General features: G+C 39.8%; 1 long non-coding RNA gene across 1 annotated transcript; it reads left to right on the forward strand.

Annotated features, from left to right (window-relative positions):
- Positions 1-22935: 22935 nt before the first annotated feature.
- LOC148187624 (uncharacterized) lies at positions 22936-199058 on the forward strand. The gene is made up of 4 exons (XR_015778504.1): positions 22936-23356; positions 191668-191728; positions 197967-198061; positions 198506-199058. It is a non-coding gene; the product is annotated as an uncharacterized LOC148187624 (long non-coding RNA).
- Positions 199059-288358: the final 89300 nt, after the last annotated feature.

Genomic DNA, 288358 nt, shown 5'->3' on the forward strand with positions numbered 1-288358 from the left:
TTAGACGGCAACCAACGACTGTTTCAAACACCAAAGAATTTAGATTCTTTTTTTCTGTCCTTATAAAAAGGTTTGGTCAATAACATGTCAGAAGAGGGAGAAGATGTCACAAAGTGAAGGCCTGTTTTTTTTTGTTTTGTTTTTTTTGTCCCACCAACAGTGCAAAACCAAAAAAAAGCAGTAAATCCAGCTCATATTAATTCCAAAGCAGCCAAAAACCGGCTCTTTGTCAGTGATTTCAGCATCAGACATTTATAAATAGCACCAAAACTCCAGTATCATATTTGTGCATTAATGGCAAAATGAATTTCAGCCCCAGTTTAAATAAAAATGTTGCTGTTACAAAAAACCGAACCTGCATTTTCACCACAAAGGCAGTCATGGCTGAGGTGCTCCAGCCTGCAAACTGACGGACCCGAGAGAGACTTGAAAGGCCCCGGGGCCGATTCATACTGCTCTGTGTTTTACAGATTCACTTTCTGCAGCCATATCTTGGTCCTGCTGGAATTTGTATTCACAGCTCGCGTGTGTCTCTGTCTCCCATCCACGGTGCCTTGACCTCTATAAAGCTTTGACATTTTAGTCAAATAACATGCGCTGCGATTTCCTGTTTCCACACTGTGACACCCGAATCAATGTGGGTTAAGGATACAATTCGTGATTTATCCACCAAATCTATATAAACGTGAGATATATTTGTAGGTAGAAGAAGAGACGAAGAGGAGGGAGCAGGTTCACAGATAGATTTGTGTGTTCTGGACTTTTTTTGTCATATTTTATTCAGACACGCAAAAAGTCTCCAGACATACAGCTCAATATTTGAATATCTGATGCTTTTTGTAAGAAATGTGAATAAGTTGCATGCAGGGAAGCTATGTATCCTCATGCAGCCGTTCATGTATCTTACGGAAATGCACATGCAGCAGTTCGTATAATATCTAACGAGTTAGTGCCCCATGAGTGGCATCGCTCTTATGTTAGATTTTGGAAAAGAAACATATTTGTGCATCGTGATATAATGTACTTAACTTTAAGTTACATACTGTAGATTAGGTTGAGGACAGACAGGTGACATAGGTTAGGTTTAGAGAAACAAGGTGATGATGTACCTTAAATTTACTTAGTTTGCTTCATACCTGCTGATCCGTCACAGATCAACCTGCGTACACTGTACATAGCCGGCATCAGTGTTGCTGGATTGTACCAGAGGCTCAAAATTATCGTTTTTTGCTCCGTCCTCCACATGGCTCTAGCGCCTGTGAAGCGTTTCAGAAGCTTTGTCTTGCCAGCTGATACTGCGGACTCTATGAGATTGTGTTCATTTCATCATTTTCTTGTGATTTCAGTGATTCTTCCACAGCACCTTGTTTTGCTGCAGCCTGCAGTCCAGCCATGATTAAAGTAGATCAAATAATTTCATCTCTGTTTTAGTTAAAAAACATGCTCATACGATAATTATCATACGTCTGGCAACACTGGCCAGCATAGCAAAGTTTCTCAGTTTTCACAATCAGTTCATGTTAAATTTCCTAAAGCCATGGACATTAGGATTTCTAATATTCAGAGAGTATTTGTCAAACGGATGTGCACTTTTCCTGTTTAATATATGCACAGCAGACTTGAGTGGTTTAAGAAACTAACAAATCTCTCGCCATCATCAGCCGCTTGAAGTCCCTTGCAAACGGATCTCGAGACTCCGAGTTTTGATGGTCAGAAGAGAAGCCCCTCAGTTTAATCATTTGCTTTGAGAGCAAAGCCAGTCGTGTTGCTAACAGCGTCCCAAAGGGAACGCCATGCTGGAAGTACAGACCGAGGCTTTCATGCTCGGTCCAGCGGCTAAAAGCTCTGGATGAAATCATCTCCCCCTCCAGATTATGGCATTCATTACTTCTGAAAAGAGCTTGGCGTGAAAAGAGAAGGATGGAGGGAGAAAGAATGAAAGGAGGGAAAGCAGTAATAGTCTGCCAAATATGCATCCATGTGAGGATGTGGCACGCTTCTGTTGGTAAATGTATGGACAGAGAGAAGTCTGCGTGTGTGTGTGTGTGTGTGTTTGAGAGATAAAGGGGAAGATGCAGAAAGACAAAAAAGTGACACACATGGAGGCAGAAAGAGAGCAAGATCATTGGTGGGTAGAGCTGATTTAGTCTGAATGAGACGCTCTTTTTCTCCCTCCACAATATGTCTCCTCATTTAGGTCACCGAAGCTCCTCATTTTCCGTCCTTTTCTCTCCAACGCTGCCCCCTCTTTCTCTTCCTGTTAATTTCTGTCATTTGTCTGTTTCTCACCGTTCAAATTACAGTAAAACTGCATCTTTTTCTCTCCTCTTTCTCCTCTCTCTCTCTAAAAACCAGAGAGCATAATCCGATCCCTTCCTATTTCAGAGCTTATAGAAAATGAAAGAGGCGTCTCCGTTTCAATGCCAAGGAGGACTGCAGTTTGGAATGACCCACAGGGAGAGGGAGAGGGAGCTTTCCTTGTTATTTTTCTGCAGTTTTTAATATGGATATGTCAAAATTTGTAAAAGTATTTTTTGTGACAGCTGTCAAATCAATATGCATGAAGATGTTCGGCATTATTGTGCCTTTTTAGAGACAGTTTCATTTAGGTTTTTCCTTTTGTTTGTTCAAGATTTCCGTGTTGTTTTGTGGGTAAACTGTGTGCGCTCTTTTCTGCATACTTTGATTTAAAGGCCACAAGGTGGCAAAAGAACTTTAAACCAAACTGACAGACACACTGTCTCGATATATGATCATCTTGCAGCCCGTTCTCACTCCGAACTCGTCAAATAGCGCCATTCTGTCTGTGTTTTCAGCGTACGAGCATGACACCAAAAGCCAACTTCTGCATCAACTGAAACGCGGCTGGACGGCATCGGATAAAAACACGGTCGGACAGAACTGGTGGAGTTGTTATCATACGCTTGGAGATGGCGGGATGCCGTGCATGTCCACATGACGGGACAGAGCCGGCCACATGCACATAAAAGGCTGAAGGACGCTGCCGGTAGTTTGCTTATAGGGCAGGAGGGTGGGGACAGAGATGGGTCCCACAAACAACTGACTGAGGTGCAGAAGTCCAGAGTTCACTTCCTGTGTGGATGTGTTTGTGACTTGTTGCCTAATCCAAACCATCGCATGAACATAAGGACCGTGCTGCTTCACCCCACCATGTGACATCACAGCGACGGCATCCAGGAGCGTAAACAGCTGAAACAGAGGGATACCTCAAACATCAGAGATCGATGCAGAAGGTCACTGACGGAGCGGCACCGTGTGACAATCTGTGATGACAACGTGCTGCAAATACCGCCACTTATGCTGTGATTTCAACATAAGAAAGACCACCTTTCACGTCTGCATGATACGCCACTGGACGGCATCAAGTGAAAATGCAGCCAGACAGAAGAGTTATTAGTGGTGATATTATACTGGAGGGCCAGATGGCACCCGATGCAGCAGCAGGAATCACTTACAGGCGGCGTCAGCTGAGAACGAGGCCAGACTGAACCTGTTGTGGCCGCATGTTGCGCCACTGGATGGCGCTCTACCAGTAACAATGTGATGTAAGGAGTAAGGGTGCCTATAGGGTGGACAGGAGGGTCAGTGGAGGGGTCAAACAAACCCCAGACTTTTACTTTTTTTTTCATCTGAATGTGTTTTTTTATCTATATCTTATCACGTGTCCTTTTGCAGAAACCTCACCATGCAATCCTTCGCTGCCCCCAGGGTCGGTTGCCATGTGCTTTTGTAGAGAAATCCTTCCATCAGAGCATCAGCAGCAGATGCAGAAGGATACCTAGATCATAATATGTAGACGCGTCCGCTGAAGATGTCCACTGAAAAACTGTCAACATGTGACAGATGAAAACATGTTGGTGTTTCCATCAGTCTGCTACTTTTAATTCTGCTCTGCTAGATATCAGAAGGTTCTGATTAATCATGCAAAATATAATCAGCATAGAGATGATAAAGGCTGTAAAGGATTACATCAGTGTACAAAGTGATTAAAATTAGCCACACATTTACCAACTGCAGCATTTAAGTGATCCGCACATTAATGCACAAATAATTAGAAGCCAATATTCTGAAATGGGCCATTTTGCATAATGAGTACTTTTACTTTTGACACTTTAGGTGCACTCTGATGCTAATGTACTTTTACTTCAGTTAAGAAATGAAATGTGAGACTTTTACCTATCAGAGTATTTTTACACTGTGTTCTTGCCATATTTACTTCAGTGTGAGTTCATTTCAGCTTGTGTGATTGTATTTATAGGAAGAACATTTTGTCAACAGCTGTTCTTGTTGTCGCTCTTTAGTTTAGATGTCTCGTTTGTAAAATAGTCACAGATCTCACTTGTTATCTAATTGATGTTTGTAGTAGAGGAAAATCTAAACAAAAAGAAAACCGTGTTGCACTTAAACAGACAGGTGAGGCAGCGATATCTTACTAAATGTTGGTGTTGTGTGAAGAAACGCTCCAGGTCACAAAATGTGTTTTGAACCTCAGAGACCATTATTAAATTGCGCGTCATCTAAACAGTTTAGAGCATTGCTCCTACTACACCTCGAGTGTTTTGATTCCCAGAGCTTTACAATACAAACAGTCGGATCAAACGGTATTTTAAGGTGACTTGCGAGAAGCGGAGGTTGGGCTCGTCTGACACTTCAAACAACTTGAAAGGCTTTAACATGAAAAACATGTATAATTTTTCCATTACAATAAAGCTATGCATCAGACCGCGTGTGAACCGCGTGGTGCTATGGAGACGCTGTAAGCTGGCTCAATGATTATCTTAAAAACACAACCATCAGAGCGGCGCGGCGCTGTCACTGTGGCTGAACATTTTAAAACGTGGATAAAAGGATCTTGTCACTTAAGGCTGATTACATGGTTTCAGTATTGCAGAGCAGATATTTCTGAGACGCTCACTCCTCCTCCTCCTCTCCGAGAGCCTTTCTGCTGTACTTTACTATTTATTCTATTTAAGCCCAGCGCTGTGACTGACTGACTATTTACATGTAATACATGAACGCGTCCCGCTGGGATTTTCGAAGATCTGCGTTCTACATTGGGAACCATTTTGCTGCAGTTTAAAGGGGTCAGCTTTGAAAATGCTCTGAAAGATAATGGCTGGTTTTGTGCAAGTGTGTGTGCATTTTTCTCTCTGTGTGTGTGTGTGTGTGTGTGCATTATTGATCTGTGCAGGGCTTCTCCCCTGGATAGCTGGTGTTCTGGGCAGAGAGACAGAGAGCCCCCCTGCAGAGCTGAATCTTATGTTTCTGAAACCTTAACAGAGTTTCAAGCCATTATCTCTCCCTTCTTCCTCTCCTTTCAGTCACCCCATCCTCTCCCCTCCCCTCCTCTTTGCTCGAACCTCTTCCTTGCTGATTTATCAGCTTTTATCCTCTTACTATCTTTCACATTCACACTCTCTTTATCCCCGTCTCCCCTTTTTTTTCCCGTCATTGCCAGCCGTTTGCACATCCTGGGCGGTGTTTTGGTTTCCCCCCTCCTCTCTGTTCTCCCCCCGTCCTCACGGCCTCTTGCAGATGTCGGATCAGACAGAACAACATGACTCACAGAGAAAGGGCTGAATTCCCTTCGGTTCACCATTCGATATCAAACGGGTGTGTGTGCAGAACCTTAAACAATCGTTGGAAACATGAAACAGTGACAGAGACTAAACTGTGGTTGTGTGAGGGGTCAGACTGTCCACAGGAGAACAGATGAGGGATTTGTTTGAAATGCAATCTGTTTAAGATTCACTGCATGAAATGATAACTTACTTTGTGGACAAACACTGTGGAGTATTAAAGTTGTGAATGTGAATGAATCGAGACTTTTTACTCCTAAACTACTGTCTCTTTGTCCGCACACCAAAACACATGCACACTAATCATGTAATCATGGTGTGTCTTCTGTGTTGTCCACGTGTTTCAGTCTTTCTCCAGAGTTTGTGCAGAACATCCGATAATTGCTTAGCACGGTATTAGACGTAGTTTTTATTGTTAAATTTGAGACTTTTATGTTGCACATGTCTGCATCAAATCCAATTTGTTCCAAAAGTTGTGGGGATTTGACAGAATTGCAAGGTCACGCAGAACTCGGGGATCTGCTGATACTAAGGGAATCGATAGAAATAGATTGACGAATCAGACGTTCATCAGCACAGACATACAGTAAGCGTGGAAACGGCTCTGACATCTGGTGTGGTTCAAAAAGAGATTTTAGTGTTCAAATCCTGATAAGTGATGGACAAAACTTTAATATCTCCATCTGTTTGAGCATTTCAGCGAGGCAAGGGGGATAGTAACTTCCAGAAAGCAGCTGGGACATCTGGGTTGTTTCGGGGTGGATGTAGAGGGACGAGGGCGGGGGGGCGGCGGCGTGATATACGGTGGCAAGTCGTGGAGTAAAGTATGTCACTGTAACATTAGACTGTTACACTAATCCTTCCCATTTAGACACACTTCAAAGAGACGGTTAAAAACTGTGGAATGAGCCCAGAGGGGCGTTCAGGTGTCACGGCCAGTGTGTGTGTGTGTGTGTGTGTGTGTGTGTGTGTGTGTGTGTGTGTGTGTGTGTCTGTGTGTCTGTGTGTCTGTGTGTCTGTGTGTGTGTGTGCATGCTTTGCTATAATGGGTGTGCATCTGTGTGGGTGTCAAAATGTGTGTGTGTCAGTCGAGGATGTGTGGGCGGGTTGTGCAGAGAGGTGAGGACTTGACCCCCTGGGGTTAATCCCAAATCTTAACCACGGAGAAATGTGATCCCTAACACACACACACACACACACACACACACACACACACACACACACAGAGGAAGCAGTTGGGTGTCCAGACGGTATTAGCAGTATTTTTAGCTTTCCTCGAGCGTGCGTCAAACAAAGAGTGCCTTTCACATGCCCACTCCAGCCTCCCCGACTCTCATTTTCTTTCCTCCGCCCTTCGTCTCCTTTTCTTGTTTTCCTTACCCTCCCTCTTCTTTTTTATCCCTCTCTGTCCCAGTCATGTTCATTTTCTTTCCCTCCCTCTCTTCCATCCCTCTCCTCCCTCGAGGCCCATTCATCCCACAGTACCTTAATAAACCCAGCCTCTCTCTTGTCCTCCCTCCAGTCTCTTTCTCCGTCTTTCACTCTGTCTTCACCACGACCGAGCAGCTCTGGCTAAATAAACACAGGACGCACAGCTGGTGACCAGGTTTATATTCCCCCTCTTTTCAGATCCCTCTCCTCTTTCCCCTCCATCCTCCCCTCCCTCTGTACGCTCTCTGTGTTAAACGCCGTCAGACGCTTTGCAGTTCAACATGCACAGTGGTCACAGTTGTCACGATAATGGAGAGCTATTGGACAACTGACAGAGTTTTGTCTTTGGCCCCGGGGAGTCTGTGATTATCACTGGAGGGCCGGCATTAAATAAAGATGTAACCTGTCCGACCAGATTAATGTTTTCAATCGGCACAGTTTTGCCTATAATGGCTTGAAGCGGCGGCTGGAGTCAGACTGGATTATTCCAGTTTCACAGCAAAAAGCGTCGAGATATCCACTGAAACTTCCTGAACCACTCCTGCACACTCCACTCCCCTACTGGACAAAATACGGCCAAATATGCAAAAACAACTTGTTTAGTGTAATTAGTGTTGTTGTGTGCAACAAAAGTATCAAGTTTAACATGTCAGTGACAAACAGAAGCACTGTATTTGTCCATTATTTGTCAGATTTGAGGAGTTAAATCTGATTTAAAATTTGTTTGAAAGCTTTATAGTTGAGAGATTCAACCCTGTTTCATCTCTGACCGCCGAGCATCACTGACAGGTGCGGTCAAACCTGCTCACACAGCATTACATGGCGGTGGCATGTTAGGTCCGTTTCACACAGCACGCGTCAGCAGTGCGCGAGCAGTACCGAACATGTGATGTTTTTTTCGGTGCCTGTGTTAACAATTCAGAGCATTCACACTTCCCGCCTGAGCAGAGCTCGTCAGGCGCATGTAAACATCTAAAGAAATGGTTGTTCGCTGATTTTTGATGTGCTGCGTGCGTTTGTCAGCAGAAATAAACAGTGAAAATGGTATTTTGATAATTATAGTGACTCTATACCACTTTTTACTGCAGTTTAAAAGTCTCTCTCTGTCACAGCGATGAGGACATACAAAGACGTCAAACTCACGTGCTTCTGTTTCAAAATAAAAGCCCCCTGACAACGTCTTTGTGGACAGAATCCCATCAGCTGTTGACACAAGGCATTTGATCTTGACAAATTTGCAGGACCGTGTTGTCGGCAATGCAGGAGCAGAATGCAGAATGAGTGGAATATGTGCTTATAAATGAGGAAATACAGTATTTATAGCGGCAGGTAGTGACGCTGCATGTGTGAACACGACAAACATGACCATCACGCACTGCTGACGTGTGCTGTGTGAAACAGCCTGTATGTGTTAAAATGCATGCCAGCACCATGGAAACAATGCTGAGTGGAAGTCATTTAAGATCCTTTGTGGTGAAGTTGCAGCTCTTTCTCGCTTCAAATATGTGTGCTCCGTCAGTGCTTACGATCCCCACACTGTGACGTCACCCAACAGTGATGTCATAGTGTGCTGGAGTACATATCAATTATATACAGTATATATATATATATATATATATATATTTTACATCATTACAGGAGTGTTTGAAATCAAGCCACTGGAGGTCCACAAAAACATGATGATTTTTTTTAGAAAATTTTAACTAAAACATATGAAAACAAAAAAAATGAAAAGTTTTATCACTGAGATGTTTTGGGAAAAGTCTCTTCTCACATGGAGGAATAAAACTTTTGGTCCAGACACAATAAAAATGTGACATTTACTGATGTAATTGGACTATTGATTGGGCTGTTGCACTCTTCACCTTGTATTGATATGTCACATTCTTATATTACGGCTGACAATGAGGTCCTGCCAACCATTTTGAGACCACTTAGGTCTAAATTATCGCTTTGCTCAACAGATCAGGTCTGTGAGAGCGTTTGATATAGAAAATATGAGTTAATGGTGTTCACAACCGAACTGTGAGTTTCTGAGATGATTCTGTAGTTCACTGTCATTTAAAATAAATCAGAGCATCTAGAGTCTAACATTTAGCAGTTTTATTGATTCTCTGTCTACCCTGCCATTTCTCTTTACCATTTATATTTACTTTTATGTGTTGTTATGTAAATCTAAATGTTAAATATTAACTCTAAATGTTGTATGTTCTATCTAAATGTTAAATGTAAATGTTATATGTTCTATCTACATGTTTAATCCAAATGTTATTTGTGATATCTAAATATGAAGTCTAAATGATAACCTTTATTTTAAATTTAAATGTTACACATTACATGTAAATGTTATTTGCTAAATCTAAATGTTAAAAATTAAATCTAAATGTTGTATGTTCAATCTAAATGTAAATGTTATATGTTATATCTAAATGTTAAATCCAAATGTTATATGTGATATCTAAATGTGAAGTCTAAATGTTAGCCTATATGTTAAATCTAAATGTTAAATATTACATGTAAATGTTATTTGCTAAATCTAAATGTTAAAAATTAAATCTAAATGTTAAATCTTTATGTCACTGACAGTGACATAATCTTTAACATAGTTGTCACAGAAGAATATATCTGACAAATAATTGCTCCAAATATGATTTAATCATGTTTTAGAGGTAAATGTGGAGAAATGTTGCTGTTACTGTCAGAGTGCACAACTTTACAACCGGCAACCCGTAGAAAACACACGGACACACACACACGTAACCCATGAAGACACACGTGTATGCAGGAAGACACATGGACACGAGGCGCTATGGCCGTCACGCACATAAAAAGACATAAATGTATCAGTCTCAAACACAGTCGCACTCTCTCAGACGCACTTTTAAGATAAGGCTGGAATTGGATAAAGCCGGCCATATCGCAACCCGCCAAGTCCCAGCCGGGCTTAGCTGCCTTCATGGAGTGTGTGTGTGCATTTCAAAGAGATCAAGTGTGTGTGTGTCCAGAGTTACCCAAGTGTGTGAGTGTGTGTGTGTGTGTGTGTGTGTGTGTGTGCCTGCTTTCCTCTTATTCAGTTTCAAAGAGAGTAAGCTGAGAGGTGTCACATTATAAGAAAAGAGCCGGAATAAAAACCTGATCAGCAGAACACAGTTCAGCCGGCTCAGACTGCGTTTTTGGATAACGCTTTCTTTGACGACCATATCTGTGCCGCGTTACAAGGGCGTTATTTGTGAGTGTATTTAGTCTTTATAAATCCCATTACAACACTACCTGGCTCGGCCCCGCTGTTGTGTGTTTCAGCACTAAGATCATGTTCGTCCCTCGGCGAGGGGAGTGAAAAAGATTAGTGCTACAGTGCTTTTGGGAACCCCGGCCCACGCACGAGTCTGGTTGTTGAGGCGTTATTAAAGCACAACAAGCAGGAGTCTGCAGGTGATGCTGACTGGATGTTCAGTGTGTGTGTGTGTGGATGCAGCAGACACACACACGTGATGCTTTGCAGAGTTTTCTCAAATCACGCAAACTGTTGTCGTTATTGTCGTCCTGTTTATCGCCATTAGTGACGTGACGGTTACGGTTCTTTTGTTCGGCTGTATTTTTGTTTAAAAAGGCTGCACTTGTCAATGTGGTGAAACTGATGTGCATTGATACAGTCTGAAAATGCTCCTGCCTGAAACCATGTGAAAGTAACATGATTTCTTAAAAATAATTGATGAAGAAATGCTGGAGTCATTTTCTTATTTATGGGGAGGATTGAGCACCTTTAAAATGTCTTGTGGACTAATCAGATTGATTGATCAGAGCTACTTGTTGTATAATAATACAATCAATTATTGTAAAAATGATAAAGTAACTTTCTATGAAACGTATGCGACTACTAGCGAGTAATTTATAATAAACTTACAGGCAAACATCCTGCGGTATATCTATATCACTTTTACAGTGATTATTGTGAAATATCCTTGAAATAATCAAAGTCTTTTTACATGAATTCAACGTGAAATATTACAGTTATATCCAGTAAAAAATTCCTTGAAATAATCACAGTATATTTGTATTGTTATAACTGAAAGTAAAGAAACAAGTAGCCTGTATTTTTTTGTCAAAAATATTACAGAACAGAACTCATAAGCCATACTTTATAATTGCATTTTAAAAATATGATTATTCCAAAAAACAACTACAAATCCCTTTGAGGTCAAACTTGTGCTTGCTGACATTAATAATGAAATATGTTTATGTGATCAAATATTGTTTGTTTTTTTTTGCAACCAAGCTACGCAACCGAAGGTCGGTAAGGTCTGGCCGGCATGGTTTGTTTTTGTGAAGCAGTGCTCATCAAAGTGACAGCACGCTAATTGAAAACAAATCTCAGAACAATAAATCAAGAGTTCATTTGATGTCAGCTCTGCCTGCAACAGTGTGGCCAAACAACATTAAACACCTTTGTCTGCTCTGCGTGAAAAAGCAATCATATAGATTTTCCATTAATTTTCAGCGGTGGACATTAATGAGTTCTCTCAGACTCAACAACCTGCGGGAAAATGACTTAAACATACTAAACTCCATCGGAAAACTTTCATATTTAATTGTGTTATGACAGTTTCTGCTGTGTTCAGTCATTGGCTCCCTGCAGTATCATTAACCCCCTGAAACCTGAGCAAATAGACTTGATTTCTCTCAAAAACATGGGGAAAAGGCTTCAAAATATCTTAAAAAGGTGCTTCGGAAAAAAAATAAATTAAAAAGTAAATAAATATATAATTGTGATGATTATAAATACAGTTTGGGGACATTTTTCCTTAGCTTTTGATAAAAAAAACAAAATCCAAATCAAGTTGCTCAATGCAGCACAAGAAAAATGATGTCAATCCAGGTTTGAAAGGGTTAAGGCTTCCAGTACATAGATAATCTTCAGTTATTATCATTATTATTATCATTAGGGCCTCTTTGCCATTTCAAGCAACAGAATTCGTTTTACTTGTTCATATATTTTTGTAAAGATTGCTGTCACCTTTTTGACAGACTTCTCATTATTGAAGAGAATTTCCCATTTAAACTCAGTTCAGCTGAAATTGCAGCCCATTTCTGCATGAATGATTCATATTTGTGATAAGCTGTGAACTTCACATTGACTTCTTCATTTAACTTAAACTTCTGTGACCTCAGTAATGGAACTTTTGGGATGAATTATTTCATCGTGTGTCACAGATTTTACTGCAATCTGCCCGAAAACTGAAGTTGAGCGTGTGCGCGGTTGTTCTTTGTGCTGCTTTGTGTCTCCATCGTCACGCTGTGCACCGCTCTGTTCGACCGTTGACCGAAGGTCAAGAGTGTCACGTTACAGCTGCGGGGTTTGACTTTATGGGCTGAGTGTGACGGCTGTAATATAACCTCCTCTGATGTCTTTATGTCCACACGGTGAGGTGGACATAAAGACGTGTGCGCGTGCAGCTGCAGCAAGGACCAAACACACACGGCAGATGATTGTTTGTGGTACTTATCAAGATTATTTGGGGATTCTCATGTCCTAAACTGCACTTTATCACTTCTCCTAAAATCATTGGCTGGCACTTGTGCAAGTAAAATAAAATAAAATAAACAGAAATAAAACTGAAATATTATATATTATTATGATGATAATGATTTTTATCAATATTTTTTTCCATGAGAAAGTGACGTTGCACTTATTTTTCAGGAACTAGGATTCAGATTTTTTCTTGACTGAGCTTTAAATTTAAATATTTTACCCAACAAAATATAAGTATTTATTATCTGGGGACAGTTTTCATCCAGGACCTCCAATATAATGTTTAAAGAAATACATTCAAAATAAATGTTAAGTGGCTGCAGCCAAACCGTGCAACAGATCGGCAGCAGAAAAATAAATGCAACTGGTCTTACAGAATTGACATAATGATGACTTTTCAATGTAAAAAATATATATATATTAAGTGTTTTTTTTAAAGTAGCAGTAATTTAAAAGAATATCTTCAATTGAAAGATTCTGTTTTAAGAATAATTGTTTTATAAATTGTGCTAAAAAATGATCATCATGTTTCAGCTGTGTTGAATATTTTATTATTCCCCTGCAAATAAAAAGATTATGGAGCAAATAAAATAAAAAACAATCATTGTTTGTATTTATAAAAAAAAGTCTGCCTTTTATGTTGCTTTAATGAGCGAATGAGAACAAGCTGCTGATGCACGACGACACACGAGGGGACGTGAGATGTCGTCATATTCATTATTATTCATGCGTAACCCAAATGTACACGTATTATCTACAGACTGTAAATTAGCAGAATATATTCAGACCCATTTTTGTGTGTTTTTCTTCACTCTGGACATTTTCTCTAACTGACTCCAAAGGCTTGATTACTCTCCACCATCTGGAGCAGCTCACTGAAATTTTCATGTACGACACAGCCCCTACGAGCTCCCAAAATGGGACGAGCAGCCCGAGAAACATCCTACATCAGTGATCTCTGGAGGTCCGGCGTCACAGGGTCAGGCCGGGACACGGAGACGTAGGAGTGGAAGGGAGGAAGCTGACATTAAGTTTTTACTGACACAGAGCGGAGGGCCGGCCGCGTCTCCTCAGCAGCAGAGCTCGCCCTCCAAAACTGGTGTGAGGAATGAGGGTTTCCATGTTGAAATCTGTCTATCACTTTGTCAAGACAACATAAAAAAACAGACGGTGTGAAGTTATTTCGTCATTGATGTGAGGGAACACAGACACGCTCCTGCAGCCGCACGCTGAAATATGTCACTTAAGTCTTAATAGCCCTGAAATGCTGACCCCTTATGAGCCAACACGCAGCCTTAAATCCTCGGGGGGGGGTGTTTTTTATACTTTTATATTCTTGATTTATTTATTTATTTATTATTTATTCATTTTTATCTCTCTTCCTTTTTTCATTTTGCTGTTTTTACTCTATTTACCTGTATTTATGTCCTGTACCCTCGTTACAAATACCTTGTTTTATCACCAAAAATAAGATAAGATAAGTTGAACAAGAACTGTTTTGTTTTTTGTTTTTTTAAGTGAAATGATATATCACAGCGTTGAATCGACACAAAATACAATTAAGTACATGGAATTTGGTTTTCAGTTTTTATTTTTTACCTGAGTCGGGGTTCGGGTTGGTCTGGTGTTATGACATATCTACATCCTTTTAAATTGTTGTCATAATGGCACAAACTGGAAATGCACAACAACATTTTAGCTGCAGAAACAAAGAGAAAAGCTTTGAACTCTGAATTTTCAAAAAAATTAACCAAACTTTGATAAAGACAAATCTCCGTGTCATGTCCTTTGATTTTAGTGTTTCATACTTTGTGATGATCCAAACAACAGAGGCTGAAACTCCTCGTTACAAGTCAAACCGCAAGCCCAACGTTTTCTCAGCAGCTCTCGTTCTTACGGTACAGCTCTCATTTTTAGTGAGTTTCAGAGAAGCCAGCAGAGCATTTTACATGCAGACTGCATCTGGCTTTGTGAGCGGCGAGGTGATATTATACTACCCACCATATTTAAATTCCTGTGCTTCAGGGTACATGAGGAGGCCGGCTGAACATTTACTCAATGCATCAGGCTCTCGCATGTGACTCACAAAGTCATTGATAGGAAGGTGGCTGCCAGTGAGCCAAACTGTCAGCCTGTAGGTGAAACAGATCGAGACTTATGAATTTCAAAACCAAACTTTAGGAAATACAGCAAAAAATAAAACCGGGTCTCAGGAGGGAGGACTCGGGCTGAGGTTTGACCTGGATCTAATATATTTAAAATGCCTTTTAGTTCTCTTTCAACAAACTCTGGCTGTTATCAGTGAGGTGGAAAAAGATTGGAATACTTAAACTTTACCGCCCTCAGCTTATTTTCAGTTATTTATTGATAACATATTGGTGTTACTTTCTGGGAATTACACTGGAAGGTATCTGAAACAGCAGCCGATCCCACGGCTCACGACACGTTTCATTTAACACATTTGCTCCTCCTGTTTTCTCAGAGCAAGATTCGACAATGATAGATTTGATCTGTAATTTCACCCTGTTATTTTCCACCCGCTGCCCGAGGTTCATGAGTAATTGGTTGGTAAATTTCATGATGCAATCAGAGCTGGTTGATGCACAGGAACCAATAACAGGAGTGACAGAGCTGATCAATATCAAGAAACATCGCTCGCAACAGTCAGACTGACAGCCACTTTCATCAAACTTCCACTGAACTCCAAAAGACTAAAGAGTCTTAAATCAGACGGACGTACTCATCGGTTCAGTGGTTCTCAGCTTATAACCTGTGGGCCAAATCTGGCCCCCACGAAGCTGCCGGGTGGCCCCCAACTATTTTCTAATTTACAATTAAAACAAAGTGGTTCACACTGGGGATTGTTTTTGCATTTTTAGTATTCATAAGGTGCCAGAGTGCACACATGGACCCCCGACAGAGGTCCAAGCTAAGACACTAATGTCCATCCTTAAACATCCTTAAATTGTCCTAAGATCATACAAGACTGTTTCCAAGATCCAGGAAACGTCCCAAATCTGAGGAACGTCCTAAAATCTGAGAAATGTACTAAAATCCTCAAAAGTGTCCTTGAACCATAGAAACATCCTAAAATCTTTTTTTTTAAATTACCTAAAATCTAAGAATTATCAAAAAGTCTTGAAATTACCTTAAATTCTCTGGACCCCTTAAATATTAAATCCTAGAAATGATCTAAAATCCATAAAATATCCTCAAATAAAAAAAAAACACCCTAAAGTCCTAGACACAATCTTTAATCCTTGAAATGTCCTAACATCCCCTTAAAATACTAGAAATTACCTAAAATCTGAGAAATAATAAAAATTCTAATATAAATTCAAATCTGAAAAATATCCTTAAATACGCGTCCCAAAATCCTAGAAAAATCTTAAAATCCAGAAACATGAGGCTGCTGTGTTTGGCTCCTGGCCTGCTGTCGATTTTCAAAAGTGGCCCAAAAGCAAAACAAGTTAAGTCTCCTTGTTTTAATTTATTTTACTGAACTTTTCCCCTCAGGACAAAGAAGCTGAGCACATAAAACGTCTCACAGCGTCTCGCTCTCATCAGATCTACTTTACTGTCCTGCAGACCTTTCAAAAACCGTCCCACAAACCACCTCGGGTCCTGATTCAGGTTTAGTCTCCAGCCCTTTGGTAACAGCTCCTTCATCACTGCTGCCGGGTCTCTTTTCGCTGCTGGTAAAGTCATCAGTTGTTGGGCATTTGACATTTTTAGGGAGATACACTTGAGATGTTGACCTTACAAATGAAATCATTAGCCAGACGGAGATTTCAGCCCAGCTATTGTCTTTTTTCTGCAGTCTTTATCTTTTCATCTTTTCATTTTGGCTCATTTGTTTCCATGACTTTTATTTGCCCTATCCAATTTCTCTCTTGTATTTTCCTTTTTTGTGTCTTTTTTAAGCCTCCTCTCATGTCCCAAACGCGCTGTTGTTTTAATGTTTTGTAGTTTGTGCAGAAAAAAAGAGAAAAGACAAGCGTTTTGTCCTGGTGTCCTTTGGGTCGGTGCTCAGACGGACAGTTTGTGGTGTGAGGACATGGAGGAGGGGTCACACGGCATTATAAGAGCCGCCTCTTTCAAATTAAACAAATTTATAGCTCCAGTGAATGCTCTGATGAGGCTGATTAATGCTGAGGACTCTGAGCCGTGTGGAGATGAGGTGTGATGGTGGCTCTAAGTGTTTCTGAACCATGTCAAATATCTGATCAGCACTGAAAGAAAACATTTTTTTTTTTTTTTTTGTAAATTGGCTGGCTGATAACTCATCACATTAATTTCATGCTCTTAATGCCAGGCCGTCTCTTCTGAAGGCAATCCAGGTGCGCCTGTTAGCCAACGCCATCTGCATATTATACACAGCAGTGATGAGCTGAACTGTACTTCTGTAATCACAGAAAGCATTAAAGGAGCTGTGGAGGCCCGAGCCTTCATTTCAGAATATATACAGTACAGTATATATGATATACACTACAGTGCATATTATATACAGTACAGTGCATATTATATACAGTACAGTGCATATTATATACAGTACAGTACATATTATATACAGTACAGTATATATGATATACAGTACAGTGCATATTATATACAGTACAGTGCATATTATATACAGTACAGTACATATTATATACAGTACAGTGCATATTATATACAGCACAGTACATATTATATACAGTGCAGTGTATATTATATACAGTACAGTGCATATTATATACAGTACAGTACATATTATATACAGTACAGTATATATGATATACAGTACAGTGCATATTATATACAGTACAGTGCATATTATATACAGTACAGTACATATTATATACAGTACAGTGCATATTATATACAGCACAGTACATATTATATACAGTACAGTGCATATTATATACAGTGCAGTGTATATTATATACAGTACAGTACATATTATATACAGTACACTTTCAAATCTGACAAGTTGATCTCACTTAAAAGAAAAAAGAAATATAGAAAACTTCGAAAGTAAACATAACTTAATAGTTTCTTACTGCATTTGGCCTAATTATCAAGGTTCAGGACTGACACTGACCCTTATCTGACCAGAGATGTGGAGATATGTGACACATTAACCCTTTCAAACCTGAACTGCCGTCAGAGTTCATGTGCTGCGTTCAGGTGCCTTTCACAGGTATTTAAATCTTCCTCCCTGAAACAGAATGGTGTCATTTCTTTCAAAGACGTGTAAAGACGGCAGTAACTTGGCGAGAATTGTCACGCAGATTGCAAGAAATTAGTAGATTTAGATTTTTTTTTTAAATAGAGTAAAACTTCCACTTTACTATATTTATAATTATCATAATTAAGTATTTAAGATGATGTTACAGATTGATTTCTCACATACTTTTTGTGGTTATTTTCTTGGCTTTTTTTTTAAACTCTCCTTTTATTTTTGCTCATTTTCATGTAATTTCTTTCGATTTTTTTTAACTATTATAATTTTTTTTGCCAATTTTCAGGTAATTTACTTTTATTTATTTTATTTCATTATTATTTTTTTACTAATTTTGTGCTTTTTTTGCATGAGTCCTGCTTAAGTTGCTTGTTGCCCGCTTTTCATAATTTTTAAGGAAATTAAGCCAATTTGCTCAGGTTTCAAATTGTTAACAAACATCTTTGAATATTTTGTTTGAATACTTTGTTTTTATCTCATTGCACATATTTGCTCTACTGTGAACTTTTACAGGTTTATTATTAATATTTTACAGATTCTGCGCAAATCTGTCCACTTTTATATTCTTAAACAGCTATATTTCACCTTTTTTTCATGTTATAATACAATTTTAAAATTTGTCATGTTTTTCATGTTTTTAAACATGACTTTTCTATCTATATGTATGTTCTATAGTATTGCAGTAATTTTGTCTTAATATATTCATTATAAGGACCAAAAACCAAAGGAAATTCTCGACAGTCAATCTTATTCTGAGTCTAGTTATGTTTACTGACCTTTTTCAAGGCAGTCAATATTTCTAGACGTATTTATTTATTTATAAGGGAAATCAATTTGTCAGATTTTAAAGTGTGCACACATGCAGAGCCAGTCAGGAGGGGTATTCATACTGCAGCGTGTGGTTCTGTCTTGGATATATTTAATATCTTCTCGATAAATTCGTTGCAGTTTACAGAAAGTACATGATGTGTAGGAACGCTTTAAATGCACCGAAGACCTGTAAACAATTTAAACAGTAAATATTGTCCATATTTAATTCCTTGACAGTTGATTGACTCATGTTTATTTTGCTGTTATTGAGCTGAATCACACATTTATGACAAAACTGATTTTCAATTTTTCCCTGCGGCGACGATGAAATAGACCAGAGGCCAGCGAAACTCGTCTTCATGTTGAAGCACATTTTTCAGTCTCCGTTAATAATCCTGTCCACCAACTTTTTGTATGTTCTGTCAACACTTTTCTACAGTGATGTCCAAAATCTAAAAAACAGCCCAACAAAAAAGCCTGAGAGTGCAGCATTAACCCTTTGAAACTTGAACAAAGGTTTGCCTAGGTTTCTTAAAAAATATGGCAAAAAGACAATGAGTAACTCAATGGAAAATGAGCCAAAAATGAGCAGTTATTAGTAAAATATTATAAAAAAAAAATTACCTGGAAAAAAAAGAGAAGGAAATGAGAAAATTATTACAAGAAAGTGCTAACCATGAAATGAAATAAATTAAACATTTGTGTTTTTTCTGTGCATAGTTTTAAATACACAATCGAAGGAATTATTAATATAATTTTCTTCTTTTTTAAAAAAAAATAATTTTTCACTATTTTTTTCAAGTCAATTTATCGTCACCTTTTACTATTTTATTTTATTTTTTATTTCTTGCCAAGAGCTTCATTGCCTTTTTCTAATGTTTTCAAAATAAATCAATCCATTATTCTCTCGTCCCAGAGGTTTAAATGCTTGTGAGAGGCATCAACAAAACTGATGGCGATCCAGGTTCCAAAGGGTTAAAGCAAAATTGGCCACAAGTGCGAACACCTCACCTGACCCGACACGCTCATAACGACCTCCGGGCGACGGTTTCTCTCCTACATGGGCGTACAGCAGTTTGGAAAAGACCACTAATTTCTCCGCGTGTCTCTGAAGCAGTGAAATCACAGTCAGAGCTCAGAGTGACCAATCCGGCGCCGCTCTTCTCTTCTCTCTTGGACTCGTCCTCTCAGCTGGACTAAACGCCGAGCGCCATGTCTTCTATCTCCTCTTCAATCAACCGAACCTCGTTTCCAGCCAACAGCACCTGCGCGCTCATTAATTTCCAGTTAAACTAATCACCAGGAGAGAAAAAACAAATGCTGCATTATATTTTCCTGGTGCTCAGTAATTTTAATCAGCTCACATTAAAGAATAATATCTTGGTGGAGTTGGATGATGAATAAATTAGGATTTTTTTCATCTCTTTATGTGTGTTTGTGTGTGTGAGAAAGCAATAAGAATGTGTGTGTGTGTAAATGTGTGTGTACCTGTGTTTTATGTGTTTGCTAAATTATTTCCCAACTTGATTATTGCATTTATTTTTTTTTACTAAACTACATATTTCCCCACAGGCCGCAAAGTGATGGTTGTTTTTTTGGGATGTGACTGTATGTGACTGCGAGTAGGCTGGTGCATGCTGGGATATGAATGGGTGTGATTTGGGCAGAAGGCGGTGGGAGTTCGTGTCTGGTTGTTTTTCATGCTTCGGTGCTTTGTTTGTTGTGAGGCCTCTTAGCTCGGCTCACGTGCGCTTACGTCTCAGCGGCGGGAAACGGCTCGGTAAGATGAGCTGATTATCACTTCACACGTGAGCGGAGATTCTTACACTTTATTAACTCAGCGTTCAGCCCGACAAACGTGCTCTCCCAGCGAGCCCTCGCACCGACATCATTCTGTCCGTTTACATCAGAGTCAGACTGTAGGAGGCAGCATGAATCCCTTTAAAAGTTCAATTCAAATCAAAGTTTTTATCCAATGAATTCCTGGAGGGACACCACTTCTGCTTTCAGACTCCTTTCACAGTTATTTAAACCTCTGACTCATGAGCATATTGGTGTCATTTCTTTTAAAAACATGGGGAAAAGGCAATGAGCAACTGGGTGAGAAATTTTCCAGAAATTAATATTATATTTAAATTATTTTTATAGAATGTTTTTTTAAAACAGTTTTTCCAGGTCATTTCCATCTATTATTTTAAATGTATTTAATTATTTTTTATTTTTTCATTACTAATTTTAGGGTGATTTTCTTGTACTTTTTACTAATTTCTTGTTAATTTCTGTGTTGTCTTTTCTTTTATTGCCTTCTCATGTTCATAAAGGAAATCAAGTCAGTTTGCACAGGTTTCAGAGGGTTAACCCTTTGAATTCTGAGCAGATTGGGTTGATTTCTCTCAAAAACGTTGCAGGAAGAAAAGCAGAGGAGACACCGGCAGAGAATGACAGCGGAGCGGATATTTGGAGACACCGGCAGAGACACTGGCAGAGACACCGGCGGGGATACCGGGGGAGAATGACAGCGGAACGGACATAAGGAGACACCAGCGGGGACAACGTTGGAAAAGGAGAGTACAGCTGAGATTTGGAGACACTGGCAGAGAATGAGAGCGTAGCATTCGTGACATTCGGAGACACCGGTGAATACAGCGGCGGAGACACCGACAGAGACATCGGTGGAGAATGAGAGCGAAGTGGAAATTCAGAGACACCGGCGGGGACAGCAGTGGAGAATGACAGCAGAGCAGACATTAGGAGACATATTAGGAGACACCGGCGGAGACACCGGCGGAGACACCGGCAGAGACACCAGCAGGGACACCAGCGGAGAATGACAGTGGAGCAGACATTAGGAGACACTGGCGGGGACAACGTTGGAAAAGGAGAGTAGAGCTGAGATTCGGAGACACTGGTGGAGACACGGACGGAGAATGACAGCGGAGCGGACATTAGGAGACACCTGTGGAAACACCAACACAAAGAAAAGAAAAAAAAACAAAAAACACCCAAGAACATGTCTAATAGGCCTATAATAATGTAACTTTTTTGGGGATCATTTTTTAATAACCTCCCCCTTTATAAAGTAATTTTAAGGATTATTTTCTTGGGATTACATGCACTTGCATGTACCGGACTAGTATAAAAATGAAAAAACAAAAACCATTTACGTGGAAGAAAGCAATCCATCTTTCCATTTTGCTCTGCCTGTTTACATGCTAATAGTTACAGGCCAACAAGCAAGGTAGCCCAGAGACCTCCAGCTCCTCCTGGGGGATCTCCAGGCGCTCCCGGGCCAGATGGGATTTGTAATCCCTTTAGCGTGTTTTGTGTCTGCCCCCGGGTCTGCTCCCAGTTGAATGTGCCCAAAATGTTTTCACAGGGAAGCATCCTGGAGGCATCCTAATCAGCGGTCATGAATATACTTTGACCTCCTTCAAGTCCAGTCCAGGATCTCTAACCGGCCTCTGAAGGTGAGCCTGCCACCCACTGAAGGAGACACATTTCGAGCAACTTGTACCTGCAATCTTATTTTTTTCAGCCGCTCAGTATTGGCTCGATTTCAGATGAGCAACAAATGAAGAAATGACAGAAATTAGCAAGAAATTAGAAAAAAAGCTCAAGAAAATGACCTGAAAAATATCTTTTAAAATGTAAAAGAAAGTACCAAAAACCAATAAACAAACAAGGAAATGACCTGGAAAAGGTGCTTAACATGTTTAAAATTTCTGCAACATAATTTTAGATGCTTAATTATGGTAATTATAAAAATATTTTTATATACTTCTAGTTTGTTTGTTTTTTTTTAACCTGGGAATGTTTCCGTATTTTTATTTTTTAGATTATTTCTCCAGAAATTTCCACTAGCTTTTAAAAAAAATATTTTATAAATCTACCAGTTTCTCATAATTTGTATAACATCTCCTATCAAAGTGGTGAATGCCTTTAAAAAAAAAATCTAAAAGAAATTGCGTTAAATTTCTCAAAATTCAAAAGTTTAAATACTCATGAAAGGCATCTGAAAGCAGTACAAGAAAAGGTTTGTTGAACCAGGTTTCAAAGGGTTAACTTCTTTTGAGTTAACGCCCCTAATGTGAACCATCTTTCACATTAACATCTTAAATAAAATAAAATAAAATCAGTAAAGAGCCTTTTTATTTTTCATTATATTTCATATATCACTCTAAAATCAATTTCATATTGTTGTGAAGAGATACATTTCTCCTTCAAACAGCTGTATTTAAGCTTCCTGTTAAAGCTAAATTTTACAAGATTACATGAACACATCATGAGAATGCAATAGAAGACTGTCGCCTAATTTCTAATTTTACTGAGTGAAGCCTGAACGCATCACAGAGTAGGCGAGGTAATCAAACGCACCTGACGCAGACGGTGTTAGCGTGACTCCGGCTAACGTGCTAAAGTGCTCGCGTGGATCCATGAAAGGCAACTTTTCCTTTTAATAAGGAACTTTTTGTAAAAAGCAGACGCAGGAGGAAACCCGAAACGTGATATTTGGACGCTGGAATCCGCTGCAAAGATGCAAAACGCGATGGTTTTGGATGAGAAGGTGCTGGCTGTTTGAGGACTGACGCTGTTTTTGGAAATATCCCAGATGTGACGCGTTCAGATCAAAACGCTGGAAAACTATGAGGAGCAAGGTGGGACAGTTGACTGGTTATAATGGGACAAAGAGGATGAGTGGACTGGTTACTGCGGGACAAAGACACCAAGAAGACTGCCGAGCTCACAGCGACGTTCATACAGGTGAGTGCACCTGCACGTGATACCTCATCCCTGTTTGCTGCAGGTTAGTGTGTGCAGGGTGATGTCTGTGCAGTTTACTGTTCAAACAGCTCACTGCTTCTGCTTTGGTGATGATTTTGTTGTGCTCTTTAATCGTTAGATGTCAGGTTATTTCATGAGTGTAACTTAAGGCTTAGGGACTGTTTGGTGCATTCTGGTTCTTTTTTGTTAAGTTTGGCAGTGTTCATGCATATGGCATATATTTTAACAAACTTGTGTATTTGAGTGTAATCAGTGAATTTCCAGCTCAGCTCCTACTATAAAACACACTGTGGAAACTAAATAGTTACATTCAGACTGTTCAGGTCAAAAAATGCTCCATTGAAACCCATTCAAACTGACATTTTTGGTCCCACAGCCATCAGAGCAGAAAAACAGGACTTGTATTATTTCTGGGCTTTTGACTCTGAATTTGTCATTTTGACTATTTTCCACCTGATGAGGTCATTTTGACCATATTTGGCATTTGGAGGAAATACATGCTATCTCCACTAGGTGACCTGTCACAGTCAATGTAGCTGCTGATCACTGACATATCCCAGACTGTCAGCAGCTACACTCACACACTGACATATCCCAGACTGTCAGCAGCTACACTCACACACTGACATATCCCAGACTGTCAGCAGCTACACTCACACACTGACATATCCCAGACTGTCAGCAGCTACACTCACACACTGACATATCCCAGACTGTGATCATCCAAAAAGCATGTAGCTTTGCATGAAGTATATTGAAAATAATTAAATTTTAATTTTTAATTGATTAATTAATTATTATTATTATTTTTTTTTCATTTTAAAACATAGTGGCATCATGACAAAACCTGGCATTTAAAGGATTAAAATTCTCAAAATAAATTCAATATTTATAATTAGGACAGATGTTTATTAAAAAATACCTCAATGAAAGTAGAAAATAATATTAATGTTATTATTAACATTTTTAAAGCTTGATTTTTAAAGTGATACAAGTGTGTTTAATATTAAAGCGGGCTCTAAGGGTTAATATTGCTTTTTGAAGCTGCTGCGGGGTTCACTTTTTATTTAGGCTTTTGTCATTTTTGTCTGTGTTTTCTTCAGTGAGGCTAAACTGGTTGATAATCGGTTGCATACAGGAAGTGAAGTGTTGGCTGTGATTTATGTTGGTTTGCTTTTGTTCTACTAGTGTGCATTTCTGTGCTACTCTGTTGTTGCCTGTTTCCGCGGTGCCGTGTGTGTGTGTGTGTGTGTGTGTGTGTGTGTGTGTGTGTGTGTGAACCTGTGTGTTTATGTGTGTTTTTGTAACGCATGGGTCTGCATGACACAAAGTTTGATGGCTGCCAAACACACATGTGAGCGTGTGTTTGTGTGTGTCTGTCGGGGAGGGCGAGCGGACACTTGACAGATTTGAATGTGTGTCGGTGTGATCCAGAGAGATGAGGCGTTTGACAGTGCTGAGCTCCAGTGTGTGTGTGTGTGTGTGTGTGTGTGTGTGTGTGTGTGTGTGTGTGTGTCTCTCTGAAAGCTGTCAGAAAACTCTCGTTCAGCATGGCGTTCTCTGGATGTTCTCTGTTCGGTTTGTTTGTCTGTGAGACAAAGTGTCTTTTTTAAAGGTGCTCAGTGTGACTCCTGACTTCGAAGGACTCGTTAGTTTTTGTCACTGAGCCCTGAGGGTGTGACAAAGGGCAGGCGACTCCTTTCCTGCCGAAAAAATAACATGCCCGGTATACAGCTTTATTTAATGGCGGCTCCTCCATCCTGACATGAAACCAATGCTGGAATGTAACTAAGTAGATTTACTCAAGTACTGCACTTCAGTAAATATTTGAGGTACTTATGCTTTACTTGCTTTACTTAAATGTTTCCTTTTCACGCCACTTTGGTTTTAACTATATTTATTGTTTCTAATAAGTTTGATTTTGGGGGTGTTTTTAAGAGTTTTTTTGGTGTTTTTTTTTTTTTTTCTCATTTTTCTTTAATTTAAATTTTTTGCACAGTTTTTTTTTCATTTATTAAAGGAAGAATTTGAGTGTTTTGTTGTCTTATTTAATTTTTTGTTACCATTTTGAGGGCTTACGATGCGTTTTTCATTAAAATTTATAATATTTGTTTTCTTTTTAAAATAATTTTTAGTGTTTTTCGTATAATTTTATCTGTTTTTTTAGTCATTTTAGGTTTTAAGTCTAAGTTTAGGTCAAAATAATTTCAGTCTTGGATGTTTTGTTTATTTTTTAGAATTTTGTGCTTTTGTGGTGTTTTTCAAATATTTCAACATAATTTTTACGGGGGTTTTAGAGTAGGTTTTTTAATATTTTGGGTTTCGGGGTGTCTTATTTTCATTTTTAATAATTTTGAGGGGTTTGGGTTTTTTTTTCTACAGTTTTAAGTTTTAAATTAAATGATATTTCTGCATTGCATTCTTTTAAATTTAATACTTTCAGTATACTTTCCTGATTTTACTTTTATATATTGACTTCTATTATGTATTTTCACAAGGTGGTATCAGTATTTTTACTGATAGAAAGGATCTTCTTCCACCACTGTATAAAACATAAAGCATGTCGGTCAGGTATGAGCAGATAGCGTGCTGTGTTTCCTTTGTTTGGATGCACACATCAGGCCTTTTATTGCACGTACTCAGCAGTGTTTCCACCCCGTCATAAGCGGGACATTTTCACTGATTATTTTCCCTTAATTGTCTGTTGATACAAATTCTTTCGTGACTGCGTTGGCTTTGATACTCTGTGTGTGTGTGTGTGTGTGTGTGTGTGTGTGTGTGTGTGTGTGTGTGTGAGATTGCTGTTTGAAGCTCTGCCAGTTTGTTGATGGCACAGTGTGTTTGTGGTTCCTTTGCATTGTCTGCTGTCGCAGTTACACCTGAAACCTTGACTGCTTGGTGGAGGCATGTCACCGTCAGGGGGTATTTCTAGTTTTTTTATCTCTCAGTCTGTAGTGCACACAGAAGCAGGACTTGTTAACAAAGAGACAGACCCAGATTGATTGACTCAGCGGGCGAGGAGACAGGCTGCCAATAGGAATAACTCAACGCAGAGCCTCGATCCCACACCTTAACAAAAACCCATATATGTTACCGTCATTACCTCGGACAGTGGAAATGAATGACACATAAAAGCCAAGACTGATCTGTGACAGCTCAGCGATGCCTGACGAAAAACAAAAATCCACCGAACAGGAAACTGAAAGGGAAAGCCCGCTAGCAGGAGCTTTTGAATAATTTATTGTAAGTCTAAACTGTTATCACTTTGACAAATGGTATGACTTTCTGACCTTAATTTAATCTGCAAAGGGCGACTTGAACAAAAACATCTAGTCTGATCTGTTGAAATTAAGCAACAGTTTTTGGCCATGACAAATGTGGGCTTAAAGGGATACTTTGCCTTTTTTTTGGCCAATGTGAGATTGTTTCCTGCAGGCTGGCCACCATTGTTTCACACGTTTGACTTTGTATTATGTTGCCCACCAGTGGGTGTGTTCACTGGGCTTGTACAGTGCAGTGCATTATGGTAGTTGCCAGTTTTCTACTTCTTGAGCAAAAGCATGCTTTTTCTCTGTTTTCTGTAGCCCAGTTTCAATTAGCGTCTTTCTACTGCAGAGACACCCTAGTTTTATTAAGATGTCTTCTTTCCAGTAGTGAAATACTTTAAACCTTGCATCCATGTCTAATGGAAACTTCAGTGACCTCTGTTGTTTTCTGCTGTTGTTATTCTCGCATGTGTTTCTTTGAAGAAGTAAATCCAGACGGTGCATGCACACTGGTATCTATTGTGTAATAACTCTAATACCCTCGAGGACCTCTATTCCCGCCGTGATTGCAGGTTGCTCAGTACTCATATCATGTACCAGCTTCAGTGCTGTTTTGCCCATGATCACAGTAAACAGCAGTCTCTGGGGTAATATATTAGGAGTCAGAAAAATGTTACACTACCTCGATGCTGCTGCTTCTCTCTATTAAAACCTCTGAACACAGAAAGCAGTGTTGTTTCAAAATGGGATTGAAAAATTTATGAGTCCAACACTTTCATCAAAAACTATATGAATATTGATCTAAAGGTCAATTTATCCCCCTAAAATTACCATTTTTACATAAGACGAGCCCAGATCTTTTTTGATTTGGACAGTTAAGATGTTTGAAGGCAGCTCCAAACAAAGTCCCAGGTCTCCAATATGTGATGCATTAACTCACATCATTAGAAACCCAAAATGCTTCAGCGTTATGCTAAATGTACACGTTTTATTCCAATGGCCTTGGACATTTCACTCTCAAAGCAAAAAGAACAAGTTTCTCCCAAACTTGGAAACAGGCAGATCCAAGACTCTGATCTATGATACCTGCAGGCAGTTGAATTTAAATGCTAATGCCTTCAGTACCGAGCCAGCAGACTACAATCTAAACTGCCAAACCAACTGACTACTGACTGCAATACCCACTAAAAGGTGAAGAGCTGCAGGAGAAAAGTGTAGGGGGAGAACAGGAGAACAGAGGTGTGAAGTTGTTGAGTTGAATTTTTCAGGCAGTTTTGGAGGCGATGGAAGTCTAATGACTACAAAGGAGAGCTTGCAAACAGAGAATCGGCTGCATTTCAAAGGCGGCGGAGAAAACCAGGGCAGACTAAGAGAACAGGACATGCTGTCACTCTGCAATTACCAGCAAGGTGCCCTTGAGCAAGGCACGTCCCCAGCTGAGCGAGGCCAGTCCCCAGCAGCTTCTGCAGAGATGCTCAGCGGCCAACAAGAACATGGCAGGCAACCCGCGGACGTGACACCGAGTACAAACATATACCGCCCTCCATCCCCCATGATTACATGTTCTCAACTGATGCCAAGTGTCATATCATACAGCCACGAAAATGTGGCTTTTGGCGTCAGAATCTTATTCTGAAATAACTACAAAAGCGGTGGTATTTGACAACTTTGATATGAGAACGGGCTCATAGTTTAGTGCCGCTAGTCCTGAGCCAATAATATAGCCAAGAATATATATTTTTTGGACGTCTAAGTTTGAGTCTGATACAAGTCTTACCCTATCATTGGTGATTATCTTCCGATTAGCCTCGTATCCCCCGGCGCATAAAGAAAAAAGAGAAAAAGAACAATGAGTCACTCTTGGAAAGAAAAGCAGCCATAAGATCCGGCTCCCTTCAAAGAGCCGTAATTCCCATCAGCAGCCCTGAAAAGATGCTTTATAGTCCTGATTGACATGAGTGACACGTGGAAAAAATACAGAGACAATCGGTCAGGATTTGTGGACTTTTCTGACCGACTCAGTCATTATTGTGTCCTCACCACCTCTCCCTGACTTTCTCTTGCTGTCTCTTTTCCTCACATTTTCAAAGAAAATCCTGTGTAACCGGGGTGTCGGGGAGTACAGACGCTGTCTCTTAAAATTTGTCTCACTGCCATTTCTCTCTCTTTCCCTGCCCGTGAAAGACAATTTCTGTCTTCCCCTGTCGTTGGTGCTCTTGTCAGACGACTCCTCGCTCGTTTTCTCTCAGTGTCAGGTAATTTTAGACCGCCGCCATATAGAAAGTGCTCTTAAACACACAGTGTGTGATACATCAGCTCATTTGTTTTCTCTGCAACATTACTCCGCTGCTACTTTATGTAAATTGTCACATTAAGTTCTGACATTTCAGTACAGAGATGCAGCAAGAGTACACACACACGTACACACACACACACACACACAGAGTCAATTTAACATTTTCAGTCTGTCACAGCGAGGTAAAGGGTCATTACACCGTTTTAAAATGCCACAAAAGGTGTTGTTCTGCTGCTGGGGGGGACTGTACAAACGCCACAGGATGTCGAGTAATCAAAAACCAGTGCTTGATGGTTTCCTGTAGGTGTGTGTGCATACTGTATGTCTAATGTGCACCCTGTTTAATATACCATCCCAAATATGTTTGTGGAGATCACGAGCTTGTTGCAGTCCTTCTTGTTGATAATGCATGATGCACCGTATTGCTGTAACTCATTTCTCGCCTGGTGCAGACCTTTGAATCCGCTCCACCACGTTGACTCATTCATCTGGCATAATGACATGAGACAGTTTCTCGGTTAAAAAGGGATCTAGCCAATGAGAGCTGCAGGGGCACTAATGATGAGCCAATCAGCATCATGCGTGGGACCGACATAGTTGTGAAGCTGCCTGGGTCCAGACCTTTGAATCCACCCACTCCGCTGAGTTGACGACACGTGTTCTGGGTGTTGTGTTGCTGCAGATTGTTTTGCTGTGCTGTGTCAAAATACTCCAGTAAAACCAGTTTGTTGATCGGTAAAACGAAAATGCATCCCCTTCACCATCAGAATTTGTTCGAGTGGAAGCACAGAATTGGCATTTTACGTTTGTGCAAACCGCCGATATATTAAATAATGGAGCTGATTCACTGAAACTGGTGAGGATTTGGTTATGGTGAAGAAAAGATTGTCTTTGACTTAAATGCCCAGTTTTGGGGGCACATACAATAATGTCTCAGTAACCAAAACGGTTTCGGTGCCACGATCTCGGCAGGACAAACAGCAACAAGTCACTTCAATGTTTGTTGGCCTAAAAGCTGCAGGAAACACAGCAACGACTCACTGAGGGGCTGTTTACACGGCAACGCTTCTTGCATAAAATGCTTAACTTTAGTTGTTGTTTGGCTGTTTTTTACACAGCAACAGAGTTTTGGGGGCCTGAAGATGCAAAGTTTTGAAACCGGGTTCCAGAGTGTAATCTTTTGAAACGCCGCCCCTTCTGTCGCCGTGTAAATGTGCAGATCCTGAGAGACTGGGACATTACAGGTGCGCTTTGCACATTTGCTTGGTCTTCTTCCACAGTGCGTCATTACAAAGTTACAGTGCCAACTACTGGCCTGGCATGCATACTACAGCTTTTTCCGGTTATTTTTGTGGATCCATTTACACAAGGACAGATTTTTTTAAAAAACGCAAAAGAAAGACTGTTTTTTAGTGTGGCCGTTCTCGTCTAAATGTGGCCTAATTCAGAACTGCTTTTGTTGTTTTTTGGTCTTTAATAGCTGTCTGCAGCTTTGCGGGTGTCTCTTTTAGGTGACACCTCCTCATGATAAAGGCAGCTCATATATTACATCACTTTAAAAGATGATGATATAACACATCCAAAAATCCAAATTGTAACATATTTGTGGTTTGCATAAATGACTAGCGACTGGGCCGAGAGGCAGACTGAAGATGGAAATGTGGTGTCACAAGTTGACACTTCTGTCTTAAATCTGAAGATCTTGTTTCACCGTTGAAAAGAAATGAGGAGAGGAGAAGAAATTCGGGAAGGAGAAAGAAAAGGGGGGAAAGCAGGTGAAGGAGGGAGGAGAGGCAGGTACAGAAGAAGAGAGGAAGTGGGGGAAGTGTGGCAGAGGAGAGGAAGATGGATTACAGGAGAGAAGAAGGGAATTTTCTGTCTGTGTTGAGTAGGTGGTTCCTGTTAAAAATGTGGGTTGCCTACTAATGACTGTGTGCGTGTGTTTGATGTGCACCTCCGGCAACGCTGAGTAAATTGGGGGAGTAACTGCTGCTGCTTCACATCATTTACAGTCCTCCATACACAGACACACACCCACAAACACACGTGTCGGTATAATCCCCATTTAGCTGTTTTGCTTCATTATGTGTGTGTGAATATCCGCACATTAAGCTGTTGACTGAGCACCACCTTTTAATGTCGCTTTGCCTGCGGCGCTACTTTTTATTTTTTTCTTTGTAAACCAGCCTGCGTGCCTCAGATATACGGCTCTGTGCGCTGTGTGTGCACGTTCATCATACAAGGTGTGTTGTTTTACTGACGGAGACAAATGATGTTTCCGCTGCACAATTAATATTGTTTCATTGTGTATTTTCGGCTTTGGGATGGTTTCTTGACAAGATGGTTGGGTTGCATCTGTTTATTTAAACTGGATTTCAAACAAATGTGCAATACTGCCAGATGTCAGCAGTTTTAGCTGTAAATGAACTGAAAGGGGTAAAGTGCTGTTATTTTATATTTTCACCACATTAACCACAGACCACCTGTCAATCAAGCATTAGCAACGCGTCTTTTTCTTTCAGTTGCTCCAAATAAATAAGCATTACAGCTTGTTCGATGCAAACACACATCTACTACTTTTCCACAAAAGGCCAAGTATGAAAGTTGTTCATTTATGGTTTCATTTAATTCATTATAGCCACTTTTTTATTACAACCAGAGTTCAACAGAGTTCTTACAGTCATGAAAACATGGAAAAGTCATTGAATTTGCAAATAGCAATTGACAGACCTAGAAAAGTTTTGGAAAACTAAATATACTCTGAATTTTGTGCTTCAGTATCCAAATGCACACACACACACACACACCTGGTGCACACACACTTGGCATACACACACTTGGCGCACAGTCTATATTCAGGTACATTTCATAAAAACAAAACTAACTATTTTTGTGCATTTTCAGTATCTTCTCTGTAAGCAGCTGCTCCTGGATGTTTCGTCAAATTTCCCTCTTTGGTATATTGGGTCAGATGTGACTCTCAGTCCTTTACAACCCTTTACTAATTTATCACAAGCTCCTAATTTAATTATCTGGTAAATACAGTTAAATTATATAAATAAAGGAAATTAGGAAGCGTGTCTTTAACTCTCCGCAACTTCTCAACATGCAGTTTTTTTTTTCTGTCTGGCAAAGTTCAACTTTTCATCTGTGGTCGCCTCAGCTCTGGTTCCCTTAGCCCTGAGCTGCTGCAGAAAAGTGGAGGAAAAATATTATCTCAGCTCCGCTCTGACTGTGAATGAAAATCACCTTGCAGCGTGGCTGTACAGCACGCAGTATACTTCAGAGAATACCCGAGGCGGCCAGTCAGCGCTCTCCATACGTTCCTCTGATAAGACGACCCGTCTGCGCGGCTCCCACGTGAGCTAACATGTATGAAAACAGCGCTCTTATCTGGTTAGTCTTACAGGCCTGCTAATGCATGGATGAAGGTCACCGCTGCTATTAGGAGGTTGTAGTCATACTGAGCGGGCTTTTATCTCATTTGACAAGGATGAGAGTGTACTCCTGCGCACGCTCAACCTCGCATCTTGGACAGCACACACACTCGCAGATAACACACAGACCTGCTGCGATAATGGCATGTGTTATTCATGTGCTGTTTAACATGGATGAAGAGAAGCGGTGAGAGAGCAGGAAACCGAGAAGAAGACAGAATAAAACAATGAAAACATTTTAAAAAGCAACGTGAAGAAGGAGTGGGCGGAGAGGATGAGAGGAGTGCATGAGAGGAGGTGAAGAGTAGGTAGGAGAGAAGTAAGAGAGGAGTTGACTGCGGCGGTAATGGCGTTGAATACCCATTGGTGTGTGTGCGTGTTTGTTAAAAACCACTTGTGAAGGTGTGATTCTGGCTCTTACGGGGCTTTTACTCATTTATGCCTGTTTGTGCAAATAGTCGCTCTCGAGTGTGACAAGTTTTCTGTCACACACTTACACACCATTCAGCAAGGTGAGAATTATGACCAAGGCCCGTGCTTTTTCATATTCATATTTCAAGTAGCAGCAGGTACTGTTGTAGAAAAAATCTCAGTCACAGGCTCAGAAAATGATCTGCCAATCCACTCTGAAAGCAGATTTAGCAGTGAAGGTGTGCGCTCTGTCTTCTGAAATTCAGTGTTTCTTTTACACTGTAACCAATTCTTTTTTTTCCAACTTTTTTAATCGTTTTTTTTTAACGAGTAAAATTAATAGAATAGAATAAAAAATTCTTTATTAATCCCGTGAGGGAAATTGTTTTGTTACAGCAGCAAATAAGAGAGCAGCGACTGAAAAAATATTTGTTAAAAAGGCAAAATAATGCAAATATATATACAAAGGAAGGCACTTAACATAATAAAATAAACTAGAATAACGATAATAATAATAAAGATAATAACAGTATGTACAGATAAAGAAAAACATACTGTAATAATACAGCCAAAATCTAATGTACAGTTGTTTTTTTAAATGCAGTAAAACACTGTAAATCTTGATGCTCTTTGGAGGCAGTTTTTAACATTACTGTACAGTTTTGACATAGTAAAGTGGTGCTTGGATTCAGAAATGTGTATTGGAACAAACTGCTGCAAAATTACGGCAAAACTCCTAAAGTTATGTGTTGGTTTTTAAAGAAAATCAGTAAAATCTTGTTAATCTTGATGCTTTTTGGAGCCAGTGTTACACTGCAAACCTTAAATTCTGCTGTAAAATACTGTAATAAATGGAACTGTACAACGATAATGAAGTATTGCATAGTATTGACACTTTAAAGAAAACGGCAGGATGCTGGTAACTACAGCTGCCCGTAGTTTACTGTAATTTTACAGGCACATTTGTTCCAGTGGTTGAAACCGAAAAGCTTCAAAATGACCAAAAAAATAAGTTGCAAGTTGTAAATTTAGGTTGATCCTCTGTTGAATTCCTGGTAGTAAGAGTAAAAGAGTAAATTGTCACTTTCCATTTCTGATCTTCGCTGACATAACATCATATTTAATGTAGAAACAAGAAATATTTTATGATTTCACTTCCTCTTCTCTGTCAGTATCTTTTTCCATATTTTAACAACTCTTTTTTCTTTTGGAGTTTTTCTAACTTCACTACTGTCTGCTGCGTCTTAAATATTTAGACTGTTTGTAACAGGCTGTTTGTCTTCTCGGCAGGAAAAACAGGGCTCTTGATCTCAGAAGAAGAGGAACTAGAAGAGACAGAGTACTGAATCTGTGCTCAATTTGGCGTGAGAGATACGACATGAATACATTTTAAAGAGCCCAAATATCCTAAAGACGTGACTAACTGGGGAACCACTTGAAGGTGGTGAAGTGGCAGTTGTGGTTTTTAAGAAGTCGCATTGCTGCAGCAGCTGAAGTAACAAAAGGATTTGAAGTCGCACTTCAAGACACTTAAACAGTCTGTTAGGAAGCACAAAGCTGTAGAGTCAAGGAAAAACGGAGGCACTATTCCCCAACGTAACCAAGCTAACGTCCAACCAAAAAGCATTTTGGGAGTCAGTGTTTGTAGTGAGAGAGCAGCAGAAAGCAAGTGTGGAGGCTCCTCTGTGTCATCAATCACTGAGAAAATACAAATCACACCACTGATTTTAATATTCGACTGCTTGGGATTTTCTCCTCCCAGTGAAGAGTCACTCAGCAAATTCTAGTACCCATGAACCTTTGCACTTGTGACTGCATTTAATATCCGGCACTCTCCTTCTATGATGATCCTGCTAAAACCAGCTTTATATTGTTCAAAACAATGACACTTTCGAATTGCTTTCCACCGCTGCGTGTTGATGCAAACAGCTGATTCTGAATTTGTGCAGTTAGCTCATACAGGATTGGAAACAGCTGGTGGCATTTTTTTCAAAGTTGATGGAATAATAATATTTCAGCTAAAGGTGACAATGAGAGGTGGTTCTGACACGTAGTTATGGGCTTTATATGTCATAGAAATATGCATTAATCCTGTTTAACCAGCGAATGTTTCAATGTGAAAAGGCGGATGGGATGACTGTGATGTAACGTCGAAGAGCTGAATGAGAGTTTGGTGACAAAGGCTGCCAAGGTCGCAGCTTGTGCCGTTCAAACAGTTTTCCTGTACTGAAATTATAAACTCATCCCAGACGACCAAAACGCTTCAACCAAAAGTGTTTGATAAGAAAATGTGCACACAGAAAAACAGGTGTTTCTGTGAAAATGCTGTGATCACACCCACCAAAAAACAACTTTATCCAATCCTCACAGCTCCGTTCCAAATCGAACTGTGAGAGACAATCTGGTGACGACACAGAAAATACAGTATGTGTGTACGACTCTTTAATAAGATCAGATCCACTGAATAAACCCGGAAAACTCACAGTGCTCTGACAGGGGGCCACCTGTGCAAAATAACAGGGGCCAGTCACAGCAGATTGTAGGACATTTCTAGGATTTTAGGATATTTCTCAGATTTTATCATGTTTCTGGGATTGTAGGACATTTCTAGGATTTCAGGACATATTTTGGATTTCAGGATGTTTTCAGGTTTTCAGGAAATTTTCTCAGATTTTAAGATGTTTCTAGGATTGGAGGACATCTCTCGGGTTATAGCACATTTATGGGATTTCAGGACATTTCTAGGCCTTTGTGACATTTTCAGGATTTTTGGACATTTCTAGGATTTTAACACTTTTGTAATATTTAAGGACGCATCACAGATTATATCATGTCTCTAGGATTTTAGGACATGAGGGTCTTAGCTAGGACCTCTATCAGGGGTTGTGGATGATCCCCTCCTGGCACTTTTTTGGATAAACAAGCTCTATTTTGATGCTGTTTTATACACTCCGGCACTTTATGTACACTAAAAATGCAAAAAAAAATTCCCAACGTGAATGACTTGAACTGAATTAAAAATTTTTGAGGGGCCACCTGACACCCGATCCGAGGCCAGATTTGGCCCATGGATCGTAAGTTGAGTATCGCTACAACAAACCCTCAGGCAAACTTTCCTACACACACACACACACACACACACACACACACACACACATAAAAAGCAACACACACACACACACACACACACACACACATAAAAAGAAACACACACACACAGACACAGTATGTCAGAGCTCACAACACAGACCGCCACAGTACCTTATTATTATTACACATGTATATTGAGACTCACAGACGCACACACATGCACACCCACGTACACACATCTGCACCACCACACTGCTTTAATCAATACCCGTGCAAACACACAGCCCACACAAGCACTCAAGGACCATAGAAAAGCTAATTATGTAGCCGCGTCTAAATGGGCCTGTGTGGAACACTAACACCATGAATCCACACGAAAGCTAAATGAAAACATCCGAGCGAACCCAACAAAGACACATAACATCAACAGGACACAGCAAATCCCACAGCGAAACACGGCCTCCATCGGGGAGACCTCCTCATCATTTATGTTGCTCTGTGGAACAAAAGTTGTTTTCTTTGAGTTAAATGCTGTTTACTGACAAAAGTGAGGAACCATCAGTTCAGACACCACAGTTTTTTAATCATCTGTCGGCAGTTTTTGCAGCAAAATGCAAAAAAAAAAAAAATGCTGCCAAAGGGGAAAACTGTCCTTTTCCAGTGAAGACCACCAGAAGTCTCTTAAAGGGGATCTGTTATGTTTTTCCATCTTTTCTGTCACATATAATTAAACAATATTGATGTGATGCTGGTGGGCCTCGGTCCTAACAGCGTCACCGTCGTGCTCAAATGAGGTTAAAGTGGACGCTTGAGTATCATATTTAGATTATATAACTATTATCAACAAACTAAACATGTATAATCGAAATGTATTCATGTTTGAGGCGCTTAGCTCTCAAAATAAAAAGCTCTCTGCTATTCTTCTTTTCCATGGAAATACACGGAGTCTGACTAACAACTGGAAAACAATCGGCAGAATCCTGTAATGAAAGCTAGTTTACTTCTCCAGAAAGTAGGTCGAACCTTCGTCGACCTGCAGACTCGTTTTCTGGCCAACTTGTGCATCTGCTTTCTAGAGATCGTTGGGTTTCCCAAACTTAATAAATACATCAGATATGAACACAGAATGCTTATTATGACTAAGATCCTGATTAAAAAAATTAAATAAAATTTCCATATAGAGATTTAGTGATTATATCCACAAACTTTACCTGTATTTTTCAGATGGTAGCTGCGTGTCACGGCACAGCTGATGGAGGATGACAAACATTTCCAATAACTCAAGAGCGACTTAAAGTTCAAAAGTCAAAATAAACGGAAAAAGCGTAACATGTTGTGATCTAAAGAAATCTTCTGCTTCATTCTGCTTCTTGATGGTGTTTAGTCTTTCCAAAACCTTTTTTCCTGCGGTCGCAATAATAATATAATATATAACCATCGTGCCTCGATCTGAGCTGAGTAGTTTTTAGTTTGCAGTGAAGTTTTCTGTGTTTATGAGTCTGTGCAGGTTTATGCTGGTTTTTGTCATCTTTGTTTGTTTAGAGTTTTATACACCATCAGTGAGCCGGCTGTTACTTTTCATTGTTCGACTGTATTTTCTCTTCGAAAGTTTTCATCCTTTGATTTAGAGAAATTGATGTTGTTTTAAAATGCTCCTTTGTCCTCTGCTTGAAACAGCATAATAATCATATCATTTCTTCTGAAGCCGTGATTGAGGAGTGGCGGAGTAATTCCTGCAGTGATGAGGCAGGTGCGCTGTCACGCAGATTTGACTTTGAATTTGAAGATACTTTATTAATCCCCGAAGGGAAATTTAACTGTCAACTGACAACTCGAAAAAAACACACAAACACAACAATTTGAGCCCATTCTTAAAGTCATGTGGACCAATCGGATTGCTTGGTTGGAACTACTTGTTGTATAGTGTTACAGTCTCAGATGCTTATATTAAATGCAGCCAAAGATTCATATAATGATGTAAATGTACGTAAATGTAATCCCTCCAAGCAAAAACCTGCGGCTTCAGATTGTTCTGAAAACTCTGTTTTTAACTGTTTTTCTTCTTCTGTAATGCGTCATGCTCGTGCTGCAGGCACGCTGCTGCAAGTGTTAACGTTGTAGCTGCACACTAATGACAGGGAAAGTTATTCTTTGCCGCAGATGTTGTGAATTTCTCCCAGATTTCATATTATTTTCCAGTTCCTGCTCCTTTTTTTGCAATTCTCAGTTTGCATAAAGAGGGAGTTGGAGCCTCCTGTTCATTGTTCAAACATGTCAGGATGCTCTTTACACGCAAATAAATTACTGTGAAACTTTTTTTTAACTTTTTGTCTAAGCCTCCCGGAGCGTCTGTGACTCCCTCCCACGCTCTCACACACTTGGAAACGTACACATCCATGTAAAAAAAAAAAAAAAAAAAAGTGTGTATGAAAACACATAATGACTTCAGAGGTACAAGAGCTCTCACACACACTTTGCCCTTCCCTCTGTGAGTGTGTGGGAGGGAAAACCTTTTAGTAATACTACTCCTTGTCAAGAGGCAGCACTCTGATAATAGCATGTACATGTCAGTGTGTGTGTGTGTGTGTGTGTGTGTGTGTGTGTGTGTGTGTGTGTGTGTGTACCTTTTATTCACGAGATTAGATGCAACAGCTGCATGTGTGTTGATGTGAATATACAAATATTCTGTTATGTGTTTTGGCATGTTTGAGATGCGTTTTTGTGTTTTGTGGTGTGCATGTGTGTGTGTGTGTTTGTGTGTGTGTGTGTGTGTGTGTGTGTGGAGGGATGGGCATCTGCCCTTGCTTTAATTGAAGCTTGTGCGCTGTCAGCATTGGTCAAGTGGTCCTCTCAGCTAAATGACTTAGCTGGCTGGAGCAGCAGCAGCGTAGCATGCATAACTATCCCTCTATTAGCCTCAAATAAATATAATGATTACTATAATAGAGACGGAGTGAGTGGGAGGTGGAGATGATGGAGAGATGATGGAGACTGAAAGGAGAAGGTGGGAGAGATGCAGAAAAGAAAATACAACAGGATGCATATACAGTTAAATTTCGTCTACAGTGAAGTTATTGGGTCATAGAGTTTTCCTAATTCATCAATTGCAAATTATAACGATTAGATACGTATTATATTTTGATGCGGTCCAGTCCAGCCTGTTCTCAATTTTGCCACTTTTGCTGTGATTTTTGCGTAAGATCTTGACACCAAAAGCCACGTTTTGTGGATGGCTGTATGATACGGCATCAGGTTGAAATTCAGCTGGTAATATAAAGAGCACGAAGGTCCCTGTTGGAGTTCAGTTTTCGGCTCTCGTTTGAATTTGATGTTTTTTTTCTGCACCTTACGATAAGCATCTTTTGTCTAAACTATCTGTGCCAGCATGGGTTTTTTAGTTTTGTTTTTTGTTAGTTTTATTTATTGTTATTATTAATATTATTATAATTAAATTTTATTTATTAATTTTTTAAACATTTATTTGCAGTAATAAAGACATAAATACACAGGGATGGCATGCAGACTCACGTCAGGGGTGGGATCAGCTTAATTACATGTCGAGAATCAAAGAAATGAGATTAACTGTAGTTGTGCATGTCGAGATTTGATGCTTATTGAGAAATTCTGGCCTTTTATGAGTTTTAAGAATGAAAGGGGGGAAGAAAAGGAAAAAGACCAAATAAATGTTTGTTGACATTCATGCATTAGTTGCCATGTGCTTTTGTTGCCTAAAAAATTAGGGATATGGATCATTACTATTTATTGATATTGATACCATTATCGAGAGTCCTTAACGGTCCGAGTCTTTGTCGAAACCACTATCGATACTTTTGTATTATTTGGCGGAAAGACGAGGGGACAATATGTTTTTAACTGAAAACAATTTTCTCAGCCAAACGACTGTATTATTCAAGTTTCTTGCTTCTTAATGTCAAATTTGAACACAATGATGATTTTTATATACTTTTGCCTAATAGTCATTTTATCGAGCCGACCTTGAACACATCACAGTGAAACTTAATGCAACCTCGTCTATTGAGCTGACTAAAGCTTATTCTGTTGATTTCAACATTGGTAATTATTTTTAACTGAGAGGACAAGTTTGGGTGTGTTTACCACTGCTGCTGTGAGTGGATGATGAAGAAGACTGTCAGCTGTGCTGGACTTTGTTTTGTTTTTTTTAACCAGAAAACAGTCGAAGTTTCTGCTTTTAGCTTTCATTTTTATCAGCAGTTGATGTGTGTGGAACAGTGATTGGATTGAAATGACGTGACTTGACTGGAGATGTAGCGTTACGTTATAGGACCCACAGGGACTCGACAGCAGTATCGATTAGCTCAAACATTGTGATTTTTGGGTTTGGCTTGGTGAGATTTGACAGGTACCATATTTGTAGCTCGCTTTAATGAATTTCTTGTTCATTTACCATCTTATCATCAGTAGCGCATGCTACAGACCCTGTGGATGATTTCTTTGAACTAGAAGTCAAACACTTTCGTGGGCGTTTTGGATGTCACAGCTGTTTTCAGAAGAAGTTTAAATAAGAAGTTTTTTGCGTGCCTCTAATGAACCTTGATTTAATTGAATAGAAATGTGTAATCTGGACTTCTAAAGTCTGTTTAATGCTGCGGTCTTTGCAGCTCTTGAGCTCTGAGACCCTGATGCAAGTGATTCAAGTGCTGCTGCTGAGCGTCTCCGAAATTCTCCACATTAGTGAGTTTATCAGTCAAGCAAAACATTATTCTGCCACTGAGACGCTTGTGGTTCTTTTTGACTAAAATTCATTTTGAAATTTTGGTATCTTCTCGTTAGCCACTCGTGCTTCACACAAACACACATTTTTTTCTCCACACCATCAGCGGTTCTTGTCTCATGCAGAGCGGCTTGTTTTGTGGGAGCTTCAGATTTGCAGAATTCAGATAACAGCAAGATACCACACTGATGCAGGAAATTAAAGGATTAAAAGAGACATTATTAGAGGGAAGGATGAAATTTATTTTAATGAAAAGAAACCTTTTAAGATAAGGATGGTGGACTAAACGTGGAAGATGGACAAATAAAAAAAGATAGCAAGATACATAATATTTGATTTACTTAAATAAACAAGACCAAGAATCACAAACTAACATTCTGATGCTTCAAATGCTTTAAAAGTGGAATATGCAGAAAAAGAGAGCAGCTTGATCTCATAGTAACTGGCTGGAAATGATGCTCGAAGCAGCACACCCTCTATGCTAAATGAGCTGAAGTGGCAGCGACGCAGCCTGAATAGATATCACTTTATTAGAGGAATGGAAATGCAGGATTACCATGACACTCCCTTTTCAGCCACCGAGCAGCTGAAACAGGCAGAAGAAATGTAGAATGTTGCTTCACGTAAATTCTCCTCGTGTTTATACGTGTTCATGTGTGAAGAGTTACAGTGTTTCTGGTGCAGAGTTTTTTTATGGTTTTCATTTCAAAGAGCTCGTTACGTACCAAAAGATTCTCATCCCAACTCGCCAAACATGGTCGCTTGGTCAGGAGGCGGCTTTCCATTGACGCTCAAGTTGGGCAGTTGGAAATTCTGAATATAAAATACACCTAATGAAAAACCATGAATTTTGAAAAAGTTTTTACGCTCAGACGAGTTGGTATTTTAGGGAATTTGAAAAAGCCATGTTTCACAAAACTGTGATGGAAAAACGTTTTAGTCTTTTCTAGGTCACATGATGCTGTGGCTATGTGCTGACAGTAGGAACTGGTAACCCTGGTGCATGATGCAGCAGGAGCTACAAAAGATATACCACCGAGTAAAACAGTAAACAAGCCAGGGAAAAACTAATAGACTAAAATATATACACAAATATGTAAATAAAAGGTAAATGAAGAAGGACAAAAGCATGCTGAATAATAATAGATAAAAGCTGTTAGAGGATAAATGCATAGATGAATAGGCAGTAATTAAAAAAGGTAAAGTTCAAGTAAAAGCCAGGCTAAATGTCACTGTTACAAAGCATCGTTTGTATTTTCAAGATGTGTGTTTGCTGCCAGATTAACTGCGTGGAAGAATGAAACTATTGTAAAATATGTGTGCAGAGAGGAGCTGCTCTTTGGCAGTCTCTTCTTCAGTCGCTCTCCTCTGGGACTTGGGACTTGGGACTTGGGACCTGGGGTGCTGGCTCCTGTGGGAGCAGCCTTTCCAGGTCAGTGTTTCCAGCTGTGCACAGAGGGTTTAAAGTCTCCTGTTTCCTCCTTGGGGAGTGGAGACTTCCACCTAGGAGCCGAGGTTGCTCAGGTGCCGGTGAGTCAGTTTGCTGCATTGCAGGTTGTTTTGAGTGTGTCGGTGTCCTCCTCATCCTCGCTGACCTCTGCCAGTGAAAGCAAACTCCCTTGCCCCCCCCGGCACTTTCCTTTTCTGAATGGCACAACAGGAGAGGTGAGACAGCCGTGTGTCTTCCTGTCTCAGCTGCTCGCTGTGGTGGCACAGAGAGCAGCAGGGTGTGTGGCTGCACTTGTTGACTGCCGATCATTAGGTCTGTGTCCGCAGACTGCTGCATGGATCTAAAATTACTGCATGTTGTGGCCGATATCTCATTACTGAACACAAGACACGGTGTCCAAATCAAATAATCCTTTTCACAATTTCCACCAAAAACAAATAAATCTGAGGCTTTTCCTTCCAAACATTCATTACAGTGTTTGATTCCCCTCATTGCTTTGCTGTTTTCCAGCTGGATGTATGACGGCGAAATCAAATAGTTGCTCCTGACAACCATACTGCTCCTTAAACCTGCAGTATGTCACCATGCAAACTGCTGGAGAACTGCGCGTACTGCAAGGCCAGCGGTGACAAAGAGCGTCTGGGAAATGTGTGTGTCTGCACGCGTGTGTCTTAGCAACCTCAGGGCGATGCCACTGTGTCGTCTCACAAGCACACTGAAAAGTAGAGAGCGCCTGAAACTCCTACTTGGAGATTAAGATGGGATAAACGCGATAATCTTGAGAATTACGTCAAATCCTGTGTTTTAGCGGAGAGGATATTTATGTTAATATCCTCGCCTGTGCATGTATTTGTGTGTTCACATATCAGTTGTCGAATGCCAATGACAAAACTCCAGCAGATTAGTGTGATTATCCTGCGTGGTATGTTTATATTAAACACTATATTCATTAATCATTTCCTCAACTTCTCTCCGATTTCTTCCCTCTTTTATTTTGAAACTGAATTAAAATAATAACTCAGACCTTTTTAAGCTTTTCTTAATGCATCTGTTTTGGACAATATCACATGAGTCACTATGCTTTTTGCTGCTCTCTGTATGTCCAGCCTGTTTTCAATCCAACTACCATAAATACTACGCAAACACCAACGCCAAAAGTCACCTTTTGTGGCTATATGATACTCCACCATCAGCCGGGCAGCACCCATCATGGCAGTATGATATGCCTGTGAGCAGTGTCAATTTATAATGCAGATAGGCAGAACCCTTTGTGGCAGTATGATATGCAGCTCATTGGCTGGGCGGCACCTGTGACGGAGGTATGATACACCTGTAGGCAGTGTCAGTTAAAAACTCTAGCCTGATGGAACCTGTCACGGCAGTATGAAATGCCGGCATTAGGCTGGGCGGCACCTGTTGCAGCGCCACCATACACCCATGGGCAGTGTCAATTTATAGCGTGACCACACGGAACCTGTTGCGGCAGTATGATATGCCACTGGTCAGCTGGGCAACACCTGTCGTGGCGCTATGATACGCCCCTGGACTGATATCCCTCTCTGTTTTTTAGCTTGTTTTTTTTTTTATCTTTTACTTTTTCTTTTTTTCAATTTGCAATTTGCCAGACATATCTTGCCAAGTTGCTGATTGTCTTTTTCCCATATTTCTGACAGGTTCCAAATGCTTGTAAAAGGCATCTGAAAATGCTAAATGTGCTTCCTGATTTTTTTAAAAAAACCTCTTCTATAACTCGTAGATTTTTGAGGAAAATAAAGGTCATAGAAGACTTTCAAATTGTCACTTGGCTCAGCCCACGTTGTACATAGGTGGCCTTTAAATACAGTGCAAACTGACAAAATCATGACAGGTGTGTAGGCGGACTGTGAAAAACAAAGTGGGAGTGGCAGCACATTCTGTCACATTTGAACATTTGAATAAAGTTAGCATGATCTGTGTTCTTTTCTTGAACTTATCATAACTCGATTCAAAGCAGAGCTGTAAAAAGCACTGCAGGACGGCACTGCCATAAGAAAAGCTTTTAAAATTAATTTTTTTTACTGTGGAGAATGTGTTTTCCTCTCTCCGTCTGTCTGTGCCACCCCCAGCTGTCTCTGCAGCCCCGCATTATTGGTCGATGCTAACAGGAAGCCGACCTGTGCTGTATCCAGCTCTGTGACCGAGCCGCGGTCTGCACAGATTGGAAAATCAATTACCAATCACACACCAAAGTCCCTGAAAGACACACATACTTGGCCAAACTGACACACACACACACTCACAGCTAATCTGCAATGGTTCCATCTTACACAAAACACACACAGCATCCTGGCCTTGTGCACACACACACACAAACACACACACACACGAACTGGTGCACAAACAGAAAAGATCTACTTTGCACACACAGCAGCCCAGCCTTGTACACACACTGATCAAACACAATAGTCGCGCTCTCACACCACACACATGCACACTTGGGATGCTCTGATGTGCCAATAGTCAACAGTGTGTGCGCGCCTGTGTGTCGTTGTGCGAGCGTGTGCGTGGGGGTGTATGTGATTAGACGAGGGGAGATGCGGTGTCATCTCCTGCATGAAGATATGGAGATGTATGCAGACATCAATTTATCATCCTGAAACGGAGAGTAGGAAGGAGAGAAAAGCAGAAAAGAGAAAGAGAGAGGCTGAGGGAGAGACGCTGAAAGAGAGGGATTCCTGTCACGTTCACAAACTTTGAATCAAACTTTATACAAACACACACCTCCATCTCTGAAAACGGAGATGGTGTGGATTTCGTCTTTGCATAGTAATCGGTGTAACCCGTCGGTCATTCAGCCTGCAAACACACCTGCTGTTTGTGCTGTAGGCTTCTTCTTTGACTTATTATGCGGCTCGCAACAGTTTTATTCTTTTATAATTAATACATGGTTAATATATTCACTTGCAGTATTGGGACAGCACATAATGAAATGAAACCCTTTAGCTACGTTGTTAAAGCTCCTTTAAAGTCAGTTGAAAACTAGTTTTGTCTGGCACCATCTTTGTATTTTCTTTACACAGAGATCGCGCTTTGGCAGCCACAAAGTCCCTTCTCTGCGCTACTTTTAGATTTTAACAACGACCCAAACAAATGCTGCTTCGCTTTAGGAAAAGAGGCACATGGCGAGGTGCAGAAAAATAAGAGCTCACATCCACACAGGAAGCAAACTCCAGACTTCCACACTGAGGTCTGTTGTTTGTAGGACTCATCCACCTCCCCATCTACCCTCTGAGCACACCTGCACCGTATATCACATCGTTGTTGGAAGTTTTATTGCCTGATGCTGTGCTTCAGTGTATCATGAGCGTGCAGCCGGTCCTGCTTGGCTGTGCTCTCAAGTGACGATGCCCACTGACACATAATAACAACCCTGAGCGCTTTTTCTGACGCCGTCCAGCCGTGGTCCAGTTGGACGCAGAGTGTGACTTTTGGCATCACGCTCGTACGCAGAAAACACTACCAGAGCGGTCATATTTGACAAGTTCGGAGTTAGAACGGGCCGACAAACGTTTTTTGATGCTGGAGTCAGGTGTTGGTTTCTCTTCTGAATGTGGTGTTTTTTCTGTACCTACCCGTGTGCCCGCTTCCCCTAAACCTGATCATCTGTGACTTTTGTGGCCTAATCCTTACCGTCTAGGGGTGAGAATGCATTTTTTCTTGTACAGAAACAATACTGATAACATTAAAAAGTCAGTACAAGTCATATTTTCAATCCACCTATTGATGGTCGGGTTGAAGTACAGTATAAATGTACGATACACATTGTACTATTGTAGCCATATATTTGTATCTGACATATCTAACATGCTTTATTGTTAAAAAAAAGTTAAATCTGATTTAAATTTAATCTCTTTGACAGCAGTCTTTAAGGCATCATAAGTTCTTATGAAATCATCTCACCGGCATAAAACACGAACTCTCTGCTGATTTATTCCACCACAATTATTCTTGCATATTGTTCTAATGAATTATTGAATTCTATTAATGTAGGAGCCATCTGGTCGCCATCAAACAGGCTGGAAATTGAGTGTCAAGAGCCACACGATAGTCACCAAATAATTTAATTTTGACGTTTGAACACAATGCGGAGCAGGAATAAAAATCACATTCAAGCTGCGCGTTAACATCTGAACACGCTGCGATTCAGAAAAGGTGGAACAATATTTCAGCTTCAGCTTGGTTGGAATATATCAAATGACACACACACAATCGTGGAGAAAGACACGCACACACTCGTCTGAGAGCGAGTTCAAAAGCACCCTGCGCGTATTTCAAGCAGTGACATTTGGAGCACAACACAAACACTCATTTGAATTTCTCTGAGCTCTGGAAATATAGTTCCCCTGTTTAAACTGGATCAGATTTGTTTGAAGTTTATCTCACAGAGCAATATTTGACAACAAAGTTTGCAGGAGGAAGATTAAAACTTACAACTTTTGGTGCCATCAAATAAACGTGGACAGAAGACACACTTAGAGTTGTCTCGTCTGTATATATACAGCAAGGGACGGACAGAGTGGACGTCTCTGGTGGACCAATGTTAGCTTCGTTTGAAAGAGCCTTGTGAGACATTACGTGCACTCTGACAGAAGTGCAGTTATGGTTTTGTTACACAAAAACACTATGGATATAAATAGATATGTAAAGAACAAAGTAATTAAATAATACATGTCTTTGTTTTTTAATGGATTTTTTTTATTTCTTTAAAAAAAAGTAAAAAGTACCACAGTGGTGTAAACAGATTTTTACCTCGATTTTGTATTTTCCACTCATCAATAGCTTGTTGCTTTTCCTGCTGAGCTCCGTCTCACGCTGCGGATCAGCAGGAATCTGCTGAAGTTGGTGAATAAATAAATATGTGGTTAAGATCCAGAATGTTGGGGATTATGCTGCTCATATGGTGCATGTTTTCCCTTTAATGAATGCGTTTTGTTCTCGTTTTTCTGCTGAAAATCTTTATTTGAAGGAGATAAAGTGATCGGAGGAGCTATTTATACAGCGGCCCCGTCTTATCACGACACAAACACATCTCTTGGCACGTTTGCTCTTGTCTGATGCAGTCGCATTTCTCAGATTGGTGCGGCATCGTTGCTGCAGGCTGTGATTGATTACTGAGTTCAGGGCATTTAAGGGTCGGAGGATGCTGCATGCTTACTGTGTTGGAAATATGGGACACTTTTTGAGGCTGGTGTGAGATTTGAGAATGTCTGGAGACTCTTGATGACTAAAAAAAAGGTGTTGCATCCCCATGATACATTGCAGGAGGGCGTCAGGTAGAAACGCTGCTGGTAAAAAATGTAGTATAAGGAGCACAAGGGTGAAAGGATCCAACAAACCCCGGACTTTTAAGCAGGAGTCCGGGGCCTCGTCCCATCTGAATGGGATGTTTTTGTTCTGCACATGTGCCTGTTTTCCATAATCCCAACCGTCTGAGGCAGCATGTGCTTTCGTTGATGCCCGGTGTTGGTTGCCATGTGCTTTTGCTGCCTAGCGTAATCCCACCGTGCGTTTGTGTCGACATCACGGTGGCAGCATCCTGGAAAGTCGGCTGCAGATGCAAAAGAATACCGCAGGTGTAATATGTAGATGCAGAAGCCCACTGCAAAGTGGCTCCACAAAATGTCAGCTGTTAATGCCAGAAAAAACAAAACATCACTTTCTATTTGCTGGAACAAAATCATCATTTAGGAAAAAACATCCGTTCATCTTTCAGGCAGAGGTGGAAATCAAACAGTTTCATCAGTTTATTGTGTCTTTATTATGAAAGGAGGAGAGTATTTTCTTGTTTCTTAACTGAAAAGGTTAAAGCAAAGGGAAACATTGTCTATTCATCCAATTAGATGGTGAGTGTCTAGAGCGCCTTTTTTGTGTGTGTGTGTGTGCAAAGGTCACGTTAATGAGCAGCAGAGAGCCGAGGCGACCGACCCGTACGACTGTCAGACACAATCTGTTAGAGAGTGAGAGGGAGGAGGTTACGGCTCTGCAGCCCTGACTGACCCGGACACTTATTTCCCAAAACACATTAGTGGGTTAAAACTAGAACCTCCTTAAAGGGATCAGTTCACACACACAGATATTTTCACGAGCCGTGCAGATACTGCCAGGTTTTAGGACAATGAAAATCTGAAAGAGTTTCTTTGGATTTATCAGTTTAACTGTTTACTCGAGGGAAAGATGTTGCTGTTGAATATTGTAATTGTGTTTTTTAACGACTTGGGCAGCACAGAAAAAAGTCTGCATTACTCTTTGAGGGATTTCCTTCAGGACATTATTGTTTTCCCAAACAAAGTGTTGCATCGGTTGGTTTTGTATGAAACATCTCATTTCATTAGAGTTCCTGTTTTTCATCATTCTGCCTCAGATCTTAACTGCAATCTTGAATTTAACAAACAACAAATCTTCCAAATTGAAAACAACATATGTCATCTGTCTAGCCCCCCTAGATTGACAAATAGAAGTGTTATTATTATTATTTTTTAATTTATTTATTTTAGGTGTGTATTTTATTTATTTGTTTATTAACTTGTGTATTTTAATTATTTATTTATTTATGTTTTGATCTGACACAGACGACATCACTTTTCTTTTTTGTCATCTAAAAACATAGTGGCAAAAAAAAGGCAAAAAACTTGCATTTAAAGGATAAAAATTCTGGAAATTAATTATTATTTGATATTTATGATTAGGACTCATGTTTTAAAACATAAACCCGATGAAAGCAGAAAATAATATTAACATATATATTTATTTTTTTAAGTCTGATTTTAAAAAGCGCATTTTGTGCGCAGAGCGATGCGAGTGCGTATAATCGTAAAACGGCCCTAAATACTCAAGGATCTTTAGGAAAAAGTTGACTGATCTTTGATTTCTTGAATTCGTTGCAGTCATGTTGAAGAAACGCGGTGATGTTTTGGCGTGATGAACACCTCTGCATATCCACTGTTGGTTTTATAAAAGCAGTCTTTGTGACAAACCGTCATTCAGGAAGTCAATGAAAGAAAAAACTTCCAGCTCTTATACTGTTTGTGCAATGAAAAAAAGACATCTTTGGAATTAATTCTTTTAAATCTTTTAGATAAAAAATGGCAAATGTTTTGTGTAGCTGTTTAATCAGATAGTTGGCAGGAGGCGTCTGTCTGATTCACTTCTGACTGAAGAACAGTTGCTCAGTCAGGAGATTCACCTCATTACCTCCAGCTGCTGCGTCTGCTTTCATGCAAACAAAAATAATTGCAGATTAGCTATCATCTCATCTTTTTTAAACACTGGCATGCTTTAATAGCAAAATGCGCTGTGATATGAGCTCTCGCCCCGTGTCGTCGGCGGAGTCAGTCAGCCTCTGTGCTTCACATATTTCACATTATTCTGTGTGAAGCAAAGACAGCTGAGCCTGAAGGAAACACACAAATAGAATCCACTTTTCTCAGATTCTCACTTCTCTGTTTCCCCCTCTCGCTCTCTGTGTAATGTAAATAAAAGTTCCAAAGACACGGAGCCTATACAGCCTGCAGACCGAGGCATAAAACAAACAGTGTCTGTCCCACTAAAGTCTCTCCTGACTCCTTTATCTCACTTCATAATGTACGACAGGAACAAGCCGATGCACAGCTCCGCTGCATACAGCACACGCAGCTTTGCATAGCATTAGTCAGTGCCCGAGATTTACAGGAATTCTGTTATAATGCAGGCTAAAGGTCTGCGAGAACATTAAACTGAGACCAGAACCAGGCGTCCCCCATCTATCAGACTCTCAGACATCTTTACAGTTGTAAGAGCCGGACCTCTGGGGGTGTTTTTAACTCCTGTGGGTCTCTGTGTGTTTACTTTGACTGATTCTATACACGCTGAGAAATGCTGGTTCTTCAGGTTGTCCTCACAGGAGAACCCTTTGTGGTTCTAGGTAGAAACCTCAGAAGGGAACCTTTAAGGGGGCTTCTACCGAGAAGCCAACGTAAAGGATTATACTCAAAACTAGGCCTGCACCTAAAGATTATTCCTAATTATTCCCCTAATCATCGTATTTACGTAATTGATTACGTCGACGCCTCGCCCCGGCCCGACTCACGACCATCCGTGAAACATTTAGGAGTTTCTACCAAGAACCCTTTTCTATTCTGAGGGTTTCATCCAAAACCCGACCAGGGGGTTATAACCAGAACCCCCCATATTCCAATTATACCATTTTACTGAACCTCAACTTTTAACAAAAACAGTTTTTTTAGGTTCTATCTAGAATCTTTCCACTTTCCACTGGTGCTAAGAAGAACCTTTCATGTTCCACGCATTTCATCTGGAACCAAACTAAAGGGTTATGATGAGAACCCCTCTATCATCCAATAATCTCATTCCACTGGAATGAAACTCTCTTTTTACAAAACAGGGTTCTTTAGAAAAAAAGGTTCTTAATAAAACCTTTAGTCTAACAAAGAACAATCTGTGCAAAAGAGGAGTTCTTCAGTGCAGATGGTTCTGGATAGAACCTCAGTCTTTCAGGAAGAACCCATTTGGAACCATTATTTCTAAGAGTGAGTTTATGTGAATGTTTGAGGAACACCAAAGTAAAGTCATTTGCTTTCTTTCTCACACACACACACATGCACACACACACACACACACACACACACACACACACACACACACACACACACGCACACACACACACGCGCACACACACACACACACACACACAGGATGGCTGGGACATTTGACAGTGGAGCCGATGGCCATCGCTCTTTCATTTTGTCTTTGCAAACAACAAAAACACTTTCTCTCTCTCTTTCTCTTCCTCTCTTCATATTTATCTGTGTGCCTTCAAAGGGGACCATCAACAGGCAGGAAGACAGAGAGACAAAGAGGGACGAGGATGAAAGACAGGGACGCTAAAGTGCTGAGGCTCGGTTTTTATTAGAGGGGGTTGAAAGCATCCCTCCTGGCAGCTAAAACATGATGAAATCGCCCCGGCTGATATGATGAAATCTGCAGTGTTATTTAGAAAACACAGAAAACAACCTGCATGTGTGAAAGGACAATTAGGCAACAGTGGAAGCCCTCCGAATAACAAATGAGCAGCTGTCATGTTAACTCAGTTTCCAATGATTTCTGCTCATATTGGAGCAGTCCGAAGTGACAATAAACATCGAAATGTGCAAATGCAGAAAGTAACGCTCATGTTGCACAGTGGAAATTATCAACACAAGCCTCCACTGACTTTATCCAAAGTACCTGTTATCATACATGAACCTTTGAGGAGACATATTTTCTGCACTTTCTATTCTTCATTTTTTGATGATTTTGGCTGTCGTCATGCATATGGCAGAAACTTTGGCAAGACTGTGTATTTGAGTGTAATCAGTGAATTTGCAGCTCAGCTCCTACAATAAGTCTAAAATACACTGTGGAAACTAAATAGTTACATTCAGACTGTTCAGGTCCAAAAATGCTCCATTGAAACCCATTCAAACTGACATTTTTGATCCCACAGCCATCAGAGCAGAAAAACAGGACTTGTATTATTTCTGGGTGTCATTCTGGGCTTTTGACTCTGAATTTGTCATTTTGACTATTTTCCACCTGATGAGGTCATTTTGACCATATTTGGCATATGGAGGAAATACATGCTATTTCCACTAGGTGACCTGTCACAGTCAATGTAGCTGCTGATCACTGACATATCCCAGACTGTCAGCAGCTACACTCACACACTGACATATCCCAGACTGTGATCATCAAAAATAATCTGCTTTCCAGGTAGAATATTGAAAAAAACAAAAACAACACTTTTTGTGTTTTTTTTCTCATCCAAAAACATAATGGCATCATGACAAAATCCTGGCATTTATCTGAATATCATAAAACAAAACATTAAATGTCATAATTTCCCATTTTTCTGAAAATGTTATATTGCTTCAGGATGGTGACTTTCGCATTGAGCTTCAGATTGGGAATCACTGTGAGGACGTGTAGTTTGCTCAGTTGAGGTCCACGTGATGCTTTTTTTCTGACGATTATGTCCGAGCTGTTGGGACTCTCATCTATTTTCTCGCCGCACTGAATCATCAGGGATCAGTTAGCAAACTACCTGTCAGCCTCAGTGGCTGCTAGCCATGAAAAATATTCATTTATCAAAGTATTTTATGATCATTTATTAGCTATGGCCAGTTATGCTCCTCTTGACATTTTCAAAGTGCAGACAGGCCAATCAAAATTGATGCTTTTTAAATGTTTTAATTAGATGAACTAATGATCTGTGTTGCAGCATTTGGGTGAGAGCGTGTAACTAAAGTGTCATGTTTTTCAATCCAGTTACTTCAACACATTTTCTTAAAGCACTCTGAACTTTGTGAAATGTGCAGCCCAACAAGATATCCTCGGTATAGTTAAACTGGCTGTAAAAGGTTTTATAAACTAAAGCACTAAAACTAAAGCTAAAAAAAATGCATTTACGTATGTGGCAAGTGATACTTAACAAGCTGCTAAAAATAAGAAGAAAAGATTTTTATTTCATTTTGTTTTTAAAGAGGAGAGTGAGAGAAAATGGCAAGATTTCCATAAAATTTTAATAATTATAATTATTATTGTCTTTGTTATATTATTATTTTTTAAGATTATTATCGTTGTTATTTTTTCCTTTTTTGCTTGTTTTTAGGTCATTTTCTTATTGCTTTTTTATTTTGCAAAATTTGCTAGTTTTCAGTTCATTGTCTTGTTTTTATTTTTTCTCTACTTTTTGCACATTTTCTGGCCATTTTCATCCTTTTCTTACATTTTTTTTCTACTTCTTTGATCATTTTCTAGTTTAATTTCTTTATTTCTTTTTTTTTGACAAATTTCCTTTGAAAGAAATCATGCCAATTTGCTTAGGTTTCAAAGGGTTAAATGGCCTCTCCCGTAGAGGATGTTTGTGTGTGTTTATGTGTTACTCGTGTGTATAGTCACATGAGAGCATGTGTGTGCATCGTATAACGCAGATTGCCATCATGGCAGCTTCATCTGGATGTGTGTGCGTGACGCACGGCGCTGCTGGGAGCTGAGGCTCTGCTAACACGCAATCTCCCAGATACAGCCCGCAGGCAGGGAGGACCCGGCCAGCATCAACACCGTTCAATAATTCATATCACACGGGGCTTATTACATACAGTTCTCACTGACACCGCTCGCAGGAACACCGCCATTATCCGCTCGACTCACATCCGCGCTCTAACCGAGACGTACGGGCGTCATTGCCGCAGCTGTCATGGGTTCAGACAGCTGGAGGAGATACGGGCTGAAGAGGGAGGAAGCGCTCGACGTGAGGATGGAGAGAGAGGGGAACTCTGACCTGTGTTAATGAGGGAATATGAAATGCTGCAGCCAATTTTCTGCTGATCTATAATAGATAACCAATAATCAGTTTTCTGGTTAGTTTGTGATGGAGGCAAAGAAAGGTGGAGGATAAATGAATGTAGCGGGTGGAGAGGAACAACGATAAAAGCTGTTTATCTCGGTTTTTTGTGCTTACATGCACATGAAATTACATGTTTTCAGGTAGGGCTGGGCAATAATAGGATATTATATCGTATCGAGATGTGAGACTATATATTGCTTTAGATATTGGATGATATGTCGTGATATGATATTATGATAATCATAATAAACTTTATTTATATAGAACCTTTCATACAAGAAATGCAGCCCAACATGCTTTTCAGGAAAAAAATAAAACAATCCCATGCACCAAGTGCTTCATAATAAAAGACGCAGAAGACTTAGGGACGTAATAAAACCCAATAAAAACAAAATAAGATCAATATTGTCATTTGAAAAAGTGAATTTGGTCAAAATAAATAAATAAATAGAATAAAGTAATTTTCGATGCTGTCTTCTAGTTCAAGGGTTGGGCTTTGAGGAGATGAATATAATTTCCAGCCCCTGTTATCCAGCCCAGCTTCCAGATATTTTGTCCTTTGCACCACTGAGCTACTTTTTAATTTTTTTTATTTTTGCACAGTATCAAAATGCAGATCAGGTGCTCCAAACCAGGGCGGTGGAAGATTAATCTGAAGGGTTGTGAGAGGATTAAAGAGATATAGATAGGTAAGGAATAAGAAAGGAATCCTGCTACATAATATCCATTTTATTATAATCTCTAGTATTTTGTGAAACTCTTGATATTTTCATCTTTTAAGGACTTTTATTGACTTGAATATGTACTATGCAGGATTTCTCTAAAAAGACTCATACAGAAGTAATCCCACTGAATCATCATTGGTGACCGAACAGAAAAACTGTTGTTACACAGATATGGAACAATGAAAGTCACTTGACTCCACCAATAAAATATCAAGAAAATGATCTGAAAAGAAAGAAAATCTTAACATGTAATAAATAGAATAAAATAAAATGGAAGTGTATCTATATTTTATTTCTAACAACATTTTAAATATAAAAATCATACATATTTTTTCTGGAGTTTTGTTTGTTATTTTGGTATCAAACGGAACAATCGCTCCTCTCCGCTCAGCTGCTTTTTCACCTGCTTTCTGCAGAAACCACCTTCAGGTTCTAAAGGGTTAAAACGGAGGAGTTACTGAACCCTTCCTGCTCCTCCCCTCCTCCCCTCACCTGTACCTGAGTCTGAGTCTGGCTGAAGCTCCAGGTGATGAGTTTCTCTTTAAATGTCATACAACTTCATTTTATTTAACTTCATACTTCCACTATAAAACATTTCAGAAAGATTACTGTTTTGTTTCTCTTTAACTCTGCTTTATTGGTGCGGATGCACTGCAGCAAGCTTAGAGCAGCGGCCGGTGAGGTATCTGTATTTTTACATCTATGCCTTCCAGCTCCTCATATTTTGTTGTTAATGCCAGCGTTTCAAATTGACGCCCTCCAGCAGTGAATCATGAGCCTGAGACAGGTGCCGTCAAGCTGCTTTATACACTGACCTCGCTCGCTGCTCTATCATACCGACATGAAATCTGTATTTTTGTGTTGGTGTCTAATGCTGAATTCACTCACCAGGCCGTATTTGGTGAATTTGAAACGAAGAATTTGATCCAAGAGACACGGCGCTGACAAACGCAAATACAGTTAATGCCAAACGAATGATTGTAGGTTTAGCCGGCAAGCGTTTATGCAAAAAATAACCAGCAATTATTTATTGTAAAACTTTTAATGAACGCTTTCAAACCTTAATCACTTCTCTTGTGCTGCGTTCAGACACCTTTCACAGGTATTTAAACCTCTGAACGCTGAGCAAATTGGCACAGTTTTTGTCAGAAACATGGGGAAGTGTTGGCATACATGAGGTGTCTCACAAATTGCAAGTATTAAATTTTTAAAGCTAGGCCAAAATTTCTGGCAAACTGTATATATTTTTGGTCACATCTGGTTTACATTTATTTTTTTAAAAATTTTCAGGTAATTTTCTTGTATTTTCTTGCTAATTTCTGAGTCGTTTCTTCTTAGGTTGCTCATGACCTTTTCCCTGTGTACTTGATTGAAATTCAGCAGGTTTCAGAGGGTTAAAAAAGTACAAAACACTTTAATCTAATAGATGTATAACTTGAGACAAGGGGTTGCACTTCATTTTCACAAGTAAAACAGAACAGGGACCACCACAGACCATCCACTGTTCAGTATATGTTTCTGGTTTTGTTTTTGGTTTGTCGTTTCTGCAGATTTCAAACCTCCGCGTCCTCCACAGGTGTCCTCGGTTGTTGTGGCTGATTAGCCCTCTCGTCAGGGCCGCGTGGGTGTTTACAGGCTGCGTTTGATTGACGTCTCTTTGACTTTGCTGTTAGTTTTATGGCACCTGTTCTGATTCTTTAAAATCCATAAACAGTAGTTTGGGGACCTCGGCAGACTCCCGGCAGAGCTCTACCACAACTGGAGCCTGAGAAGACGTTTAATCTCAGTAAATGAAAACACCTGTGTGGGTGTGCGGGGCCTTTCAGGTATCAGCGCCGCTTTGTTTCAACAAGAGCGCTTTGTGCTCGTGATATCTCATTCGCTCGCGGTCTTTGCGGTATTGCATTTTAATATTAAAGTTATATCCTCTCATGGTGCAGCTCAAACACCCCCGCTACACTTGTAACGTACAGCCAGCAGCTCCCGCTTTGTCTTCCGGCAGACGAGCGGTAAATAGAAGACGCAGTTGTTTTTAATAACACAGACAGGGATACAAGTCTCAGGTGGTTTAGAAAGATGCTGGATTTATTGCCCACTCAGCCACAGTGGACTCTGGACTAAAGAATAACCACAACAGTGGAAATACACACATATAAGGACAGTAATAAACTATGTGACAAGTTAACCCTTTGAAACAGAGGAAAATTGATTTGATTTCTTTCAAAAACATGGACAGAGAACAGTGAGCAACTTAACAAAACAAGGTCCAAAAATAAGCAAGAAATATATTAAAAAAAAAAAAAAAAAAAGAAATTAGCTGAAAATAAGCCAACAACCCCCCTCCCCCCAAAAAACATAAATGAATAATAAAAAAAATAATAAATTAAATTACTAAAAATAATTTTACAGTAATTATAAATATGGCTCTCTGGGCATTTTTCCTTGTCTTTTAAAACATATTTTATAATCCCTGCTTCATTTTTTTCCAACTAATTTTGAGGTCATTCTCATGCCACCTTTTACTTTTTTCTTGACATTTTACTTATCTTTTTTCCCCTGATAATTTCTTGGCTAGTTGGTCATTGCCTTTTTCCCCCATGTTTTTTTTTTTTTTTTTTTTCAAAGAAATCAAACTGATTCATTTGGGTTTCATTTCCATTAACCCTCAAATTGGGCAAACTGAAATTACTGATTTAAAATCAGTCAGTAGAAACTGGCTCCCTCATGATGCAGCAGGAGCTACAAGAGCTGTTATTGCATCACATGAATAAAAGTGTAAAGGATCATCTGGAAGTTTTGAATCCACAATTCGTCTGTGAAATCGTGGACTATCAGCTCCCAGAAATCCCTCATACGTGGCCGCTCCCACATATAAGGGGCTCGCCTTTCCATCAAGGCTCCATAACACGCCTACGTGGCCTTGGATTGGAAATAATGACGGCTAGTGCGGTGGCTGCAATAGAAATAAAGCTGCTGATGTTTTGAACATCCGTCGCCATGGTTACTGGGATGTTATCACATAGGAGAAGTCGCAGAACATCACTCAGTGGAAACACAGTCAGCTCACATTGTGATTTATTGATATTTTGAAAATATAGCTTAAGTTTTGTGCAAATCTGTGATGGAAACCAGCCTAATGATGCAGATAGAAGGAACTCTCACTAAAAAATATTGAATTTCTTTTCCAGCATTTTGTAATTTTTGTATTGCTGGACAGGTTATAGCAGTAAAAGCCCAACCAAAGTGTGAGAATCCATCCAAATATGTTTCACTGGTGCTCAGATTTGCTTGGCCAGAATAAAATGGAGGCATTTAAATTGCCTGACATTCTGCACGGCACAGCAATACTCTGTGAGATTACTGAATCACCTTTTCCCCCCATAACAAGTCATTTCTGCCTTTGCAGTTTAAGTGCAGCGGTCAGTGCTACGATTTTCTTTTTTTTTCGATTAATTGTGCGGCTTTAATGGATGGACGGGCCGGGCTGGTGAGCTACTGTACAATTCATTGTCTTATTGACTGTCTCTGTCGGTAGCTGAATGACATCTGTTAAGGACATCTGTTCCAAGGAGAGACGGCCATTACTCACAAATACACACATACAGACACACACCAAAGTGTTGGAGGTAAGCAATAACAGCAGACTCTCGCCAATGATGCTCCAAAATAGGATAGCCTCGGGGTAGAGAGTGGCGATACGTGCTCTCTCCTGCTGTCTCTCTCTCCTCCTGTGTAAATAAACGTGTAAATGTGGCGTCCGTTGTGAATCTGCGTGCGTACGTGGCCACATTTCCAACATCCTGATTATCCCAGCTCATATACAGTAGATGTAGACTCTGTCAATTGGCAGCTTTGGTAAATTGCCGTTTTCTCCTTTTTTTGTCCCCCTCCCTCCCCTCTCCGCTCTCTCTTCTATCTCCACACTGTAAATTGGTCATGCATAATGGATGAACAGATATAGACGCGTGCAGAGCTCTTTCCGTAGATACTGTCGGAGGCGTGGGATTAAGCCAGCTGTGCACACACCCTCATCCCCGTTTTTTTCCCCACATCATCATCCCACCCAAGTATTTCTGGAATGTCACATTTTGTGGTTTGATGTTTGCACGATGTTAGCAGAAACCATCGTACGTGACGCTCTTCACTGTCACCTGCCTTTCAAACGCTGAGATCAGAGCAGACGCACAAGTCTGACGACTTTAGAGAGGTGAAATGTTTGTTTAACCTCTCAGATTTGCTGTTTTGGATTCATGACCCACATTGTGATGGATCAACAAGTTCTCATCCCAATGCATTGAAAAAATATATATGTATACTGTTGTGTTTTAACTCTTTAAAACCTGTATTGGGATAAGTTCTTTTGTGCTGCATTTTGACCTTTAAAACCTGAGAAGATTTCCTTGAAACTTTTCAAAAAGAGGAACAGCAACTTGGTATAATATGTACTGCAAACTGCAAGAAATTATTAAAAAGAAACAAGTAAATGCGATTGTAACACCAGAACTGGATGTTCATACTTAGACGCATTTTTTTCAACATGTTCTCATTTGTCGTTATATGTTGCTGCTTTGCAGTGGACTGTCACGTCTACATATTATGATCTAGGTATCCCTCTGCGTCTGCTGTTTATGTTACAGAATGCCGCTACTGACAGTTGGATGTCAAAAAACGTGCATGGTGGGATTATGCTACAGACGGACATGGTTATATTTAGGCAATGACAGCACATGGAACACGAACACGAACGTTTGGTTGGCAGTGGCAGTATTTGACTTCTGAATGAGAATGGGCTCAAATGTTTCTGTCAGTTGGTCTTCTGCTTTATGAGATTGAAATTAGAGTTTGGCGATGTGGAATAAAATCATCTGCCATGCAAAAGGGTTATTTTTAGAAATAAAATGACAAAGTGAGTAGATAAGAACAGCAATATTTCACCCATCGTGGCAGCAAAAGGCAAAAAAAATTACCATGTACAAAATCTTAAACTACATCAAAACATGTAGGGAAAAAAAAGGTTATTGAATTGAACAGTATTAAACTACCGCCTAAAAAGAGCATCTCTTTTTTTAAAAATTCAGCTTGTGTTGAAAAGAGCCATAAATCATGGGACATTAACAGATATGTTGTTGGTTAAACACACATGTTATTAATCCCTGAGATTATTAATTTACCTGAAACTATTAATAATAACTAATAATACCTGAAACACTTCTTCAGGGAGGAGAGAGAGAGAGGGAATCTGCCGTCCTGCTGCAGCAACCAGTGGGTGTGTGTCTGCAACAGGTGCTCAGATGTTTTCCTGTCTGTGTTTGATGATGCGTTCGCATGAGGCTTTAAAATTGTAGTGTCTTCTTTTACTGAGGATTATTCAGCTCAATCTGCTGTATTATCAGCAGAGCGGAAATAACTCACGGGCATTCGCCTGCTTCTGTGTGTGTGTGTGTGTGTGTGTGTGTGTGTGTGCGTGTGTGTGTGTGTGTCTGTGTGTGCAGCAGGATAAGGTGCACATCAAAAGCAGTGGAGAGGAGAGGTAATGAAATACGCCGATGAGGAGCGGCTCAAAGGGACGACAGTATGGATGATTGCTATCGCAGGTCATTTGACAACATAATAAGTATTTAGAGAAAATGTTTCCCTGGATCCCTTTGATATCTAAAATCTCAAAAATAAAAGCCTAGAAATGTTGAAACAGAAGGAAGATATTGGTTCAGATATTTTTTTTTCTCAGGAAAACTTGAATTAGTTTTTTTAATATAGTCACATGATAAGTCATTGCCGCTGCTAAGCTCTGCACCGATATCAAAGATATTTAAAATATAATGAAAGCATTAAGTAAGATTGTATAATAGTGTTTTATGTGCACAGTTTTGAGCTATGGGTCATAATGACACATGTAGGTTGCTATGGCTACCACATATATGCTTTAATCATCCCATCTTGTGCCATAAATTACATATCCAGGCTTCCTTTGGCTTAATGCAGGAGCTGTCTCTGTTGCATTTCTTTACATAGCAATAATAGCAGGTGGCCACGATGTGTGCATATTTTTTTGCAGTGACATTTTGACTGTCACTGACATGACGACTTAGCTTACAAATGACCGTACAGTTTCATTCTGGGTTTCTGCCCTGCACATTGAAGTATTATCTGGCAATGACACAGTAATCAAACTGTCTTTAAAACATAAAAATACTTCTGTATGAGTTCAGGGTTGATGGTGACATCAATATGTTCCCATCACAACTCGTCACATGTTGCTTCTTTGTCAGTGGACTTTTACGTCTATATATTACGCTCTTGGTATCCTTCTGCGTCTGCTGTTGACGTTCCTTAACCAACATCAGGATCATAACAAAAGCACATGTTTAGGATCAAGTTTAGATAACAGAAGCACTTGCAGGTTTAGGAAAAGACATCACGATTCAGTTCTACATGCATACAGGAAGCAAACACCAGGCTCCCGAGTGAAAGTCCGGGACTTGTTGGACCTATTCATCGTCTCTTGCACCCACCCTAAACGGATCCTTGTGCTCCTTATGCTATGTCGCTACCAGCAGCGTTTCAACTTTATACCGTCCAGCGGTGCATCATACAGCTGCGACAGGCTCCGTCTGGCTGTGCTATCGGCTGGTATCATCCAGCGGTGTGTATACGGAAGAAACATACGTTTACAGATGCCTCACATCCATTCCATTTAGATTTTTAGCTGCTCCCGTCTGGCCGTCGATTAAGGGTCCAAAAAACAAGTAGTGAAATTTGTAGGGAGTCCTTTATTCCCCCAGCCATTCAGGCAATGATCACAGAATAATTGTATTAGGGAAAACGACTGTTGTGTAGAATGTGCTCTCTTTTATTATATATTCATATAGTTTATCACTCCCACCTGCCTGAGGTGGACGTCGGGTTGGGTCAGGTCAGTTCTGTCATCTTTTGTCGTCAGCTGAAATCATCACAGAAGCGGCTGTGTTTGATGACTTTGGAATGACTTTAGGCTGAGCAGACGTGTATCCACTCCTTTTGTTTTCCAGCATTGAGGATACATTTCACAAGATTTTTTGAAAAGTCCTGACTAACAACAGATTTTCGTTGAGTTTTAGCCTAACCAGAGCCAATACTCGATGTATCTTTGGTTAATTAAGTCCTTACCTTCTCCGAATCTTTCCTTATTATTTCTGAAGTGGATTTCTGTGTTTTCATATGAATCTGATTTGTAACATTCCTCCAGTGTGAGGACGTGTGAGGAGTCAACCCTGCTTGTTTTGAGGCTGTTTGTCCGGCTGACTCCTGAGTGACGGGAGGCTCTCTACATATTACTAACATTCACGTATGAATGACTCACTGTCACGTATGACAGCCGGCAGAGCAGCCGTGTCGCTCACAGCCGCACAATGACGTGTTCCACCGCAAACAAAAGCACTTACACTGTGTGTGTGTCTGTGTGTCTATGTGTGTGTATCTGCATTTGTGAGCAAGACACTGAGGGTGTGTCAGTGTGTGTGTGCACATACGAGTGCGTGTTTTTGCTTGTGTGCACGCGTGTGTTTGGTGTCATTTGCATGCAGGTCATGATGACCCTCTCCTCTCATCTGAGATTCTCATTAATTCAAAGTCCAGTGAGCGCGCGCACACACACACACACACACACACACACGTATGCCAGGCTTTACACAGGCCATCACATTCTAATCACTGCACCCTGCCCCTTCAATCTCTCTGTCCTCATCCTTCTTTTTTTCTTACTCCACCTCCCTCCTCCTGCTCCTCTTTGTCTCCACACATATGTCTCCCCCTCCCTCTCTTTTTGCTCTCCTTCTCTCCTCTTATTCATGTCCTCCGGTTCTCTCCCTCCTGTCTGTCCCTCTCATGTCTAATTGGGGTAAACACTCGGAGCAGGTTGTTAGGGACACCTCGGCGTGTAGACACCTCGTTGTGACACCCCGCCATTATGTCCCCATTACTGTGACACCCTCTTATGATGAAACCTTGTTGACCTCGTTATGTCCTCATTATGATGACCCCTTGTGTAATGACATAATGACGTCTGCTCATTAATACCGCGTTTAAGCTCAGGTTATAATGAGATCGTTCCCACCTGCATTATTGCCAAACCAGCCCTGTTTTTTTGTTTTTTTGCCTGCGACCTTAGCGTTGACTGCTGACTCGGATGCTGACTGACGGAGTTGATGGACAGCAGCTCGACTGGTCAAAGTGACCGGTTCATATCAGCCTGAGAGGATTGATCTCTGTTATGTCCATCTATCTGTGAGTGTCCTTGAAAACAGGACACCTTAACGTCAACCTGAGAGACCGAGCCATGCAGCAATCTGAGGAGAAAATGAGATAAAGAAACATGACACAGCTAATGTCTAGCAAACTATGGAAAAAAATAGATGTTGAAAAAAAAATTGATTGTGAAAAATTAATTTTTAAAAAGATGGTGGAATAAAAATTTCAAAAATTTCTTTTGCAGACTCCAGAGAAAGGCATTTCTGGTACGCCAATCTTCCTTCAACGTCTATTTTTTTTCCACTATCATTTTTTGACACCATTATTATTATTATTATTATTATTATTATTATTATTATTATTATTATTATTATTTTATTTATTTGATTTTTTATCATCTCCGTGTTGATAACATGGTAGCGGCATCCCAGAGCGTGAAGAGCTTATGCAGAATGACACCTAGAGTGTGATGTGTCAACGTGGATGTGCGATGCAGCGTTGTGATATAACGACTGGGGATGAGAGCGTATTATGGTCCTTCTATTACGTTGTTACTGGCAGCGTTATTACCTGATGTTGTCCTTCACCGTTTCATGCACATGCAACCGGTTCCATGTGGCTGCACTGTCAAGTGACACCGCCCATGCGTGTTGCATGTGGATGCGCCCAATGCCTTACATCTGTGTGCTGGTGCATAATAACAACAACACCAGCTCTGCCCAAGCACGGTCTCATCTGACGCTGTCCAGCTACATTCTGGGTGGACGTGAAACGTGGCTTTTGGTTCGTACGCTGAAAGCACTGACAGAGCAAACGTATTTGATGAGTTGGGAGTGAAAAAAGGCTGGGTTGTGGTTAGGAAGAGATCATGCTTTGGTGTACAACACCTGGTTTTAGGGGCGCAGTCCATGCTGCAAAAAATAGTAACTTGTGATACAAAAAACACCCACATTTGGAGGTGAAAAACTCGCTGCGCTGCTGTCGGACCATCAGCTGTTTGATCCGCAATAAGACATGCTGTGGCTGTCAAACACTCAGCTGCTCTACACAAAACTGCATTTGGCTCGCTGCAGTGCTATTCTTATTATCTTTGGCTGTTGTCTGAGTTGTCTGTCATCTACATTCTGTCGACTACATGTCATATTTCAATTGAGGAAAAGTTATGTTGCGATTGATTTCGTTATCGTTTTATTGCCCAGCCCTAGCCCAAGCACTATGTCACGTTAGAAATAATGTATGAAATTTGAAAAGTAATATATTTGTGATGTGCAGAAACCTAAATGCAAACATTTTCCTGTGGAGACCGGGCTGGCTGTATCTAATAACACCTTGGATAGATTTGTTCCATTTAGATGTGCACAATACAGCTATTATCTGTGATAGAAATGACAGCTGTGTTTGACAAGTCAAAATGTCCATTGTGCAATAGGTCTCTTATATTGAATTGTCAAGGTGCTCCACTCAATGAGTCAACCCTCTGCTCTGTATAATACAGACAATGACAGTGTTCTTCATAGCACACTACGTACGGCACATAGAATAACATAATCACTGCCTCTGAGGTCAGTTACCTCTCTGCTCTCATCCCTATTATTTCCTTTTTATAGTCCGACTACACACTGAAACTGGGCAGCTTCATTGCATTAATGTCATATTTTCCACCTTATGATATCCTATTATGTGGAGAATGCTTCAAACAGTTGTGATAACACATATACCAAAGCAGGCGCTGCAGAAATTACCCCCGCGGATTCATAAGCCCATAATGAGCTCCTATGGAAACTCTGGGCCTGTGAAATGGGGCAGAATTATAGCGGATTAACCACAAAGTAACCCTGTTCAGATCTATTGTCACATTAACATCTGTCTCCTCTACTCCTTTGTCCTTCTTTAATTTCCTCCCCTCTCCGTCCCTCTCCTCCTGTGATGACGAATTTATAAACCTGTCATCTTCGCCTCTCGACGGCCTCCCCGCCACGTCGCCCAATCTCTTCTCTTCATTCTGTTCCTCCTCTCTCCTCCCCTCCATTCTTCTGTGCTCATAATGTCTTTGATAAAGCCTGTCAGATTAATTAATGTGATTAACTGTCCGTGTCCGCGCTGATAACAGACCTTCAGAATTCAAACTAAAGGACGTGAGTGAGGCTGACTAGCTGGTTGGACGTGTGACTGGCTGAAGGGAAAGGTGATGAAACGGGGAAGCGCGGGACTTTTTTTAGGAGGCTGTTTGAGCGGCTCGAGAGCTCTTTGATCTGGTTTTCACTGTCGAGCTAAGCTGGTGCTTATAATGAGTCTGCCAGGACAGAGGCACAAATGTAGCAGAAAGTCAGAGAAAAAATTAAAGTACCATAATTCACAGTTTCTCATGAAATTAACATGCAGCTGTAGTAATATTTGATAATAGTAGAATATATTAATATTATTAAAGAGTAGCATAACCTTCCGAAAACTGTGTTTCTGCCAATCCACAGTAGCTTTACTTCTCATCTTGCTACTGTCATGCACAGTTACTTTGGGACAGCAGTTTTACTCTGTAAGGTTAATATTGGATTAGTTGAGTCTCAATCCTGAATACAAAAAAATAAAATGTCTATAGATAGAATTAAACTCTGTAAATCAATAAAATTAAACTAAATTAAATTAAATTAAATCAATGTTTTGAGAGAAAAATTTGAGAGGACATTCGAGATTAATGGGGGAAAAAAAGAGTGAGCACAAACCACATACGCTTTTGCCAAGAAGTCTTTGAATCTAAAACTGAAAGAGAAAATTTATATATATATACAATGTTATAAAAGTAAGTAATAAAGTTGTAAGTTATCAGAAATAATAAATAAGATGGCTCTGAAAAGTGCCATTTTTAAGCCATAAAACATATGCAAAATGGAATTGCAAAATAAATCTTTATGTCAAGAAAATACAACAACAACAACAGAAGAGAAGAAGCGTTAAATGCCTTAAAAGTTAAGAATTTGTTCAAAAGCATCCACAAATTAAGAGTCACATTAAGTTGATGAGCAGTTCAAAACATAAGCACTGAAAGGAAGTGCAGTTGCAGATTAATTTTTAAAACTAAAAGAGGGTAAAATGTTGCTGAGGTCCAAACACTGAAAGAAGCTGAATATTTTTTCTACACCTCACCATGAGCCGTTTTAGCCTAATCCTAACCATCCGTGCCAGCATGTGCGTTTGTTGACGTGCTGGTGTTGGTCGCCATGTGCTTTTGTTGTCTGAACATAAACACATGCAGCGTAATCCCACCATGTGATTATGTTGACATCACATCAGCGACATACAGACTGTCACCAGCAGACACAGAGGGATGCCCAAAACATAATATGTAGACGTGAAGATCCACTGCAAAGCGGCAACATGTGACGGTTTGGGGTTCGGACGCGTTGGTGGATTCTGCTCTGGTTCCAAAACAGATGAGAAGGCACAATTATAGAGATGGTTATAGAAGTGACAGCAATAGAGAACACCTGTCTGCCATCTACAACAGGTGAGTGTGTGTGTGTGTGTGTGTGTGTGTGTGTGTGTGTGTGTGTGTGTGTGTGTGTGTGTGTGTGCCTCCACAGACAGACATGATGTTCTGCATAATTATCTCAACAGGACGTTACACTTGATCAGGTTTCACTGCAAAAAAAGGATCTGATTGGAGGAGACCCGCTCCGCTCTTTCACCTTTCTCTTTGTCCGCCGCTTCCTTTCCCATTAACCCCGGGCGATCATTCTGCTCCGCCTTGGGCTAAACGAGGCAGCCGCCTGCTACATTTTAAACGGCTTCACCTGGCATCAGGCTGCGGCTACACGAGGAGTCCAAGTCTCAGCTTTGCACATTTAGTAATAGGCCCCAGAGCTACTCGGTGCAGAGTGAGAGGGGGTGAATCCGCCGTGGGCCCACTCCCGGGCTGCTGCACAGATAACCACAGGCGAGGAATGTGGAAAGCGTGGTCGGGTTAAAATGCAGCTCTCCAGTGTAGAGCTCTCATGTTCATTGTCTGTACATGACAGGTGTGTGTGTGGGCAGCAGACGGGAGGCGGCTGAGTGTGTGTCAGACTGGCAGGCAGACAGAGCAGCTGCTGATTGTGTGAGCGCGCTCCTCACTCAGCTCTCATCGTCAGCCGCTGAGTCCGTAGCTTAAATGCAAATCTGTGCTCGTCGGGCGTCGGGGCAACTGCCAGCTTGACTGGCTGCTCGGCAGAAAAGTGTAAAACAACGTTCAATTCAGATAACCAGTGAGCTCTTCACTTTAACACAGGAACACTCAGCCTGCTTTGTATGGGGCCACTTTTACTAAAGGACAGGAGGCCCGGGGCCAGTCGCAGCAGCCCCGTACATGTGTCTGAGCTTTGAAGACGTTTCTACGACTGTAGCGAGTTTCTACGATTTTAGGGCATTTCTAGGATGATGAGACTTTTCTCGGATTTCAGGGTGTTTCTAGGACTCTAGGAAATTTCCAAGATTTGTAGGGATTTAGGACATTTCTTGACTTTTTGAACATTCCTAGGATTTGGGGATATCTTCTCAGTTTAGGACATATCGAGGATTATAAGACTTTTCTAGGATTTTGGGGCATTTCTAGGACTAGGAAATTTCTAAGATTTGAAGATTTTCAGGACATTTCTCAGATTATACAATGTTTCTAGGATTTTAAAACATTTCTAAGATTTCAGAACATTTCTAGGATTTTAGGACCTTTCTGGGATTTCAGGACGTTTCAAAAAATTTAAGACATTTCCAGGATTTTTAAAAGTTTCTAGGATTCTTGGAAGATTTCTAAGTATTTGAAAATCATTTTAGGATGTTAGGGCATTTCTCAAAATTTAGGACATTTCTAGGATTTTAAGACCTTTCAAGGATTTCAGGACATTGTTAAAATTCCAGGCAATTCTAGAATTTAAGAACATTTTTAGGATTTCACGAAATTTCTAGTATTTTAGGATGTTTCTAGACATGTCTCAGACATTTAAAACGTTTGAAGGATTTTAGGAACATTTCTAGGTATTTAAAGACCATTTTAGGACATTTCTAGGATTTCAGGGCTTTAGGCTTCTTAGCTTTAGCTTTAAGTTTATGTTGTATCCTTTATGACAGTGCAGCTAGAGTCACAGACAGGAGGGAGGAGGGACAGAGAGCGGGGATGGTAGGTAGCAAAGAGCTGCAGGTTAGAATCAAACTGAGCTGGAGGCCGCCCCAACAAGCTCTTTATTGATGCTGTTTTATGCACTCTGGCAACTTTTATTTACTGAAAGTACAAAAACTATTCCCAGTGTGAATCACTTTTTAGTGTGCATTAGAAAATTGTTGGTGGGCGACTCGGCACCCTATCGGGGACCAGATTTGGCTGGCGGGCTGTAAGTTAAGTATCTCTGCTTTAGCAGGTACAGTATTCACACTTTGCACAGAATAAATCGCAGGTGAAGGCCAGTCCTATTTAACTGACTCTTGAAAATCTCTGTGCGCTGTTTCTAGCTGGTGGTTATGTCACCCATGTGTTAACTTAATGACTTCATTTTGGCAGAAAGAGCTGACCATTTCATTCTGGTTTAAATACAGTTGACTTTCCACTGACAGGCCAACTCCGTGGGTGGATTAATGTTGGCTTCATTATAAAGACTTCATTAAAAAGGTGAGTGTGACTGACTCTGTGGTCGTCTGGCAGTTAAATTCGGGCTTTTAAAGCTATAAAATACTCATCTATAACGCAGCACAGAGAGCTGCAACGTTTCTGGCGGCAATAATGAAGGTGCGGATACAAATCATGCAGGTCTTTTAACCTGTGAGCACAATAAAGCCCCTTGCCTGAACTGCACAAAAAAAACACAAACGCCCGCTGACACTTGGCTTCTGCATGATTAAATAGGAAATGTTACATTGAGCTTTCACTCTGGAGTCTGATGACTCTGCAGTTGTTGCAGATATTTAGCAGCTTTTAACAGTTACATTTGTCACACAGTCACTGATTGGAAAGAATTGCAAAGTCGTGCAAAATCTATGGTGGTTAGCTGAATTTTGGATTAATTTTTGCAATCGCAACATCCTGGAGGGACTAACACACAGCAGCAAAATGATGTGTTTGGGCACTCTGTCCTGTTTGTTCAATAGTTTGAAGTATTTAACAGGTCAACTCAGGATGGACCCTGGTTCAAGAGCGGGTTGATAGCTGCAAGAACAATTCCAGTTCTTCATCATTAGAGGTGATTCATATCCACGACAAGGTTAAATATTTCTTTTCACTCCATGGACTCCATGTTTTAGTCATTTTGGGAATCAATCAAAAGAATATTGTAAGAATTCAAAAAGTGGAGTGCTAAAGTAAACCCGAAAATGCATCCAGTCAGAAGAAAGAGAAGCTTTACCCATCTGTGCATCAGCATTTGGTGGAATTTTTTTAAGCCGAGTGGGAGAAGAATTGTGACATTAGGCGAGTTTACATTACAGATTTGCACAAAATGATTTCACAGAGGAATTATGGATTCAAAACTTCCGGATGATCATCTCAACTTTCTCAGTTATGTTATGCAATAGCAGCTCTTGTAGCTCCTGCTGCATCATGGGAGCCAGTTCCTCCTGACAAGCACATAGCCATAGCATCATGTGACCAAGAAAAGACTAAAAACATGTTTCTTTTGCAGTTTTGCCAAATATGGCCTTTTTTGAATTGCCTGAAATACCACCTCATGCAAGCGTAAAAACTGTTTTGCGATATATATTTTTTTTAAGCTCAGTGTTTCCATTATGTCATATTCGCAATTTCAATTTGTGCAATTTGAAGGTTTACAGAAACCTGCATATTTACACCAACAACAATCAAGTCAAACCTGCCAAAAGAAAATGTTTGTAATCAGAGGCTGTATGCCGCCGTAAAACAGCCTCCTCCTCTCACCTGGCACTTCTGCTGCATTCAGTATTTACACTGAACTCTGCCTGCAGTCTTGTAAGTGGAAAATAGTAACTGACTTGATTTACATAAGTGGTCTTAATAAATCAGGCGCTGAACTGGCGTGAAGCTGCTTGTTAAGTTTTGCATGCTGGTGTAATTAACTTGCCTCTTAAACAGTCCTAAGTGATTTGCTGGCTGTTGAAACCAGGTTTTCACAATTCTGTGTGTGTGTGTGTGTGTCTGACCTCAAAAAGCAGGTTTTCATTTTCGAGCAGCACGTCTGTGATGGATGAAATTGTGGATGACTGAGAGGCCGGCTGACGGCTGAAAGCAGGTTTTCAGTGCAGAACGCTCACATATATAACACGCGTGTGCGTGGGTGACAGTCTGCAGAGATGTGCTGAATCTTAAAACGCAGCTACTCCTCCTAATAAAGGCTGCATTCACCCTGAAGGAGAACACACCGTTTTGTAACCACCTAAACTGCGTGACCCAGATCACACATTTGATTCCTGCGCGTGTGGGTGATATCTGTCACAGCATTACATTATCATGATGTAATGTGATGACAGGTAAAATAAGCCTCACATTATTTGTTTTTTTTCTAACCACAGTCACAGGGAACACTCATATCCCTTGAAACTTTATGTGCGAGGACACGTTAACCCTTTGAAACCTGGATCGACATCACTTTACTTGTGCTGCGTTCAGACGCCTTTCACAGTTATTTAAACCTTTGAACTTCAAGAAAATTTGTGATTTTTTCCCAAAAACAATGGGGGGAAAAGGCAGTTAGCAACTTGATAAGAAGTGTCCTGCAAATGAAGTAACTAGATTTTATATATATATGTATATTTAAATAGGAAGGAAAAATTTCCACTTCCCTACTTCCCTGTTTGTTTTTGTTTGGGGGGTTTTGTGTGCTAATTTTAGATCATTTTTTTTATGATTTTAATTGATTTCTTGCTAATTTCTGAGTCATTTCATGTTAAGTTGTTCACCTCACACATCCTCATAGAGGCCCGAGATTAAACCTTAAACGTAATCATTTTCCTGTTTGATATCATCGTCACAGTATGTTGACAGCGGCAATGACGTGTTAGAGTTTAAGGGTCGGCTAACAGGCGTTCACTTTCTGTCCTGTGGGCTCAAGAAAGAGACTTTGGCGTCTTCTGTCAGTCGACATTACACCGTCGATGTGTTGAGGATCCAGATGTGATTCGAGTTTTCTAAGACGCGTGGACAAAGAAATAAGCGTTCATTTTGCCCAAATCTAACAAGAAGCCAAAGTGTGAAGAGTGGAAATGTTAAATGCCGTTATGACACGAAGCACATTTCAAACAGAAATATCTTCAGCGTACAGAGGTGAGGACATCAAAACTGATGTTTTAAATCTTCTTATTAATGCTTATCAACAATTAACTTTGGCCTTGAACAGAAATCAGTTTCGGACCTTTGAATATTAAGTTTACTGAGCAGAAAGTGTCGGATTAAAATTTCAACCCGATTTTGAAGTTGTGTCCTTGTCTTCAAAGGCCGTTAATTTTGTAGCTTTCAGAAAACACACCGATGGAGTTCAAGTGTAAAACACATGTAGTTAAAAGTTAAAATAGTGCCCAGAACTTCTTTCTGACGTTATACTTTCCCCATTGTTTCACTCAAATCTGCTGCAAGAGGTAACTGTTCAAACTCTGCAATGCAAACCGCCGCAGTTCACACGGTTCAGCGCTGACAAGACTTTGCTTCAGTCGAGCATCGACACCCCAGACACCTGAATTCCTGTTTCTTTCTCCACTGGGAAGCTGCAAACACCTCTGCTCTTCTGCTGCCTTTCACCAAAGTCTACAAAGACCCTGAAAGCCTTTTAACAAGTGAATAAAGGCAGAAAGTCTAACGTCTGTTTTTTAAAGTTGAATGTGGGAGCGGTGTCAGTCAGTCGCTACCGTGCGACTTGTTCAGAAAGAGCAAGGGAGCGTGGGTGACATCTCTCTCTGTCACACTCTTTCACTCTCACTCATTCTCCGTGTCAATTTCCCCTCCTCTCTCAATCTATTTCTCTTTCTCCGACTAAACCGGGGTGTGATGACTTTGTGACAGCTCCACAAAAAAAGGCCCATTTTGAAGTTGAAATGTGGGGTGCTTGTCAAGGGGTGCAGAGCGGGGGGTCTTTGTGTGGAGTGAGTCAATGCGTGTGTCCCTGCCTGCACATTTGTGTGTGTGTGTGTGTGTGTGAGTTTGTAAACGCGTCATGCATGCAGAGAGTGACAGGTGGTGGGCCGGGGGAGGGGAAGTTAATTTAAAAATGGCGTGACTGATGGCTTGATTGCCATGGCTGATTTAAACCATAGAAGATATAAAAAGCACGTATAATCTTAACTTTCTCTTCCCAACAACTTTTGTCTGCGACTATTTTGGGAGTTTCAGAATCGCTCACTCAGTCAGGAAGTTTTTGAAAAGAGAATCAAATTACTGCAGGAAACAACCACACAGTCTATCCTGATGATTGTATCCTCGTCAGAAGCATTTAGAGAATAAAGCGCGGCAAATCTGGAAGAGCTGAGTTTCATTTTGATGCACTTGTACTATTTCTACATTCTTGAAATTAACTTTAAGCGTCTAGATTATTTCCTAAAAATGATAAATGTATTGCTGTGGGGCGACTGAGGGTCAGGAGGTTGATTGGTCGTCTGCCAGTGAGAGGGTTTGTGTTGTCCGCTTGTCCACAAAACACTGAGACACCAGTGTGAACGTGTGTGTGAACGGTCCGTTCTCACTCTGAACTTGTCAAATAGCGCCGCTCTGTCAGTGCTTTCGGTGTACAAGTGTGATACCAAAAGCCACCTTCCGTATCCAGCCTGAACACGTCTGGAAGGCGTCAGCTGAGAACGCGCTCAGAAACAAACTGACTTTCGTGTGAGAGTCTGGAGTTTACTTCCCGTGTTGGTGTGTGTTTTTTGGGGGGGATTTTTGCTCCTTACTATGCGCCTCTTTTGCCTAAACCTAACTATCTGTGACTGTCTTGCCCAGTCCCAACCATCGCGACGGTCCGTGGTGGTTGTCACGTGCTGTTGTGTAAACACAGGGACCGTTCTGCTTCATACCTCCATGTGCATTTGTTGACATGTCAACAGCATCCCAGAGTGTAAATAGCCGACACAGAAGGATACCTAAAATGTCAGCGTGAAAAACTGGAATGAGAACGTGTTGGTGTGAGCCGGATGAACGGAGCCTGTAGCCTAAAGCGCGTTGTGTGGTCCCTACGACCAGAAAAGTGCAGTGTTAACGCAGTCCATTTACAGTTCACCGTGGTCTAAGTCACCGATGCTGGTCAAACTTCACATCACTACTTCACACGTTGTCCCAGTGTTGGTGTCCATGTGCTTAAGTTGCCTAAATAAAACCACGTTCAGTGTGATCCCACCATGTGCTTGTGTTGACATCGCAGTAGTGGCCCGCTGAAACATATGTAGATGCAAAAAGCGACAGCCTCTCATTCGGGAAGCAGATTCGGGCTGAAAAACTGAAAGGCACATTAGGGACGGATATTCTGCATGTGTTTATATGATTTAACAGAGACAGCAAAGAGAACACAGCGAACTCCCTGCACACACAGAAAGTTTAAATAAAGAGACAACGCTGATGCTGCGCACTGTGAGTATGACGTAGTTTTAATATAGTAGAGGAGAGGTCATAATAAGGATGTCTCCAGTGCGTCATTGAGACACGATTTCAGGGACACCCCAAAAATCCTGGACACAAAAATAGTGAAAAAAAAGGTTTGGCGGTCTAACCTCACATTTTAGTCTTTCATGATTTCAACACGTTTTTTTTTTTTACATCTATAACATGTTAAAAGATTTTGCAGATTTTTCTTTATCCGGAGTTTAAAGAAGGCTCTTCGTTTAGGCTTTTATTTTTAAGTTATATAATTCACTCTTCAGTGACCATCGTTAGATACAGACAGAGAAGTACACATGTGCATTTTGACTTTTATCTGTGACCTACAGTAGTCCTGGACATGCATGGACAGGATCTTTGCACACACACACACACACGCACACACAGTCCTCCGCTCGGCTCCCAGGAGCAGATTTATGAAGCAATAAAAGCTCATCTCTGGGAAACAGTCACACACACAAACAGACCGACACCGAGACACGCACACATCATAACCCCGCCAAGTGCGGAGCTTTGCATATCCTTTACCCCCCTCAACACACCAGAGACAGATGTTCTCTGTGATATTACATCTGTTTTTGCAACACACACAAATCACACACACACAAACCTCCGAGTATTGAGAAGGACACTAACACATTTTCTCATTGGAACGACGGGCGGGTTCTTAGTCCAAGACTGCACAACAGATCCCGACTGCTGGCTCTGTGAGTGACTGAGAGAGGAGAAATATAGAGCGAGGATGAAACAAAGAAAGACAATGAAAAAGAGCTAAACACAGAGGGAGTGTGTGTGTGCGTGTGCATGTGTGTGTGTGCGAGCGTTTGCCATTTAGGCCTCTTACATGAGCAGTTCAATTACTTTTTGGAGCCGTGGCCAGAATGGATGGAGGGATAGAGGGATGACTAGTTGGCCAGCTGGTTCAAGGACTCCTTGGCTCTTTGGCTGGCGGGCTGCGGGGACGGATGGATGGCTGGCTGGATGGATGAGTGCCCTTGAGCAAGGCGCCTAATCCCCATCAGCAGTGTCCCCGCTTTGTAGCTTCAGCTCTTAAAGACAAATGTATCCTTTCTTTGAATTTGAAAGCTGAATTTGCCTGATTTTTGCATGTTAATGGACAGATTTTGTCCACTCAGAGACACTCAGCACACTGAAGTGTTTGATGATAATAATTATTTGCTGCAGTCGTGTCTGTTGAACATGATGCAGCCAAATGAGGCCTGATGATGATCTCATGAGATCAAAATGATGCTTTACGTCAGATTTTTGGCATTTTGCAGATTATTCTTATCGCCATTTTATTTTAATGATCGCTGATCAACATTAATTGATTAAAAAGTGCAAAGGAAGTGTCAACATTTAACTCTGTAAAATCTCAGGGAGCTATTCTTATTTCTGCATTATTTTAAATTCAAATTTTGTCTCGTCATTTCAGTTTTGATTAAACATTTGCCAAAAGACATTTAAACAAAGTTTTGTGTTGGAGTTTGTTATATGCAAAATTCGAAACATTTTAATATTTTAATTGTATATTTTTTTAAAAATGCATATCGGTTCCAAATATCAGTTATTGGTCTCATTAACTATTAATAATTGGTATCAGCCCTGAAAAACCTCTCCACCTCTATTCAAAGAGGCAAAAAGCAAAATAGAAGCAAAAATGCATGAGCAGCTTCAGCTGTTCTACTTTTCCATATTTTGATGCAATAAATGCATGTAAATGGGAATATTAGTGGAATATTAATTTTCTTTCGGCATGTAAACAGAGGGAGTATTGTCTTTTTTAGAGTCAGTTTTGACGTCTTAAATCCTCTCAGCTCACATTATGTTTGTTTGGCTGATTCTAACATCTTTAAGCTGAACTCGCTTCCCTCTCAGCTATTGTTGGCCATGTCTCCCTTTACGCACTATAATTAGAGTACAAGTGGCGAGAGGTTGTTTTTAAATGCCATTTGCTCAAGTAAATGTGTAAAATGTTGTATTTGCTGCATACTCACAGCTGTCACATTAAAACGTTTCAAAAAAGGCTACAGTAAATCATGTGACGTGTGCAGGCGTCTGATGAAAAGCACCGTGGAGCGTTTAAACCTCTGCATACGATTCAAAGATATTGTTGGCGGTTTAAAAATAGCAGTTTAACCTAATTTGGGGAATTGATGTTTTAAGAGGTGTTTTTCATCTGACAGCTGACATATGGATGGTGATGATTTAAGCATTTGACATTTTGAGGTGATTTTCACGCCTGTGTGGTCTCGTCCCTTCAGTATAATTGGTTTCATGCTGTGCTGCGTTTGAACAATGTTCTCTTGGTGGTTTCTTTTATACCCGAGGGTTTCCCTCTTGATGCTGGAGAGGTGGTGGTAGCCAGGAGGATAAAGGAGTTAGCTCTGGACTGGGAGGTTGCAGATTTCAATCCTAAACTTGCCAAGAAGATCCTACCGAAAGGAATCCCATCCACCTCAAAGCTCTTACTCCTGCAGTGGAGTTGCTCTGTACACACAATAAAAGACTGTAGAAACTAGCAAATGGTGGAAGTGTGAATTTAAAGTGTTATGTTTCGGGAGAAAAAGAGCAGTCCTCCCTGGAGAAAGTGATAAAATGACAGTGTGACACCAAATTCCTCCACAGACACAAATTCTTTGAAACAGCATTTGTAGCTCGTGCCTCTAAAACTCCTCTACGAGAGCCGAAGTCATGAAATTCTGTCAGAAGTCGGAGCTCTGCTGGTGCAGTGGATGCCACTCACTTGCTCTTGCTTTCTCTTGCCGTATAATTTTCCTTGTCATTTTTTAGAATACATGATCTAATAAAACAGACACTGCAATGTAATATTAATCTCACCCGGTCCTTTCTATTACTTCTAAGATTATGAAAACCCTTTCTGCAGATTTCCCTTCTCACATTCTCTGCATTTTCCGACATTACGCCACTTTAAATACCACCATACATTTGCACCTTTTGCAATATTCACAGACTGAAATACCAAACTCATATTGTGAGAATAAAATATGCCTAATGGAAACACGTCGGTTTAAAAAAGAAACTCCCGTTTATAGCAAAAAAGTTTTTACGCTTGCATGAGATGGTATTTCAGACGATTAAAAAAAGCCAGATTTCATAAAACTGCAATAAAAACACTTTTATAAATCATATGACGTACAGCATTGAATGGCAGTAATGCGGTTTTATGGATGCCAGCCGCCAGTAAACCCAAATAATAATAAGAAGGAGGAGTCACATGAGGAAAAACAAAAAACATGGAGGAAGAGACCGGGATCTTCTTAACTCTTACATGATTGGCTTAATTGAGTGGCTGCAGTCGAAATAAAGCTGCCAGTGTTTTAAACATCCATCGCCGTGGTTACTGCAGTGTTATCACCAGAGGAGAAGTTACGTAACATCAATCGGTGGAAACACAGTCATCTCACATTGTGTTTCATCGTCATTTTGAAAATATCTCCTACATTTTTTGCCAATCTGTGATGGAAACACTGAAAACTGGAGACTAGTGTCTGTTTGTAACACAGTCGGATGGAACCTTTTGCGGTGTTATAATGCGCCACCAGTTGGCCGGAAAGCACCTGGCACGGCATTGTGCATTTTGCTAAGCATCTTTAAAAAATCCACGTTTATATGAAAACATTGTAGGAACAGTCTTAGTCTACACGGATCTGCAAAAAACAGCCGAAGCTGGTGGTGTTACTTTGTAAAAACACACTTTGTAAGAGCGCCACGTGCATGTGTGGAGTGTGACGTGATTTCATCGTTCCACTTGCCGGTTTTTGCCAGTTTGCACACTGACAGAAGTGGTTGTGTTTTTAAAAGATAACACTCTTGAACCCGGTTTCAAAAGTTTGCATTTTCAGGCCCCCAAAACGCTGTTGTGTGAACGAAAGGCCAAACCCACAACAAATGTTTAATATTTAACTCAAGAATCGTTCAGCCTCTTAGACGCAAAAGTCCAATGATAAGGCGGCAATATGTAACAATGTGGTATGAGAACGTTTTGGAAATACACAGACTGAGACTGCATACAAGAATCTGTTTGCATTCGGGGGTTTAGCGTGTTTGCACAAACAGCAGCATATCTTTACCTTTCATTCTGGATGTGATAGTTCCCTTTAGGTGTATTTCTCTCCTGATTTGCAGAGAGAGATGCATGACCACTGTGGTTAAAGTTCCATTTCTGCAGAATGATTATAAGTCTTTCTGGTAGTTTACTCATAAACTCACAGCACCACATCTTTAGGAGTTTTCTCCAGGAACAAAGACCTTCTCACTGCTCAGCTCTAAGTCTTGGCTCTGCCCTCCATGGTGCAGAGCACTCTGCCTCTCTGTGCCTGCGTTCCTGCCTGAGGGAGGATTTCTGCCTCTGTGCTTTCAGACCTCTTTATAACCAGCTCAACCCTAAAGACGCCGGGCATGATGGATTGAGACCTTAGAGATGCCTGCATTTTCTTCACTTTTCTAACAATTTTGCTCGAGTTACTTACTCCAGTCCTCAGATTTCCTTCTCTCCTCGTTTTGCAGATATATTTGAAAAGGACAGAAAATGAGATTAACATACCTCATGATTTAGGTGGTAATTTATGTTCACGGTGCAGCATTGTTCTATTTTTATGGACGCATCTCAGCCAGACTGTGGCTGCAGTGTGAAGCATTTTTAAGCCTTAAACACCTACATCAGTTTCTTGTGCTGCATTCAGATGCCTTCACAAGTATTTAAACCTCAAGAAAATGGTTCTGATTCTTCCAGAAACACAGGAAAAAAAACATAATGAGCAACTTGGTAAGAAATGTCCTGTTAATTAATAATGTTTTTCAGTGTTTTTTAATATAATATGACAAACATTCAAGTTCTTAATTTATTTTTTTAGCTTTATCGACAAATATTCCAAATTATAGTGCATATATGTTTTTATTGAGTGACATGTACAGTTACCTGAGGTTGTGCTGATGATTTTGGGTGTGAAACCTTCGTGATAGTGTTAAAAACTGTCAATTTCACTAATTAAGATATGAAAACAGAAGAACAAACAGACTCAGTCTCAGAGGGTTAAACTGCAAGACAAATAAGTAAGAAGTGACAAGAAAATGATCTGAAAATGGCTGAGGGGTTGTTATTAAACACGATCAAAACACGAGGGAAAAATATCATAAAAACTACAATTATAACTCTCTTAAATATATATGTTTTTAATGTTGCAGATAAAAGAACACCATATATACTTTTTTAGCATTTTCTTGAAGTAATTTTCTTTTTTGTGTTTTCATTTTCAGGTAATTCTCTATCTAATGAAAAAAAAATCAAATTTCATCCAAATTTTTGGGCTGTTTTTGTTGCTTCCTGCCCTTTTCCCACGTTTTTGTAATAAAACAAAGTCCAGGTAATTAGCTCAGGATTTAAAGGGTTAAATGCGGCAGAGTGAATCAGCACACTGACAGTGCGTACCACAGTGCACAGACCTGCTGCAGTGCTCAGCAGAGCAGAACAGCTCACAGATCAACAGGTATCAGAAGAGGGGCCGTTGTGAAGCATTTGGAAATCAGAAATTTCCAGTTTCAGGGTGAGAAGGGTTCAGGAAAGAAGGAAAGAAACAGAACTGAAATATGTGACTGAGAGCGGAGGAAATGGATATACAGATATACAGACGAGAAGTGGAAAAAGAGTGGAAGGCTGAAGAAAATGGGAGCTTGATAGAGTGTGGCAGCAAGAAGGAAAATGGAAAAGAAATAAATGAGGTTGTCACAGTGTTATTGTATTCATGACAACCACTTGATTGGATGATTGACAAAAACATTGTAATCCTTTGAAAACCACCACAAATCCTCCATCAGGCCGACTAAACAGATCCTCAGATTAAGTTTGGATACGTGCAGAAGTGTTGTTGTGGTTGGGCCCCCAAAATGCTTCACGGGACATAAACTCCACGAAAAAGTCTCGGCTACGCCTCTGCTCGCCCACAAAATGTGCCTCAGCTGGAGGGCTTTTCTCGTCAGAGAAAAGAGGGATGTTCCCTTTAAGTGTGAGACACACTGCAACATGAGCGTGGATTTCTGAACAGTTTCTGACATAGACTCGACTTTTAAATCTGACTTACTCATCTTAAAAGTCCATTGCTGCACCGTTCTGGCATCGAGTTAAAAACTGAAATGACTGTGGCATGCATCTTACGCAGGAAGTGATTCTGGCAGGTTTACCACGCCTGTTTGTTGCAGTTTGTCATGTTACAAAATGGGTTCGAGCGTGGCTGACAAACTATAGAGATGCCAATCAAATGCGAACTCTAAGTTTATAATTGTGGACAGAGACAAAGAAGGAGTCATGGTAGAAAACGTCTGGCAGCACAGCCTCTGGCAGAAAATGATGCGTATATGTTTCTGCAAACCACTGATACATCTGTGTGTTTCATGTGTGTCAAAGTGACGTTTCTTAAGAGGCCTGTTCTTCGCTGCTTTGTCAGTGCTTTCGGTGCAAGTGCGCAATGCCAAAAGACACCTTTCACATGTGCAATACACGCCGCTGAACGGCGTCAAGTGAAAACACAACCACAATATGATCTTTTCCTTTCCATTATCAAGTGGTTTTTGTGTCTAAACCTATCTACAGTTTGGTCGACGTTACCATGGTTCCCTTGTCAAAAAGCCTGTGGGATTTTTCCATTGGATTTTGGATCATTGCAGAACAACACAAACAAACTTTTATGAAAACCACTGTCATGATTTTTGAAGCATAAATACAATCAAGTAAAAAGCTAACGACAGCTGTCACTCTAAACGAACTTCACTGCGGTCGCACTGGCGCCGCTGTCAGGCTGTAAAGCTTGTTTGGAGCGGTTCAGTGTGATGACTCTGTAGTTTCAGGGTCTGTTTACACAGTCGTGGTTCGTGCATGAACATTAAACTTCAGTTGTGGTTTGGTCTTTTGTTCACACAGCAACAGCATTTTGGGGCCTGAAAACACAAACCTTTGAAAGTGGGTTCCAGATTGTACCTTTTGAAAACGCCACCCGTCTGTCGCCGTGTAAACTGGCGATGCACAGATCCTGTGAGAGCAGCCACATTTTGGGCATGTGCATTGTGTTTTTCTGTGGTCTGTCATCATGAAGTTACATCGCCAGCTACTGGCCTGGCATGCATACTACATCATTTACATTTGTTTTTGTGGATCCGTGTACACAGGACAGTTTCCAGTTATCATATGAACGTGGATATTTTTTAAAAACGCGAAGGAAAGACTTTTCAGTTTTTAGTTGAGCCGTTCTCGTCTAAACGTGGCCTCATTCTGTTACTTGAAAGCAACTGCATTTATAAGACCCATAAAAGCTTCAAAGTTCACAGAAGGGTATTTACTGATATATTTTATATTATATTATTTATATTTTTATGTCTTATCTTGTGTTAACCACACACTTTATTTCAGGCGTCTAATCAAAAACACATTCAAGAAACCCATTGATTTTTAGACGTGGAAACTGCTGACTCATTTCTGTGTGTTAGGACTCATTCCTGGGGCTTACTACCGTTGAGTAATGTTAAGCTTCAACGTATTCGCTACAAAATAATGTATAAATGTCTCTGGTTGCAGAAACAAACAATTTAGGTGTGAAAACTGCCACTGGATATGACTAAGAGACTGTGAAAGCCACATGGAGCCTGCTGAGCAAGAGAGCACCAAACATGATAAAGCAGGCCTTATATATTAACAGGTGTAACCAGTCGCACTGACTAAGCGCTCAGTTAGACACAGCACTTCGCGTGAGAAGTGTGTTTCATTTTGAACGCGTCTGTATGTGCACGACTTCTCTCAGTGTTTGCATTGTTTAGTTTTCATGTTAAATGCCTGCTGTCCTGCAGGACTCTCTACCCAAAAGGAAACTTTAGATTTAGGAGGGATGTGTAATGCAATAACAGCTCTGCTCCCATCAGACTGAAAATAAAGCACAAAGAGAACAAAGGAAAACTGAATTATTTAGTTTGAAGGGGTATTTCTGAATGACAAACTATTGTTTTCTTGAGCCTCCAGCGTGTAGATAATCATGTCTGAATAGGTACTCCTGATGAATGCTAACAACTGTTTTAATCAGCCTACACACTTCAGCCATTTTCACCATTTCTTTGTAACAAAAGCAGCAGCCCTAAAATATAAGCTATTACCCAAAATGCTCTGAGGCCGAGGCGGAGAGAAAGGGGTGCAGAGAGAGCGAGAAAGATGGAACAGGAAGCAGCAGTTAAAGCCATTTAGGATCCTGCTTTAATGCCGGTGGAAGTCAGACCCTCCTGTTAGATGAGTCCTCAGAGTCCAGCATGTGAAAAGTACCGGGAACATTTTGTACTGTAACCGCTGTGAGCCGCCTTCTATCAGCATAATGCATCATTTTCTAGCTCCTCTGATGTGTAACTTCCCGGCCGAACAGAGAAGAGTCTTTGGGGTGTTTTCCACACAAAGGGCTCGCACATAACCGGCTGACTTTCAGCTTCTGTGCACAAGTGTAAAGTAGATCTAAGAGGCACGTTTCAGTGTTGACAGATCCGTTATTCAGCTCGGATGAAGACCTGTCACTGCAGCGACCGAGATACAGGACAACAATGCATGTGGCATCATTATAAGAACGGATGTTTCGGCTGCTGTGTTAACAAGCAGCGAGCGTGTGCTGGATATGTGGTGATGAACAAGATGTGTCCTAAATCCAGATACTTAAGAAATGCAGGTAGCAGCGACAGATGGCAATAAACTTCATTACAAGCTACTTTAACAACACAGTAACGCTCTGTCATCTCATAGAATATTTTTGGAATATTTAGATTTTGGTATTCATAGATTAAAAGTCAAGGTCACTGTGACCTTGCATCTGTCTCATTTTTGTAAACGCGTAATTTCATGAAAACCCTGAGGTCCATTTTTGTCAAATTTAGCTTAAACATCTACTTGAACTCAAGGGTAAACTTATTAGATTTCAGTGGTCATAGGGCAAAGGTCAAGGCCACTGTCACCATGTCTGTCTCAATATTGTCACGGCCATGTCTCAAGAACACTTTAAGGTAATTTCCTCAAATTTGGCACAAATGTCCAAACAAACTTGGACTCAACTAAGAAGTGAATAGATTAAGGTTTTCATAGGTTAAAGGTCAAGGTCACTTATACGTAAATACATTATCTCATGAACACCTCAAGGAAATTTCTTTTGATTTGGCACAAACATTAGAGTGGGCTCAAGGATGAAGTGATTAGATTATGGTGGTCAAGGTAAGGGTCATGGTGGAATTGCATGTATCTCACTTAATGTGAGCACAATATCTTAAGATGACCTTGAGGAAATTACTTCAAATTTGGCACAAACATTTAAGTGGGCTGAGAGATGACCCAATTAGACTTTAGTGGCCAAAGGTCAAGGTCACTTTGACCTTGCATTCATCTCATTCTAGTAATCGCGTAATGTCATGAACACCTTGGGAGATTTTTTTTTTTTTTCAAACTTGGCACAAATGTCTACTTGGACTCAAGGATGAACTTATTAAATTTCAGTGGTCACAGGTAAAAGCTTACAGTCACCGTGACCTTGTATCTGTCTCATACTTGAAAATGCGTAATCTCATGAACACCTTAAGGAAATGTTTTCAACTGTGGCAAAAACATCCACTTAGACTCAAGGATGAACTTATGACATTTTGGGGGTTGAAGGTTAAGGTCACTGTGACCTTACATTCATCATATTGTTTTGAAAGCAATATCGCAAGAACACTTAGAGGGAACACTTTGAGGGGATATCTTTATATATGGCACAAATTCAAACAAACAGGCACTCAACAATGAACTTATTAGACTTTGGTGCTCAAAGGTCAAGGTCACTGCGACCTTGCATTTGTCTGATTGTTGAAGTAGCATCTGATAATGGCCTTGAGGGAATTTCCTCAAATTTGGCAAACATTCACTTTGACTCAAGAATGAACTGATTAGTATATGGTCTTCAAAAGTCAAAGGTCAAGGTGAACTCATAAAACATGTTTGTGGCCATAATTCCTATACCATATTGGCCATATTCCTAAATTCCTATGTTCAAATTTCACACAAATATCTAATAGGATATAATGATGACACTTTGATAATTTATATCCAAGAGGTCAAAGGTCAACTGTGACATCATAATGTTTTCCAGAAACTCTTTTTTCTCCGTTACTCGACATCTTATCCGGTTATTTGATCAGATACTGAACAAATATTAATGCTGAAACTGTGCTGATCGTAGAGATCGTCTGTGCTGCCCGGGGATGAAGCGCGTGAAGTATTTTCACCAGATTTCCTTCAGTTTTGTTGTGTGTAGTTCAGAGTACAGTTGTGTACAGTTTGGAGTGCGTATACACACAAAGTGGACTTTTTTATTTTCAACTCAAGGAGGTCAGATTGCACATTAGTTGGCAGATAAAATGGCAACAGAGACCAATCAAGCAACCCAGAGTATATGGAAACCACAGAATTCTTCAGACCCGTTGACATTAAGTAGAAAAGAGGCCCTTGACTGTGTAAGTGCGCACATTGTGATTGCAACAAAGCTTTTGTCTCATGAAAAGCACTTTGGATCGCCTTTATGTTTAAAGTACTTCATGAACACTTCAGAAAATCATTTTCAGTAAACAACTTTTTTTTTTTTGCTGCATCCACAAATGCAATTTGAGACTCTAGCATGCAAAATGAAAGCAGATATCAACAACATCCAGAAATGCTGCCGACTTCTCTGAGCTCATGGATTGGCACAAAGTGGAAAAGTGTGCTGTGATCTAAAAAAGTCCACATTTCAATTGTTTGCCAGCATGTATGTTTGTTAAAGTCACGGCAATGGTTGCCATGTGCTTGTGTTGTCTAAACATAGCGTGTGCAGCGTAATCCCACCATGTGCTTGTGTTGACATCACAGTAGCGGCATCGTGGGACATCATCAGCAGACGCAGAAGGATGCCTAGAACATAATATGTAGACATGGAAGTCCACTGCAAAGTGGCAACATGTAACAATTTAGGATGACAACGTGTTGAAAAAGCCACAGCAACGAGAAATGACTCAAATATTAGCAAGATATAGTTTTTGTTTTGCTTTTTAAAAGGGGGAAATTAGCAAAAAATAAAGGTATCAGGAACAGGGAATAATCTGGAAATAATTTCCAAATTACAAGAAAAATAATTAATATAAATAATAATATTTTTTCCGAAACCTAATTTTAAACATTTTAAACAAGTAGACGTGGAAGTCCACTGCAAAGCGGCAATATGTAACAATTTGGGATGATGATGTGTTGCAATATTATATATAGCATCCCCACTTTTTTTGGAAATGAGGTTGTAAATGGAGATTTGGAGAAGGCAGAGGGTTAAAGACAGGCAGAGAGAAATGTATTAAGACTCAATATAGAGGAAGGAGATACAAATACAGACGCGACAAGACGGACGGAAACAGAGTTTCTCCTTCTGTCCATCGTCTAACTCTGTGGTTCAGTAGATAATCAAGTTCAATTTAATCCCTCTGTGTGTGTGTGTGTGTGTGTGTGTGTGCACTCGCGCATATATATAACAGGGAACATACTCATCGTTACACAGTCACCAACAGGGAACGGCAAAACTAACAGGGGACATTTTTTAAGTCCCCACTTGGACATGCTCTAAATCATCATAAAATCACGTGTTATGGCCTCTGGTGAAATTTTTCAGATTTTGCCAAGAGGGGACCAAAGTGTGTGTGAGTGTTTATATCCATATTCAGAGCTCTCCCTCCTGGTTGGAGCTGGTATTTGAACGACCCATTCACACACGTCGCTTTTAACACTCCTCTCCCCAGCAGCCTTTCAGACTGCAGATGGGCCGTTAAACAGGCTTTAGTAATGTTAATGTGGGTGACATGAAGGCCACAGAATGTAATGTATCAAATATGATACAAATAGCATGATAGGGTTAATAAAGACACCAGTCTCCTGAAAAGTGATTTGTTATTAGTCTTTGCATTAAAATTCAAGGCTTGGCTTTAGGTGATTTCATAAGTTTTAAGCTCTATACTGTATTAAAATAAAGGGCTACCCAGAAGGCAGGAGAGAAATCAGTATTTTAGAGCCTTAAAAAAAGCAAGAAAACTATAATCCAAGCAGAATAAACCTTTACATAAAATGATCAGCAGTAAGATTTTTTCTTTTTAGGTTTAATTATGTAAAATGATGTAACATCAGACCTTGACTAGACCTTTAAAGTTGTTCAGTCCCTGACGATACTGACCTGACCAGTTTTCACGAGCACTGAATGTCAATCAGTTTTTCAATATACTTCAATATACACTCTCAGTCTGTACGCATAGAAATGTAATTTGTTTGTGGGTGCACATTATAGAAAACATGTCCAAACATAGGATAATGCAACATGAGTCCACTGTTGGCTGGTACATAATGACAATTAGTTCCCTCTTGGATAGCATGGAGTGACGTTCACACTCCACCATGTAAAGAATAAATAAAATGAGATAGATAAGACTTACACAAAAAGAATCTCACCTAAATAATTCAAAAATTATTCCTCAACTATGATTACAATGACTGTGATTATTATAATTATAACTAATATTTTATAACAAACTATAAAGGCTCAGTTTTAGTGGATGGCTTAACCATCTAGCTTGACACTGTTTTACAATACGGCTTCCCCAGAGGGCAAGGAAATATTTTTAAATCTAAAGAAAGGAGAAATAACAATAACAACAATAATAATAATAATAATAATAAGGGTAGGAAGAAAATGTGGAGAGAAAATACCAGCAAGATCTTTACTAATTTTAATGAATTGCTTAAATTAGTTTATTATCAGAATTTAACTTAACCTTGAGATTAGCTCAATCCTCCAAAACTCCCTTTGAGTTTTTAGATGCACTAGAAGCACTAGATTTATGTCAATCTTACAATGTACATATGTTTTTTTTCTCTATAATCACAGGAATGCATTTTATTTGCTGATCTACTCTACAGGCAAAAGAGGTCCACACTTGTGTAGTATAAAGCAACAGGGGTCCACAGTTGGCTGGTACATAATGACACAAGTTACTTGTAAATATATCTAAACTAAATCATGTAATTTTTTTTGCTTCTAAAAGGATCTGTAAGTATGTATTTTTGTAACTGAATATAAAGGCTCAGCCGTTGTGGATGTCTTTACCATTTTATAGCTTGACACTGTGTTTAAAAAGGGAGCTACCCCAGTCCATTCTCATTGTTAACTTTTCAAATACATTCCCTCTGTCAGTGCTTTTGGCATACCTGCATCAATCTGGATCATGGCAGGATGATGTGAGATGAGAACATAGCCGGACAGAGCCAGCGGCATTGTTATTATACGTCAGTAGACAGCCAGACAGCACGAGGCACATCTGCATACATCTTGCGTGGCTAGCATCACTTGAGAATATGTATGGACGTACTCAAAACTTCCATTTAACAGTTTTTACAAGCAAAAAAATGCCATGCAAGTTTTAGGTTTTATTTTTGAGGATTTAAAGTTTTTTTTTCTATTGGGAAAAGAATATTAAAACAAAAATGTTATTTTTTTTTTAAAAAAAAGGAATAAAGTTTCATCATCATTGAATGATGCCTTTTCAGAGCCAATATTTGCATAAAATGAAGCAAATAATTTAAAAATAGCTTTGCTGGTCCAAAGTCTTCTTTGTAAAACATCAGAGCCACTCAGAAATACTTAGAGGGCAACTGAGGAACTGAGTGGATTAGTTGTGGGCAGACATACAGTGAAAATCAGATTTTAACCAGTTTAAATAGTTAAGAATTCTGTATAGTTGCAGTGATTTGACAAAATTGCAGGGTCTCCCAGAATTCACAGGAATCAGCTGAATTTGGCATTTATTGTTATGGTTGAAATCCAATGTATGTGTGCCCATCTATAGGAATCCATTTTATTTGTCGCTCCACATTACAGAAAAGAGGTCCACACTTGAGTTGTATAAAGTGACATGAGTCCACTGTTGGCTGGTATATAATGACACAAGTTCCATCTTAGATATATAGTATAGAGTGACATTCCCATTTCAACATGGATAAATGACAAAGAATAGGAAAAAAAGAAGTTAGATGCATTATTGTTCAAAGAAAATAATCTTACAAAAATGTAATAATAAAATTATTTATTTTTTTAGGAAATTGGAGATAGAAATATCATTTTAGTTTTTTCGTACATTGCTTTTTGAATCGTGCACCTGAATAAGTTTTTGAGTTGCTGTTTAAGAGTGTGCTCCTTTTTACCTTGTGTTGAAAACACATTGTCAACCCATCATGATATAAATGACTAGAGCAATCTTTAATGGTATTTATAATATGGGAGGTTTTGTGAGCAATCAGTTTGTCTCAGTTACAGGGATAAGTCAGTTAGAGGAATGATTAACCTCTGAAACCCTCTGTTCAACTGCTGAGATGAACTATTTCAAATTCTATAGGTTTTTGGCTGTACTTTTGGCTGTACTTTAACTTTAAATTCTAAAAAGGAAAGTCAGTCCACACTTTGTCCCTCTTGGCCTGTACAAAATGACACTTCTTGTTTTGTTTTGTTTTGTTTTGTTTTATATTTTCTCCAATGTTTTAAATTAATCTTAAATCTGCATTAGACAGACAAAATTGTATATACACATTACTAGGTCTCAAGAAAACCAAAACAACTACAACTACTAAAACAACTAAAGAAATATAAAACAGCCAACAATACAAAAACTGCAGAACTAGGATCAAAATAGGATTCACTTTCAAGTAAAATAAAAAAATAACGCTGAGAGATTTGGATTGGATTGTCTGCTGTGTACGACCTTTAAAGTCTTCTGTTGTAGGAGAGGGAACTGAGAGTTTTTAAATGGGTGTACTGGCATGCAAAATTACCAGCACATTTATGGATTGTGTCTTTAACAGAGGCTGACTACTCATTTTGTATTGGATTAAATGATTTGCCATCTCTCTGTGTGCATGCTGCAGTGACCAGAGGGACTTATTATTATTCAACACAGTTTTGGTTTATATGAAGAATTTCAAATTCCTTAAAGGGTTTTTAGTTTATGATGTAAGCATTAAACAATCCTCCACATTGACTGAGTGGAGTGTCCAGCACCCATGTGCCTTTAAGGTTGCCTCTGAGAAATGAGTGACTTGGAGAGGGTGAGGGGTCAGCGTGTGCAGCTCTGTGCCAGGCCTTGATTCTCTGCAGTGTGGGGTTGGTTTCTTTGTTGTTGACGATGGTCAATAGGCCATTCCACATTAAGCTTCAGAGATGCTAATTTATATTAGCTAGAATGTTACATCCAACTCTGACTGCCTGAGACATGGGTCTGTCCCCTGTCCTGGGTTAAGCAAGTGGCACACAGTGCTTATTTTAGCTGGTACAACATCTCTGGATTATTGGGAAGAACATCCTAAAAGTTTACAGATTGGGCATATAATTCTCCACTCAAATTCCCACTAGCTTGAATACTGATACAAAAGTAGTACTTTTTTACTGGATAGTTAAATATTTGAACATATTTAATCACCTAATAATTACATGAATTTCATGGCAAACCATTGTGATGTTACATAGTTTATTGTGCCAAGTTAACATTTAATTGTTCTAATCATAATAAAAGGTTTGGTTTCAACTATAGGAGTAAAACAAAACTAAAGAGTAAGAGTGATCGTCTGATCATCATGTTAAACATATTCAGGAAACAGAAATAAAATGTCAGAATGCAACATTGAGCCAAAGAGAAAACATGGTGGATTATTGTAGTTTTGTAACATAGGTTTTGTTATTGATCTGTAATGTTGAATTTATGTAGTCCATTTTTCACCTCCTGAACCCTTTTCATTTGAGCTGCAGTGATATAAATTTAAAAGGTTTGGTCATAAATCAGTTTGAACTTATATATGAAAATAAATAGTTTTCTAACCTATAAAACATTTAATGGGGGCAAACGTGTATGCATGCTTAACACAGCGCTGAGAAACAAAGCATTTTTAAGTGACTGTAAGATTTAAAACAGCAAATGCAACTTTAAAATGGCCTCCCAAATAATATGTCAAGATCCACTACATGGTATTTTTAACAGTTTAACAATATACCATCAGTAGTGTATCAGTGTATCAGCGTACCATCAGTAGTTGCAATTTATTTATTAGTTATCAAGTAGTATTGACAAAAGTGAAATTAACAGTCTGTTAACAGCCAGCTTAGGAAAGATGACACTGACATGTAAAATTATCAGCACATTTATGGAGCGAAATGCATCCCTAAAGGAGGTTAAATATTCATTTGTTTGTGAAAAAATTGTTGTTCATCTCTCTAAGATGTTAAACATTTGATTCAGTGGTGCTCTGCATTATTAAGTAAGCAATCACATGGTGTTATAGATATATTGTTAGATTTATGAGCCTTCAGTTGATGAAGCTGACAAAAATATGTAATTTCCTCTACACTGAAGAGGTGGAGTGACCAGCACCCATATGATTCTCAGATCCTAACTTTGAATGTTGAACAGTGGAGACTGCTGCCACTGAGAAGTGAGTGACCTGCAGTGAGTGAGGGGTTTGACTCTGTGCAAGTCAGTCTGTGAAAATCTGTCAGGCCTTGATTCCCTGCAGTGCGGGGATGGTTTCTTCTAGCTGACGATGGTCGTTAGCACATGACACATTGAGCTAAGGGGTTGCTAACTTCTCATATCCAAGATGCTGTATCTGATTTAGACTGACTGAAACGTGGCTTATTCCCCCATCCTGGGTTTAACAAGTAGCACACACTGCTTATCTTGGTTAGTACAACATCCCTGGATTATTGGGAAGAACACCCTGAAATTTTACGGAGTAGGCATACAATTCTCCACTTTAATTCCCATTTTAAATACTGTTTTTTTTTTTTTTTCAAAACTTGTACTATTATGGATATTTAAGTAGTTGAACATATTCAGTTACCTAATGATTACATCTGTTATTTCATGACATACCATTTTGATTTTGCACAGGTTATTGCCTCAAGTTTACATTTCATTATTCTAATTATAATAAAAGGTTCTGTTTTAACTAAAGAGGTAAAACAATACTACAGAATTAGATACTCTGTAAAGCATCTACAAACATTATTTAGATAGTTAAAATGTTGTCAATGGTTATTGATTGTATGGAGTAAAACTAATTTGGCCCTTTTAAATGTTTTATAGGTGAGCTACATAAAGAGTACATGTTTGTGTCCTGATTGTGTGATTATCATTTTAAACACATATATGAACAGAAAGTCAATGTTGACATGCAACTTTGAGCCAAAGATAAATGTAGTGGGTTATTGTTGTTTTGCAACTTTTGTAACCTATTAAAATTTAATGAAGGGCAAACATGTATGTATACCTTACAAAGTGCTTAGAAAGACATTATTTATTAAGTGACTCAAAAGATTTAAATAGCAACTGCAACTTTATAATGGTCTTCCAAATAGTATTTCAAGATCTGCTACATGGTATTTGTTAACAGTTTAACAGTTTATTACCATTAGCAGTTGCAACTTTATAGAAACCATCCAAACAATGTTTATAAACAGTTTTCAAACCAACTATTAATAGTTAACAAAGTGTTATAAATATTTGGTCTATCTATCCAAGAGATATTTATATTGTATAATTTACTTTTTTTGTTTTTACAAAGGTTTACAAATTAGTTGGAAACCATTAATACTTAGTTTATGTATTTATACAAGACTGTATAAGTCTTGGTATTTGACTAATAAAATAACAATCTATAACATTACTTATAATGGGTAAAGTTAATTAGTTATCATTTCTTCATTGGTTATCAAGGAGTATTGACAAAAGTATAATTAACAGTCAGTTAACAAATTATTAATGATGCCTATAATACAGTATTGCCAGCTTCAGAAAGATGATACCGACACGTAAAATTACCACATTTATGGAGTAAGATGCATCCCTAAAAGAGGCTGAGTATTCATATGTGTGAAAAAAAATGTTATTCATCTCTGTATGATCTATGTACATTTGATTCAATGGCTTTGTGCATTCTTTAGAAAGCAATCTGTCTTTATTACATTCACACACAGTTTTATAGATATATTTTTTATTTACTTGGCCTTCAGTTGATGAAGTGGACAAAAATATGTAATTTCTTCTACACTGAAGAGGTGGAGTGACCAGCACCCATATGATTCTCAGATCCTAACTTTGAGTGTTGAACAGTGGAGACTGCTGCCACTGAGAAGTGAGTGACCTGCAGTGGGTGAGGGGTTTGATTCTCTGCAAGTCAGCCTGTGAAAATCTGTCAGGCCTTGATTCCCTGCAGTGCGGGGGATGGTTTCTTCTAGCTGACGATGGTCGTTATGGTCGTGAGGACATTACACATTGGGCTTCAGGGTTGCTTACTTCTCATATCCTAGATGTTGTATCTGACTGAAACATGGCTTTTTCCTCTTTCCTGTGTTAAACAAGTGGATGTTGGGTAAGATAATGTTAAACTGTAAAGAGTAGAAATACAAGCAGAATTCCACATTTGTCGTCAATTGCACAATTGACTACAAGCTATTCAAAAAAAGGAGTTAAACATGTTTTTCACGTGAAGAAACATCTGCTGGGAAGTGACATAATAACCACATGTATGTAATATCACTGAAATAATTGAAAGGTAATTATTTATTAAGTGGCCCTCTAAAGCAGTAGGGCATCTTGGCTCTCAGTGGCTCTGTTTGTCTGAATTTTTAACGCAATGGCCATCAGAAACACATTAACATTAGTTAAACTTTAAGTGCTAAAGAGTTGTTTCAGTTGACAACACTGGAATGTAAAGACCTGTAAAGCTGAGTGTCAATGTAAACTTATTTTAGCAATCTCACATGCCTTCATGCACACTCTCTGTGCCGCAGTGACAATGCTGTATACCAGCCCTGTATTTGCCAACTAATTTACAACTCTATGTGTTACCAACTATAGTTATCAAAAACAACCAAAAATAGATATAACAATAATAAAAACTTAGTTCTGGGTTGCACAAACCTCTTTGAATGGGGTCAACAGAAGATAACTAGTGAAGGCCCATTCATAGATGTGTATCCTGCTGTGATGGTTTTGAGATGAGGTGTTGGTGGCTCATCACCATTTCAATGCCCATCAAAAACACTAACATACCAGTTAAACTTTAAGTGCTAAAGAAAGGTTTTAGTTCACAATACTGGAATTTAAAGTCCTGTAAAGCTGAGTGTCATTGTGAACTTATCGTATTATTATATTATTTATTATGTGCCTTTCACTTCATGCACACTCTTTGTGCACTGTGACAATGCTGCATGCCAGTGTGTGTAGTATATGTTATAGACTGTAGTCATTAAAAACAAACATCTTTGAATGGGGTCTAGATTAGATCATGCTAAAATACACTTACAAACACAGGTGTTTCATCCATCACTAAAAACTATTCATTTTGAACACAATGGAACACATTACAAAACAAGATATTTGGTGTTCAAATCCATTACCTATCATAATAGCATGAAAAGGAGCCTTGAGAAATACATAAAAGAGACAAGGCTAAAACCAAAAATGAATGGCAATGACCTTTGACCCATAAAGCTGCACTGCATTAAATACCAACATGACTGAAGGATATCACAAAATGAGCTCGGGGACACTAAAACCACTGACAGTGGACACAGTTTATCACTGTATCTATAAATGCAAATTAAGACTTAACTATGCAAAGCGAAAGCCAGATATCAGCAAAATCCAGAAACACTGCCAACTTCCCCGGACCTGAGCTCATCTGTCACGTCACAGTGAATATTAAGACAAGTTATAATTGTGTTCACATTATAGCCTTTATTTTAAAAAGCTACAATGGCAACATTTCTGGTGCCAATTTACTAAACAATGAGAAGCTTTACTGAATAGATACATTTTTGTATTAGATATTTTTCTCTTTACAAAATGCACCTTTCTATTTCTTTTTCATTAATCTATGGTGGAGTGTGAATATCACTCTGTCCTATCCAAAAGGGAACTTGTGTCATTATGTACCAGCCAACTTGGGACCACCGTCGCTTTATTCTATATGTGTGGCCCTTTTTTCTGTAATGTTGATCAACAAAGAAAATGCATTCTTATGCATATAAATTGAAAGCACGCACATACATTGTAAAAGAGATCCTGTGCTTGTAATAACTCTTAATGGGAATTTCCAGTAAAAGTCTGATAATAAATCTATTTTTATGATTAATCAGCAAATACTGTTGCTGACCTTTATATCGTTTTGGTCCTTTCTGGGAAACCCTTCATTGTAAAGGTGAACATCTAAAGTAGGAATTCCAGTATGTTTTTCCATGGCCAAGGGATCAGCCAGTATGTGTGATATCTCTGATCTAGACACTAGAGAAAGAAGTCTCAGACTTGTAATGTCATGAAGTATAAAGTCTGGAGCTGCTCCTTCTGCTCATCGAGAGCCTAATTTTGGGGACCAACAGAATGTTTGTTATCCCTTAAACCCAAATGAACTTTATTATATTGGTGTTGTCAGTTCTGTAACAGAAAATGTTCCCATATACTTATAACATTGTTCTGGCTGTTCTCAGTGTCATCTAGAAAATCTTTCACAATTTCATGTCAATGGAGCAACTCTACACTTTATATCACATGACATCACAAGCACTCCAGTTTTTGGATATGGGAGCGAGTTGCCCATGTTTACTAATGTTTTTAGACTGCCTTAGATCATAGAAATAATATGTATGTATTTTAGAAATGGGCATAATTTCCCATTAATACAGTATCAAGCCATAAAAGGTTAAGCCAGCCACTAAAGTTGAGCCTTTATATTCTGTTACACAAACATACTAACAAATCATATTTGAAGAAGAAATGTAACATTATTCAGATGAGATTTTTTTTCACAAGTATTATTAAATATGTTTGTATGTGCTTTACATGGTTGAGTGTGAATGTCACTCCGTGCTATCTAAGAAGGAACTTGTGACATTATGTACCAGCCAACAGTGGACTCATGTCATTATATCCTACTCAAGGGTGGACCTTCTTCTGTAATGTGCACCAACAAACAAGTTGCATTTCTTTAAGTACAGACTGAGAACACAAGTATATTGAAAACTTGATTGACATTCACTACTTGTGAAAACTGGTCAGGTAAGTATTTTGGAAATTGAACAATTTTAAAGGTCAAGTCAAAGTTTGATGTTACATAATTTTAATTTAAAACTCCTTTTTTAGTTTTCTTACAAAAGGAAATGGAGTGTGGACATTTTTTTTTTCTTTTTAGAGTGCAAAGTTCAAAGAGTACAAACAGAAGTCGACTTATGAAGGCCCATTCATAGATGTGTATCCTGTTGTGATGGTTTTGAGATGAGTTGTTGGTGGCTCATCACCATTTCAATGCCCATCAAAAACACTAACATACCAGTTAAACTTTAAGTGCTAAAGAAAAGTTTCAGTTTACAATACTGGAATGTAAAGTCCTGTAAAGCTGAGTGTCATTGTGAACTTATCGTAACATTTATTATGTGCCTTTCACTTCACGCACACTCTCTGTGCACTGTGACAATGCTGCATGCCAGTGTGTGTAGTATGTGTTACAGACTGTAGTCATTAAAAAACAAACATCTTTGAATGGGGTCTAGATTAGATAATGCTAAAATACACTAACAAACACAGGTGTTTCATCCATCACTGAAAAACTATTGTGAACACAAAGGAATACATTACAAAACAAGATATTTGCTGTTCAAATCCATTAACTATCTGCCATAATAGCATGAAAAGATTTAGAGAACCTTGAGAAATCTCTGCATAAAAGGGACAAGGCTAAAAACCAAAAATGAATGGCCATGACCTTTGACCCATAAAGCTGCACTGCATTAAATACCAACATGATATCACAAAATGAGCTTGGGGACACTGAAAACCACTGACAGTGAACACAGTTCATCACTGCATCTATAAATGCAATTTAAGACTCTACTATGCTAAGTGAAAGCCAGATTCAACAAAATCCAGAAACGCCACTGACTTCTCTGGACCTGAGCTCATCTGTCATGTCACAGTTTGATTTCTTTCTTTTGGAAGCAAACAGCTTTTAAGGATTAGTCACAGACTTGTGTTAAATCATTTTATAGTGATTAACTAATTAAAATAAATATATTATTTATTAAAATAAGTAATTATATTGCTGATCATTTTATGTATAATGTTACTCGTTTATAGATTTATTTTTCTGAATTTTTGGTGATACATTGGTAGTTACAATTGGTCTGGTCTAAATATACATATATATATATATATATATATATATATATATATATATATATAAAACAAAGACAACAATAAAGTTATTAACAGTAAATAGTAAGATAAAACTGAATTCACAGGATTATGGGAGCCTTCTTTAAAAGATATACTTTGCTTTGGCAAGTATTATTTCTGTAATATTTATTATCACAAAAAATGTTGATATATTGCAAGCAATAAAGTTTACATACCCATTTTTAAAGATACAAATGAAGTTTTAGTGAAAAAGAAGCACTCTATAGGTGAGAGAACCAGGATAAACCAGTTTGACTGCAGTATATGGATGTCCCCCCTTTGATAGGCAGACGTCGCTCAAGGCTTCAGGTCCCCTCTTGGCAATTTCTTTAAAAAATTGTAAAAATCACATTTGCAGTAATATTGTGAAAGAAGACCTCAAAAGTAAATTTTCAATTCTAGTTTTGTATTTTTAAAATGACTGCTAATAAAGGTTCCCTCTTGGATAGTACACTTAGATAGTCCCCTATTATTCATGTTCGCATGTATGCGTGTGTGTGTGTGTGTGTGTGTGTGTGTGTGTGTGTGTGTGTGTGTGTGTGTGCAGAGGCCAGGGGGAGATAAGGAGGTCTAAAAGCACAAGAGAGGCTGGAAGAACATGCGAGTTCAAGAGAGCCAGGGAAGGAGGGGGAGATAAGAGAGTAAGGGAGGATGAAGTGATGGAGGGAGACAGGGCACAGGAAGGGTAAGGAAGGAGGGAGAGGAGGAGAAGAAGGGGAAGAGGGAGAAGGTGCCAGGAAAGGGATGAAACTGAGAAAATGAGGACGAGTAGACGGCAGAAGAGTGAGGAACCTTGTTTTCACTGATAAGCACATATCAAAGCTGTCTTGGCTGTCAGATCAAAGACTCGGCATCACCACCGAGTCGACCTTTTTAGGTATCGTGTGTCCATTTGGGCCACTGGGATCGGCAATGAGCGATAAGGGATGAGCTCAACCGACTCGGGTGTAACACAGAGTTCTTTTGGACTCTCTGGGATCCCCGAGAGCTGATAAATGATGTTGATACAGTGCGACGTGTTTTTCATCTTTGGGTTTCCTCTCGCCTCCTTTTCTCACCTTTAAGTAAAGCAACATACGGCAGAGTCCCGTGTGGAAACCCACATGTGAACTCACAGCTCATTCTGGTTTGCGTTTGAACTTCATTAACATTGAAACATCATGCCATGCTTTCCTTTTTTTATTTTTTTTAGCTGTTAAAAATGTCACATCATGTCTGTTTTTTTATGTTCCATCGCCACCTTAACTTCATTAACAAAATGATGAAAAATGTTCCTCAACAACCTTTTTTTCTCAAAGATGAGACGCTGACAAGCCAAAAATAGTTAGTGCGCTCTACGTGCTTTTTATTCTTCATTTTTTAATAATTTTGACTGTGCAACAAAAAATGCAACATTGAAAGCCATTCAAGCTGACATTTTTGATCCCACAGCCATCGAAGCATAAAAAAACATGCCTTGTATTATTTCTGCCGTGGAAGTTGTCATTTTGATTATTTTCCATTTTTCATATTTTATTTGTACCATATTTGGCATATTGAGAAAATGAATGCTATTTGCACTAGGTGCACTGTCACAGTAGATGTTGCTGATCATCAACAACAAAAAAACTATGACTGTGCATTCAGCATGCTGAAAATATTTATTCATTTATTTTTAATCTAAAATCATATTGGGTTATTTAATGGCTTAAAATTCCATATTTGGCATTTATGGTCAGGACTAATGTTGGTGAAAAAATTAACTCTACTAAAAAAAGGTAGAAAACAATATTAATGTATAATAGGGCTGGGTGATCAAACGATAACGAAATCAATCGCAATATAACTTTTCCTCAATTAAAATATGAGATGAAATTGATAGAATGTCCATAGATCAAGCCATGTCCGCTCCCCTCTCATTCTCCGCCGGTGTCTCCGCCGGTGTCTCCGCCGGTGTCTCCTCTGGTGTCTCCGCCGGTGTCTCCGAATATCCGCTCTGCTTTCATTCCCCGCCAGTGTTTTCATGAAAAATGTAACAGTTTCATTACACATAATAAAATTCTCACGACTTTTCCAAAACTTTTAATATTTTTTACAAATTCCATGATCTTTCCTGGTCTAGAAAATGTGATTGTGAAAATCCATGACTTTTCCAGGTTTTCCATGACAACAGGGAGCCTGGCATTTTATTAAGCAATGTCAATACTTCTGTATATATTTATGTTTGCATTGGCAACATTTGTGGTCTTGTTGTAGTTTTCACTTTTAAATAATAACTTATTATTTGTTATTGAAGATGAAACTTTAGTTGGTGGTGCTTGTCTCTTCATCTGTTCAATAACATTGTTGCTAACAATCTATCAGTTAATCAGTTTATCGATTATAATGAATTAATCAATCAACCAGTGTCATTCTCCAGATTTGATGGTAACACAAAGTGAATGAGATTGATTTTAAGTGCCATCTTTCAATATTTTGACTGACTCTTCAAAAGAGGTGATGGGAGTGTGTGTGTGTGTGTGTGTGTGTGTGTGTGTGAGAGAGAGAGAGAGAGAGAGAAAATAAACAAACCTGAAAAGGCCTCAAATGAAAGCAAAGCAGCAGCTATGTAACGCTTCAGAAATGTTGTCAGAGGTTCAGTTAATGATTAGCAAAAACACTTGTGCGGCCGTCTGAAGCTCGTCTTGGATTTGATGTGAGGATTTAACTACAAAAGACCAACAGACAGAGCAGTTAAAAGAGCGGTCCTCTGCTCAAATAAGCCGCTTTCACACGACGCCAGATTTATTACATTTCTAAAATAAACTCGACTAGAAATGGAGCTCAGATGGTGTTATTGGAAATGATAGAGGTCAGAAAGAGAAATAGAGGCGAGGCGCAGAGACTTCGGTCGGGAGGATTAAAAGAAATAAACAGAAGCTCTCCGTGTTTTATAAGGGACCGGCGAACCAGCCAACCCTGAAATGATGGTTCTCATCATCGTGGAAACTGAGAAACTTTTTTTTTGGGTAAGGTCTAGTGACATCTCAGTCAGACACAAGGTTGTTTTAAGGTTTTAAACCATTTGCAGCACAAATAGTTTCAAATGTTTTACATTTCCTTTACAGCCAGAGGGTGTTTTTTTTCTCAGGGCCGCCGGTTGAGTCCACTGACCATCAGGTAGCAATAACAGTAAAGAAGCATGATAATCTGCACAAATTACGGCAATGCCCGAGTTAACAACAAGATGGTGGAAGCAGCGGGGATAATGGGAGAGGCAAAAGTAATCACGTAAGAACGAGCGCTAAAGTTCCCAAAAATAAAAACACTCACAGTGTGCTGGCTGCAGGGAGGGCTTTAAATCAGCAGACGCCCCGAGACACATCATACCGACATCTGATGACCCCGTCAGTCCTGACTGAAGACATGCAGTACATTCAGACTGCTTCTGAAGTGGTTTTCAAGGCATTAAAGAGACATTAACCTTTTGAGCCATGAGGAGAAAGGTACAATTTACAAGACAAAAGCTGGCTTTATTATTATCACAAACGGTTATTTAAAATGAAGTCACAGAATTATTATCATTTTCTTGTTTGCCTATTTTTATGTCTTTTTTTGTTATTTATTTATTCATTTATTTTGGTGATGTTGCTTTACAGATGTTGTTTGTTTTTTGTTTTTTTTACTAATTTTAAGTTCTTTGTACTTTATACGTATTTCTTGCCAATTTTGGAGTCATTTCTTCTTTTGTTGCCTTCTTCCCGTGTTTTTTTTAAAGATATCAAGCCAGTTTGCTCAGGTTTCAAAGGGTTAAGGTCCACTTATTGTTACCAAATAATATTGTTTTAAAGCACCCGTGTTAAGAATCTCTGTGATTATCTTTTCTCTGATCTCTATCTCTGATTTTTTGATAATCGTATAGATTTCTACCTGGCTTTTTGATTGAGGTAAAAATTAAAGTTCATGTTCTTCTGGAGTTTATGCACACATGATGTCAACCAGCACGTCGCTTTGCAGTGGACTTCTGTGTCTGCATGTTACGCTCTAAGTATCCTTCTGCATCTACTGTTCACGTTTCATGATGTTGCTAGCATGATGGACACAAGCACTAGTGAGATTATGCTGCAACAAATGCACACACGAGCACAGTGTTGGGATTAGGAGACAAAGTCTTGCCTGACCTAAAAGGACCTTCATGCTCCTTATACAATCTGAAAACGTCCAGTGGCGTATCATGAAGGCGTTGCAGGTTTCATTTGTATGCGTCTCAGCTGACGCTGATCATCCACGTAACGCCACAGCAAGTACCATCCGCAAGCACATAATAACACCGCCAAAGGCTCTGTGCAGCTGCGTTCTCAGCTGATGCTGTCCAGCGGCGTATCGTGCAGACCTGAAAAGTGGATTTTGGCATCATGATCTTATACTGAAAGCACTGCAAAAGTGGCAGTATTTGATGATTTCAGAATGAGAACGGGCTGAAAAGACTGACAAATGCTTGATTAGCTTGGTATATAAATATATGAGAGGAAATTAAGACTAGTAACCAGAAATTGCACTTAATTTCAATATAAATTACACTTTTCATGCACCACAATTTAAGTGTTATTTTAACACGATACCTTTTGTTGAGTAAACATTGCCAGCTAACACATTTAAATTAATTACCTTGAACTTTAATCACTAAAGTATTATTTTGATTAAGTGTTGCATTTGAATTCATGCCAGAAATGAGAGTCTCTAATAATCTTTTTATTCATTATGAATATGCAGCAAGAGCTGTTGTTCAGAAAGTTAAATCACTCAATCGGAAAACAAGGTTGCACAGAAAAATGTGTGAAAAGTTACCAGCTTTTCTATGTTGTCTTTCGCGCTGGTCTTTGCCCTGTTAGTGCACTCACACAGGATTGAAAGGACCTCGTCTGACTTGTTGATTGTTGCTCATTGTGTGAAAATAACAATGCAGACTCTGAGCTGTATAGTGAACAGTGTGATGTAATGTTGCTGTAACAGCATTATCATTTTGAGGCAGTTTGGTTCATTTGTTTAGGTTAAGACTTGTTTTTACACTCCCGACGGCTAAAAATCACCCAAAAAAAAGGAAAGACGGCAGAAATGATGAAAACACAAACCGACAGACGTGAATTTGACCCAGAAAACAAATAAGATTGTACATTCCTGACATGAAAAACTGAAGAAAAACGACACGCAGAAATAATGAAAGCCATAAAACAATACGGCCCCGGCAGAGGGAACATGATTGTGAATGATAAAGTGATGGCGAGCAACAGCCGTCTGAAGAGAAACGGTAATTGCCTCAGGACCCTTTACAATATTAATCTTCTAATAATCTGACTATACAATGACTGATCTCTTGACAATTACAGTATGCTGCGTGAATCATTATTATAAGATGAAACCAATTTTAGCATTTAGATGGAGTTTTGGAGAAAACTGCCGCAGTGGAGCTCGTTTTTCAGTGGGGGGATTTGTGTTGTCGGTGGATGAGATGCTGTTGCCTGCAGGTCTGGTGCAGGTCAGCTGTGCGGAGGAGCCGCCGCGGGGCTGCTGGGAATTGAGTGTTCTGCTTAAGGATACTTCAGCAGTGTGACGAGATTAAAGTATCATCTCTCTGTTGACGAGAATATAAGAGCTGCGCCCTCCTGTTCTGCATCTTTTCATCCTGGTTAAACAGATTTGAAGCTTCGGATCTGCTGTAAAGAAAGCAACGATACTTCTGTGCAGCGCTGCCAGCGAATGAGAAAGTGAGCCAGAGGGCGAGACAATGAGTGTGTGTGTGTGTGTGTGAAAGAGAGAAACATGGCCAAATTTTAATGTGTGTGAGCAAGCCAAGTGATTTAAAGAGAGGGCACGAAGAGGCCACATCCATAAATGAGGGAAACGGAGAAGCATAAACAATGAACGCAAGACAGCACGTCTCTGTCTTTATGTGTGTGTGTGTGATTCTGCATGTATAGTAAAATGTGTAAGTGTGTGTGTGTGTGTGTGTGTGTGTGTGTAAATGGCAGAAGCAGGAACATAAACAACACAACGAGGCTCTGTGTGTGTGGCTGTGTGTGTGTAAATCATCACTTTAGGGTAGTGAAAGTGTGTTTATTCATGCAGTGACCCACATATGCTTCCCAGAAAGGCCTCATCAAAAGCCTCATTGTCCTCCTCTCGTTCCCTTCACCTCCTTCTCCCTGTCCCTGCGTCCTCCCTCCCTCTCGTTCTCTTTCCCTCCCTCGCTCAATCACTCTCTCCGTCTCTCTTGGGGTCTTTTTATAAGCCGGTCTTGACAGTCTCAGACAGCCCCCCCACCTCCTCCTCCCGCTTCCTCGACTTCCTGAACCCGGCGGTAAAGTGAAACCCTCGCTCCGACACATGCTCACTAACACACAGCAGAAGCAGGAACGTGAGAGCTTGACGTCTTTGGTCACTCAGCATCGAGACTCTACTTCATCTTAATCAACCTGCGGAGACCTGAGAGGTGCTCCTGAGAGCCGCGGTTCAGAGAGAGTTCAGGACGTTTTGGGGGGAGAATTTATCAACACGCTAACTATCTGCTTAACTAACCTTAACTTAATTATTTCCCATTTTCAGATTTTTTGTTATACGGATCCCCATTAGCTGACGCCCAAGTGACAAACTACTGTTCCCGCGGTCCAACACGATATAACATTTCATTACCACGAAAACAAACAGTAACAATGAGAATATAGTACTCAATAACATAAGTAAACCAACAAATAATAGCAATTATATCAAAATGAAAATACAAAAATATGACTACGCTTTTGCAGTGCCTTCGGTGTAACACCCTGACCCCAAATGCCACCTTTCGCGTCCCCGTGATAACCCGACTGGACGTCATGAAAAATCTGGCCGGATGGATCCTGTTGCATCCACATGAAATGCTGCTGGACGACATCAGGGTGAAACGCTGCCGGTAATGAGGTAATATAAAAAAACACGGAAAAATACAATTTTTACGTGTTTTCTTCCCATCTGAATGTGGTGGGGTTTTTTTTACACCATTTGCGTCCCTGTTTCCTAAACCTAATAATGTCCTTTGTTGACATCTTGGCGTTGGTAGCAGCATCCCAAAACGTCAACAACAGACGCAGGATACCTAAAACGTAATATGTAGACGTGAAAGTGCATAAAACAGGAATAACTTGGGATGAGAGTGTGTTTTCCTTCATACTGGTGATCAAACAGCATTAATCACAAATCAGTGTGATACTAGTTTCATTATAACATAGTTCCCTCTTAGGTTGCCATGATCACATTATTTTAGTCTGAAAGAGACAAAAATCGATTTTGTTTTAGAAAATGTTTTTGAATGAAAAATGATTTTCCTCCAGAGATGCATGTTTGCCAAATGTCATGGGACATTTTCTTTCTTTTTCTGGCCAAACAAAACATCATATTATATCCATTTCAAAAGGACAAAAATAATAATAGTTTAGGACATTTGTCTGCCTGCTGTGACACATTAATTACTCAATTTTATTGATTACGTCGCCAAGGAAACTCGGCCAAAGCCACCAAGCCGGCTCAAACAAATGGTCTGATGTGTTTATGAATACAGAGGACCTTTCAAAAAGCTCTGCCAAAAGTCCACTTCTTACCGTATTTGTTGCCGAGCAACATCAAGTTAAAAAAGTCCTTATAATTAGAGACGTCAGTGACACGCTGGGCTCTGGGATATATTTGGCTCCTAACGGTGTGATTCCAGCTGTCGTGGAATACCCGTAATATAAATCATACTCATACGCTGACAAAAAGAACATAAGCTGCAGAGGCTGTAGCAGCGCGCTGACAGGACGGATGCCGGCCTGGGGATTTTCTGATATCGGCTCTCTTTGGGGCCGACTTGAGCTGCTGTGTTCTCTGAGACGAGGGGCTCTGGCCTGACTGGCTGCATGGCACTCTACCTGACAACATGGGATTGTCTTGGTTTCAGTTTTCCCTAATGGAAGTCAGCTGTGGGGGTTTTTCCTGTCAGGAGCGCCATCAGACTGTTGTCCCAGCGGGAAGCGGTCCAGTGAAAACAGAATGACAGAGTGAGCCGAGGAGAGATGGAAAAGGAGAAGCTGGAGGAAAGAGAAGCAGAGGGAGAAATTAAAGTGAGGAGGGAGTCCAACAGAAATACTGCAGACTTACTGAGAAGTAAGAGGGCCGAAAAAAGAGAGATGGCTCATTTTAAGGACTTTTGGGGGAAAATGATTTGCTTGGCTTTTTATGAGTTCATAGTTTGATAGCTTTTTTTCTACCCAAATAACCAGATAACACAACATCAGTATACATTTATACATATTTTTTTGTCATTTTCCAGTTTATTATCATCAGAACTTCAGTCCCCTCCACTCAAAACTGTGTTTCCTTCTGTTTATGTAATAATAACACATTTTATTAATAGAGCGCTTTTCACAATGCTCAAAGACGCTTCACAGAGACAAAAACAAAGTCCATTCAAATCAGTTAAACATGCTGAATAAATAAAATGTTTCCAAAAATCTTGGACCTCGACTACGCTGATGTGTCTCTGCAAAGCTAGCAATAGAGAGGTGTGTTTTTAGAGGTGTGAGAGGTGAGAATTAATCACAGAAACTGTGATGTTTTCATGAGGAGAAAAATGACCATATTTCGACAAAGACAGTTCACTCTTTGAAACCTGAGCATATTGATTGGATTTCTTTCAAAAAAAGGCAACAAGCAACTTGACAAGACATGGCCCAAAAAATGAGCAAGAAATCAGTAAATTACAAGAAAAGTATGTTAAAAAAGGAAACAGATGAACATGACCTTAAGAAAGATGAAAACAATTAAACATAAAAAACAAAATTTGATTTTTTTCCCAATAATATCTAATAATATCCACCAGCTAATTTTCAGGCCATTTTCTTATCACTTTTTACTTTTTTTGCAATTTGTTGGACATTATTTATCAAGTTACTCATTGCTTTTTTCTCACATTTTTACAAGAAATTAAACCCATTTTTCTCGTGTCTCAGAGTTTTAAATGCCAAGAAAAGACGTCTGAATGCATTACGACAAAACTGATGATGATCCAGCTGTTAAAGAGTTAAGAAATAATTTTCATCATGGCTACACTCCGAGTTTTACGGGAGTCAGCAGCTCGCTGCCGTTAGAGAAACTGTATCCGGAGGCTCTTCCGCTCAGCCACAAACGTTTGTACCAGCAGCAGCAGGAGCCGCGTCAGTGGATCCAGCGTTCAGCGGATCCCTCAGGAGGGAAACAGGCCTGAGAGAAAGTACAGTAAAGTTAAGGATATTGTAAGAGTTAGTGTGCATCCTTCCCTGTGGCACATCGAGCATCCATCCTGATGACGTCGCCCACCTGATGAATCCGCCTCGCTGCGGGATCAGATGAGACGCCGGGCCGGGATGTCTGCCAGCTCTGCCTTTGCGTATCGTCAAAGGAGCAGCTTCAGTGCAGCGCTCGTCTTCAGGAGCGCTCGACAGAGAGTCCATTCATGTGGCAGGTCGCGGCACTGACTGTCTTTTAACAGCCCCACTCCTTCGCCATCAGGTGCCGCCTCGCTGCGGCTGGCCTCGAAGAAATTTAATGCGCCTGAAAGCTTCACCTCAGCCAACAACGAGAAGAAACGACCTCTCGGCCCGTACAGAGTCCGAGTTCCATCGCGACAGAAGAGGATCACTGACGCAGCTGGATGAACGCTCTGCGCTCATCGCTGCAGCACTGAGTCGGGATGCTGCCAGACGGCTGCAGAGCCTTTTTTGTTTTGATGTGCGTGTGTGTGTGTCGTCCGCTCAACAGAACCTCTCTGCAACGCCTTCTGTTAGTTAGAAACTGATGGAAAAAGTTTCTCTTAACGTGAAGTGTTTGTCTTCAACACTTTTTCTCACCACTGACCAGATTTTCTGTCAGTTACAACAAAACGCTTCCCCGCCGCTGACGAGGTTTACCGTCAGTCAGTATTTTGATGGTAATACTGCGGGGGGGCGATGCTACGATGTGCATTAGAACAACATTTCCAAAAACAAACAAATAAGGTGATCCGCAGGCAACTTTCTTGCTGTAGCAGCTCTTCAGACTCTCTCAGCGACGCTATTAAAAAGAAAAAGTGTTTCTTGTGTTATGTTTGCAAAAATTAGTGAATATGACAACTTAATAATAATACTCTGGCAGGGAAAGTGTTAATATAACCTCAACACAGCTTAAGTCAGTGTAGTGCATGAAATAATATCAAGTATAATAAGTTAAAGGCTTTCAAACAAATTGTGAAAGAGAAACTTGCGTCTGCTGCTGAGAGCTGGTAGGTGCTCCACAGTGTCACCGCACACGTTCAGTCACTTCACCACTGACGCACTCGACCCCCTCTGGGCTTCAACGTCGGCTCCGGAGACTTTGTACTTTGCCATAGTCAGCTTGAATAAAAAACTCAGCAGTAGCAAAAGATTACATAGGCGACCCAGTTTCATAGGAAAAATGATAATTTTCATAGAAATGCTGCGAGAATGCTGGACGTTTTTGTTGCCAGTGTGCGATTGTGTGTGCGATTATGTTCAAACTGTTGCGAATCAAACTTCAAGTGCTCCAGCACAAAAGCGACTTCAGTGTTCGATACTCAAAAGAGTCTTTTTAAAGAGTTGCACATGTCCTGACCGCGTGTAGACGTCACTTTCATGATTTGCTCTTTAGAAGGATAGCTCAGATCTTTTGAGATGATGTTGTATGGAGTACTGTCTGTTTGAATTCCAAAGTCATGAATACCTCCACTTTTGCAGTGATTTTGGCATCGAAATCGAGATCTCGATGCCAAAATACACCTTTTGCGGCATACAAGTATCCTTGGGTAAGCTTTTGACACCTAAATTGCTCCTGATTGCTGCTCCGTCAGTGTGTGTGAGGGAGTGTGAGTTTTTCAAACCTGAGTGGGAGATGGCACCTTGTTCGGTAGCCTTGGTCACCAGTGTATGAATGTGTGTGTGTTCTTTCTTCCTGCAGTCAAAGTCTGCAGACACACTTTTCATATAAACATATAAAAGTATATTCTCTTGCACTTCACTGCATTGTTTTTTTGGGGGGGGGTTTGTATTTTTTGAAGCAAAACAGTCTCTGTTTTTCAGAATTCCTCCAGTGCATATGGACACACACATGACTAAACAATTGTCCACCAAACACACACGCCCACACAACCCTCTGAATTCATGCAGCTTAACACTAATTGCTGAGCACATTAACCTCTGCAATTTGCAGTCACTCTTAGCGTGACCCAGACCCCTCACTTAGTAAGTTAACCCCGAGGCCAAGCTTGTTGGATCTGAACTTGTAGGTGGTGTTATGTGTTGTTGTGCTGCTTCTCCTGCGCTGCTCCCCGCTGCCCTCCTCGCGATCTGCTCCCTCATTAAGACTTGCTCAGAGAGCCTCCTCCTTCCTTCAGTCTGCTCTTTTGCCACTTCCACTCCATATTCATTCCTCTGTGTGCATTTTGGTGTTCGCATCAGCACGGCTGTTTTTCAGCTGCAGACTTAATACTCAAACTCCACTGAATCATACAGTCGAACAGTGCGGCTGCACAGCTCGATGAAGTGAAAATATCTGATGATGTCAGACATCATGTATTTTCATGACAGACAGAAGATGACAGGCACTGCAAATTGGAAATTATAATGATTTGCATTTAATTTTAATCTTACCACGATCATTTTAGGCTTGCAGGGGTCGTCTTGGTGTCAGATGAGGTTAGCACAGGGTATATACAGTCTATGTAACCTTTTTTGCCTCAAATTTACACATCATTATTAAATTACAGTTGGGACGTAATTGTAGATTGTAGTTTAACCCTTTTAATCCTGAGCAGATTGGCTTGCTGACTGTCAAAAACAGTGGAAGAAGAGAATGAGCACGAAAGACAAAGTGAGCCAAAAAACTGAGAGAAATTTGTGGGGAAAAAATGTTGAAGAAAGAAAAAAGGAAAGAAAAACAATAAAATCATAAGCAAATAAACAGAATTAAAATGAAATTATAATTTAAAAAAACAAACAAACAAGAAAATTACCTGGAAAAAGTGCCTAAAAATTATAATAATTTTGTAACAATATTTGGCTTTTTTCATTGGCATTTTCCCTAGATTTTTATTTGTTTCCTCTGCATTTTCCCAAGCTTTTTTTTAAAAAAAAATAAATATAATATAAATCTGTTAACGTCTTGCAATTTATGGAGCATTTCTTTCCAAGTTGCCTTTTTTCCCATGTTTTTATAAGAAATCATACCAATTCTTATGGTGCAAAGGGTTAAATTCTCGTGAAAGGTGTCTGAAAACAGCTCAGGGGAAGTTATGGTATTTGAGGTTAAACTGAATGTTGCACATGAATGTTAAAATATTCAACATGTCATGTTTAAAAAGAGTAACTGGATGAAACACCAGCAGTGAAAGGATGACATGTTTAGGAGCTAATGGATACTTCGAATGTATTTTTTACATACAGTAAGATAGTGGAGGTCAAAATATCCACACAGCACATTTGTTTACAGAGACACAAAAAGGCAGTTTAACGGTGTGTAGTTATCCTGAGGAGATGAAGGGAGGGAGAGGAGCCGTACGAAAAGACAGATGAGATCTGACAGGGAGGAGGAGCAGGACAGAGAGGAGGTCAGGACGAGGTTAGGAAGGTGGAGGTAAAGTCAAAAAGCAGAGGCTGAGATAAGTGAAGCGAAAAAAGGAATGACAACAAGGAATAAAAAGAGGTGAACATGAGAGCAATGGAGAGGGAAGGAAAAATCTGAAGAAAAATGTTCCAGCATGGACAGAGTCCAAAGAAAACGCTCCAGATTGATGAAGAAGGAAAGGAGAGACTGGAAAGGCACGATGGAAAGTCCAAAGAAAACAGACTCTGGGATGTTAGACAGCCGGGCAGCGATGGGAAAAGACTTTAAGAAAAGATTAGAGGGAAAGGAGACAATAAGGAGAGACCGAAAAAAAAAAATAGATAAGGGAAAGTGTTTGTATCATGAAGACAGGAGAGAAATTAACCTCAGATAACAGATACACAGATTACTCTCATAATACAGCTGTCAATAAACGTAATAAAGCCCAACAAAAACACACGCTGAATTCCAGAGTAGAAGTTCAGCAGCACATAAATATATTGTGTGCCGGTCCAGGTTTGCTCTCAGTCTTCCAAAAACAGACCAAATGTTGAGCTTCTCTGCCAGCAGAGAGCTGCCAGTTTCAAAGCCAGCGACTGGTCCAATTTGTCCACATCACTTTGTGGTTTCCTGATATTAGTGGACCAATGTGCTGCAGCAGGTAACAGGAACCACAGCAAAACAGGGCGTGCTTGTAAAAGTCTACTCTGTGGAGAACAACACTTTATTGTTATTATTATTATTAATTTTAGATGCAAAAAGAAAAAAACAGAGAAAGACTTGTTTTGATGGAAACTGACACTCAGCTCTGACAAAATAAATACATAAAAAAAAGAAGAAGAAAAATGAAAACAAAAACAATAAATAATAAAAAATAAATAAATAAATGAAATAATATTGTGTTTGAGTTCTAGTGGAACCACAGAGAGGAACGTTCCCAAACTGTCAGGAAGCAGCTACAGAACCGTCCCTAAGGACCGGCTCTGCTGTGATCTCTGCACATTTACATCAAACATCAGATATCAGTTTATTCTTTCAGCAGAACCGAGCTGGAAACTCACTACACCTGAACTCAAACCGTGTCCAGCCTGTCCACTCATCATGTCCTCTCATCATGTCCACATCAAACACACACGGAGCTGAAGGAGGGAGGGGGGAGGAGGCGGAGAATGACAGTGGAGTGGACATCCAGAGACACTGGCAGAGACATTGGCAGAGACACCGGCGGCAAATGAGATCGAGCGGACATTCGGAGACTCTGGCCGAGACACTGGCCGAGACACCGGCAGAGACACCGGCAGCAATTGAAAGCGAGTGGACATTTTGGAGACACAGGCAGAGACACCGGCGGAGACACAGGCGGAGCATGAGAGTGGAGCGGACATGGCTGGACTGCATTCTATCGACTATGTCTCATATTTCAAAAGAGGAAAAGTTCTATCGCGATTGATATCGTTTTGGTTTTCTCGCCCAGCCCGATGTGCTGTCATCAAAATGATGATCATTTGCAGTTACTGTTCGTCAAATCAGGTCAATAATCACCATTCAAAAACATATTCAACCCATTTAAAATATACTCTGCATTTGAGAAAAAAATATCTGCTTCAATATGGGCAGGACTTCATTTTCATGCAGTTCACGCGCTGATAAAATGGATAGTAATAAAAAAACGAGTAGTTAAAAGTCAAGTAGTGGAGGTTAAGGCCAGCAGTGAATGCAGCTACAGTCAGAGACGCCCAGACAGAAACATTTTCAGAGCTATAGTCCGTGCACTATGAGATCCTTTCAGTGGAAATGCACTGAGGGCTGTAACAAAGCAATTTATAGGTAGATTAAGTTTCAGCCATAAAAATGATTATTCAGCCTCAGCGGTAGCTAAAGTGAAAGACTCGCTGTTCAGCGCTGCTTTATTAAAGCATTAAAGTCCGTTACCTGTCGTACATGGAACAAATTATGTTCTGTTAGGAATGCATTAACCTTGATGTATGGCCGGGTGTGTGTGTGTGTGTGTGTGTGTGTGTGTGTGTGTGTGTGTGTGTGTGTGTGTGTGTGTGTGTGTGTGTGTGTGTGTGTGTGTGTGTGTGTGTGTGTGCGCACGTATGTAGTTTTTAGCGCTGATTAAACTTCCATCTTACAGTCGACTGCAGTATTCTTTTCATTAAGACTTGCACCTCCTGCTCGTCTTTGTGTCGACGCGCTTATTGTTTTCCTTTGGACTCTCCTCATTTGCTTCCTTCCTCTTTCTGTTTCATGTTTTACTCTTTTTCTTAGCATCAATTTCACCAGAATTATCAGTTTAATGATGCTCTGCCTCCCTCTGCACACTCACACTGTGCAGCACTTTCATACCTGGAAGCAGCACAAAGCAACATTTGTGCCACGCTGGCAGAAAAGTCAGCAGTTACTCCTCTTTAGGAGAATTCAGACGTTATATATGTGGCCTCATTAATACTCCAGATAAAATATATTCACCAGAAGAAAATGTTGGCATTGTACGTTTCTGCATGAATGTTACATTTTTACTTTTCATGGGTATCATGTTTACGTTTCTACAGGTGCATCAGAAAAAATGTTAATATTGTGAAAAAGTTCAATATTTTCCATCAGTTATTTAAGAAAGTGAAAAATTAATATATTCAAGACTCATTACATGAACTAAAATGTTTCATGCATTTTTCTGTTTTAATTTTTATCTTAAAGCTAGAAAAATGTTTAAAAAGTTTGGGGTTTTTTTAAAAAAAAAAAAAACAACAAAAAACACACATTTCAAAATATTAGAAACATGTGACCCAAAACTCCGACCCTCCATGCCACATCAATGCAGTAATTCAAAGTAAAGGAGCCCCCGACCAAGTACTGAGTATCTAAATGAACATACTTATCGTTTTTGAATGATTTTAGGAAATATTCTAATAATTTCAGATACTGGATTTTCATGAGCTGAATGTCATAATCATTAAATCAAAACAAGAAAGGCTTGAAATATTTTGATTTCCGTGTAATGAATATACAATATTAGCTCCAGACCACTGTTCTAGACTGACAACAAAAGTTTGTCTCAGCTTTGTTTTAAATCTGGGTCTTTGTAGCATCCTGGAGCTGTTTTTCTAGCAAGCAGAAACCACAAAAAGTTTTTTTTTTTTTTTTTTTTACTGAGACATCAATGACCTCTGCAGCCATTATTACATCACCAAAACTGTTTCTTTAAAGCCCAAACGTGGTCTTTTCCAAACCACCACCAAGTGTTTTTTGTGCCTAAACGTAGCTACACATTAAGCTCAGAAATGTTTAAACGTAAAGAGGAGAAATGTATCTGCTTCACAATAACACAATACCTCGGCTCGCAGGTGCTTCCTTCAGTGACCGCACTCAGGAGGTTCTCTCTGAGCCGCGAGCTCTGTGCTCAAATGCTGAGAACGCTGCGGTCGCAATTTCATCTGCAGGCCAAAAAAACTGTGATTTCTACCATGGACTACACCTGTGTGAGTGTGTGTGTGTGTGTGTGTGTGTGTGTGTGTGTGTGTGTGTGTGAGACCTAGCACCAGGGGAGGCTAATAGGGTGTGATTTATTGAGCGGCAAAATCTGACTTCTGGCTATGAGCCTGATAACATTCACACACACTCCTGTGAACAAATGCCTGTGCAAACACACACACACACACACACACACACACACACACACACACACACACACACACATACACACACATGCACTTAAAAAGGTTTCATGCCCCCTTGATTTTTCATGTTGGGATAAAGACAGGATTAGTGCACACAAACACACACATGCACACACACACACACACACACACACACACACACACACACACTCACACACACTGGCCCTTAACAACAAGGAAACAATTAATCTCCGATTAGCCAGGCCAAGCAGCACCAGGTGTTCAATTAGTTACCTGTGTGTGTGTGTGTGTGTGTGTGTGTGTGTGTGTGAGAGAGAGAGAGAGAGAGAGAGAGAGAGACTCATTGGAAATTGGGTTGAAATTGATTCATTGGAACATCTAGGCGAGGGTGGGTGGCACCTGTGTGTGTGTGTGTGTGTGTTTGTGTGTGTGCACATGCGTGTGTTTGAGGCAGACAGACAGAGAGAGAGAAAAACTGAGAGGCTTTGCATGATAATTGGGTTGAAATTGACTCATTGGCACACTGGGGTAAGAGTGGATGGCACCACTGTGCGTGTGTGTGTGTGTGTGTGACAGTTAATAGGGTCTAAATTGATTCAGTGGCGGGGCCGGGCAGCACCAGGGGCGAGTCTGCGCCCCTACTGGGAGAGAGACAGACAGATGGACTCGGGGAGGGAGAGAGATTGACTAGGTGGGTCTCACTTGACACTTCAGAGGTGGGTTTAAGTCCAACCGCCACAGCTGCTGTGTGTGACAACCAGTGTGTGTGTGTGTGTGTGTGTGTGTGTGTGTGTGTGTGTGTGTGTGTGTGTGTGTGTTGACTGAGCATCTGGAGTCTTTCTGACATTTTCAACTCCTGTCAGCACCGGCCTGACATCTCACAGCTCAGTGATTTTTAACTCACTGACACACACACACACACACACACACACACACACACACACACACATACACACAGAGCACTCTTGCTACTAATAGTAAAAACACTGAAAAATATAAATGAAAGAATGAAGGACATATTTTTGTCAGAATGTTGTTGCAATTTTTCATCATTACACATTAGGCGGGTTTCCATTAACCCTTCAATTGCACAAATTGAAATTGTGATATAAATTACACCAAATGGAAACACGTCAATTTTGGGAAAACTCCCATTTATCGCAAAAAAGTTCCTCCTCCTGTGCTCCTGTGAGGTGGTATCTCAGGCAGTTCACAAAACTGCAGTGGAAACACTTTTTTGGCCCTTTTAGGTCACATGATGCTATGGCTGTAATTTAATTGTTTTTTACAACATCTGTTGCACGTCTGTCCATCCTGGAAGACGGATCTCTCCTCAGTCGCTCCTCCTTGCTTGAATCCACAATTCCTCTGTGAAATCGTGGACTACATCTCCCAGAAATCCCTCATACGTGGCTGCTCCCACGTATAAGGGGCTCGCCTTTCCATTATGGCTCCATAACGCGCCTACGTGACCCTGGATTTGAAATAATGATGACTAGTGCGGTGGCTGCAATAGAAATAAAGCTGCTAATGTTTTGAACATCCATCACCATGGTTACTGGGATGCTATCACCAGAGGAGAAGTTACAGAACATCACTCAGTGGAAACGCAGTTATCTCAAAATGTGTTATATCCACATTTCGAAAATAACACTTAAGTTTCGCACACATCTGTAATAAAAACCCACCAACTGATCAGACAAACCGACCCAGAACTGTAAGTTCAGAGTGTTTTTGACCTCCGTCACTCTACATTTCACTGAGCACATTATTTTAGATATATCAATCCGCATTGACTATTTTTGTTGCGTTTAGTGAAGCATAATCTGCATGGATAGCTTTGTTAATCACACAAATATCCCACAGTATATATGTGTTTGTAAAAACTGCATCTCCATTAATCAATACATCAAATTCTGCTTTCAGAAGACGGACTCAGTGGATAATGGATGACAGAACGCTTGTATGCAGCTCATGTCTCCCTGAGAGGTCTTTTTGTTTTTTACAAATAAAATAATACACATATTGTCTTTAGCCTTTGCTACACTGTGTGATGGTTTGAGTTGCAGACATTTTTAACAGCTTTTATTTCGACTGGAACTCTTAAAAGTCAAGTCAACTTTATATATACAGCTCAATATCACAAATCACAAAATGTGCCTCAGAGGCTCTGCAATCTGCATGGCATATGACATCTTCTCTCCTCAGACCCTCGGCGGGTGTTAAATGTGCTCAAATTGTGCTTTAGCTTTGCACAAACCCTCATTTTCACTCTCCTCGAGCCCATCTGTTTCTTAATATTATAGCAGCCAGATTTAGAGTTTCCAAACTTGTTTTTCTTTGACGATTGTGGAACAGTTGACCTTTTTTAACCTTATTTTAATATTTTTTGTTCATGCACTTAATGAAGTCCTTCCCTACAGCTATGCAGTAAACAAATATAATATTTATGGTGTATAATATATGCTGAATATACTGAATGCAGTATGCCTGCAGTGGTATATCTATTCCATGTGGAGGTTGAACAGACGGTGACCAATTCTGAGGTCTTGACCTCAAATTGAATATGAAGGATTTGCAGGTATAGAGTAGCCAGACATAATATGCCTGTAATGTTTTTAAATGGTTTGGATTTCCCAATGAACTTCTGTAACCCGGGGCTTACAAACACCACAGTCATGCACACAGCAAAACACACACACACACACACACACACACACACACACACACACACACAGTGTCGCGCACAGCTGATACCTATTTGTCGTGACAGACTTCATGTGGTTCTTATTGGGTCGTGTGTAATGAAGTTAGCTGGGGCCGGAGCGGGAGCGTATCACGTGTGTTATGAGAGTGTATGTTAGAGGGAGAGAAGGTGAGTGACGGCCGGAGCTGAGGCAGTAATATGAAGTGACCTGATTGAGAACATGAGGGGTGCGTCTGCCCTGCAAATAAAACTGCTGAACTCTCAGTGTCACCTTTCAGCCCTTTTTCTTCTTTTTTTTGTTCTCATTCTGCAGAAACAAAGCATGGAGGTGAAGCTGTGGGCTTGGAGAGAGTTAGAAAAAGAACAAAGGCTGAACAGAGAAAAGAGGAGAGATAAAGACTTCAGGTTAATGGAGATAAATGTAAAAATTCAAATTTCATTCTAATTCCCAGCTCGTCACATAGGCTTTGTTATGCTCCTCTTTGTCTAATCACAATGCACAGGGTACACTTTATCTTATGTGACGCACAGCTGAAACACATTGTGACACGTGATTAATATTGTGAAATCGTCATGGCAAAAAAACGACTTGGTTTCGAACAAAGTTTTGTTAAAAAAATCCGTATGTATCTTACGTAGGCTTAGGGTTAGTAAAAAAACGCAACTCTCATTATCTCTTAATTTAATGTCAGCTCCTTGCTTCTCCTTTTGTTTTGTTTGTTTGTTTTTGGTGTTCGCATTATGTCTTTGCACTTTATGATCTTTTTTTTTTAAAAAGCTAAAAATGCGACACTCTGAATGCGACATGGGGCACAAGACACTCAAGTGTAAACTTTACTTCACAATGATTCTTTATTAAAAACACGTTCAGTAACGTACAGTTGGGGTTAGAATGGGCGTACATTAGATATTTGAAATCATAGTTTTTTTTACTCCGTTACAGATTTTTTTGGGGAGTTTTGCTTTAGACGATGTGAGAGTCTCAGGCCAGAGGGATGTTTTATGCTGTAAAACCACTGTGCTTTGTGATATTGAGCTGTATAAATAAAATTTAATTGAATTGAATAAATTATGTAACGTTACTGAACATTAAGATAAACCAGCGTTAACCTTCAGTTTTACATGGGACAAAGGTACGTGGGCCACCATAGCCATTTTTTCACGTCTGCAGGATACGCCACTGAACGGCGTCAGGTGAGAACCTGGCCGGACAGAATCAGTCTCGTTCTGCATGATAAGCAGCAGGACGGCTTCAAACACTGTCGGTAACGGCGTCATTTAAGGAGCAGGAGGGTCCCTAAAGGGCAGATGGGAGAGGCTGTACTTTCATGTGGGGGCACGGTGTTTGCTCCTTATCTGATTGTGATGTTTTTTTCTTCATCTAACCATGTGACCATCCATGCCATTATGTGTTTGCTGATGCCCTGGCGCTCTTCGCCAAGTGCTTCAGTGCATCATCCCACCATGTGCTTGTGTTGACATCACGGTATCAGCTTCCCAGAACGCTGATGAGTTGGGATGAGAACGTGTTGAAGTGCACTATTGGCTTTGACGTCTCAACTAGGCAGCATGAGCGGTACGGTACGATAACCAGTAGGCATGTGGGAAAAGTCGGCGATTCATGAGCGCTCGGAAATAAGTCAGGCTGACCCGGTACAGAATGGACACGGAAATGGTTTTTTCAACAACCGTTTGTTCATATCTTTTTGCCCATTGCTACCCAGCTGCAGGCGCACAGAAAAACGTTCTGGATGCATCTTGATCAGATGCTGAACAACCTTAACTTCCTGCTTACTGCATGAAGGAACAATAGTTCAGCTCTTTCTGCACGTTCTTGTTCTTCACAAGCAGCTGAAATAAGGAAAAATTATGTGTTCAGATTCAGTGTGAATGCTTTCAAAGACAAATATCCTTTTGCTGGATGCCCACATCACGTATGTTTAATAATGGATTTCAGTAGAAAGGTCTGTTGAACTTTGCAGAGCTCCAGTCTTATATTTGCAGAACACTTTGGGTCCTTGGAAAAGTTTAACAGCCTGAAATGGTTATGTTTCATCCAGACTAATTACACATCCGCCGAAGGTTTATTGGATTTAAATGACTGCCATTAAAATCTGCCATGACTACAAACTTCCTGAAGAATTCTTCAGCCACATTAATGACTTGGCCACACCTCAACTTCTGTGACAAAACTCTAAATAGGATTTTTAGCCTCACTCTTTTGGGACAGCTAAATTGGTACTAAATCTTAAAAAAAAAAAAAAACCTGCACACGCTCAACCTGAATTTCAACTTGGAAAAGCAAATGCATTTCATAATTGTGCCAGAGAAAGACAGAAACACTGTGTCCTCTCGTTGCTCAAATTGCCTCGAGCTATAGGACACAGAGGAACGGAGCTGCTTCAGACGCTGGAAACTTTTAAAGTCTGTCTGTCTCCATCAGAAAATCTACCCTGACAGAATAGAAAAGTCTCCCTCCATCCACAGCCGGGCATTCAGACTCCGGCTAAAACAACTTTACCTTTTTTTTTCATCTTTGTCTACACTTTCTGTCTGCTCTCCGCTGGGGAAAGCAGGGTAGAGATAGTAGCTGGGACGCCCTGTCATATTCTGCACCCCTACCCATCCATCCTCCCAGACTCCCATTTTCTGTAATCTGCTGGCCAGTAGGGATTGAACGTTTCCCTCCTGAGAAAATCTCCCCTCCGACAGATGCTCTCTATCTCTGTACCCCAGCACAGGCCCGCCGTCCTCTCTTCCCTTCCTTCTTGTAGTTGTAAGCTGTGATCTGCTGTCACCTCCCATCAGACAGGTCAGCTGGAAGACAAGCAGCAGAAGGAACACTGCCACTGACCTCTTCCTCGTTCTCTCTCTTCTAGGACGTACAGAAACTGAGATGGTGCACAGAGACTTTATCTGACTGTATTTTTCTGCTGCCATTAAGCCGGTACTCATCGCAGATTTACACGAAACTTCTCCTCTGGTGATAACACTCCAGTAACCATGGCGATTCGATTAATGTCCAAAACGTCAGCAGCTTTATTTGTATTGCAGCCACCGCACTAGCTGTCATTATTACCGATCAACGCATTTTGAATTTTAATTATGGTATGTAAAGTAGAGATGGCAATTTTGGCACTGAAGATTGAACTGTTTAGAAACGTTTTGTCACTTCTGGTTTCAGCACAGACTTCCAGATGGGTTTGGAAATGTCATGTGATCATGTCAAACCCGGACAAAGGGTTTGAAACTAAAGGACCACAGGAAACGCTGGTGTTTGACCTGTTGTTTTGATTAAGTTGAGAGATTTGTGAGGAATGTGCTACAGTTGTTAGATTAGATAGACAGATATACCCTCGGGGACCCTTACTTTTCATTCATCGTCTGTCTTGAGAATTTTGGCTGTGTTCATGCATATGGCATGAACTTTGGCGAGATTGTGTGACATTAAATAATGACTGCAATGCCTTCTTCTGCCAGTGGATGCTAATGTTGAGCGAACAATTTTAAACATTTCAAAACAATGGTTTGAAAGTGTTGAAATGTCTCTAATTGTCAGGTAAAACAAACAGACAAAGTGCCTGTGGCCCCTAGGCCCCCAAATCACTACATCTGCCCCTGGTATAAAAATGAGAGCTCAGCGCGAGCAGCAGGATGAGACAGAGTGATGCACTCTGCTGTTTCTAAATCATTTCATACAAAGTCTGACTAAACCTGAAACTAAAACAAAGCAGTCTAGAGAAGTCACTCTCCTCTGCTGAATATTTGACTGTTTGTTCATTCAAACATTTTCTGTCTGTCTCACTGTGCTGCTGTCGGACCATCAGCTGTTTGATCGGTGACAATGAAACCCTGTGGAAGCACATACGACTCGGTTGTCAAATGCTCAGCTGTATTCTAGAGTCAAAGTCTTTCACTGCATTATATAATTGTTCAGCACTTCTGCTGTCGCTGTATATTGGCGTGAGATTTGCCACAGAGCTCAAAAGTACGAGACTCACACAGGATGCGTGAGAGCTGGTAACCCTGTAGTTCAGTAACTGTAATCCCAGATTCACAGAGTACAGGCTGAGCTGTCAGTATTTCAGTGCAACTTCATTTTTACCTTTTTGTCGCCTACAAATGTATTGTTAAAGATTCAGCTGCATAAAAAGACCTTTTAAAGGATGTGAATTTTCAGTTTTTCTCGTTAGTACATTTTGTTTCAGTGGATTTTAGTCTGTTTTGAAAATTAAAAATTAGCATTAGCATTGTTAAAGTTGACCTAACTGTAATGTGCTAACGAAGCTAATAACTAGCATTGGGTTATCTTCGCTCTCTCATTCAGATGTGGTCCCTTCTGGCTCCAAAAATACAAGATGGTGGAGGCTAAAGCTGCAAACTAAATGAATCAGAACCAGAAATCACAGGGCCAAGACAATAATTTTGAACACTTAACGGTTGCTTGAACATGTGCACAGGCAGTAACTGCACTACGGTAAATCGTTAAAATGATGATCTGTTTGAAGTTCACCTGAAAGGACGGTTTGACAACACGAATGAAACAAGAAAATACTGAAGATAGTAGAAATGACCGAAAAGTGCCTTCACTGAGAAAATTCATTGTCCAGCATTGTATGCAAACGCAGGATGAGAACAGGTGTGTGTGTGTGTGTGTGTGTGTGTGTGTGTGTGTGTGTGTGTGTGTGTGTGTGTGTGTGTGCATTGTTGTAAACGTGGATTTGACACCGTGCTGTCAGAATATGGTTGAGCTGTAATAAATTGTGTCAGTGAAGTGAAAAAATAGCTGACTGAGTCATCTGAAAGAGTGTGTCTTATAATGGCAAAGACATTGTCACTAATTACCCCGTCATTAGCTTCCACTTCACAACACACTATAAAGCAGATACAATCTCAGATGCACGCACACACACTCAGACGGAGCTCATTAGGCACGAGTTCCAGGGTCACGCAGAGAGAGGGGGGACAGATGTGAGAAATAGGTGTAGAGAAAGGCTTGATGAGGAGATAACTAACAGGGATAATAAGACAGAGGGAGAGATTAAGAGGGTGTGAAATAAAAGAGAAGAGGAGCGGCGAGCGGTGACAGCAGAGGATCAGAGGGGAGACGGAGGGAGCAGTGATGTGAACGAGAGTTTTAAAAGACAGGACTTGTGAGGTTTACAAGCAGATTTAAGCAGACTTTGGGGGGTGTTAAGGGTTTTTAAAGCCTGTTGTTTGATGGTTGAGTACAATCCCTGTGGGTGTGAAAGCCACTTCGGGCAAGAAAAACACACACACACAAACAGAAAGCAAGGACAGCAGCTCCAGGGAGGACGAGTATACCTCTCAAATATTTTCAAAAATGTTTCCCTCAGTGATGTTAATGGACACACACTTTAAGGAAAAACCTCTCCGCCGTGTAATTTTCTGAGCGCTCTTCTCATTAAATGTAATAATGGATGATTTTGTGGGTTTATTATGAGTCTCACTGCATCATAATAATGATAATAATAATCTTTATTTATATAGCACTTTTCAAGCTCAAGCACAAAAGGCTTCCCAAAAAAAGGTTTTCATGATAAAATATATATCTGACAACCATGCCGCTCATCCCCCGCCCCCCAAGAACAATAAAACACACATAATACTATAACAGCGTGTACAAAAACAAATGAGAGTGCAAGTTTAAAAATACAATTTCCTAACAAGTAAATAAAACGTGAGATGAGAAATGACCTGATTTAAAGAAGCAAAACTAAGATTAAAAGAACAACCACATGTATCGGCAGATAAAACGCTAATGAAATAATAAGAAATAATGTCATAAAAAACAGGTTGAAAGCAAAAAAAAGAACAAACTCTCAAATTTAAAGCTGGTAAGAGTGTGAGAACATGAAGTGCTTGATCGGTGTATGTCTGTATCGGTAAATGGAATAATAGATGATTTTGTGGGTGTATGTATGACTCATGGTTTTTGAGTCTCACTCTGTCATCAAGTGTTAATTTTGTTGACAAAAACTGTAATGAAAATTATTTGTCCATGACCTTTTTTGTTCCATGACAATAGTAGTATAGTACTAGTAATCGTTTTGGCTATTATTTGCTGAAATCACTAAACTCAACAAGCTTACATTTGGGACAGGCCTCTATACGGAACAGGCTTTTAATTTCTGTCACACAAAACTTGGCAATTACAATCAAATTTTTTATCTAACCTTTTAATACTTGAACAAAATGGCTGTATTTTATGCAAAAACATGAGCGGCATAAGAAGAGATGACCCAGGAGGAAATCTGAGAAAAATAAAATAAAATTACCTGAAAATTAATAATTTAAAAAAAACAACTTACTAATTACAAAATAACTAATTATCATAAAAAATTGTTGTAAATTTTCTTGTACTTAAAAAAAAGGCTAATTTTTGGCCTACTTTCTCTTAAGTTACTCACTGTGTTCCCGTGTTTTAGAAAGAAATAAAACAAAGGTTTCAAAGGGTCAAACCCGTCAAACACTCACAAGTCCCTCATTGCCTCCCCCCATGTTTTTTAAGGATAGTGCACTAATTTGCTTCGGGCTCAGAGGTTTTTAAATATTTGTGAAAGGCATCTGAAAGCTAGAAAAGTGATGTCACTCCAGGTTTCAAAGGGTTAAAGAGCAGGATGCTCAGCAGCAGTTCGTATATGTGAGCGGGCGAGGGAAGCAGCAGTTGTGACAGACGGAGCAAACATATACTTGCACACATGAAGTTACAATAGTGAATTATACACACACACATACACACGCACACACATACACACGCACACACACACACACACACACACACACACACACACACACACACACACAATGGTAGCAATTGTAAAAAGACGTATTAGAGCACACACACACAGACACAGACACACACACTCACTCACACACACCGTGTTAGTGATGCAGCAGGGCCTTGTTGATGTGACGAGCCGGACAGTGGAGCTGGTTAACCGGCTTTAATGAAATCTCCCATTAGATGCCCACGAGGCAGCCGTGTCAGCCTGTGTCACAAACTACCTGTCAAACAGCCAGCACTCAAATTTGTCCATTTTACTGTTGAATAATTCCAACCATATGCTTAACGTTTTTTTTACGGTGTTCCTGCTTTGCTTTTTCGTTCACTGGCAGGATCGTTGAGCGTCGTGAGTCACTTTACGTTAAACTGCAGCTCAGATTTCCTGCAGAGATTCATGATGACTTAAGTGAGTTTTTTTATTAGCTGGTTTAAATCTCGGCCGTGACTGCCGTGACTTTTTTCCCCTCAACTTAACTCGATCCTCGATCGGCTTCACCACAAACACGAATCCTTTATCAGGTGTAAATCTCACAGGAAAACAAATAACAAAGGTGGAATTTTTAACTGTTACATTCATATAAACATCACATGTTGCCTTGATAATGCAGCATGCAAGATAAAACAAAACGCATATAAACACATATAGTTAATTTAAAAAAAAGTAAATATAACCAACTGAATTAAGAAAAATGGCAATAAAATTTCTAAATTTTTTTAAAGACAATTCAACTATCTGTCTTCAGGAGTAAAGCATGAAAGTGTTTTTAGGAGTTTGTTGGCAGTTATCTTCTCTTGGATGTAACCCTTTATAAGCCTTAGCAAATTGACTTAATTTCTTTCAAAAACATGAAAAGAGGGCAAAGAGCAACTAAAGTGAAAATGATCCAAATATTAGCAAGATATTACAAAAAAGTTGAGAAAAAAAATAAAAATAAGTCATAAAAAAAAATAAAAAAGTAGTAAATAGAAATAATAGTAACAATAAATAATTGATCTATATATGTTTCTGTAACCTAATTTAAATATAAAATTATAATGATTATAAATATTATTTAGTTTTTTTTTTGTTTGTTTTTGATAATTTTCTAATATTTCTCTTTGGCTTCTTCCTCTTTTTTTTTTTTAGCAAATTCTCAAGAAATTTTCTTGTCATCCTTTTTTATAATTTCTTGGAATTTGCTGGACATTTTGCTGATTGCCTTTTTGAAATAAATCAAACCAGTTTCTTTGGTTTCGGAGGTTTAAATACTTCTGAATGATTCCTGAAAGCAGAACGAGAAACTAACGTCGATCGAGGTTTCTGCGGTTAACATAAAGCAAATTCATGCATTTTTCAGAAGTTTTCACTGGAGTGTTTTTGGCAGTTTGTATTTATTCAGCACCTCTGATTTTACAGAAGAAATTCATGCAGCTTTAAGAGACGTGTAAAACTTTGTGCTCATGATGAAACGTTTTCAGTCGGCAGGGATGTGACCTTGTATCAGTTTTTCCTGCCTCCAGCAAACTTGGATACTTTTGCGTCCTCTTGCATCTTTTGATTGATTCAGTTTTCGGTTGAGCCGCTTCCAAAGTCGGCTTCATCTCCGATCTGACCTCACCTTAAATGACCGCCGTTTGCCTGCAATCAAAGCAGCATTTTAGTGCGCAAGAAAAGCCAAACTATAAAGAGGAAATGTTCATGATTAATGCAGATAAATTATAAACATAGTATTGGTGTGATAAAGTAGAAAGAGAAATAGGAAACAAATCTTTGCAGGCTGTCTGGAGCGGTGAAATATTGTGTCTGAGTGTCTCCATCAGGGTAACAAATGGGAAATGTTGTGCAGCTGCATGCGTGCGATACTCCAGGGTCGCCACCAAAGGACAAGACTGACTCAAAATTGTCAAAATTGTTATGGAAATACATTGTCAGAGCACCTCCGCGGGCCTTTGACAGTCCCCCTCCGTGTGTGTCTCGTCCTCCATTTCCCTCCGCCTGTCCGTGCATCCACCTGCCGCTCTTTCTTCATTTCTCACCACTTCTCCTTCAGTGTCTCTGCCATTCCTTCTCTCAGTGGGCGGTCTCCGTGAAAAGGTGGTCCACTTTTGAATCTTCTTTGAAGTGCAGCCATCTTTTCTCCTCTCCTACCTTTCCTCTCCTCTGTTTTCCCCTCTCGTCTGCTCACCTCCTCTCTTATCTCCTGCTCTGTCTCCGCCGTCCTCCCCCTCCCCTTCCTGCTCTACTTCTGTCCTTTCCCAAACTTTGGGTCCTGGTTTTCTGTAACTTTTCTCCTCTCGCCACCCTCTCTTTTTTCATCTCCTTCCGTTGTCTCCTCTTCCCTTTGATCCAGTAACTTCCAAGTATTTCTCTATTGGCTAGGAGGCATTTCTCATTGGCCTAACTTGACTTTGACACTGGACGACTTTTGTCCACTTTATTAAAGCTTAGACACCCTTTCCTCAGCAGAGGTCTTCCTCTGGAAGTGTTGAGGGAGCGCTGCTGTCTGTCAGCCAGCAGGTGCAGTAAAACATACAGGAGGAAACTTTGTGCTACAACATTTATGCATTTTATACAGCAGCACATTGTTGCTTTATGATTGATGTATTGATAAGATGTGTGTGTGTGAATATTCTCTGTGTGTGTGTGTGTGTGTGTATGTGTGTGTGTGTGTGTGTGTGTGTGTGTGTGTGTGTGACTTAAATACTTGCTGCAAATAGGTTGGCAGTAAGAGCCAAATATGTTTCACAATTGTTAAGACTATCGGGACACTATGAGGGACTCTGTTTGATGTGGAGTTTCGGGGTTGAGTGCTCAGAAAAGGGATGTGTGATTCCCCGGGCGCTGCAGGAGTCCTGTGGGACAGCTGGGCGAGTACATCATGTCTCCTAGATTCAGACAGGATGGGAAAGTCAGTTCGAAGGAGTCGACAGAATTTCTATGTTATATAGACGTGTTTTTTTGTTTTTGAATAAGCTGCAGCCATTTCAGAGCATTGTTTATGTGTAATTATAAAATCATGAAATCTGTTATCCACGCGTCTGCATATTAACTCTTGGTATCCTGCATTCTGGGATGCTGCCATGACGTCAACAAATGCACATGTTGGGATTATGCTGCACGTTATCATGTTTAGGCGACAGAGGGATGGTTTGTTGCATAAAGGCACATGGATAGGTGTAGAAAAAAAACGTCATATTAAGACAGGAAGCAAACTTCAGACCCCTGCGTGTAAGTCCGGGGTTTGTTTGATCCATTGATTACTTCACCAGTTGGAATTAGATTAGTAAAAGAGGGAAGTTTAATGCTACGCAGGAGTGCTACAACCTGCAAAGTGAAGGTCCCATTAAAGACTGTGATAGCAGAAGGCATAAGTCGGCTGAATTTTAGTGTTCACAGTATCTGGCGAGATATATAAATACCGTATTATGCAGAAGTGTATTTTAGATATATAAATACCGTATAATGCAGAAGTGTATTTTAAAAAGACGCACAATGCATTTAAATTGACACGCAACCCCACGATGTAGGCATCAGACGCAAGAGGATATCTAGCACATTTAATCTGGACGTGAAAGTCCACTGACCAAGCAGCGATGTTTGACTAGTTGGTATCAAAACGTGTTGTTATGACCTGCAAAGTGAAAGTCTTATGAAAGACTGACAGTCGAAGGCATTAGCATCAGCTGCAGCTCAGTGTTTCATATAACTGGTGAGAAATATGAATGCAATATCTTGTGAATTCAATATATAGTTTTTGTTTAATATTTATTGTATGGTTTGGGCAACGTCTCTCCTTAAGGTCTAACTTTCACAGTGTTTGTACTTCCTCTTTAAATTCCCTAAAACACAAACTTTCACTACAGAAGTCATACAGATTTTGTTTGCATCTGAGTGTAAAGGAGAGAAAAAGTGCTGCCGAGGCAGGTATCTCGGGAGCAGGTGGCCTCTGCGCCGTTGGGTAGCCTTTAAATATGTGCTTCACATTCTGCCAGGTGACTTTTTTCACTAACATGCAGCAGTAAATATGCAGTCTTTGCATGCTATACATCTTGTGGCTGTGAGCAGACAATTCTAATTTTAATTCATTGGACTCAGCTCAGTTGGCTCACAGCAAAATCCAGCATTAGTCAGACAGCAGCATGTGTTAGCGAGGCTGAGAATAACACGCAGAGATGCTGCCTCAGCATCCGGAGCGCCGCTGCGCCGCTCATTAGGCTCCACGGACACAGCTGGGAAGGGGCCACGGGCTCTTTATGAAACAGTATGTAACATATGTACATACAAGTACTCACATCCATGTGGATCCATTTGTTGCTTTAATAGTCAACTTATGGCCCATGGGCCAATTCTGGCCCGTGACAGGCCCGTGCTAGGTGTTAAAGTGATTAACACTGGGATTTGTTTTTGTACGTACAGTCCAAAGATTTGGATTAATTTAAGGTGCCAGAGTGCATAAAACAGCATCGAAATAGAGCTTGTTTATCAAGGAAAAATGCCAGTGGAGGATCCCCGACAACCCCCGACAGAGGTCCTAGCTAAAACCCTAATGTCCTAAAAACTAAGAAACATCCTAAAATCCTAAGAACATGCGGAAATCTGAAAAACCTCCTAAAATTCTAGAAACGTGCCAAAATCCTAGAAATGACCTACAAGAAACATGTATGAGGTCACTGCGAATGGCCCCTGGCCTTCTGTCATTCTGCAAAAGTGGCCCCCAAGCGAAGCAAAGTCAGTATCTGCTGTAACAGAATGATGAAAGTGTCAGTCTGGATCAAAGGAGCAGCCACTCTTCTGCCTGTAATGTTCTGTGTGTAATGTTTTTTTTTACATGCAGGTTTTCTTATGTCTTCATGTCTTTGGATGTGAAGCACTTGGTGCTTTTAATTTCTTCATTACGATTATTATTATTGATCTAAGCATAATATTAAATATTTTATATGTTATTATATAACATTTCTAAACCACGCTTTTCCAGTCATACCACACCGATGGACGGCATCACCCTCAGCCTTTATTATCTCCGTCTTCAGATTCTGCGGGAAAGCTGAAGCTGCAGTCGGAGACTCTGCACCCCAGCAGCCACACATAACTGCCAAAACAAACCAAAAAAATCTAGCATGGCATCAGCTACATAGCCTTTGCATCTTTTCCGCTGCAGCTCAGCTGAGAACATATTCTTCTTCACAGTACCAACCAACTCGACTGCAGAACTTTTCTATTAGTTGTCTCTTTCTTGTGCTCTCCCTGCATCTCCGCCCGCTCTCCTTTGTGCTTCTCCTCTCAGTGTGAAACAATTACTCACAAGCTACAGTCCACACAGGAGAAGTTATGTACATTCGGACACAGTAGAATATGCATCGGATGCCTCTGCACAACACATTTTCGGTATCTGGTCACTTCCAGCTGTTAAGGGGGGGGTGTAAGTTGTTTTTCCATTACTCTCTCTGCACTCTCCTCCTTTCTTCTCAAAGGAGCCCTCGGCTCGCAGGTGAGCTCTCTCAGGAATAGTTTAACAGCAGGCGCAGGCAGGGTGGTCACAGTGATGCATGGGCACGCAGCATAGCGGCGAGCCGGGCGGCTCCACGCGGCGAGGAGGAGATGAGAGGGGAAGTAGAAAGGGAGGCATGAGAAGGCAGTCTGAGAGGTGATAAGAGCAGAGGAAAGGCGAGAAAAGAGAGGAGCATGAGAGGCAGAGAAGAAAAGACAGGTGAAGAGTGAGATGATGGGAAAAGGAAATACGGAGGGGAGAGAAGTGAGGAGGAGAGAAGTTGGGCAGACTTCAAAGAAAGGCAGGAGATTAAACACAGGACCAGCCCAGCATGGGAGGATCCCAGTGGGGACAGAGAGAGACCAAAACCTGAGAGCCACACTGCAAAAAAAGACCAAAAAAGCTGTTGTTTTTACAGAAATAAACTGTTAGTTGTGGTCGCCAGAATAATTCTGTAAAAAATACAAAAGAAGATGAACTTTACAAAACAACCTGCAGGTTTAAGTGTTTTAAAGTGCTGTAATTACAACATACCTTAAACTGTAATTACACTGTCTACTTTGAAGACAAAAATACAGTTTCTGAAATCTCATCACCGGTCTCATTATGTGTCAAAACCCTAAAAGTGAGTTAATAATTGAAAATCATAATTATTTTTCTCTTAATTGCAAATAGCTGTTATTGCCAGCTAAAATAGCTTTGTTTTGGTCAAATGTTTTGCCAAAAGATTTTGTTATTAATTTTTTAGATTTAACATCAATGTGAAAGTTCAAGTTTTTACCACTCAGATGTTTTAAAATCCCTTTTTTTAGGCTACATATTAATCTGTAAAGCATAACGTGAATTTGTAAAATGTAATATGCTTTCTTTCTGTTAAAAAAACTACAGTCATCTGTAAATTCGACAAAGAAAAAATATCATTTCATCATATTCTTACTCAAAAAAAACATTTTTGTTTGGTTTAGTGCTGTAAAAAATATCACTGTAATTCAACACGGTTTTATTGTTTTTCTACTTACAGTTTTCTTGATGTCATGATTAATTTTCACAGACATTTTTTACAGTGCAATGAGGGAAAAGACTGCACGTGGGTGCAACACAAGGCCTGATCATTTCCTCTTTTTCGTTGTTTTGCACACTGCACGCTGACAGTTTGATCCATTCCTGCCAAATGTTAGCAGCAGTTGTTTCCATCAATCTGCCTAATGGTTACATTTGCATCTCTCATCACAATGAAGCATCATTTTAATGAGTTAATTGCATGTGTTAATTGGGTAGCATTAATAGAATGTAAACAGAAAACAGTAATCAACTCGTGCTTTTTTGGCAGTAGCTGTTCTGCACGCAGTAAACAAAGAAATGCAGAAAGCTGACGGCCAATGCCAACTTATTTTGGCCGAGAATTTTGTCGACTGTCCACGCCTTGACTCGACACACAGCTGAACAGGGAAAAGTGGGTGTTAGTAATATTTCACCATGTTTTTACACTGCGGAAACAAACACTGACGAACAGAGATTTAAAAAATGAGCCTCATTCATTGTCCATGTCTCCATAGCAACCATTTTCATACACGTAAGCAAGTTTCCTGTAATCCTGTCACAGTGATTCTGCATGTTTTAGCACCTGTTTTATCAAACAAGGTTGCACTTAATAGCACAGCTAAATATTTTGAAAACTAGGGGCTCTTTCTTTTTTTTTGTGAAATATGAAACTCGCGTTCATATGAGAAATTAATCACAATCATCTACCTTTGAGAGTATTCTCATTGATTTTCACATCATATGGAAACTAAAAGATTCTGATTACTGCATACAACCCAATCTGAGTGAATGTTGGTACTGTATATTTCTCTATGGATATGCTGTATTTGTGCTTTATTTTGTAGAGGATATGTTTAAAATTTACAGTTCTTCACATTTCAGTCTGTTATGTTTTGGCTTAAAATACCCGCTTTTGGTGACAGAATCCTGGCAGGAATGCAGCAGTGTCTCTGTAAAAATACAACCACATTTTGTGGCACTATCCCTGCTGAAAAGACAACCACAAAGTCTCTGAGAAGCATGATTGGCGACTATAAAGCAGCTGACTCGCAGAATAACAACTGGTTTTGTTGTTTGTTGGTCTTCAGCTTGGCTGTTCTGTTCTCATTATGAAGTCATCAATGCTGCCGCTTTTGCAGTGAATTTTGCGTAAGATCTCGACAGCAAAAGCCACCTTTCACAGCTGTATGATACATCGACCTGCAGCGACAGCTGATAACAGGGCTGGAAATAACCGTTTGTGGCAGTATGATACGCCACCTGATGGCTGGATTGGCACCGGCTGTGGCAGTATGATACACAGATGGGTCAGTTGTCAGTTGAGAACGTGGCCGGACAGAACATGTCACGTCTGCATGATTTGCCGCTGGATGGCGTCAGGTTGAAATGCTGCTGGTAACATAATATATGCAGCACGAAGGTCCCGACAGGACGGGTGGAAGGAGTGGTGGATCGATCCAACAAACCCCGGATTTTCACCCAGGAGTCCGGTGTTTGCTTCCCATAATGTAATGTTTGTTTTCAACACCTTATCATGTGCCTCCTTCTTCTGTCTGTGCCAGCATGTGCGTTTGTTGACTTCATAGCGTTGGTTGTTATGTGCTTTTGTTGCTCAAAATATAACAACGTGCAACGTAATCCCACCATGTGCTTGTGTTGACATCACAGTTGGCATCCTGGAACATCAACTACAGATGCAAAAGGATAATGAAAACATAATATGTAGACGTGGAAGTCCACTTTAAAGTGGCAATATGTGACGACTTGAGATGAGTCTGACATGTATGACCAGCAGGTGTGTCCCCTCTGTAGATTCTGACATTTTTGTGGGTCTGTGAACACAGCGCAGGTGGAACTTGACATGATTTATTTTTATTCCTCAACATAACGGCAATATGTGACATGTTGGGATAATGTGACATATTTGTGAAATGCACAATGCCAGTATTTCCTTTGGTGACTGAGTTGCTGCATAGAAAGGCAGGAAAAATAGAAGTGACATTTTTCAGCATTCATTTGAGGTTTCCACTGTGATGTGGAGTACACATGATTTGTAGTTGGCTTTAAAAAAACAAACAGTTGTATGGTCCTTTAACAAGTGGATTATCCCACTCATACAACACATACAGTTTATTTCACCCACATGCAAAGTTACAGCATCGTTACAGCATCCACACGCAAACCAACACACCTTTCAGGCATCATTCACACGCTTTTCCTGCATGTATTTACAAAATCACACACATACTTAAACTTTTACATGAACACCACATGCAAAACCACACACACAGACACACACACACACACACATACAGCAGCCTAACCTCATAACTGCAACGCTCCCACTCACTCTGAACCATAATCAGGTTTGAGTGTGCTCACCGCGTCTCCCGGCTGGTGACATCCATCACAGCAGCCGGTTTGAGCAACTCTGTGATGAAGAAGCACAAATCTGATAGCCGCATTGATTCATGCCATTATGAGATTACTGGCAGGCTTCAATCCAGTAATGTAGCGTTCATATTCTGTCAGCGGCTGCGCTGTTACAGAATACGGCTGCTCACCTTCATGTGGTCCTTTATTAAATCGATAGCTGGAATCACTGCCTGAGCTCTCATCGATAATTGCTAAGAAGGATGTAAACTCAGGGACGATCAATAATGAGTCATTTAATGAGATAAGTAAGTCGTGAAAGAAAAGTGTCAGTCAGAGTGGTGAAATTTAATTTCTCAGCATTTATCAGCATGTAACATCATTTATTCTGATCCTAATCTAACTTTAGGTTAATTCATCCTTTTAAACCTGAGCACATACGTTTGATTTCTTTCAAATCTTGTGAAAAAAGACAATGAGCAACTTGACCAGAGATGATCCGCAAACTGCAAGAAATTAGGAAAAGATGACAAGAACATGACTGAAAAATTAGAATTTAAAAAAAGAGAGATGAAATATTTAGATATTATCTAAAAAAATAGAGAAAATGTCCATGAAAGAATTTAAAGTTATTACATATTATATATTTAAAACAATGTTATGGAAAAATATATGTTTATGTAATGGAAATGTATATTAGCATTTATTTCCTTGTTTGTTTTTGTTTAGTTTTTTAGATTTTTTCTTTTATATTTCACTAATTTTCAGGTCATTTCTTTGTTTGATTTTTAGGTTTGTTTGTTTTGGTTTGGGGTTTAGATTTTTTCAACACTTTTTCTTCTGTTTGCCAATTTTCAGGTAATTTCCCTGATTTTTTGTCTTTTTTGTTTATTTTATGGGTTGGGTTTTTTTTTTTTTTAACCTTTTTTTCCTTTTTTCCAATTTTTTAGGACATTCCCTTGTTTTTATTTAATTACTTTACTTTTTCCATTTCTTTTCTCTCTTTTTGCTGAATTTTTTTCCAGTTTCTTGCTAATTCCTTGTTTGGTCAGCCATTGCCTTCTTCCCAAACGTTTGACAGAAATCAAGCCAAATTGTTCAGGTTTCGACGGTTAAATGTTTAGCGTAGTTAGGTTTAGTCCTCTGTTAGTCTGACACCAGGTCCTTGAAAGACACGAGACCTTTTCTTTAATGAACACCTGAACCATTTCACTCCTGTGCGAGGTCAAAATATTGAGTGAACTCTGATTTGCAGCTGCTATAAGTGCCTTGCTTAAGGGCCAGTTTCCACTGTTGTTGGCCACTGAAGAATTGCTGCAAGCAACTTGTGGAAAAATACTGCTGATGTTCTGCTACAACTGCGCCTATTATTCCATAATGCGAGTGTGAAAACAGCCTATTAGGCGGTGAGGCTGCACTCTGTAGGCCTGATGTGCTCCTAATGGTCCCTCTGGGTGCACTGGAGAGTCCCAATATATCAGTCCCTCTCCCTCCTCACCCGTCTGTCTTCGTTTTCTCACCCTTTTTTCTGTGGCAAGGACAGCAGAATGACGGAGTCCCTGCTGCAATGATCGCCTGCTCGGAGAAAAGGTGCCTTCAATTTACCACAATATTGCTGTGGGTCAGACGAGTGCTTTATCTGAAAACTTTTGCTCCCAAACAAGCTTTCCACAATTTAAAAAAAGCTTTTTAAAAACTGCCCACAGCATAACACTGAGGAGAAACTGCTGAATAATATTCATGGTAGAAGCAGTAGGGATTGTGTCTTTGTTTGATAAAATACCAACATTTATTCTTTTACAAAAATAAAATGATGATCTCTCATGATGAATTATGAATAAAATCTGATTGCAAAGTCGAAATATTAAACTTTAAAGAAAAATAAATTACCATGTAAAAAAAATAAGACAAAAAAATCACCAAATATGTTTTAAACTCACCAAATTTGAAGATTTGCATTTATTGCTGGTGTTTGTTTGAGTTTTGTCTCTTTTCAGGTGAACTGCAGAGATGCTAAATTGATTGATAATCAGTTCTCCACCAATGTCAGCGGATGTCCACTTCGCTCTCATTGTCTGCCGGTGTCTCCGAATGTCCGCTTGCTCTTATTCTCTGCCAGTGTTTCCACCGGTGTCTCCGCCAACGTCTCCAAATATCCGCTCCGCTCTCGTTCTCCGCCTGTGTCTCTGCCGATGTCTCCGCCAGTGTCCGCTCCGCTCCTGGTGAATTCTTTGTCCTTTAAAACTCTTTGGTGATTTAATTTGAGTATCACTGTCATAAACATTGTAGTTTTTCTACTGTGATTAACTTTTGCAGTTTTCCGACTGTACATTGTAGATTCCTTAAGTTGTGGTAATCTCTCGCGTACACCTTTAGACGTGGCGTTTGCGTGACTGAAGATCTCTTAGCGTATTTACTTCTTTTCAGTCAGATATGTCCCCTGACATAATGTGCTGCAGCAGAAGGTCTAAAGCTCACTGTAGTCAAGGTAACCGAACACCGTTGCAGCGTTGAGATCTGAGTGGTGCTTGACCCAACAGAGGCAGAATACTTACAGATACAAGTACACAACGAGTACACTAAAACACGGTGTATGTAATATGCAGATGTGTATTAGTGTACCGTCACACCACCACAGAGCAGGGACACACGGCGGGTACAGATCTGTGTTAAAGGTGGGATTGTTCAGGATCTAACCGGGTCTCTGTGTGTTTTTGGGGATGAAGCTTCTGTGATGGTTTGTTTGGCTTTTTTGGAGTTTTTATGAATTTGAAAAAAGTAAACAAGCTCAGGTTTCTAAAAGTACAAGTTTATCGATCCAGTCTTTGAAAGTATCCCCCTAAACAACAAGCTCGAAATCAAACGGCTCTGACCTGAAGTGAAATTCATCAACAGGGATTGCAATGATTGCATGAGGCTGCGGTACGCCAGCATTATTTTCAGAGTGATCAAAATCACAGAGAATATTTTGAACTTTTTTATAATTAAATATATACTTATACATATGCCATAGTCCACGCAGATAAAACGCTAATATCACAGTGAAGTTGTTTTTAGTTTATGTTATTTTAAAATATTTTATTAATTATTTTATTTTATTTTATTTATTCATTTTTAGTATTTTTTTCAGTCAACTGGATCAGAAGGAGACCCTTTCCTGCCTTCACAGTATGCCACTTTAACATCATTTCAGCACCCCCGTCAGTGGACAGCGACAAACACTTAATCGAGTCCTTTAGTCCCATTGGAGACCCTTATCAATAAACAGGATATGAAACGCATAAATATAATATTCCTTTAAAGTCCTCACCAAGAAAAAGGCAATGATTGTTGTCTTTGCATGTTTATGTCCTTGGTGCTATAATATAATTTAAAAAAACAATAATATTGTCTTTATATTAACCAATACAGTACTTTGAAAACATCTCAGAAATGTTGAAAAAATCATACCAATAAAAAATTCTGTCAGCAAATTAATGGTGGACTAACATTAAATATATGATATTAAAAACAGTAAATATTATCCTTTTGTCATTTCTGGACAAAAAGCAAATATCTGTACTTTTACCATAAAATGACAATTCAGCACATTGGTAAAATATGGCTTTAGACGGTAAAAAAAATCAAACACAAAACTATTTCACTAATATATACATCTCTCTCTCTCTATGTGTGTGTCTACAATTCTACAATTTCATTTAGCAGACGCTTTTATCCAAAGCGCCCCCCCCCTTTTTTTTTTTTTTTGAAACCAAAGTAATAACCAGTAGCGATCTCAGCATCTGAGATTCAACAATCTCAATATCACTACTTACGATGACAGTCAACATACAACATCACACAACTTTGTCAGTGCTAGATAATCATTAGGTGCTGGGTTTTGGACCTTCTGACTTAATTTACCCCAAAGGGCAAAGCGGAGAAGAGTCAGGCTAAGTGCCGAGGTGTTCTCGGAACAAATGAGTTTTCAGTTGTCTCTTAAAAGTAGAAAGAGACTCAGCAGATCGCACAGAGTTTGGAAGTTTGTTCCACCATTTGGGAACAACAGAAGAGAAGAGTCTGGCTAGAGATTTAGAGCCGTGCTGGGCTGGAAGCACCGGGCGTCTTTCGCATGCAGAGCGTAGTGGGCGAGAAGGAGAGTAGATCTGGATCGGGGATTCCAGGTAGGCTGGAGCAGTTCTTGTGATTGTTTTGTAAGCCAAGAGAAGTGCTTTGAATTTGATTCTGGCTGCCACTGGAAGCCAGTGAAGAGAAATTAGCAGCGGGGTGACATGTGCTCTTTTGGGCTGGTTGAAGACCAGACGTGCTGCTGTATTCTGGATCATCTGAAGAGGTTTGAATGAGCATGCAGGGAGGCCTGCCAGAAGAGAGTTGCAGTAGTCAATGCGTGAGATCACAAGAGCCTGAACCAGAAGCTGTGTGGCCTGTTGGGTCAGGAAGGGTCTGATCTTCCTGATGTTGTAGAGGGCATAACGGCAAGACCGAGAAACTGAGGCCACATGAACCTTAAAGGTCAGCTGGTCATCAATCATGACACCCAGGTTTCTGGCTGAGTTTGTGGGCACAAGTAGGCTCGAGTCAAGTTGGACACTGATCCAAGGCTGAACAGATGGACAAGCTGGAAAGACCATGAGTTCGGTCTTAGACAGATTTAGCTGAAGGTGGCCTTCCTTCATCCATGTGGAGATATCAGCCAGACACGCTGATATCCAAGCTGAGACCGTTCTGTCATCAGGTGGAAAGGAGAGGAAGAGCTGAGTGTCATCAGCATAGCAGTGGTAGGAGAAACCGTGGGAGCGGATCACTGCACCGAGCGAGGTGGTGTACAGAGAGAAGAGTAGGGGACCAAGCACCGACCCCTGAGGAACCCCTGTCGATAGGCCATGTGACCTAGACACCTCTCCTCGCCATGACACTCTGAAGGATCTGCCTGTGAGGTAGGACTTGAACCACCATAGGACAGAACCTGAGATGCCGAGCTCAGAGAGTGTGGAGAGGAGGATTTGATGGTTCACCGTGTCAAAGGCAGCAGACAGGTCCAGCAGCAGTAGTGTGTATATATATATATACACTATATATATAGTGTGTATACATATATATACAGTGTGTATATATATATATATTTATGAAAGACTTAGCAAAACAATAGCAAAAAAATTGTAAAAAGTATAACAAAATTACTTGAAAATTGGCAATAAAAAAAACAAAAAGTTACGAAAAAAAACACCTGGAAAAAGTGCTTACAAATTATAATAATTTTGAATATATATTAGTGATAATCATAGATATAGTTTTTCCCTAGCTATTTCTCTAGCTTTTTAAAGATCATTTTCTGAATATATTAATTGCTTTTTTTTTCATGTTTTTGAAAGAAATCGCACTAATTTAGTTTGGGGTTCAAAGGCATCTGAAAGCAGCACAGGTTTCAAAGGGTTAAACATTAACGTTCCCCCCCCCCATTTGATGATTTTATTTGCAGCCCAGAATCAGAGTGAGTCTCCAAACTGCTCAGAATCAGTAATCTCACGTGAGTCCCAGACGTTTTGGGTTTAAACCTGCATCAGGTGTCAACACCTGCCGGTCTGCTCATCTCAACACTGTATCCTAGCAACGCCACATGCACTCGTGTTTGAAAACTCCTGTTTAATGACAGCAGTGTGCCGTGTTTTGTCCACGCTGTTAATGTCTAATTTCAGCCGAAACACAAAAGCATTGGAGTGGCCACTTGTGAACACACAGTGTGAGTGGCCACTTGACAGACTGTTGACTGGCCGAGTGGCTGGCTCGAGTGCAGACGAGACATTAGCTTACTGTGCGCTGAATTCACTCACTCTTTACTACATGAGCAAATCACAGTTTTCAACAAGCTCCCACCCCGGAGTCTCTCATTTATTCAGTGAGACATTTATGCAAATCAAGCCGCATCGTTGCCAGAAGAGTCCCACAGGTATTTATAGTGACTGTATTAAGACAAAAAAAAGATGAACACGGATGCCAAACACTGAAAGTTGTTGGCTGCAGCAACTTGAATCTTGGCTCGTGATTAACCCGAAGTCGTTTCCACGTGGTTGTTAGCGGGCAGCGTCTCAGCAGTCGCTCGACTTCTGAGGGTTGGAGGGAGATATTCTTGGACACAATGCTCCATCTGTTAGTTACCTGTCGTGTTGGCCGTGAACTGTGAGTGGCTATTCTGATCACACAACTGTGCTGTGTGTGTGTGTGTGTGTGTGTGTGTGTGTGTGTGTGTGTGTGTGTGTGTGTGTGTGTGTGTGTGTTCTGCACTCACTGCTGTGCTGGGACACTGCTCTCTTCCAAAGATGGCAGATAACTACAGGACAGTTTTCATTACAGATTTGTGCAAAACACTCACAGAAACATGCATGACGCATGTTTCTTATTTCAGATGAGGTGTTTATTTTTTCTTAATCAAAGCTCATAGCAACATATTGCAGATACTGTTTCAGCATTTCATAGCCTATCGATAGATTACATTTCACATGTTCGATTAATTCTTAACAACTGATCAATCTATTGTTATCTTTCTTGGTCCCTTTTATGTATGCACTTATTTTATTTTCAAAATCCTAATAAACATCACCTGATTAGTCCGTTTGACATAAAAAACTTAGGAAATAGTGTACATTACGCAAGGCCAGGTGTGTGTGTGTGTGTGTGCGCGCGCGTGCGTGCGTGCGTGCGTGCGTGCGAGAGACGCCATTTCTGTGGAACCAAATGTTCTTTAAATCCCCTCCGCGCTCAGGATGATCTCTCTCACTCAGATGAATTTATATTTCCCCTCCCTCAGCCTTGCCCCTGTTTCCAACAGTCACCCCGTCTCTGTTAGACGCTGATTGGATTTAATCTCGGAGGTTAAAGGTCAGCGCTGCCCTCGCACCTGTGTCACCCTGAGAGAATTGCAGGGCTCACCCACCACTTATGTTTGAGGGCTCTTTGGATCAAAGCATCCATCACATCCTACAAATTATTACTCATTTCATATTCATCAGATGCTCATCAGGTCGCACATGTCTGTTTCTTGTGTCAAAGGCTGAATTTCAATAAGCGTACCAATACCTGAGAGCCTCCGCTGAATATGCAAAGAGTTTCTCCTCTTTCCCCTTTTGTGTCCCCTCCTGTTATTTAGCATAAAAACTCCATTTATTGTAATTATTTCCTTGTTTTGCATGTTGTAATGTGGGAGTTTTGGGCTGTTGAAGCTCTGTTTATCAGTTTCTAAATATCTTAGTTGCTGCAGGATTTGTACGTGATGTGAAGCCACCTGAGTCAAAGACCCGCGATGCCAGCGCGAGCAGGTTTAGGGCTCCAATCCCCCGACGCTGCCGACACAAAAAAACATTCCACTGAAGGTACAATGAGGTCCTTTGGAACAAAACAAGCGTCCCTGATTTATATTCAGCTGATGCTTTAATAGGTCCTTAAAGTCGGTTCCTTCTGCGAGAAGCTGAATATTAATACGCCGGCGCCGTTAGTTGTGATTATCACCCGTGAGCAGCAGCTGAATATGGATCATTCATGTTTTCCTCCATCTTTTTGTTTAAAGTGAGGAGCTAAAATCCTGCTGCTGGTAAAACATAATCAACGAGAATACACACGATGCTAATAGGTCCTATCACATGACGTGATCTGACACTCACCTGAGGAGGCACACGGGTGCTTGATAAAATGCCGAAAATTGGACAAATTACAGTAATGGCAAATCAGCACTGATGGACAAAGTATTCAACAAAGGACCAAAACATCCAGGTAAAAATACTCAATTACAAGTTTAAGTCCTGCATTAAAAATGTTACTTGAAAAATTATTTTATAATTTAATCTATAACAAAACATCATATTTCATAAACTCTTCTTTGCGTATGTTGTTGATCCTCTCGCAGTCTGCTGCACTCAGCACTCATGTTGATCAGTGCTTCTCTGTCGTAGAAAAGTCGTGCTTCAGCAGAAGGGGCCATGGAGTTGGAAAAAAAGAAAAATATTGCAAAAAAAGTAGCAAAGATTTGAGGAGCGACATCTCCTGCATCTACATGCCGTCGTCATAGCAATGTAGAAGATGCAGTTATTTTCAAAATCAGTTTCTGATTTCCACCAAAGACACGAAGCTCTTCGCCTGCTGAGGAAGGCGTGTTAAACAATGCTGAGTCAAGTGGCTTCGTTTAGTGTCTGGCGGCTCCCATAGAGTCACCTGCAGGATCAGATCTTTTCTGTGAGGAAACACCTGATTCACTGACACTTTCACAGCGTTTCACATCAAATAAGTAATCGAGAAACGCTCGATCACAGCTCGGACTGACAGAGAGGAGCCGCTTTAATATCCACCGTCCCTCCAGCACGCGGTCGGCTCTCTGAAAGTCAAGTGCAACCGTATGAAACTAGTTATCGGAGTCAAAGTGTTTTCAGACGGTCTCTGTCAAGAAAACAATGAGTGGGTGGAATATCCATTTCCCGACAGCGCCGAGCTTCTACGAGATACGTAATCACATTCCTGCTCATGTACAGTTTTGTAAACATATTTGCTCATATTGCCACAGGTCTGATGTCTGCTTCCCACTTCTGTGACTAAATTAACCGCCTGTTTGAGCAGCGGCGAATCTGCGTCTTACTCTTCCTGTCTGTCCTCCTCCTCTCCTCGTCTGCCCTCCTCGCTGATGTTCCTAAATGAGCAGGCCATCGCCATACCAGCAAATCATTAAGACCGAGCGCAGAAGGTCAAGTGCTTTATAAAGACGAGGGACAATTAGAAACCCACCGAGACAATGTAGCTCTGAAAAGGTTAGCGTACCCTTCTCAGGCACACACACACACACACACACACACACACACACACACACACACACACACACACACAGAGGGAGGAGGTGTTCACATGCTGAAAAAAAAAAACTCCAGAGGGAGAAAACGCACACAAAAGTGCAGATAAACAAACCAAAGCGCACACACGGCTTACAAACATGTACACAAAAGAGACTTACAGCCACATTTGCACTCATCATTAACCCCAAAGAACAGGCGTGTTTTTGTGGCTGCTGGCAGGAGTTTGCCTTCAGTGCTTTCTGACAGAAAGGGGCTCTTTCTCCCATCTTTAAATACTGAGGCTTGATCAGAGGCTCTGAACGTCTAACGATGACGCTGTAGGTCCCTTCTAGTGTCAGTTTTGAACCCTTTGTTACATGCTTTATTGTTTTTCCAAATAAACTACACAGGAAATGTACAGTCCAGCTGGTTATTTTTTTTTAGGTTTCCATCCTTAGGTTTATGTAACTATTTGGTTTAGTTGTCAGCTTAAATTAGGTGTGTTATCCAGCCTGTTCTCACTGTAAACCTGTAAATTACTGATGCTTTGATTCTGCTTTCTGCATAAGATCACAGCATCAGGTGAGAACAAAGACCTAAAGCTGGTGTTATTTTACACCTGCAGCTTTGACAGACAGCAACTGCTGCATCTGCATGAAATGCAGCAAGATGGCATCAGGTTTAAAGGCTGCCTGTCACAACGTTATATAAGAAGTGTGAGGGCACCTATAGGGCGAGCAGGACAAGTGGTGGATGGATCCAACAAACTGCAGGCTTTGGAGCCACCCGTGCTGGCATGTGCATCTGTTGACGTCCCGTTGTTGGTCGCCATGTGCAGCGTAATCCCACCATGTGCTTTTGCTGACATCATGGTAGCAGCATCCCAGAACATCAGCAGACACAGTGAGAGAGCGTGATATGTAGACGCAGAAGCAAAGTGGCAACATGTGACGACTTCCGAATGAGAACGAATGGGAAATTTACGGCTGATGCAACTCTGTGCACGTGTCAGCTGATTTGCATTTGAGTAACGGGGTGAAGTTAATAGTAATTAAACACCTTTAATATCAACCTTTCAGCTATAACTGATAGTGTATCACAGCTCCACCACATCTACAAGCATAACAGCAGTTGATCCCACCTCTCGCTTCATTTATTGGCTGCCTGAGCCGAATCATAAACACACACACACACACACACACACACACACACACACACACACACAATCATAAACACACACATGAACACACAGTTTCTGCAGCAGTGTGAAGCTTCTTTGAAGAGCATTTAAAAAGACATAACGAAATAGGACGTTAATGAGCACAGAGGACGATGTTCCCATCTTGCCAATTCACAAAATTACTGTAACGTTACAAACAATTTCCCCAACAGCAATTTTCTATCTGTTGTTTTATGACGTCCGTTTAGTGCGAGTTATACGGCTGCAACGGACTCCTCTGATGCTTCGTCCTCTTTGCTGTGTTGATGAGGACTCACAGCATCAGATTATTGTGCCGGTCAAATGTTGGAGACGCACACAGATTGTGTGTTTCCTCGTGATGTTGGGAGTTGGCAGGCTGCTGGAGCTGGCACTTTCACTGCTAACATCGCAGCTAGCTGGGAACAAGCTGGCACAGCAGCTCTCCAAGCTAGCTGGCATGCTAACTGTCATTTTATTCAAGAGATGTGTTTGTGCCATCGCCTCCTGTCTCATAACTGTTAACTGTCTGAAAACTCCCAGTTTTTTAGTGCCGCAGTGACATTTTGCATTAAATGTGAACAAGAGCTGCGTCTGCTTTATCAAGTCATTAGCTTTAATAAATCGTTTCATGCAGAACTAACAGCTACCGTCCTCCAAATCACGTCAGAAATCAACTGCAAACATGCAAACAGCTCAGAGAGCGTTATGGAAATGTCAGTGTGCATAAAGACGCATCAACATAACAACATGTTGTCTGACTGAAACGGCAGAAAATAAGGAGAGTTCAGACTCGGTGCAGTTCTTTTTATTGGCATGTCGGTGTATGTAGTTAACCCTTTGGGCTTGCTATTATTGTGTAGAGTTGTTTTTCAGATTTGAATTGCCACTTTTACTCTGCAGACGCACAGAGCACGAGGTATCCATGAACCTGCAGAGGAGACGAGCCCGTAATTATTTCCTTGAAACTGATGTATGTTTCCTCATTTAGCCTGTTTTGGTTTCACAGCAGGTTGATCGTGTTGTTCGATCTCACCTCTCTCATTAGCCGGCCACTTTTTTTATTAAAAGAGAAAAAACTTTGAAGGCCCCAAAAAAACAGGTTTCTCCGCACTCTGTCCTTCCCCTCTTCATACCTGTTTCCTCACCGTCCCCTCGTGTCCCGTTATAAACCTCCGTTCTTTACATTTGGACCGTGAGTTCTGTACCCATGAACCTGCAGAAAGGATAAACCCGCAGTGATTTCCTACCGACCGCTCTGCGTGTTTTCACTCAGAAATGATAGTTCTTTAATACTGCGCTCACAGCGATGTGAAAGTTCAGACAAACATCACAGATTAGAGTCTTGGTTCTCTGATGTCTCGCTTTAGGGAAGTGAAGCTCATGTTGAGGAATGCTGATGAGGCTGTGACTGATGTGTGGCTTCAAACATGTGCAGACATTACTAATTTCATATACCTGAGGACTGTTTTACAGCGTGGAGGTTATGATCAGACATATGTTTAAAATGCATCATTTATAAAAGAAACTTTTCATTTTATGAAATATGATATCATATTGTATGATTGTGATTTACAAATCGTGCTGTATGACAGAAAATACATCAGTTGTCAACCTTTGAAACTTTCTCTTTAGGAGGTTTAATGGGCCAGTTAGATTATGTCTACCACACACACTGCCTGCAGCCATTCATAGAAAAAATTTACATAACACATGCAAAAAACATGCATATATGTATGTTTTTATACAGCAAACATGCATATGTGTAAATGAACCGCAAATATTTGCTTGCAAGGCCATAAAACCGAATCTTTCTTCACTGTAATAATAGTTTTTACACCAAATAATTGTTGACTCATGTTTTTTTCCTCTCTGCCTGAAGAAAAAGTATTTATGAGAAACATTGTTCATTACTTCTACAATGCATGTCTTAGCAGCATCTTTGCAACAAGGACGTACGATGTGGTGTCACTTTTCCAGTCCACATTTCAGGTATTTGCCAAGGAAAAAGAGATCCATGATCATTAATAAATTTGTGTTTTCTTTAGAAACATGGAAAGAATACAATGAGCAGCATGGGAAGAAATGGACAAAAAAAAAAAAGAAAAAAAATAAAAAAAAAAAAAAAAAAGTGCAAGGAAAAAAAAACAGCAAAATAATGGAAAAGCAAACATTTTTGAAAAAAAGAAAATGACCTAGAAAATTAGACAAACAAACCAAAAAAAAGACCTTAAAAATAGTAATAATTCTGTAAAATAATTTACCAAAAATAAAAAAAATTAAAAATTGAAAAGGAAAAAAATGCCATTATTATAAGAAAACATGCCTTTTCTCAAAAAAACCAAAAAATTAAATGTGCTTCCATTGATTAAAATAACATGGTTTGTAAAAAAATAATATAGATGTTTGGTTGATAGTATTTTGGAGAGCTCTGCTGCCCCCATGTGGCCACAAATCAACAAATTCATCTTTAAAGTCTAAAGTTTTGAGGTATTTAGGAGTTAAGTTGTAAATGCAGTCAATGAAGCTTCATAAATATGTAGCATAATTCATCTGACACAACAAAATGACACACACATTGTTTACAACGCTCTGTCACTCATGAACAGAATGTAAAATCATTATCAGATCTCACAATCGGTTCCTCGTGTCTCCTCGTCTTTTTTCTCCAGTTCCTCTCCTCATCCTCAGCTCTCCTCGACGTTTTCCCGTCATGTGTCTTTACCTTCCAGCTTCTGATTGTTCCATCTCTGTCTTTCCCGCAGTCTATCTTTCAGGGTCATGGTATATTTCCCTGGTTGTTCGCTCACAAGATTATCTCATGTTGGCGAGCTGGCCCTGCGGTAGAATTAATTGCATCAAACACTGATAACGGAGACAAGAGGAAGGGGAGGGGAAGCTCTGATTACATTTGGCTTCAGTCAGATAAATAGCCTCAACTAGCAACAAACACCATCGCAAAAATCCTTCCAGCTCACTTTCCTTTCTTTGTCGCCTTCTGTATCCAGCCCACCCCTTTCTTGCTTTCTTTCTTTCTTTCTTTCTTCTTTCTTTCTTACTTCTCTGAGTCACCTCGAGCAATGATGTTGTTTGCTGAAGAATGTGTCAAAATCAACTGACAGTGTCTCACACGCACATACACACTAAAACCCTGTTTCTGTGCCCCTTAAATACACAAACATCAAACTGCAAACACACACACACACACACACACGTAAAGCCACATTCAAATCCAGTCACTGTCATTCTGTCTGTAAACATGTCAGCTCATGCATGTGTTTTCCTTCCAAAACACACAGAAACCACATCCACATGTTATGAGAGAGTTCGAGTTTATATGCATGTAATACCGTCAGATACTCAACCTGCTTCACTTAGGGGCCACTTTTGCAAAATGGCAGGAGGCCAGGGGCCAATCGCCGCAGCATCATACATGTGTCTAGGATGTTTCTAGGACTTAAGGACGCTTTTAGGTTTTCAGGGGGTTTGAAGGATTTTGAGATATAACGCGGATTTTTGGATCATCTCTTGGACTTGAGGACATTTTTAGGACTTTAGGACATTTTTAGGTTTGGGGACATTTCTAGGATTTTAGGACATTACAAAGATTTTTTTATGTTTCAAGGAGTTTTGGATATTTCCAGGATTCAAGGACATTTCTAAGACTTTTGGACATTTCTGGGATTGAAGGACATTTCTATGATTTTAGGACATGGGGGCTTAGTTGGGACCTTTGTCGAGGGGTGCTGGTATCCTCGACTGTGAATCACTAGAGTAGTGAGGCAGCGAATATCACTGCTGTTAACACACACAAACACGCTCGTGCTAACATTTACATGCAATGCCCTATTCACTCTACCATACCCAAGACATCTTACACACACACACACACACACACACACATTGTGCAGTGTCACAATGTATTTAAGCACTTTATTTCTTTGTGTCGGGGAAGAAAGACAGTAAGTAGCTCTCCAAATGAATTGAAATGTCTTTCATAGCAGCACACTGCTGAAGACATAACAGCACGGGGACAAATGCAGCATCGTCATTGTCTCGCAGAAGAATTGATCTTCACACTGCTCTGCTCCCAGATATCTCTGTCTCACACGTCTGAGCTCCTGTAGCAGAGTTCAGGATTAGCAGATTATATCATTCACCCTTTCGGAGGCCTCGTTTGTACCTTTTTGCCTCATGGCCACATACTTTTCAGATGCACTTTATGCACTGATCAGGGTACGGTCACACATGAGAGAAATGAACACCAGCAAGTGTTCGCCTGCAGTTCACCTCCATTCAGTGCGAGCCGAGGGGAGCATTAAACATTCACTCTCATGGCGACGCATATATTTGCATCTTTGCATGGCATGGGGTTCAACTTAGCCTCAACCAATAGCAAATAGGTAATTTTTCATATTTTAATACCTGCCTGAAATTTCCCTCGGGGTATACGGTGAATGACAGCATAAGTGTGCAGGTCTAACAACCCCAGTCACAGTCCTGTAACTTCTCCCTCCACCACTAGGTGTTGCTATGTCTTTCAGCTCAGCTGCACGTCCCACTAGTAGAGTCTGAGCTCTGATGGTGCATGCTGTGCACTACATACAATAAGTTAAATAATAAAGAACAGGACCATTTTTTTTGACAGTATTTAAAAGAATACCTTCTAGATTTCTAAATACCCGTAACACAAACCCTTGTCAGTACCACTCAGACTACAAATGGAAACCAGAATGTTTCTGATACCGAAGTCATGTGTAGATATCTGTTTATGAAGATTATGCATTATTTATGCTTAGATGCATCTCTACAACCTACACACAAGGTGGGTTTCCATTGCACATTTGCACAAAACTTAACAATGTTTTGTGTATAAGCAAGACCCTTATACACGGGAGGGACCACGTATGAGGAATTTCAGGGAGGTGACAGTCCGCTGTCACAGAAGAATTGTGAATTCAAAACTCAACTTTTGAAGAGTTATGCACATAGCCATAGCATCATGTGACCTAAAAGTGAGAATAATGCATTTAAACTGGGCTGTTTAATATCAGGAACCCTCCCACCTAGTCTGCCCAACACATCACTGACATGTCTAAGTGGAAAAGTAGTAAAACTCACCCCTAGAGGACACTTAAGTGTGTTTTTCTCTTCAAACTTACAGCCTAATCTCCCACAGCATCTCATAACACAGGACTGACATCACTCAGGTAATTTTCTCAGACTTCCCACAGTTCCCCGTAGAGCCATACAGCGCTTGATGAAAATGCTATTTGGTAATCCCCATGATAAGAAAACAAATTCTGATGTCTAAAATCAGTGCAGTTTAAGCACTGTTTTTCATCATGTAGCTCATAATCCGTTATCATTGATTTGGCTTGGTGAGACGTTTCCTCTCCATGGGGCAAATCGTCTGATAATTATACATCCTATCATGTCTGACCAGTAAACAGGTTTTGAAGTGCTGTAGCTTGAATACGAAGCGGTCTCTGTGCCCCAGCAGACAGATAGTCAGTAATTACTTGATATTAAAACCCCTCTCATAAGCTGTAGTGATTACAGTTGCATATCTGGAAACTGCTGTGGTGATATTGTCAAAGAAAGTCGAGGTTTTAAATGTGTAAACAGTGTGTGCTGCAGTATGTTATTACTCGAAAAGAGAATAACCATAAAAAACCAAATAACTGAAGGAGTGACTGCATGTACGTGCAGTGTGTGAACTCCAGTTTGACTTTGGTGTTGCATTGTGGGCTTTAATCAACCTGCTTCTCTTCAGTTATTTGTGATTATCGGATCCCCTCGATTAGAGTACATACTACAGTATGTAGTGTGGACAACGATGTCCACTTTACTGTTCTGGTCACTGTTTTAATAATATCCCCCAAAAGTGTTCAATTACAGTTCTGGATAGCAATAAATCAAGGTCAAGGTGCCTGTGCGTTCACATAAAAAACATCAGTTTTGTGTCTTTATTCATCTACTGGAATTCAGCTCAGACTCCAGAAAAAAAGTCCACATTGTACATTTCTGCAGACTTTAAATCATTTCACATGGCAACGTTCAGACCACTTTTCCCGACCAACAAACAACAAAACTGGTTGTGTTTTAGCAACCTGTCCTTGTTTTTACAATGTGGATAATGTTGCTAATAAAAGCCATCGTTTTTTTCTTGAGACATCACTGTTTCCTGCCAGGATCATGCCACCAAAATCTGGTATTCTACCCCAGAATGCGGTGTTTTCATAACCCTAACCAAGTGTTTTTTGTGCCTAAACATTTGTTTAAAAGGAGATATGTAAACCAGAAGTACTTGCTGTAAACGTAACCGGATCCAGCGTAATCCCACGATGTGCATTTATTAATATCACAGAAGCGTCATGCATGAACGTCGCAGCAGACGCAGAAGGACACAATGAGCCTCGTGTACTGCATTATGTGCTGTGGAGTGCACGTGTTTTCAGGAAGGCACATCCTGCTTGTCCGGCTGCATTTATGCAGATTTCAGTGGGCTGATGCATGCATGTGATTGGAGCAGAGTATTACCCAAAGAGTCCAGTAGAGGGCTACGCCTGAGCTAATAGGACTAGCATTATTATACTGCTGCCTTTATTAAGTGTCCATATTAATTTACCAGATTACCAGACTTTAATATAAAGATCTTTATTCTACTGTACTCTATAAATAACCAAACATCAACAGGTAAATAATTTCACTTGATAAAGATTTAATTTTGCAAGGCTTTAAACAATTGCTTTGCTTCTTTTAATTATTTGTGAATCTCGCATTTCATTATTTTTACCTGCTCGATGTTATTGTAAATGACGGCTCGCCCTCAATGATTTTCCAGCCTAAATTAAGATAATAAAAGTTATCTATCTTAATCTCATTGAAGGTTACTGGTGAGTTAAACAGAAACAGATTGACTAATTAGTTCATGCACTGGATCCTCTTGCAGCAGCACTAACACAGCAGAAACGTGCGTGATCACTGCGTTTTTGTTCTTCTTGGCATGAATTCAGCACCGCACATCGAGGATATGATGATATTTTTATCTCTGATCCTGATGTGAAAGTGCAACCAGTTGCCAGATGTGCTCACTGTCTCAGTGGTGACATCAACATTTCAACAATATCAAGTAATTTAACATTTTCAGAAAAAAACTCTAAGAAGGATGAGACCAAAATGACCATTGCTATTGTTCTCCTCAGTTACAAAACCTGCGAAATGATGAAAATATGTTTCTGAATTTATGGAGGGAAGAGTCTGATAAAACTACAAAAACACGTCTGAGGGAAAATTTGTACAAAAGTTAGAAAAAAAACCCTTAAAAGCACCACAGATTGATGGACTGAAGATGTATCAAAGGTATATATTATCATTTCAAAAGTGGAAAAAAAAGTTGTCTGTTATTTGAAATGATTCTAAAGCAGGTTTATTTTTTTGTAATTCTTCAGTGGAGATGTTTCTTCATGCCTGAGTGATCTGCCTTTCTTTGATATTGACAGTTTGAAAAGAGACGCGGCATAAAGTCTAATTTAAATCCTTCCCACACTTAGCTTTACTTTTATTCACACTTTAAACATGATGTTTAAAGCGTCTCTCCTGGTGTCTGTCATGGTGAATAGGTTTAAAGCTCACCCCGAGTGCTCTGGCACAAAAACTTCAAATATATTCATCCTGGTTATGCTCTTATTTTGCCTTGTTGATTAAAAGAAAACAGTCTTTGACATAAGAAAAACACTTGAGTAACATATTACAGCATCTTAACCAGTCTATGAATATGATAAAATATGATAAAAGCTTGAATTTTTTCAACACATTCTTTGGTCCTGAACGCCTCACAGTAATTTAGAGTTCATACATCTTTTAAAATCGGGAGCTGAAGTGCTTCACATCAGTGAACCTGTCGACATGGCTGCGTCCAGCTGAGCTACACGCACAAATACAGTGTTTAAATGTCTGTTTGTGTCTGAAATTCCTGTTTTAAATGTGCGTCATAAAAACTAAAGTGAACCTTTATGATGCTGCTCAGATCCGTCAGGGTTTTTATTAATCAGAAAAACACCTCAGATGTTTGGAATTATCATCTTAAACAACATGTGGAAAAAAACATTTTAGAAATGAACTTGTAACCTAATCAGGAGATCACCTTGCTCATGCTTTTGTAAATATATTTCTTAAACATTAATATTTACAAGCAACCACAGCACCAACTGTAATACCTGGAATTCCAGCCGGCATTCATCTCATCCACTAAACTTTATTATGAAAAGTCTTGCATGTCTGCAATATTGAAACAAAACTCTAATTTTGTACGCAGGGAGACAGGATCGTGATAGTCATATGATTATGCAAATATCTTGCATCAGACAAAAGCAACAAGATAATATTATAAAAGCAGCAAAATGCAAAGTGAGAGTTTACAAGAACTGGCTTTTGAATCATGTTGGATTGTAAGACATTTCTAGGATTTTGTATCGCTCTAAGGTCAAAGGACATTTCTCAGATTTTAGGACATTAGGGTCTCAGCTAGGACCTCTGTCGGGGATGCAGAGGATCCTCCGCTGGCACTTTTTTTGATAAACAAGCTCTATTTTGATGCTGTTTTGTGCACTCTGGCATCTCATGTATACTAAAAATACAAAACAATTTTCTGTGCGAATCACTTTATTTTTACTGTGAATCAGAAAATGGTTGGGGGGGCACCGTGCACCCTACTGGGGGCCAGATTCGGCCCATGGGCTGTAAATTTAGTATCACTGCACTTAACCCTTGAAAGTCCTTTTAAGTGTGTATCAGTCATTACGTAATCCTCACACACTCTCTTTTTAAGTCTCTCATTCTGCAGCTGTGCTGTAGATGACAAGCTGGTGTGATTAAGTGGTGAAAAGAGTTCTTAGTTTAATCCAGAGGAGCTTCATTTCTGTTTTCTCTTTATTCATTGCTGTCTCCACTGTGGATCAATGCATGCCCAGCCTGCTGCACAGGTGACGTGCTGCACAAGTAACGTGCTGCACAGGTAACGTGCTGCACAGGTGACGTGCTGCACAAGTGACGTGCTGCACAGGTGAACTGCTGCACAGGTGACGTGCTGCACAGGTGACGTGCTGCACAGGTGAACTGCTGCACAGGTGAACTGCTGCACAGGCGACGTGCTGCACAGGTGACGTGCTGCACAGGTGACGTGCTGCACAGGCGACATGCTGCACAAGTAACGTGCTGTACAGGTGACGTGCTGCACAGGTGAACTGCTGCACAGGCGACGTGCTGCACAGGTGACGTGCTGCACAGGCGACATGCTGCACAAGTAACGTGCTGCACAGGTGACATGCTGCACAGGTGACGTGCTGCACAAGTAACGTGCTACACAGGTGACGTGCTGCACAAGTAACGTGCTACACAGGTGACGTGCTGCACAGGTGACGTGCTGCACAGGCGACATGCTGCACAAGTAACGTGCTGCACAGGTGACATGCTGCACAGGTGACGTGCTGCACAAGTAACGTGCTACACAGGTGACGTGCTGCACAAGTAACGTGCTACACAGGTGACGTGCTGCACAAGTAACGTGCTACACAGGTGACGTGCTGCACAGGTGACGTGCTGCACAGCTTACACGCTGCACTGGTGGTTATGTGCTGCAGAAGTTATGTGCTGCTAGAGCTGGCCGTTTCTCTGGAATCTGTCCTTCATTACACTCAGTAGGCAGATTTCAATTACAGATTTGTGCAAAACTTAAGTAATATATTTTCTATATGTCACTTTAATGTAATTGTGTGATGATGAGTAAAACACAACTGTGGGTGATGTTCTGCAACTTCTCCTCTGGCAATAACATTGAGCGTGGAGATGGATGTTCAAACATTGGTAGCTTTATTTCTATTGCAGCCACCGCACGAGCTGTCATTATTTCAATCCATAATGAAAAGGTGAGCCCCGAGTTATGTGATGCAATAACAGCTCTTACAGCTATTGCTGCATCATGAGGGAGCCAGTTCCTACTGACAAGCACATAGACATAGCATCATGTGACCTAGAAAAGCCAAAAAAAGTGTTTACATTGCAGTTTTGACAGATTTTGACAGGCTTTTTCCAAAAATGCAAATGCTAATGATGCTAAAAACACTGTGATTTAAAAATTTGATGCAAGACTTAAGTAACTAAGTATCTCCACACCGGCCTATTACCTAAATAGAAAAACTACTTCCACCACTGATATGAACCAAAATCTTATCGACCTTAAAAACTAATCACAGCTCCAATGAGATCTCAGTTTCTGTCTTTCGGCCGTTATTTTTCTCTTTTGTTTCAGCAGAATTGCAGGAGAAAAGCTCAAGGATAGCCCGTCTGACTCGATGATGCTGAACACCAATAAATCACTACAACCAGACGGCAGAGTAAAGAACGCTCTGACAACAGTGAGAGGGAGTTATGGAGAGTTAAGGAGAGTGAGTCATAACTATTTGTCAAAATCTAATTCAGCCCTTTTTTTTAGCCCTTCGTACCAGAAACCCAAATGGGAAATTTAGCTCGTATCCTGGGATCCAGCCTTATTAAAACACACAAGTATTCTTGTGGGGACGCAGTAGCCAAAGGCCTGAGACCCATTATAAATCTCACTCCAACTTTAAAAGGTCTTTGTTTAAGATGGCACCACTGAGGGTGCTTTGTAATGTAAATATGGGTACAGTAATGATGTAATAAGTGGGACACGAGCATCGCCGGCTTCACTGCTGATAATCCGAATGCTGCCCAGTCACAAGAAGACAATGTTGCTTTATTTTTGCAAACCATCAATATGTTGTCCGCCATCCCCTCAGGAGGTGGAGGGGACGGTCGATGGCTTGTCACCTTGAGACGAGACGTGTCTCAAGCTGCTGACCACTGTTTCAGACCAACAAACAACAAACCCGGCTGTGTTTCAGCGAGTCATAGCTGTGTTTTTAACAGCTTTTAGGGACCAAACATCTGAAATTTCTGCAACTTGTGGAGCATCTCAGTGGTCCAGACTCACTCAGAAGTCATTTATAGTAACATGTTCCGTATAATGTTCCTTCTGTCACACATGTTCCCAAAAATCCCACAAATCACGGATCGTCTCTGCTGTTCTGTCGCTGCCTGCTCTCAGAAACTGTCCGACACTCTCACAGCCTCCTTCTGTAATTAGACTAGTTGCACCAGAATTTTTAATATTTAAAAAATGTTTTCGTGTTCATTAAGTGTTGTGCGTGTCAGGCTCGGTCAGCGGGGTCGTGAGCTCGAGGACAGTCCGTGTCAAGCTCGCTCATATTTGTTCCAAAACCGTGACATGAGCAGCGCCGCTCTGCCAAACTGCAGCGCACGCTGTGACAACAAACGGTTAAAACCTTGACACGAGTGTCCTGACTGAACAACTGTGAAGCTTAATGATCTCATTTAGATAAGTGGAGAGACAAGACTGAAAAAAAAGAGCTGTGGAGTTCAGATTTTACAGCTGCTCATTATCTTAAAAGCTATTAGCCTAATTGAGAAACAACTTGTAATAGCCTGATAACTATTATACAAGTACAGTGTTCGCAGGACTTTTTTAAAACAGTGACACGGCCGACCGCAGGTAGCTGATTCACTGAAGCTTTCAGCCGGGGCGTGCATGTGTGGGTGTTTCATTAACTATATTGTTTGTTCAGCAAAACAAAACAAAATGCTAAGAAGAGGACATTTGTAACATCTTCAGGGCTAATGCAGATTAAATAAAAAACACAGGTTTTAGTCAAAAACACAGTCTCTGCGTTACACCGAGAGGATGCTCTGAGAAAAAGGAGTTATTAGACAAAATAAGTGATGGACCTGTAATCTGTAAAGTATATTCTGCGTGGCTAAGAGTTTAATCGCACAACACAGTGACCAACAAGCCGGATTATTCTAGGAGTTTAAATCAAACAGCTGTGACCTTGAACGGGTCAAAATTCAATTTTTCTAAATTGTTTTCTGCATCAGTGACAAGCCAAAAGTGTTTCAACCCTTTGAAAGTTAGATTGACATCACTTTTCTTGTGCATCTTTCAGACGCCTTTTAAACTTATTTAAACCTTTGGACCATGAGCAAAAACATGGAAAAAAGGCAAAGAGCAACTCTGTGAGAAATGTTCCACAAATTGGTAGAGATTTGTAGATTTAGAAAAGTATTTTTCTAAAAAGGATTCTTGGGAAAAATATCAAGGTTAAAAGAAAAAATCTAGGGAAAGAATATATTGATAAATATTTGTGATTACCATGATTACATATTTAAAATTATGTTACAGAATTATTACGGTTCAAATTATTCAAGGTATCTTTCCAAGCCTTTTTGCTTTTTCATTTATTATTATTATTTTTTTTTTTTTTCAGGTCATTTTCTTTTTCAATTTTTACTAATCTTTCGCTAATTTTTGGATCATTTCTACTTTCGACCACAAATAAGCAATTATCAATAGATAAATAAACTTCAGTTAAAAGCCAAACTAAAAGGGTAGGTCTTGAGTAGGGCTGGGCGACATGGAAAAAAGTCTTTATTGCGCTAATTGTTTTCATATCAGTCGATATCGATATATATCACGATATACATCAAATAATTATTTCTGTCAAGTTTAAAGGTTCCCTTTGACTCCTAAGTGAGATATGAAGATATCATAACCAGTGATGAAGATAATGATTATTTTAACCAATATCAATAATCTGATCATTTCCAGCGTGGCGTGGCCGATAAGATAGCGATAATCGATATTTTTTTGTTCGTTTGTCATTATCTGAGGTATGAAAGGCTGAGATGTGGAGAGTACAGATGAATTTAATTTGTGCATTTTCATTAAAATACAACATTTCAGACAAACGACTCGGGGCTGAAGCCTCGGACGCGCAGACCTAACGATGCCACTGGGTCGCACACAATCTCATTTTTGAGAATATATTTGCAAAGACACTTATAACAGAGCGCCATTTCAACACGAATGTGACTTGTGTGGCTTTTTAGGAGCTAAAATTCATCAGAATTTAGATACAGCAGCGTGACGCACTCCACCTCACGAAGCCATAACGCTTTAATGACCTGACAGAAGAAATTTGTGCGGCTGCAATATACTCAGGTGGTGTGAAAAGTTGTGTAATGTCTGTAAGAGCTCACTATCTGTGTAACACTGCGAACCGTTGGTTCTGCAGTCATATCCTCCACTGAGTTTGTAAATCAGTTTTAGTGCCGCTTTTAAGATTATTAGATCATTGCTAAAAACACGATTGGTTTTCTTTAAAACTGCGGGGGTGAGAACATCTGAGCGCGCACATCTCTGTGATTTGTCCGCCTCTTATCGTGCGTAGTGGCGGTGCCGTGTATTCCTCTGTGGCCAGCCGTGTCGCACACATCCCTGCTGTCTCACTGCAAATTTTGGTTAATTAGCCACTCTGAGAGATGTAAACGAGGGGGGACACACCGTTGATTAAAGTGTTATTTTGATGATGAGAGCATCTTCAAAGGGAGCTGCACTTTGAGCATTAGCAGAATAATTACCACCCTGCCGGAGTAATAGGCCCCATGGACAGCGGAGAAGACACACAAACACACACATGCGCTGCACAAAGATATAGAAATGTACAGCAGATTTTCTCAATGGATAAACTCAAATGTAAAATGACATTTTGGGGAAAAAAAGCATCATTTTGTTTCACACAGACACACACACTGTAAACATGTACTAACTGGCTGCAGAGGGTGGCAGACTGGAGTGTAACAAGACATTACTTCTTTATTTGGCGCCTGCAGGGACACCAGTCGCTCCCGCTCACTCGTCTCTCTTTTTATTTCATCGTTCATTCGTCACTGTTTGTCAAAGATAGAAAAACAACTGAGAGCATTTAAAGGTCTCATTCATCTTCCTCTGTTCAGTCTCTGATGTGTTTGTCTTTTTCTCTTCGCTGTCCACTCTGGATCTGCCGCTTACTTTTTCTCCTAACAACACCTTTTCCCCCTTTTTCTCTCCCTCTCGTGTTTATTTGTCCTTTCAAACCCTGTTTTTCTTCTTCAATCTTTCCCTTTTTACTCAGTTGATGCACTTATTTCATCAGTCAAACAAAAAGAAGATTGAGTAGTAAAACTGAAATGCAAATTTTGTTTCAGGTCTGATTTTTATTTAAACATCTGTAACCTGTTTATCTGGCACGGCACGTTACTGTTAAAAAAACAACAAAAAAGGTTTTGAAATGGACATGTACTGTGGCAGATGAGGGCAAACACACTTCCCAGCCGAAAACATTTTGATTAGTTGAAAAGCACTGCGGCTCCAGAAATGATGCCAACTCTAAAGCACTCACACAAATCCCAAACAAACAACAATAAAACATGCTGCCATCAGAAAAAAAAAAGTGCTGCTGAAAGACAAACATATACATTAACAACAAACAGGCTAAAATTATATAGAAACAAGTCAAAAACACACAAATGTAACAGAAAAAACAATTCTGATGTTGTCAAATATGGCCGCTTTTGCACTGCTTTCATCATAAGATCCCAGTGCCAAAAGTCATCCTTCAAGTCTGCATGAGACGCCGGTGGATGGCGTCCGCTGAGAACAAGGCCGCACAGAATTATTTGCGGTGTTATTATACACCACCAGATGGCAGCACAGCACCTGGCATGGCAGCATGAAACGCCAGACGGAACCTGCCGTGGCCATATGATACGCCATTGGACGGCATTAGGTCAAAACACTGCCGGTAACAATGTAACATTAGGAGCACAAAGACCTCTATTGTGCAGGTGGTGGGACCTTGGATAGATCCAACAAACCCAGACCTTTATGCAGGAGTCCAGTGTTCACTTCTTGTCTGAATGTGATGTTTTTTTTTCTAAACCTTACCATGTTCCTCTTTGCCTAAACCTAACCATCCGTGCAAACATGTGCGTTTGTTGACGTCCTGGCGTTGGTTGCCATGGGCTCTTTTTTGCATAACCACATGCAGCGTAATCTCTCCGTGTGCTTGTCTTGATTTCACGGTTGCAGCATCCTGGAACATCAACAGCAGATGAATACCTAGAGCATAATATGTAGACTCTAAAGTCCACTGCAAAGCGGCAATATGTTACGACTTGGGGTGAGAATGTGTCGGGTCACCTGTGTTGGGTTTAAGATTAAATATAGCCTTGGATTAACTCATATACGCTCACTTGACAAGGAAAAAACTTCCACAGGATTCTGATGTAAAAAAGATAAAACAAACTACTTTAATCCACAGTTTTGTAATATCTTCTTACAAAAGTAATCAAATCAAGTTCTCCTAATCCATAAACTATAGTACAGTAAGTAAACCGTGTGGCTGGGTCCTTGATTGAGCCTCAACTGCCTGAATTTCATTTGAATCAACAAAAAAAACCTCCCTCTTAAAGTGACAGTAACCTAACTCACTTTACTAAGAGAAAGCTACCTAATGCTGTATGTTACAGAATATTTCTCTTAAGTTAACATGAATTACATTAAACAACTTTTGGCTGATTTTTAACCCATTTTTAATGTGTTAGTTGATGAACTCTCTTATTTTCATTAGGATGAACTTTCAAACAAAAATACAGACTGTGCTTTTTTACTGGCAAAGAGATAGTATGAACATAACTTCCCAAACCACCTGAGAAATGTCATTTTAGAGATGAAAATAATAAACTTGGTGTCTATGTGATGGACCTGGCTGTGATGGCTCCCTGCTGGAAAACCTGTCTGTGTCTTCACAAACAAAATAACACTTTCTCTGCATCAAACCTCCAACACTCCCACTGCAAATAAGTACAAAGCCTCTGTTCTCCACAGGAGGTGGCCTACCTCTGCAGCCAACTTTTTAACTTAGATTTTAAATGTGGAAACAGTCCGTTTTTGCAAATCCATGACTCATGCAAGTCCTACAGAACACATATTTTTTAATTTCAAGAATGTCATTACAAATATTTTATGTCTTTGCTTTCATTTGTTTCTGCTTCTCTTATATCAGCAAACACCAAGGGCGTTTTTTTATTTCTCGGCTTGAATCAGCCAAAGCTAATTAAGATTAATTTGGTTAAGTACACTGTCCGCAGCACAAAGGGAAACTGATGCTGTTGTTTAGCTAATGCGCTCTCAGCAAGCCAGTAAAAGCCTTAGAAGCGCAGCCTAAATTGATAAGAGTGAGACAATTTCTTTTTCTATAAGTGGATTTGTAACTGGATTCAAATTCAATAAAATGCTGTTGAATTTCAACCCTAATGACACTAAAATACGTTCATGTAATCCACCCTGTGTTTTAACCAAAAACAGAGCATGCTGCTTCCCACATGTAACCAAAACCTGGAGAGCGTGATCACTGCTCAGCCGTCCCTGTCAGTCCGAATGTCGGTGAGGACAGAGCAGCAAGGATCGCAGCTCCCATCAGCCCGCCGAGAGTCCCAACGCTTCAAACACACACAAGCAGCGTGCTGGAGTCAAATCAGACGCCGCAAATGCCACGAGTCTTTGATTCTAATGAACTGGAGGATTACGCTGCGATAACTGAGGACCGCTTGACATGTTTGTCAGGTGACAAAAGTGTTGCTCTGTGGTCGGCAGAAATGTTGAATTTTTTAAAAAAAATAAATTTTTATTGATTTTTGAACACAGTGCTCACATTCTCAAAGAAAATAAACAGACAAAAAATAAAATTGAATAAATAACAATAATTATCATTTTAAAAAGAGTTGATGCCAAAAAAAAGGCAGGTACATTCAGAAAGGTGACCAAGTTCTCTCAAATAGTCTTTCAAAGATCAGAACAGTAAAAGCCGCCTCTTGCGTCTGCTTGATACGCCATTGGAGAGCGCGGCCGGACAGCCGAACAGCACCTGCCACATTCAGACAGGAAGCTACTACCTGACTCCTGCATAAAAGTCCAGGGTTTGTTGGATCCTTTCACCTCCCTATAGGGACCTTCGTGCTGCTTATCTATCCGGCGGCGTTCTTAACTGAAATCACCTGTCCAGGTGTAGTGTTGCCACAGCAGGTGCTGTCCAGCAGTGTATCACAACACCATGAACGGTTCTGTCTGGCTGTTTTCTCAGCTGACACTATCCAGAGGCACATTATTCGGACGCAAAATTTGGCTTTTGGAGGTCGAAGCGGTAGTATTTGACAACTTTGGAATGAGAACGGGCTGAAGAATAGCAACAAATGTAACCTGCTTTTTTAAAGCTTACCACATGCTTTTGCTGCCTAAACCTAAAAACAAAGTTAACCTACTGTTGTTCAGGTTTTCAGGAGACTGTATGCATTTAATGAGCAGAAACTGTACATTTCATGTGAAAACCAAGGCTTTTTTTTTTAAACCACACTATACATGTAAGAAGTGGAAAGTGACGCACCATCTCTGACCGTCCAAAAGGGATGTTTCAGTTTGATGCAAGTTGGGAGTGAGAACATGTTGGTTGCAGTCATCTGGAATTCAGATTCATATGCTCTTCTCTGCTGCAACGGGAGGTATGACGGTAAATCTTTATCGCTTTGCTTTTCCCTCACTTATTTTACACCTCCAGTCCCTCAGCGAGCTGTCAGTAACACCACAGTCTCACTTGTAGAACAGATTTTTCTCGCTGGTCCGGGGATCTTTGCAGCAACCTTCCTTTTCCTTCCAAACTCGTGTTACATAACAGATATGATGTAAGGAGCCTTGTACCCACTGAGCTTCTGTCCCTCTTGTTTACATTGACGGTCAGAGCTGCACTTCTGTATTTGAGAAGGAGACAAAAAACATCATCCTGCGATCACGGTCTCCCCGGCCTCAAACATGAAGTGAAACTAGTGGACAAAGATAAAAAAAAAAAGGAAATCAGGTGCTGCTTGTCTCATCGGGTTCAGCTCTCCTCCGCCTGACTCGGCTGTACTCTGGCTATCATACTGTTTTTTCATGTGGTTGAGAGTGACAACAAAGGGGAGTGAGGATGACAAGCAAGGTCATGAGCCGAGTTTCAGCCTGTTACTCGTGGAGAGTGTGTTTCTGAGCGCGGTGGAGGCCTACAGTTAGATTTCTCTGGTTGTCGAAGGAGCGTGTTTTTTTATTGGAGTCATCCGGGGTTAGAGTTGACTCACTGGCAAAAACATCACCGCCTCCATCGCTGTCTTCCACAACATGCTCAACTGTCAGCTCTCTGCTCTCTATCTGCCAACCTGTCTGTGCTTCAGTGTTTTGGATAAACAAAAAGGAGCTCATTTTTCAGTTGCTCTGCACAGGTTTAGGTTGATCATATAAGCTGCGCAGTTCATCAGGATTTAAGCGTTAGGGACAGTCACCAATCCAGAAATAGCACCCATTTGACATTTACCCTTAGACGCCCCCCCCAAGGACCCCATCTTATCCTCCACAACTTACAAAGCTGTCACTTCATTGTCACTTTGTTTGCTGACACTGACCCTCTGTCTGTCAGCCTCTGTCAAATAAAATAATCTAAAGTGTTGTGCTAAAGCTTTTGCTCAGTGGATAGATGAAATATCAAAATGACAAGTGTCATGACACCGCTCTTTGTCGAGGTAAATTAGAGCTGCAATATGCAACTTTTTAAGATACATATTTATATTTGTGTCTGTGCCTGCGTGTGACCCTGTCTGAGCATCACTGTGGCCTCCAGGTGAGGCCGTCACAGAGAAGTGATGTCATCATCACTGGTGGAGAGCAGAAGACAAACTGCAGATCAGATGATCCATTCAAAGCAGCATTTGAAGTGTTGGAAATGACCTCAGTCTTATGTCTTTTGTTATTGCATACTGTGCCGTGTGTTAGAGCTTTCTGTCTGCTCTCTGCAGCTGTGGACTGAAGAGGAAATTTGAACATTTCAAATCTGCAGTGTTCTCAGTGAGGAAGTTAACATGCTGATATGTAATGTAATGCACCAAAATTCATATGCCTCACATATAATTATGAGCTAACAACAAGAACGTTGGCGCTTTTGGCACCTATAACTAAATGTTATAGTTTCATACAACATATCTGTTGTTGCAGAAATGCACAATGCTAACATTTATTCTGACAGTTGGGTTGGTTTTGAACAAATAGCCGAAAAAAAGACACATACACCAGTGCTTGAGAAAAATTGAATGTCAGCCAGTCACATTGCTGGATGGAGGTCAATTTGTGATCCTGGATCTAACTGGAGAAATGGACTTTGGAGTAATGCCACACCAACATCCAGCCGTCTTTTAACCTTGGGTAGTAAACATTATTGATTCTGTCCTAAAAGTAATGCAATAGCTCAGCAATAACAGAATGTCTCAGAGCAAAGTGTTGGAAAACTGTCAGGAAATGTGAAAATGTGTGAACAGGGGGTATGCAGCCGCACATAAATTATCTTTGATTTTGCATAAATTGCAGTATTCAGAAACAGCCAGAGAGCTGAAGTCCAGTTTTAGGAGGTTTTTCCGGAAGAATCTGCAGGTCATGATGAGATGTGAAAAGACCTTTTTTTCAAAGGAATCAGCTGATGTCAGAGATGAATATCAGCAGAGTCCAGCCATCCCGCATTCATCCTCAGGTGTACCTACCCGTTCAGCTCTGAAGCTGCTGATTTACAGCAAACGTCCACTGCAGTCAGAGGCCGGTTTGATCAGGTTCACGGTCTTGTCAGGGTGCTGCTTGTTGTTCCTGTGTCCTCGACAGAGCTTGACAGACATTTCAGTGCACTTAGAAACCCTCATTGTGGTGCAGTTGTTAAATATTCTGACCAGAGGCAATAAGACAGGAGTGAATTGTCCTGCATTTGAAAATTTATCACAGTAGAATCTGAACCTTCGTTTATAATGCATGGCTAATCTGCCTGTTGGAATTTAGGTGAGAAAATAAAGTGGTGCCCTATACACGTAAGCAAAAACCAAAAAACATCTCCAAAACACAGTCCTGCATGATGGGCTGATTGGTCCACTTTCCATCTGCCAGGTTTATTTTCATTCTCAGTCCGTGTTTCCAGACTAATATCTCGCTGGAAATGCTGAGCCGGTGAGATTAACGCTGGCTTCTGTGAGGCTGCAGAGGAGCTTGCCCAGGCTGCATTAGGCTACAGTACAATATTTAATTACCTTGGGACTGTACGCCACCCCCCACCTGCTCATGAGAGCATCTGCCCGACCAGTTCCTCCATCTGGGTCAGTCTTTGGTTACAGGGGCCTATACATACATTATTATAAGAAACTTCTTAATTAACTGCTCTTTAAAGCAGCATTTATTGATTTATTTGGCCACCCATGGACAGAGGAGCCCACACTGTCTCAGCCCAAGTCTTCACTTATTGAGCTTTGCAGTGGACTTCTGTCTTCGCTCTAAATATCCCTCTGCGTCTGCTGTTGACATTTAGGGATGGCGCTACCCGCTACTCAGTACAAACACATGATGGGATTACGCTGCACATACTTGTGTTCAGGCAACAAAAACACATGCAGCCACAGATTGTAAGGTGTAGAAAAAAAAACCATCATATTCAGACGGAAAGCGAACACCAGACTCCCGCATGAAAGTCCAGGGTTTGTTTGGTTTCGTTGGATCCATCCACCGCCCCTTCCAACCACCTTGCTGTCCTTATATTATGTTGTTACCTGCAACTTCTCAACCTGACGGCATCCTGCCATGTTTCCTATGGATGCGGCAGGTTTGGTTCATTCGGCTGCCTGCGTATAATCAACACATTCTCATCCAAAGCCGTCGCATATCGCGGCTTTGCGATATGTGATTTCCAAGGCTACGTATTACGCTCTAGGTAGTTATCTTTCGACGTTCCGGGATTGTGCTACCATGATGTCATCGTAAGCACACGGTGGGATCACGCTGCACTTGGTTATGTTTAGACAACACAAGCACATACGAAAACCAGACCACTGCATGAAAGTCCAGAGTTTGTTGGACATCCACGTCCCCTCCCACCTGCCATATAGGCACCCTCATGCGCCTTATATTACGTTGCCACCGGCAGCATTTTGACCTGCCGCGTTTCATGGTGATGCGGCAGGTGCCGTCTGGCCTGTGTGTAATAACACTGCAAACTGTTCTGTCCAGCTGCTTTCTCAGCTGAGGCAGGATAGTGGCGTATCATGCGGATGCAAAAGGTGACTTTTGCCGTCAGGATATTACACCCAAAGCACTGTCAAAGAGATGGTATTTATTGAGTTTGGAATGAGAACAGTCTAGCCATGACGACAGGAACATACAGCTATAAGATAGGCAGACACACACACACACACACACACACACACACACTTGCAAACATAAACAAAGGTACAAAAAAAACAAACACTTTTACACAAACACATACACACATGCCCCGTGCCAAGAATGGTGATTTATAATTCCATTACTGCCCCTGGGAGTTGACTGCAATTATAAAACTTTTGTGTGTTGATGCTAATGCCCTGACACACACACACACATGCATGCACACACACACTTTGACTTCAATTGACTTCTATTAAAAAAGCCCATGCTAGCATGCTAACCCTCTCCCTACGATCCTGCAGTCAATCCTATTTCCATAACCAGCGTGGAGCCACATTGCTAATAAAGTTAGCCTGCTGACAGTCAGTATTCACTGTGTGTGTTAATGCCCCACTCTGAGCCCGGCTGTGGAAGCGCTGGGCACGTTCGTGTTGGTTTTCCCCATTAGAGGCTAATAGTTTTAGTTGGGTTAGTGCAGTCCATTCAGATCCTGCTGCGAACATTGATTCCAGTGTTTACTACGCTCAGTGTGTGTGAGAGTGTGAGTGTGTGTTTGTTCTGCTCACCTCCTGAGGTGCATCACAGAGCACAACAGCCAGACTGACCACAAAGAGAAATATGTGTTTTAACCCCTGGGTTTATTATCATATTACTAAACAAATTGATTTCACGGTTTTGCTTCCAGCTATTTTTTTTTTCCAGAGAGAGAGAAGAAAAGAGAGATTTGGCTCCAAACAAAAAGCAGTGTGTCTGCTAGTCATCATAAATCTTTAATCTCTGAATTTTACTTAATTCCTCACACATGCCAAAAAAAGAAAGAAAATAGAAGAAACAACAGTCTTTGGAGGTTATGGAAACGATCACATTAGGCAGTTTTGGTTTTTTTGCATCACCTTCAGCTCATCAAATACTGATGCTCGGTCAGTGGCCCTCAGGGTCAGGTTACAAAAAGTTCATTTTTGGGCTGACTTTCTGAGGTTTAGGCAACAAAAGTATGTGGTTACGTTTAGAAAAACAATCATGGTTTGACTTAAAGTAACGAGATTTGTTACTTACATTATGTAATGTCACATGACATCTGTGACAGCCGTAGTATGCCACACACGCTGGAAAAGTATTTTATATTATTAAAATGACCTAGTGATTTGGTTTCACACGGTATTTCTAGTGGACTTGTAGCTATGCAGATATTCAGCCCTTAGACGTGGGCATATTTTAGGGACTTTAGGGAGCTATATTTCCAGAAGCCTTTCAGGCCCCAAATGTGGGTGTTTTTAGGGGACTAATGGCTGTGTTTCAAGCAACATTTCAGCCCCTAAATAAGGGTGTTTTCTGGGACGCATAGCTGTGTATCTATTGGCTTATTAGCCCCTTATTGTGGGTGTTTTTAGGGACTTGTAAATGTGTTTGTGATGGCTTTTTGGCCTTAAATGTGAGAGTTATTTAGGGACCGATAGATGTGTTTCTAGCAGTTTTCAGCCTCCAAATGTGGGTGTGTTTTTGGGACATCTATCTATCTATCTATCTATCTATCTATCTATCTATGTCAATCACGTGATGTTTCGAAACCCGTCTGGTACTACATGTCAAAACTGGAAGTGAGAAAAGGTTTCAAAACAGTTTGACCTTTGGTGCTGAAATTTCCATCTCCAGGATTAGGACATGATGAAAAATGATGCATATTGAAATGCAGTGGTTAAAGTGTCCTCATACAACAAGCTTTATAATATCTGTGATGTATGTCCGAACTGTCTCGCAGCAAAGGCTGGATTTTACGACAGCAGCTGTTGTCAGAGCTCAACCCCAGTCGTGTCATTTAGTAGCTTTATGTTTTTACCTATAAAAAGAAAGCAGGCAGCACAGATTAGCGACATCAGGGACACGTAAAAGTATACAGGCTGCCATGCCCTACACAAAAACATAACCCTGGATGCATGTGAAAGAGAAGGGGCCACATCTTCTTCTCTCTCAGATGGACTAATTGAGCTTCTCCGCTCAGTCCCAACTTAGACCACTTAATGGATGCTTTTATCCAAACACTGTGCATAGCATAAGTGCACACAGTTTCACCCCTTCTCTGTGATTCCCTGAGCAGCTGCAGCCTCCTCGGTGCTTTAATGTCACCGGCTAACTTTCAGCAGAGCTCCCTCTAGAGGTTGTTGTGAGTTGAAGCTAAATATAAAAATGTAAATGTGCAAGTTGACAAATAAAAACACGGCTGTTTACAGGGACAACTGTATGTCTGAGTTACTGCAGTTTTCCTCATTATTACCTTTTTCACCCTCCCACCTCAAAACCTGCAATTTATAATAAAGGAAATATTGCCAGGAATGTTGTTAAATGAAGGTGTTGAAGGTATTAATGCAAACATTTTTTTTTATTTGTGTGTGTGTGTGTGTGTGTGTGTGTGTGTGTGTGTGTGTGATCAGCATATCAGTGTGGAGAAACCATGCTAGACTGTTAAATAAATCACTTTAGACAGTACATTTTGAAACTGTTTTTGAAAGTAGGTGTTATTTTTTTCACATAGTGGCGATGTTCATTTTGAAATAGCACTAAAAAAGACCATTTGAATGTCGGCGTGCAGCGCCAACATCCCTATTACTTTAGACAAGCAGTATGGAGACATTTTGTGGTTGTATTATTGGTTGTTTTTTTTAACATTTGAATTATTTTCACCATTTGCTTCAATTGTTTAGGAGATGAGTGCAACTCCTTTTCCCCGAGACTATAAAACTTGACCCAACTTTCTGTCAGCATGTACATAATGACTGCATTTTCATTTGTGGGTGAACTTTCCCTTTGAGAAAAATAGTATTCTCACACGTTTTCCTTATCAAAAAGAAAAATACAACTGTACACCTTTTGAATTTAACTTTCTCGCGGTCACAGAGGACTGACGAGGCTTGATTGCCTCATTAAGTCATCACACAAAAAAACACACTTTATTCTAACTTGACAGAAACAAAATTAAACTCATACATACATCTTGGTCCGTCTTTTTAGTAGTCTAGTCAGTAAGTCCCCTGTTGCAACAATCAGCAGCTCCAGTTTGTTTGGAATAAATACTTAATTTACCAAGTTAGATGTAAAATAAACATGCTGTTTTTCCCCGTGGTCTCTCTCTGCCTGCTGCTGCCAGCTGTTGACAGTCCTGTAACTTCTCCCTCCACCACTAGGTGTCTCTGTGTCTCTCAGCTCAGCTGTTCCACTCGTAGAGACCTAAGACTGAACTCTGGGGGTGCGTGTCGTGCACTACATACAATGAGTTAAATAGAAAGAGGACCGCCTAAATTTATGACAATATTGAAGAAAAAAAAACACATTGGGATTTCTGAATATGCGCTGTGATTGGCTGTTGACACTATGACGTCACCTCTAAAATAAGAGATCATGAGCGATGAATCTGCATTTATTACACTTCAATAATATTACAAATGTGAAAAATATTGCTGCCTAAATAACTGGCTCGTTTCACTCGCTCAGCTTCAGTGAAGTGTTGAAATTTGAATTTTGTTGGCTTCATTTCAGGTGAAACTGATGGGAACAGATGGCTGAAATGGCTTTACACACTTTTGAAAAATACATTAAGTAAACTCTGATGTGCAGTCTTACAGATTTTGCACACAATGTTGAATATCTCTACATTTTTGTTTTGTTTTGATGCATCTAACTGCAGAAAATCAATGCAGACACGTTATTCTGACACAAGCATTGATTCCCCCATAAATCCCAACTTTGGAAAGAGTTTGGTTGCGAGCCGTAAATGTGTGTGTGTGTTTGTGTGTGTAGGAGGCAGTAAGTCAGAGTCACAGTTGGTGGGTGGGTGGTTACGTGGCGTGCTTTGGTTTGTGTGTGTTGGCGCTTGGTACCCCTGCTGAGACGGGTTTGAGGGCACTGAGAGAAATCTGTGTTTTAACCCCTGGGTTTATTATCATTTTAAGCAGAAATTAATTTTTATGGCCTGGCTGCTGGCTCATCCTTTTAGCGTGCTTGCAGAGTTTGACTCATTTATAAAGATTTACTTTTTTCTCTGTCTACCCTGCACATTCATTCATATTACGCTGCATCATTGTTCATTGATCTGTTAAGAGGGAACCTCAGCTGAGAGGAAATTCTAGCTATTTTGATGCAACAAAATTTGGGTAAATGAATCTAAACAACCAAACTGACAGCAGCTATACCTCACACAGATTTAGATGGATTTAGTTCTTACAATAAACATTTTGTAAAAGCTACTTTTTCCTTTGGAACAAATAAAAGTGCTCAAAAACATTTTTCATAAAACTGGGAGAATAGAGAAATAAATTTTGGCACGGTGTCTCCGCTGGTGTCTCCGCTGTTGTCCGCTCTGCTTTCATTCTTCGATTATCGGTATCTTATCGGCCACGAGAAGCTGAAATTTATCGGTTTACCGTTATCGGTTGAAATAATCATTATGGTGCATCACTGTTATATGATATCTGCGTATCTCACTGAGGAGTCAAAGGGAACCTTTAAGCTTGACAGAAATAGTGATTTGATGTATATCGTGATATATATCGATATCGACTGATATGAAAAAAATTATTGTGGTAAGACTTTTTTCCATATCACCCAGCCGTAATTGAAACACATTCCATCAATGGAGAAAATATGTGCTATTTCCACTAGTTGCACTGTCACAGTGAATGTTGCTGTTAATCATTGACATATCCCAGACTGTGGTAATCAAATAATTTTTAAAAAGTTACTTAGCATGTAGTATATTGAAGCTAATGAAGTTTTGGGTTTTTTTGTTTTTCCATCTAAAAGCATAGTGGCAACATGACAAAAACCTGGAATGTAAATGTCATAATCATAAGAGTCAAATATTTATATTTTTTTCCTGACGTTTTTTTAAATAAATAAACTCAATGAAAGTAGAAAATAGTATTAATATATATTATTTTTTAAAGCTTGAAAAGCTGTTTTTTCTGCGCAGGGTGATATGAGTGTGTGTAATATTAAAATGGACCCTGAGGGTTAATTTGTCAATAAAAGTCACTATAAAAGATGTCAGGGTAGCAAATTTCTACTTCCAGCATTGATCTGATGTCAAAATGAATGCCCAGCACTTGAGTCACATCCCAGACTCCACTTAAAATTCGAGACGGATAAAAATCAAATAAATAACGGCAGCCCTCACATTAAAAGTTGGGTGCTGTCCCGGCTGAGTGTGAGTCTTTACTACCTGCTGGCTCTCCCTCTGCAGCTCACAGCCGGAACAAACATACCTGTCAGTGTTTTTGATCCGATGTCAGTGTCAGTATCTCTGTTGGCAGACTTAAAAAACCCGCACCGTGCCAACCTGGCACCCTCCCACTTGGCTCGGTAACGTCAAGTTTTATTGCGGACCCTGAGAATACTGACAGAGACCCTGGTAAGAGTCTTTGATAAATGAACCTCCTGGCCTGCAAGCTGCTAACTGCCAGCACAATGTCTCTCAACATTTCCTCCATCATCAGGGCTTTCTAATCACAAAGCATTCACCTTCATACCGCAGCCTCCATCAGCGTTTAACTCGCCCTGCGAGCAGCCGAGCGCTCTGTGTGTGTGTGTGTGTGTGTGTGTGTGTGTGCGTGTGTGTGCGTGTGCGTGTGTGCACGCGGTGTGTGTGATATTATTTCCTGACTATAGTGCTTTTCTCATGTCTGGCCTTGCCAACAATCGATCGGCATCTCCTTTGTCTGCAGCATTAACAGACTGTGAGGTGTGTGTGTGTGTGTGTGTGTGTGTGTGTGTGTGTGTGTGTGTGTGTGTGTGTGTGTGTGTTCCGGTGCGTGTGTGAAACCAATATGAACTGATTCGCAGTGCATTCACCTGCCTGTGTATCCATTACCTGTTCACGGTAAGGAGACCGCCAAGGTGAAGGATTCTTATTGCGACGCTGCGCACTGATGTCCGATAACCATCTTGGGAGGTAGAATGGCATGATGGGTAACGGAGTTGGCTCAGTGTCATGAGATCAGTATCAAGACTTGTGAAATAATAATATGACAGTATACATTGTATTGAACCTCAAAATTAGGTCATGTGTTCAAATTGTTTGCTACTTGGCTCAATTGTTTACACAACCTGCGTCAGTCATAGACAGACAGACAGATAGACAGATAGATAGATAGATAGATAGATAGATAGATAGATAGAGAAACACAGCTACAAGCTCCCTACATCGACCACATTTTGGGGCTGAAAAGCTACTAGAAACACAGCTATCTGTCCCCCAAAAACACCCATATTTGGTGCTGAAAGGGCTGTGGGGCAGCTACCAGTTCCTAAAAAAACACATTTGGAGGCTGAAAAGTAGAGATGACTTGCTAAATTACAGTCAGTTTTGATTGTCAGTCTATTGTTTGTGTAGATAGATATATATATGATGGATGGATGAATAGCGTTCATGTTGTGTCACTTCACTACAATCTGCTTTTTTCGTGCACCTTATAACACGGAGGTTGTTTCTGTATTTTTGGCGAGTGATAGGTACAGTCCCTCAGCAAACATCGCACTGACAGATACATGCAGATTAAACATCAATCTTAATGTCTTGTATAATATTACAGGGAAGCTTAAAAAAACAGAAATGTGATTAGAGTAGCTTTGGGAACTGTTCTGAACTGATACGCGGCGGTGCTGATTCGGTGAAGCAGTCCATTTGGCAGATATGAGCGAGCGCGGCCGCCGTCTCAGCTTTCATCCTGATACTATATTTGCAGAGGCTCTCGGTGTTGGTACAGGCCGTCCCTTTGACATCTACTTAACATCAGCGTGTTTGCTGAGCTGCAGTCTATTATACTTCCTGCTCCGTCCCTTTGCTCTGAACGTGACGTCCTGTTACAGTGACTGACACTGGCCCCATTTCACCCAAATTTACATCCATCCCGGGGGATTCTTTCTGGCTGCAGTGGTTTTGTGAACATTTAATTATGTATTAAATGGACTAAAAATTCACTGAAGACAAACATTTCATAAAACATCAGTCAGCAGTGTTTAGTTTTTTATTTTGCGAGGACATTTTTCAGTCAAAGGTGAAACAGCCTTTGATATAGAGACTTCGAGGCAGACTTGTCATGCATGCCCCATTACCATCAATAGAAGTGGCACAAATGAGGTAATGATGTTTCCATCTTTTGTAGTTTCCATGGATGCAAACAGGAAGTGCTGCACCAGCAAATCTCAGAACATTACAGCTGCTACCTCCTTCCCACAAATTAAACATTCATTTATGCAATTTCTTCTCCTTTAGATCTGCATCCATTAAAGACGCCCCGCGGAGTGAAAATCAGCAGGTGGAGAGTCTTTGTTTATTTTCTCTGGTTTCTTTTAAAAACTGCAGAATCCGTGGCACATACAAGCACGACAACTAGATTTTTCACGCCACTTTTGACAGATGGAAATGTGATAATTGATTTGCAAGACAGCGTAGTAAAGAAAATAAATAAGCTTACGTTTCAGTGCATACTACATTTTTCACTGCAGTGATGCAGTGCAGTGGTCTCTTGCGTCTGCATATTAACAAAAAAAAAAAAGAAAACTACCTGAAAATTTGTGGGAGAAAAAATAGTAAAATAAAAAAAAAAAATTATAAAATAAAAATCATCTGAAAAAAGAAAATTGTGGGGAAAAAAAGAAAGCTAAAAAAATAACAAGAAAATGACATAGAGTAAGTGTTAACAAATTGTATAAAATTGTTATAAATAAATACAGTTTTACTTTGTAGTTAGTTTTTCCCTCGCTTTTTTTAAAAAAAACATTTCCTTTTAATTTCTTTCAATTTATGAAACATTTTTTATCAAGTAGCTGGTTGCCTTTCTCCACGTTTTGGAAACAAGTTGCACCAGCTTCCTCAGGGTTCAAAGGGTTAATGACATGTCACATATAAATTATCATACAAGAACTTTTTATTTGATCACAGTTTTCATCCTGATAAATATCCATCAGCCTCTCCTCTCTCGCTCCTGCACCCAAAATCTTTCATTACAATTTCTCCTCCCTTGATCTCTTTTCTGTCTCCTCACGCTCATCCGTCTTCTGTCCTCCACCTCTCCGCCACCGCGCAGCATCGCTCCCGTTCTACTCTTTCAGCATCTCTCTCTCCTCTCCGCCCAAATGATCTCGTTCTCTTACTGATCTGCGCCGTCTCTCTCTCTCTCTCTCTCTCTCTCTCTCTCTCTCTCTCTCTCTCTCTCTCTCTCTCTCTCTCTCTCTCCCCTCCAGCTGTGCGATGACAGGTAGCTGTGATGTCATTTATCCTACTTACCGTGTTGCCATGGCGCCCCTGAAGCCAATGGCACTGTGGGTAAACGTAGTTCCACATGACTGGAGGATTCATCAATAAAAACACCGTTAATGGGATATCACACACTCTCTCTCTCTCACACACACACACACACACACACACACACACACACACACACACTCACTCCTGTATACTTTCAACGAATAATATCAATTTATTCACATATGACGTTCAAACATTGTGAATATTATCAAGTAAAATCATTTTTGCCCAAATTCCTGTTTTCTTAAACATGTTCAACATTTGTTTTGGCCCAAAAAAAACAGAATAAAATAAAGAAAATGAGACATTGTGCAGCACTAGAAAATGAAGTCATAGAAAATATTCCAAACAAGCTGAAATGCAACAGCACCAGGTTTAAACACAGACGGTAATCAGAGTAAAGGCCTTCGCACAGCAGGAGTGAGATGAAAAAGTGAAAAACTCGTCTGAGAATATTTCATATCAGAATGATTCATACTCGCAGCAATGTGAGTTTGTGACACTACAGGGATCCCAGCAGTGTGGCAGTCTATCTGAGGTAAGCTGCTGAATAACCTAAACTGTAAGCTGTTTTACTGAGTTTGCTTTGAGTGAAAAGCTCTGAGTGAGTTTGAGTTCCTTCTGGGAAACTGTAACACACTTGTCTCGAACTCTTATTGTGAAAGGTAAGAACAGAAGGGGCGGATCTGGTATGCACCGCCTTTGTTTAGGTTAATGGAGATATAAAGTTTGGCATCTTTGTTAAAACTACAGAGCCACCTGTTGTTTTTCTAATCCTTGTCATTAAAGGCACAATGTGATTGGTTGATGCCTGTAATTGCAGAGCAGAAACTAAACAGCATTTTTGCTTATTTGTAATATTTACATTCATTCACATTTGAAAAAAAATTATTGACATGCAAATTATTCCAGCCTGTTGTCGTCCAAACTCGTACAAATGTTACAGATTTGGTGTATGATCATGACACCAATCAGAATCAGGTCAAAACGCTAACGATGTAATATGAGGAGTGTGAGGGCGCCTGTAGGGCTGGTGGGAGTGGTGCATGGATCCAACAGACCCCGGACTTTCATGCAGGAGTCCGGCATTTGCTTCCAGTTTAAATGTAATGGGTTTTTTTTACCTTACACGCCAAGCTTCGTGTAAAAGTGTGAAAAAACTGGTGTTTTTTAACAGCATGTGCGTTTGTTGACGTCCCGGTGTGGGTTGCCATGAGCTTTTGTTGCCTAAAAATAACCTCGTGCGGTGTAACCCACCATGTGCTTGAGCTGACATCATGGTAGCGGCATCCAGGAACACCAAAAGCAGACTTAGAAGGATTATTAAAGCGTAATATGTCGACATGAGTCCACTGCAAAGCTGAAATGTGACAACTCGGGATGAGAACTGTGAATACTTTACATTTTCAGAATCTATATGAATCATTTGAACGTTTCTAAAGTGATGAATGAATGAATATGAGCTGACTTTGTGTGTGGGAGGTGGAGGTGATGGTGGACGTCCAGCATGCCTGCAGAGCTGCAGACCGCTGTTAGAGACCAACAGACAACAACACTGGTTGTGTTTTTGGGAATTGTTGCTTTGTTTCCGGCAGCGTTTTAGGCACCAAAATTTGGTTGTGTTATAGTGACTGTTTTCAATGTTTTCCAAGTGTAAAAAGTGTGTTGTTTTCACTGAGAAAGTGTTGCTTTTCTAGCAATAATGCCTCATAACAAGTTATTTAGGCTGATAATAGCTGAAAGAAGCCGGTTTTGGTGCCTAAATTTAACCACATGCTCGTTCTTGATGTGGCTTTGGTGTGTCTGGGCCTTTAAACTCTCACTCTTTGCTAACTTAAACAAATATCCTGCAGAGTTTCAGCTGTTCCTGACAGACAGAACTCATGATTCAAAAGGCCAATGCCAGTTTTCTTTAACTGTAAACATAAACTAAATTATGAAGACCAGAATATAACACAAAACCTTTAAAAAGACGGCAAAGCTTTATGTATTAAATTTAATTTCACACTATTTTATTATCTTCTGCTTGGTAAAATGGAGACACTGGTATCTTTAAATTGAGAATAAATGATAGCCGCAGATTGAAAATCAAATGATTGCATTACTGACGGCCTGAGGCTCTAAATAGGATCAAATGTGAAGAATGAATAAATAAGTTTACTGATCTGCAGGTCTATTTGGCATCATGGACGCACTGTGTTTTAAAAGTATGTATTTTGTAAGTGACCTGCAGCACGTTAATGGGAAATCTAAGATGTGTTGTATACATAATGGAAGAATTAATTCTCAGAGGCATTAAAGAATCTCATTTGTATCAGAAAAGTGCGCCGGCTGTAGAGCAATCGCAAAAAGGGCAAATATGCTAATGAGTCATTTACTCCACATACATTAATAAAATATCATATGTGATAAAAGTCTTTCTACTTTTTTCGAACAGAGAATGTGTGCTCGGCCAACTTTCTCCATATAAATAATGTAGAAAGCCAGATTTTTCAGGAAATCGCCCAAAGCAATCCAATTAAATTATAAAAGGAATTAAAAGCAAGTGCTTGTGCTGAGCATGAGATGTAGCTGTTTTATCAGGTTTTTTTATGACTCGTGTTTTCATCGATTTCTGTCTGTGAAGCACTTTGTGACAAACAGTTTGTTCTGTGAATAAAATTGACTTAGAGCGGACTCGTGAGTCACAAATGAAAACAAGAAAACTCTCCGTCAACAACAACTTGAGGGCGAGTCAGAGGGAGCAGAGGCCCGCTGAAAACTTAATAAGGCTGCTGTCTTATTTCCTGCACTAGAGATACAAACAAGTTAGCGATATGAGTACAGTGCTATCTGAGCTGAGTGCTTTCACTGTGGAGTTGGCTCTACTTGACATATTGAAGATTTTGCAACTTGGCCTTGGAGGGGAAAGAGAGTGAGGAAGACACTGCAGTGATGGGAAAGGAAAGGTGCCGAAAACACGACAGAAACAGAGAGATAGATGAGGGAGAGGGAGATGAAAATCACTGCAGGAGACAGAAACATTAAGAAGTAAAAAACACCAAAAAAAAAACTTGGCGTGAAGAAAAACAAAAGCAGAAATGAAAAAAAAACAAAGATCCTGACAAAGATTGTTACACATGAAGGAGAGAGGTGGCAAACAGTGGAGACTTTACAAATTCTCCAGCAAATGTGTCATTTTGGGCAAAAATTCAATACTGACTGCAGCCAACAAAACAGTGACACATGTAAGAAAGTCACAGTGTGCCAGTGATACTTAAGCCAAATCTGGCCCCTGACAGGGGGCCCGGTGGCCCCCAGGCGACTTTTCAATTCACAGTGAAAGTAAAATGATTGACATCAGAAATTGTGTTTTTACTTTTAGTATACATAAGGTGCCAGAGTGCATAACACAGCATCTAAACAAAGTTTGTTGATTAAAAAAAAAAGTGCCAGTGGAGGATCCCCCAAAACCCCCCAAAATGGTACGAGCTAAGACCCTAATGTCCTAAAAGCCAACAAATGTCCTAAAGTCCTAGAAATGTACTAAAATTCTAGAAATGTCCTGAAATACAAGAAACCATCTGAAATCCTTAAAACATCCTAAAATCCCCCAAAAATCTGAAAATACAAGAAATGTCCTAAAATTGTAGAAATACTGTAAAATCTTAGAAACATCCTAAAAAGTCCCAAAATCCAAGAAATATCTAAAAATCCTGGAAATATGCGAAAATCCAGGAGTGCCTTTTCATAAATAATTTTTAAAATATATTTTCTATGCTGCATTACTCATGTTTATGTCAGCAGTCTTCTTCCTCTGTGCTTTCTGTTGATGCATCACTGTTTCTAAGTGCATTACAGCTTAAAACTGGCAGCCGGATGCATCTTACATGTACTGTATGTTCACTGCAAACAGAGCAGGTAAATGTGCGTCCCTCAGTTTGTCCAATGTCCAAAAGAACTGTCAGTTACAGTCTTATCTAAAAAGACACATGTGTAGAGACATGTTTATACAAATACACATGCATAAACATGAATAATGCCAAAGTGGCGTCTGCTTCAAGTGCTGCTCATCTCTTCTGCAAACATACAACATAAACTTTGTGTTTCTTCTTCTGTTCTGTCTTTTTTTCTGCGTCAGTCTTTGGCAGAGGGACCAGCAGGGCTGGATTTCACATAGTTACACATAGTCACATAGTTTTTACATAGTTTTATTTAATTATTCATTTATTTATTATTTGATTGATTATATCTTCTGTTGCTTATTGCCTTCTTCCCACGTTTCTGAAAGAAATCAAGCCACCTCGCTCAGATTTCAAAGGGTTAAAAGAGTTTAAGCAGCAGCAGGCTTTTCCAGATTTATACCAAAAACATGCATCCAATAGTTTATGATCCCACATAAACAAAAAAAAGAAAATATGCATGAAAAATTAAACGCAATGCCAACAAGGCTGAGCTGCAAGCAACCAACACACACACACACACACACACACACACACACACACACACACACACACACACACACACACACACACACACACACACACAAAAGACACATGCACGCAATCAGTCAAGTAGTTGTGAACAGATACAGATGATGCCAACAGAGCTGTTTTCATAGCCAGCCAGCTGTCCCAGGATGTGTGTGTGCGTGTGCGTGTGTGTGTATGTATGTGTGTGTTTATATTACATTAGCACTTCTAACCCTTTTTCAGCCCAGAAAATTAATTGTGCATGTGTGTACATGCTTGTGTGTGTGTGTGTGTGTGTGTGTGTGTGTGTGTGTGTGTGTATGTATGTGTGTGTCTCTATGTTTGCCTTTAGGGAAATCCCAGCGCTGGGTACATGGTGTCAATGAACACCTTCTGCCAACTCCGAATGAGTTGTCTGCTTCTACAGAATTAGTCACTCACACACACACACACACACACACGCAAACACACACACACACGCACACACACACACACACGCACACACACACGCACCCACACACTGTTGTCAGCCTGTGAAATAGCAAAAAACAAAAATCTACATGTGGTAAGGACATGGGAGGAAATTGAAAATTGAGTTTTATCTTGTGTGTAATTCTACTTTTTTTCACAGTATAACATTTATAATTTAATAGTTTTTACTTACTTAATGAAAATTTTCTGACTGTATGTGCAGATTTAAAACGATGTTTATGTGTATTTGAGATTGAGCAACTAAAAAATTTGATGCAAAGCAAAGATAACATTGGTGAGACGGCTGCTGCTTGAGACAAAACAAACAAACAAAAATTGTGTTTTAAGAAGATACTGCACCATTTCCAGTCGCAATTGTGGCTCCAAAACTGGTACCTCAATTGGCATTTTAACACATTTTCATCCCAAGTCTTCACGTGTTGACACCTTGCAGTGTCTACATATTACATCCTGGATATCCATCTGTGTCTGCTGTTTACACTTCGTGATGTCACTCCGTGATGTCACTCCATGATGTCAACAAATGCACATGGTGGGATCACGCTGCACGTGAGGTCATTACTGGCAGCATTTATGCCATCCTGCGGCGTATCATGCAGACGCGATAGCTTCTTTCTGGCAGAGTTTACAACTGACACTGCCTGTGCAGGTATCATGCAGACATGGCAGGTGCCATCCCACTGCCTGCCAGCATATAATAACACTGCGCTTCATTCTGTCTGGGCGCGTTCTCAGCTGATGCTGTCCAGCGGCGTATCATGCAGACACAAGAGTGGCTTTTGCTGTCGGGATCTTACGCCGAAAGTACTGAAAAATGGCGATACAGCGACTCGTACCTGGGGTACGGAGTGGTGCTCCTGAACCTTCTCTGCAGGTTTTTGCATAACATGATAATTATACATGAATATTTATTCATTGTAAAATATATTTGCTTGAATGTGTAACACTGAGACATATTTGTATACTTTTACAGGGAATGTATTGCTGTTATTTTTGTTTCATGTTTTTATGTTCTTAGGGCACTTTTTTGTGGTGAAACTGAAGGCACATTTTCACATTTGTGGATAATAATGTTTTTGTAATCATAAAGTGTCAGTATTTGCCGACTTTGGAAGATTGGGTTTTGACATGAATATTTTAGTATTTTCTTTTTTTATGGATTTCTTTTAGTATTTTAACGTCCATTTCTTCATGTGTTAACTTCATGGTTGGCAAAGATATTTCTCTCAGCAGATGTTTGTATTTATGATACAGTGTCTTTGTCTTGACGTATCTGGATCAGCGATGCAGCTTCTGTGGAAAAACAATACAAATGTCTTTATATTGAAGCAATTAGAAATAAAACATTACATGTGCTTTCTTTTTAAATTAAACAGGCAGCAGTGGCTAAATGTCAGCTTCCTCAGATGGGTGCGAGGTGCCGACTGAACACATCAGCACCGAGCACTTTATTGTTTTGTCTCTCATTTGCTCTTAATGGATATTTTAATGACACTGGCTGTTTACTCTTCCCCACTCTCTTTTATCATTACCACGAGAGTGAAAAATAAAAACGTGTAACGAGGTGAAGGGAAATGATCGTTTGAGAGGGTGAGAAGGAGGAGGAGAGAGATGCTCAGAGTGAGGAGAGGTTAACCATGCGTTTTCTTGCCAGAGGTTCTGTAAACTGCTGCTCTGTGCACTTGTGGCCATTTGCAGAATGGATGGAGATGGTTTCAGGATGAATGCTTTATCTTGAGATGTTACCGTCGATGGTGCAAATTGAGAGCCGGTTTATTTGACCCGGTCTGCATTATTGAAGAATCCTCTCAGTGGAAATGATAGTCTGCTAATTGGATTTCTCCAGACCCCGCTATCCCCCTCACCAATTTAAAGCAATCTCTCTGTTGCTCTGTATGTGTCTCTCTCGGACGCTGTCTTGTCTTGTTAGCCTCATTACGCAGGTTAATTTTCTCTTTTCTCTCTGTCTCTGTCTGTGTCTCTCGTTAATCTCGGAGCTGTGTTGGAATGATGAGTGTTCATTTGTCTGGAGAGCCTCTCGGTTCCTCGCTCAATATCGGTCTCTTTGATATTTAAAAGTTTAGTCGTCTAATCATCTTTATAACCTCAAACCATCAATGATTCTCTTCAGCACCTGCTTCTCCTGCTTGTTCTCTTATGATGCTCATACTCAACTTGCTTTGCTTGGGGGCCACTTTTGCAAAATGATGGAGGGCCACTTGCAGCAACCCCATACATGCTGGTAGGATTTTAGGGCAATTCTTTGACTCGATGATGTTTCTTGGACTTTAGGACACGTCAAGGATTTTAGGAAATTTCTAGGATTGTAGCAATTTTCGAGGATTATCGGACATTTCTTGGATTTCATGACATGTCTATGATTTTGCAACATTTCTAGGATTTTAGGACATTTCCAGGATTTTAGGAAATTTCTAGGATTTTTTGACGTTTCTGGGATTTTAGGATTTTTCTAGGATTTTAGGACATTTCTTAGACTCCAGGACATGTCTAGGATTTTAGCACAATTCCAGTGTTTTAAACATTTCAGAGTTTTGGACCTTTTGTTCGGGCGTTTCTAGGATTTTAGGACATTTTTTTTAATTATAGGATATTTCTAGGAATTTAAGATTTATTTTATGCACTCTGGCACCTTATGTATACTAAAAGTACAAAAAACAATTCCCAGTGTGAATCACTTTATTTTTACTGAGAATTAGAAAAATGACTGGGGGCCAAACTGCATCTTATCAGGGGCCAGATTTGCCCCGCGGGCTGTAAGCTGAATACAAATGTTTCCCTGTTGTCTATGTTAGTTTATGTTGCAGCTGATGAGGTCTACAGTTGGATGCTGAATATCCAGGTGTTACCTCTGCTGTACATCTTCTACAGAGGAGTAACTGTGGTCAATGCAGTTTTTAATAAAGGGAAAAATGCATGTTGATGTGTGCATTCATTAAGTATGTGCATGTAAACTAGTGCAAGAAATCCTCAAGGAGTGAGTGAGCGTATTTTTTCTGTTAACTATCATGGCATCTCTGACTAGATTAGAGCCTTTTTTTCCTCTTTAAACATATCAAAATCATTATCATAAAAAACACACACCCGTTCTGCCCGAGACTTCCTCAGCTTTCTCTCTAAAAGGTTTTGACTCTGAGGACCTGCAACAGTCTCTCCTGTGTGTGTGTGTGTGTGTGTGTGTGTGTGTGTGTGTGTGTGTGTGTGTGTGCGTGTGTGTGTTGCGAGGCTTTCATTTTAACAGATGCTTGATCCACAATGTAATATAATATCAAGACTTCTGCAGGGACACTAAACTTTAAAAAAAAAAAAAAAAAAGGCTGCCTATCAACGCTAATCAAATTTTTCAGACTGAACCAATATGAATGCATCAAATGTATGAGCTGAGATTGCATTGCTGTTACAGAGACACTAACCATCACACCCATTGTTAAAATCTCGGATCGATAATGACTGGAATATATTGCTCTTATATGAATCTTTATGGTTATAGTGTGGGTAAACAGCAGACATCCCACATTCACTGTGACTGACAGTTTTCACACTCTTAAGAGTTTTTATCAAGTGTGTTGCCTTGCACTTGTCTTATGAGAACATTAAACTCACGAAATTTGTGAGTTCAGCAAATCATATATTCAAGAGCACATCACCTTGGCAGCTGTCCATATTTTTGCTGTGTAATGACAAAAAAAGTTGAAAAAAAGAGGCACAGAGAGCAACATGAAATGTGTCGATATTGATGAACTGTAAACACTGATAGATTTGCACATGACGAGGCAGCATGTTGTACACAATATCTTTATAAACCGCCACTAACATAACACTGTTCGATCAATAGAAGCACATTTCTCAAAACCAGAAGTTTTAATTATTTGAATAACTAAAAAAAACAAACAAAATGAACCAATAAATGTGGAAACATCAACATGGATGAATAAATGTTTGGGTAGATATAGAATACAATGTTGTGTCATCAGCGTTAATGGACATCAAAGTACTGATTACTGATTCGATATTTTGTAAATCGTAGTGGACCAAAAGCAGAGCCTTGTAGTACTCCATAATTGATGGTAAGAGACTTACTGGATTGTGATATCATGATAATCAGACTCAAATGTCTGAACTATTTCTTTCCTCTTTTGATGACACTCCAGCGGACGGCCAGATGGCACTGGACCCGTCCACAAAAACATGCTGACGGACACCGTCAGGTAATAACATTGCGGGTAACAACGTGATAGAAGGTGCTAAAGTGTGCTTTTTGGATGGGCATGTCCCACAAACAACCGACTTTCATGCAAGAGTTCGGAGTTTGCTTCCCGTGTGGATCTGTTTTGGTTTCTCACCCCAACACTCATTTAACCAAATCCAACCATCTGTGACTTTTTTGCCTAATCCTAACCACTGTGATGGTCCGCGTCAGTTGCCATGTGCACATGTTGTGTAAACATAGAGACCATGCAGCATCATCCTGCAATGTGCATTTGTTGACATCATGGTAACAACATCCCAAAGCATAAACAGCAGAAAAGTAGACGCAGAAGGTCGCTGACAGAGCGACACCTAGTGACGATTTGGGATGAGAACATGTTGATTATCCGTAGACAGTTTAGGCCCCAGTTTTTTCTTTTTGCCTTGAATTTAAACAGTAAACACCGTCTGTTTACCTTCCCAGGCAGCTTCTTTTCCACAACACCTTCCTCATACAGATTTATTAAAACACATCAGGGAGCTGCCCAGTCCGACCGGTCTCATTTCAGCAGCCTCCGAGCAGCAAAAGGAGCAAAAAGCCATGTTCATGCATTGTTTTGTGATTCCCCTCGTGGCTGACAGACTCCTCACTGCGTCCGTGCTCCTTTGCATTGCAATAGGTCACCATCAATGAGAAAATGAGCCGTCTCACATCCCATCTTATTTTTCTACAGCACGCAACAAGGGGTAGCGTTATGAAAGGCTTTTTCAAAGGGCAAAAGTTCCCTTTATTGGAAACCGTTTGTTCTCTGAAATGTATTCACAAAGCCTGCCACAGTCTCTCCTGTGTGCTGCGGAGCGTGCATTCTAATAGATGGTCATAAATGAGAGAATTAATAATTGACATCCTGCATGAAGAGGCTCTAATGAGTGTTGGTCTGAGCCAGCAGCCCTCGGGGGAAAATAAACAATCTATTTATTAAATAAAATGGAACATGATGAAGGTTATTATGCTCGGTCACACATCTGAAATAGGTTCCTTTTTTTAATTTTAAAAGCAGATCATGCGTGGTATATCAACTCTGAGTGCACACCGCTGATCTGTCTCCGTACGCAGCTTACTGTTGAGGAAGTAATAACCTTCTGCCCATCCATTACACAGATAGATGGACCTATCTGTCCATATCTATCCACCTACCAGGAGTGTTCTGCTTTCACTCTGAGAAAAAAGGTGCTGGCTAGAACCATATAGGGTATTTAGGCTTGTTTCTGTTAGAGATTCCTGTTTGGTTCCTCATAAAACCTTTTATTAAAATTCCAAGTGTAACACCTTCAGAGGGACTTACCTAAAACCCAACATAGGGGGTGATACTTAAACCATGTGTGACAGGTTCCACACAGAACCCCCAATGAGAGGTTCTACACAGTACCCTTATGTGGTGTAATGGTTCAACCAAGAACCCTCTGTGGGGGTTCAGTGCAGATCTCCAGCTTCTAAGAGTGCACACAAGAATGCACTCTGGAGGTTTTACCGAGAACCCATTAATATTACAAGGATTTCATCCAGAACCCACCCGGGAGGTTCAACCTAGAACCCAAAAAAGGGTTCCTCAGAAGCAAATTGTTCTGGGTAGAACCTTAGCCCATCAGGATAAAACATTTCTACATGTATAGCTACATTTGTACAGTTGCAAGTGTGATTCACATCTGAATTTAAATAACAAGGATTTCTTTTTCTTTTCATTTCAAAGCTACACTGCTGCCGTCTGTGTGTGTGTCTGCGTGCGCGCGTGTGCGTGTGTGTGTGTGTGTGTGTGTGTGTTCGTGTGTTCGTTCCAGGTGCCTGAGGTAGAGAGGATGTGACTGGGTGTGTTATTGATCACAGACAGGTAATCACCGGCTCTGATCCTTAATTACATGTATGGATTAGCTGACAGTAGCAGCTGCGTCTGTACACCCTCCACTCCAGCTGACAAGGTCACCGCAATGACAGTCACACTAAAATGTAGCTGCCTTGCACAAGTGACACAGTCGATACAGGATCAAGTCAAGTACACAGCAGCTGACAGAAACCTCGTTTCCTCAGCTGTGCCAGGAAGGAACGAGGAACACGTTCAGATTAATAGTTGCATCATTCACAGTTAAAAGCTGCTGCACCGACTCAAAGATTGACCAATTAAAATGCATTTGTTTAAATAACACGGTGTATGTGAATGTAGCACACTGTAGTTCACTGTAGTGACGACAGGCCCTAAATCTACTGCTGGCCAACAAGCCTCCGTTATCTTGTTTTACAAACGGGTTTCTTTCATTGACCCTTTTAACCCTTGAAGACCTGGATCGACATCACTTTTCTCGTGCTGCTGTCAGACGCCTTTCACAAGTATTTACATCTTTGAACACCGAGTGAATTGGTGTGATTTCTGTCAAAAACATTTGGGAAAAAAGGCATTAAGCAACTTGAAATTATGAAAAAATTTCATGGAAATTTTATTCAGAAAATTAATTTTTAAACTGTTTTTCAAACGGGCCGGCAGCGGACTCTCTGAAGGAAAAAAGTGGAAATATTGACGAAGAAAAAAAAGTGACAGGTTTGGTGCCATTTAATAACATAGCGAACTGTTCTGTCTTGCCACGTTCTCAGCTGACTCTGTCCAGTGGCGTATCATGCAGACACAAGAGGTGGCCTTTGGGTGTCATTATCTTATGCCAAAGTTACTGCAAAAGTGGTAATAATACATATCATACAGGTAAAAATGAGAGAGTGCTCACCCGGTGGAGTCTTGTGTGCAAAGTCTGTGTCCTAAATGCAGCAGCTGCAGGTTTGATTCCAACCTGAGGTTCTTTGCTGCATGTCATCCCCTTCAACATAAAGGCCAAAAAGTTAAAAAAAAAAAAAAAAGCATTTTTTTTAAAGAAAGTGTGGCCAAAATCAGTCAGGGAAGCTAGTGTGAGGACGCTCGCTCAGTAGGATATTGGACAGTGTTTCAAATCCTCTCTCACTTACCCTTGAGACTCCCAACGATGCATTAAAAATTTAAGCACAAACACAGTTTCATTACAAAAAAATCCCCAGATAGAGTAGATTGGAATCTGTGGTGTGTGATCTGATGAGCGAGGGATAAAAATCTCCTCTCTTCTGTCCTTATCCATCATGATGAGTGGAGTCTCACATTTTTTATCTCCTGATTTTAAACATCCTCCAGTGAGTGCCAGACATAATCAGTTTATAAGCCCAGACAGGCCTGAAGGAAGCCAGTTAACGTGTGTGGGTGCTTGTTTATGTCTCCATCTTGTGTTAGCATGTGTGTGTATTTTCAATCCTGTGACTGTGCAGCAGATTCCAGCCTTGGACTCAATCCCTCCCTGCTGTTCTCGGGTCCTTTTTTTTTTTTTTTTTTTCTTTTCAATTAAAAAGCAGAGCGCGCAGCCTGCTCGCTCGCCCCTTTGGAAATAACAAGAAAACATTGGATTGAAGCAGGAAAATCAGCTCGTGCTCAAAATTTATCAAGAAAATGTTAGAAATTTTGGGCGCTGAGATGAAAAACCAGGAGTAATGAATAATCTCTGATCTGTTCTATTTGGTGTTTTCCCGTAGACCATCTGCAGAATCCGGCAGACTTTCTAATTTCAAATTCTATTAACACTAAGAGGAACATCTGCCATGCGAAATTGCTCCTGCAGAATGGTCCCAAATAGCTCTGACACTGCATGAAAGCAACAAGTGCTGTCTGTTATTCCTCTGACGATTCGGCGCTGCTTTGTTTTCCCTCTTTTGCAGTTTTCACTCGCTGCGTCTCGTTCTCTGTGGCTTGGTTTAAAAACTTTGCATTGTGACGACTGTGATTTCCCCCAACACACACACACACACACACTCTCTCTCTCTCTCTCTCTTGCTGCTTCTCTGTGTGACAGCGTTGCGGTGTGACAGTTTCTTGTTCTGATGTCTGTGTTTCCCCTCAGCTTTCACTCTCAGCTTGTAAGAGCTTAACCAGCGGCTCCCTGTGAGCCCGAGCGTAATTACAACAGCAACAACATCAGCTCAGCTATTTTGTCTGACAACAAAACTGCTTTGCAGACAAAGACACACACTGGCTTTATTCAGCTGAGGTTTGGTTGTGTGTGTGTGTGTGTGTGTGTGTGTGTGGGTGTTGTATGTGCATGCAGCACCTTTCAGTGTGTGCAACAACATGTTTGTCTGATAACGTCTTTATTTTGGTGTGTCAGTGTGATGTGTGGACGTCTTTGTCCATGCATAGCTTATGTGGGAGTACATTAAATCATTCATTCATTTGAAATTGTGTTACTATGTATGCATGTCCATGTGGAATTTAAAATTACCATATCCAGGCCTGTGAGTGCTTCACCTGCAGAGTATAAAAGCCTTCACATACACTCATTCAGGATGCTGCTATGACTGCGCACATGTTATTCTCTCCACATGCTGTGATATCAGTATATAAATATGAACAGTAACTTGATTAATCACATGATGGTTTGGTCATTATATTAATGGAGCACTGACGCCTCACAGTAAGAGGGTCCGCAGTTCGAATCCAGGTTGGGGCAAAGTTCGGAGGGACCCTTCTGTGCGGAGTTTGCATGTTCTCCCCGTGTCTGCGTGGGTACTCTCCGGGGTCTGCGGCTTCCTCCCACAGTCCAAAGATATGCAGGTCAGGTTGAGTGGTGACTCTAAATTGCTGTAGGTGTGTATGTGAGTGTGACTGGTTGTCTGTCAATATGTGTCGGCCCTGCGATAGTCTGGCGACCTGTCCAGGGTGTACCCCGCCTCTCGTCTAATGACAGCTGGGCTTGGCTCCAACCCCCCACAGCCCTTATGAGGACAAGCAGTTACAGACAATGAATGAATGAATGAATGCCTGGCACAAGATGCAAGCTATGAATGAGTCAGCAGTTTATTTGCACAAGTAACAAAATGATAAAAACACATAATACTCAAGTAAAGAAAAACAGCATAGGACTGATGTGATAAAAACACCCAGATGATCCAACGCGTTCTCATTCCAAACTCGTAAAATGCCGTTTCTTTGACCGTGCTTTTAGAGTTAAATCACGACACCAAAAGCGACCTTTCACAGCTGTACGATACTTCACCAAACTGCATCAGCAGAGAACGCAGCCGGTTGATACGTGGAGAACCTGCAGACTCCACACAGAAAGAACCTGGGACTGCCAGGACTCAAACGCAGGACCTGATTGCTTCTTGCACTGAACCGCCCGTGCTTTTGTCGTGAAATCCCACCTTGTGCTTTTGTTGACATCCAGGCCTCCGTGGCGGCATCCAAAAATGTTAACCACAGATGCAGATGGATAACTAGAGCGTAATATTTAGACGCTGTAGTCCACTCTCGAAGCAGCACTATGTGGAGACTTGGGATGAGAGCGTGCTGGAGGCGTGTAAATCAGGATGTGAGTGATCAACGTAGAAACACGTTTTCTGAACAAAACATTTGCTGTATTAACCAACACAAGTAGAAATTACTACATGACAACTTCAGTCAGATCGTTGTAATTGAAGAAGATGTTCCTGAAATAAATAATTAGCTTTGAACCATTTTTTTAAATGACCTCTTTTTTTTCAAAGCGGTTGTATGAATGAAGTATTTAGTTAATGTTTTGCTTGTATTTTCAGATGTCTTTCAGAGGTGAAAGATGATTATTGACGGTGTATTTATACACAGTGTAACATTAAAAAGTGATGGGGTTGAAGATGGCGGATGAATGAGCGAGCAGGAGGTATAACTGTCAAGTTTTTTCTCAATTAAATCAAAACATTACGGTAAAAGTGCGGCTTACATAAAACCATGTGTTTATTTATTTATTCATCTTGTTCGCTCGTCAGTGCTTCAGAGGAGGTCACAGTGACCTCTCAGCACTCAGCGCGTTTGATTCCAAACTTATAAAAGATGTAGAAGCGGGAGGATTCTTCAGCTGTTGCCTGCTGTTATGTGAATGTACGTAATGGACATTAATAGCCCGTTGATTGACAGTTGAGTTGAGAGTAAAGCAGTTAGTATGCTGCACCAGTGCCTGAATGAATTACACTCATATATTAGTGATGGTGAGGGTTTGTAGTCTGCAGAGGAGGAACGTGCTGAGAGAGGTGTGCAGCAAAAAGAAAAAGGAAGGACAAACAAGATGAAAAGAAAGAGAAAGACAAAGCAGAGAGCTGGAATCAACAAGGGGAGAAATCAACTCTTAACAGAGAGAGGGAACCATCAAATTTCCCCAGAAGGCCCTCCGAGTGAGAGGATTTCATTAGTAATTGATCCGAGCGTGCTGAAGCGTGCATGATAAAACGCTCGACAGATGACTACATTAGTTTGCATCGCAGACATTTTGGGACTTCGATGGTTCCAGACAGAGAAATAATTCAAAAGCGGCGTGCTCCCAGACATCGGTATTGAGTTTGATTTTATCTTTCAAGTTTTAAGACAAACGACTGTCTCTCATTACACAACAACAACAAAAAAAGAGACCAAACAAAGCGGATTGCCGGTGTGTGATCACGGCGTTGATATGAAAGCTGTCTGTCTGGAATGATAAATAAATGAATAAACATAAGCTGCTCGGCCCATCAGTGCCACGCTGCCAGCAAGATCTTAACAAGGATTCATCAATCTGACACCTGTGCAGTTTGGAGATGATTTGGGATCTGCTTTTTCACAAACTATTTACACTTCGTTTCAACCATCTGCTGAGTGATGTTTGACGGAAGCGGAGGAGAACGAGGCTGGTATTTAATTAAAGGAATGCTGTGGTGTGAGTGATAGCGAGTTTACACTACACCGTTTCAGCCCGTTTTCCGCCCGCCGACAGTTTTTGCAGACAAAAGCATCAGATCAGAGGCGAACCGTCACCCGCGTGTGAATTATCAAAGATGTGTTCTGAGAGATGCACCGACGTGTCGCAGACGTCTGCGAGAAAACCTCACAAGTTAAAATTTTGCATCTGTCTGAGGGTCCAGATTCGGGGCTGTGCAATTTGTTTTGACCGCCAGTGTCAGCAATGAAAATGAAAATTGCGCAAATTGAAAAACACATCTAATGGAAACATGTCGATTTCCAAAAAAAAAGTTTTAATGCTTGCAAAAAGTGGTGTTTCAGGTGATTTGAAAAATCTATATTTGGCAAAACTGCAATAGAAACACTTTTTGTCTTTTCTAGGTCACATGATGCTGTGAGGTCACATGATGCTGTGAGGTCACATGATGCTGTGAGGTCACATGATGCTGTGAGGTCACATGATGCTATGTCTATGTGCTTGTTAGTAGAAACTGGCTCCCATGATGCAGCAGGAGTTACAGGAGCTGTTATTGTATCACGTAACTCTTCAAAAGTTGAGCGGATCATCCGGAAGTTTTAAATCCACATTTCCTCCGTGAAATCGTGGACTATCAGCTCCCAGAAGTACGTGGCCGCTCCCACGTATAAGGGGCTCGCCTTTCCATCATGGCTCCATGACACGCCTGCGTGGCCTTGGATTGGAAACAATGACAGACAGACGCAGGAGGATATTTAGCGTGTCATAAGGAGATGTGAACGTGCGGGCTAAGCATGCGTATTTGATGAGCCGGGATGAAAATATGTTGTTCAGAAATGTGAAGTGAACGAGGCAGTGGAAGTTATTTTAAAGTTACCATTAATGAGCAAACTTAACCTCAGGGTGTCTTGCTTCTCCTTTTGCAGCCTCATTTGAAGAGAGGGTTTTGGTGGGTCTTATTGGACCTGCAGAACCTTTAACACAAGTCTGACTTCTCCTTCAGGTCGACCTGACCAGCTCCACGAATCTGTGTTTGTGGCTCTGCAGCTTCAGTTAATGTGTGAAATAATGAAGAAATTATTCAAAGTGATCACATGTTTTATAAACAGCGTCTAAAGTCTGGTTCAGGGTCTCAAGCAGCAGCGTGACTTTATTTTATTTTATTTTTTTAGTAAAAGCCAACCAGAAGTAAAATATGCAGTTTGAAAATTCAATATGTAGCTCCATAAAAAGGCTCGGAGTTGTCAGCGGCTCTCGGCGTGAAGAGAACAACCTGGTAATGAACTGTCAATTAGCCCGGCTAACAAAGCTAACAAGATGAGACGTCGAGACGTGTGTGTGTGTGTGTGTGTGTGTGTGTGCGTGTGTGTGTGTGTGTGTGTGTGTGTGTGTGTGTGCGTGAGTGTGTGTGTGTGTGCGTGTCAGCAGGGGGATATTGCATGTGTTTGATGTTTTGTCTTTGTGTGTGCAGGTGTGTGCCACTGTGTGTTTTGAATGTACACGGACAGGTGTGTGCGCGCGCGCGCGCACGTGTGTGTGTGTGTGTGTGTGTGTGTGTGTGTGTGTGTGTGTGTGTGGAACAGGCTGAAGAGCTAACAAGCAAAAACACAATAAGTGTCACCTGACTTGATTTTACAGTAGCGACGCTGTGTGTGTGTGTGTGTGTGTGTGTGTGTGTTTTAACTTGGCCAGGCAGTGAAGACATGCACATTGCAGTGTCATGTTACATTACAGAGTTCCCACAGTCATGGAAAACCTGGAAAAGTCAGCAATGTTTTGGTTATGGTTTGTTTATTTGTTTCTCGCATGTTTCTTTATTTTCATGTCAAATAATTTTTTAAGCACTTTTGGCTTAAAAGACTGTTTTAGCACTGATTTTTAAAGAAGATGTTAAAAAAAAAAATTTCTTCTGATTTGTGATGATTTTTAGAGACAACTTTTTTTTTAATTGATGATTTTTGGGGTTTTTTCATTCATAATGATTTTCATAGAATTAATTGGAAATATTTTTGTTCTTTTAAGAAAAAAAGTTTGGAAGTCATGTTTTATTTAAAGAGTTTTAGCTACTTTTTTCTTTTTTTAGAGGCATGTTTTCTTTAAAATTAAACAAAATATCAGCATTCATCACAGTCAAAACTGTAACAGAAATTATTATGGGATTTTCACATTTTCCAACGGTCCTTGAACACATCATGTGGGATCCTGATATAATATTTGAATAGTTTTTGAACTTCATATGTTTGGAAAAATACAGTGCAGGTAGGGCAAGACAAAAAAAAATATTTAGCGGCCTTGAAAAGTCATGGAAAGTTTTGAAATTGTGTCCGTGACAGTATGTTGGGAACCCTGTATGCATCCATCCTCTCTCCGTGTTTCATTCTGCTCTCAGTCTTCTTTTCTTGTTTTTCTCATCTCACTCCGTCTTCTTCTTTCTGTCTCATATTTGTTAATGAATGTATGACTTTTTTTTTTAAATTCTGATTCTGTTCATAACTTTTATGCACAGAGTTTCCAGGCACAGCCAGGGTGTTGAGGGGGTCCGGTTTGGTGACCTCAGGATTGGGTCTCTGCTCTTTGCAGATGATGTGGTCCTGTTGGCTTCATCAGGCCGTGACCTCCAGCTCTCACTGGATCGGTTCACAACCTAACTAATTTTTTTTTTCCCCACCATCCTTTTTCTCTCCCCATTGTCCCTTCAGGGGCTCTGTACATGTGGGGTTCATCACCTGCCAGTGCATTGAAAAGCTATATATTAAAAATACAGCTGGTGGTAATTACAAATTGACCAGAATAGGCTATCAGTGAGACCTAACTGCCAGTTTTTTAGTCGCAAGAGTTAAAGTCCGCCCACACCAGGCCAGATCAAAAACACCTTCTCCGGGAAATCTTTCAGAGGCAGCACGATTAATCACAAAGTCGGACAGATCCAAGTTGCCCAAACAAGGTGGCAGAAGCTGATGGGAAGACCCGTCTGCTGCAGCACAACACAAACATGTTCATTTCATCAGCCGAAATACACGCCGCACAACGCGTCACGTAGGCGAGACGGAGCGAGCTTCACACCTGCTTCACAGACTGTTTCGGTAGCGAGTTGTGTGCCAGAGCATGTTCATAACGTGTTTTTAAAGTGATAATGCAGTTGGATATGCAGGTTTTGATGCATGTGCTATTAGCTGGCCCTGAATAAATGAACCGGATCATTTTAACAACATGATGCATAGATTTGAATTATTTATTTTAATGTAAAATGTGACAACATACACAAAGTTGCTCTGCTGTGTCAAACTGCCCTCAGTTTAAACTACGTGTACTCATCTTTCAGTCTGTTCTTTGTAGTTTTTACCTGTTGGAGGGCTGGAGGGAGAATAAAGGAAACAGCTTAAAAAACAGCGATAAGCCGTGCAATGCCCGTACGGCCAAGCGCAGCTCTATGGTCAGTGTAGCGGCTTCGCCTGAATGTAATGGACGCTGTCATGCCGTGGCAGATGTGTCACATGATGTCCGTGCCCACGGGATGGCTGTATAACTCAAACTCATGTCAGGTGGAGAAAAATGACAGTAACAACACAGGCAACTTTTAGATATAGCTAATACCTGTATAACCAACACCTTCTCATCCCAAATCTTCACATAATGCTGCTTTGAAGTGGACTTCTGCGTCTACATGTTACGCTCTCGGTATCTCTGCGTCTGCTGTTGATGATCCGGGATGCTGGCACGGATGGTGAAGGTTCGGCACATAATACGATGCAGGAGAAGAACATCACATTCAGGCTGGAAGCAAACACCAGACTCCTGCATCAAAGTCCGGGGTTTGTTGGATCAGTCCACTGCCCCTTCGGTCCTATCGGGACCTTTGTGTTCCTTCTAATACATCATGATGACGCAGCGTTTCAACCTGCAGCGGTCCTGCCAGGCAGCATCAGAATTAATGTTTCTCTGCGTCTCTCTTAATCTCCATCGTTTCTTCTTTCTTGTTAATTTCGTTGCTTAATTTTGCTTCTGCTTTCTGGTTCCCTTCTAAACCTGGTCCCTTCACATCCCTCATTCATCTGGCGTTTGTGGGCCCGCGTGTGTCTGTATGCGTGCCAGATAACCTGTCTGAGGTGCTATTGAGGTTAATGAGGGGAGACAGCATCAGGCTCCAGATCCCTTTAATAAACCTCGTCAGCTCCACCCGCCTGCCGCATGCCAATGAGCTACCCAAATGTATCGCCGCGTCTCTGTCGGCGGAGGGAGAAAATAAAGTCTGCATGAAGGAAATGAGGCTTGGGTCTTAAAAAGAACCATGAATGAGTCGAAAAATGGCCCGTGATGAGTTTCAGAGATTGCAGACGGGCAGGTCAGTTTGTTATCGGGGACAGACGATGAAGCAGACAGCTCACAGTCAGAGCGGAAATTATTCAAATCCTATCGGCAGCACATTTCTTGTTAGGTACCAGCTGACTTCACCGATAAAATAACATCAGAGTCATACTGCAGTGATGCTCAACGGCCTCAGATAGGGTCCCGAATGCTGAGTGGGAATTGTTTTTGTACTTATATAAGTACAGTATAAGGGGCCAGAGGACCCTATACGCTAACCCCTAATGTCCATCCTAGAAATGTGCTGAAAATCCTATAATTTTCCTTCAATCCTAGAATTGTCCTAAAATCCAAGACACATCGACAATTCTAGAAATGTCCTAAAATCAGACACGTCCTAAAATCCTAGAAATGTCCTAAAATCCTAGAAGTGTCCTGAAATCCTATAAATGTCCTGAAATCCGAGAATTGCCTTAAAATCCTAGAAATGTCCTTGAATTTGACTAACATCCCAAAATCCGAGAAATGTCTTAAACTCTTAGAAATGTTGTAAAATGCTAGAAATGTCCTCAGATCCCAGAAGCATGCCCAGGGCTGCTGTGACTGGCCCCTGGCCTCTGGTCATTTTGCAAAAGTGGTTCCCAGTCAAAGCGATTTTTCAACACATTTGTAATACCGAACTACGTGTTGTGGGAAAAAGTTTCTGAAAACGGATGAAAAACATCTCTACAGTAAATGTATAAGTGCTCCTGTCTCTCTGTGAATATATTTCCAGTACAAATGATGAGGCACTGAGCTTGTGCTCTGCAGCCTTGTGGTTGTCTGATAAAACAGATCACTTGAATAACTTGACCCCGTGAGGAGAAATCGTCTCGCGTCTTGTGTGCTTCATATTTCAATCCGGCCGCCCCGGACGCAGACGCCAGTCTTCCTGTTTGCCTTCCCGCTTGTGAGCTGCTTCTTCATCAGGCTGCCGCACTCCTCTTCGTTGCCCTCGGTAACGCCTCGCACCGCTGAGGTGTAATCACACGGCGTCTGTAGGTGATGTGATCCAGGGCTGAGTCTGAAATGTGATGCATGGAGAGAGGAGGGAGAGGTGACAGTGTCGTGTGCAGAGCAGAGCACGCCGCGCTGCTCAGAATGCAAAATATCCAACATCCCCAACTGTCTGTGCAAGGCGACCCGTCGAAGCAATGTTGGCTGACAGCAACAACAGAAAATCATCTGTCTGTGTGTGTGTGTGTGTGTGTGTGTGTGTGTGTGTGTGTGTGTTGCAGTTGGACTATGAGCTGCAGCATAAAACATAACTGTCCTTCATAAGCAGACAGAGAAGCAGAGATGTGGTGGTTTCAACAGATTACTGCAGTCAGTTCTGCCTCCATCATTTTGTCTGAGTGGTGGTATGCCACACACACACACACACACACACACACACACACACACACACACAATGCAATAAAAAAAGAAATGCAGGTCGGTCCATCCTGCTGGCTGGGGAGAAACTGCTCTCTTTTTTTACCTTATATCTGCCTCTCTCTTGTAATGTCACTCTATATACCCAAACTCTATGCACACACACACACACACACACACACACACACACACACACACACACACACACACACACACACACACACACACACACACACCTGTTCTCCATGCAAGCTCCCCAATGAAATGTCTTCATTGTACTTGAGGAAAAACTTTAGAGTGGCTCATATTTCTTTCTCGCTCGTATTCATTTGAGTATAGATCTCTGCAGAGTCATACATCTAAATATAAAACTGCAGAAAGAAAAGAGGGAGAGAGAGAGAGATAGAAAATAATACAAATAAGGGGGAGGAAGAGGAGCGAGGGGTCGGGGGAGCAGGGTGGAGGAAATTGTGATTGCATTCATTTTGTAGTCAGATCTTTTGTTCTGTGTCTCTAAAAAGGGGGAAGGAACCATCTCCATTTAAATTGCTTTCTGTGGCCACTGAGAGGACACACAAACAGGTATGCACACACACACACAAACACATGCACAACATACACACACGTGCACATGCAGAACCAGACACACTAACATACTCACAGAAGTCTGTGGAGACACAAAATCAATTTCTTTCCTCTTTTTATCAACACAAACACACACTGCGCTGCCCAGGGTGTGCACATGTGCAGCACCCGCTAAAGAAACCCAAGCACCTGTTGTGTGTTTTGAATAAATAATTTTTGGTGTGAACATTTTTCTGTGTTATTTCCATAAACAATATCGGCAGCATTTTAAATGTGAGTTTTCTCAGTCGTGTGTTGGTTCTGTATCTTCAATCAGCAGCGTCTTCACTCGTTTTTAACAGTATTTTTAGCTGAGTTCTTTCGTGTCAGATATATTTTTATTAATAAATAAATATGGTAAGATCCCCTGACCAGAATTTCCTCTTATTATCTAATATTTTCAATATTTTATGTCATGATTTTGACCATTCATCCACCCATCACTTCTGATCATTTATTCATACTTTGTTGCTTTTTATACCATTTTACCGAACTATCCGGTCTTTTTCTCACAAAATCACAATTTTAATCCCACAATATTACAGCTTTTTTTTCTAGATAATTAATAATAATTAATAAAGTTTCATTTTGTAATATTACAACTTTATTATTGTAATTTTCTTTTGTAATTGTTTTGTAAAAAATAATTTTTCTCACAACATTATGACTTTATTCTGGTAAATGTATGATTTTTTTCTCATAATATTAAGACATTATTCTTCATAATTCATTTTTCTTGACATTACTAAAGGATATTCTGGTGGTATTATTACTTAATCATCTAAATTAATTTTTGATTGATTTTCTAAAGTTTTTTTTCTTTACCATAGCCCTAATTCTTCATCATACTTTTACTGCTATCATTATTAATATTTTTTATTTTTTTAAAGTCTATTTAAAAGTCTATTTATTACATTATCTGTTTACAAATATGTTCATTCTTAAAAATCACACACACATACACTTGTGCACCACAGGAGTTTTGGCTGAATGTTGTGTTATGTTCAGAATAATGTAATGCAAATTGAACCAATTCCCTCTGGGATGTATCTCACACACACACACACACACACACACACACACACACACACACACACAGAGACTGGCTTGAGGCATTTTTCATTTTCCCACAACATAGCTGCAAACCTGTAACTCATTCCACAACTTGTCTAAATATAACAGGAACAAAAGTATACAGTCACACACACACACACACACACACACACACACACACACACTGTGTGTTACGTTTTAGACACACACTGCTCATTAACATGTTAATTAATCATGTAAAGTTCGATGAGATGCAGAACACATTTCACCTGAAAGTGACGGTAATTTTGCCCGTCTTTTTATGTCCTCTCTGACCTTCATTCTTAAAAAACGCATCCTCGTGACGCTTTAATATAAATACTTCAAAAATCTGCCCTTCTTCTGTATAAATAAAAGAGACTGACCTACAAAGTTCCTCTCTTCATTACTGTCATTCCTCCGCACCGAGGCTTTGTCATATTCAGTGTTTCGTCGAAATACTTTAATTGAGTTGTCGGTCGTCAGAACGGTAACAAAGTGTCCAGCCCAACATCATTTAGCTGAAGAATTAATTAACTCTCACTTGCAGTATTTATAACATCGGAGGGCAGCAGGTTGTTCTGTAGTTTTTAAGTATCTGAGAGTTGTTCTGCAGAATAACTCAGCTGTCTTTTAACTGATTAAGAGAACAAACTTGGGTTTTATTATTAAAAGAACAACGTTTTTAAATTAATTTATCGTGACTTTTTGCAGAAATAGTCCCCAGATGATGAGCTGTGATGATTTTTGCAGCCTGACTTTCATAGTGTGCCGTCAATGGATTTTTCTTTTCGCTTTTATGTGAAACGTCTTAACTATTAAATGCATTGTGATGGATTTGGTTACAGATATTTAAAGTTCCCGGGAGCGGCTGAGTGAGCGGCTCTTCAGTTTGTTGTGGTGGAAAGATTTTGCAGATTGAGGAGTTTATGGTGATTGAGTGATGTTTTATCTGTTTCGTGGAGCCCATGTAAGACAGGAAACAGTTTTGTGTTTCGTTTGGAAGGTTTCTCTGAAAGTTTTGAACGACACAAACAAGACGGAGGGACCAGATATGCTGCATCACGGCTGACAGGTGTTCAGGAGTCACTGGTGGCTGAATTAACGGGTGATGTGTTGTAGGCGTGGCCTCTGAAAACGGCCGACAAAGCAGGAAATAGAGATTTTAAACGTTTGGCCTCACCGCCTCACTCATCTGACAGAAACCGACTGCTGGGCGTCGTCGTTTTAGTCTCAACAACACATAAACATATCAGCCGTCTTTATGACGAAAGCTTAACAGAAATAAAACCGTCACTGAATTACAGCGCATTTCTGGGTTACTCTGTCGGTGTTAATGTAGCCAACAAGACATCACGATAAAAAGAGAGATGAGACGACAGAGAGGAAGAGGAGAAAATAAAATGAGACGAAGAACAGAGGAGTGAGGAGGATGAGAGGAGGAAAGCCGGCCGAGGAGAGGAGGGACGTAATGATGCAAGTACCCGAGATAAGTGACTGCCATCTGAGGTTGACAGGCTCCCAGACGCACACACACACACACACACACACACACACACACACACACACACACACACACACACACACACACACACACACACACCTCCCTGCTGCGTAGAGCCCCAGTTCCACATGAAAAATGTTCACTCTTTTCTTAGCTTGTTTACAACCGTGGCACTTTTCAATTAGCTGAGCAAATGCACACACACACACACACACACACACACACACTGACGTACACACATATATTGACACAATAGCACATACACACACACACACACACAAAGTGCAGGCCTGTTTTTCAGGAGTCAAAGCTATCAGTTGAGAATACAAACAACGGAGGCTGTGGAACAAATGAGCTGCTGCACACACACACACACACATATGCATATATATTCATACGATACTTTCACATAAAGCAGCATCTTCAACACAGACACACAACGCTGCTGAGTGTGTGTGTGTGTCTGTCGAGCTGTCTTTTGAAGAGTCTGTTCCCTCACGCCACAATTTAAACACAGACACGATCAAAAATACATCCAGTGACGCGAATAACCACAACTCATCCAGTATTTAAACACACACGCACGCACTCACGCACACATGCACGCACGCATGCACACACACACACACACACACACATACACACACACACACACACACACACACACACACACACACACACGCGCACACACACGCACGCACACACACGCATGCGCGCGCGCACACACACACACGCATGCGCACACACACGCACACACAGACACATTTTGGTTATTGTTTATCAGATAGATACTCTTGATATCTGGATGACGGACAGTTGTTGGTATTTTAGGACATTTTTCAGATTTTAGGACCATTCTAGGATTTTAGTTTGTTTCTAAGATTTTAGGACATTTCTAGGATTTAAGGATTTTTCCATCGTTTTAGGACATTTCTATGATCTGATGGTATTTCTTGGATGTTTCTGGGATTTTAGGACATTAGGGGTTTAGCTAGGACCTCTCAGGGAGGCCACGTCCGCTGGAATAAGGTTTGTGTTTTCTTCGTAGCAGCAGAAAGTTTCCTCACACACAAATAAAACCTCCAAGGACAGTTTGTTAGATGATTTTTACAAAAATTTATATGAGTTAACTTCAGGTCAAATCCAAAGTTAATATCAGCTTATTAAAGTTAATAAATATATTTAAAGGTAAAGGACAATTGTCTCTCCAACAGCCAGTACAGAAACAGCACAGCAACATATATATATACTTCTATATATTAATGCACCTTTCAGAATGGACTAAACATGTCAGCGAGGCAGTTTGTCCCTGCTGAAGTGACGTGTCCTCTCCTCTGACAGACGCTGTATAGTGAGGCGTTGATTGAGCAGGTGATCAGAGATTTTTGCTGTTGTGAGTGTGAGGAGTGTGACGGCTCTCAGGTTCATGTTGGAGAGACTGTGTGAAAGAGGAGGATCTTTGCAGCAGTAGGTGTATTTGTGTTGGAGAAGGTGAACATGGTGAAGGAGCAGTGCAGCGTGAAGAGCTGCGGTGGAGGAAAAGACAACATCGGGTCAGACACGGAGTCTTCACGGGGACTGTTTATGCAGAGAAGTAATAAAAAAGTGGGTTTATTGTCTAAAAGGGAATTCGAGATGAAACATGGTGATATTTTGAGCTTAAATCTTGCGTTGTTCTTCCAAATCCATCATCATATATGGTCATATTTGACGACTTGCAGTATTTACAGGCGCATTTACAATTTTTCCACCGGCCGGTGCGTTAAATATCGCCGTGAAGGATGCCTTTGCTGTCCTCCACTAACAAAGCAGCGGGGAATCATAAGTTGTGTCGTTGCGTGCAGCGTGCAAACCGCCACAAATGTTGCTCCTTAGCATCAGTTTTCGATGTTAAAATTAGTTTCCATTTTCTCCTTGTCCTCTTCTCTTCTGTCCCCCCTGCTGTGTCTCTCATCCACTGTCTTTAACTGCCGTCCCTCCCCTCTTCCACTTTCACCCTCTGGCTTCCTCATCCATTTAAACATCTAAGAGTAACTGTGGAGAAGTTGCATCATCTCGGCTGGTTGGCAGTTTTAAATGTATATTGACCCACTTTTTAAATTCTGTATTTAAAGACATCAGTTTAGAGGAATATATATTTGTAAAACTAGACATACAGTGTCAGTGTTTACTCTGGTGAACTTGTTGTAGGATCAAACTTTTCTTGAATGATTTGTTTTTGTGTGAAGCAGTTTGTAACAGTGTGCATCTTTCTCTTAAACCTGCTTTAAATCTCATTTTCTCATGTGTGAGATGTTGCCTTGAACGCATCAGTATGCTCGTATCAGGAGGAGGCACATTTGTAGTAATACTCACGAGATTCAAACACGCTCAGACCGCTGCGAGGATGCATGGATGCACGCGCGCATACAGTAAATGCATAATACAAAAGATCCTCAGAGACAGAAAGCAAGACAGAGAGAGGAGAGAAAAGAGGGCAGTGGGGTTAATTATCAAGAGAAATGCTGTTCTTGCCCTCCCAAACATGAATTATACAAGAGCTGCTCTCAGATACACTCACAGGAAACCGACACAGAAAAAATTAAATACACTGAGGCTACTTTGAGAAAAAAATAACTTTTTAAAAAATCTGTGACTTTTGGAGATACTCGAAACACACACATACTCGACACCAGCGAGGCTCAGCTGGCTGTGTTTGGGGGCCACTCAAAAATGACAGGAAGCCAGGGGCCAATCACAGCAGCCCGGCACATGTTTTCAGGATTGGGAAGTTTCTAAGATTTTAGGACATCTCATTGAGTTAAGGACATTTGTCTGATTTTAGGACTTTCTTGGATTTTGGGACATTTCTTGGATCTTAGGACATTTTTAGGATTTAAAGATGTTTCCAGGATTTTAGGACAATTCTAGGATTTTAGTAGGGCTGGACGATAAAACGATAGTGAGTGTCCACTCCGCCCTCAGTCTCGCCGGTGTCTCCGCCGTCTGATGTCTTAATCTGATATTTGATTCCTTCCAACAACAAGCAGAAACACGTAAACATGTAAATATGCAAATTTCCATATTGCCCAGCCCTAGATTTTAGGATGTTTTCAGAATTTTGAGATGATTTTAGGATTTCAGAACATTTCTATGCTTTTAAGACATATGAGGACAATTCTAGGATTTAAGGACACTTTTTAGGATATTAGGACATTTCTAGGATTTTAGGATGTTTCTGAGGTTTTCAGACGATTAGGATTCACAATGATTCTAGGATTTTAGGAAATTTCTTGTATTTTAGGACATTTGTCGGATTTTAGAATATTTCTAGAATTTGAGGACATTTCTAGGATTTTAAGGACATTAGGGTCTTAGCTAGGACCTCTGTCAGGGTTTCAGGGATCCTCCACTTTTACCTTTTTGATAAACAAGCTGCTGTTTTATGCACTCTGACACCTTATGGAGACTAAAAAAATTCCCTGTGTGAATTACTTTATTTTTGTTGTGAATTACAAAATGGTTTGGGGGGCCACCCGGCATCCTAGTGGGGGCCAAATTTGGCCCGGGGGTCTGTAAGTTTCTTTATGATGTTATGGAAACTGAACATCATTGAATGTTTCTTTTTTTCTTTTTCTTTAGTAAAAAAATCACCAAAGGAAAAATGAACCCTCCCAAAGGATGAAGAATGTAGGTCAATGTATCAGAGCAGAGCTCCATCTCACAGATATGATGAGGTGACTTCAAAGACATCACACACACACACACACACACACACACACCACGTAGATGTGTTTTAATGCCTATCCAAACTCTATAAAAAATCCAGGTTAAGATACACTTAAAGTGTGTAATATAACTTTAAAAAAGGGGGGAGCTTACAATAAAAAGTGCAGTACTTGACCTTGTCATCACATTCAGGCTTTTCTTGATCCTCATATTTGAAATTAAACTTTTTTTTTATTAAATCTGAGTACAGCGGGGCACAATGGGACGTAGGAAGAAGCTAATGACCTAAAGTGCTATTGAAGACAAGGAATGCATAACTAATTTCACTTTTACACCAGCAAGTGTGTTGGAGGATGTGTTTAAAGCAGTGAGACATTTTACTCCTGAATGGAGCTCATTATGAGAAAAAGGCCCAATTTTCTGACGACAGTTTGTGTGTGCTCTGTTCTCAGCCGATGCCGTCCAGCAGCGTTTCGTGCAGATGTGAAAGGCAGCTTTTGGCGTCTGGATCTTCTGTCGTAATCTCTGCAAAGGCGTCGAACAGGCTGGCTTTTCTGTTATTGCTCATCTGCAAGACAAAAATCAAACAAGTAAAACATGAATAGAAGCAGATCCATTTACACTTTAAAATTGGGTGAAGGTCCATGAAACAAGGTGGCAAAAAATATCAAAGAACAAATAAAAGGAAAGAAAAAGGAAAATAATAAGACAGCTTAAAGATATATAAAAAAAAAAATGTTTTAAATTGGACTTTTCATGATCGTAACATTTTTAATAATGTCCAGCACACGTTCACACTGTGAAGTTTAATGTTGTGTTTGTGTGACTAATATCACACAGATAACGGAAACACTTTCAGGTCCAGGACAAAGCAGATGAAGCTGTTTCTCTGTTACTTGGCAGAATAAAAAAAAGTTTATGTGAGGAGATCATTTCCCTGTTTTTTTCCAGCACAGTGAGATTATTAAGCACAGAGAAATGTCAGGATCATAAAGTGCAGTGTGACTCAGGAGAAATTGGTTCTTAGCGCGCCATCGTTGTGTGAAATTTGCCTTTCTGACTAAAAAAGTGAATGTGAGACTAAATCAAGCAGAGAGATCACAGCAAAACAATATTCACATAGTTTGTGAAGCACAAGATTTTTAATATAAGGTTTTCTTTATGCAGCAAATACCCCATCATCTCAAAACTGTGGAGCATCGTGCTGTATCACAGATTTAACCTCGAAAGGTTTTAATGCTTGTGGTCACTGTCGGGAGGTGGACATCATAATTTTAGTTTACGTACGGGGCCAGAGTGAATAAAACAGCATCAAAATAGAGCTCGATAAGTGCCAGTGGAGGATCCCCCACACCTCCCAACAGAGGTCTCTAATCTCCTAAAATCCTACAAATGTTCTGAAATCCTGGATTCGTCCTAAAATCTTAGAAATCTCCTAATATCCTAGAGACGTCCTGGTATCCTGGAAACATCTTCAAATCCTAGAAATGTCCTGAAATCCTGGAAATGTCTGGAAATCCTGGAAATGTTCTGAAACCATGGAAATGTCTTAAAATCCCCAAGAGGTCTTAAAATTCCAGGAATGTCTTAAAATCCAAGAAATGTTATGACGTCGTAGTAACATCCTAAAAGCCTAAAAATATTCTGACATCCTAGAAACACCCAAAAATCCTAGAAATGTCCTATAATCCGAGATCCGTCCCAAAATCTTCGGAACATCCTAAAATCTTTCGAAACATCTTCCTGCGACTGGCCCCTGGCCTCAGGTCATGTTGCAACAGTCTCGCTGACTCATTTCCAACAACAGTTTTGTGTGTGTGTGTGTGTGTGTGTGTGTGTGTGTGTGTGTGTGTGTGTGTGTGTGTGTGTGTGTGTGTGTGTGTGAGAGGACTGACAGTATCTCGACTGTTCCTTGCTGAAATCATATTTCTGTGATGTGCGGAGTTTCTCGGGCTCGGCTGTGACCTACATCCTCGTCTCACAGAGAATAAGCGAGTAAACAAAGTGCAGACAGTCGGGCAGTGTGTCGGCCGACATGACGATTTTTTTTTTTTGACACACAGTCAAACTCAAAGACCAAAGCAAACAGCACCATCTCTGCCATAAACATGATTTCCAGTCGGAGGATTATTGAATGCAAACTGTCATCTTTTGACGTGTTTATTCGCTCACGGAGGAGACGAACCGGCAAACACGACCTTTTCTTCCCTGCATCAAACTTTCTGCCTATAATTAACCTTGTTTATTTATTTATTACAGATAATGTGAAGAGAGGTGTGTTTTCGGGCGCGAATGCTTCATTCTGTCATCCCGATCAGTTACCTTGCTGTTGAAAACACTAACAAACTCCAAACAGGTGATTCAGAGTGAACATGCCTTTTCAAAGCAGCATTTCTCAGTGAAATCAGACATACAGTGTATCTCCAGCAACAAAAATACATGACATCCTGATGCTAAATAATGACGGGACAGTTCACTGCAAAAAATGCATATTTTTCCTCTTTCCTGTAGTGTTATTTATCAATCTGGATTTTGTGTGAGTTGTGGATGTGTTTCTCCGTCTGAAATAAGGAATTCAATAATAGATCTTTGCTTCTGACAAACCAACAACATTTTTTTATATTAATCTCAAGAAGACCCACACAGAAATATGTGTACCAAATCTTAACAAGTGAAAAAAATGCACTTTCTGAACGCTGCTCGTTGTTTCGGTCGACAGAAGCGGCAGTTTCTGTTGTTTGAGGCAGCTAACTTTTGGCATGTTGACCAAAGAAATCTGTCACTTTAAGTGACAGGCATGTCACACCGGTCCACAGGGGGGCCGGTGTGGCTGCAGGTTTTGTTTCCAACCAAGTAGCAGCACACCAGACTTGACTCATTTAATCAACTGATCTCCGTCTTCAGGCAGTTGATTGGTCAAACTGTGTGCTCTTGGTTGATTGGCACAAAAACCTGCAGCCACACCGGCCCCCCTGTGGACCAGTTTGACATGCCTGCTTTAAGACTTATTTCTGTTTGTCGACTCAGCATCCTCTCAGCTGAGTTTCTCTCATTCATGCTTGTTGTCAGCGTGGAGAACAGGACGGTGACGTCAGCGGCAGTGAGCAGCACAAAGCATGCTGGGACTCCAGGACACAGAAGCCATTGTAGAGACAGACGATGCGGCTGAGTTTATCTGGTTTTTCAGTCAGCTGTTCAGTAGTTGTTAGCTGCTCCGTGTTTACAGCTACCACTAATCATTGCCATGTAAAATAGTCTCAAACGTGCAAAACTTTATCTTTCTTCATCAGTTACGTCTCAAACAAATAATTTCAAAAACAAAAACAATCAATATTCCCTCCGGCGTTTCTCAGCGCACAGAAACTCGAGAAAGATGTTGTTCTTGAGTTTAAAGTGGGGATACAGAGAGATGTGTGAGTGGCGACCGTCGATTAGGTTTCTTTGTGCAAACAGTGATTTTCTGGTTATTTTCTCAGAAAATCTGCAGGTCATGCACCCGTCCATCTGTAAATTTAAGTATAAAAGTACGTACAGAAAAGCTGCATTTGGCAGCTTGATAAAATCACCCGACCGCTCCTTGTGTTTGTACGGATTCAGGTCGTTTAATTCCTTTAATTTCACAATATTTGCTTCCTTATTCTGCCTCTCTCAGAGCGGTGTGTTGCACTGGCTCTGGGAGTGGTGCATTGTTGTTTTGTTGCTCTTTTTGGGATTTTTTTTGGGACGTTTTGATAGAGCAACTTTAGTGTGTAAGGTGGAGAGGGAGGGGATGACATGCAGCAAAGGGCCGAGGTTGGAATTGAACCTGTGGCCGCTGCAGCGTGACGTAGCCTCTGTGCGTTGGGCGCCAGCTCTACAAACCCCCCCCCATTGTTGTTTTCCATGTACCTTGGAGAGGCGTGTCCTGATGTTTGGCTGCACCGCCCAGAATGTCAATTCGAGCTCTGCCACGGGGAGATTTTGTCGTCTTTCTCGGTCCCACGTACGTTCTTCCTATCTGCTCCCTGGTTCTCCTCTTTAAGGAGAACATTATTCCTAACCTCATAAATTACTCTGGTCCCCATGTGCAAACCAGGCAGTGTTACCACAGCGGGCTCTGTTAAAGCCCCGACTTACGGCAGCCTGTGATGAACTCGGCGATATCCTGATGTGGCACCTCTGCGAGGAACAAAGTGGATTGTGTAGCTTTAATGGGTGAAATGAGAGCACCTCGTCCATATTTAAAACGGATTCATTCCCACTTGTGTAAAGGATTAAGATAAAAGGGCAGCAGGGTGGCATAGTAAAAGAGGTACACCACCAAAACGAGTCATATTATTCAGAGTCGAGTCAGATATGATGACACCAGCTCCTTATCAGGAGCCACAATACCGCCGCTCCTCCAGCCCACCAGCTCCCAAAAGTTAATTGCAGCGGCTGTGTTTTTTTCACGTGTAAAGCAGCACCTGATTAGAGAGAAACGTAAACAGCAGCAGGTCAGAGGAGGACGATCCCGCGTCACAAAATATACCTTTTTATTTATTTCAGTCATGATGAAACAATCGATAAGTCATTTATCAAGTAAAAAAGGTCAAACATTTGCTTTTTCCAGCTTCTTAAATGTGGAGATTTGTTCTTGTTCTATTTTAAATAGCATTACAAATTTAAACTCACAGCGATTTGGTCTTTTAAACAGCCAGAACGGGAACTTTGAGCTCTGGGAGGGTGTTATTGGTCTTTTTCACTTAATTCCTCACATTATTGACGATAAATACAAACAAACAAATCCAGTCACAATGTCTCATACCATCCTAGCTGCACAGTACAGTACAGTACATCTGCTGGCCCTTACAGTGATACTAAATTTTTATTTTATTTTATATTTTCTTATTTTATTTCATTTGTCAGGGAATACGGGAGCTGTCCAACTAAAAAAAATCTCTATAAATAAAAAGCAGGAATTCAGTCTCCTAGTCTTATTTTTCCATGTGAAGTCCAACTGAGTTCATTATCAGTGATTTTTTTATAATATAATATAAATATTGCTGAAATATTTTATTATTATTATTATTATTATTATTATTATTATTATTATTATTATTATTATTATTATTATTATTATCATTATTATTAGTTACTGCAAGGGGGCTGAAAAATTAATGTTTGATCATTTAATTCAAGTTTTAACTTTTTTTCAAATTAAAATATGTCTGAAAATACACATTAAAATGAATCCGTATAAATAGCATAGAACTAAAACTGTCGAAACACTGATAATAATAGATGCATTTCTGTTTTTCCGATCAAACTGTGCAGAATTTTCTTCCTTTATTTTTAAACTGTTGCTCGGGCTCGAATGCCTCTGCAGGCAAATACTATGAACTGAGACGCAGAGAGACAGGCTGAGGAACTGCTGCAGATAAGAAACATGCAAAAAAGCTCTGACAACTCACTTTATCTATCTTCTGTTCCTCAGGCCATGGTGCTCGATTCAAACCGCACGTTACCCACCAGGGCTCGGCAGGTCACTTACACTTCATTTCACCACATTTACTGCGATTAGATGCCCACGTGACAAGAGTTGCTAGTCTGGCTCCCATCGGGGACAGAAACCTCCGTTTGGTTCTCACATGACCAGAAAACGAGTACATTTCAATAAAAGTGGCTTCCAAGGCGGGAAATTGGGTTTATTCAGTTTGAGTCTCCCCATGATGCAAGTATGAGAACATCTGAATGAGCCTCAGTCGCAGTGTGAAACTCCATTTGCTCAGTTTGGGCCTCAGACTGCAGACATTGAAGAAAAATGCCAAATAAGGAAATATGAAATCGAATTTAATAGTCAAGAAGTTGGTATGTGATGTTCACAGCTAAAATAGTCGGTGACCCAGAATCCCACGTGTGCGGCGGTGCAGGAAAAATCCTCCGAAAGATGAAACATGTTACAGTTTGCACTTCCAATAACTGCAAGTTGTTCTTTTTCAAACGCATTAATCAGAAGCCGAATTATGAAGTGCTTAAGTCTACAGAGGCCTCAAGGTAAAAAAACTAATTTGTTTAAAAATTCAATTTAATTTCATACTTGACATGAGTTTGCCTCCCCAAATTTCCTCTAAAATGGAATAGTTAAATATGTTAGGCTGCTGTGTATGTTTGATTATTTCAGCTCGTTTTGCCATAACTAACAGGATGATTTAACCGCCCTTGTTGATGAAACATCAGTGATATAATTCGTGATTTAATGTTTGCTGAGAGTAACCGTCTGGATTTTCTGGCAAATCCTGAAACTGAGCTATGTGTGAAACGTTAAAGTGTTTGTTTTATACAGTTGTATATTAAGCTAAAAACTAAAATATAACCTTTAAACTTGTGGTAATGGTGGCACACAACAGGTGACTCACAATAGGTAAATTATTTCATTTTCATCTGCAAAAAATTTAAATTATGAAATAATAATGGCTATAACAGTCCATCAGGCTCTCATCTCAAGTCGTCACATGTTGCCGCTTTGCAGTGGACTTTCATGTCTGCACGTTATGTTCTGGGTATCCTGCGTCTGCTGTTGACATCAACAAATGCACATGGTGGGATGGCGGTATATATATATATATATATATATATATATATATATATATATATATATATATATAAAGGAATTGCTGGCTCATACTGAATTAATCCTCACAGTTAAAGGCGCCACGGTGTCTGTTAAACTGTCTGATAACATCCAAGTGTTGACCGGAAAAACAGCAAAATATCGACACTTCCTAAGATGAGCCCGGTTCTTCAAAATAAAAGCACTATTCATCCTGCTATGACTTATTTGATTACAACAATGCTTTTAAAACATCATCACAAATGTACTTTATTGAACTTCCTTATAACCTCATTTATTAAATGTTACAGTAGTAACAGTAGTGTATTCAAGGTTACTATTTGACAGCAGCAACTTTAACTTTATTGTGACTGTAGTTCATTTAGTAATTTTTTAAAAAAAATTTGTACCTAATATCAGTTTAAAGGACATTTAAAAATATTGCGATATATATCGTGCATCACGATATAGCTTTAAAATAGTTTCTCAGACACTTCCTGCCTTAGATGAGCTAGGTCCTTCAAAATAAAAGCACCGTGGGCCTTGCTTTGATTTATTTAATTTTAACAATATTTTTTTTGAATTTCATGATAAAAGTACTTCCGTATAACTGTATTTTATGATTAAAACAGTAGTGTATTCAGCTTTAATTTGTTGCTTTATTCGTCCTTATTTTAACTGCAGTTTACATAAATTCAAAGGACATTTAAAAATTTTGAGATATATATCGTCTATTGCAATATAGCTTTAGAATATCGCATTATTTTAAAGCCATTTTGCCCAGCTCTAAGTTGATATGGAAGTATAAAATGTACAAATGTGTTCATAATTTAAAGAAAGACTATATTATGGGCTGACGTGATGGCGTTTAAAAATTCTCCTCTCTGTGAAATACCTCTCTGGGCTCTATTTTTAAATCCCCTGTTCGTGTTGATTGGCCTGTCAGTTGCTGTAATTGATTTGAATCACCCGTCACTACATGTTACACAGATGACAAGTGGCCATTAATGTATCATTAAGAAGCCAATAAGTGCCGACACTTTGATTAATAGAGTTAAAAATAGTGAGATTGTATTGCGGTTTTGCACGTGCGTTCGTCTCCTTCTTCCCTAATCTTCAGATTCTTGAAATTAACCTTCACAGCGACAGTCGTAATTTTGTTTTTGGGAGATACAAAGTGTGTTCCCAGAGTGTGTGCCTGCCTTTCATTGAAACGCGTGTGGCTCTTGCTGGGCTGATAAGGATCACTCATTATGTGGTGAGTTAGTTCTCCGCTGAGCCTCGTCACGACCCCCTAGCCACATCACAGCGAGCTGCTCATCTGTATTCATGGGTGGTTAACAGCCGGCGCACCTTTCCTCTGAAATACAGCAGGTGGAGAGAAGTGCATGAGCGCACACACCGTACATCTCAGCGCCCGGCTGGATTCAGAGGGCCTTTAATTCATATTTTCATTTTGACAGAAATTCATTTTATATAATGTACGCGATGTAATAATCTTGATGGAGATTTGGCATTAGGGTGGATTTCTGAGTGGTTAGAGTTTTGACTTTAGCCTCAGATTTATGAGATGTCAGAGTTTGGATTTAAGCCATCCGACATGACAAAGGACTGTAATAAGGCTCATTTTCCACTTCCAGCCAACAGTTACAGGTGCTTTTGTTATTTTTAAACACGATCATGATTCTTCTCTAAGTGGAACAAAACGTTCTCGTCCCATCTCGTCACATCTGTCACATGTCGCGGCTTTGTCAGTGGACTTCTGCATCTACATATCACGCTCTAGGTGTCCTTCTGCGTCTGCTGTTGACGTTCCAGGATGCCGCTACCGTGATGTCGACACAAGCACATGGTGTATTACACTGCACCTGTTTATGTTTAGGCAACAAAAGCACATGTGACATCAAAAAAACGCACGATTGCACAGAAGGTTAGAATTAGGTAACAAAGTCACAGAAGAAGAAACATGTTAAGGTGTAGACAAAACCCCAAAACATCACATTCAGACGGGAAGCGATCACAGAACTACCGCATGAAAGTCGAGGGTTTGTTGGAGTCCCGCTCGCTCCGTAGGCGCCCTCGTTCTCCCGGTTTCAACCTGATGCTGCTCTGTGGTGCATCATGCAGACGCACCAGGTTCTGTCCAGCCGTCCGTGAACGTATAATAACACAGCAACTGGTTCTGTTTAGCCACGTTTTCAGCTGACTGATCGTAACTAACTTTAACAAAGTAGTCAGTTAAACTCAAACCTGTTTTCCTAAACCTCAACCATAGAGCTGTCACATGATCAACAATAGAGATGTAACGCTTCGTGTCCGTCACAGTGCAGGGGTGAATTTGTGAATCCCAGGACAGCGAAAGAAAGATCCGCTCATTCTCCCTGTGATTTGATAGCACTTGTTGGTTGGATTGGTTTGGTTTTGGCAGCAGGTTCTCATTCCAAACTCATCAACTTTCACTAATTCACACAATCACACGATACACCAGCCTGTTTTTATTCCCAACTCGTGCTTCTGGAGTAAGTGCATGACACCGGACTTTCATGCAGGAGTCCAGTGTTTCCTTCCCGTCTAAATGTGACGTTTGTCTTTCTTCATCTTACCATGTGCTTCGTTGCCTAAAAATAAACACGTGCAGCATAATGCCACCATGTGCTTGCGTTGACATCACCGTAGCACCATCCCACAATGTCAGCAGCGGATGCAGAGCGTACGCCCCGAGCGTAACTGGAGTGCCTCTGCTGTGAGTCTGTACATAAGAAGTACTGCAGTAAAAACGGAGAGCAGGTAGTGGCCGGCGAAAGGGAAACGGGAATATAACACCAGTTTTATTTCATGCCAGACATTTGCTGAATTATCCACTCACACATTCTCAACAGATATTTTTATTTCCTTTTCATATTCTTGTTCCCCTGAAGTGAAAAATGTTTGGCTGGCCCAGCGTGGCGGGAAGGTCAGCCGCTCTGCTAGGAGTTAAGTGTGAAGCACAAAGACACTTCAGCGGGGCCTCTGATTGAAGGACGATCCGTAATCAAAACCAAATTGAACCACTGACACACTTTTCAGAGAAACTGCAGGAGCGGATTCTTCCTTTCTCGAGAGGAATAACATGCGATTGTACTTGTTAACCCAAACTGAAACTCCTTTTGAATCAGTGAGTCACGGCGGAGGCGTTTTTCTGAGGAGACGGTGGGGAGCTGAGTGGACTCCTACTGCAGAATATAAGCTTGAATTTACACGGAGAACGTAAATGATTTTGTCATTACATATTGGAAGCTCTAACGTTTTCACGATTTTATTAGATTTTAATTTGAGTTAATCAGGGTGCTTTTTCCAATGTTTTTCTAATCTTGAGTTTTTGTAGATATTTTTCTCTTTTTACTTTTTTTAAAAAAAAAATTTCCTCTTCTTTTCAAAATACTATGTAAGGGGTTTTTGGGGAGGGGGCTGTTGAAGATTTTTCTGCATTGAGCACTTTTACTTTACTTTAAGTACATTTTCCTCAAGTCACCTTTTCAAAGCAGGACTTTTGCTTGTAACAGAGTATTTTCACACGGTGGTATTAGTACTTTTACATATGCAAAGCATCTAAACATTTCTTCGATCACTGAGCAGGATTAAGCCTAACCACGTGCTTTTGTTGACATCTTGATGTTGGTAGCAGCTTCCTGGAACATAAAGGGCACATGCAGGAGGATACCTAAAACGTAATACGTTGACCCAAAAGTCCTCTGACAAAACGGCGATATGTGAGAACGAGTTTTAAGTTATTTTCTCATCAGGGCAGGCTCGTACAGTACAGACTTTAAAGAGGAAAGATTTAGAGAGATCAAGAAGGGCCTGAAATAATGATGACTGTGGATGAGCAAAAAGAAGGAAACCTGTGAAATTAAATAGTGAGGCGGCACACAGAGAAGGTAAAAAGGAGAGTGGCGGTGAGGAGAAGGAGTAGACGTCTACGTGAAAGACCACATGTGATGATCAGAGTAAACGCTCACTGTTGGAAACTGTCATTAGAAATCAGGAAACCCACGAAACAAAGAAAAGACGTCTTGTTAACCAGGAAGTGAACCTTTCTCCCCGCTCATGTCCACACACATTTCAATCATCATCATCATCATCATCATCATCAACTGCTGCCAAACACGTGAGGTCGAGTTCATAAAAGCTCTGACTTTTATTATTCTATTTATTGTGATTTATTCCAGTAATCATCTCCATACAAATATTTAAGCATTGAGTTAGTAAAAAGAAAACCATTCACTGATGTTTCCATGGCAACACCTGCAAAATTCATGAAACACACAATCACTTAATATCTAATTAATCTCTTGTTTAAGCAATACAACACAAGAGCTCTGTGGCCACAGTGCAGCAGTGAAAATATCATGTTTTAGTGTTAGTGTTGTTCACATGATGCAAAAGCTTCATCACCACTTTTATTGTTGTTTTCTTTTTTTTAAAGGCTGCACTTACTTTTTTTATTCTCATGAGAGTGTAGAGTAGCTGAGGGCGGTTTATTAATAGTTGCATTTATCCCTGTCAAGTAACAAATGACTTTGTTTGCATGCACAAAATATTTTGGTTTTCTGCCTTTATTCTGAAAAAGACAATATTCTTACGAAGCTTTTAACATACAAAAAAAACTCCACTAATAGATGTGTTAACATGCAGCCGTGTTCTTATACCAGGTCGTCACATGTTGCCACTGTGTAGTGGACTTCTGCGTCTACATATTACGCTCCAGGTATCCAGGGCCGGCTCTTGGCATAGGCGATATAGGGGGTCGCCTAGGGCACCATCTGCTGGAGGGGCGCTGCCATGCCGCCAGTCCCCCTTGGCCTCGAGGGAAAATAATAATAAAATAATAATTTTCTATGCCCACTGGCGCCCTCACTTAGTGTTTTCTGTCTAGAAAAAAACATATATATCAACATTACAAATAAATAAACAGTGACATGTTCCTAAGTTATGTGTGAGCATGTGATGTGTCGTTAATGGGTGCGGAGGTGTGGGTTAGGGTTAGGGCGCCGAGGGGACCAAATTGGGTAGAGCCGGCCCTGCAGGTATCTTCGGTGTCTGATGTTGACTTTCCAGGATGTCCCTACACTGATGTCAACACAAGCACATGGTGGATGACGCTGCACGTGTTATCTTCAGTGTTTCAACCAGACGCCGTCCAGCAGCATAACATGTGGACAGACAAGGTGCGCTTCGGTCATCAGGCTGTCCGGCAGCGTATAAGAACACGATGAGTGGTTCTGTCTTGTTGCATTCTCAGCTGCTATTATTATTATTATTATTATTATTATTATTATTATTATTATTTAACTTTTTAGGTAATTTTCTGATTTTATTAATTAGTGTATTTATTGATTTATTTATCGTGTTCTAATTTTCAGAAAATTTTCTTGTACCATTTACTAATTTCATGCTAATGTTTATAAAGTTCCTCAGTGCCTTTTTCTTATGTTTTTGTTTAGCCATGATGCACATGAATGAGCTATGTTTGCATCTCCACCAACTTAAAACCTTTAACATTTAAGTTTTACTGTGATTTAAGGAATTTAAAAATGTCTGCACATTTTCATCTCTGCAGTATTTCACTTTATTCTTTTCTTTTTTGGTTTTATTTACTTTCAGAATCAAAACCCAACACTGTTATGTTTCTGATACCATTTTGCATTTTGCACACGTGTGTTGTGACATTGATTTAAACTCAAACCCAATATGTTTACCTTCTCTAACACGCCGTCATCTGCTCTTGAAAACCTCTCTTTCGCAGCAGCTCGGTGCAAATGCAGCGTGGAGACTTTTTGGCAACGAGACTGCAACTTAATGAAAATATGTTGTAATATATTCTATTATTTCCCTGCAAGTGTGGATATTGTTGGTGATGAATGTGTTTCAGCTGCAAATTATTCCACAGAGGGAATTAGAAAATAAAACCTGCAGGCATGTTTTGTAATTTAAATAGGTAAATTACCTTATATCTTAAAAAAACACTCTTTATTTTTGCACAACTGAGGACAGAAACAGGCTGTTGGCTCAGAATAATGAAGCCGTGTTTCAGTCATTTGACTCTTTCTGTTAGCTCCAAAAACCTTGATCCCTCAGTGTTTAGCCGGTTTTGATGGGACTAGCGGACCTTTCTGACAGCTTGTCTCAACATTATGTTGGACACAGATGGGAGAGACAAAGGACAAACAGCAGGGGAGGCTTTAAAAAGAGATACGGTGAATCTGATTTACTGTCAGCTGCTGTGTCAAACCTGAAAAAACACCGAAATGTAACAGATTGTTAGGACGTTTCTCACTGTGATCTACTTCCTATCGCCTCTGCCTGTGTCAGCATATGTCTTTCTCTGAAAACGTCTCCTACTCTGCACATTTTATTGATTTTATTTATTTTTTTCCTGTTTTTGTTTACAGAAACAGTAATTTTAGCCCCAAAGAACCCAACATTTTTCAATGTGTAAGCAAGTTAACAGTTCAGACTGAGTGACTGAGGACACAGTAATCTAATATCAGTGAAAGGCTTATGGCTTCACAAGGATTTAATCAAGATTTTGGATTCAATATATGGAATTCAGCCCAGAAAAAAGAGCCTGTAACCCTGTGTGTTCCTCCTTCTGTCTAAATTGAATAAACTAATTTTCCTCCTCCTCTCTGCAGGGGATTGTTCTGCTCTGCCAGTTTACATCCATATGAAGTTAACTTGGAGATGAATTATGACAAACATTACTTCATTAATAACCTTACAGTTATAATACAGACAGAATATAAATATAAACCAAAAAATCGCAAAACTCTTTCTCCAAAAACATTTTTAAGAAAAAAAAAAGAAGTCAATTTTTTTCTTTGAAAATTACCACAAAAGTAATTAAAATAACCCATTTTTTTCTTGGAAATTGTTAAGGAACAGAGATATTTCCAAATTATCTTTAAAAATTGCCAAAAGTTTTAAATTAAAAACAGCAAACATTTTAAAGGAAAAAACACACCAAAATGTTTTCAATTTAAAAAAAACCCCAGAAAAAAAAAAAAAAAAATTAAAAAAAAAAAAAAAAATAATAATAATAATAAAAAAACACATTTTGAAAAATCACACAAAAAAATCTTAATCTCCAATTTTTTCTGAAGAAATAAAAAATTACCATAAATTTTGTCAGAGGTGCATGTCCTGGAATTTTTTTCTCAAAGTTATGGAAAATTGTTAGTAAAAATGTATATGATGAGAAAAGAGACTTTTTTTAAATGAGCCATTCATTTGCATCACTGCCCACGTGTGCTCTGCAGGGTATGTAGGTACTTGTTCACTTATCTGAGCCTGTTTGCTGGAAACAGCTGGTTTTATATTTGGAGGTTAATTGGAGCCATGAGACTCCAAAATTTTGTAAAAGTGTGGCTGAAGACAACAATGAGCTAAAAGAGGCTGCATTGTGCTGCAGTGAGAGGGCTTTGACATCCATACACTCCATTGTCACACTTCACTTGCTATTTATATAAAAAATACTGCCTTTTGAGGGTTTCTGAATGTTGTAGTCTGAGTGGGGATTTGCAGCTGGCCTATTATTATTTAAATAAGCTGTTATGCATTCACGGGTGTGTTTTAATTGGGTGTTTTGCCATATCTTAAAGTGCTACGCAGCCTGTCAGAGCGGCAGGCAGGAACAATCCACCTCAACAACATATCTCAATGAGCCAATGTGATCTCTGTAGTGTGAAATCAACCAGTATTTTAGGTTTTTCTGTTTTTTTTAGGCTGCCAGCAAGTGAGCAAACATTGGCACTCACTTCACAGGTGACACTGCTCCACACACACACACACACACACACACACACACACACACACACACACACACACTCAAACACACACATGCTCACAAGGCTTGTCTGGCATGTGTGCAGAGGCGTTTTACAAAGGCTTGATTTTGTGATTTCGCAGGGTAATTTGACAGCAGCTGCTTGAGTCGTGACTTCCACTTACACTGTGAATACACGAAACCACCCAACCATCTACTGACACACACACACACACACACACACACACACAGATGCAAACGAAGACACACAAAGTCACATAAACACACATAAAATGTGTGTGGCGCTGTGGAGCCACGCTGCATACAAACACACTCATATACTTACCCTCCTTCACAGCATCACTCCCTGCATACAAATAATCCTGCACACAGTCAATCACACACATATGGCCAAGTCATGCAAGGATACACACACATGCATGTGCACACATTAATGCACACAGGTCTGTTAGAGGTCTTCAGAGTTATGCCCGAGCAGTTTGGAGCATTTTTCTGTCTGATTTTAAACGTCTCTGTTTAATATTAAATTCCTGTACTTGACAGTATCATGATTAACAGCTGACTTGTACTGTTAAATGCAAAAACATAAAATAATGAATGTATTTATCAAGTGAGAAGAAAGGGACATTTCATATGCATTCCTTTAAGAGAAAACAAATCATTTATTTGAGCATTTTTTTATATGAATCTTTTACATTAGGGATACTCAACTCGCTTTGGCGGCCACTTTGGCAAGATGACAGGAGGCCAGGGGCCAGTCACAGCAAGCCCATGCATGTTTCTAGGATTTTAGGACATTTTTAGGATTGTAGGACCTTTTTAGGATTTTAGGACATTTCCAGGACTTGAGGAAATTTCTTAGATTTCAAGACATTTCTTAGATGTTTGGATGTTTCTGGGATATTTTGTCATTTCTAGGATTTAAGGACATATCTAGGATTTTAGTATTATTCTAGTACTTTAGATCATGTCAAGGCATGTCATGACATTTCTAGGATATTAGGGCATATCTAGGATCTTAGTATTTTAGATCATTTCTAGGATTTTGGGACATTGTGGTCTAATCTAGGACCTCTGTCGGGGGTGTGGGGATCCTCCACTTGCCCTTTTTTTGATAAACAAGCTCTATTTTGATGCTGTTTTATGTGCTCTGGCTCCTTATGTATACTAAAAGTACAAAAACAATTCCCAGAGTGAGTCACGTCATTGTGAATAGAGCAGTTTGGGGGCCACCTGGTACTCAATCAGGGGGCAGATTTGGCCTGTTGGCTATAAGTTGATTATCACTGTATTATATTCTATTGTGTTCTGCTATTTTATTTTTGACCTGACCTGACATTTTAAGAAGCAGACACATATGCAACACACACACACACACACACACACACACACACACACACACACACACACACACACACACACACACACACACACACACACACACACACACACACACACACACACACACACACAGACTCGTCTCCAAAACCAGGTGAGAAGTCGCGCTCACACACAGAGTGACACACACTCAGTTAAGTCGGTCACTCAGGCACATACACACTCACACACACACCATTCTGTCTAAGCAGATACATGCATGCACACATCCTCTCCCCCACACAAACACACACAGATGCACAGAGACACAAAGAGACAGACACACACACACAATCACAGGCAGGCGGTCTCACACACAGGCAACACACACGCAGAGAGGGAACAATCATGTCTGCTTTGTTTTGCCTCCTCTTCCACCGAGGAGTGACATTTTGAGGGGCTCGGCGGGGCGGGGCTGAGGGCAGGAGGTTCAGTGAGGAGAGACAGGATGGAGGAGCAGAAAAACCTAAAAAAAGAGAAAAAGACAGAGACAACAAGAGTGTCAGAGAGAAGAGACTCGGGAGGAAAAGCTGCGTTAAGTTAGCAAACAGACAATGAAGCAGATTCGTCCTGCTGCCACGCTGAGAACAAGAGACGGAGACAGACGGAGACAGACGGAGACAGACAGAGAGAGAGACAGAGGGGAGGAAGGGAGATGGAGTGAAGAGGGGAAGGCTCCATGAAGGCAATTTTGTTTTGTTTTTTTAATTTTCTCCTTTTCTTAAACTAATTTTCAGGTCATTCTCTTGTCACCTTTCACAAATTTCTTGGAATTTGTCAGCATTTCTTCCCAAGTTGCTCATTGCCTTTTTTCCCATGTTCTCTACAGAAATTAAATCAAATTGCTCTATTTTCAGAGGGTTAAATAACTTGTGAGAGGCGTTCGAATGCAGCTTGAGAAAACTAATTTTAATCACAAACAACTGACTTTCGTTAGAGTCTGGAGATCTCTTCCTGTGTGGTTGTGTGTGTTTTTTTTCTTATTACACTTTACCACGTGCCGATATTGCCTAATCCTAACCATGGGGATGGTCCGCGTTGGTTTCCACGTGCTGCATCATCCCACCACGTGCATTTGTTGACATCACGTTAACAGCATCCCAGAGCGTAAACAGCTGACGCAGAAGCACGCCTAAAACGTCATAAGTAGATGCAAAAGGTTACAGAGTGGCACCATGTGACAAGTTGTGTGGTGGATTTTGGTTTTGGGATCTTGCACAGACAGTTAAAGTTGGCTACCAAACACATTGTAGCAAAAATGCAAACCATAGGTTATTTGTGCAAGGAAAACAATGACTTCAATAATGTAGAAAAATGCAACAGCTTTATAAAATGTTGTGTAAAACTTAACAAATCTTAATGTTCATGCCAACACATCAACACTCCCCAGAGACGTCCTCTGCCTAACGTGAATCTCAGAGTGAAGCCGTATTTGCAGATTCCTCTGGATGCTGCATCAGGACTGTTGTAGAATATATTCAAGGAATGAGGTCATGCAGACAGACTCACAGGCAGAAAATGTGCAGAAACAAACTGATCAGAAAGCAGTGCAGGCAGATGTCATATAGATTATTCTGGAACATGGAAATGTGAGAGGCAGTGGAGGGGAGTTTGTATAGATTGTGCAGGCGTCCGGCTCCAGCACCCACCGAGTTGGCTCAGACTGGGGCCCTTTGAGTTGCAGGCAGCGATGAGTCTTCTGACTGCTGGCGTTGAAGATTGTCTCGCAGCGCGTTCACATCAGGCGTGTTTTGGAGCCGCGTGTTCAAACTCTGGAGGTGGATGTCAACATTTCTCCGCCTGCAGTTATTCAGGCTTGGAAAGCCGTGTGCAACAAAATGAGGCAGGAGGGCGAACTCGGAGTCAAGATGAGGTGAAATTCTCCTTCGAAAAAGATCAATCCGCAGCCGCAGCTGGTGTTCACATTTAGCTGCTTCCTCAAGTGCTGCTCATTGATAGAGAAGTAAAGTGCATCAAGTTTATCATGTTTTTGGGGAAGAGGAGCTTGATCTTAAAATGCAACAGTCACAGTTTGGGCGGCTGATGAAGATGCACAACAGCCCCGTCAGCTCTAACCGTCCAACTTTATTCCTCCGTAACTTTTTAACTCTTAGAGCCCGCTTTAATATCACAAACTCTGCACACAAAATGCACTTTTTAAAATCAAGCTTAAACCATTTCAATGCCAGGTTTTTGTCATGATGCCACTATGTTTAGATCAAAAAAACATAACAAATGAATTTAATATACTACATGTTAAGTTGTTTTTTAATCATCAGAGCCTAATTAATGATTAGCAGCAACACTGATTTTTTATTTTTTTACATATTTATTTTTGTACAGTATCAAATACTCACCGCTCTGCACACAAAATGCATTTTTCAAAATCAGGCTATAAAAAAAATTACATATGAATATGATTTTCTACTTTCACTGAGTTTCATTTTTTTAAACCAACATGCTTCTTAATCATAAATATCAAATATTCATTCATTTTCAGAATTTTAACCCTATAAATGCAATTTTTTTGTCTTGATGACATTATGTTTTTAGATTAAAAAACCCACATAAAATGAATTCGATTTTTTCTCACTATTTTAATGCTTTTAACTACATTTTTTAAAAAGATGACTTCCAACAGATTTTCAGCCATGTTGGCATCCACAAATTTAAATGTTGCAAAAAATATGTTGAAAATATAGAAATAAGAAATAAAGAAAATATTGCACAAAAACAGGCTGACAAAAAACAGTAATAATTTCAGACAATGAAAAACATAAAGCAAAAGAAATGTCTAAATACAAAATGACTCGCTTCACATATAAAGTTGTAAAATATACAAAGAGAAAAAAAGGAGAAAATTGTTCAAATCTCTTGAAAAAAAAGTATAAGTATTAAGCATTATATAAGTAGCATAACAAAACAGGAAAAAAAATGAATTGGTCAAAAAAAATTGAGAAAATGTTTTTTAAAAATCTGTTGTTTTTGTTAAATAAATCAAATGATTAAATTACATTGAATTAAATAATTTAATTTAAAAAAATATTTAATTTAATTTAATAATTAATAAACAGACACTTGTTTCTTCCTTTATATTTACATAATGAGTCCTAATTCTGTTTAGGTCAGTGATCATCATACTGCCCCACTGGCACGTAACAACATGCACTTCATGGAGCCACACTGAGCTCACATGCATTTGTATGCTGTGCTGTGTGTGACGGTTTGTGTTCTGAGCAGGTTGGACGTTATCGTAGGTAAACTGACAGCTCGGCTGTGTGGACATGAGCGCAGAGCTGGATACGAAGCTGAATGTGCTGCGTCGGCGCTAACACACTGAATTACAATCAGGATCACTGCGCAGTCTGGTTACATGTACAGGGGATGTTCCTTGTTAGCAAAGTGCTGTGAAATGACACCAAGTGACAAGTGCAACCACAAACAAGGAGAAATACAAGACCGTACGAGACATTTAGAGGCACACAGAGACGCTCATGTGAAAGGACTGGAGGGCTTTTACAGCCAATCAAGGAGCTCTTTACAGAGACACATCCACTGTTTTCACAAGCTGTCAATTTTCTTGTCTTTTTCTTCTCCGCCTCGCTTTAAGTTTTGTAATACGGCTCAAAGAAATGAAAAGGTCAAAGAAGAAAAGAGATCTCAACAGGCTTATAAAACCCAAAACAGCTTATGAAATCTTTCTCTTCTCTCTGTGCTGTTACACAGCAGCATGTTAAGCCTTTTTACCATCACAACCTTGACTTATTTCTCCCTCACTCTATAACTTCCCCACATTCCTCCACTGCAGTGATACTCAACTGAAGGCCTGTGGGCCAGATCTGGCCCCCAAAAGGGTGTCAGGTGGCCCCTAAACATTTCCTCAAATGTCCTCAAATCCTACCAACTACCTAAAATCCTAGAAACATCCAGAAACCCTGGAAATGTCCTAATATCTTCGAAATGTCCTAAAATCCTAAGAACATCCTAAAATCATAGAAGTGTCTTAAAATCTCAGAAACACCTTAAAAACCTAGAAATATCCTTAAATAATAGAAATGTCCAACAATCCTAGCACTGTTGGAAAATTCTGGAAACACCCTAAAATCCTGGAGATATTGTTAGAAACTTTCTAAAATCCTAGAAATGTCCCAAAATGCTAGAAGTGTCCTAAAATCCTCAAAATTTCAGAAAGTCCTGGAAATGTACCTAAATACAAGAAACTTCCGAAAATCCTTGAAATGTCCCAAAATCCTAGAAAATGTTCTAAAATCCTTGAAATGTCCTATGTCCTCCCGATTGCCATACACCTTTTGTCCTCTGGGGTCATTCTGACCCCGCCCTGTTTTGACTGTTATTTAAAGCATATTGTAAAAATTGTCAATCAATTCTGTGTTACACCTTTAGTCTTACTTTAGTCCCACCCATTAACACATTTTTCCCTTCGTTTTGGAATTTAGGGCCAGTAGACTGTGTTTACATCAGTATAAAAAACATATTTTGATGGCAAAAGATTGTATTTGTGGTCAGAATGATCTCAAGGACAGCACGAGGGTAAAATCCTAGACACGCCCTAAAATTCCTCAAAATCCTATAAACATCCCTAACTGCTAGAAATGTCCTTAAATCCTAGAAATGTCGGAAAATCCTGGAAATCTGCTCAAATATGAGCAACTTTCTAAAATCCAAGAAACATCCCACGATAATTTTTTTCCTGTCACTTTACAAAAGTGTCCCCCAAAGCAAACCCGTGTCGTCCCTCCGCTCTGCAGGCTGCAGTGGCTCAGGTGACCCTCTTTTTGCAATTTGCGTCTAACAGCATTCCTCTCTGTCTCACTCTCTCTCTCTCATGTTGTCTCCCGCTTTCTGTCTCTCTGTCTCCCTCTCGTTCATCGTCTCCTCCCGTCTCTCTCCGTGTATAACCCGAATGTTTGGGCCTGTCAGGGGATGTCCGTGGAGAACCAATTAGTTGTAGGTTTTTATGCTTTGCTGTTGAGACACTTTTGCAGCATGTGCACTTTCACTCGCAGGAAGTGTTTCTGCGTCCATCAATATTAAAATAAGAAGATGTGTGTGTGTATGTGTGTGTGTGTGTGTGTGTAATGGATTTAGCATCTCTGTGAGTTGTCTGAAGTCCGTAGCAGAGTTTGGATGATTGGACTGACCAGGGGAACATCGCAGTGGGATTTTTTTTAAATACAAAAAGTATGAGAGGAGATTCTTCATCAATTTTCTTCAAGTGTCCGTCTGAAAATGTAGTCGGTGTCCACTGCTGACGGGTTTGATACGGACTGAGAGAGCGGCTTCATTCCCCAGAATGACCTTTTCTTCCGTCCTTTTTCTCCCCTTTCCAAACACTCTGCAAAGTTTTGCCTTTTGCTCGTGTTATTCTCTCACTGACGTAAAAACAGAAAGTTATAAGGGAAAGAAAGAACATAAATTTAGACTGAGTTTAAGACAAATTAATTAAAGGATGCATCTGATTTTGAAGTATCACTCACTTACAGACAAACTGTACAATATTTTTTTTTCAATCTTACAATAACATTAACCACCACTAGATTAACCCTTTGAAACTGGAGCAAACTGGTGTGAGTTCTTTCAAAAACATGGAAAGAAGGCAATGAGCAATTTCTCATGACCTGACCCAGAAAATAACAAGACCTTAGTAAAAAGTCACCTGAATACCTGAAATAACACAAAAGGATGAAATAAAATCAATAAAAATAAAATATATGAATAAACTATATATTATGGTTTATTATTATATAGTTACATAGTTATACTAATAAAAATCAAATAATAAAATATAGTATATATATTATATAGTATAATATATAAAGTATAATAAAAAAAATATGAATTTATACAGTAATATATAATATAAAATACAGTAAATATAGTTTTCTTGTTACTTGATAATTTTGTAATGATTCTCCAACTTTGTTTTTAAAGCTAATTTTCAGGTCATTTTCCTGTCACCTTTTACTCTTTTTCCCACATCTATCTGTCTTTCTATCTATCTATCTAAAAAAAGAGCTAAAATAAAATAATGAATACATTTTATATATATATATATATATATATATATATATATATATAATCTCTATGTATATAATAAATAGAAATAATACATTTAGTTTTCTTTATATTTTCTCTAGTTATTTGATAATTTTGTAACGATTCTCTGACTCTGTTTTTTTAAGGACAATTTTGGGTCATTTTCTTGTCACCTTTTATTTTATTCATTTATTCATCACCAAGTGACAGATTGCCTCTCCCCCTTGTTTCCAAAAAAAAAAAAAAAATAACATAAGTTTCAAAGTGTTAAAAAAGATCTTGAGCTAGGAAAAAAAGCACTCTGTAGTGTCACCGCAGTGCCAAAAAAGGTATATGAGATAAAAAACACAACAAAACAAAAAAAAGTTGTATTTCCGCGGTGATGACCCCTGACCCCTGCCTCTCGCGGTGTGATCTGATTGGTCGGTTCGTGGGTTTACAGTGCGCAAGGAAGCAGGCGCGTGCGACCGCCACGCGCATGTGCGCCAGAACGTCAACGGTCGCAGTTGAGCGTGTGTGACGGTTTGTGGTCGCTTTGTCGTCGCGTTTCGGTGAAAAACGGAAAGCTAGTGAGTCGCGGTGTTTACTTATTTTAACGGAGTGTGGACCGTTTTGTGTTCGTTACCGGAAAAAAACGAGGGAGAGTGGATGAAGTCGGTGGCTAACTCCTGCAGTGAGTGCTAACATGGCGGAGGACATCACCGTAGCAAACACGGAGGACACCGAGGACCACGAAGGTTGTGTTTGTGTCGGCGGAGGTTTCTGTTTTGTGAAGTTTCGGAGAGATTAAAGTCGAAAAGGCGAAAAAAGTTAGCTTCACCGTCACCGGCGGCAACAAACACGGAGGACGACGAAGATTTGTTTGTGTCGGCGGAGAAAAGTTAGCGTGGACCGCCATTACCGTCACCCTTAGCAACAAACATGAGGTCCAGCGGATTTTAGCTAAGAAACTGACCAAAAGGAGGAGAGAAACTGGTCCGATGTGGATTTAACGGAAAAGTGGGTCGAGGATTTTATCTCAACTTGAAGCTGCAGATCAGAAAAACAGGCGGATCTGTGCGCGGTGAGTACACCAGTCTGTTTATCTTCTGGTTTAATGACTTATTAATGTGTATAATAGGTTGGTCACATCTGTGTGTGTGTGTGTGTGTGTGTGTGTGTGTGTATGTGTGAGGATTCAGTGTTAAGTGTAAATGCTGATTTTTGCACAACGCTGAAGTTCGCTTCCGATTCGTAGCTTCCGAGTCACCATCAAGTAACTGGCGTTGCTAAGCGACCGATTCTCTGCTTTTTGCACCTGTTTCTGTTATGAAAGCACGTTAGACATTGAAGGTGAAGTCCTTAAGGACGTGATTTTGGGGTGACTGAGTGGTTTTTAGGTAGGTGTCTTTTTGTCGGTGTTTATAACGTGTCTGATCAGAACACGGTGGTTATTCTGGTTATTGTCATTTTCATGTTAGTTTACAGTATACACCGTTAGTAAGTTGGCTGTAACACAAAATCATACCAGCGTTACTTCTGGGGTTTTGCTTCAAATATTCAGTAGCACCTGTCGCAAAATGTTTGGTCTCACTTTACGTCTCTTGTCCCCGGCCGTACAAACGAAGTTTCAATCAGGCTCCGAAACTGCATTCTTGAGTTAAATATTCAACAAATACTACTATGATTGCTACTGCTGCTGCAAAATAAAAATATCTGTGTGTGTGTGTGTGGGTGTGTGTGTATGCAAAATTTGATACAGTATATAAATAATCTCTATTTATATAATAATATAATAAAGCAAATATAGTTTTCTTGATATTTTCCCTAGTTATTTGAATTAATTTTGTAATGAATCTCTCGCTCAGTTTTTATGAATAATATCAAGTCATTTTCTTGTAACCTTCAGCTTGCTGTTGCTGATTTGCTTGGTTTCCTCCCCAAAAAAACCCAAAACAACAACCCCAAATGAGCTGTTTTATGTACCAAAACACAAATGTTACTTTTTGTCAGTGTTTATAATGTATCAAGTGAACATGGTGGTTATTCTGGTTGTTGTCATCTATATGTTAGTGTGTAGTTTACACCGTCAGTGAGTTGGCTTAAACACTTCATCATACCATATCTATCTGTCTCTCTATATGTGTGCGTGTGTGTGTGTGTGTGTGTCGGTGTCGGTGAGGAGTTGACCTATTGAAAATGAGCAGTTCTGAAATAAAAATCCACACACTCTCACACACACTTCCTCTCTCTCCACCACTGGGCCGCCTGGGTCTGTGCACTTTGAATCGGTGTCCAGATGGACTGAAACCAAAGCGTGTTAGACACACTGGGATGCTCTGTGTGGCACAAGACATACCATGTACTCAAGATGTTGTGGGTTTGACTCCAGCTTTTGGCGTTTGTCCTCCAACTTGTCTCGACCTCGTTCTTCCCAATTTCCTTTTCTCTTTGTCTCCGTTCCACCCTTTATGTCCCCCCTTTTTTTTCAAAGTGCTTCACTGGCATCCGTCTTGTCTTCCACTGCCAGAGTCTCTTGTCTCACATTGCCTCTCTCACCCCCCTGAGTGTGTGTTAAACCACAATCCTGTTAATCCCACTAGTAATGGTGTGTATTGGGAGAGGTATCAAACATGACCACTGGGGTTGGTTCTTTGGCCGAGTTAAAACCATGAAAAACAAGGATTCAAGGCCATATGTCCGACAGCTTTTCAGAGCCCGCTGTGGAAAATCACTCATTTGTAATTAGACACAAATAAACTATGTGCATATCTGCATAATAACTATTCTATGGATCGCATGTACATATCACATCATATTTACATTCTAGTGCTATTTTTTTTTTATTATCGTGCTTAAATTTTATATTTGTTCGTACTTAATGTATTTCTACTTCTATAATTCTCTATGCTTGGCATCGGTTACAAAACACAGTTCCCCTCCGGAGATCTGTGAAACATGCACAAATTAGGAAAACGTACACACACACACAAACACACACACACACACACACACACACACACACAGAAAGCAGGGAAATAAAAAAACAAATGAGGGAATGGCTTTTAAAAAGTGCTTAAATATGATTATGTAATAATAATAATAATAATAATGAGCATAGTTTTCTGGACATTATTACCCAAGAAAGTTGTCTCTAGAAAATTCACTATGAAATTGTCTTGATTTCCTTGAAAAGCATGGGAATAAGGCAATAAGTGGAAAAAGAGGAAATGACCCCCAAAATAGCAAGACGTAAGTAAAATGTACAGTAAAATTTCCTGACAATTATTTTAAAAAAAGGAAATGAAATAATAATAATAATATATAATTATTAACATTTTTTGGGACATTTTCCACTTTTTTGTGGGCATTTCTTGCCAAATTACTATTTTCAGAAGAAAACAAACCTTATTACCTGGGGTTCAAAGGTTTAAATACTTGAATAATTAAAAAAAAAGGTCAAATACAATAAAAACATAAATAAAAAACTGTCTTTTCACTGACAGAATGTATCTCAGTAGTGTTATATATTACTACCAGCACTACTATATTTTTACTACCTGTATTTTTAGAATCAGCTCAGAGTTTGACTGCTCCTGACCCACATGTAGAAGCTCCAGCCGTCTCCTGTAGGGCATATTTGACTGCCTGACGGGCGGACCTATATTTTGTCAGCACTACAGATCCGAGGTTATCACCCGTAGTTATGCGGTTCAGTATATGTCAGCTTCACAGGCTTCAGTCAGATATACCCTCCAGAGTCTGTGCACCAGCTGGGTTGACCTTCCTCCTAAAAAAGAAACATTTTAACATGTTAAAATTGTAGTGTTTGTGTGGGAAAATGTTACCAACTCCTCACTGGTTTGATAGGTGTGAGAGTACTTACTCTAAATGTAATTACTTGTTTCTTTAACACCTCAGAGCAGCTGCCCACATCCCTGTTTGGTAAATGTCTGCAGGCAAAACATGGAGATGGCGGTGGACATGATGTGTGTATTTTTGGTACTTGATGTGACAAGGCCGTGCACAAAGATCAACATCTATGATTTGAGAAATAAATAGTACAGTCAGGAGTGCGTTAGAAAAAAAAAAAATTCAATCTTTGCACCATACATGAACAATGTGACGGCTGTCAGGTAGAATAATAAAGTTCATTGTAAACTATGTATAAAAATGGTCTATGCTGTCATTGTCGGATTTTACGAAGAAGTACAAGCCTCGCAATATGGTGGCTTAAAAAGTGAGGCAGTTTATACTAGATGTTCCCGATAAAGTCATTTTCATGTGGAACAAGCTGTGATACATCGAGGATATTCACCTACCCCTAGTTCTGTGTCCGACTATTCATACCCAAACCAAGTCAAAATGGCAACAGGCGCCCCTCTTCTACAAGCTCCTCTGTGCTTTGAGTAAGCCAAATGTGGCATTTTCTTTCACTAACATTTGCTTCATTAATTTATTTTTCATTACATTTACATTTCATTTTCATATTCTTCCTCCATTTTTATTATTACTTTTTATTTTTCTTTTGTAATGAAACTACATTTGTGACCTGCATACTCTGCAGACAGAGAAGGGATGTTGGAAACAAAATTGCGCGTTGTTTGTTGCATATCAATTCAGGCGTTGGCTTTCACTGAGAGATGAATCACAAATCAAAGACACTGTTTACTGATTGAAGGCTGTTCTGACCGGCAGCTATTTTCACAGTCTCTGAGTAGTTAAAGAGTGAAACTACAGTGGTCGAGGACAAAAAGGAAACCTTAGGCAACCAAACCTGGCAACCGAATTTGCTAAAACTGAAGCATGAAAGTGAGATAATCAGAACTTTGATTGGAAAACGGAAAAAAGCGGAGGAGTTAAACTGAAAACAATTACAAAATTAATGTTTAAATCTAAAAAAGTCTAATGCATTTACCTGAGGGAAAAAAAATCTATTTCTTTAATTTACATGATTCACTGCTTGGAATTCAGAGATATTTTTTCATAAAAGCATGAAAGAGATAGCGTGGGCAGCAAACCACATGGCGGGGGGTCGGACATCTGACTCCCCCGGCCCCCCTTGCACTTGGCATACAGTTCTACACTTCTTTACTGGAACTGTATTTATTGTGCATTTATCAAACTTTTATTATGTTTTTTTTTTTTTTTTATGTTTTTATTGTGTTCATCTATTGATCTTTTATTTTAATTCGTACATAAAGATCACATTAATTCAGGGAAAAAAAACAAACAAAAAGAGAATTCTTTTTGTCACAAAAAAAACTTGCCTAATTCAGATATTTTTTCTCAAGTAAATGCATTATTATATGGAAATAGTAAAGATTTTTTTTATTGTAGTGTTTATCTTTTTTATTGTATTTTAGTGTGGAGTATCACTTTTAGAAAGTTTGTCTGTTTATCGACTATATGCAGATTGTATGACAAGTGTTGTGTACTTGGTCAATATATATGTAGGTGGGTTGTTAAAGTAAGAGTCGGAAGGTGTCCTTGTTTTGAGGTCAATATCTGCAGGATGGTTTCTAAAGATTTTTGCTGTTTTTTGCTCATATGAGCCTGAAGAAAGACTCAATATTGTGTGTAGGTAAGGTGAGATGCAGAAAGGTTTCAGCTCAATGACTATTGGAAGATTATTTTTAACATATCAGGTTTCAGTTGTTCTCATGAAAATACCACTCAGTGGTAGGCAGAGAAAGTTCGACTTGTTTCGATAAAGAATAGACATTATAAAGGTGAGGTGGCTTATACCACCCACTGTTCCACCTGTGGGAAACACGATGGAAACTGGAAAACTTTCTCAGACTGCAAGTGCTAAGAAAGGTTATGTGAATATGATTGCAGGTCATTTTATAGAAAAGATGTGAATGTGGCTTATAGCACAAGAGGTGATGGAGCGTCGGTAAGGACAGAGCCAGCAGTGCTGTGGCCGGTTAACGAGGCACACCTGCGCATAATTAAACTTCTGCCGTCATATGTTAGATGGTGGTTGAGGAAGATTGAACTGAAATGCACTTGCACATGTTAAATACTTTAAAAAGCTGCTCCAGATTGTTGGGTTAATCACTAAAAGTAGAAAATGTACTTAAAAAAATATATTTATTAATTGTATAAAGCAGTATAAGAATACAGTAAAAAAAAAACACACACACACAAGAAAACACCAAAAAAAAAGATACATATGACACATTGATACAGTTAACTTGTTAGACCATTAACCATTTAATTAAATCTTCCGATCAGATTAATGACCAGTTGCCAGATTTTGTAAAAGAGTGTCTCTATGTTTGACGTAGTAAATCTCATTTTCTCCCAATATACAACATTTGCTCATTCCCTCAGCTTCATATCAAATGTTGGGGGCTTCTCAGATTTCCAAAATTGTAGCAGTACTTTCTTACTTGCAGTGTGGACAGAGAAGAGAATGTTGTGTATCAGGGAGGTCTTTCACTTCTTATATTAACAGTTGTTTGGGCTGAACTGTGGATGTTGTAGAAGTGGACTTTTTATGCATCGATGCCTGTGATAACTGAGGCCACAGAGGCTGCATTATGCTTTTGGCTTTTGGGTTGTACATCCGTCTGTCCATTTTAGTCACATTTTTTAGTCTGAACATCAACTTGGACTCAAAGATGAACTGTTTAAAATCTGGTAATCAAAAGTCAAAAGTCAAGGTTATGGTGACTTCATAAAACATGATTTCGGCCATAACTCAAGAATTCATACGCTCAAATTTTACAAAATGTCTAAGAGGATATAATGATGAATTTCTGATGTTTTCACAGACATGGATGTAAACTATAAGTCAAACTGGACTGGTGCTTGGAGGCATTTGACCGTGTGGCGGTATTCCTGGTTTCAAAGACGGAGTAGGAATGATGCGTTCTCTCTTGGGCAAAGTTCTGCATCAAGCTCGCCTCGCACCAGCAACATATTCACCTGATTTTGACAGATTGCCGGCAACATCCGCTGCCCTTTTTCCCCTGCCAGATTTCTGCGTTTCCCAGCATGCGCTACTGAGGCTGTAGTTGACCCCGAGCTTTTCTGGAAGTCTCTGAGGGATTGCTGAGTGTGTGTGGGTGGCCTAAACAGAAGTTTGCTGCCGGTCTGCCTTGCTTTGTCTTCGGTGAGCTGCAGGTGGGTGCTGACCCTCTGTTGGCATCCTGCCCAAACATCACAATACACCGTCTCACATCAGGCACCAGCTGATGTTAGATGTCCTGGTTAAACCTGTCAGTATGTCAGTATGCCTTCAGCATACTGACATACTGTATGCTGAGTGACTGAGAAAATGCATGAAATGTTTGCCCCACTTGATCTGTTCAAGGACCATCAAAATTTTGATGATCCAATGGTAATTTTTGTTTTTTCAGTTTCTGGCTATGATAAATGGTGCAATTGTGGTGATTTTATGTCAATGGGCCAGCAGATTTGGAAGGCATGTTTTCTTTTAAGATTAAAAATATAAAATAAAATTTAAAAAAATAACAAATTTTGAAAATATTTTTTTTAAGAAAAAGACAGTTGCTCAAATTAAAAAAAAAAATTGAGTAATCATTAAATAAAATACAAATCATTAAAAAATAAACAAAAAATGAGCAAAAGTTTTAAAGAAAAAAATGCCAAATAGACTTTAAAGGAAAAAAAAGCAATTTAAAAGAAACATATCAAAAATTTTAAATGGGAAAACAATCACCTAAAGAGTTAAAAGAAAAAGAAACTTTGCCAAAAGTAACTTACTAAATATTGTACAGAACAAAATGGTCAAAAATGTTAAAAGAATTTTAATTTTTTTTTTCTTTTTTTAAAGAAGACATGCCTTCCATGTTTTATATACAGAAATGCCCCTGCCATGTCAGTGTCTAAATACATAAATGTGAGATTCAACTATAAGCCTCAGAGCCAATTAGCTGCCTGTGTGTGAAATTTCTCGTGTAACTCCACTCCGTGGAATTGGAAATGGTTTGAGTGTGAGAGCTTTTCATGTATGAGTCACTGTGAGGAAAGATGACATTGGTCCATGTGTTTCTGAAATATTACACATACACACTAAAGCTGTCACTTATTGAGCGTGTGCATTTGTCTGTTTACACGTCACAAATCCAAATTTTTAGAAGCATCTTTGCAAACTGTGTACATTTGTCTTTGTCCGTCTTTTTTTGCATGTGTGTGTGTGGGTGTGTGTGTGGGTGGGTGGGAGAGTCACATCCCTGTGGGAGGTGTGACTGATTCAACTAGACAATGACACTCATGTTCTAACAAGTTAATTGTGCTGATTTTCTCACCTGACCCAGATAAAATGATTGTTGACCGTATAATTATGCTCACTGACAGAGATTTGTTTGTGTGTCTCTGTGTGTGTTTAAATTAGCTAACTATGGTAAATGAGTGTTAAATGAAGCAGCAAATTACTGTCTTTTCCTTTTGCTCACATGAATGTACCCAAATACTGAGGCTGTATGTCCGCCAGTAATTCCAGTTCCATGCCTTTTCTGCTTTTAATGTTGCACATAATGTTATTTTAAACAAAGCAAGTGTTGTTGATTAGTTAGTCTGACTCACAGGATGTAGACTGTGGCTATAAACCTGACATTGCAAAACATACTGCTGTTATGACAAAAACCTGGTGTTTAAAGGTTTAAAATTATAAAAGATTAATCAATATTTGATATTTATGATTAGGACTAATGTTGGCTAAAAAATGAACTAAATAAAGGTACAAAATCATATTAATGTATAATATTTTTTTTAAGCTTGATTTTGAAAAGTGCATTTTGTGCTCAGAGTGATTAGAGTGTGCGTAGGGCACTATGGAATAATGTTGTTTTAGACATTTTCTACCTTTATGGGAGTTGACAGTAGATGGATGATGAATTGAGATGAGAAAAAGATATGGAGTACAGGCCGTATAGCAATGCCATCAGACTCTGAGCTGAGTTGTTCAGTCAAATACATTGAGGCGCGCATTTCGGGTGGAATACTTTGTAACGCAAATGCAATCATCGTAACAAAAGATAAAATAATTGCCTCTGTGATGACTATGGGGTTAAGCAAAAGTGCTCTACCATGTCTGTGGAAGCCGAACAATCATATCTCAGTGTTTTTGAAACGAGTTTTTTTCCCCATTTGTAAAATTGTTTCTAAAATGATCCTCCCAACATGGACATTTTTGAGAGTTTTGTTCTGTTTTTTTCCTCATCAGCTATTGCCGAGATGCCCTTGAGCACCATCTCTGTGTCCTGAATATGACTTTAGTTCAACTCTTAAGTGTGAATGTGTGGAGACAGTAAAGCAGGATATGAGCAGCCTTGCACTGTTGGATAAAAGTCAAAGAAAAATAATGAATATGTATTAATTCTGTCATATTAAGAAACATTTAAATTGGTCTTTGTCTTGACTCACACTTATATTCTCCAGCCAGACAAACACAGGTGGGCTGGATGAATAGAAGACATTTTAATAACAAAGATATTGCCTTTAATTGAAAATGTTAAGTGCGGTGCCACGTGTCAGAGACAGAGCTAATGATCCGTACACAGCGGAAATAAAAGCACAGCGAGGAGCGCAGAAAGGAAGGAGAGACAGAGTAGAATCAGGATACTCAACGTGGTTTGCTTGGGGACGCTTTTGTAAAATGACTGAAGGCCAGGGGCCAGTAGCAGCAGCAGCCCCATACATAATAGGGACTTAGGGCATTTCCAGGACTTTGGTACGTTTCTTAGATTTTAGGACATTTCTAGGATTGTAGGGCATTTCTAGAATTTGAGGAAATTTCTATGATTGTAGGACATTTCAAGTGTTTGGGACATTTCTCTGACTTAAGGACGTTTGTAGGACTTTGTGACATTTCTAGGATTTTTGGCTGTTTCTTTGATAGGATGTCTCTAGGACCTTTTTTTTGATTATCAAGCTATATTTTGATGCTATTTTATGCACTTGCGCACCTTATGTATACTAAAAGTAGAAAAACAGTTCCCAGTGTGAATCGCTTCATTTTTATTGTGAATTAGAAAATGTTCGGTGCCACCTGGCATCCTATTGGGGTCCAAAGTTGGCCTGCGGGACGCACACTGAGTGTCTCTGGAGTAGAGGAAAGAAAGGTGAAGGGAATACAGGTAAAGAAAAGGTGACAGAGAGATGGAAAATGGAAACTTGAGTGAGTAAAAAAAGAGCAGAAGACAGACACAAATTAGGAAAGAAACCAAACAAAAGAGACAGAGATAAAGCAAAAAAGAGGGAATAGAAAAGACAGAGACACAGAATAATCACATACAAAGACAGAATCCAAGAAAAGACACAGAGACAAAGAGAGAGAGCGACAACAGGATTTGCATTCAAGCTCTGTCAGACTTTTCTTTCAGCCTCTTAATTAAAGCCCATCCTGATTGTTCTAAAAATGAACCAGCCAGTCGGCAGACAACCTCACACATCATTAAGTCTCTGATTACATCTACAGCAAGTCTAGCGCCCTTTTTTTTTTTAAGAAACAGAAATGATTACAGCTACAGCTATTAAATAAGGCAGAAATCATTACATGTGCTTTCAAGTCAACAGCTATTAAATAGGCCTGAAAAAACAATGACATTGATGCTGATTTGTTCTCTGATATGGAGAGAGAGAGAAGGCGAGAAAATGAGAGTGAGCGGGTGGGAGGAAGGGAAGAGGAAGGACAGAGGATATGAAGCAAAACAGCACAAAGAAAGAGACAGAAGTGGGAGAGAGAGAGAATCAGAGGCCTAACAAGCCAACAAAGTGCGATAGACAATTATCTTTCCATGAATTCCAGACATCTGTGAGTGTCTCTCCCGCAGCATGAAATGAGACCAGAAACGCAGATCTCTCCGAGCCAACACTGGCCCGCTAATTAAGCAGCGCAGACCGAGCTCTGGAGTGCTATTCTCCCGTGCCATCTTTGTTTCTCGGAGGCTTTAGAAACAAATGTGCTCTCTGTAGCTCGTTATTCAAGAAGAGAGTACATTCATGAAGCAGATTCAAGAAAACAACATTATAGATGAGGCTTTTTTTCACAAAGTCTGGCCCCCTGGAACTAAACAGTGTTGTTACTCGCCTGTTGTTACAAGAGCGGCTGCAAGAGAAACCAAGCACTGTGAACTGCTGGGATTATGACTCAGAAAACATACAGAAAACAAGAGAAATATTAAATAACCAGGCAAAATATTTTATGTCCATTTGTTTGGATGTATATTTTTTAATAAATATTAAAGTAAACTTGCTGGTGATAACACAGCTGAATTAGAGCTGGGTGATATGGCTTTAAAATAAGGATGATGAAAATTAATCGAAAATAAAGAGTTTAATTGAACAAGTGAAATTCAATCGATAGCCTATCAATTGGCTATGCAATGCTGTCAAAGTAATGCATGTATGCAATATGTTTCTGTGAGCATTGATAGAGGAAAAACAACATTTGGTGTTGTTTGAAATAAGCTATGTTTCTATGCTTTCTTTTTCAAATAATGACTAATTGATTGTTAATTTTTACCAATAATTTATTACAGAAACTGCTTATGATTTGCAAAATAATTTAAATAATTTTGTGGTATTTAAGGCTATATTGCAATGCACAATATAAATTGACATTTTAAACTGTTAACTACTAAAATCCAACAAACCCCAGACTTAAATATGAGAGTACAGTGTACGTTAGAGGGTGCCACGGGAGTGGATTTTCTTCATGATTTTTGTGAGCCAGTCTTTTATAAAAAAAACCAAACAAACAAAACAATTTTATGCAAATACTGACTTCACACAGCTAAAGTAGGGATTTCTGTTCTCAACAGTCAGTCAACTGCCATTTCTAACTTATATGCGTTAAGAAATATTAATTTGCGGGATCAAAAGTGTCCATTTGTCCCAAGAGATGAAGCTTTAATGTGGAGCCATGCAGTGGGAATGGATCCAAAAGTTTCTCTGTTTGACATCAGCCTGTCAGTAAACTTTGTCCTGAGTTGGAGCACACTGAGGGCTGCAAGTGTTGAAGGTCAAAGTGGCTCTGCGTCTCAGTTATACTGTAATTCACATTGCCACACACACAGTCACACATGCACACTCCCATTTGTGTGTGTGTGTGTGTGTGTGTGTGTGTGTTTGTGTGTGTGTGTTAGAGAGAGAAACGGTGTGTCAGAGGAAGAAGTCTGTCACAGAGGAAACCAATAAATGGAAACTTTGATGGCTCAGACCACAGGAGACACACGCACACAGGACTTCAAAGACACTCAGCCTGCCTTTGCTTTCACTTGGTGTGTGTGTGTGCGTGTGCGTGTGTGTGTGCTGATTTGAGGAGAGGCATTGATCCAGAGAGGATAGGTACAGTGGGATGAGAGACAGAGATGGGGGTGTTTGGGGAGAGATCTGATCCTCGGCCACAGCAGCGATAACGTCGACAGAGTGAAAAAGTTTTTTGCTGCATCAGAGGCTCATGAAGGAAGGATTCTTGTCAAAATACAAGCTATGAAGCATAACAAAAATACATAATACTGACAAGGAGTGCGCATCAACCAGAATGGGACAGTATATAAAAAAAAGTGAGATTGAAATTAATTTATTAAACTTTTTTAATATTTCTATTTTTTATTTGTTTATTTATGTTTGTTTATTTATCTGTTTGTTTATTTTCTATTATTTGTTATTATATTTTTTTTCTTACAATTTTACTTTTAATTATCCAGGTATTCATTGTTGTTTATTTATCCATTCCGGTGGTGGATGTAACTAAGTACATTTACTCCAATACTGTGCCGAAGTACAGAATTTGAGATACTTGCACTTAACCGTTGTCTTTTCTTTTCAAGTCACTTGATACTTTTATTCCACTACATTTTAGAGAAAGTCATATCTGCAAAATCTTTGGATTCTAAGGCTACACAAAGCTGGTATCCATTAACCCTCAAATTGCGCAAATTGAAATTGCCAATATAAAATACACATAATAAAAACTCATCAATTTTGACTCCCATTAATCACAGAAAGGTTTTTAGGCTCACATGAGGTGGTATTTCAGGAAATTAAAAAAAGCCATATTTCACAAAGCTGAAATGGAAAAAATTTGGGGGGGCTTTTCTGGGTCACATGATGCTATGGCTATGCACTTGTCATTATAAAATGGCTCCCTCAGGCATGATGCAGCAGGTGGCACAAGAGCTGTTATTGCATCACATAACTCTTCAAAATTTGAGCGGATCATCCGGAAGTTTTGAATCCACATTTCCTCTGTGAAATTGTGGACTATCAGCTCATTGATATATGGCCGTTACCACGTATAAGGAGCTCGTCTTTCCATTATGGCTTCATAACACGCCTACGTGACCTTGGATTGGAAATAATGACTGCTAGTGCGGTGGCTACAATAGAAATAAAGCTGCTAATGTTTTGAACATCCGTTGCTCTGCTTCTTGGAATGTTATCGCCAGAGGGGAACTTGTGTAACATCAATGGGTCGAAAATCAGTTATCTCGCAATTGTGTTTTATCGTCATTTTGAAAATATTGCTTAAGTTTTATGCAAATCTGGAATGGAAACCTGCCTACAGTAATTAGGGTTCACAGAGAGAAGGACAGAGAGGTCACAGTGTAAACAGCAAGAGGAGTGAGAGAGACTCCTCTGCAGTCACACTCCTGCATTAGATTTCTAGTATGGGTCTGAAGTGTGTGTGTGTCTGTGTGTGTATGTCTGTGCGCTTGTGTGTGTCTCAGTTTGTGTGCGGTCCATAACACATGACCTGACACAAAGCCATATCCCTCTGTGACTAACAACAAAGACAGGTAGAGGAGGAAGTGGAGAGGGCAGGACGGTGAGAGACAGGAGGAGGAGGAGGAGGAGGAGGGGGTAAGAGGAGAAGAGAAAATGTGAGAGGGGAGAAGAGGCAAAAGGAAAGAATGAAGAGGAAGAAAAAAGTCGCGAGGGGGATGTGAGAGCAATTTCGATAACAAGTGACCTGCCACAGAGTCCATATACCTGTAGCAGGGACTGTTGGAGGCAGAGAGACTTTGGACAGTGGCTATTATCACTTCAAAGCCTCGCCGGGGAGTTGGAAAGTTCTCATTGACTTGTGTAAGGTAGAGAAGTATTTTCTTCTGCGAGCAGTCTCTGGTGCAGAGTGCAGGCTTCTCAACTGCTTCTCAGCCTGCATGACAAAAGAAAACCTTAAAAACACAGATTTAATGTGCATAATTAAATTCTTTGCAACAGCATTAAAGACGTGTAAAGCAAAAACTTGGAGGTATAATATGCAAGATTTCCCTAAACACAAAGAAAAAAACAGTCATTCATGACCCACAAGAAATGTGTGGCTGTATTTTTCTGAGAGACTGTGCCCTCTGCCTGTATTTTCTTATCGTGCCTTTGCACGTGGGCCATAGCCTGACCAGAGATGTGTTTTCAGGTTGTCAGTCTATCCGTATGTACGTACCTCCATCCCATTCTCGTGAAAGTAATGGTCTCTGTGTGATAAATGATGTGTGTTCTGTTTTTTAATGTTTTATTTTTCCTTGTTACAAAAGTCTTCCTGAAATGTAACATAAAAAGCTGTGAAATCAGATATGCTGTCTTCAAAGAAAAATGCAAAGTTTGTAATTCCTCAGACTCCCAGAATTGACGATGCCATTAGGGCGTAACGCTGCTGTGAATTTGTTTTTGTGATCTGACTTTGCACTAATAGAAATGCAACAATCATGACAGTAATTTGTCCTCTTGAGTCTTCTAATAGAAGGAAAAGCAACTTGTAAACACATTTGAAAAGTGTAATCCTTCATTACAGAAAATATAATAAAAGCAAAACAAAAACAAAACTAAATGTCGTTTTACACTAGTTTGCCTTGCACATTGAAACATCCCTCCGTCATTTGTAGATGCTTGTATTTACATCAGCGAGTGAACAAATAGATAACCCAACAAAGAGGCGCAGTACTGTTCATGCTCTACATCTAATTTGTAATGCCGAGTGGAAAACAAGTCGGCAAATGAAACAGATGAGTCTTGCAAACTTCAAGAGGATTTTTTTCAACAAGTATGAATTCATGTTGACAGTGAGACAAAAGCTTAATCAATATCTGTACTATAGATTTCTATTCTACTATTTGTCATCTAATTTTATTGTTTGTTTTTAGACGCTGGTTTTCTAAATGTGGATGGCGATCCCATTCTCATTCCCAACTTGTCCAATACTGCTGACTGGTCTGTGAAATTGCACCCTTCGTGGTGGTATGATTCACAACTGGATGGCATTAGTTTATAACACGGCTGGATGATGCCTTCTGTGGTGGGATGGTACGCCCCCAAATGAAAGCAGTTTGAAATGCTGCCAGTAATTATTTAAAATAAGAAGCTAGAAGGTCCCTGTAGTGTGGGGGGTGAGTCCAACAAACCCTAGACTTTCACCCAGGAGCCTGCTGTTTAATTCCTGTATGAATGTATGGTGCTCAAGTGGTCCAGTATCCATAGTAACTCACTCATTCCTGCCTGGGTGCACGAGAGGAGAGGGGGAGAGCGCTGTGCTGCTGTCAGAAGTTATCCGTTATGTTGTTTTCACTGCGAGAAAATGCACCTTTGGCGTTAGTGTGAGTGTGTGAAAAGTGTCAGTTTTGTTTGTCCCATGGTCAATACGAGAGTTGGCAGCCCTGTGAAGTTTCTATATTCATTAATTTTGTCCAGCAGCTGCTCCGTTAAAATGCCTTGGTGCACGTTAACACCAGATTCTATTAGAGGACATCCCATGTCAACAGTTGAGCCGAATTCTTCAATCCGATTGATTCCAATCATACTGAAAGAAAGTGTGCATGTGAATGCAGCAACTGTCACACTGCTGTGGCTAACTGGGGCGCTTGTATAAAATGGAGCTTTTTGGGTGTGGTAAGTCTGCTTTTATTATGAAAAATTAAAAAATCTCACTCTAGAAAAATTCCATCCCATTTTAATGTGGTACATATAACCGTACATGAAACATGAAACTGCTAGAAAGGACACAAAGACAATAAACAAAAAAACAACAACACACGTGCCAACAGTGTAAATAAAATACACTTCACAATCACAACACACAGTTTGTCGTGCCTGTAAATCCTCTGCAAACACTTAAAAGCTGTTAAAAGATTACAGTTAATTCAAGTTAACCGCATCCTACCTTCTGCTGTGTAAAAAGTGGCATGCCAACTGTTGTATCTTAACTGATGATATGAAAGTGAGGAGTGAGAAGGCCACAATCTGGCAGTATGTACGCTCACACAGTCCTCAGCAGAGGTCAAGTCAGGTTGATATGAAAACTCCTGAGCAGGTGAGGTGGAGCAGGGGTGTGCTGCAGCTTTAATGAGTCCTGGTTTTGGATCGCTCTTGACAAAATAAGTGAACTTCTTTTGTCAACAGTAGCTGTTTGTTTTCTGTGCAGTTTTGTTTCTTGGTGGCTTTGTGCTGATGATCACACACACCGCCCTGTTTTCACTTTACTTTGCTGTTCATGTGTCTGTTTTTGTGTGTTTTGGGGTATTCTCCAAACAAGTAAAGCTGCTCTCTGTGCAGTTACAGACCTCTAAAACAGTGACTCACACAGTACAGGAAGGCTTATTGAACTTTTTTTTTTTTTTTGGCCAGAAACCCGAGAAAACAAATTTTGTCCCGCACCCTGGGACCAGACTCATTAAAAGTTTTAATTCTGAGATCCATGGTAAGGGTCATAAACTTCTACTAGTGAGGACTCAAGCTGAGTATATTTAATCTCGCCCTGTGACCCCGGCTCATTAAAAACATGCAGCTCTTCTTGTTGGACGATAATCTGCACTAGAGCGCTATTATGGAAACAGTTTATAAACATGGACACGTGGGGCCAAAAAAGAGGAACGTGGAAGGGAGGATACATCTCGTTAACTGAGGGTTAAGAATGAACATCTGTAGGACACAGAAAGGTAAACTCTGTCTCAGTGTGGGCAATATATCAAACATATATATATTTATATATATTTAGCAAAATTTGTGGGAGCGGCCACATATGAGGGATTTCTGGGAGCTGATAGTCCACGATTTCATAGAGGAATTGTGGATTCAAAACTTTCGGATGATCCGCTCAAGTTATATGATGCAGTAACAGCTCTTGTAGCTCCTGCTGCATCATGAGGGAGCCAGTTCCTACTGACAAGCACATAGACATAGCATCATGTGACCTAGAAAACACAATAAAGGGTTTCCCTTGCAGTTTTGTCAAATATGGCTTTATCGAATTACCTGAAATACCACCTCATGTGAGCAAACATAATGTTTTTCTGACAAATGTTTTTTTTTTTTTTTTTTAAATGAATGTGCTTTTTTTAAGCCTTAGGCCCGCTTTAATATTACACACACTCGTATCACTCTGCTTTTCAAAATTAAGCTTTAAATAATATACATTGCCAAAAACTGCAGCTTGAACGGGTTTCATTGTTGGATTTTTTTGCACTTAACAATAATAATGTACTTTTTTGGTTTGCACAGTGTATTTTAGACTTATTGTAGGAGCTGAGCTGGAAATTCCAAGATTAAACAAAAATACACAATCTTTGTATGTCATAAGCATGAGCACAGCCAAAATGATCAAAATATGAAGAATGAAAAGTGCGTAAAATGTGTCAAACAGTCCTTAAGGGTTAATATTGTGCTTATCACTTCTTATTTTGACATGGGGTATATCAATCTTCTTTTTATGAGCCAGACTATATACATAGTTTTCTCACTGTGTCTTGATGTAAGTATGCTGCTTCAGTGCATCATCTGGTTTATGATGCAATATGATGCAATAATTTGTGTTGTGGGTAAAAAACAAAATTGTCAAATATCTATTAATAATATTTCATGTAGTATTTACATCATGTTGAAGTCTTTGACTTTCTATAGATGTGTTTGTATTCCCAGCAGACCTCTGTCTGTCTCTGTCCCTGTCTGTCTCTGTCCCTGTCTCTCCATCATTCTTTTTCTCCCATCACACCTCTTCAGCAAGTCTCCATATATTTTCAGCCCGTCACCTCTCTGTTCTGTTGCCTCTGTGATGAATCTGTAGATTCACTCCAGTATATCACACCAACATCACTCAGCCTCTATTTTATAACTGTCTCTCTCTTTCTCCCCCACTCATTCTTTGTTTCCTCCCGTCTCTATCTTTTCATTCCCCCCTCCGCTGTCTCACTCTGTCTCTCCCTCTTTCCATCAACTGTGGCCTCCAAATAGACTGCAGAGTGGATTAATGATCTACTGCCTTTATAGTGTGTGTGTGAGATGATGTCTGTGACTTTGTGTGTGTGTATGTGTGTGTGTGTGAATGCTGTCCTTGGTCTGGCATTAACAGTTCATGTGGGAGTTGATATTAGTCTGGGATGACAACAGCGATCCATTTTATACACACACAAACGCACACACAGAGGGTGTACAGGGATTAGGGTGACAAGATGGCACCTAGTTGGTGACTTGTCCAAATTTTTCATCCAGATCCAATTTGAGTCATTAATTCAGCTGTTTATTGCTTCATCTTGTGAGTGTTGGGTTACGTTTCCTGTCCAAAATGAATGAAGAGCACCATTAATTCCAGTGTTTTGTGTGTGTGTGTGTGTGTGTTTACATCAAATTAGCACCATTATCTCTGCCAAAGAGGTTATGTTTCTCTTTCCACTTGCCCATTAGCACCATATTTCCAAAAGCAGTTAACAGATTTTAATGAAATTTGGTGAAAAGTTGCACCACAGGCCAAGGAACAAGTTTGTTTTTTTGATGAATCTTTCCTGCTATTTTGACACAAAATACTGAAAGAAATAAGAAAATATTGGCATATGTATTGTATTACAAATGCAAATAAAGGCAAAACATAGTTGTGTAATTTGATTTTAATAGATAATTAAGTTCAAGTTTTCTTTATTTGCATTTGGACCTACTCTACTTTAAACTAAGCAGAGATGGATAATGGGATTATGTGCATATGGCAGATTTTCTCAGTCTTCTGAATGTTTATCTCATCAGACATCCTTAATATTATCACATTTTTCTCAGTACTTACAGGAAATCCCTACTTATAACCTAAAGACACAAATAGTCCTTTAATGTCAGAAATTAATTAGGCAAGTGAAGTCAGTCCAGGTGACTCAGCCCAGTTCTCATTCCAAAGTTGTCAAATACTGGATAATTATTTATTATTATGTGAAAGGCCAGAAGTGCTATTTTCTTCAATAGAAACTTTATTTTATAATAATATTTAATGGCTAAATTCATGTGGACAAAGGCCTATTTGTTTTGTGTGTTTGTCTGTTATATTTCCATTTTTAAGATAACCTAAAAAGATTTGGGAGTGAACAACCGTTTTTTTTTTTTTTTTTGCTGTTGTCAAATACTGTGACTTTTGCAGGGTTTTGGCATAAGAGCCTGACGCCAAAAGCCACCTTGTCATTTTTTTTCTTTGCCAACATCAGTCCTAATCATAAATATTTTATTAATTATCTGAATTTTAACCATTTAAATGCCAGTTTTTGTCATAATGTCACTATGTTTTTAGATGGAAAAAAAACCCAACAGCACAAAAAATAAATTATTTTCAAAATGCTTAATGCAAAGTAGATTTTTTTTGATGATGACAGCCTGGGATATGTCAGTGAGTTGCAGTTTGAATTGCTTTTAGTGGCTCATTTTTTGCACTTCACAGTATGAATGTAACAATTTGGTTTTTCACATAGTATTTTAAACTTATTTTAGGAGCTGAGCTAGAAATTCCAAGATTAAACCATAATACAAAATCTGGGTAAAATGTATGCCATTTGAATGAACACATCCAAAATAATCAAAAAATTAAGATTGAAATGTGCATAAAATGCTCAAACATGACTTAGGGATTAACAAGCAAAGAAGTTTTGTTGCTTGAACCTAACCATGTAGTTCTGCTGTATAACTGCTACCGCTTCACAACGTCAGACATTTATTGAGTCCGAACAGAAATTGTTAGGGCTTGCTCCTCCTGTTGGTACTCTGCAAAGATCATGTGTTGTTTTGGGACCATCAGGGACAGACTGATCTGTCTCTTCAGAGTGAGAATGTGTTGATATTAGTGGCTTTAGGGGGTAGAGAACATGTAGCCAGTCCAGTCAGTGTGTTGCCACCTGTAGTTGTTTGTTTATTCACTGAAATATTATGCTGCTCTGCTGTTGGTGCAGTACAGAAAACAATATATATGTGTATATATATACGTGTTGGAATATTATTTCATGTTTGGTGCCTGTGTGTAACAGTAAATCATGTGTGTTCTGTATGTGTGTGTCTTCATGGAGTCTGCATTTAGTCACAGGTCATTCTATATTCATGTCTAATTCCAGTTGTACATAATTGAGATGCCAAAGGCAGCATGGCAGCGTTGAGGGCGGCGATGTTCGCAAACACAAACCTGATGAATTTTACAACACTTTGCAGCGCTTTGCTGTGTTTTACAGCGTACGCACGGACACGCATGGCTGCCCGGGGATATGCTGTCCTAGTTCTGGTTCTAATTCACCTCCTTGTTTCCTCATTGTTACGTCTCCCGCTCTCCTCCTTATTTCTCTCCTCTGCGTCACCTTTCTCCTCCTGTCTCACCACTCATTTCACTCATTTCTTGCTCTCTCCTGATGGCTTGATACGTGTCTCCAACTGTTTTTTTTTTTCAGTGTGTGCTTATTTTCTGTCACATCTGTCCTTTAAATACTGTTGTCAATACCCTTTAAAAGCACAGGAAGAGGTTAAAATTTATGAATTACAAGAAAATTAATTGAAATTTAGCAACAAAAGAAACAAACAAAAAACATATAAAGGTTACAAAAAAGAAACAGTAAATTAATATATAGACAAAATAGTTAATAATTTAAAATAATAATAATACTAATAATAAATTTAGTTTTCTGGACATTTCCCTGTTTTTTTTATACATATATATATATATATATATATATATATATATATATATATATATATATATAACATTTTATATTAATTTCTGTCTTTCTTTTACTTTTAAAAACTAAGTTGCAGGCCATTTTCTTTCCTAAGGTCTTGCAATTTGTGGGACATCTCTTCAAGTTGTTTTTTGCCTTTTTCACCATGTTTTCGATAGAAAAGATTTATATAATTTTCTGTAAATTTTTCCCTTTGTATTTATTTTTTCATTTATTCATGGTCATTTAAAACATTTCACTCCTTCTCTCTCTTTTTAAACTTATTTTCAGATTTTTTCTACTGTCATTTTTTACTAGTTTCTTGCAATTTTTTGTCAAATTGCTTATTGCTTTTTTCCCATGTTTTCAAGAGAGATCAAATCAGTATGTTATGATATCAGAGGTTCAAATACTTGTGAAAGGTGTCTGAATACAGCACAAAAAAATGATTTCTTTTAAGGTTTCAAAGGGTTAATGGAAGTGAAAATTGTACAGCAGCAGGTAAATAATATTTGGCACTATTACTAAACTGACTTTCTTCTTCAAGTTAGCTTTTTTTCTCTGTAGTTTTTAACCTCAGCGTTTGCATCAACTTTACATTAACCTCAGCTTTCAAAACAAAATGCAAAACACTCACAGCGTGATGGAAAACCATTCTGATAATTTACACAGCATCTAAAGCTTTCAAGAGAAGGAGGCTTTCAGTCGAAGCAAGGACACAAAGATCTGCTGTCAGCTGCAGATAACCGCAGTGGCTGCAGATGTGGTCCGGTCCACTCTCTGCTGGTGTCACGCTGATGTGTTGAGAGATGAGCGGCACAACAAACACGCCATCAAACATTATCAGAGACCACACCAGACACGAAAACACTTATCAAACCACTATGAAACGCTCAAGTGTTGATGGCAAAAACACAGGATGACACAGAGGAAAACCAGGACAGTGCTCGCTGCTGAGGTCTAGAGTTAACTACTGTTCCCCTTTTTAAAGCCTTTTAGACCTGGATCAACATCAGTTTTCTTGTGCTGCTTTCAGACGCCGTTTACAAGCTGCTTAACCCTTTGAGATTTGGGAAAATTGGTTTAATTTCTTCAGAAACATGGGGAATAAAGCCAGTGAGCAACTTGGCAAGAAATGTCCCACAAATTGCAGGAAATTAATGAAAGGTGACAAGAAAATGAAATGAAAATTGAGGGAAAAACATAGAAAATTCTGTTCATAGTTATTAGAATTATGTATTTAAAACAGTGTTATAGAAAAGATAAGATAAAATAAGATAAGATGAGATCCTTATTTTCTGTTTTCATGGAAAATTGTGTTGCATCCACAAGCTCCCAACAATTAACAAAATAACATAAAAGAAAATAAATAAACACATAAAAACATCTAAGGTTGCCCTCTAGCACTCATCCAATCCAAAAATGAATACATAAATTTTTCATTTTCAACACTTTCAGCATTTTCAGAAAATGCTGAAAAAAATTTTTTTTTGTCCAGGCTCCTAAAGTAGCACAATGCATTTATACGTGGTTGGTTATGTGAAATTATTTGAAATATTAGACAACCACTTCAACTTCCCTTTATGTATTTATTTATTTTTATTTCAAGGCTGTATGAAAGTTATTCTAAAAGGGAAGCATTTAAATTTTGTTCATTATCTGTTCTATCTCTTAAAAATTAACATGCATTGAATTTAATCACAAGTTTGGCACCTCTAAATGGCAGTCATTACTGGCATACATCTGACAGAAGACATCTGAAAATATTAAATCAACGCATTCTCAAAATATGTTTTAGAGTTCCTAAAAGTTTCCAGACCAAAATGAACCATAGTTGAAGAATGACTCTTAACCAGCCCATTTAAATTAAAATAAAATAATAATCATAATATTTACGTTGATAATAATTACATTAATAATAACAATTACATCAATATTTTTTGAAATATACTGTATTAACATAAAAAACATGTAGAAAAAAATGTAAAATGCTGTGTCTGAAATTGTAAAAAAAAAAAAAAACACCAGTCACCCATGATGGGAGAGATGGAGCAGGGATTTCATGTCATCCTGTGCGTCGATCAGTCAAAGGTAGTCTGGTCTGTGGGCCAGTGGTCCATAAACATGTTATGTTTGTTTAAGGTCTCTGGGAATGAAAGAGCAGAGACAGAGCGTTCTCGTGTCCTGTAGAGGTCAAGAAAGTGTCAGAGCTGCTGTAAAATACGATCACAGCTCAGGCCGAAGTCGCCGAGGGTTTACTGGATGTGTTGAGTCAGAGTGGGAGAGTGAGGGGAGGGAGGGAGGGAGGGAGTGCATGGATGTGTGTTTTATCAGTCGCTCTCCTCCAGCATAGCAGCACCATCATCAATAGTCTGTCTTTACGCTGTCTCACTCCCTGTCCTGTCTTTCTCTGTAATGGAGGACTGGCTGTAGACTGGTTTGCATGGCAACTGATGTCCAAAACATTAGCAGCGTTATTTCTATTGCAGCCACCGCACTAGCCGTCATTATTTCCAATCCAAGGCCACGTAGGCGTGTTATGGAGCCTTGATGGAAAGGCGAGCCCCTTATATGTGGGAGCGGCCACGTATGAGGGATTTCTGGTAGTCTGATAGTCCACAATTTCACAGAGGAATTGTGGATTCAAAACTTCCGGATGATCCGCTCAACTTTCTCAGAGTTATTTGCATAACTCATGATTTTATGGCACCTGGTAGCTTAAACACATGATAGTTATTTTTTTTGTCCTATTTGATCTTAATTGCATTAAGCAAGCACTAAAAACCCTTTGCCATAAAAAATAGTATTTATTTGAAAATATTTTGACTATAAGTCAAAAAAACAACAACTGTTTTTGTTGTTCTACTCTTTTCTAACTGGCTGCTAATATTTAAAGAGCCCAAGATGTTAAACCACACTTGTCACATTTTACCTGATGTCCGAAATATGGCTTTTTCATATTGCCCGAAACACCACCTTATGTAAATATTTTAAAAAGTTTGGGGTTATTTTGCGATAAATGGGAGTTTTTTGCGGAAAGCACTGCAAAAGCAGCAGTATTTCATGACTTTGGAATGGGCTGAACTGACATGTAGTTGTTTTTAGGTTTTCAACAAACAAGCAGTACTGTGAGATTTTTTTACACTGTAATAATTGTTTTGATTCCTTTGTTTGCTGAATGAAGGAAAATACAGGCCACAGGAACAAAAAGATCTTTAATGAGGAAAGAAACAAAGTTTTGATGTAAATTTCACATCCTTCACATAAAATCAGCTTCAGCAGTGTGTCCAGAGCGGACATTGGGACCGTTGCCATGGCCTCCGTCTCTCTCGGATTATTAGCAGCGGTGGCTAACAGGCCAGAGAATGGAGTAGCCCACAGCAATCTCACAGTGGTGAATTGAAATGCCAGGCCAACCAATTAAGCTGTCAGCACACTCAGTGACGAGAGTGCACTCCCGCACCAGTGTGATCATTTTAGTCTGAGGGGCACAGAAACTCTCTGTCTCACTCACAGACACAGACACACACACACACACACACCCACACAAACACACACACACACACACACACACACACCCAAACACACACACACACACACACACACACACAGAGCGGCCCAGAGCCCTATAAATAAGGCTCATCTCGTCTCAGCGGCTCATTGCCCTGTCAGGCCAAATAAGGAGCCCTCATTTCCCCTCTGTGACACACACACATCCGCAACACACACCTGTACACTGAAAACACACAAATAAATGAATACTGACACACACACACTCTCACACATCACAATAAGAAACATTACATCAGGACGAGGAAGAGAGTCGCCGCTTTCTCGACCTGTGAAACAAAACAACAACAACAAAAACACACACACACGAACAAGGCTGAGCCGTTACATTAGTGGAGAGAGATGCAGCATGGTGCACTTGTGACACAACGATTAGTCAATCCTGTACCCACAATGCACTGGAGTGGAGAAGGCAATCTCAAGTTTCAGGGGACTGGGGATTGTGTGTTTGTGTTGAAAAAGAAAAAGACAGAGGACTTGGACATTTATGAAGATTTTATTACTTGTTTACGAGTGTGTTTGCACAAATGTATTTTTTTGATTCTGCATCATTTATCAGGAAAAAAAACATTTTAGGTCGACGTTGTGTGCTTAGAAGTGTGTCTGTGTGTGTTCCCCGGTGTGTGTCTGTTTGTCGGACCACGGTTAATGGCTCTACATTAGCACCTCGGGGAGTAAACGGCCGACTGTTTGTCTAAAAATTGACTTGGCCCCGAGCCGGTTCAAGTGAACCTGCTGTGAAGCCGGACTGAGAGAACCGTCTGTTCGATTGAAAGCAGAGGTGTTACTTCAAACGGCAGATCTGTTCTGCTTTGGAGTGTTGATGGTGATACAGCGAGGGTGTGTGGGAGAAAAGCTCACATGTGGAGGAACATGTGAAGGTATCGAACGTCCTTTAAGAGGAGAGACACTCGGTGAGTGATGCTCTGCTGTATTTTTTCCTGTGGATATTCCACATTACGAATTGTATGGTGGAAGGAACATGGTGTTGTTGCAAAATGCTTTAACTTTAACATTGGACACTTGTTCTTTTCTTCCATGGTGGTGATGTTTTTCTTACTGCAGCTTATCCCTTTAAAATCTTCACCAAAAAAACCCCCAAAAATGACAAAAAAACACAAGGAAAAATAATTTCTTAGCATAACAAAAGTCAATTTTATTTTATTTTTTTTAAAGAACCCAATAGTTTAAAAAAAAAATCAGCCTCTATCAAATGGTTGTGAAAGCCATTCATGGTAAAACCGAAAGAAAACATATCTAAATTACAAGCTATGCCATTACTATGCCAAAATATATAAAATTGTGGCCATTGAATAAGTAATATCACCAATGCTAGTTAGAGCTGGGCAATACAAAGATATTATTTCATGTAAAGATATTATATTGGATTGTATCGAGACAATATACAGTATATTGTCTTAGATATACAGTTTTAGTATTAATGAAGTGCTGTTGAGGAGATTTAGAAATATTGAGATATATATAGTTTATTCAGAAAAAGCCTTTTTCATCATTTTCATTTTCAGCCCATATCGCCCAGCCCTGGCTCTAGTATTTGTTTCAACATATTCATTTTAGATTTTTACCATTAGACAAATTTGAAAACATTTAAGAAATGGTGAAATCATCATACTGATATTTTCTTCATTAAACATAAAATTGAATAACATTAAATATGTGGTATGAACATCACTGAATACCATTGAAACCTTTTTTTCTTTCATAAACATTGTAAGTGTATCACCTTAGCATCACTACCTTTACCATACTTATATTTAATATGTGATAGAAATATAGCTGCTGATGTTTTGAAAATCCATCGCCATGTTTCTTGAAATGTTATCGCCAGAGGAGAAGTCACACAACACTCAAAGGAAACGGTCATCTTGTAATTGTGTTTTATTGACAATTCTAAAATATAGTTTGTTTTGTGCTTATTTTTAATGGAAATCTGCCTAATATTGTCCAAATTAATATATAGGAATATGACAAGAAGTATGCCACTCCTCACTCACAACTTTGTATACTCTGATAAAAAAATCAAGTGTTGCAGATCCGACTTTGCTTTTATTGAACACAAATAAAAGTTTAGCGGTAAGCCGCTGGCGCACATATGGCCTGCGTTCGTTTAAAGCTCTGCAAAGCACAAAACAATACCAAGCAGCGCAGCAAATGGACGTCTTAAACTGTCAACAAAGTAACAGCCTAAAGTCTAATGGCTGTCTATAAATGTCACAGTGGATGTGTCTATATTCATAGAGGCAGTTATCAGCTTTTAGATGTGCTTCTGCCTCACCGCAGCACTCTCTGCCCCCCCCTTGGTCGTAAAGTGGCCCTGATGTGCCTATATTGATACCCACCTGTTAGCAGCCATTTCAGTCACCTCTTTCTGATGAAATATGGATGTGTGCTTCGCTCTACCCCCCCCCTCCTCTAAAAGTGTCCCTCATGCCTATTTATTGACGGTCCCAGGAGTTGTCAGTTAGTCTGTCCCCGTCCTCGGCTGTTTTCCTGTTTTATTAACTACGTGCATCTCTGTACAATGAAATATGAATGCATGTCCTTTCTCTTTCTGTCCCATTCTTCCTACCACTTACTGCTTGCTTTAGCCAAGTGTCTCCCTGATGAAATATGAATGCGTGTCCCCTCTCTCTTTCTCGCCACCACTTACCGCCTGTGTCTCAGCTGTGCATCGTTGTTGGATGAAATATAGATGCCTGTCCCCTCTTGGAGTTGTGAATTCCAAATGTTATCTATCCATTACAGAGAAAATTATGTCCGTCCTCTCTAAGTACCGCAGATTTTATGTGCTGTTTTGACTCATGGAGTGTTTTAGCTGCAAATATACATCATCAGTCGGGCTAAATTCATGCCTGGTTTCCCAGGAGGCGCCATGAAATATCTGTCACTGCAAACATAAGATTTGCTGTTTGAATGACCCTTACTTTGTTGTTCCTCTGCAGAAAAATGGAAACAAGAGTTCAGAAAGTTTCACTATTGAACTATTTTCTTGCATCATTCCCTTCACCGTCGGTCTTTATCATTTCTTCTCTTTTTTTATGGACCTACAGATAGAGAGAGACAGGATGTCAGTGATTTGCAAATAAAAAAACATTGTATGTGCTAATTACTAAGGTAATGAATTAGTTTTTTTGACCATTATAAAGTAGCCTTTTAACACTTAATGTGCAACTAGCAAAGTGACCAGAAGACCAAATAAGAAGGGTTTACTGTCTGTTTACTAAGCTGTTAGGCCTCTGAAATAAGAGACTTGAAGTTTTAGGTTAATATTTTGTAATATTGTACATTTTTAAAAAAAAATGTCTGTAGATATCGTGAGAATATTGATATCTTTTTTTCCCTAGACATTTTTACCTAGCTTTTTGGAAGATAATTTTCTAATTCTACTAATTTCTTGCAATTTGTTGAACATTTCTTACCATATTGCACATTGTTTTTTTCCCCATGGTTTTAAATGGAATACCACCATTTTGCACAGTGTTCAAAGGTTAAAATACTTGTGAAATATGTCCGAAAGCAGCACAATAAAAGTTATGTCCCTCCAGCTTTTAAAGGTTAAAATAGAGATCCCCAGTCTGATGAGTTGATTTGAACTTTGGCCCAAAGCACACTGAACTAAACTCAGATAATGTTGTGTAGGGCTGGGTGATATGACTTTAAAATAATATTGTGGTAAACAATATATATCTCGATATAACTACCGCAAACTACTAAACAAACTACATATAAATTATTGTTATAACAGTGTTTAATAAGGTATAATTAAATTAATCAAAGCAGAACCCGTGGTGCTTTTATTTTATATGTGCAGACACCGCCTCGGCCACGCGGTTGGACGCAAAGTGTTATCAGATAACCGTAAACTAAACAATGGGGAAGTATAATGCGAAATGATAGACATTTTTTATCGTTATATCCCATAGTCCTGCTGTTGTGTATGGAAAGGGCATGAAATGGTTCAAACAGCAGGACCTGGTGTCTACTGTAACCCATTTGGTGATGTATTTTAAAGAAAATGGAGGGATATGGAGGGGACGCAGAAAGAAACTTGCTTTTAGACACAAAGAGGACCATAAAAGGCCTGTTTTGGTCCATCAGCTGGTCTGAAGTGTCAGCAGTTTTTCCTCGGAGTAGCGCAGCAGCAGTGTCTCTTCCCTCTCTGACCCTTTCATCCTGTTTGTCATTTGTCGCTTCTCTCTACGTGAAAGAATGAGGAAGGTGGCGGTAACCGGTACATGTATTATTAAACTGCTGTGTGTGTTTCTGCAATAATGGAACAAAGTAGAAAAGTGTTGCCTCTCTCATGCTGCTATATCTAGATCTGTGTCACTTAAACACACACATCAGGACTGATGCCAAATCCCAAACACACACATTCATACACTCCAGATAAAAAGCCCAAGGCTCCAACAAGTGATGTACTCGTGTAAGAAAGGAATCGTGCGGGACATCTCTGCACTCTCAACCACACACACACACACACACACACACACAGTTTCTGGCAGTTTTCTGCAGAAATCAGCACATTGAACTAATCCATTAGCCCTTGCTGCTGGGAGGGAGAAACAGAGGTGAACTTTGCTACCAGACCCAAAACTTTCCTCTCTTTTTTTTTCTAATCATCTCTCCAAACATCCCTCCTTCCCTCTACAGTACAGCAATGAAAGAGAAAAGGGGGGGAAGACGAGGTGAAAGTGGGAGAGAAGTGATGGGGGAGAGCGAGAACGAGATTGGCTGCAGGAAAAAAAAAGCGCGTGAAGGAGGAAGAAAGTAAGAAAGAGATGAGAGAGAAAAGTGCTACATTTTGCTTCTTGTAATGGTCTCTCCATCCATCAGTTCCTCCACAGGCAGCAGAGGAAAGAACAGCATGATGACAGGAAGAAATGGAAAGTCAAGGCAGATGGAGATAAGAGTGTAGGTGGTGAGGAAATGCAGAGACAGAAAAAGAATATTGAGCAGAAATACCCTTTTTAAACACCTTTTTTTAAAGCTGCGTGTTACACCTTGTTATCTCAGGCCGTCTGTGTTTCAACAGACAGATGGAGGATTCAGAAGCTCCATATTAATCTGATTTTTCTGAGGATCCACTCAGCAATATTTATTTTGTAATGACAATTAAACCTTTGAAACATGGATCAACATCAGTTTTCTTTGCTGCATTACTAAGACTACTACTAAAACGCAACCCAAAAAAAACATGATTTCATTGATCTATACATTTATTTATGTCATCCATATTCATGTAGATTAGTTTAATTGTTTAGAGTGAATTTGAACATCTCAGTTTAAGACTCTGATAACCTGAGAGGGATTTCATCACATTTGATACAGTGTACAGTAAAAGAGCGCCTGTCTGTGATGGATTGAACAATGCCCTTATTAACCACCTTTGATCATGGCTGTGTGCAAACAGGAAACATTGATCTCCTTCTGTTTGTCGGGTCGACAGAAGACGAAAACTGAATTTGCTGACTCAGCGTTGATAAGGCAAAGTGTGTGTCAGTGGGTTTGCTTGTGCTCGATAACTCGATAGGTGTGTGCACGTGTGTGCACGTTAAAGCCCGTTTACTGTGACAGTGTTCCTGACGGTGTGTTGAGATGCTGACATGGTGACCTTTTTTGTGGCTCGGTTTTCATCAATGAAAATAGTAAAATATAAAAAACAATAACCTTGCACCTGTGGTTGTGGTTGGATAAATCAGTTTAATCAATTACTGCGAATTATTGGTTTAGGACAATTTCTAAAATGAAAATCTATATATTCTCCTTAACTTCCTCGACTGCTCTCTTTGGGCTTCTGTAGTTCATAGTGGGCTGCAACTTTCCCAAAACTGATTTGAAGTCTTCTACACTTTTCAGTTTGCCTTTGTTAATTTGTATTGCTAAACTTGTTTTGAGTAATTCTTCTTTTGTCAATTGTAGTTTGTGTTTAAGAGGGAAAAGAATCGGCTGAAATCATTCGAGTTTGCTTTTTTAAAAAAATATGGAGATTTTATTTATAAATCTGAATACAGATAAAGAGACAGATACATTTGTTGATAGAACAGATACAAATACAATGTCAATGACTGTTAGCTTATACCTCTAATCCGTAGCAAAATCTATCACAAAAAGTGTGCATATGTCTTGTAAAAGACAACAACAAAATAGTAATTTGGATGACAAATGAACAAACTACCCTGAGGTCAAACAACAAACACACACATAAAATCATTAAAATAATTTAGTGCCATTTGACATGTTGCACACATCTGGAAACTTTGTCTCATTTGTGCTGAAATTTCAGATAAACTTTTAAAGTAAAAAATAATGAATAAGTTGAACTTTGTAATGGCTCCATGCTGCCTGAAATGATCATTTCATTTGCCTTAACTCTCAATGTTTTGGTGAATTTGTCCTGAATATCAGCTGCAGCATCCATAAAGAATTCACTCACTCAGATATTAAGACTTTTTCACTCTCCCAGCGAGCATTAAATTTTGATGGGTAACGCAGCAAAACAATTTCCACCATCATTTCACATTATCCAAAAGTTTTGCTGCAGCCATCTTAATTACACAACAACCATTAATGACGATCAGTCATGGATGAGAAGTCGGAGCACATTTGTGCCGGTCGGGTGTCATTTGTACACCAGCCAGCCGAATGACAGTAAAGGACTTTATGTGCGTTCCAAGTCTGCGCTCAAGTATTCATATTTAATCAAAGTGTGTTGAACAGATCATTTCCACCACATTTTAGCACCCATTGTCTTTAATCAATGCCATTTCTCCCCCCGTCGGCGCTCATCGAGGCTGTTTGGATGAGCCTCATTCACCCAAAACACCACAGTAAAATTAGACCAAATTCTAATTAGGATGATACCGCTTAATGGGAGCCTGTCAGTTCTGTCAGAGCCGCTAAATGAACCAAAATGAAACGTTTATCACTTAAATGAATTACAAATGTATTACTTTAGGTGAATTAAGGGCTTGTTTTGTGTGAGGGGAACAGGCTGCTCTCGCTCATTCCTTGTCTTTCAGCGATATTGATTAGGACAAAATCAATGGGACAGTTTGTGCTCCTGCTGATGTACTCAGTCAATCAGGTAGATTTAATCCCATTGCTGCCTGTGACTCATTTGTTAGCAACTGAAAGCTGTTTATTACCCCTTCATCCTCTCGTCATCCTCGTGTTTATCATTTCATTACCCCGGCTTCTTTCTCCTCATCGTCCCCACGCTGTGTTTCTCCCTCCTCCCTTTTTTCTGCCAGTGACAACAGAGGGCAAGCCTGTCTTTAAATTTGGCACAAATGTTCAAGTGGATTCAAGGATGAAATGATTAGATTCTTGGTGGTCAAAAGTCAAGGTCATGATGACCTTGACTTTGTCTCATTCTTGTGAAAGTGATATCTCAAGAAGACCTTGAAGGAATTTCTTCAAAATTGGCACAGATGCTCACTTGAAAGGATGACTTTAACATTTTGATGGTTATAGGTCAGAGATCAAGAACTTGTGACCTTGTCTGTCTTGTTCTTGTGAACATGATATCTCAAGAAAACCTGGGGATTTTCTTTCAAATGTGGCACAAACATCCACTTAGACTCAACAATTAACGCATTCATTTTTTTTGTGGTCAAAGATCAAGGTCACTGTGACCTTGCATCAATCTTATTCTTATAAAGATCAAGAATGCATTGAGGGGATTTCTTCATACTTTCACTCAAGTATGTACTTCACACATATTAGGTTTTGGTAATCAAAGGTGTTAGGCAAAGGTCACTGTGACATCGTCTGTCCCATTCTTGTGAATGTGATATTTCAAGAACACCTTGATGATTTTTTTTTTTTTTTTTTTGCTCAAACATCTGAATAGACTCAAGGATGAATTGAGTAGATTGTGATGGTCACAGTTACTTCCATTCATATCGTTTTTGTGAAGGTGATAAGTCAAGAACACCTTGAGGGAATTCCCTCAGATTTGACACAAATGTTCACTTGGACTCAACAATGAGCTGATTAAACTTTGGTGTTAAAAGGTCAACTTTACTGTGACCTTAGATCCATCTCATTTTTGTAAATGCATTACCTCAAGTACACCTTGAGGGAATTCCTTATTAAAAGAATTGCCCAAACCTTCACTTGGACTTTGCAATAAAATTGATAAGATTTTAGTGGTTTTAGGTCAAAGATCATGTCCCTGTGACCTCATCTGTCTCGTTCTTGTGATGTAATATCTCAAGACAACACAACATTCACTTGAAATGATTAAATTTTGGTGATTTTGGTGTTGCCTTTGTTACATTCTTGTAAACATGTTATCTCAAAAAGACCTTGAGGGAACTTCTTCAAATGTCTCATAAGATATAATGATGATGCTCTGACATTTTACATCCAAGAGGTCAAAGATCAACTGTGACATCATAGTGTTTGGCAAAAACACTTTTCTGTCTGTTACTCAGTATCATATGATATTTGGGATGATATTCGGTCAGAAACTACATTGCCGACAATATTCTGTAAACTGTGCTGATTGTAGAGATCTGCTGTGTGTGAAGCGTCCATGTTTTCACAGACATGGATTTAAACTGTGCTGTTTGACTGGTGTGGAGGCATCCAACCACGTGGTGGTATTTCTAGTTATTGTCTCATCCCTCTCTCCTCCTCCCGCAGGTTTATGTGTGATTAGAGAAGGTGGATTTGTCAAAGCGCCAACACTGATTTCCAATTATCGCCTTGTTTCTCTTCTCCTGTCGTTTCGTCCTTCCACTCCTTCTCTTGTTCACTTTCCACCTCCTCGTTCTCGCCCTCTTTTCCTCCTCTCCCCCGGTGGAGTCCGTCTCATATCTGTATTAGTCAGGGAATTAGGCAGGAAGATGGATTGGAAGAAAATCAGCTTTCCATAGACCGAGTTAATTCTCTCTCTCTCTATCACACCATCGCCAGCCTCTCTCCCACCTCCCGCCGTTTTCTCCCTCTCCTCCATCTCTTCCCATCTACCTTCATTTTATCGCACCATTATTATTCTACCCTTCTCTCCCTCTGTGTATCACTCCATCACCACTTTCTTCTCTTTCCCGGTGACACACTAATTTCAGAGTTGTTTTAGCATAGTTAATTAACGCCCACAGCTCACAGCTCTTATTTTCCAATTGGAGTAGGAGTGGAGGGGAAACACTTAAAGGAAAAATATGACCGCCACCAGGGCTCAGCTCTCAAGACTCAACACGTATGTGGGGTGTATGACGATGTCTGTGTGTCTGGGCATAACAGTGAACGTTCTCCACAAATGTCACAAGCCCGTGGACTCAATAATCTGAATCTTTTTTAATATATGTGGAGGGTCACTTAAAAATGTAAAACCTAATCAACTACATGTTCTCTAAGCTCTGTCGAGCTTTGCAAAAGTGTTTTCTTGGCCTTTTTATGTTGTCTGTATTGTATTTATTGTTGTAATATTGTTGTTTTACAATATTGTTTTTATGCTGCCTTCTTGGCCAGGTCTCTTTTTTTTAATCCACTTGATTAAGGGAGAAGAATCTGTAAGCTTTCTTAAGCTACATTGTCTTCTTTCTCTTTTTTAATGGTTTTCTGTTTTTGTGATTATTAAAAAAGTCCAAAAAAATTAAAAAAAAAAAAACTACAGCAAGGCCAGCAACTCAAAACAAAAAGATAGACTTATTGTCCACCTCAGCCGACAATCTTTCACCTAAACACAGTAGAGGTACATACAAACACATAACGCAGTACACCATTAAAAACAAACACATGAACAATATACAAGATACTGTAAGATTGCAGTGCAAGTAGTGGAGGTGGTAGGGTCCAACAAACCTTGGACTTTAACCTGCAGCCCACTGTTCGATAATGTTCTGATTGTTAAGGGGAGGTAAACGCATGAGAACCCACACATTTGTCTGGATGGACAATGAAGTGTGACTGTTACTTCAAGTGATGCTGGATTATGAAGTATCCAAATTCCAGGATCTGCATGTTGCCAGTTTACAGGGCAACAGAAAGGGTGGCATTTTCAAAAGAACACTCTGAAACCCAGTTTCAAAAGTTTGCGATTTCAGGCCCTAAAAACATTGTTTTCGTGTGAACAAAAGTCTACAACAAAAGTTTGAAGTTTAATGCAAGACTTGTTGCCATGTAAACAGTCCCTAACACGCTGTACCGAAATGTCAACAACAGACTCGTATGTAGATGTAAACATCCACCGACCCAGCAGTGATATGTTTGACCTGTTTATAGTCAGCTGCGAACAGCAGTTATTGCTCTTTGCAGCCAGACATTACATCACCTTTGGTAGTGGTGTGCATGTGAAACACATGATGCCAAAAAATACAGGACCCACTCACTGGTCAACAGCTCCAGTAGTCACAAACTCCACAAAGTACTTAAAGTGTTGCATTACAGAAGTGACAGCTAGAAAAATGTCCTAACTCAGGTGCACTCACACACACACACGTTACTTTTAAATAAGTGGAGGTCAGACAGCAGACATCTTCACGGCTGCATGCACAGCAGACACCTGAAGAAAACTTTGGGTTTGTGAAACAGCTTCTGATACATATACCACTACAAACTCCTGTGGAAGTAAACACGTCAACACTCACTATCAAAGCAGCTGTAAACCTGTTTTATCTGACCATCTGGTGAGCCTGACATGTTTATTGGGCCTCATAACCCAGCAACTCTTTACTAGCCAGGACAAGGCGTGTGTCTCTAAGATATTGTGTGAATGAGTGTGTTTTTGCAAACAGCGCAGGTGTGTGTGAGCCGTTGTCATGTACCTGTAAAATGTAATTTTCATGCAGCTAATGTCCTGTGACACGGACGCTGGTGGGGTCGGGCATGCAGCCAAAAACCTGTAGCTTGTTTTTAAACAACATATTAAGTGGGCACTAAAAATGTCTATACAGTGAGCAGAGAGGAAGCATGTTGCATCAGCTTTACCAGTAGTTTCAAGCATTTTTTTCTTAACCCCTGGCTTGATTTGATTTCTTAAAAAATAAAGAGGAAAGAGGGCACCAAGCAACTTAAGAAATGACCCAAAAAATGAGCAAAACCTTTATGAAAATTTAGGCCTCCTAAGAACAAAGCACATATGAATGGTTTACATGTACGTGTTCACTTATAGATTCCCTGTGGAATCTATAAGTGAACAGGGAATCTATAAGTGAACACGTAGAGATTCCCTGTGGATGTGCATCACATTGTACGTGTGCTCTTGTGTTGGCATGATTTCCACAAAAACCCATTAAACAAAGCAATTTTCCTCCAATTACAGGTGTCACACAGAAATCAAAACTCATTTGGACTCAGTGTTGTACAGCGCTGTTATCCACCTGTCTGTTGCACCGTTCTTCCTCCTGTTTGCTTACTAGATGCCGACAACCTGGGTGTTTTTTTTTCTCTGTTGTTGTTGTTTTCTTCACATCATTCTCATTAAACTCCAAAACATCGTTCTGCATGAACGACTTCGGTCAGCAGTTATTCAAGAGAACCTGGACCTGGCACAGCTGCCACGCTCTCTGACATTGATTTTAACTGAATTTCATGACGCCCATATACTTGTTTCGTATAGCACATCATGGCTACGTCGCTCACTGCCTCTGAGAGTGACATGTCCAACAGGATAAAAACTGCCTCATAAAAACTGGATGTTGGCTTGATGCATCTGAGGACGGTGTGGGAAAATACTGCTCACCCTCTGCAGCTGCTTTGAGGTGTTTTTGAGCAGGAGACCTAAAAAAAAGTTCAGGGCCCATGAGGAAAAAATGCTAATATTGTATATATATTCATTACAATTATAAAATCATAATGAAGTGCGTATATTGAAATGCTATATGCCGTATGAAATGGGTAAACATATTGTAAAATTATACAGGAATAAAAAGTGAGTCTTTTATTTAAAAACACATTTTTCACAGATTTTTGGCAACTAACTTAACTTAACAATCACCACAGGAACAGAAAATTGACAGCCCAGATGCCAGAAGAAATTGTTACCATTGTACATTTCTGCAAACCACAGAAATGTAACGTTTCTTACGTATCATATTAACGCTTCTTAAATGAAGCAGTATTTGGGCTGACTTTTTCATCTGGAGGTGGAGGAGATGGTGGATGGGGTGTCAGATGTCTGCCAAGCTGCTGACCACTGTTCAAGACCAACACGCGACAAAACTGGTCGACACACTTTGTGGCGTGTCGACCAACACGTGACAAAACAATCATTTCTAAGATGCTTCGTGACACGGACGTGGATGATTCTGCTTTCTTTTTCTAACTACAACCTTTTGTGTGTGTGTGTGTGTGTGTGTGTGTGTGTGTGTCTCTAAACCGAACCAGAAGTTAACAAGTTCCAACATATGTGCTACATAGTAACATGCAAATGTATCTGAGGTTAATAGAAATGTCAACATTTATTCTGGTGAAAGGATTGGATTACAAATTGGGGCATGTGTGTGTTTAGCTACATTTTCTGAGTTTGAAGTGGTAACCTGTGGTTGATGCTATAAAACAGTGTCATGTTTACTAATAGAGTCAAGGATGGCCTTCTGTTTTTGTTTAACATAGTTTCAGTATCAATATTTTAGGCTCATAGTTCAACACATTATTTTCTACTTTAATTTGTCCATCAGTGGTACAGACGTTAACAAAATAAAATCATATGAAGAAGACCAAGAAGTAAGCATCGTATTTTGGCCCCAGCGGCAGCCTCGGGTACATTGTGTACACACCTCATGTCAAAAACAAACACTAACAATTCCATCTGAAGGCAGCGCCAGTATCAACATCCCACTGTTCAAATAAAGGACTACTGACACTTCAACCCCAAATGTGCCAGCTGCTCTCAGAGAAACTGCAGAACCACGCGAGTACAAAGAGGGCACAGCTGGTAAAGTAGTGGTAGACACATCTGAAGAGAGGTTTCCATGGATACATGAGGAGGTTAACAAAAAGTGTTTGGCCTCGGGAATTCAGGTGTCATGATGCTATTAGAGCAGCAAGGGACTTTTGATATAAATTAGCAGACCTGCTAAATCTGACGTATTTAAATTTTTTTACTCTGATGACAATTCATGTGTTGTGACCCTTTTAAATGAACATTAAATAAAACATTAAATGATCATAAGCAGAAGACAATGAGTAACATTTCAACTAAATAAAATTACAGAAACTTCCAAAGCAGAAAGAGAAAATTAAAAGCAAACCAGCAATGACCTGAAAAGAAGTGCTAAAAAAAATGTTTTTTTTTTCAACAACATAATTTTAAATATGTAATTATAAACACCCTTTTCTAGATTTTTTTTCTTAAAATAAAAAGATCTAATAATATTCTCTTTTTTTTTCATTTTTCTTGTGTATGTGCAATGTCTGGGACATTTCTTGCCAAGTTGCTCATTGCCTTTTTCCATGTTTTTAATACAAAGCAAACCAATTTGCTTGAGTTGCATCCGAATGCAACACAAGAAAGCTGGTGTCGCTCCAGGTTTCAAAGGATTGATAAATTCCTCCTTCTGAATTAAATGAACCTTTAAAATGTTACGCTTGTAACAAGCATATACTGTATGGCATCCTGTACTGTTGCAGTTTGGACGGATTGAAGTTTCAGTTGATTTCAAGGCTTTGACGATACAAACACAGTGTTTTTCTCATCCTTTTCCCTGACTGACAGATGCTGTGTGCGTGTTTGTGTATTTGCGCATACTTGTTGGTGGTGGATCGACGTCAGTGTGTCCTGATTGATGCTTCATTGACAGTGTTCATGGGGGCTCTCTTGCTGATTGGACACAAACACACACACACAAGCTCACAGCGGTGTCCATGGGGGTTCTGTGGATGATTAGAGAACGAAGACAACCTCCGCTGATTGCTCCTTTCTACATGATTACCCCCCTCCCACACCATACACACACACGTATATACACACACACACAAAAAATAGGTCAACATCATAGCTACAGCATGTGTTGATCAAAGTTGAACTCTTGTGTTTTGGGGGACTGTTGTTTGTGCCGTTATTGTTTTGAGTCTCTCTGTTTTATAAGGTGGTACTGGTGTTTGGTGCAGCCTTGAAGGTTGTCAGGAAGTTTATCTCTATTGCAGCCACCGCACTAGCCGTCATTATTTCCAATCCAAGGCCATGTAGGCTTGTAATATATAGAGCTGGAAGATCCCTGTAGGGCGGGCAGAAGGAGCAGTGGATAGATTTAACACAGTTATATGATTTTGCTCTCTGTCTGATTGTGATTTTTTTTTTTTATACACTTTACCTTTTTCATCTTTTGCCTATAATCCTCCATGTGTGCCAGCATGTACTTTTGTTGACGTCCAGGCGTTGGTTGCATGCGCTTATGTTTCTTAAATATAACTCTGCAGATCAATCCCACCATGTGCATGTGTTGACATCAGTGGCGACTTGTGACAACCTCAGATGAGAAGGTGTTGGTTTTACTGCCGTAAGTTTATTTTGAAAAGTATGCATGTAACTGGCGGAAACAGTACATTTTGTGTGAAAACAGATATGTATTTTGAAAAGAAACAATGCATTTAACAGGCTTTACTTGACACGCTGTTCTGGAGGACACCTAGTGCACCGTATGTAGACGTGAACAGCACTGACCAAGTGTCAATAATTGACGAGTTGGGATGAGAATGTGTTGGCAGCACATGATGAATGTAACGTGACAAATGCAGACAAACACACTAACTGGTCAATAGCTTAGCTTTGTATCGATCAGTCGATACTCATTTGTTAAGTAGATTTCTCTCCCCGAGCACAAACCCTCAGTGTTTGTTAATGAAGCTGCAAATATAAAATGCATGTTTGGGCATCATGCTGTTCTTTACATTTGTATCTTTGTGCATATAAATGTGCTTTTCTCCTTTGATGTGCATTTATGTGTGCATCTGTGGGTTTTTTCTCTCTGACAAGAACAACAAATCTATAGAGACCCCCCTCCCTCTCTCACCTGTCCCCAGGCAGCATACAAATGGCTGCTACATTTTAGTAATTGCTTCTTTATTGACAAATGGCTGTGAAGTGTAGTGAGGGCATTACCTGTCAGTATTGCTTTTATTCCTTATTGAATTCTGTCCTTCTGTTGTTTCTGCCGCTCTGTGACTCGTAGAGCTGAGAGAAGCAAGTTAATGTCTCTTCAGATCGGCGGCGCTCTGTGTGTGTGTGTGTGTGTTTGTGTCCCCTTGTACATCTTTGGGTTGTTATGTGTGTGTGTAGCTGTGTTTGCCTGCCATGTGATTATAACATTTGTATGTGAATGCGTGTCTCAGAGCAATATCCTGCAGGGGGAAATCGTAAACATGCAGTTCTGAATTCAAAAAGCGGATAAAAAAAACAATCACAGTCAGAGAGTGATGGATGTAATTTGCCTGAAGCCCAGATGCCGCGATCAATAGGTATTTGCGGCATATATTAAAGGGAAACTGACATTTTCAATTTCTGCTTATTTCACTTCACTATTTAGAAGTTAGCAGGAGGGAAGGTCGAATGCTGCCTCTTCGCAAAAGCACTTCGTTAACATTAAATGAAAGCATTACTTACCTGTTAATTAGTTTGGAAACGTGTATCTTTATTCCAAACATTGTATCTATTCCATCGATTCAAACACTCTGGGATCAGGGTTTTAATTTGAGTTGATGGATATGCAAGTTTGTCAACACACTTAACCGTTATTGGCCTTCTATATAATATTGATCAGGCAGTCATGCTGTCAGCATCTGATGTAATTGAGTTTTCAGTTAATTGTTTCTTTGTTTAGAAACCTGTTTCATCAAGTCTTTACCGATTAATGGATGTGCTCTAGCACCACATGTTGCTGTGTGCTCCCCTGTGGGCTTTTTCAATGTGGAAATTAAAATGTAGGAGACTTCACCCTTTGGACACTTGAGAGAACTGGCTTGATTTCTTTCAAAAACATGGGAGGAAGGCAATGAACAATTTCAGAAATGGCCCAAAATTTTGCAAGATATTAGAGAAATGATAAAAGAAAATACCTGAAAAATAACAAAAAACAAACAAAAAAACAACAAAAAGTGAGGTAAGAAAAGACAAATAAGAAAATAAGCTGAAAAAGGTGCTAACAAATTAATTAAAATATCATATTAACACTTTTTTTCTATAGCATGAATTTAAACATAAAATTATAAATATAGTTTTCTAGACGTTTTCCCCACGTTTTTTAAAAAGCAAAATCTCAGGCAATTTTCTTTACACCCTCTATTTATTTCTTGCAATTTGTGGGACATTTCTTGCCAAGTTGCACAGTGACTGTTTTTTGTTTTGTTAGGAAATCAAACCCATTTGATTTAGTTCCAAAGGTTTAAATCTTTAATGGAAACCCACCCACTGGCTGGACTGATTACATGTTCACAACCTCTTAAAGCTACTAATATCAACACACTCTCACTCCGAAGAGTCCAAAAACAAGACGTATGATCCTTGGAGTGTACCAACAAGAAGTGCACGGACTAATGGTCTCAGCCTGGACTCATTACATGTCTGACGTTGTGAAATGGTTGCAGTTTTGCACCAGAACTACGTGGTTAATTCAGGCAACAAAACTTTATTAAGTTGACACAAACAGCAAAGTCTTCAGCTACCACCCTACACAGACTGTGTCTTAACAAAATGTGTATTTTAAGTAGAATGATACACTGCTACTTCCTCAGAAAATAAATCGTGGCAACATGTGCACAGAGGAGTCTCAAGGGAATAAATTAGTAAAATAAAATAAAAATAAAAAGTTATGTGAATCTGTAATGGAGACCCACCTAACGAATGAGAACAGCCTTGCTTCAGGTTGTGTCCTTTTGAAATGGACCAAAGCTGTTTTCTTTTTGCAGGCAACTGCTGATTTTGTTTTTCTCAGATTCAAGCTCAGATTTAAAACTCCCTTTTATGTTAAACATCTTGATAAAAGTTTTCAACTTAAACTCAAAATGTCATCTCGGTAAAAGATAGCATCAGCTGCATCAGCCTTTTTATCCTCAGCCCCCTGCCGAAGCCGTGCTGAAATGCTGCTCTTGAGACATCTGAGAGCATGCTACATATTTTTGTGACCCCTCCTACCCCTCCCTACTTTACCTCCCTTTTCAGCGTGCTCTTGGTTTAAAGTGAAAAAGTAGAAACTTGAAAAAGAAAAGAATGCTTTGTTCTGAGCCGCGCACAAAGATGGAGCACAGAGCTGGATTTACACCTGACCCAAGGGGTTAACGTCAGTTGCTTGTAGATAAGTTTGGCTCAGGTTTTTATTTCTAGTCGAGCAGCAGCAGCAGTGCAGCACCAGACAGGTGTACATGATCAGGCTGACACAAGCGTTATTATAAACCCAACAATAACTGTGTGACATGTATTTATTCTCTGTTTGACAAAGAGTGACGATCACAAGAAGCAGAGGGTTCACAGATGGCTTTGTGTTACTGAACAGTTAATGGAGGCATTTTATAACATGCTTGATGTTGTCCCTTCTATCAATAACTTCTCGAGAAACTTGTTGGTATAAACACAAGCAGCAATATCGTGGAACTGACACAGCATGCAAATATGCAAACATTATTTTCTTTTTCTCCTCCGTCTCTCCCTTTGCATATATTCGACTAACTCAGAAATACAGAGTGAAACATCCCACACACATCATCACACCCACATAGAATTGGACGATAAATTGAATATACTCGATGTACTGCCGCTTGTTCCAAATACGATGTATAAGATAACTTTATCACAAACATAGAGTATAAAGTCTTGTTAATTTGCCGCAGCAGGTGCCGTCAGGATGTCCGGCGGTGTATGATAACACTGCAAATGGGGCGTTCCAGCTGCGTTCTCAACTGACACCATGCAGCAGCGTTTCACGTGGATGAAAAGGGTTTTTGTTGTCAGGATCTTCCGCTAAAATCACTGCAAATGTGGCAGTATTTGACGACTCCTGAATAATAGTAATAATAATCACAATAAACAAACAAAAACAAAGCAACAACAAACAAGTAGGCCTTTTTCCCCATGATTAAAGCCAAATTTGTTTACTAAATATTACTCAGAAACATAGGGTTTTTTTAAAATAAAAAAGCACTACCTAACTTTCATATAATAAAAAAATGCTATCCACATAAATAAGTCACATTTATGCCCCTTCGAACCTTTTTTTGTTGCTGTACTCTTTATATACCCACTGCTCAACGGTGGCCATAATGTTCTCTTAAGTTATAGTACTGTGACTTGTGTCTCATATTGTTGCCGTAGTATGTTGATGGTCTGAGTTCAGAACATCCAGATTCACGAATAAGTAAAAAACGCAGTTTCCAAAGTAAAAACATCTATTTGTTTTTTCATTTACATTTTTATAATTGAGTAAATATAGCTGTGCAAGAAGTAACAAAATGTAAGTCAGATGTCAGCATTTATGTTGAAATTTCCAATTTGTACACGCTGTGAAGAACTGGCTGACAAAGGTACAGTCATTTTCGAAGCATTTTACTCGATGGCTTTGTTTCTCATCATTATTCATGAGACTGTAAATGAAAGGAAAGTCATTCAGCTTAGAAGGTGAGGGTTTTTAGATTGAATATAATTTAATTCAAACAATTCCATTCCCTCCTGTTCTTCATTACATGCTGGCAGTTTACTGAGAGATTAGAAACCTGATGACTAAACAGCAGAGATGAAAATAATGCGAGCACATCCAGGTCCCTTGGAAGCACAACACGGAAAACACAATCTGTCTTCCCTGTGTACAGCCATGTTGGAAATTTAAAACGTGGATGTCGTTGTGTAAAGTGGATTTCACAGAGTTTGTCGCTGGATAAAAAAAATCCTAAATAGAATTACATAGAGTGAGTCTGCAAGAAATTAAGGAGAGAAACCTTTCTACCGTGAGTCATGGAAGGTGACTCAGTATTAGTGGTTCGTCCCTGTTCCTGTCATCACAAATAAACAGAGACAGACATCAGTCTTGATACGGTGTAATATGTCACTGTGGAGGTGAGGAGGCCGCAGAGGCGTGATAGTGATCAGGTCGGCGGTGTGACTCAGAGAGGAAATGAACCGGACGTTCACCCTCTGCCAGACAAGTGACCGCGTGCCCCTGCGCCAGGCGTTGTGTGTTTCAGTTTGTGCTACGACTACACAACAAATATTAAAACTCCTGACATTTGGGCCGATTAAATGCTTCAGCTTCATGCTGAATTTCAGATTGCAAATTCTGCATTGTTTGTTGAGTTTAACCTTTGAAACATGAACAGCAGAAATGGCAGAAAGCAAGGAAACAGTGGAAATATTTGACAGTAAAAAATTATATATTTGGTTATTTTGTTCCTAGTAGCTATCATTTACTTTAGGTTGTTGCACATTTTAGTACCAGCATCCATTAGCTGTAGCAAGCAAGCAAACTTTGAACTATAAAGTATGCCAGGCAAGTATACTTACACTGAAAACATTATTTTATAACACGAGTCGCTGACTTGATGTCATAAATGCATAAACATGGAGGACAAATGACAATGTTTGGTCAATGGTAAGAAACTTTTTAAAATGAATTTACGATTAAATATAAATTTCTAAACACATGTAAAGTGTAATATGGTATTAATGTTAACTGCTGTCAATGTAGAATGACCTAAATAATTAACAACAGTTATTTAAAAAACCCATATAACTGGTATCATCCTCTTGTTCAAACTCTTATTATTTTAGAGTGATCTATATAAAATATAAAAATATTAAAAATTTGATATATAATATACGGTATAAAATATATGAAAAGTAAAATAATATATAAAAATATAAATAATTTTGAAACTGCTCTTTTTGTTTAAAATGCTCTTAGCATTAAAATACAACCCATCTTCTTTGTAGCTTCCAAGTTGTTCCCACTTTACGAACTCAAAGCTCATGAACACAACAAAGCCGGAAAAACGACTTCCTGACTCAGAAGCAGCACGTGAACGCAGCATTAGAGCACACGCTCTGTTTCCAACATAGGCTGCCTGATATAAGCGTGTTGTCTGCAGAGCATATCGGGATCATTAACACTGTTTTCGCTCTCTGTTACTAGTAAGTATAGTATATATAATACATGACATGTAAGATTGCTCCTTTTCCACCTGAGTCTTTTGAGCAAAAGGTCTTTTTGCAAGCTTGGCCATTTATCTGCCTCAGTGAACGATACAGGAGCTAACCATGGCTGACGTGTCCGCAGTATTTCACTGTATAATATTCTTTCCATGTAAAAGCCCATCAGGTTATGGTTATATAATAGCGAGGCCCTGAATAGAAAAGCAGTAAATTAAGTGACAGCTGTCATGAGCCGGGGCCTTGGAAAGTAGAAGTAAGGTCAGTGAAGTTGAGAATGACATCCTGTCACAGAGCAGCGCAGCCCTGAGCCAGGAGAGCGCCGTGACAGTGAGTGATAATACGAACATCGCCACTCAGGAGCACCTCCAAGTCTGGACTTTAAATCCTCAAGTTTCAGGAGCTAAATGTGACTCTTTACTGGTGCACGTTAGTCTGATGTATTGGTTACTATATTATCAGAGTTCTGCAAAAGCTAGCATTAGCTTCTGATCTTTTTTTTTTTTAATTTGAGGATCTTTAACCCTTTCAAACCTGAAGTATTTAAACCTTTAAACCTGAGATTTTCCAATTGCAAGAAATTGGGACAAGGTGAAAAAAAAAATAACGTGAAAATTTTGGACAGTATTTTTTTTAAATAGAAAAAATAATTTATGTTTTTTAAAACTTAAAATCAGGGTTCCCATGAAAACAACATAATTCCACAAGTCGTGGAATTAGACAAAATACTTTAAAGTTTTGGAAAAGTCATGGAATCTTCTTGTGTATAATTACTATACACATATTACTATAACATATTATGACAATAAGTTTCCATGGACAGCGCTCCATATGATGTTATATAACAGCAAATTATTTTTCTGTAGCTGTCAACACACTGTTGCTCAAACGTGCATCAATGTTTGACAACATTTTGTTTATCATCTCCTACATTTCGTCATTTTCTCTCTGGACCCATCTCTTCCCTCCCGTAGGCCTGCTAGCTGAAATAATGTTTGAAAGGTTTTTGAATTATTTGGTAAAACCTGTTCGACAAATTAGTAGCTTTAAAAATGTATTTTTAAAAGCTCGAGAGACATTTCAAGGGGTAAAAAGGATAAGGCCAGGGAAAAAAAAATTAAATCATCATAATTACATAATTAATATTATCTGACAGAATTGTTAGAATTTTTAAGCCCTTTTCCAAAGTCACTTCCTTCTTTTTTGTTTTTTTACTTTCTTTTCATTTAAATAAAATATTTTTGATACAAATTTTCAGGTAACTTTTTTTGTACTTACTAGAAATTTCTCACTAATTTCATGCTAATTTTGGGTTAATATCTTCTTTAATTGCTCACTGCCTTCTTTCCATGTTTTTGAAAGAAATCAAACCCATTTGCTCATGTTTTATAATGGTATCTTGTCTTCAAGGCTTCACTAAAAATCCCTTTTAAAACATAACAAAGTCGGTTTGGGGTTGCTTATAAAAATCCACAAAGCTCATACTAATAACCAGTTTTAATCAGGGCTATATCCTCTGTTGGTGTTCTTAAAAGGTAAATACCACTTGAGGTGCAAAAACATTTTGTTTTATAATTTAAGTGAACCGACCTTTCAAAGGGCACCATCCACCTCTTCACTCTTGGCTTTACCGCCCTCTGTGTATTTGTTTTTAAGCAGCAGGAAATAAAGAGTGTTGCTCGCAGCCCGAGGCGGTGGTTAAATCCTGCTGAACATGCGTCAGAGGTCATGACATAAAGCATATTATAATGTAACACTGGTCTCATGTTGCAGTGAGAATCTAACCTCAGATTTATGAGGGCATGGTGTGAATCTTTTGGCTCCGTGTTGCAACTAAAGCAGGAGCTGACGTTGACACAGATTAACAGGCGGACAAACATAAAGAGCCTCGGGCTGTTAAAAAAACACATAACACAACCCACGTTAGCTTCATGGCTAATGTCTCCTTCTTACAAAGAAAGACATAAGTCTTAGCAGGCCATGAAGTTGTTGAATAAGCTACCAAACATTAGAAAAGTATCCTGCTGAAGTCAGTTTGCTGGTTAGCTAGTCAGCTGTAGCATGTGAAACATCTTAACCCCTTAAAACCTGGTTTGACATCAGTTTTCTTGTCCTGCGCTGAACTGCCTTTATTTTCCCCTTTAAAAACTTGATTGTTATGTTTTCTTTTTTAAAAATGATTTTTGAAAAGGCAATAAGCAACTTAGTAAGAAATGTCCCACAAAGAGAAGTGACAAAAAAAGAAAATTACCTACAGTTTGGTTATAAAAATATCAAAAAAGAGAAATATTTCTAGAAAGTATGTGATAATTTGATATTTGAAATTACGTTACAGAAAAAAAAAAATTTCACATGTATTCTTTTTTCCCCCATTTTAGCATTTTTTAGTTACTTTCTTGTTTGTTTTTGAGGTTTTGGAAGTTTTAATTATTATTATTATTATTATTATTATTATTTGTGCAAATTTTTGGGCCATGTCTCGTCAAGTGGCTCTTTGCCTTCTTCCCATGTTTTGGAAAGTTAATCCAAGTTAGTCTTGGGGTTGTAAATGTCATATTTATGTTTCAAAAATTAGGTAGTTCGGGCTGCCTCTTGAGACTCATCAGTTGGAGCCCCTCAGTCAACTTACATAGTCAAGTCAAGTCTTTTTTTCTGAGCATTGTACTTCTGGGGACGTTTTGGTCCCCAGATTTTGCCACGGAGTGAGTGCTTTTGACCTTGATGCTACTCTTTGCGGCAATACCCTTTAGATGCCAGGTTTTTGTCACTATGCCACTACATTTTTAGGTTAGAAAAAAACAACCACCACAAAATGAATAATTTTCAATACACTAAATACAAGGTAGAATTTTTTAAAAAAAAATTATCATGTTTTATTATGATGACAGTGTGGGATATGTCAATGATTAGCAGCAACATTGATTGTGACAGTGTATCTTGTAGAAATAGCAAGTATTTTCTCTATATGCTAAATATAGTAAAAATGACATCATCAGGTGGAAAATAGTCAAAATGACAAATTCAGAGTCAAAAGCCCAGAATGACACCCAGAAATAATACAAGTCCTGTTTTTCTGCTCTGATGGCTGTGGGATCAAAAATGTCAGTTTGAATGGGTTTCAATGGAGCATTTTTTTACCTGAACAGTCTGAATGTAACTATTTAGTTTCCACAGTGTATTTTAGACTTATTGTAGGAGCTGAGCTGCAAATTCACTGATTACACTCAAATATACAGTCTTGCCAAAATATATGCCTTAAGCATGAACACAGCCAAAATGATCAAAAAATGAAGAATGAGAAGCGCGTAAAATGTGTCAAACTGTCCCTAAGGGTTAATTTCATGGTGACTGATAATAATATTAATTATTCTGTAATACTGTGATACAGTGGTACTGCAATATTCTCTAAGATGGTTTTTGTACTGTGAAGATCTCTCAGCATTGCAACCCCGAGTTGTTAGTTGGCATATTGACGATCTTTGGACAGAGCAAGGATGGTTCACCCTGCCTTCAGTAGACAAATAAGCATATTTCCCAAAAATGTTGAGCTGCACCTTTAAGATATTGAATAACATTTGACACATGAGAAGAGGGAGTGAAAATTTACAAGAGCAAAGGCGTAGAAGTTCGATTTAAAAAAAAATGTGTGAAGAGTGAAAGAAGGGGTTGGAGAAACTGTAGAGGGGGAGGTGTGAGGTGTTTGTGGATGCTATCTGTCAGCCGTGTTATTTATCACCGAGACAGGTACAGATATGGAGCCTTAGCTCTGCAGCCTCATTACACATTCACTCCTTCTCAAACGCTCACACACAAACACACACACATTTTCATTAACATTCACGCAAACTTTGTCTCCCTCCATCTTTCACTCTATCGCTTTTGTTCTCTGCCGTCTCACTACCCCTCCCTCTCTCTCCCCACACACACACACACACTCACAAACAAACATACATTTCAATTAAACCGCAGCTCAGCATGATGAATGTGGTTACCTTTTAATTTCAATTATACTGGCTGTTTAGCTAGCTAGAAAGCTGTTGTGTGCTCATGCAACATCCGCCAAGCGATGGCTCAATTACAACACACAGAGTGCAGGAGCGGGTGTACGCAGAGGCACGAGCACACATTGGCAAACACACGGGCAAATATACACAGAGGCAAATGCACACGGACAAGGCACACACATGCAGGCCCATGCACACACACGAAATTAGATTAGCTAATTTAGTTCTTGTCTGGACACATTTTTCACCTCCGTCTCGCTGACGGCTGTTCTAAAACCTATTTAGAATTTCCACAGGGCAACACGACATCTCGGCAACTCCTGACGATGTGCGGAAACTAATAATTATTGCCCCAAATAGAAGTGTTGTTTATTCATTTATAAGTAAAAGATGTCATATGTGAGAAATGAGCGGTGGAGGGCAGAATTATCTCATGGGATTCAGGGAAAATGAATCTCTCGTAGGCCCCATTTATGCCTGCACAAGTCAGAAGACGCAGTGCATTTAGAGTTTCTAACCTACTTTAACAAAACCAGCATGTCGACTTTTTTAACTTTATTCATGTTTGCTACGCATGCACGTGCTGTTTCAGAGACATACTTCAGGTGCATATCCACACCTGAGAGCGGCTCGGGAAAACCACAGCCTTCTTTTAATGGATTGTTACAGGTTTAACAACCTGAACCTCACTGAGGAACCACATTCAGCAACAATTAAACAACAGAGGAAACACGAAGCACTTAAATCCCACCTTCACCCACATAACATTAGTCTCTAATCCAGGGATACTCGACTTGCTTTGCAAAATGACAGCATGCCAGGGGCCGGTCACAGAAGCCCCCAGGAGCTCTATTTTGATGCTGTTTTATGCACTCTGGCACCCTATGTATACTAAAAGTACAAAAACAATTCCCAGTGTGAATCTCCTTTACTTTTATTGTGAATTAGAAAAATGCTGGGTGGCCGCCTGGCACCCTTTAGGGGGCCAGATTTGGCCCATGGGCCGTAAGTTGAGCATCACTTCCCTTTGTCATACAAAGCTGACATTTAAAGTGACTTATTCACACTCACTTGATGCAGACATCATAGTTTACCTTGAATGAAGTTATAGAGCAAAGGTGTCCAACTAAGGCACAAAAATTTCACAAACCTGATTTTTTCCCTTTTGTGTGACAGTTATGGGAATACATTTGTTTAAAATGAAAGCTGAAAATTAAGAGTGAGGCAGAAAGTAGAGAGGAAAGAATTGATATAGTCAGAAAACGTGGTTAAAACGAGGGTGAAAGGCTGGTAGACACAAGAAGAGCAGGACAGATCTGGGTAAGGACAGGAAAACAGAGAGCGGGAGAGAGAACGAGAGAGAAATAGAGACACCCAACGGTAGATAAGAGCATTTCAGCAGCTATTAAACCAGTTTATATTGCTGCTGTGCCACCTGACAAAACATTCAAAAACAGGGAAATGGCTGGAAAATAGGTCACACACACACAGAGTGATACTCACACTCACAGCGTGCGCCATCACCTGCAGAGTCAATTGAAGGAGGATGGAATAAATAAGAGAACACACACACACACACACACACACACACACACACACACACACACACACACCACCTCCAGAGTCAATCAGAAGAAGAATTGCCCTAACTAGACATGCCTCAGGATGAAAGAGCTCTCAGGGCACATTCTGCTATTTCTAACCAGCAGTGCTGTGCCTCTCACATGCACACATGATCTCTTTGTCTTACACACACACAGAAAAACACACACACTTGTATACACACAGAGCGCACTCAATCCTCTTGACTAGTTTCCTATGAAATTTGACATGAAAAATGTTCGGGGGGTTTCAGCACAGCTCTTTGGTGGGAGGTAGAAGAAGTGATGCGGGAGAATTATGACGATGTTTCTGTCTGCTGACTCTCGTTCTGTTTCCTGTGTTGTGGTTGTTTTTCATCTTAATCTCCGATCACCTCTACGCCACAATACTCAGACACAAAGACACATCTGTCATCTTCCTCCCAGTCTCTGAAATCTTACTCACACACTGAACTCACCCTCTTAAACGCATCTTTCTGCTGCCAAACTAATCTAATCCATAAACTGCAGAATATATATCAATAGAGGCTTTCTGAAGGAGTTTGAAGTTCAGACTTTTCTTGTGATATAAAATGTAACTACATGGAAAGTAGCTTGAATGTGACTGAGGTGAGATGAACTGTCTGCAGCCAGGGTCATTTTTAAACGTTTTTAGACGTGTTCAAGTCAAATCGCAGTACTTAAGGTCAAGTAACATGTCTTCATGAACAGACTGCATGCCAGTTTTTGTATGTTCATGAATGTCATCAAGAGCACTTGTCTCCTTGTAGCGTCTCTCAAGAGGGGATGGGTATCGTTAGGATTTTATTTATACTGACAGCAGTACTGCTTATCAGTTTCGCTACTTATTGTTACTATTATTGATACTACTCTCTACACTGAGTGAGGTGCACGATTTCTATACAATATAATTTCTAATGTTAATCTTCACAGTTTCCTTTAAGTAAAAAAAAGCAAAAGACATACCTATAATCCTTATTAATTTACGTTCATTGTTATTGGGGCAGCCTACACGTCATTCTTAGCATGCCTATCAGCAGTAATCTATCATACCTAAACCAACTTCAGACCATGACTTACGAGGTTACTGCAGGCAGCAGCTGCTCTTCTGTGTTGTGATGTTGTTTATTGTGATCAAACCAGACACCGAATAAAGTTCAGTGAAAAGAGGATTAAAAAAATCCGACATTTCGGTGCTACGAGTCCCGTCACATCACAGATTCTGTGCAGCTGAGATCTCATTTGTGTTAACAAAGTGTTGATTAGAAGGGCTTACTTTGTTAAATGTGATCAACTCCACACGTGGATTGGTAAATGGATTGCAATCAATGTAATTGGATCTCGGGGTAATTTAGACTGTAAACACACATTTAGGACACATGCAGGTTCGCACACACCCACGCAGATGCACGCGCACTGATCCTTGGTCTTGAACGCACACAAAGACTAACACAGACACACTCGGTATGTTGCTCGATCAGGTCATTTCATGTGACGACTGTCCTCGTCCCTGTATTCAAACACCAGGGAAGAATCCATTTATTGATGTATGTCCAACTCCTACACTTTTCTGCATACTTCATTTCATTTCTAAATATGTACAAGCTGGTGCTAGATGTTTGCTATTACTGTATTTCTATTTTACATTTTTATAGACTTTGTGCTGTTACTTATTTCTACTTTCTGTAATTCTCGATGCTGGCATCAGAGCGACTTTAACGAACCACGATTCCCTCCCCGCTGATCAATAAAGGATTTCTGATTTCCCTCAAAGTGAAGATAAAGAAAACACCTGGTTTATATTATATAGCCTATGTTTGTGTGTGTGTTTTGTCTGTGTAAATGTTTGTGTGCATGCTTTGAAATGTGCGTATGGAGGGTCATGGGAGGTGACCCAGTTTCTGCAGGTTTATCCAGACCCCACTAAGCCCACTCTCTCTCCCTCTCTGTGGACTTCCAGTAGTGCCGCAGCAGCTTTTATTAAAATGAAGGCTTTCATCCCCAGAGAGAGACAGAGAGGGGGTGTTAAGGGGTCAGGGGGTGTAGGGGGAGGTGGGGATGGGGTGTTGGAGGTGATCTGCAGAGCACTGCATTGTAATACGTTATGCAAGAGCCAGACCGGGCCCCGGCTCCAAATCAATCTACTTTACTGTCCCTCTGACAGTTAGCTGGCAAAATGCTGCTTCAATACATTCAGAGTTCAGAGAGCACCACTCTGCACTGCTCTGTTACACTCACTTTTCTGTCCAGGTAATTTCTGACAACACGTGAGATGACTTATCGATCAGGAACACGAAAACTGAAAACGCTTAGTGACGCGCTGTGCTCCAAATGAAATCTGAATATTGTTTGTCTTTCCGTGATAAGTTATATTATTTGTTTCTGGCAACTGAAGATATTTTATTATCAAAAACTAATAACAAATATGATAGGTGCTATCAAACTTTAGGACTTCATAAATCAATTTTTTTAATTAATTAATTACTTTGTGATGTGAAAAAGAATCATAGTGCCAAACCCACAGAATTATCACAACCCAATCAGCAGAATAAATGTTGGCATTTCAACACTTCTCTGTAGCAGATATGTTGAATTTCGTGTGCACTTAAAATAATCACTTATGTTGCTACAAATACGACTGGAAATGTCAGTGGTCTCAAACAGTGGTCCAGTCGTCTGGCCTCTTTGTCACGCCATCCACCATCCTCCTGATGAAAAAGAAATCAAACTTGTGAAATGTATAAATGTAACATTTGTCTTTTGCATAAATGTACTATGCTAACATTTTAGTACATTTGTAGATTATTAAACTGGAGTCATCATTATGCTGTGGTGAGAACGCAATCTTGAATAATAAACAATGTTAGCAGCAAAGAGGTGAAGAAAGTTGAAAAACTAACAGCAGAAAATCCAGATTTTTAATGTTTTGTTTTTTTTCCCTCAGGTGTTGGTGTGGACCGAACCGAAGCTAAAAGGTGAGTGAATATTGGACTTATTTTTTATTTTTTATTTTTTATATGATCTTAACTGAATGGTAATGTTGCTCTGTGTCTGCTAAACAAAGAGCGAACACATTTCACAACTTTATAAGGTGTTCAGTCTGAGGTATAGCCGACATATTTGAGCTTGTTGTGGAGTTCCTCTGCTTCCATTTGATTTTTTGATTTGATTCATTGCGATCATGTAAAAAAAAAAGCAGACAGACAAAAAAATACAGACATTAGAAAACATAAAGCAAAATAAATGGTGAAACACTTGATGACTTGGTTTACATATTTTAAAAGGAGTGAGAAAATTACAAATATATTTACTTCCCCCCCTTCTCCATTAGTCAAAATTAAAGGTGGACCAATATTGTTTATTCAGGGCCGATACTGATTATTAGTACTTAGTGAATCCATTAATTGATACCGATATGCATTCACCTTAAAAATTTGAATTTAGAAGACAACAAACTCCAGCACAAAACTTTGTTTAAATGCCTTTAGCAAATGTTTAATCAAAGCTGAAACTCTCTACGTCAGCAACTTTTAAAAAAAAATAAAAGTCAGTGAAAGTTTAAATTTAAAAAAATTAAATAATCGGCAAAATGCCAAATACCAGCCCGCTAATCAGCCAGGCCGATAATCTGTCAACCCCTAGTCAAAATTATGTTAATAAATGTTTTTTTTTTCTTTTTTTACACCTTGAAGTAGTTTTTATTTTGTTGTTGTTGCTGACTGACAGATATTTCTTTTCTGTCTATTAAAAACTTTAAAAAGCCTTTAAAACACTTCAGTCTGGTCATACTTTCTAAACGAGTGCACACGTTGAAGAAAAGTGAGTATTAAGGAAGAAGTGACCGGTTGTTGGTGTTCTTTGGAGGGCGAAAAGTAAAAACTAAAAACACAAATATGACACAGAAATATCTCTGTGATCTGAGGTCTTTCTGCATGTTGTCGGCCTGCACTCCTCTGCTGTTATCGCCTGTTTGCAAAGCAGAGCGAGAGTGTTTGCTGCAGTTCGAGCAGAAAAACTGACGCCGTTTGACGAATCCGTCACTCCCTCGCTGTCGTCGTCGCCTCTCTCGCTGACAGTGACAACAACATCACTGTGTTTCCCGGACTTTCTCTACTTTGTCATTTTCTTTCTCTTTCCCTCTTTGTCTTTCACCACTTTGTCTCCTGCCTCCCAGAAACTGACACTTTGTCTCTGTCACCTCAGCGCTCCCTCCTCCCGTCATCCCCTACAGTCATCCATATTTCTTCTTCTCTTCCTTTTTTATTGACAGCTGTCCCATAGCATCAGCGCTGGAACAGTCTCCAACCATCTGTCCTTCCCTCCTTTCACCAAATCCTCCTCGTCCTCCTCCTCTTCTCTCTTGATATTGACAGCTGTCATGAAGCGTTGATTCGGTGAAATCCTGTTTTTCTGTGACAACTGTGCTTATTTTGGTTTTTCCGTCTTTGATTGGATCCCACAGCGGGATCTGCCATCCAGTGTGATGAGTCACAGAGAGAGCACATTGAGTCATTCTTCAGCTTTTTCTTCTTCTGCGCCGCCTCGTTCTTCCCTTCCTCCTCCTCCTCCTCCTCCTCCTCCTAAGGATTTACTGTCATTCTCTTGTATTTGCATTTAGTGTAAAATCTCTACGAGTGTGTGTGTGTGAAATGTTCCTCTTCTCTGCGATCAGCAATGTTTGTTGACAAGGTTTGAGGTAAACGCCGGCGTAAAGACATCTCCATGTCTCTCCGTCTCTTCTCATCCATGTTTTTGGTTCATGTTTTATCGTTGGCTACAGAATCTCAGCGACCAACGATAATCTGACTGAGGTTTTAATCTTATTCCTTAAACTGTATACAGTACATATATAAATGGTGCCTCGAGACTGAGGATCCCTGATGGCATAAATAAATCAAAACAATTTTATATTTATATAATGGCATTTTTTTCAATGATCTTTTTCTTTATCACTGCCTTCCTGATTGGGTTATATAGCAATTCTGGTGTGTCCATTTTCATAGTTATGCATACAAACAGTCCATGAGAACAGCCTCACATCTCAGCAGCTTCAACAACTCTGCCTAAAAAGGACAAATCTGTTATTAAATGAGACAAAAGAAAAATAAATTGGTCATCAGCGTTGAAGTGTTTATGCTCAGACTGTGTGGACGTGTGCCCGCCCCTCTGAACCGGGCCAAAGGTGGCAGCCACATATGGGCCAGAGCCAGCTCACAATTGGTCCTCCGGTGCTGGAAAGGCATCTCCATCCAATTAGATCCAGCTCACTGTGAATCTGAATGAGCATTTAGTCCTCCAGAGTCCTCCCACTGTTCAGGCGCACTGACTCTAAATTGCGAGCTTGGTGCGACTGTCTCAGCCTTGTCACAGATGTGAGACCTGCAGAGGGTGTTTCCTGCTCGGCCCATGCATGCATTTGGCACATTTTGGGACTCAGCCATGACCCTGAATAGTAATAAGCGGGCATCAGGCTGCAACAGATTGTGTAAGGGACCACTGCAGATCGTTAACCCTTCAAAAGCTGAGCAAATGGGATTGACTTCTTTGAAAAACATGGGTAGAAAGCAATGAGCAACTTAACAAGACATGGCCCAAAATTAGCAGGAAATAAGTTAAAAAAAAGCACAAAAAAGCAACAAAACTAAAACAACTAACCTAAAACAAAACTAAAACAAAAATGAACTATTTTCACTTTTACTTTTATCTGATTTAACTTTTACTTAACCTGATTTAACTTTTACTCAACCTGATCTCAAAAGGATCAAATGATCCTTTTGAGATCAGAATCTCTATTTGAAAGGGAGATCTGGCCAAAAACGTCAGCAGTGAAAACACAAAGTTGCAGACAGAGAACAGAGGGACACAAAATACAATTCAAAAGCAATAAATTCACAGCACTTTCTATGGATCACTTTCTGGGATTCAGTTGTACAACCAGGCAGGTTAAAAACATTCCTACAGAATCTGCTTCAAACGCTTTTATTTTAAATTTAATACATTAAATGACACCAGCCCCTTGAGTTTCAAGTCATTCAGCAAACACGTGTGCTTTTTTTGAAGGGGGAGGGGGGGTATATGTATACATTTTTTTCTGTAAAATAATGTTAAATATATATGGGTGCAATATAAAACTATAATCATTATACATATAGTTTTCTGAGAATTTGTCCTGAGAATTTTAATTTTTCCTATTTTTAGAAAACAAATTATTGCTATTTTTTTTTTTGCCACCTTACTGCTGAGACGTTCTGTTGTTAAGATTAAGAAAATTGTTTCAAGGTTGTCACTAAGCAACTTGATATATATATAAATGTGTGGTTTGTTTAACTGTTTGTGTGTGTGTGTGAGAGGACCTTCCAATGATTAACATCTTGAAAAGCTAAATAGCTACTTCAGACTTGTCATTTCATCGTCTTGCTTTTGCAATCACCAGTATTATTTCAGATTTTTTCTGGAACCTTTAAAGAAAAGTTGGAGAATTTGCTTTTTCTTTGTGCCGCCTTGTTGCGTCAGTCAGGCGGTATGGCAGGCTGTGTGAATAAAGCAAATAAAGCAGCAGGGGAGTCGAGATAACCTGTGTGTGAATCTGTGTGTGTGTGTGTGTGTGTGTGTGTGTGTGTGTGTGTACGCCTGAGGGCAGCCCTCTGAACCCTCTATCTCGCACCTTTTCTCTTTCTCTCTGCGAGTATTAAAAGAATGCAGAAAAGGCGGGACAGAAGAGTGAGCGATACTTTGAGTTTACAGCCGGTGTGAGCTGAATATAAAGCAGAGACACTAACGTCGCCGCACGCTGGATTTACTGCGATCGTCTTGAAGATCCGTCTTTGTTAATTATTGGCAGTTTATCATAATCAGCAGCATCCACTTTTTAGGGTCCATACGGGTCTGAGATATGAGACAGCTCTACCTTTTTTCCATGAGAACAAACATGAAGCCATAAGTTTCTGAAACTGGATGAATTGCTTCAGTTATTTATTGAAGCGCTCGTGGAGTTATTGATGATATTAACTTTCAATCACATGGCTGTGAAATGTTTTGTCATCACTCATAAAGTGCTGTAATCATTATTATCACCAAACTACAGAAGCAACACATAAAACAAAATGCAGCTCGTTTCACATTATTTGCATCACTTAGATATTTTCAGCAGTCAAGCACCAATCTGTAGAACAAGACAGACCAACTTAATCCAAGACCAGGTCCAGCCAAATCCGATCAAGACCAAGTCCAAAGGCAGTGAAGACAAAGTCAGGACTGAGTTGAGCGCACATTTAGACAACCCCGCTGTCATTCTGCAGTCGTCAAATACTGCAGCTTTGACAGTGGTCTTACCTTCAGTGTCTGCATTATACGCAGGCAGGCAGCGTCAGCTGAAAACACTGTCAGACCGAACATTTCACAGCGTTATTCTGCAGTGCTGCAGTGTTTGCATGATATGTGGCAGCCAGCGACTAGCAAACAAAGAGTTACTAAACTGAAGAAAAAAACCTCAAGGGAAGCCGCGGTACTGGTTCTGAAGATAACCGCATGTCAGTTCAGCCCGTCGTAAGATACTGCTGCTCTTGCAGTGCTTTCGGGGTAAGATCCTGACGCCAAGAGGCACCATTTGTGTCTGCATGAAATGCCGCTGAATGCCATCCGCTGAGAACAAGACTAGACAGAACCAGTCGCAGTGTTATTATACGCAGATGAACGGCCTGATAACTGGATGGGCGGAGCCTGTCTTGGCTGCATGATGCATGGCAGGACTGCATTTGGCTGAATCACTTCCATTAACAGCGGGATGTAAGCAGTGTAAAGGCACCTACGGGGCAAATACCTGATACCAAATACCGGACTTTTATGCTTTCAGTCTTGAGTTTCTGGCAGAAAACTGTGTGTGCTTCCTTTGGTTTGGGACTGAGTTGTTGAGTTCATTTTGGAGAAGCGATGGAGATTCTGTGTGTGTTTTCTATCAGTTCAGTTAACAAATAATTATTGTTTGATGGTTTGCAGTCCCACATTTGCATTGTGTTTCTTTATGAACAGACAGAATTCTTCCCATACTTTAATTCATAACCTAAATCTTACTCTGTCATGATCGTCACAGTGCTCTGACAACACTCCTGTCACCCTGCAGATCATAAAAGAGATGTACCAGCGAATAAAAATGTAAAATATAGGTATAAAAAAAGAGAAGAGATCTTATTAAGATATGAGCAAACTAATGCAACCAGGATAGCAATGAAGAGTAGATAGTCTATGCTTCAGAGGAGGCATGCTGATGCGAAACACTTCTCTCCCTAATGAAGATGATACTAATTAAAAAAATTAAACCCCTTAATCAACTGAACACTGTGTGAGGGAACACTGGTGTTTGCTCTACCTCTGTTGTTAGTTTGCTTCTGTGGTGTGTTTCACTTGAGCACGCCGCGGAGGTTCAGTGGGAGGTATAATCATCTGAAAAGAGCTGTCGGTCTCTGGCAGACTTCTAACGGCACAACAAAAGGATAATCAAGGAACCTTCTTCTACATCCTGAGAACAGGATTTAATGTAATTTCGTAGCTGCTGATGCTTAAAATGATCTCTGAATATTTTTATTTTCTTTTGCTTGTGTGCAAGGAAAGAAGAGTAGGAGGCTAGGAAGGAGGAAAGGTGATGACGCCAGAGGAGAGGAGACAAGGGATGAGTTTGCCTTTATCTTTCCCAGCTCCTTCTTTCCTTTGTGGCCGTAGCAACTCGATGCATGTTTTTCTGAGTAGGAAACAAGTCATAAGTCATATCCCAGGTATCACGTCTGTTGAGGGTGTTTCGGTGTGCACCACCGGGCCAGAAAAAAAGTCTTGGGGAAACACTGAAAAATATAGATTTTTTTTTTTTTTTAAATAAAAGGCAATTTAGCTGCCTGTTAATTATAAGGGACCTTTTATTTTCTCCACTGCCTCTTACTATTACCCTTTAACAAAGCAAAAGTAGTTTAATGAAAACATTCCCAAATACATATTCAATTACTCAATTAATCTCAAGAATAATTGGTAGATTACTTGATTTCTAAAAAAAATCATTGCTGCAGCCCTTCTAATGATTATTATATTTTTTCAAAGTACTGCTACAATATTGTGACTTCAAAGAGGGAATTAAGTAAAAAAAGAAAAAAAGTTAAATTTTGTCTCCCAGTTTTAGCATTAATGAAGTGCTTTTGAGGAGGTTTAAAATGACTTAGATATATATCATGTATTGAGTTACAGCCTTTTAAATATTGCAGTATAATTTTCCACCCATCTCGCCCAGCTCTGCTTCTGAACACTTCTTTATAGGTAAGTTTATCTTAGCAATTAGGCTTTATCTTCTTGCTCCTCAAAATGCGCGGCAGCCGCTTTAATTGGACTTGGATTTTGCAGGCGTTTTAGTCATCTGCAAGTAAGATCGCTGCTCACTCCTCTCCGTTCCTTTCCACCTTTTCGCGTCCTTTTCACTGCGTCTCCTGGCAGAGGACGAGAGGTAGAGAGGGAGGAGAGAAACAGAGCAGGAGGCAAGACAAATGGAACAAACCCGAGGGAGGAGTGTGAAATATGACCAGAAAAGAGCAGCGTAATGAGACAAGAGGAGAGGAAACAAGGAAAGAGATGAAAGAAGGCGAGAAGAAGAGAGGGAGGGAAAGAGAGAGGGAGGGCAGCCGAGGAAGAGGAGGCAGGAGGAACTGAGCGCAGAGAGATGCCTTCAGGTAGCCTATTTTCTCACCCGCAGGAGAGAGACAGCAATTAGGAATGCTGCGTTTGTGTGTGTGTGTGTGTGTGTGTGTGTGTGTGTGTGTGTGTGTGTGTGTGTGTGTGTGTGTGTGTGTGTGTGTGTGTGTGTGTGTGTGTGTGTGTGTGTGTGTGTGTGTGTAGCTTGTCATGAAGACAGCGGGGATTTTGAAAAGTAGGGAGCAACCCACTGCAGCTCCCCATGTTTCATCATCACTTAACACACACACACACACTCTTGCACACACAGTTGGGTCGTGTTGCTCAGGCGTGTTGTCGTGCTTGTACCCACTTGAAGTTGAACAGCCTGCTGCAGTGGCCCTATCTACAACACACACACGCACACACACACGTGCACCTGTGAAAACATGCAGTACAGACCACCTTACTGCCTGTTTTAGGAAGGATCATTTGACAAAGATAAAAACAAACATAAAAAAACAAAAACACTGTGACTGTGCAGTAGTTCCAGTAGTTGGGCCCAGTTCATACCTACAAAGGTATTTTTAACCCTTAGGGCCCGCTTCAATATTACACACACCCGTATGGCTCTGCGCGCTAAATGTGCTTTTCAGAATCAAGCTTTATAAAATATTATACATTTACATAAATTATTTAATATTATTTTCTACTGTCATTAATATAATTTTTTTTATCCAACATCGGTCCTAGTAAATTAATTTTCAGAACTTTAAACCTTTAAATGCCATGTTTTTGTGATGATGCAACCATGTTGTTAGATGAATAAACACAATATTATTAATTTAAAAAAATAATTATTTTCAATATACTACATGCTAAGTTTTTTTTTTTTGTTTTTTTGATGATCGCTGCCTGGGATATGTCAGTGATTAGCAGCAACATTGATTTCTTGAATTATAATTGTTTTTTGTGCAGTGTTAAATACTCAGACTCAGCGCTCTGAACACAAAATGCACTCAAAATCATGTATAATCAATATTATATAATTTTCTCCCTTCACTGAGTTTGTTTTTTTAATCAACATCAGACCTAATCATAAATATCAAATATTCGTTAATTTATTTATTTATTTATTTATTTATTTTTTTTTGGGGGGGGGGAATTTAACCCTTTAAATGCCATGTTTTTGTCATGATGCCAAAATGTTTTAAGTTGAAAAATTAGTGGAACTGCACTTTTTGACTTTTTCTTTTTGGGCTTCATTTCTCAGCCTATACTGGAAATCATGTCTATACTGGATATGATTTCCAGTCTAGATTTGGCTAACTTAATCCTGAGCCAAGATCTAATCTGACAAAAATGACTATATCTTAAAAAAACAACCTGTGGAGGTTTGCAGAGTCTTTAATGGACTTCAACACTCTTAAAAAGACTTCCCTCCATACTTCATGTTCTCGCGTGAGCCTGCAGGGCTGAGACCGGCTGTGAGTTAGATTTAAGGCAAGAGTCAAACAACAGAGTACATTTTGATCTGATCAACATTTCAGTCTAGTCTGTTTCTGCAAACCAGGGGTGTGCTGACTGCCAGCTACTGTATGTAACAATTTGCTGAATTTTCAAGTTAGTTTTTTCCCTTATTTTTAAAAGAAATGATACCAATTTGCTTAAGATTCAAAGGTTTGACAATAAACAGCTCAATTTAAATTGAGCTGTTTATTGGTTCAGTCTAAGTTTCTTCTCTTTTCTAGTTTGGCAAAGCTGACCAACAGAGGCTCTCTCTCACAGTGGCGGTCGAGTCAGACTCCACATCACACAATGACCTCCTGTGGATTCAGCCTCAACCTCATGATCCAGTTTAACTGTGTATTATTCAGTGTAACACTGGAATAAATGAGCCACTGATGTAACTGGTGGTCACTTTCCACACTTAACATGCAGCCGCTGCTCCTCCGCTGGGCTCTGACCGCAGACCCTTCGCTAACATGCACTCCCTAATCTGATCCACTGCTTGAAACAGATCCCGTCAGACGAGGAGGTGGGAGTTTTTTCATTTCAAAGGGGTCATATTATTTAGTACCAACGTTTGAGCAGCGGCCTCTCATGCTATAGATAAACAGATCGAGGGTTAATTCAGGACACCACAGATGAGTGTTTGCCTTCCGTCATCCTGCTTCCACATAAATGCATGCATGATGTGTTTATGTACTCTGGTTCAGATGATCCGCCCCGCAGGCTGTGTGAGATAAATCAAAGAGGATGCAAGATGAAAAAACACAAGAAATAAAAACACAAACCTTTTACTGACACATAAGATGATTTATTCTCTGTTTGTTTCTTTCTTTTGTTATTTTTTCTTCTGTGAAGGCTAAAAATTGTTCAAAGGAAATTCAGTTTTTGGTTGAACCTTATGAAACGTGAGCAAAAAAGCTCTTAAAAAAAAAAAAAAAAAAACACGGGAAGAGAGCTATGAGCAAGCTAACAAGAAATGGCCCAAAAAAATTGCAAGAAATTAGTAAAAAGTTGCAAGAAAATTTCTTTGCTCAATCCAAGAACTAGACTCACAAAAAAGCAAAAAACAAAACAAAAGCCCAAACAAAGCCATTAAGACAGAAAAAAAGAAATTCATTTAATACAAAGAGCAAAAAAATTCTGAAAAATTATCACAAGATGAACACGTTGCTAAAAATATGTAATCACTTATAACCTGTTGGAATCTAAAGCAGTAATATATAAAGGTCATTATTTTTCTTTTTTTCCATTGTGTCTGTGTTTGTGACACATTTAAAAATACATGAAAACCATTTTTTTGGGTTTTTTTTTTTTTTGCCTCTCAATAGCCAGCATACCTTATGTTATTTTTAATCATATGGTCTATAGGTCTATAGCACCTTGACCTCTGAGCTCGTGTGTGTTAATCAGGAGCTGAAGTTAAGTATTATTAATGCACATAGTGCCACAAAACTCGTGCACACGTTACATTATTAAACTGCAGTCAGGGACAGAGAATCTCTTTCCTTTTTTTCTTTTTTTTTTTTCTTGTTTCCAATGTACACATAGTACCACAGAGAGTTTAATTTGCTGTGTGTGTGTGTGTGTGTGTGTGTGTGTGTGTGTGTGTGTGTGTGTGTGTGTGTGTGTTGAGAAACAGCTGATGCACATTAAAGTATCATAAGGAAGAAGCAGCGGAGGTGAACATTTGATGTATGAACACAAGCAGCATCTCGCTTTCTTCCCTTTCTCTTTCCTCCCATCAGCTTCCTGCTATTTTCTCCACTCCATCACTCTGTGTGTGTGTGTGTGTGTGTGTGTGTGAGTGAGAGAGAGAGTTATGATGAATAATGCAATGTGTGTTGTATGAAAAGATAAGGAGGCAACATGGGGTTACTTGAGGGTTAAAGGAGGCGATGTCACTACATTCGCCCTCTCCCCTCTCGCCTAGAGGGTGAGACAGAGAGAAGGAGGAAAGAAAAGATAAAGATAAAGGTGAGAGGACGGAGACAGAATATGAGGAGAGACGGAGGGCGATAAGGAAAGAGGAGAGAAGGTTGGCGTGGTCAGATGTTTTGCTTACCATACATTATCCTCCGTTTATTATTTATACCTTTCATACACACAGCGGGGTGGCCGCCCTGACCTTCTGTGCAAGGGCAGCGCGCGCGCGCGTGTGTGTGTGTGTGTGTGTGTGTGTGTGTGCGCGTTAGTCACATGTTATGTGCTTATGTGTGAATTTGTATGTGTTTATGGCCTACACTCATGTTTGCATCTGCTGTGAGATATTTGAATTTTTCTTGGACTGGACTTTTTATAATTAATTTTTAATTTTTAATTTTTATAAGGCAAGGCAGCTTTATTTGTAAAGCACATCTCATACAACAGGGCAATTCAAAGTGTTTTAAAGAGCAATTAACATACAAACATAATAAAAGATAAAGATTTCTAATAAAAGAGATAAGATATAAAAGGTAAAATCAATTCCTAAATTTTTTTTTTTAAAAATTTAAAAAAATGGCAAAAGTGCAGAGGTGCAAAGATAAAAAAAAGATCATTTAAAAGGATTTAAAATCAAGTTTAAAGTAACTTTATAGTCGTTAGCAGGTAGATGAAGCAGTGCAATAAAAGGAGCGTTTTTAGCTTTGACTTGAAAGTGATCAGAGTTGGAGCTTGTCGAACCTCATCTGGGAGGTTTTTCCAGGTTTGTGCTGCATGATAACAAAACGCTGCTTCTCCATGTTTAGTTCTGGCTCTTGGGACAGTCAGCAGGCCGGCCCCTGATGTCTGTGAGGCGCTGCTCCAGTCTGAGTCCGAGACCAGATACGGACACTTCTGATGGAGATGGCCGAAATGCCGAACAACAAGGCAGTCCACAAACCAATAAGTGATGTCGTACTAGCTACATCCAGTGCTTTATACAGTCTGTTTTTTATGCTATATTGTATATCTCAGTACATCAAAGTATTAACACGTGTTTTAGCTGCAAGCAGACGGTCTGAACAGCTTTGGGGGTGGGGGATGCATTTTGTCTGAAGGTCCTCCCAAGTATAGTACAAATATATGTGTGTGCACATTTGGCTAAGGCAGAGAACGTTTTCAATGTAACTATAATTTATCTGCTAAAAACAAAGACCAAACAGCAAAGTGAAGTTTGCATCTCATAGAAAATGTGTTGACAGATCAGTCTGATTTCTAATGATTTTTTTCCTGCACAGCATCAGAAATGTTACTTATTTCACGTGAAGGACGGCCCTTTTCAAACAAATAACAGAGACCAGCGCTGAAGTTGTGCTCTCCTAAAGAGCAGTGTCATAAGCAGCACATCACCTTGATATCTGGCCAGATATTGGCCCAAAGTTCGACCTCATTAAACTATAATCTCCACATACGCTGACCTCTCCGAGGTGCGTCCAGTGGCATTTCGGCATCGACAGGAATTATTCAAGGCACCACACTGGACTGCAAATAAGAAAAGTTTTGTCTGCCCAGAGTTGTGTAACTAAACTATCATACCTGGATTTGGCAAAAACAGCCACAGCCAGGCAGGAAATATCAGACATAATGGGGATATCATGTTAAATAATTTGTGTCTGTGTACAGATTCCACACTCTAATCTAATCATGTTTGGATCTCAGCCTGTAGCTGAGTGATTAGTGAGAGAAAGAAAACACCCTACGTCTTCCTCCATCTACTGTCCTCCTCATGACGTAATGCACATCAGCACTTTACCTGCTACCTGAGGACATTTTAAGACAAAAACAATATGTATGTTTGAGACTGTCCTCCTGAGAAAAACAGCTCTTAGTCATTTAGCAGCAGATGCTTAGAAAGACAGTTAAGTGACAGTCCTCTAGTTTAGTTTAGCTCAGTTAATTTGCCCACAATTAAAAACTGCATAAAATTCAGATAAATCAAAAAAAAAAAAAAAGTCAGGAGAGATCAAGAAGCCAGAGGTTTATACAAACAGACCCCCTCAACTTAAAAACAACAACCAAAAAAAAGAGGAACAAACAAAAACCCCTAAATTATCATTTTACGGAAAAATACAACAAAAGATAAATGACAAGAAAGAGCAGAAAAAGTAACCAGTCAGTCAACATTAATCCAAAAACCAACAAGAACACAGAACATGATACAAAGTGTAAACGAAAAAACAAAATATTTATTTATATACACACATCCAGAAATAATTACATTTGATGAATGAATGTAATGATAATGACAATTTCCTTTTAAAATGTTTTGCATCGAAAAAATAATCCATAGATTAATTGATAAAAAAAGTAATCGTTGGGTGCAGCCCTAATATTGTGTATCATGATTAAAATATTGTGCTATTATTTTAATGCCATATTGCCCATCTAAAGCATTTATCCGGTTGGTAGATCAAACCTGCAGCTTTTCGGTCTCTTCAGCCCGCTGCTGCCTAAAATGATTTACGAATGTTAATGATTTGTCAGTGTTAAAGAAATCCAAGAAGCGGCTGATGTAGCTCATTGAAAAACTGGAGATGCGATGAGAACTCCACTCGTATAAAATGGGAGTAATTTGGCCTCAGTCTGGATGTACGTTTCTCTCCCCGCTCATTGCTGTCTAATGGCACGCTGCTGCTCTCTCGGTCCCCAGTTCAAGCCTCCACCAGTGGAGTCACAGACTCTCAGACACTCTTGAAGAAGCTCTTTGGCTCTGCGGTCTGACATTACATGACGGTGTGTGTCAGTGTCCGTGTCACTCTCGCTGTCTCTCCGCGGCTCCTTGGCTCCGTCCTATAGAAGGAAATGACTGAGAGATTATTCATTGCAGGATAATGACGGTACAGAAGCGCAAGTGCCAAAGGCTCTTGATAGACTGCCAGACAGCACAGTCTGCATCTGTGTGTGTGTGTGTGTTGATAATAGTTTAGCAGGCAGAATGACTGTCTGGAAGAGTTGGAAGTGTCTCTGGCTGCACTTGAACATGATTTGGAGCTCATTCAGACTCAATTTGCTGCAGAGCGAGAGAGAGAGCGAGCAGGAGAAAGAAACACTAAATGACATGAAAAGCTAGAGAGAGAGGAAGGTAGACTGAAAGAAGGAGAAAGAAAAACAGAGTGCGTCTATTTGCACATTAATGCCTTCATATCTGGCTGCTTAAACAGAAGGAAGCGCTTATCAGAAATGAGTGCCACATCCTTCAAGGGCACGCTGAAATAACATCGACCCTGCTCAACTTAATTTGTCCTCTCCATCCGCTCGCTCTGCTTCTCTTCTCTTGAGACGTTTTAAGTGAGTGATGACTTCCACTTTTTTCATCTCGCAAAGCTCAAGAGTTTGGAGAGACAGGAAAATAAAGCAAGTGCACGCAACGTAAATAACGTTCCCGAGAAAGTTACTGGGAGGTGTGGTTGTGTTGTGTGTGCAGCCTGTGTGTGTGTGTCAGTCTGTCATGTGTGTTGTGTGTGTGTTGTCGTCCATGATCACTGGTGGAAGAATACCTGAGATCAGACGTCAAAGTAGCCTTACAATAATGTAAAGATAATCTGTTAAAAATATCATTCCTGAATTCAACCTGAAGTAAAAGTACATGAGTATTGTCAACAAAATGTACTGAAGAGTATAAAAGTTAACATACTCATTATATGCAGTTAGGGCTGGGCGATAAAACCATAACGATATCAATCGCGATATAACTCTTTCTCAATTGAGAACGCATATCAGTCATGTCCGCTCTGCTCTCATTCTCTGGCGGTGTCTCCGAATGTCCACTCCGCTCTCATTTTCTGCTGGTGTCTCCGAATGTCCACTCCGCTCTCATTTTCTGCCGGTCTGCCCGCCAGTGTCTTTGAATGTCCTCACCACTCTCATTCTCTGCCGGTGTCTCCGCGATGTCTCCGAATGTCCGCTCCACTCTCATTCTCAGCTGGTGTAAGTGGCCGCCGTCTCCCCCCTCCCTCCCTGTGCTCCGTGTGTGTGTGATGGGGACACGATGAGAGGACATGATGAGAGGACACGCTGGACACAGGACGCTGGTTTGAGTTCAGGTGTAGTGATGTTCTCGGGCTTTCACACCATTCTAGGGCTTTTGGACGTTTATGGGAATTCAGGACGTTTATAGGATTTAGGGCTAATGGAGATTTTCAGACATTTCTAGGGTTTTAGGTCACTAGAGTCTTTGCCAGGACCTTTTTTGGGGGTGGGGGAATCCTCCACTGGCACTTTTTTTGAGAAACAAGCTTTTATTTGATGATCTGATCCATGTACTCTGCTACCTTATGAAAACTAAAAATACAAAAACAATTCCCAGTGTGCATCACTTTATTTTTATAGTGGATTAGAAAATGGTTGTTGCACTGAAATAGATGGTTTTCCATACTTTGGTCTCTGGATTTGATAACCAGAATACTGTATCTGTCCGAGTGTGAATGAAGATACTCCGTCTGCTGTCTGCTGACCTCTCAAACGTTCCTGAATGTTTCAGAGCCCATTTTCTGTGTTGGGGTGCGATACTGAAACATCCTTTTACAATTCTTGGTCACTGGAAACGCAGCAGATAATTTTCAACACAGATTGAGCTGACTCATCACAGCATCCCACCACACTTTGTGTCTGCACGGGTCATTCAGCGTTCTTTTTGGCAAGATTTGAGTCCTTCTGCTGTCTGGTGGGCTAATTTCTACACGTCAAAGGCCAATTCCAGTCATCTGTCATGTGGGACGCTGAGAGCAACTTAAGAAAGATGGAGAGGTTATTAAAACGACAGAAAATAATCAAGAAATGTCAGATTTTACAGCAACCTCAGCTTGATGAGAAATTGACAGGTCGGCTGGTCTGTGGAGCTCTTTTCTGGGCTCCTATTTAAAATCTTGTGTGTGTGAGTGAGTGTGTGTTACTTAGTATGCCGGCAGTGTATCCTTGGCATCATTACCTCTACGTCTGCCAATTGTGAGATGAGTGAATGGCTGTCATCGCAGAGCCTCCCGTGTGTCGGGCTGAATCTTAACTTTGTTTGTTTCCAGAGTTTTTTAACAAAACTTTACCTTTCTGGAAACCAGCTCAGATCTCAGCTTATGGTCTTATTGTGTTTAGAAGAAATCCAAATAATACGAAGATCTGATTGGTTTCTTTGTGTGTCTTTTGAGACAGTTTAGTTTTATAGACTCGCAAAAACACGGGAAGCAACACACATC

The sequence above is a fragment of the Plectropomus leopardus genome, chromosome 13 (assembly GCF_026936395.1).
Source record: "Plectropomus leopardus strain MGB_pleo_1.0 chromosome 13, ASM2693639v1, whole genome shotgun sequence".
In the NCBI taxonomy this organism is placed as follows: domain Eukaryota; kingdom Metazoa; phylum Chordata; class Actinopteri; order Perciformes; family Serranidae; genus Plectropomus; species Plectropomus leopardus.